General features: G+C 37.5%; 15 protein-coding genes and 1 long non-coding RNA gene across 31 annotated transcripts; 15 read left to right on the top strand and 1 right to left on the bottom strand.

Annotated features, from left to right (window-relative positions):
* Positions 1-2,486: 2,486 nt before the first annotated feature.
* On the top strand, positions 2,487-6,464 carry LOC311078000 (uncharacterized protein; the record flags this gene model as incomplete). Its single annotated transcript, XM_084106647.1, has 9 exons — positions 2,487-2,597; positions 2,674-2,775; positions 2,866-3,098; positions 3,185-3,363; positions 3,463-3,556; positions 5,163-5,225; positions 5,338-5,438; positions 5,758-5,890; positions 6,432-6,464. The coding sequence occupies exons 2-9, from the start codon at positions 2,730-2,732 to the stop codon at positions 6,462-6,464; spliced, it is 882 nt and encodes a 293-aa protein (XP_083962773.1). The 5' UTR covers positions 2,487-2,597; positions 2,674-2,729.
* A 353-nt stretch (positions 6,465-6,817) lies between these two features.
* LOC311075701 (uncharacterized protein) lies at positions 6,818-8,562 on the top strand. Of its 2 annotated transcripts, XR_014604565.1 has the most exons (5): positions 6,818-6,928; positions 7,268-7,431; positions 7,616-7,680; positions 7,845-7,941; positions 8,310-8,562. XR_014604565.1 is itself a non-coding variant. In XM_084103253.1 (4 exons), the coding sequence occupies exons 1-3, from the start codon at positions 7,186-7,188 to the stop codon at positions 7,912-7,914; spliced, it is 381 nt and encodes a 126-aa protein (XP_083959379.1). In that variant the 5' UTR covers positions 7,176-7,185; the 3' UTR covers positions 7,915-7,941; positions 8,310-8,562. The 2 variants fall into 2 exon arrangements, 1 of the variants encoding a protein (XP_083959379.1); XM_084103253.1 differs by lacking the exon at positions 6,818-6,928 and having other exon boundaries at positions 7,176-7,431.
* Positions 8,563-13,474: 4,912 nt separating this feature from the next.
* Positions 13,475-46,123, top strand: LOC311075482 (von Willebrand factor A domain-containing protein 7-like). The gene is made up of 17 exons (XM_084102929.1): positions 13,475-13,586; positions 14,003-14,188; positions 14,346-14,624; positions 15,140-15,233; positions 15,558-15,686; positions 16,679-16,865; positions 17,359-17,528; positions 29,800-29,912; positions 30,183-30,299; positions 30,402-30,575; positions 30,734-30,866; positions 31,468-31,617; positions 31,752-31,844; positions 31,934-32,202; positions 40,472-40,608; positions 40,725-40,884; positions 45,534-46,123. The coding sequence occupies exons 2-17, from the start codon at positions 14,003-14,005 to the stop codon at positions 45,909-45,911; spliced, it is 2,769 nt and encodes a 922-aa protein (XP_083959055.1). The 5' UTR covers positions 13,475-13,586; the 3' UTR covers positions 45,912-46,123.
* A 4,336-nt stretch (positions 46,124-50,459) lies between these two features.
* LOC311075488 (uncharacterized protein) lies at positions 50,460-61,027 on the bottom strand. The gene is made up of 4 exons (XM_084102943.1): positions 60,280-61,027; positions 59,798-59,949; positions 59,403-59,514; positions 50,460-54,482 (listed from the first exon to the last, which is right to left on the bottom strand). Exons 1-4 carry the CDS (start codon positions 60,551-60,553, stop codon positions 52,342-52,344), a joined length of 2,679 nt encoding a protein of 892 aa, XP_083959069.1. The 5' UTR covers positions 60,554-61,027; the 3' UTR covers positions 50,460-52,341.
* A 1,591-nt stretch (positions 61,028-62,618) lies between these two features.
* LOC311075560 (uncharacterized protein) lies at positions 62,619-67,340 on the top strand (the record flags this gene model as incomplete). Its single annotated transcript, XM_084103052.1, has 4 exons — positions 62,619-63,501; positions 64,458-64,585; positions 65,018-65,126; positions 66,268-67,340. The coding sequence occupies exons 1-4, from the start codon at positions 63,228-63,230 to the stop codon at positions 67,338-67,340; spliced, it is 1,584 nt and encodes a 527-aa protein (XP_083959178.1). The 5' UTR covers positions 62,619-63,227.
* A 1,911-nt stretch (positions 67,341-69,251) lies between these two features.
* LOC311075568 (uncharacterized protein) lies at positions 69,252-75,094 on the top strand. Of its 4 annotated transcripts, none has more exons than XR_014604520.1 (4): positions 69,252-69,542; positions 71,262-71,377; positions 72,216-73,584; positions 73,727-75,094. XR_014604520.1 is itself a non-coding variant. In XM_084103074.1 (3 exons), the coding sequence occupies exons 1-3, from the start codon at positions 69,254-69,256 to the stop codon at positions 73,323-73,325; spliced, it is 1,515 nt and encodes a 504-aa protein (XP_083959200.1). In that variant the 5' UTR covers positions 69,252-69,253; the 3' UTR covers positions 73,326-75,094. The 4 variants fall into 4 exon arrangements, 2 of the variants coding, with proteins under 2 accessions (XP_083959200.1, XP_083959199.1); XR_014604521.1 differs by having other exon boundaries at positions 69,252-69,557; XM_084103074.1 differs by having other exon boundaries at positions 72,216-75,094.
* A 1,684-nt stretch (positions 75,095-76,778) lies between these two features.
* On the top strand, positions 76,779-85,162 carry LOC311075534 (uncharacterized protein). 5 transcript variants are annotated; one of them, XR_014604514.1, is made up of 8 exons: positions 76,779-76,928; positions 77,326-77,669; positions 78,461-80,563; positions 80,934-81,011; positions 81,106-81,195; positions 81,300-81,404; positions 83,026-83,197; positions 83,276-85,011. XR_014604514.1 is itself a non-coding variant. In XM_084103029.1 (8 exons), the coding sequence occupies exons 2-8, from the start codon at positions 77,375-77,377 to the stop codon at positions 83,461-83,463; spliced, it is 1,497 nt and encodes a 498-aa protein (XP_083959155.1). In that variant the 5' UTR covers positions 76,783-76,928; positions 77,326-77,374; the 3' UTR covers positions 83,464-85,011. The 5 variants fall into 5 exon arrangements, 2 of the variants coding, with proteins under 2 accessions (XP_083959155.1, XP_083959156.1); XM_084103029.1 differs by having other exon boundaries at positions 76,783-76,928; positions 78,461-79,029; XR_014604513.1 differs by lacking the exons at positions 83,026-83,197; positions 83,276-85,011 and adding an exon at positions 85,052-85,162 and having other exon boundaries at positions 76,780-76,928.
* A 125-nt stretch (positions 85,163-85,287) lies between these two features.
* Positions 85,288-94,037, top strand: LOC311075524 (uncharacterized protein). Its single transcript, XM_084103018.1, has 7 exons — positions 85,288-85,747; positions 87,938-88,374; positions 88,684-88,786; positions 90,829-91,887; positions 92,017-92,084; positions 92,165-92,208; positions 93,258-94,037. The coding sequence occupies exons 2-7, from the start codon at positions 88,066-88,068 to the stop codon at positions 93,343-93,345; spliced, it is 1,671 nt and encodes a 556-aa protein (XP_083959144.1). The 5' UTR covers positions 85,288-85,747; positions 87,938-88,065; the 3' UTR covers positions 93,346-94,037.
* A 352-nt stretch (positions 94,038-94,389) lies between these two features.
* LOC311075718 lies at positions 94,390-96,731 on the top strand. 3 transcript variants are annotated; one of them, XR_014604566.1, is made up of 5 exons: positions 94,390-94,609; positions 94,783-94,943; positions 95,682-96,020; positions 96,111-96,152; positions 96,330-96,731. It is a non-coding gene; the product is annotated as an uncharacterized lncRNA (long non-coding RNA). The 3 variants fall into 3 exon arrangements; XR_014604567.1 differs by having other exon boundaries at positions 94,390-94,640; XR_014604568.1 differs by having other exon boundaries at positions 94,390-94,671.
* Positions 96,732-102,348: 5,617 nt separating this feature from the next.
* On the top strand, positions 102,349-105,863 carry LOC311075622 (uncharacterized protein). Its single transcript, XM_084103149.1, has 6 exons — positions 102,349-102,648; positions 103,131-103,218; positions 103,385-103,702; positions 103,832-104,152; positions 104,245-104,520; positions 104,607-105,863. Exons 2-6 carry the CDS (start codon positions 103,146-103,148, stop codon positions 104,909-104,911), a joined length of 1,293 nt encoding a protein of 430 aa, XP_083959275.1. The 5' UTR covers positions 102,349-102,648; positions 103,131-103,145; the 3' UTR covers positions 104,912-105,863.
* Positions 105,864-106,802: 939 nt separating this feature from the next.
* On the top strand, positions 106,803-115,659 carry LOC311077999 (uncharacterized protein; the record flags this gene model as incomplete). The annotated part of the gene is made up of 14 exons (XM_084106646.1): positions 106,803-106,850; positions 106,959-106,973; positions 107,050-107,178; positions 107,268-107,387; positions 107,474-107,542; positions 107,627-107,698; positions 113,083-113,151; positions 113,238-113,282; positions 114,094-114,153; positions 114,311-114,508; positions 114,634-114,795; positions 115,200-115,301; positions 115,426-115,484; positions 115,574-115,659. 13 exons carry the CDS (start codon positions 106,803-106,805, stop codon positions 115,456-115,458), a joined length of 1,122 nt encoding a protein of 373 aa, XP_083962772.1. The 3' UTR covers positions 115,459-115,484; positions 115,574-115,659.
* A 22,555-nt stretch (positions 115,660-138,214) lies between these two features.
* On the top strand, positions 138,215-140,824 carry ambn (ameloblastin; the record flags this gene model as incomplete). Its single annotated transcript, XM_084106645.1, has 6 exons — positions 138,215-138,463; positions 138,990-139,034; positions 139,555-139,695; positions 139,770-139,814; positions 139,898-139,936; positions 140,297-140,824. The coding sequence occupies 6 exons, from the start codon at positions 138,215-138,217 to the stop codon at positions 140,822-140,824; spliced, it is 1,047 nt and encodes a 348-aa protein (XP_083962771.1).
* A 1,389-nt stretch (positions 140,825-142,213) lies between these two features.
* LOC311075627 (uncharacterized protein) lies at positions 142,214-151,937 on the top strand (the record flags this gene model as incomplete). 2 transcript variants are annotated; one of them, XM_084103162.1, is made up of 10 exons in its annotated part: positions 142,214-142,267; positions 142,380-142,427; positions 142,635-142,682; positions 142,813-142,848; positions 142,934-143,002; positions 143,102-143,182; positions 150,419-150,457; positions 150,554-150,589; positions 151,121-151,180; positions 151,273-151,920. In XM_084103162.1, 10 exons carry the CDS (start codon positions 142,214-142,216, stop codon positions 151,663-151,665), a joined length of 864 nt encoding a protein of 287 aa, XP_083959288.1. In that variant the 3' UTR covers positions 151,666-151,920. The 2 variants fall into 2 exon arrangements, with proteins under 2 accessions (XP_083959288.1, XP_083959289.1); XM_084103163.1 differs by lacking the exons at positions 142,214-142,267; positions 142,380-142,427; positions 142,635-142,682; ... (1 more) ...; positions 142,934-143,002; positions 143,102-143,182 and adding exons at positions 149,742-149,790; positions 149,874-149,946; positions 150,042-150,065; positions 150,146-150,223; positions 150,301-150,333 and having other exon boundaries at positions 151,273-151,937.
* On the top strand, positions 144,344-147,709 carry scpp5 (secretory calcium-binding phosphoprotein 5). The gene is made up of 11 exons (XM_084103230.1): positions 144,344-144,431; positions 144,557-144,604; positions 144,914-144,988; positions 145,753-145,806; positions 146,021-146,089; positions 146,293-146,322; positions 146,575-146,613; positions 146,715-146,765; positions 146,898-146,981; positions 147,222-147,245; positions 147,382-147,709. Exons 1-10 carry the CDS (start codon positions 144,378-144,380, stop codon positions 147,237-147,239), a joined length of 522 nt encoding a protein of 173 aa, XP_083959356.1. The 5' UTR covers positions 144,344-144,377; the 3' UTR covers positions 147,240-147,245; positions 147,382-147,709.
* A 1,225-nt stretch (positions 151,938-153,162) lies between the features above and the next one.
* cnga1a (cyclic nucleotide gated channel subunit alpha 1a) lies at positions 153,163-156,479 on the top strand. 3 transcript variants are annotated; one of them, XM_084102955.1, is made up of 7 exons: positions 153,163-153,387; positions 153,510-153,686; positions 153,803-153,856; positions 153,940-154,101; positions 154,209-154,313; positions 154,579-154,685; positions 154,760-156,479. In XM_084102955.1, the coding sequence occupies exons 2-7, from the start codon at positions 153,535-153,537 to the stop codon at positions 156,301-156,303; spliced, it is 2,124 nt and encodes a 707-aa protein (XP_083959081.1). In that variant the 5' UTR covers positions 153,163-153,387; positions 153,510-153,534; the 3' UTR covers positions 156,304-156,479. The 3 variants fall into 3 exon arrangements, with proteins under 3 accessions (XP_083959081.1, XP_083959083.1, XP_083959082.1); XM_084102957.1 differs by having other exon boundaries at positions 153,188-153,387; positions 153,557-153,686; XM_084102956.1 differs by having other exon boundaries at positions 153,188-153,387; positions 153,523-153,686.
* A 20,476-nt stretch (positions 156,480-176,955) lies between these two features.
* Positions 176,956-224,398, top strand: tacr3a (tachykinin receptor 3a). 3 transcript variants are annotated; one of them, XR_014604527.1, is made up of 7 exons: positions 176,965-177,632; positions 189,871-190,059; positions 190,885-191,035; positions 210,685-210,881; positions 211,845-212,287; positions 212,376-212,530; positions 217,706-217,841. XR_014604527.1 is itself a non-coding variant. In XM_084103113.1 (5 exons), exons 1-5 carry the CDS (start codon positions 177,265-177,267, stop codon positions 217,992-217,994), a joined length of 1,194 nt encoding a protein of 397 aa, XP_083959239.1. In that variant the 5' UTR covers positions 176,956-177,264; the 3' UTR covers positions 217,995-224,398. The 3 variants fall into 3 exon arrangements, 1 of the variants encoding a protein (XP_083959239.1); XR_014604528.1 differs by having other exon boundaries at positions 211,845-212,530; XM_084103113.1 differs by lacking the exons at positions 211,845-212,287; positions 212,376-212,530 and having other exon boundaries at positions 176,956-177,632; positions 217,706-224,398.
* Positions 224,399-243,793: the final 19,395 nt, after the last annotated feature.

The following is a 243,793-nucleotide window of genomic DNA, read 5'->3' as shown; positions in this document are numbered from 1 at the left end:
ACTTAAATCATGACCTAAAAAGAAAAAGAAAGACGTTCCAATGATCAGATGGAAAAAAAGAGACAAAAGAGGTATTTTGGTATATTCAAAACGAGAAGCCAAACAAGGAAAAGGGGGTAAGTGATAATATCATGTTTATTTTCTCTTAATGTTCTTGTTTTCAAAAATCTTATAGAGGCTTATCACTTTTACACTGGTGTACAGGTAAATCCAAAGCTTCAGTGGTCCGTCCATTAACAAGCAACCAAACTTTGATTGATCCTGGTAAGCTGATTGTGTCCATTTTGTAGAGTTAAAAAAAAAAAAACATTCAAAAATAATGGAATGGTTTTACTGACACATTTTTGTAACTTATTCTAGTAATTACAAGTGCTGCTGAGTCTTGTATGAATGAGGATTCTTCAGATATAGGCATCAACAGGGCCGTCCATAAGGGGGGATAAAGGGGAACGTTTTCTGGGGCCCAGCCGCTGGGGGGGCCCATGCAGTCCAGCTATAATTATGTTCATCCTAAATATAAGCAAAAGTTACCATATTTTATTTTGAACCAAAATAGCACCATTAATTGTTGAAAGTGAGAAAAAAATGCATTTTATTTAATGTTGCTTGAGTAAAATGTAGCCTGTGTCATAATGAAACACCCCTTTCCTGAAAATGGTCTGAGCTATTTTTTGTTGTACTTAATATCGTGAGCGGGCGCGGGCGCTGTGAGCGCTGAGCGAGCAGCAAGTACGAGTAGTGAGTTGTCGTCGAAAAAGATGGATAAAGCAAAAAAGCTGGCGGGGGCTAAACATAGAAAAAGAAAGAGGGAAAAGGAGATGGCATGTCAATTGATGAGACAGCAGCTAAATAAGTGGATGAAAGGCAACAGGTAGGATTTAAAGTGTGACGTCCAGGCATGTAGATCCATCTGGCCATCGGGACTACCGGGAGATTCCCAGTGGGCCGACGTGCTTTTTGGGCCGATGCATCCCATACTTTTTTTCTTTTTTTGTCTTAACGGCCCATAAAACTGTACATTTGTTTTGTTTTGCTTAATCGGCGGCGCTGGGTTAGTGCCGGTGTAATGCATTGGTCAAAAAAAGTCAGCGTTAGTTTTTTTTTCTGAAACACCGGCCCATGAAACAAGTAGATCAGCGGCCCATTGGTTCTTTGGAACTATACGGTTATCCGGACCAGTGACGGGTAGGTTTAGCGGCGGGGTTTGGGGTAGGCCATCGTATGGTCCAGGTAACCGTATAGTACCGGCTCTTTTCTTGATGGTCACTGGGCTGGCCCAATCACATCTTTAATGTGAAGTATAGAAATATACTCTTTCAAGTATAGAAATTAGTACAAAACTAATTATGAAAGTTTCCTTTATTTTTCAGTGCATTTGTTTTACAATATATGGCTATTATATCATGGGATTAATATTATAACTATTATCATGTAGTAGTGTAATGTAGACAGACACTGTAACTAAAAGAGGTTTTAATTTTTAATTTGCACACTGAATATGGGTTGGAGTTTTTAATTTTGAACTCTCAAAGTGCACCAGATTGATGAATTTAACATTAAAAAGCACAACATTTTCTTACAGGGGGTGCCCCCCAACCCCCCTACCCCCCTAGAGGTACAGAGGTCCACTCACCACAGCTTTACCAAAAATCCTGTAAGAAACACTGGTATTGCTATGGCAATGCAGTTTATATATTTATTTATTTATTTATTTATTTGATTAATCACTGTGGAGTATAGTTCAATTGTATTAATAAATGACATTTTTTTACTTATTTCATCTATTAACTCTCACTCGTTCCTACTCACTCATTACATGGCACACTTATTTATTTATTTATTTATTTGTTGTTGTTTTTTTGTTTAGTTTTGTTTTGTCACTCAGTGACAGCAAAATTGTTGCTGCATACCCTTCTGACACTGGGTAGTTGCGCCCCTGAGTCTCTCTCAGTTAAATGTATATGTTAATGTAGGAGAGAGAGAGAGAGAGAGAGCACACGCATGATATGAGTAGCCTATAGCAGATTTGGGGAGGGCCCATTCACCGGACCTTTTCAGGGGCCCAGTCATTTCTGTGGGCGGGCCTGGGCATCAATGCACAGTCTGCTATTGGTAAGTTACAAAATACTTCTATCTTGTCAAGATTTTTTTTTTAATCAAATCTGTGTTTTGGTAAATTAAAATACAATTAGATTATGACCATTTGTTTTCTTATATATGACTTTTGGCTTTCAAGATATACAGTTACAGCAGCTCCATGATGCTCTTATCCATGATGCTGAGAAAAGTATGTCTGCATCTCACAACTGGACTGTAAGACAAATGGTGTCTGAAAACCATTGGATAGAAGCAAGACAAAAACTCTTGGATTGCTCGCTCGCCTCAGATAGGGTTTATTGCATATCTTGTGATCACTGCAGAGTGAAGGCAGCAGTGATAAGGTGCAAGGACTGTTTGCCAAAACCACATTACTGCGACAACTCACCAATACCTTCCTTTGCATAACAGAGATTATTTTTTAGAAAATTTCTTTAAACCTATCCCTCCATCAAGTGTTGTAAAGGACATCAATGGCCAACACACATTATGTGAGCAAGGTAAGAAAAACTTATTTATGAATACACAAGTCTAAAAGTCTAAGTCATATTTTAATTATGTTCTTTTTTTCTTTAGCATGTTTGTTACCCATCCAAGAACCTCAAAATATTTGTGATTGTGTGCCTCAAAACATGTCTGTAAGTGCTGGCCGATTAGTACATCTCATCAACATAAATGGTATGTATTCCTTAAAAATGAAGTATTTATTCAATCCAATTTTTTTATTGTTCAGGGTTGTCATTGTAACTTATTTGGATTGGATTGTAGGTCGCTATGACCTCTCTTTGCCTGTTTGGAGCTGCATTACATGCCACAAAACATGGACACCTGAGCTGCAGGACCTTATCCAAAGTGGTTACTGGCCAGGCTCTGTTGCATTTCAAACTATATATCAGGTTGACCTATTCACATCTTTTGAGCAGTTCAAAGTCACTGCACCAGGCCTCTCAAGACAAGCATTTGTGAACATGTTAGAGCATAGGTCACGAACATTTGGACGGGTACATTTTTTAAAAATTACATCTAATTTTGTTAATGAACTTTTCCTTACCCCCAATTAATTTTAGTTTTCTTTTTCCACTGCTAGATCGATACTATTTGTGGCAAAACATTCCAAAAAGCCTTTTTGGAATGGACATATTGTCGTCATGAGAAAGAGAAGCTCAGTGGAATAGATCATTTCTCGTGCCCTGCATGTGTCCCAGATGCAGTTGCAGTGTCTGCAGATGGAAACCGTAAACTATACCGGTTTAACAAAGCCAGAGAGTAATAGCATAACCAATATATCAAAGGAATATTTATATACATGTTTATGTTAGTGTATATTGGCTTATAATCCAATTTGTTCCACTGTAATTAATATAGAGTAGAGGAGCAGCCTTTCTACGATGGAGTTTTCATTGCCAAGGATGAAGATGTAGCAACATTTGTTGATTTAATTCAGCAAAAGACCAACCCAGTATGCTTCCATAATTTTATTAGTATTTTTGTTGTTTAACTGAAATATAAGTTTCTCTATGGCTCTGGCGCGATGGTTCTGCGGTGATATTTGTTTGGAACTATTTTTGCTGCTGAAACAGAACAAAAACAGTCATTGCGTCTAAAATGTAAGTGACTTAATTTTAACTATTTGTTTATTGACCTGTTATGAAATCAGTCTCGGTTTTAATCTTGATGGCATTCAGGAAAACAGTTACTTCTACAGCCTACACACTGCAATATAAACAACATCTCTGCATGCTCTCTTCACGTCATTCTTGTAAAATAATAATAATAAGTAAACAAACATCAAAATCACTTCGCTGAAAATGAAACGCCACTTACCAGCAGCCGCAGATTTTAAGATATCTTCTGGTAGTGCGCGTAGCCGCGCGAAATTAAAGAATGTGCAGCGTGAGGAATCGTTCCGGATGAGTTTGTCAGGTGAAAGGTCATCATGTGGATCATTCATTTACGGCTAAATTATTATTTATTAATTTTACTAATAGTTAGGTTGGGCAGGCATCCACAAAAGGGCCTTTAATTACAAAAAAAGGAGAGGAAATTTTGCCTTGACAAAAGGGCACTTTGGGCACCAAGGGGCAAAGGGGCAGGTGCTCGAGCACCCTATTTTTTTACAGTCTATGCGAGCACCCAACGCAATGTTTAGATATGTATATCATATACATTTATAACACAATACATATATTATACATATATTACATATGTTTTTAAATACATGTAAATACTTTTTATATTTATAAAATAATTACTATTTGTATAAATCAATATATATTCTGTGTCTGGTTCTTCTCTATTGTCAAAATAATAACACTAACAAAACATATATGATCAATAAGTTATGACAACATATGTTTTTACATTGCTTTAACTCATCAAAATAAGTTAAGCAATTTAAAAAATAAATTATAAGTTACAAGATTCAACTCATTGTTTTAAGTCAATTTCATGTCATTGTGTTGCAATGACTTAAACATTCAAGTTGATGGTACATAAAAAAAAAATATTTGGTCAAAAATACAGAAAAAAACCCAGTAATATTGTGAAATACTATTACAATTTAAAATAATGAAATATTTTAATATACTTTAAAATTCAATTTATTTCTGTGATGCAAAGCTGAATTTTCAGCATCATTACTCCAGTCTTCAGTGTCACATGATCCATAAGAAATTATTCTAATATGCAGTATATTAAAATACATCTTAAAATGTATAATCTTACACTTCAACAATAAAAAAATGTGTGTGTGTGTGTGTATATATATATATATATATATATATATATATATATATATATAGAGGTTAGGTTGTCTAGAGGAGAATAATTCCCTGTAAAGACTCACCTGTATAAATGTATATCTTGAGTGTTTATATCCAGATCTTGTTGTGGCAAATTCATAGTTCTTTTCGGTTCAGGTCTCAAAGAACTTTCTCAGAGTCGAGGTTCCAGGTCAGAAGAATTAACTTTATTGACAAGCAACAAAGTGAGAAGCCGGCTGGCCATCCGGACATCTAAGGTTACAATGGCCAGTGTTCATGTCTTATACTTTTTCTTATCGCTAGGTGCCCAATGGGCACCCTCAAATCTATCTCTTCCCCTCTGTCACACCTGGTGACCTTGGCACAGTTAGACATGTCTTCTCTATTGGTCAAATGGTGCTCTGTTTCATACAGTATTTTTGACACTTTGCATTGCTGATGCAAGCTGGTTATTTTCCATTCTCTCATCCTTTCTCAGACCCATTTTGTCATGCTTGTCATTTTCATTACATCATACTTAGACATGAATCAAGGAAATTCTCCAACAATCTCTGCCCAGAGGAGCAGCTTCACAAGCAGGTAAGTGTGTCTTGTGTTCTGCTGAGGATTTTACACATAGTTAGTGACTTTAAATCCTCTGGCATCAAGAGCAAATGTACTAAAAATAAGCAAAGGAAACCCATTGTCACGGATACATCAGCGTCAGCGCCAGCTTTCTACACTCCGCCCGCCCGATCTGCATCCCCGGAATACTAATCACCTGCACCTGTCTTCACCACCTGTCATCAATCTCCTGCCACTTCCCTCACTCCTTATATTCACCACCAGTTCCCTCAGTCCTTCGTCAGGTCTCGTTGAAACCTACTCAACATTCTGACCCTCTCATGCAAATACAAAGACTCAACTTACCTTCTTCAGCTACTTACCTGCCGTCAGCCTGTTCTCCGACTCCTCCGTCTGCATCTGCTATCCTGCTTCCGATCGTCAAACCTCATCCAGTCATCTACAACCTGAAACAGATAAGAGACTTTGTCAGATCCATCACATCCATAAACTCTGCAAGATTAATTCACTACTCCTCAAACTCACCTGCCGTGACTGTTCCTTGTGTGAATAAACATCCTTGCAACTTACCTGTTTGTTCTGTGCTGATTTGTGACACCCATGGCTTTTCTGTGTCTGTGTGTGCGTGCGTGCGTGTGTGTGTTGTTGTCTGCATGTTATACAACCCTCTGATCCGTATTTTACATTATAGCACTTATATAATTTGTTTTTGTATGATATTCACTTTTGTATGATTTGCATTTCACTCAACTTCATACACGCGTCTCAGCACAAGAAGTGTTGTGCAGTATTTGTTGAGTCTTTAATCTTTAGTTTTGAATAGTAATGCATGTTTTGAGTCTTTCTTCATTGACATTTGACTGAACTTCTCTGGAATCCTAGTTAGTATAGTTTTAACAAGAAAGATGGAATATTTTTATTCTTCTTCATGATTCACTGAAGATGATTGCGACACTCACTCCTGAATTTGTGCCATCTCTATTTCATCATCTGGACATATTCCCACAGAGCAAACCACAGATCCTTGGTACGGATGATTAAAAGACACATGACTGTTATCTGTTTGAGATGCTGCTATATTCCTTCAGGGTTTCAATAATACATGTTATAACATCTAGTTCAGGTTACTGTGTGAATTAAAAGATTTCTCACACCTACGACTCAGAGAAAACATTTTAGTAATGAGCATTTGATCCTTGCATATGTTGTGACAAGCAATTACAATGTGAGAGACAATATGATTTTTGACATTTGATTGAATGTTTTTATGACTTATTTTCAAATTGAATGATTTTCTTTATAAAAAATTTAGGCTTAAAAATATTTAGTTTTTATATTTTACACTCCCAGATGTATCACAAAAAATGGAGATGACAAAATGCACAATTACACGCATTGGTGGAGTCTAGTGACTCAGATGAGAATCCAGAACTCAGCAGTTCAATATGACACTTTGCTGATTCTTCAAACTAACCTGATTTTTCACATGAGCACATGTAACACATGTAAGTTTTTTTTTTTTTTTTTTTTTTTTATTACAAGCAAAAATAAAATAAAAATTGCTCCACTGGCAGATTTTTCTATTTATTTTGTGAAAATTTGCATGAAACAAGTGAAAATTGTCTAAATACAAGTTATTTTTTAGGTGTCTTATTTTAAGTGTATGAGATTTATTTTGAATAGAAAATAGACATTTGACTAGAACTATCATAAATATTCTTGTTAATATTTTGAGTTTTTGCAGTGCATTTTTATTGGGCAAATGAAAAAACTTGGATTTTGTGGTGTAGAGCGTACTCAATACATTATAAAAATAATAATCAATCGCTTCTTTTTTTGGCTAGAATTCCAGAAGAGAGTTCTTCAGCTCCTTGTCGAAATCAAGGATACAATTCACGTTGCCACCTCATCTGCTGGAACAAGTTATGAAGTGAAGCCGGCAAACACTGAAGAAGAGCTTGAAGCTTTAGAGAATCGCTTGGAGGACAAGAATGAGGGAGCAGAACTGGTAAGTTTTAAATAATTAATCTTGTAAAGTGCTGGCAAAGTTTCATTATGACAATTGGCTTGTTCACTTTGGTGACCACTACAAACTCCTCGTCCTCATCATGTGCCTGCTTTGTGGAGGTCTGGACTCTACTGACCACTTTTTCTGGTTATATTTTTAATTTCTTGTTTCTTGTTCTTTTCAGAGTAAACATCTGAAGACGTTGGGAGGCGTTGATGCTGCAGACCATGTGAAGAAGTCAATGGCTGCGTAAGTAACTTTGTTCCTTTTTTGCATTAGTTTACAGTGATGTTCCCTGTCATATACTGTCATGCACTCCCCCCACACACCCACTTACTCACTCTCTGCTACATTTTCATAATGAACTTGATTGCAATATAATATTCTAATATAAATCTGTTTTACCATGGCAGAACTATGACAAATAAAATGATGGCCATAATGAGCCTCAGAGGAAGAAGTGGGAAGGTTGCGGGTTCATGAAGACCCGTCTCTACAAGATAATCTGTGGTGAGTTTGCTTTAACATAGTAGTTTTGTAACAATGTTTTAAATAATTGAATATAGTAAGCAGAATAATAATTCATAAGAAATGAAGAAATCATTTTAGTTGGAGGACTCTACAGAGCATGCTCTAATATTATATATAATACTCCATTCTGGGCTCTAGACTAACTTCTCTACCAGCAGCACTGGTTACTATCAACTGCCTTTTGTTGCTTGCCCAAGCACATGATTATCAATGACCTTGCACATTGATAAATACTAATTTATATACTTGAAACATTGGCAATTCCACAGAAGTTGATATTTGCAAAATATTTTAATTTGAGAGGTTAACGTTTGCTAATAATGATCTGTTTTTTCCCCCCTCATCAGACGCTGTCTTGAGCTCATTTGATACAACTACAACAAAAGTAGACGAATACATGGCCAAATACTTGAAATATGCACCAGAGAGGATAGGTGGCGGTGGCAGAAAGAAGTAACAAGAAGGGAAGATTTAACCAGCCGTGTTCAATGTTGCCCAATGTTTGGGCCGTTTTTCTAAAGGTTAAAGTTCGACACGTGTAAAATGATGTTGTGTGAAATGTTGGCACACTTGCAGCCATGCAATAAAGCACGTTTCTTACGTCAGTGAAATGTCTTTATTAATCTTCTTCCTGGTCTTGCTTTGACCAATTGGCTTCTTCCTAGCTGACTGTGTGTCCGCAAACTTAGTGTTTATGTAGGCTATCCATTTCAAGGTGTTTGGTGTTATTGTTGAACAGATCAATACTTTAGTGAAAACAGTTTAACAAAATAAACTGTTGAAAAGCAGGACTTTATAGTGACGTTGAAATTTCAACGTTGATTGGATTTGCAAAATCTAAACCAAAATCAATATTGATTCAATGTTGGCGAAATCACCTATGTTGAGAAACGTGACGTTGGAATGACGTTGCTATTTCAACGTTGATTAGATTGACGTTGGAATGACGTTGCTATTTCAACGTTGATTAGATTGACGTTGGAATGACGTTGCTATTTCAACGTTGATTAGATTTGCAAAATCTAAACAAAATCCAACGGTTATCCAACACTGACACCTGACGTTGATTCAATGCTGACTCTACGTTAAAATGCCAGCTGGGACCTTACAAATATTGGATGTTACATTATAAAGCATTAAAAGCATGGCAAGTGTTGTGGTTAATTTACAACAAATATCACTTTAAAACTATCAATACTGAGGTAAAAGCATGGTCAGTTTTGTGATTACTGTCCTTTGCTACACCAATCACAGTAAAACTAAGGTTCCTGAGGTTTAAAGCGTGGTAAGTTTTGTGGTTACTGTCCTTTTACCACACCTATCACAGTAAAACTAGGGTTACTGTGGTAAAAGCATGGTAAGTGTTGTGGTTGCTGTGCATTTACAATAAGTAGCACATTAAAACTACCAATAGTGTGGTAAAAGCATGGTAAGTGTTGTTTTTACTGTGCTTCTACAAATACATCTTTGGAACTAATTGTACTATTTTAATCTGATATGAATATCTAGGCCTATAGCACGTCACGTGACAGGCAGTGTTTAATCACCCTATTTTGAATTAGAAAGCAATGAAACGCAAAGTCTCCGTGGAGATGGCAGATTAATATCGACAAACAGAAAAGACATATCACACATTATTAGGACAACGTATTTAGGTATTTACTACTTACCAACATCTGACACACGTGACCTGATGCCAAATATCGCGATGTGTTCGGAACGAGACTTCTTCAGCGCGATTTCCTACTGATAAAATATAATTAAAAAAAAAATCAATAAACAGCAAAGCAATCCAGCTTCCCTGGCAATAAGACCGAAATAATAACATTAAAAAAAATACATAAACCATGATAAGATAAGATCTCGTGAATGATTAAACAGCTTCTCTGCTGCAGCCGACAGGCAGAAAGAATCGTGCTGTGATCACGAAAGACGCTTCCCATTGAAAATACATTAGTTTAAAAAACGTGCGAATTGTACGAAAATAGCGAAATAAACGTATCCGTGGCACGAATCAATAGATTAAATTACGTGACCATATCACGAACTGACGTGAGACTGGGTTGTGACTTGCGTTGGAGTTATCCGTGGTCTCACCACAGACTCAATCCGTGCTCCTATCACAGACTTTAGATCTGACTATAGCCAAGCAAGCAATAGGTGTAAAACGCCATCAAACTGGATTTTATGATGACAGGACAAGACAAAATGCCAACTTAATTACATGCCATTGCAACACAGTCGACATAAAGCTTTTAAGTGTCTAAACAAGTGAGCAACATTACAACATCCAGTGAGTGAGGTCAGGTTGCCATCACGGGACTTCAGTTAGGCTAACTGAAACAAACTGAATTTTTATGATGGTAGGACAATGCAATAGCTACAATAACAGAGAGGTTAACGTCTTTATGGTATTTGGTGTTGGAAAATAAATAAATACTTAAAATGTTGTGTTTCCAAATGAGAAAGCACGTCCATTGAGTGAGATCAGGGGCACGTTCAAGTTCAAAACGGTGCGCAACGTTTTGCTACGGTTTCCGGGTTGAACGTCATGTTTCCTGGAAACGGCGTGCACCGGTGTGCAACGGGGTTTGAGATGCGTTTTCTCTTGTTTGGTGGGTGTGTCAGAACTGCAGTCCAATCAGCAGCAACATGTATATAAAGCACGCGGTATTAAAGTGAACTCGCACAATGGGTTCAAGGAAAATAATTTACAAATGTGTTCGATGCAGCTCGGTATACGCAACAACAGACATGTTTGTCGTAAGTTTTATTGTAAAAATATAGGATATCAACATAATGATGTAGTTGTTTATATTTTTAGCTTCATTGCAAGTGTATGACATTTGGTATAGAAATAAACAATGGTAATTAAGTGCTTTTCCTAAAAATGAGAAAGAAAATACAGGGTATTAAAACAGTATGAACTACAAAGTCAGTATGTGAGGCTAAATGTGTTTTAGTCTGAATTAGGTAAGATGTGTGCTTCCATTTCAGTTTCAGCAATCCCTTCACTCGATTGGGATGTTCTCTTTTGTTCTGGGCGGCAAGTGCAGTAACTGTAACATCGGGCATATTTTGTAGTATTAAACACATATTTATACCGACTTCATCAGGCTGTGAAAATTCTTCACAAAGAACACAAAGAATGGCCTTCTCAGCTGCCATAGTTGCAACTCTTGCGTCATCAGAACAGTGTGTTCAACGCATCACCGTTTCTGTTTAAAAAACGTTGTGCAACGTTTTGTCGGGGCTGAACGCAGCCCTGTTCTCTGTCATTGAAACGGATATCCGTGTGTGGACCACGGAAAATGAGTGTCATTGACTTGCGTTGGAGTTATCCGTGGTCTCACCACAGACTCACTCCGTGCTGCTATCACAGATTTTAGTTCTAACTATAGCCAAGCGAGCAATAGGTGTAAAACGCCATCAAACTGGATTTTATGATGACAGGACGAGACAAAATGTCAAGTTAATTACATGCCATTGCAACACAGTTGACCTAAAGCTTATAAGTCCCTAAACAAGCCAGAAACTTTACAACGTCCATGAGTGAGGTCAGGTTGTTGCGGTCCGTGGTGCCATCACGGGACTTTGGTTAGGCTAACTGAAATTTTATGATGACAGGACAATGCAATAGCTACAATAACAGACAGGTTAACGTCATTATGGCATTTGATGTTGGAAAAGAAACAAATACTTCAAATGTTGCGTTTCCAAATGAGAAAGCACGTCCGTTGAGTGAGTTCTGTATTCCGTCAATGAAACGGGTATCCGTGTGTGGACCACGGAAGGTCAGTGTCATTGACTTGCGTTGGAGTTATATCCGTGGCCGCATCACGGAATTTGGGGCGATTCCGTGATGGCTCCACGGATTTTGAGTTAAGGGCCCTTGGACATTTCACAGAATCCTGTGAGACCAGGTTGTGTCATAGGCGAGCAGCGTGCGCATTTAATGCACGAGACAAAGCCAACACATTATGTTGTCACTCCCCCCGATTTTCCTCCAAACTTGCTCAAAGTTAATTCTCCTGTTTTAATTTTTTTCTTTGCTTCTTCAAGATCCATGTCGCACTTAGAATAGCAACAGAATAGCCTACAGCACGCACAGCAGGTGTGATGCGTCACGCGTTACGCGTGTGCAATCCGCCTATATCTCCCATAGTGAAAGTCAGAGTGAAGTTAGAAAGAGAACAATGGGTTACTTAATCCTGGGTTCTTTTATTACAGAGTGAGTTGTTTCACCAACACTCCCCTCCTCGCATAGGAACGGGAAGTAATCTCTCTACAATGACGTCAAAGACAGACGTGGTGTCACAGGAGCTTCTGTAATTGGTCACGCCCAAAGCGATTCCCATAGTGGAACACCTTACTCTGTTATCAAAGAACCGGGATTACGTTAAGTAAACCATCGTTTTGTCCTGCATTAATGTTGAATGTTTGGTTAGTCTTTTATTCCTGTTCCTGTATTCTCCTGAGTGTCAGTTAATTAAAGAATATATATTTTTAATTCTCTATCGTAGTGTTTACTGACCAGCAAAACATGACAAACATATTTACTGACATTATAATTGAATAATGACTGACTTGTTGAAAACTGAAAGAAAAGGACCTGTGTGGATCAAAAACCATGTAATACATCTTTTGAAAGTGAAATGATTCAGGTTTTTTGACAACCTAATTGCTAAGTGAACACTGTAAATTGCACATTAAGATTTCATTTTTTTAAATTACTAAAAGTCAATATTCAGTTAAGGAACTTCAAGTATGAAGTGCATCCACAAAAGGATATTTATTAGTGTGAAAAGTTGCTATTATATTGACACCTAAAAAAATAATAACTGATGCCACTTTATAAATAAGCTAGTCATGATTAATTTGTTCCATACAATTATCTTCAATATTTTCCAAAAGTACAGTTTGTTTATGTGTAAAACCTTTTTTTAATGAGGGAAAATTTACCTTTAAATAAAAGTAAGTGAATAATACAAGAATAAATATTGATGAGATTATTAACTAGTTAGTCACAATAATTTATTACATAATAAATGCATAAGGGTCATTCATTGAAACTGTAATGCCATACGGTCAATAATTGTATTTACTGAAGAACTTCCTGAAGTTTCTGGGACCTCAATGTGCGAGAACAGGTGTGGTCCTATTGTGAAATGTGAATATTGTTTCCAAAGATGATGATAAACTCTTTACTGGTAAAATCATAAAGCAAATAAAAAATTAAGCAATGTAGAAGTTTTTATGTGAATGGTCAAAGGTGGTTTTATGGAGTGGAGCCTCACTCAACAGTATGCATCAGGTTAGTTTTATTACTGCTGTAGATGTTTACATTTTTGGGGGGATTTTATATCACATTTAATGAAGGCCATAGGTATGATTTATACTTTTTTGTATGTGTGTGATATGATACAATATTTTTTTAAAGGCAGCCATGCTTTAATTCCTCCATAATGGTTAATCATTTGCTGAGGTCTATTTGCATGACAACTTCTGTACACTGTGAGATAAGACATAATGTATATGTATGTCTTCAGAGCCTAACGAGGATCCATTATCAAGGGACAGACAGGAGGAACCGAGACAGATTGAAGGTACCTTGAATGTAGAAGGTAAGAAATAAGGTATATTATATACATTCTATTCTATTCTATTCTATTCTATTCTATTTTCTATTCTATTATTTATGATGGATACATTGCCTTAGCATAGGTAGTGTATCCATCAAAAATAATAGAATAATATATAATATAAATATATAATATGGGCCTATATATATAAACATTTAGTAATATTTTTAACTTAATTCTGCTCACTTCTCTCTTAAATAATTTAATTCCTTATTTTTCTTTCAATTTGTCTACTGGTTTAGTTATTTTTTTCCTCATGAATAAAAAAAAAAGTTTTTTTTTTCTTCTTTTTTTTTGAAAAGCTTTTTCTTCTTTTTTCTTCTTTTTTTAAAGCTTTTTTTTTTTTTTTTGCACAGCAAACATAACTAAATTGCTAAATTTTATTCTTCTTGACTCAGATGATCATGAAGTCATTAGTACCCATTGTGGCCCTGATCACACTAGTGTCCAGGGTGCAGGCTTTTGTGTCAGTCGGGGGTAGCGGAAACAACCATGTTACCATTACTGGTTCTGCTGTGATGGCAAAGATCCACGAGGTGTGTGAAGCAGTGGCTGAATCAGAAGGAAGAGAATTCAATCCAACGGTGAGTTTGTGTAGGGGCATAAAAAGCACTATAAACATACCATAGAAATTGTGAGATTCTTCTGAAGACAAACAATAGCTTTGTTTTGAGAAATGTTTGTCATCATTTTACTCAAAATGATGATACATTGAATTAAAATGATTCCACTTTAACACAGGGCTCATCACCTGAAGAGCTGCTGCGTGCGTGTCTGGGCACGGCCACAGGTGAGGTTTCGGGTGCCAAGTTCCGTACGGCACTGAATCAGATCTACATGCAGAATGGATTTGTGGACCGTGATTTCATGGCCAGTGCACCACACCACTTCAATAATGAGGCCTTCGCTGAGGGGCGCAACCTCATCATTCAGGGAACTGCAGCCATAAAAGCGAATGTCCGCACTGACAACCTTCAATCTGCCAGAGAAACACTAGGGCGAGTGTGTCACACACTGCAGGTGGGTGAGAGGGAGATACAGTCAGTGACTATGACAAGCATATTGCTACAAAATTGCTCAAGAACATGGTTTCACTCATTAACAATTTGTTAACACATTTACAGTTATTATATGAAATGCTTTTGTTTATGGTTGTCACATGTTTCTTTAAAAGAAATGTTCTCTAGCAAATAAAAAAACTTAAGCTTTCAATATTAATATTATGTTAAACATCCAGTTAATACATTTTGTCAACATATACTTATATTAAAAATACAGGAACGCACAAACATAAACAGTCTCATTTCATATAGAACCATAGACAAAATAAAGCATTAACTTTTCTTAATTACCAAGAAAATGGTTTCATTATTACAATTTATTATAAGAAATGTTTGGATGCTGGTTGTGACAATTTTCTCTAAAAGATGTGTTTTCAAGCTAAATTATATAAAAAGAATTAAGCTTAAATATAACGTAAGCTTTAATAGCATTAATATTATGTTATCCATTATTCTTAATTCTTTTTTTTTCAGGATTTTTACAGCCACAGTAACTGGGTTGAATTAGGAAACAAAAGTCCATATGCCAACCTCATCAGACCGGATCTCAACATCGAGAACATTGCAGGTAGATAAAGCCAGTGGGTGTGATTTATGAGAGAGACTCATATGTGGAAATTAAATGTGATTACACCATTCTTTCAGTGTTGACATGTCCAATGTTCATGTGTAATAGCTCCTAAAAATCAATTTTTTAAATTGAAAACTAGAGATAAGTGAACAGATGACCAGGTGCATAACTGATAATAACAGGTTACACCAGAGAGTACATTTCACATTGTATGAGATTAATCTGTTGACTGTTCCTAAACAGCACATAAGTAAATTAAGTGCATGTTTGTGATTTATGAGTGTTGTATACTGCTGTAGATATGTATTTGTTCATGTGCAGACGTTGCAATGCCAACATGCAGTGACTGTGCCAGTGGTACCTGTCCAAACCAGCTGCTGCCTGCTATTCTGAATGGGAAGTACCTCACTTCAGGATACATGGGCTTGTTCTCCTCTGACAAACCTCAAGGTGAGGAAACATACATAGGTTTACACGCATGGGCATATATACTGTAAAAATGTAAGGTGAAGTCAAAATGTATTAGTAACTACTTCCACTGCTTTTTAAATCTAACAGATTAACTTACAACAAATGTTGGTGTTTTATCAGCTTCTTAGAATGAGTGGTTTTAGGTTGTTATGTGTAAACAACTGAAAAATATTGCTGTGCAGGTAAACCTCACTCCCCTGATCTCAAGAGGTGCACTAGCAACTGATACTAGAGCCTTTAGCATCCTTGTTAGTGTGCCCGCCTTCAATGCCTTAGACGCCGGTTCAAGTCCCACTCGGAGCGCGGCAAGTAGGATTGGAGGGGTTATATTGGTGCCTTGACCCGGATGGGAGTGAGGTTTAGGGGGGTGAGTGTAACGGAGGCCAGATAGAGAGAGCTGTGCAGGTAAACCTCACTCCCCTGACCTCAAGAGGTACACTAGCAACGACACTAGAAACTGCTGTCTTTAATGTCCTTGTTAGTGTGCCCGCCTTCAATGCCTTAGACGCCGGTTCAAGTCCCACTCGGAATGGGGCGAGTAGGATTGGAGGGGTTATATTGGTGCCTTGACCTGGATGGGAGTGAGGTTTAGGGGGGTGAGTGTAACGGAGGCCAGATAGAGAGAGCTGTGCAGGTAAACCTCACTCCCCTGATCTCAAGAGGTACACTAGCAACGACACTAGAAACTGCTGTCTTTAATGTCCTTGTTAGTGTACCCGCCATCCATTCGAAGAGGAGCAAGACTGGAGGGGTTACATAAGCAGAGGCTGTATTAACCAAAACATTTCTAACTTTTACCAAATTTGAAAAAAAAACATCAACAGACAATTCAAAATGTCTTTGACAGATAAAAAATAAGATATCTGCGTTTCCCCACTTAAGAAACATTTTAAAAAAGGAGAGAAAAATACGTAAAAAAATATTCTTATGTCGCACAGTTTCATTGTTTGTCTTTTATGCTTGTGTGAAAGGTAAATGTAGCCATGGTGGGGAGACTGATCTCAGCAGTACCAAGAATCCTCGAGGTGGGATCAGTAAAGATGAACGCCTTTCCCATAATACTAATCTACACAATAATGCTGTGAACCTGGCATCTGAAGCCACCCTGGAGCTGCTGGAGGACATACGTGGAGCTGTAGGAAACAAGGACTACCTTCGGTATGGGAATAAATTCATTATATATCCTTAGACAAACTTTCTTAAACATTTAAGAGATATTATTACTTGCAAAGCTGTGAGCAAAATGTCATGTTCTCTTAACAACCTGTTTTCTACTCTATAATACTTTTACAATTACAAAGATGATTTCTGATGGATCATGTGACACTAAAGACTGGACTAATGGCTGCTGAAAAATCAGCATTGCCATTACAGCAATAAATTATATTTTAAAGTATATTCAAACAGATAACAGTAATTTAAAATGTTATAATATTTCAAAATAGTGCTGTATTTACTGTATTTTGATCAAATAAATGTAGCCTTGCTGAGCATATGGATAAGATCGACCCCAAACTTTTGAATGGTGGTGTATGTGGCATTTCTAATTTGTAAGTCTAAATAATGTATATCACTATAAATGTAATGAGAATGCATTAATGTTCACATTTAAAAATCCATTAACCAGAATAATAATTTTTTCCTCCATCAGACTGATGGGTATTGCACGATCTGCAATGCTGGTTTTTGTGATTGACACCACAGGCAGTATGGCGAACGACATTGCAGAAGCCAAGAGAGTTACCTTCAACATCATTGACAGTAAGAAAGGAACTCAAGATGAACCATCTGAATATATTCTGGTGCCGTTTAATGATCCAGGTGAGTGCAAAAAGGGTTTCCATTAAGCATTGGAATACATAGCACATAGAAATACTTGGTAAAAATAAACCTTTTTAATTACACTAAACTGTTTTATTGAAACTTTTCATTACTGAATGCAATTTATAGCTGCAGTCCGTAACTTTTTTTGTGTTCAAAATTGACTAAATTTATATAATAAGCGAGTACATCATGAATACATTTTCCAAAACGTGTTTTTGTCTTATTCTGAATCACTACTGAACACCTATAATAAGTGTTTATATTTGGACTATTTTAGACCGGTCGGCAGTGTTGGGCAGTAGCGTCGCTACAAGTAGTGACGTTACTAGCTTAACTACATTTCTCAATAGCGTGGTGGTAGCGTCGCTGTTTTTTGAATTAAATAGCTTTTCAGTAGCGAAGCTCTTTTGTTGATCAAGTAGTGCGGTAGCGTCCACACAAGCTGAAGCTACATTTTCTGAAGCACAAGCTCAACTCGGGCGCCGCATGATTAACATCGCGCAACATCAGCATCACACGTGCACACGGAACGCACATGCAGGAAATCTTGTGAATTACGGCCGTTTCTATGGCGCTCGCTTTGTGTCATTTCTTTCCTAACCAAGCTTAAAGACGTGTTAACGTGCGTGTGGAGAACGTCTACACGTCTGCACGTCTGCCCGTCTGCACGTCTGCCCGTCTTAACGTCTGCACGTCTGCCCGTCTGCACGTCTTAACGTCTGCCCGTCTGCACGTCTGAAGCAAAATGTGCCTTGGCTAATTTAAAAATAGCGCACGTACTTTTATGCAGCTACTTGTATGACGGATTAATAAATGACTAACTTACTAGCTGTATTTTTCTATGTACATTTCTGAAATGCATTTTCTGTAAAGCTGTTTTGAAACAATATTGTGAAAAGCGCTAGGCTACAGCTAAATTTGAATTGAATAGACTTGTCTTATTTGAGACACTGTTCGAACAGTGTGGGCTAGAAGACTTGATCATTTAGCTATTAAAGCTATTATTAAATTAGATGAAGTAATTTTCAGCAGAGAAAATCACATTAATAGCTATTTAACATAGGCCTAGCTTTTAACATCCTCGAAGAATATTAAGAAAATACTATTTAGGTTTGGATACATAAAAAAACGAATCTCAACAGTAAAAAGCTTTGAATGTAGGCCTATTTTGCAATATCAATTATGCACGAGCATGTGGGAATATGAAATAGGCTATAGGCTACAATAATAATAATAATAAAGCTCTATAGTAGAGTGGATGCATTACTTAATTATATTCTTAAATTCTATGTTATAAAAAAATCGTTCTATGAACTTCTAGCAAGCTCATTTAAACCGAGTTGTAAATGCCGAAATGAACGGAGGCTAAATAAATATTAAACTAGTAAATATCAAAATAAAATTGCCGGTAGATGGCGCCAAGGCCCTGTTCTATTGAGATTACTGGTTGATGTTCAACCTATTCTTTCAAAAATACAAATATATATTTTAACACCCACACAACTACTCCTTTTAGACAAATGTTCTGCTGTGGCGCTGTTTGGAACTGTATTTGTATTGACTTTTGTGTGAAATGCCAGTCATTAATATATTGTTTATTTACAGGCATTCTGGTTTTCTAAAAACTGCTCATTACAGAAACATTCAAACAAATATTTACAAATTTGTGTTTTACTTGGTATTTTTTTATATTCTTGGCATGTTGGCAATTCATTTTCATTATATATATATATATATATATATATATATATATATATATATATATATATATATATATTTCATTATATTTCTGTTACTCAGATGTGAAACATTATATGAATTTAAAGTGGCTGCGTTATAAATAGAAATATGGGTATAGCCTAATGTATGTGCTGTTGTTGGTTCCCATGACATGCTACATTTTAACATTTTAATGACAGTGTCTTGGCTATAAATTTTGCATTTCACTAATGAAGGGGAATGTAAAGCATTAAATCAACCAGGTCTCTGAAATAGCTCAGAGGTGCATGAAGCTTCATTTGACAAGCATATATAGACAGAGCACATCTCAGTGTCACACATTTAGATAATGGAAGAACAACACAGAAACAAACAGGGTCAACAGTCTGGAAGAAGAGGAGTAATGATGTGTGGTGGAAGAAGGGTACGGAGGCAAAACAGTGGAAGAGGTCAAGATTGTGGACATGTTTCTAATGAAATAAGGACACTATTGCAGACAATGTTATCAATCATGACCTTACAATGACTGAGGGTCAAAAGGTAAAGCCTAATGTTGAGAGAACAACAGTGTCTTCAATCATTCAAACGTTTGTACACAGAACAGGTGTGTAATCAGACATTATTTTCAGTACTGTAATACTGTAATACGTACTCCACTTGCATTTTACATACAGTAGGCTAATACAGTAAATATACTTTATAGAGAATGTAACACACAAACACACACACACATAGTGTGTGTGTGTACCAGAGTTTCCGCTAGAAAACAAGTGACCGGCAGAGGTTTCGTTTTCCGGACATTTTGATGATATGCTGGTCAACTTAATTAGTAAAGTTGAGGAAAACTGGAGGCAGGCTATGTAACTTAAAAAATTACATAATCAGGCCGAATGCAACATGTTTATTAGCCTAACTTTCAAATAGAAGAAAAAAAAAAAAAAAATTCTACTATGGTTCGTTTCTTCATTCGGATCTATTTGCGATCCATTCCATTCTAAACAAACAACGCAGTTGATATGCTTCGTCCTTGTTTCCAATAAATGCACGCATAATTATCAGCGAAACTTGATCAATGTTGCAGATATGTTTTGCTATGCATGCACAAACAAATGCCTTTCAACTTATGTGTGCAAAATTCAGAATAAAATGAATGTGCAGCAATTTGTACAAATAGAGAGTCTAGGTATACTATAAGTGTTGTAGCCATTAAGCTCATTTAGTTTAATATTTGTTAAAATATTTTAATGTTATTTTTTTATTTATGTTGATTATGAAAAGTGAACAGCACAAGTAAGATAGGATGCGCAATATCGAGAGACATGGAGCGGGTCAGACATGATTTTGACCACTTAATTAAGTTTTGTTTTGTAGAAAGACTTTTCTGAAGTGAATTTCGTTTTGTATAAATTGTATCTTAATTTTAATAATTTTTTTTATCAACCGATTGCCTGGAAATATAGCAGACGATATAGGCCTAATCATGCAGGCGCCCGCGCGGTCACTTGCATTGCTCGTGAACTGGAGCGCATCTCATCCTAATTTAACGAAACTCAGCATAGGCCTCACAGACATGAAATAAATCTTAAGAAAGCTTGAAATGTCTTTTTAACAATTTAAAACTAAAAGAAATATAGGCTACGCTCTGATTAATGTAATCCATGATGTGCATTTCTCTCTATAGGCGCGTTCACTATGGAGATGGATCGTCAACTTCATCTTTACAGCTGTTGTTGCTGTTAATAAACTAAAAATAATAGGCCTATAATTTTATTAAACAATAAATTAAATGAAATTGTAATTGTATTAAAAAAGTAACAAAAAAATCCTGTTTAATTTTTTTATATTTTTTTTATTTATTTTTTTACCTATGCTAATTACGCATTAAATTCAGGTTGGCTACTGAGTCGCTGTCCTCAGTGCCCAGAAAAGCGCTGAAACGGAGATGAAGGGGAAACCGTTCTTATTTATTTGTTGGCTTATTTTAACTGGCCCATCCAGTTTTCTGGAGGCCCACCTAATCAAAATCCTGGCGCCGCTAGTGCTTCAGCGGTCTGATATCAAGAAATAACAGACCGCATTCCACATTGGAGTTCAACCAAGCCATGTAATAATGTTTAATAACTTTAAAACGGTAGAGCCTGTTCCTTTATAACATAGCCAAAGGTCGGTGTATTTTTGCTTTATACATTTTAGGCTTATTCTCAAATTCAGATTGTGTTAGGGGGCGGGATTATTAGGCAATTTTAATCGGACAATTTGACCGGAGAGATTTAATTTTGTCGGACATTTCAACGGAATTACAACGGAAACCCTTGTGTACATATGTATGTCATTGTGATATAAAGAATATAAATATAAATCGTAGCTATATAGTTTAAATCTGAAAATACTGAACACAAAATACTGAGCATATTGTATAACATGTACTTCATTAACTGCAAAATTGTTAAGTGAATGCTTTTTACTGTAATTTTTATTTATGTAACAAACTTTATTTCCCAGGATTTAAAGATTTAGTGTAGCATTTATGATTATTGTGTGTGCTTAAGAGCAGAGTAAAGGTATGGGTATTTCATGTGCTAGACAGGAATAGGACCAGCATGCAGACAATACCATAGAATAAAGCAGTCATACTCTGACTATTTAAGTCTATTATTCTGTTATTAAAAAATGCTACAAATGACATTACAAACTCTTCGTTTTGACATAAAAATCCATTTAAAAAAAATCATTCAGTCATACATTTTACTTAATATTTATCTTGTGGAATAACTTCCAAAGATGCATGCAGAACCCATACAAATCTGTAAGACATTTAAAGCACTGAAAATATTTTACAAAAGCAAATGTATACTATAGCGAACATTGCTCCTTTCAGAAATTGTTAATGCATTGAGCCCTTAATGTACAGGAATAAATGACCCAAGACTTACTGAAACTTCTTACAAGTATATCAAGGAGTGGACATGGCAAATGAGCAGATAAGTGTCCCTCTGCTGCCACCTACTGACTTTAGTGGTCATTTACTGTCCTTTTTGTTTTAAGTGTTTGTTTTTCCTGCAGGTGAAAACAAGATGCATTAAGCCTTTTACTTTATTTATCAGGGCTGTCAATTGTTTTGCCTGAGTTGGGTGATATATTTGTATGCTCTTAACATAGTAGCAAAAAAATTTGCAGTATGACTAGGTTACATTTAATAGAGTGCTAGGCTTTATAAAAACTGTAGTGTAGCTCTATTAAATAGTATATTTATGTTAAACTATTTTAAATTGAATGATTAATGACCTGTTCAGAATAAGTATAGCAGTAACCAGCAATCAGAAGTATGATAATTAATTTTAGTTTAAAATCCAATACGTTTTAAAGTGGTTTCAGATGGTTAATTAATATCCTACTAAATGCAGCATCTATGAATGAACTTGAGGCATGCAGACTGGCTGCTGCAGGGCTTTAACAAATCTTAAACAAACAAATATATGACCCACTTTTTCTGAATTTTACTAGCCCATTTTATTTGTCTCTCATCGTATACATGACAATATACTTTTATCTATCATTGGGATACAAAATGCATACTTAACAGACATTCATCATTATATAAATAAATAAATCCAATGTAGCCCTAAGTAAACTGCCAAAATAAGATTATCTATAATGTCTATAACAGTAGCCTAAATGTAGCCTATGAGAAAATAAGGAAAATAAGGCGGGCAGACGTGCAGACGTTAAGACGTGCAGACGGGCAGACGTTCAGACGTGCAGACGGGCAGACGTTAAGACGGGCAGACGTGTAGACGTAATCCACACGTTAAATTCTAACGTGACGCCGCCGTCACGTCTGTAAAGATCAACAGCTACACGTTATTGACGTGTCTACGTGACGTGATATTTGCGTGTACGTCTCCATATAAAACAAATGGAGACGTACACGCACGTATACACGTGTGTTATCTGTCGTGCTTGTCAGTCTCGTCGCCGAACGGAACATTTCGAGCGCCATAGTTTCAGACCGCAACCGCGAGCAGCGCGAATTGTTTTCGGCGTGCATGTTCAAGTGCATTCACACACCGCGAGCAGAAGCAGCGCGTGAGCTGAGCAGTAGTGGAGCTGAGCAGTAGTGAAGCTGAGGGTTTCGGCGCCGAGTCTATTTTTCATTCACCATTGAGCTCACCCTCAATTAAAGTGAAAGCACACTTTTCATGGACAAAATAAATATGATTTCACACTAAAAGTACCTAAAATGCGCATAATTTGCATGTATAGTGTGTTTTAACAAGAACTAGAGTAGGCTATGTCAGAAATCAGAAAGATTCAAAAATATTTATAGAAAATGTACCCATTTAAACTACTTGTTATTAATCAGTTTGGGCAGGGGCGTAGCACCAAATGTTGGGCCCCGGTCACAGAACCAAGAGGTGGGCCCCTCACAACACCGCCGTCTATATCAATATATAGGCTATCAATATATCTTTGTGGGGCCCCCACTTCGCCAAGGGCCCCTGTTAATCTGTATCGGCGGGTCAAACTCAATGAAAAATCGGAATTGGCCTAGAAAATTGTAATCGGTGCATCTCTATAATCTTTCTGATTGGCTGGTATCAAACATGACCACATAATCTGATGTTCACCTAGATGTTTTATTTATTTATTTGTACATTTGCCGTAGTATTGACGATGGGTTCAATAACACATCCTGCAAAAGAGGGGCCTTGGCCAGAATCTAGTGGTAATTTTTTTGCCATGTTGGTACTGTTTGGAGCAGGTCTTAATTATTTTGCTACTGTGGTTTGAGCTGAGTTGAGTTATAAATTAACTTACAGTTAGTCCTGCAAATATGCCCAAGTCTAAATTGTGCATACTAAGGTTATTATAGTTTTTTTATTTTTTATTATAGTTATTCTATATTAGTTTTTATTTTAATATCATTTTCAAATTTCCTATAAATTTCAGTTTAGTTTTAGTTAGTTTCATTAATGGCTTTGGTAGTTTTAGTTTATTTTTTATTTTGTGAACACATTTCTATTTAGTTTTTATATATTTAGTTTCAGTTTCAGTTTTAGTAATTATAGTTTAGCAGAGTTAACAGAACATTTCCAGTTAAAGACATTTAATTTCAGCAAAGTTTAATGTTTGCAATTTACATTTAACTCTTGTGAAAACCTTTCAATAATAAAAATTAAATAATTGTTTGAGGATGAACAAAGAACCAAACAAATGCAACTAAAAAGTAAAAATTATATAATAATATTAAAAATGAAATCTTGTTAAATGTGCTGTATAAGAAAAAGATATGCGTATGATTATTATGATTATTCTTTAGGTTATTTCAATTATTAACCCTTTAAGGTACGCACCATGAAAAAAGCAAAGGAAAAATTATTTCTTTGCATTTTTTATTCAATTATGATAACAATAACAACAATCAATTTTTTTTTTTAAATTAGACCCTACAGTATTTTAGATACAGTCCTCTACCAAACGGTTGAGATGTCTGTTCATAATAAAATAACAAAATTCAGAACAAGTCATATTAAGTGCAATTTCTTGACCAATAAAAAATCTGATGGCTGCTATTGATGGCTCCAAACATATCAAGTGTGTGTGTGTGTGTGTGTGTGTGTGTGTGTGTGTGTGTGTGTTTGATTTGATTAGTACAGAGCCCCCCTAGTCCCACTTTGTCAAAAAAAGATAGTATCTTGAGGCCACGAGAAAAGATAGTATCTAAAGGCCACGAGTTACTATCTTGTGGCCACGAGTTACTATCTTGAGGCCACGAGATAGTATCCTGAGGCCACGAGATACTATCTTGAGGCCACGAGTTACTATCTTGAGGCCACGAGTTACTACCTTGAGGCCACGAGTTATTATCTTGAGGCCACGAGTTACTATCCTGAGGCCACGAGATAGTATCCTGAGGCCACGAGATAGTATCCTGAGGCCACGAGATACTATCTTGAGGCCACGAGATAGTATCCTGAGGCCACGAGTTAGTATCCTGAGGCCACGAGTTACTAACCTGAGGCCACGAGTTAGTATCCTGAGGCCACGAGTTACTATCTTGAGGCCACGAGATACTATCCTGAGGCCACGAGATACTATCCTGAGGCCACGAGATAGTATCCTGAGGCCACGAGATAGTATCCTGAGGCCACGAGATAGTATCCTGAGGCCACGAGATAGTATCCTGAGGCCACGAGTTACTATCTTGAGGCCACGAGTTACTATCTTGAGGCCACGAGATACTATCTTGAGGCCACGAGATACTATCTTGAGGCCACAAGTTACTATCTTGAGGCCACGAGATAGTATCTTGAGGCCACGAGATAGTATCCTGAGGCCACGAGATAGTATCCTGAGGCCACGAGATAGTATCCTGAGGCCACGAGTTAGTATCCTGAGGCCACGAGTTAGTATCCTGAGGCCACGAGTTAGTATCCTGAGGCCACGAGTTAGTATCCTGAGGCCACGAGTTACTAACCTGAGGCCACAAGTTAGTATCCTGAGGCCACGAGTTACTATCTTGAGGCCACGAGATACTATCCTGAGGCCACGAGATACTATCCTGAGGCCACGAGATACTATCCTGAGGCCACGAGATAGTATCCTGAGGCCACGAGTTACTATCTTGAGGCCACGAGTTACTATCTTGAGGCCACGAGATACTATCTTGAGGCCACGAGATACTATTTTGAGGCCACGAGATACTATCTTGAGGCCACGAGATACTATCTTGAGGCCACGAGATAGTATCCTGAGGCCACGAGATAGTATCCTGAGGCCACGAGATAGTATCCTGAGGCCACGAGTTAGTATCCTGAGGCCACGAGATACTATCCTGAGGCCACGAGATACTATCCTGAGGCTACTATCCTGAGGCTACCTCAAGAGGATACTATCTTGAGGCCACAAGATAGTTATAAGGTTTTTTTTGACAAAGTGGGACTAGGGGGGCTCCGTAATAAATGCCATTATTTTATATGAAAAAGTTAATAATTGTATTTTATTTAGAAAATATTTTAGTCTGTCTTGTATATATTTTTTATTAGATCAGATAACATTTTAAGCTGTTTTATGGTCATGTTACAATGTGCCCCTCACATGTTACAATGTACCCCACCTATGGGGCATGTTGTCACATTTCACCTCCATTCTTTCGGGGTATATCAAGAAAAAAAGTATATACTGTATTAATAAAACAAAACCACATAATTGTACTAGACATGTGGGAAATTAATGTGGGAAAAAATAAATACTCTGAACCATAAGTAGATTTACACAAACTGAGAAAGTCAAAAAGTGTTACTTTGTGCCCGCTCTCCCAGAAATGGTGAAAAAATTATATTGATCAAATATTTTTCATCAAATATGTAATTGAATAATATTAAATTAATCATTTTAACAACACTAACCCTTTTGTTCATTGTAAATAGCTCATTTTACCAACATTAGCTAATTTTACCAACATTAGCTAGCTTCTCTACCATAAAATGACAACTCAACCGTTTGGGAGAGCATGTTTTGAAAAAATTATTTGACCCTTATAAGACTTATTTTTGTTTAATTAAGTTACATAATTCTGTTTAACAACTCCTCTGAAACAATAATATGTCAACAAAATAGTTTTACCTTTAAAAGTCCCGCCGATATGCGTCATCAAAGGATGAGTAAATTTTCGCTGTGTCACGTGCTGTTTGAAGGAACACTGAAAAGGCATGCTGCTCACAGACACAGTGCCATCTAGTGGATTTTTTTTAGCATTGCACAACTACACCAAACGATAGAGATGGCTCATTCAGGTTGAGTTAAGCTTGATGCATTTTTCAATTAAATATAGTGACTTAAAGTGTGGTCTACCAAACGGTTGAGTAGTACCTTAAAGGTCAAAATTCGTTGGCTCGTCCCATCTTCTCCCGCTGGTCATGTGCATTTGTTTTCAAAGAACCCGGCGAACGCACGGAGCCATGTCCACTGAGGTATGTATAATACACAGAAGGCTAGCATATAAATGTTTAGATAGTATATGTGTGCAGTGCCGTAAAGCAGTTTGTTACATCGCGAGACCTGATATCACGCGATACTTCCTGATGCTGCGGCCCAAAGTTGCAAGGGTGGTTTTTCGTCTCACAGGCGCTCGAAGGGTGCGAGAAGACCACCATTCAACCCAAAAACAGTCATATAACCATTCCAATGACTCCAAAGCTGTTCGGTTAAGATAAAAAAGTTACTTAATTCACCTTTAAAGACATCGTTAATATAGTCCAAGTGACTACAGTGGCTCAATCTTAAGTTTATAAAGCGACGAGAATACTTTTTGTGCGCAAAAAAAAAAACGACTTTATTCCACTATTCATTTCCTTCTCTCTGGGCCTCGAGTTAGTTCACGTAGTGTTTTAGCGCAGCGCATCTGTGTTGCACGTCACACGCATCACACACATGACCAGCGTCGGCCAATAGTGAGCCTACGTGTGACGTGCAACACAGACGCGCTGCGCAGTTATACTACGTGAAAAAACTCGAGGCCCAGAGAGAAGGAAATGAAAAGTGGAATAAAGTCGTTATTTTTGTTGTTTTTTTTGCGCACAAAAAGTATTCTCATCGCTTTATAAACTTAAGATTGAGCCACTGTAGTCACTTGGACTATATTAACGATGTCTTTAATACATTTTTTGGGCCAGCAAGTTATAATGTCTTAGAAGCCTATGGAGGAGTGATCCAGCTCTCAGATTTAATCAAAAATATCTTAATTTGTGTTACGAAGATGAACGAAGGTCTTACGGGGTTGGAACAACATGAGGGTGAGTAATTACTGACAGAATTTTCATTTTTGGGTGAACTAACCCTTTAATGCCGTTTTTAAGAGGAGCAGCGCCACTTCTTCTCCTGTGTTCAAAACTCATTCACTTCTTGGAGGGAGCCCGGTCTACAGGGTGTCACGTGATTTTCGTGCATCTAACCTGGACATTGCCATTGCCAACATCAGACCGAAAATATGGCAAAATCGTTTACTATGGTGATAAGCATATGGTGATTTTTTGAAATACTCTAAATACACTCCCTCAAAATATTTTGTTACAAACTACATTTTATTTTTTCCACACCTGCAAAATACAAATGACAAAATACACTAAAGTAATTAAATACGTATTTAAAATACATTTAAATACTGCCCATGTCTGAGTAGCACAGTGGAAAAAAGTGATTTTCCGGTAGGCTTATTTAGGAGAGCTTATTAATTATGAAAACGATTATTTATTTTTGCGAATTATTATTTTGTTTCAGTTATTTTTTCAGTAACTGTTGTTAGTTTCGTTTAGTTTTAGTTTTTCATTAATGTTGAAATTTCTATTTTATTTCAGTTTACGAAAATGTTTTTTGACCAATAGTTTTAGTCTTAGTTTCAGTTTTCGTTTACGAAAATAACCTTGGTGCATACCCAGGCAAACATGTTGTGCATATGGATACGTACACATACAGATGAATACACGCACACTCTCGACACCTGGTTTTGTTATTATGTGGATCACGTTTTTTGTTTGTTTGTTTTTTTTGCCAAATTGGTTTGGAACAGTTGTTGAATAAACAACTGAACTGAACAATTATGCTTGCCTATCTGTTGAGCTTACAGTTTTATTGATCACTGAGATAGCATTGATTTGGAATGAAGTTGGTTCAATATAAAAATGTAATTTTAAAAAATAGCTTAGATGTAGTGAACTATTTTTGCCATGTTCCTGTAGCTTAGCTTGCTACATTTTTCAGGGTGGTAGCTTCAGTGTAGTGAAGCTTCATTTAATGTAGAGTAACTGCTAGCTTAGCTCACTACATTTTCCAAGTAGCTTGCCCAACACTGCCGGTCGGGGCCAAGTAGCCGAGTAGCCCACTACTTGCGTGACTCATCATAGACATAAACAGACATATGCAGTTCTGTTTATTAACCTCTAGTTAACCTCAAGTTACGGACTGCAGCTTTAAAATAGGTTTATTTTAATAGCATCATTTGTTCGTCATCTTCAGTTTTTCCCCAAAGAGTTTGTTGTTCTCAGTGAAGAAAACATGCAATTCTGCCTTAGAATTTGACCAAAATTAGGTACTTTGGTCAAACTTTAGATTAGGGTCCAATTCTCACTATTATCTATGCCATTTGCCTCAATAAACTCATAATTACTGCTTATTAATAGTTAGTAAGGTACTTGCTAAGTATAGGTATTGGGTAGGATTAAGCAGTGTAGAATATGTTCATGCAGAATAAGGCATTTAATATGTCCTTTATAAGTACTAATAAACAGCCAATATCCAAGTAAAATGTATGCTAATTAAGCAACTAGTTAAAAGTGAGAATTGGACCCTAAACTAAAGTGTAACCAGTACTTTTTGGAACAGCCTTCATTTTGATAATGTGCCTATATAGTGCCTTAAATTGTTGCCACTGTAGGTAGCTCACTATGAATTTGGAAAAGAGCAATGATGTACTTTTTTTTACTCGTATTATGGCAAAAGTGATCTATTTTTTTACAGATACTATTTGTATGAATTTTGTGTGTAATTGCAGATTTTGGACCACTAATAAGAACCACGGACCCAGATATAATTAAATCAGAGATCTCCAAGCTCACAGCTGATGGAGGAGGAGACACCCCAGAAATGTGCCTGTCAGGACTTCAGGTACTGTTTTGTGTGGCCTTTTAGCCAATCAGCTCAATCATCTGATTAGCAACCACAATAGTCTCTAGTTAGAACTAATATTAGAATATTAAATATTACAATGAATATTATAGATAATCTGTGAACCTTCATCCACAACTAAATTGTATGACTGTATTAAGATCCATTCTTAGTTTGGTCAAAACACTAGCAGGAACATTACAAGGAATCAGTTTTGATTGACCACTCTACCTGGTTCTTCTCCTTTCTAACCTTCTGTCTCTCCCACAGTTGGCTCTGACAGGTGCTCCCTCCTCCTCGCATGTATATGTGTTCACCGACGCTCCACCAAAGGATACATACCTGGAGAAAACCATCACAGCCCTCATCCGCAGCACCAAGTCTACGGTAATCTCTCTAACATTGATTTAGTTTCCATCTTTGCCATCAACATTTTCACCAGGCCTCCATTAGTTTCCCACCTTTCCATCTCTCCCCCTCTCTTTTCAGGTGTCGTTCTTCATGACAGCATCAAGTAGGAGGAGAAGGGCATTGAAGGCGTCGTCAGAGTTTCAGGTGTATTATGACGTGGCCTTGGCCTCTGGAGGTCAAGCCATTGCGGTCTCCAAATCCAGCATCTCTCAAGCCACTGATATCATTGTTGATACCTCCACTTCAGCCCTGGTATGATCAGCATTTTATAGCAATTTTGAACTGTATCCAAATATTTTGAATTGTAAACATCTCACAAACAAAACAGTTATAACAGCTTAGTGGTATAAATGAATAAAGCCAAAGTTTTTTCCTTGCAAATGTTTGCACACTCTTTCTTTTTCTGTCAGGTGACAATTCTTCAGCGCTCCAGGAATCCAGGACGTTTGGAGAGTTTCTCCTTCCTACTGGATGAGTCTGTGTCCAACACTACCATCTACATAACAGGAAATAGACTCACATTCAACCTACGCAGCCCAACAGGTAAATTCAGAGGCACTTTAAATTGCAAATTTAACAATTAACTAATTGACAATACATTTATTTTACAATTTGCAGGCCCCATTAGCTGTTAAATTAAGACAAGCTGTCAAACATTTTGAATTTCAGCTATCCCAACTAATTTAGATGATCTTCATTTCATCTTAGTCCAGGATAAGTCATAGTGTCATGCAAGTTTTACCAGGCTGCAAACAACTCTAAACATGAAATCTGTAACAGAAGATGAAATGAAAATCTGGTTTAGTCTCATGAAAGTGTGGTGGCAGCAACAGTACGTTGCACTGACTATATATAATCTCTCCTAATGTTAAGGACGGCAATAGCTAGTAAAATCTAGAAAACTCAAAACTGAAAACTAAATTAAAACTAACAATGTTAGAGTGAAATATTAGAAGTTATTGAAAAATAAAAAAAATAGAAATAACTAAATAAAAATGTAAAACTAGAAAAACTTGTGAATTGATTATATTAGATTGTGCTGTACTCATTTGATTGATTGTCGATTGTTATTATGCACAGCTTCAATATAAGATATAAAAGTAAGTTCCTCCACTATTATCTATTGTAATGCACTTGCTTCCAGGTGTCTCTCAATCTAACACTGTTTCCAACGGACCTCTGGGAACAATTCAGAGTGTAGGAAACCTGCAACGGATCCAATTAAATGAAACTGAGATGGGCCTGTGGCACATTGACATGACGACAACTCAGTCCTACACCATAAAAGTGATTGGTGAGCCATCATGTACACATTTAATAAACCAATGCAAAACAAAAGACTGACGTCTTTGCCAACCTGTCTTTAGGCCTTTGTAATGTAGACAGTAAAAAAAAATATTTAAAATGAAAAGAATCTGCATTCTTCAGGTCAGAGTGCGATTACATTCATCTATGATTTTGTGGAGGAATTCAAAGGACCTCATCCTGGATATGCTGTCATTGATGGGCGGCCGTCAGCAGGTTTGAACCACTGTTGTGTTCAACTATGAATCGATTCTTATAAAGTTACATGAATGGCAGTGTTAAAAGATTATATGCTCTTTGTTCAGGCTCACCGGCTAAGCTGCTACTAACACTGACTGGAGAGAAAGGTCCAGAGGTTCTAGAGGTGCATGAGGTCGCTCTCATGGAGGTGTCTGGGGTCAAAGTGTCTAATGGAATCATAGAGAAAATGGGTGGTGGAGATTTTCTAGTTACTGTGAAAGAAGTTCCAGAAGAAGAGTTTGTGGTATTTCTGAAAGGAAAAGACAAGACTGTCTCCAGCCTGTTCCAGAGGCAGACCACCACACAGATGTCTCAGTCCAAAGTCACTGTCAAGGTACAAACTGCATTCTTTTTTGGAACATGACACTTATTTTTGAAACTGTTATTTGATCTATTATGACATTCCCTCTGTTCCAAAACTTAGTGATCTTTACCAAAAGGTAGATACAGTATCTTCAGATATGCTGCCTCCTAAGATAACTCTTTTCATCTAGATTTGAAGGAATTATTGCATATATTCTTCACAGAGAATGGCATTACATTCCCAGAATGCATTGCACCAAGTTCAGTGAAAAAAATAAATCCAATAAACCCATGGTGGATGAGTGGAAAACGTCTCAGGTTACGACTGTAACCTATGTTCCCTGAGAACAGGGAACGAGACACTACGTCATATGACGCTTTGGGGAACGCCTCAGGTGTGACAGGTGTCTGAAATCAATATCAACTCACGGCAATCATGTTGAACGGCGACAGCCCGTGAATCATTAGCGTGAATGATTAACACGCGACCTGGATGTATATAAGGGCGCCTTGCAAACATGACAATATCCTTTCGTCTGAAGGGACTGTTTGGTAGGCAGGCCCCGATGCATGGCAGGGAGACGTAGTGTCTCGTTCCCTGTTCTCAGGGAACATAGGTTACAGTCGTAACCTGAGACGTTCCCTTTTGAAAGGGAACTCTACACTACATCATATGACGCTTTGGGGAACGATATACCCACGCCGCCATGCTAAGGGGAGTGCATGCCCAATGGCAGTGACAACTGTCAGAACCGGCAATTCAAATGAACACTAGAACCACTCACCCTCAGGTCACACTGGGCTGACAGTGACAGCACTCCCTACGGTCATAGCCCAAGCTATACGATACCACAGAAGACCTCCATAAACATAGTTTAGTGAAAGGTCTACCTGGGCCTGCTCAAGGGCCTAGGACCACAACTTCAACTTCTTAGAAGGGGTCCCTTCTAGGGAATGTGGCTAGGGAACCCGAGGGAACCCCAGCCAGTCAGGGGAACGTGCCACCTGAAATGCCACCAGGCAGGCCTGACCTGGTGTCACTACATAAGACACTACAGTCTGGCCACTTCCTGTCTGTCTGAAGACAGAGCCTCTGGACACTTGCCTTAGGTAAGGCATCCAACTCGAGGAACTGCGAAGCAGGCAGTGAACCACTCGGCCCGGATCTCAGAGACGGGATATCCTGGAGAGTATGACTCAGCATAGTGCTTTACAACCCATGCCAGCGAGGGGAGTTTCTCTACTCGATCCACGGATCTACCCAGTGTTTGTGTTTCAAAACACTGAGGAGGCCTGTGAGGGCCTAAGGACTGATCTAACTGGGAGGCCTCATGAGAGGCCTACGACCGACTGACCAGACTCAGGAGACCACATAATCATATTGACCCTCAGTGAGGGGAGCATAAGATCTACCTGGTAGGCAACCAGGCTGTAGCAGGATGAAGAGGTTCCAGGAGGGAACCCGTAGCAGAGAATAAAAACTTGAGTCGAGCCAGGGTGCAAGCTCACCTTCGGTAGCTGCCTGATAAGGACTGCTAAACTGATAGTAAGCGGCCACTAGCTTACAAAACCCAGCACCACTGTGAAACTACTCTCAGGGAGACCAGGAGAGGCCTACTACCTGACAACCATAGTATGTGGGAGCCCACCTTCAGGGAAGCCTGGTGAAGCCTACTACCTGATAACCACAATATTTGGGAGTTCACCTACAGAGAGGCCTAGAGAGGTCTACTACCAGATAACCACCTTAAGTGGAAACTCAAAGTAAGTTGGAACTCAAGTCCAGGGAGGCCTGGTGAGGCCTACTACCTGACAACCACAAAACGTGGGAGCTCACTTTCAGAGAGGCCTGGAGAGGCCTACTACCTGAAAAAACCATGCTAAGTGGAAACGCACAGTATGTGGGAGCTCACCTCCAGGGAGGCCTGGTGAGGCCTACTACCTGATAACCACAGTACATGGGAGTTCACTTACAGAGAGGCCTGGAGAGGCCTACTACCTGTTACCAGAAAACCACCTTAAGTGGAAACTCAAAGTATGTTGGAACTCAACTCCAGGGAGGCCTGGTGAGGTATACTACCTGACAACCATGACATGAGGGAGCTCACTTTCAGGGAGGCCTGGAGAGGCCTACTACTTGAAAACCATGCTAAGTGATAACACACAGTATGAGGGAGCTCACCTCCAGGGAGGCCTGGTGAGGCCTACTACCTGAAAACCACAATATGTGGAAGCACACCTTCAGGGAGGCCTGGTGAGGCCTACTAGCTGATAGTGAGCCAGACTGGCAGTCCAGTTGACTGTCTTTGGGGCTTTGCCTTCAGGGAGGCCTTATGAGGCCTACTACCTGATAGTTCAAAAAGCGGGAATTCAACTTCAGGGAGGCCTGTGGGGCCTGCCACCTAGTAACCACAGTATGTGTGAATTAACCCTCAGGGAGGCCTAGTGAAGCCTACTACCTGACCACCACAAAATGTGGGAGCCCACCTTCAGGGAGGCCTGAAGAGGAATACTACCTGAAAAACAGTCTAACAGCTGGATGCTAAGAGCCCTAAATCCAGGTGCTTACAGTCCCAGGGCGGCCTGCTAAGGCCCGCCAGACTGGGCTACATGGTGACTGCTGCTGGGGACTCGCCTAACAGGGAGGCCTGGTTGGCCTACTAGCTAATAGCGAGTCTATTCTGCTACTTTAACGAACACTGCTGGAACCATACTAATTAAAAAACTTTCCTATAGTTTTGTCCTAGTGTATGTTCTACAATGTTGGGACCCACCTTAGAGGAGGCCTGTTAAGGCCTACTACCCATCAGTGAGCCTACTGCCCGAACTACCAAGGCCAACCACCAAAGGTGAGCTAGCCTAAGAGCCCTATTGGGGGCTACCCGGTCAAGGAGGCCTGCTGGGGCCTACTACCTAACCATGCAGCCTTCGTGACAAAAAGCTGTTACTACAGCGCTTACAGCATCTTGGTACCTAATCACATTGCCAAAGGCAGTGTACTCAGCAAAAAGCAATATCCTTATAGCAGGGGAGTACAACATACGCCACTCTGCCTAGTGGAGGCCCCATTAAGGGTCTACCTACTATATGCATGGGCGTCAGCTCATGGCAATGCTCTGGCTTCAAGGGAGCGGAGTTCAAAAACCCGAAAGAAATGAGTTTGGAACTCCCCGCTCAACCGGAGCCATAGTGGTGTGAGGTAGATAGATACAGAGCCGAGAAAGGAGTACTCAAAACTACCCTGAGTTAACGGGGGAGTAACAACCATATGCCCCTGAAAATTTAGACAGGGAGCGGGTGTAACGAATGTGCAAGAATCATGATTCTGTTTTCCCTGCACACAAAAACTCCATAAACCTTGTCATTATAAATTTTGGGGATAGCTTTTAGCTTTTAACCTGGTAGATATAAGTCACTAACTGGAGCCGCCTGATCTATGACTAGACCACCCTCCTGGGGTGTTTACGACACTCACTGCATCTCAGAGACACTCCAGAACCTGAAACTAACATTCCTCTCTGCACCAAAGAGATAACGAAACTTTCTCCTGCTACGTGACATCCAGGGACGTGCGGTCAGGGTAGGCAGGGTAGGCAGTGCCTCACCAAAGGAAATGTTGACATTACATTTATTAATTCCAAGAACTTTATTAATTCACCACATTATGATTTATTTTATTCCAAATATTAATTTTTGTAACAAAAATTATCAGGAATACACATATAATATACAAATCTTCTTAATTTCATCTCCTCATGAGACATTCAAATGGGCGTGTCTAAACAGGACAAAGGAAAAATCTTCCCGCCCGAGATGCTCTAAGATGATTGGTTCACGCACGCGAAGGAGGCGTGAACCCAGCTTCTCCATAAGAGACTGACACCGAAGTTTCTCGGAGAGCACTTTTTTTCTGTGAGAGGTTTTCAAGGTCCATGGCTCCTTCGGGAGCTTTTCTCCATTTCTCTTTTCTTTTTCTTTAAGTCTTTTCTTTATTTTCGTCTTCGGACTCAGCGAAACAAATGTAGAAGCAACTTCAATTCAAAGAAAAAGACTCTTTTGAAATTCCCGCTACCGCGCTCACCGGAAGAGACGAGAGCGCAAGCCCTGCTTTCTTAAGGAAACACGCCTTGGCCAACAACTCCATTTATGGGAGGAGGCTGAAATCTAGGGGAGGAAGCCAAACACACATAGGAATGCGGCAGCTATGCTTAGCAGAACGCCTCCATCTATCCCTAGCATAGCCTAGGCCAGCTACAGAGGCGGCCCGGGTGAGGGCCAGCCTACAAGCATAGATCTACCTGAGGGCTCGGAGGGGCCACAGCCTAATTTGTTGGGGGCTGCAAAACCACTCAACCTACTGAAACTCGCTCTTTTACAGAGTTCAGGGGAGCGATATACTCAGGATACCAATGTCAACGAACCGATAGTTTGGACATAAGACCTATCTGAAGCACTAGAGTCAGACTATACTTAAAAGCAAAAAAAAAAACTTTTTTTTTTTAAAGAAAGACCAACTACTCTACCCCTGGGTGGCTAATAGCCCGAAAGGCTATTCACAGGAATGAGCTGTGGCACACCTCGCATAGTTCTCTGAAGATGTTATGACAAGAAGGCCATCACATACTCATAAAGGAAGCCAATTTTTTCTTTAGCTTCTTCCTAATCGTTCTAGCCACCTAACAGGGGGCGGCTTCAGGGCCCTGAAGTCCAAAACTTACTTTACCTTATTCCTCCTTGCAAGTACGACCCCCTAGGTCTATACAGGGAACGAGGTCTGTAGAGAAATAAATGTCAGTGTTAGTTGTACACACAGATATCCTTAAAAGACCAATCAGCTCACCTGCGGCATGCGGAGTGAAGACTTCACCAGAAGTTCGCAATAAACCTGGGGTCCACCACTTTTACATGCCTAAAAGAGGCGCTCACACTAACCAAGCCAAGGCGGGCCATCAGAACATAGTTCTCATCATGGGCCCAGCCCCAGGCCTGGTGTAGCAAAAACGCCTGGGGAGTCAGGAAGAGAGAGAGGGCTGGTAGAAAAGGCCCTCCAGGGAGATCAACCCTTACTTACGCTGTGCGTGTTTGCGCTGGATGACCTCCCTTAGATCCCTCTTCTTGCGGGAGGCTCGCCTTCTCTGTGTCCTACTCCTCCATGGAGGGGGCGCACGAGAGGCGACACTGGACCTCTGGTCCTGTCTACGGTCCTCGGGCCGAGAGGGACCAGGGCCTCCCGCCTGCCTGGGCTTGGACCCGGATCTCAGCGGTATACACGTTTTAAAAGCAGCTGAGCGCGCCTTCGCCTCCCTAAACTTTCCAACCACCGCCTCCACGGAGGTGCCAAAAAGTTTAGATGGCGAAACTGGTGAATCGAGGAGAAAGGATTTTTCTTTCGCCCTGATATCAGCCATGTTAAGCCACAGATGCCTCTCCGTGGCCACCATCGCCACCATCGATCAACCAATCGCGGCAGCAGTCTGTTTAGTGGCCCGGAGAGACAGATCTGTGGTTCGGCGCAGCTCAGCAACCGCCTCACGAGACAGCCCCGCCCCCTGGTCGAGATCCCGCAGCAGGTCGGCCTGGTATGCTTGCAGCACTGCCATGGTATGGAGAGCAGCGCCGGCCTGACCTGCTGCCGTGTATGCTCTGCCATTCAAACGAGCTGTTACTTTGAGCGGTTTGGATGGCAGGGTTGGAGCTTTTAGTGTCGACACCCGCCCAGACACGAGATAGTTCGCAAACGTCTCGTCAGTCGGCGGTATCGACACATACCCATGCTCCCCGATCCCCTCAACATCAGCAAAATTACCCCGCTGATGTCGGTGAATACGGACAGAGTATGGGTTCTTCCAAGCCCTCTCGATCTCAGTGTGGAGATCAGGAAGGAATGGAAGGCTCACCTGAGCTGGTGGCCTATGTTCAAGGAGAAATTGATCGTCAAGCCTGCCGCGAGCGATCTCTCCCCGAACGCGCAGCCATGGCAACTGAAGTTTGTCGGCGGCGCGCTGCCATGGCATCTGAAGATTGTCGGCGGCGCGCCCCATAACGTCCACCAGCTCAGCATACACGGGGCATGATGGCTGACGAGGCTCTGGATCTAATTCATCCTCATCAGCCATCTCTTGCCCGTCCTGAAGAGCACTCGCTGCAGTACCAGTAGGAGAATCGTCTCCGTCATCCACCTGCAGCTCGCTCTCGCCAGTCGATGACGCGTCTGAGAGGTTTACACACCTCTCAAGACTGTCAACGAGCTCCATCTGGGAGCCCCATGAAGCGAGTCGCCGCTCTGCCTCGGCACGAGCGGGACCCGAACCAGGAGGTCCAGATGCTGAGCTCGTTTTTTTGGGGTCGACAGATTATAAAAACTTATTTCTGGGTTTTTTAGCTTGTTTGCTGTACACCTTGTCACACATCAGCTTTTAGGCATTTTTCTGTCTTTTGTTATAAGTCATAAATGACAAGGAGGCAGCCTCTCGCAATGCAAAGTCAATGGAGACGTTTTCCCCCCCGGTGGGTGTGGTCTTCAGATTATGACGCGTTGCGCTCTGTCTCTATGGCAACGTCGCTGTCTACGTGCTTGCAACATTGTAACAACGTAGAATGGTAAGACGCGACAGGGCTGTAGAAACGTTGTTGCGCAACATTCAGCAACTGAGAGACGACGTTCTGACAAATTAATTTTTTTATGCTAGATATAGATATACCACATTTAGCATGTTATGTTTTGTGGTTCATTTTTAATTAGTCATATGTTAGATAATTATATATTTTTTAAATATTGTTTATCCTTATTATTATGTATGGGCCTAACAGTAAATTCATTATAATCAACACCTGCAAGTGTACACTTTGAAGAGTAAAAATGACATAGAAGGTTAGCTAATTCAACTTTATTAAAACTGCATATGGTAATCAAATTGCACTTCCAAAAGTCATACATTTGTGAAAAAAAACAAACAAACATATTATACAGGGAGTGGACTAACGTTAACTAGCATGAGCAGACATGAGAAAATCTAGCAAAGAAACGAATGAGACGACAAATCAAAGGAAAAAATAAACAGGTGTGCAAGCAGTTACAAACATTTTTATTTTTCTCTGTGCGTTTCCACCAAAAAAAAAAAAAAAAACTTTAATGTGCAACAAGTAGGCTACGTGCTTAAAGTCGCTGCCTGTTCAAGGAGTGCTGAAATCAATTACTCATCATTAAAGTCATTTTGGCTTCATACTTTTGGCATAAAGTTAAATATTTGTCATACCTATAGATGTTCAAATAAATGTCACATTAGACAAGGAAGTTGTAGGTTGTGTTTGAATAATTACGTATCTTATTTAGCTGAGGTAAATTAAACGCAATTCTGACGTGTCCTTGCTTGATGAAGAATGAGACGACACATGAGCCCAACGGTCAGTTGAAATTTAAAAGGCTAATTTTCGCGCTTCAGGGCAGTGAGTACATATGTCGTCCAGTGGTTGTCCAGACATCTTAAGCCTGGAACACACCAAGCCGACCATCGGGCATGTTTTTGTGCCTCGGCCGACTAAGTTTCATCTGTGTTCCGCACCGTCAGCTGAAATTGGTCCTCGTTGGTTTCCCTTTTTGAATGACGAATATAGACGAATATATCTGCAGAAATAGATAGTTGTCTCATTTACACGCAGGTACAGAACACACATTCTAGCTAACAGTCGGCTGTAGTTCTCTCTGTGTGTTCAAGTGATGCTTTTTACCCCGGCGCGAGGCGACAACACAGTCGGCTTTCATCAGCGCTAGTTCGTCGCCATCGGCTTGGTGTGTTCCAGGCTTTAGGCACAACCTTAAGCAATGGCCCTGAACAGTGGTTCAGTGTCAACACTGAGACAACGCTGTAACAACCTTCACCACACAACGTAGTTATAGCAACCTTTTTTCCATGTTGTTAAAACGTTGTTAGAAGGTTGGGTACGTTGTGCCAACGTTCTGTGTTTGCTGGGTATCACCTGCAGGTGTGCGATGGTGTTTGCTAATTACTCGGATATACATCACAATAGGGAAGAAAAGACTATTGCAACTTGTGTGTCATGCCAACTTTAAGAACTGTTTTGTTAGCCTAGCAACATGCTAACATAAAAAAATCTATTGAAATCTATTGTGATCGAGACTCTCGTGTGGAAATCGGTCCCTTATAAAGTTCCATAAAAGTTAGAATACTTCCTTTAGAAGGCAGTAGGCATCACTCTAGTTGTTTGAACAAATCTTTTTTAATAATAATGCTATTTACTGGAATTGAATATCTTCTTTTGTTTTACCTCTCCACCTATAGGCAATAGCGGACAGCTCCATGCTGCCAGGACAAGTATTTAAACTAAATTTTACTATTACAACCAATGGACCAAGCGGTACCTACACAATTCTTGCAAGGACTGACAAAACCATCCCTATCAACGTACATCCATCAACGTAATTTCTCCACTTACTTTTCAAATCACTCAGTGATGATTGACGAACAAGTTTTTATTGCTTTTCTTATCAAGAGCAAAACTCTGATCCACAGTTCTGTTTCTTTGTCATCGCAGGCTCAATCTGCAGAGTGGCGGCAGTGCTCAAGGGACAGTGTCTCTCACTCCTCCTGCTGATACGGTCTCAGGCACAGATGTTACGCTAACCATCGAGGCAGAGGGACCTGGAGGAAGTGATTCTAACTATGCTGTCGTTCGCCTTTCTGTTCTCTCCAAGGTAACCTCACATGGTTTCAGAAAGGCTATATTTATAATGTGAATTTGTTTTTCCCAACAAACCACAAGCTACACAAGTCATTACAGTCAAATTCTCTACTGATTTTGCAGTAGTGGCAACCCAACACTAAATAAAAAATATTTGTGTACAAAAGCAAACAAAAACGTTCTTAAGATCAAACAATTACATTTATTAGGCCCACAAAAAATTCTAAATGATTAACTTAACATAATGAATAGAAACAGGGAACATTTAGATCTCTAAATTTGTACATTTCAATGGCAGCCAATAATTCTCCACACAAAACAAATTGTGGTTAACCAATATTTAAAGCCACACCGTGTAACTTTTCAACCTTCATAATATATTTCCAAGACCCTTGTGATGGTACATCGACTTACAATAGGTTGAATGACACGTCTGCCATAGCCTGACGGGGTCTGTATCGCTTTTACTGGCACTATGTAACTTCGGGGTTCGGGTAGTAACCAGAGCACAAAAAGAACTACAAAATTCGACTGCTTTACGGCATACGTCACTTCCCCCACCACTTCCTCAAATTCGGACGTGAGCGTTTATATACTGTCTATGGACGTGAGATGCCAACCAGCGTTTGTTTTCCGCTTTCGTGCGTATGTTTTTGTCATGGGGGCTGTTGTGTTTAGACCTGACCACTTCATGCGTTTTCTCAGATCGGATAGCTATCCGATCGTGAAAAAACCAGGTGTAAATGCCCTCCGAAACGCATTCAAGACGCTCAAACCACTTCAGGAGGAGGTCTGAGACGCATTCCAGACGAAACTGAACAAGTGTAAATGCATCTGGGCCCGGTTTCCCAAAGGGTTCTTATCTCTAAGTAGTTCTTAACCTATTCCTTAACCTCTCTCTTAACCTTATGGGACGGTTCCCGAAACGTTCGTACGCTAAGTATATCTTTTGTAAGTCACACTTTCGTAAGGTTGGTCTGGACCATTCGTAGCTCTCTCTTAGCGTTGTTGCAGGTCTAAATGAATATAATTCTGAAGTTTTAATACACCCAGACAGTATTAAAATAGGCTAATTCAAGTGTTCTCATGCAAAGAATAAAATTGTCATTACACTGATTGTTGTTAGATTTTTAATTATATTATTATACAATATTATGAATTGAATTAAAATGCTCTTTTAAAGGCCAGTGAAAGCATAGGCTACTGTCAGTTAAGTCCTATTCGGACGCTAATATTGTTTCTCATGGGCTCGTCCGGTATTTTAAACATTTACAGGGGTAAGGCGGTGATTTTAGTGCCGTCCGAATCCATAATATCAGTGTTTTTCTCACCCAATCCGCGTAAAAATCCCTGGCCAATTTAGTACCTTCTGTTTTTTGACAAACAGGTCGTGTGGTAATTTAATTGCCGTCTGAATCCACATCTCCGAGTTTACAAGAGATTCAAAATTCACGGTTTAAATCCTTTTTGGTCACTGCCGAGCACCGTACGCAAGATGTAAACTTTTATTACTGAAATGCTGGAAAGTATTTACACAAGAACAATATTTCATCGCAGCTCCACCTCAGCGAACAAAAATGGGAATGAAAATGCGGCACGTAAATTTTTGAAAAGGTTATTGTGGCAGCAATAGGCTATATGTTACAATTTTAAAATATGTAGGCTAGGCTATTATAGGCTTTTATAGTTTGGATTATTTTTTATAATATCCAATAATCATAATAAATTGCAATTTCAACTATTTCTGAAGTGCTTATTTTATAAAGATCACCGCTTTTTCACATAAACAGCCCCTGCACGAGAGAATAATTGATTCTCGAGCCATCGATTTCAAACAATTCAGCACCATCGCCACGGACAGCGCCGGGTAACGTCGCACGTAAGAAGGTATATCTTAAGCAGCTTCCTAAGGTATAGTTTGGGGAACACACTTAGGAAAATAAACAAATTTGGTGAGATATATCTTTCGAGTCTTCTTAGCACGCTAAGAGTGAGCGTTATCGGGAAACCGGGCCCTGGTTGTTTAAACCACATATGTAAATTGTACTCCTCCCAAAAATGCTAAAAAATAAAAAAAAACGTGTGAGAGCGTGTTATAGGCTATATGTTATTGCCAGATATGACGACGCGCTGGAACACGCATCACCGCAGATGAGAATCAGGGCTGGGTTTCCCGAAACTTTCTTAACGCTACGTCGTTCTTAAGTTACACCTTAAGCTGTACCTTATCGTTAATACGTGTTTCCCGAAACGTTCTTAGTTAAGTATACCTTCTGTAAGTCATACTTTCGTAAGGTTGGTCTGGGCCACTCTTAGCTTTACCTTATCACTGTTGCAGGTCTATATGAATATAATTCTGAAGTTTTAATACACCCAGACAGTGTTCAGTTAGGCTAATTCAAGTGTTTTCGTGCAAAGAATAAAATTGTCATTACACTGATTGTTGTTAGAATTTTAATTATATTATTATATATAATACGATTTTTAAAATTTATTTTAATTAAAGAGCGCTTTTAAAGGCCAGTGAAAGCATAGGCTACTGTCAGTTAAGTCCTATTCGGATGCTAATATTGTTTCTCATGGGCTCGTCCGGTATTTTAAACATTTACAGGGGTAAGTCGGTGATTTTAGTGCCGTCCGAATCCATAATATCAGTGTTTTTTCTCACCCAACCCGCGTAAAAATCCCTGGCCAAATTAGTACCTACTGTTTTTTGACAAACAGGTTGTGTGGTAATTTAATTGCCGTCTGAATCCACATCTCCGAGTTTACAAGAAGAGATTCAAAATTCACTGTTTAAATCCATTTTGATCACTGCCGAGCACCGTACGTGACGTACACTTTTATTTACTGAAATGCTGGAAAGTATTTACAAGAACAATATTTAATCGCAGCTCCACCTCAGTGAACAAAAATGGGAAAGAGAAGAAAGCACATAAAAATTAAAATGGTTATTATGGCAGCAATATATGATAGCCTACAATTTTAAAATATGTAGGCAAGGCTATTATAGGCTATTATAGTTTGGATTATTTTTTATAATATCCCATGAGTCCTAATAAATGCAATTTAAACTATTTCTGAAGTGCTTATTTTATAAAGAACACCGCTTTCTCACATAAACAGCCCCTGCACGAGAGAATAATTGATTCTCGAGCCATCGATATCAACCAATTCAGCACCATCACCACGGACAGCACCCGGTAACGTCGCACGTAAGAAGGTATATCTTAAGCAGCTTCCTAAGGTATAGTTCGGGGAACACACCTAGAAATGGTATACCTTCAGTTAAGTTATACCTTAAGAGTCTTCGTAGCGCTAAGAGACAACGTTATCGGGAAACTCAGCCCAGATCATCAAGCCAACGTGCAAACTATCGCAAATCAAAGTGAAAGTAAGTCGCAGATGCTTAACACACAATCATCATCATCATTAAAAGTAAAGAAACAAAATGATCTTACCAGGGCTGTTGCTGCTGCTCTCTCTTATTGCGGTCTTTGATTTTGAAATTTTAGCTGATGATCAATAAAATGCAGCTCATATCTGTTGCTTTCGGTGACGTGCACTCCATTAAATCTGCATATAGCGCTAGAATTGAAGATCGGATTTAAATCCGTTTCGCAAAAACACATTTATGTGACCAGGTGTAAATGGAATAGTTTTGATAAATCAGATAGCTATCCGATCTGAGAAAACGCACGAAGTGGCCAGTAAATAAATCTCTTATTTGTAAACTTGTTTGCATTCTATGTTGTATGTTGTTGCGCTTGCTTGTAGTATATCATTTTTTTTACATGCTGTTCATTCATCCATTGCTGATAATTAGACCAGTCCAGTAATTTCCACATATGTCTAGCTAGCTTTCGATTATCAGAGCTGTTAACAGACAACAAACACTCGTTCTCTAAGGCCTACGTGTTTTTTGCGTTATGTTTTATTGCCTAGCTTGCCTCACAAACTAGTTTGCCAGCTGAACTCAGGTGTTGTGAGGTGTATTTATCACGTAGTCCTGAGGGATATCAGACGACGCTGTTGACGTTGATTCTTGCGATCATGAGAACAGTTTTCAATATCTCACATAAATATCAGGACACAAATAAGCCTAACGTAGAGGTTGTAAATAAACGAGCACAATTTGCAAACTAGATAAATTGCAATAATCATGTCTTCGGAGTCTGTGGACCTGTTCCATGCCCGGCGCAGGTACCGGTGTGGAGGGTGGAGGGGTATTTACGACAGTGCAAGTATTCCACAGCGACTCTAGGGGTCGCTGTTTGACAAAAACACAATTTCTCCACAGTGTCCCTTTAATATACCATACACCAACAAGTTTGCAATCAGTATGATTTTTTTTTTTTAAAGAAATTAATTATGTTATTTAGCAAGGAAGCGTTAAATTGATCAAAAGTGGAAAAAAATGTGTTATATTGTTACAAAAAGACTACTATTTCAATATAAACACTTCTTTGCTAAACTTTGCACCAAAGAATCCACAAAAATATTAAGCAGCACAACTGTTTTTAACATTGATAATAAGAAATGTGTCTTGAGCACCATATCAGCATATTAGAATGATTCCTGAAGGATCTATAATATTATTTATATGCCAAGTTATTCTTCAGTAAGCTGTTGTTTTAACTCATCCTTTACTGTTCCGCCCAGGTGACTGACTTGACACCTCCAAAATGTGAAATTGTCGATGTACAGGGTACTTGCAACACCTCCTCTTGCAGCTCATCAAACTGGGAACTGTCTGTCAACATCACAGACGGTAAAGGCACAGGCATCGAGAGCATTTCCATCCAGCAAGGCAGTGGAAATTTTACCCAGAAGGAAGTGGAAGACAGTGTGATGGGTCTATATGAGTCCTCCTGTTGTTCAACTTCCGTAACTTTGTCCGCAGTTGACAAGGTTGGGAATGTGGGCAGGTGCCGTTACACCATGAAGTCTAGCGCAGGCTCTCGCCTCATCAGCATGTCCCTCCCTCTGTGGGCATCTCTGCTTTTATACGTTTTTCTACGTGATGCATTCCCTCTGTAATGACATGGAGTCCATCAACCAAATACACAATCATCCTATCATTCTCTTTCTCATCCCATCCGTCTGTAAAAATATTTTTATAAAGCTTTCTCAGAGCTGTGAAATAATGTAAAGCAAAGCATTTCATCCCAATTAGGACTACTAATTGCAGAACCTACAAACATCAAACATAGATTAAAGTTTTATGTGACCTTATCTGACATGTCTAACTGTAAATAAGAAATGATGGAAGTCTTTATCTTATTATCATGGATTTAATTTTGACAGTTATGACTGTCATATTTCTTACTAGTTTAGTGAATTGTCTGTATGACTAAAATACAAATGGATGTTGCAAAAAAAAAGAAGAAAAAAAAAGAATATCACTTTTTTTTTCTGTCCAAATATAGGAAGAAATTGTGAACCATTATGTTACCAATATAAAGAATATCAATATAATTTTACAAATATATGCAATGACAAATAAACACACATTAAATAGTATTTTATGGCCCAGTTACCCTAATGTACAACTTTTCAAAATGTAACCTTTAGGACAATGACATTTATACTTTGTGAAGCATTATTGTTATGCACCATAAACATAAAGTCATTTGTTAAATAACTTGTCTTGTTTTGTGTTTGCATTGAATGATGTAGTACATTTTGCAACATGAACATGTAATCTAGAAGATTTCAAGCAGCTATTCCTATGTTAAAATGCATACCAGAGTTGTTTACTTAACTTTACATAAACCGGAACTCGCATGAGTTATATTATCGCATATTATCTTTTTTTTTAGCAAGCTACTTTGTTCAACATATGCTTGTATAATTGCCTAAAATGAAAAGATACTTATTTTAAAGTGATGCTGATTTTTCTAAAATAAATAAATAATTAATGCAATTAATGTCAGTTATTTGAACTTATTTCAATCTTGAGGTTTGTAAAAGGCGTTTTAGACAGTCTGTGTATCACATAACATTACACCGCCACCCAGTGGTTGAAATGATTTGCAACATTTTTCTTTCTTGTCTGCATAATACTACATTCATATGAATCAAATAGATCTGATACAATTTCAAGACAAACTGTGTTGCAAACAAACTTTGATAATTTTTATTAGATGTATCCATTTTTAGGACACAAATTTGTCTTGCAAACAGTAATATTTCATTTCATTTATTTGTTTATTTTACAGGGACAGTGCTCATTGATTAACAGTAAAATAACTGTAAATGAGACAGAGTTAGCTCAACAGGCAAATTTTCATCTAATTTTCATCCCTGGCCAGTTATTATAAAGGCAACCTAAAATCAGCATATAAAAAACATAAAATGACTTTTTACAGTCCACAAGTAATAACAACATAGAAAAGTAATAATAAAGCAGATACAACACACCACAATAAGTAACAAGCAATATCAGCACACAGTATAGGCTAAAACATAATGAGAAATTTCAGAGTCTGACACAAGACAATCTGCTAACAAGCAACAATTCTCAGTAGACAGTCAGTAGTCTAATGTGCACATATCTGATTATCAATTAGCCAGTTCTTAAGCTGACCAGTAGAAGAACGATAAGTGTCTGTTTCTCTTATCATCCTTGGCAATAGATTCCACTGTTTAGTTGCTGTTACAGTGAACGCTGACTGACTAAAGGCACTTTTTCGAGTGGGAATGATACAGTCCCCTCTTGTGATACCTCTGGTGACATGAGTGCCTGCTCTCTGCATAACAAATCTCTTCAGTGGAGGTGGGGCCGTACTATGCAATATCTTATAGACTAGACAAAGATTACTGTAAGTGATCAAGTTTTCCCAGCTCAGAAGTCTATGGGTATTTAAAATTTGACAAGTGTGAAAATTATTAGGTTTCTGAACTAAAACTTTAAGAGTATGTTTATAAAGACTTTCAAGTGACCTCATTGTAGACTTGTTAGCTTGTCATGGCATTCATATATATCATAGCAGTTTCAAAGGTGAAAGAATCCCTAACAAATCTAAAATTACTTAAATTAAATCTAACTCGTTTGCACATACGTTTAACATGAGTTCTAAAACAGAGATTCGAATCAATCCAAACACCCAGATACTTGTATTCAGTCACAACTTGCAAATTTTGACCTGATATCATTATGACAGGGTCTGGAACACATGGTCGCTTTGAAAAGAACATGCTAACCGTTTTACCAACATTTAACGTTAGACATGATCTGTCAAGCCATGTTGTGATATAATTCATTGCACTGGTTAGTTTTAAAGCAGCTTGCTGTTTTGTGCTGCTATGAACATAAATAACAGCATCATCAGCATATAATAGAATTTCTACATCGGGACAAACCAAAGGCAAATCATTAACATAAAGACTGAACAACAGTGGCCCAAGTATAGATCCTTGCGGAACACCAGTATTATTTGTATAAGAAGTGGATTTGTGATTTTGGACCTTTACATAATTTGTTCTTCCCTTTAGATATGAATCAATCCACTTAATGGTATCATTGGAAAAATTAAAAGAAGCTAACTTGTTAATAAGTCTTCTGCCCTCGGATGAGTGTGTGGCTACTCAGCCTATGCAGCGAGCTAAACAGTAAGAGAAGGTGGTTCCAGGAATAACAGGACACAGTTTTCTTCTTAGTGTCTTTACTGAAGAGTCTGACCCCAAGTGGGAAAATAAAGAAATGCACCAGCGAACTAATACAATACTATAGAACATAGAGGGACAGAATAATAAGTATTCCATGATTTACAGTGTCGAAGGCCTAAGGTCCAAGAAAATTGCTCCCACAATACCACCCGTATCCATCATGGATTTAATATTTTCCAAAAGGAAAAGGGTAGCAATCTCTGTTGAATGGTGAGCTCTAAAACCAAATTGCATAGGATGCAGGCTAAAGTCACTGTTGATCAAATAAAAAACTATTTTCTCCAAAACCCACTTCTCCATCACCTTAGATACAACAGGCAAAATACTGATAGGTCTATAGTTACTGATAATCTGGGGATCTCCTGCTTTAAAAATTGGTGACACAATAGCAGTTTTCCATGTATTTGGAAAAATCCCTTGAGATATTGAAAGGTTTATGATATTTGTAATAGATGGAGCTAAGCAGTCCTTTAACGACTTGAGCATTATAGAGTCCATTCTGTAACAGTCCTTAGCTTTGGTAGTCTTAAGTGTTTTAATTATCCTTAATACCTCCTGCTCGGAGAAGTTACTTAAACAGAATTGGGGTTTAAAAGTTTGGAGCTGACAGTCCACTAAAATATTATCCTTTGTTTCAGTGAAACTTTGAGTAATCTCACCTACAGAATCTACGAAGTATCTTTTAAAAGCTTCAGCAATTTCAAAGGGATCCTCAGATATTTTACCATGTAACTTTAACTGTAGTTGCTTTGATGATCCACTATTATTTACACCAATTAATTTACTTTTTACTCTTTTTCGTACCTTGGGATGTTTTTGTGAATTTTTGTGCTATACTCTGAATTGTGTTTATAAATCTCTCACTATCTTCCTCTACATTCCTCCCAACTATAATTTCATTCCAATTTGTTTTATTTATAGTCATTTGGAAATTCTCAAGTTCGCTTTTAGGAATTCTAGAATGCTGAGAATGATATTTATTTGTCCGAAATCTATTATTTGTAAGATTTCTTGAAAATAAAATTAGATTATGGTCAGTTAATCCAGTAATGAAGTTATATGTTTTCTCAACTCTGGCAATTTGCATCTGTGAGGATGCAGTTATTCTAGTAGGACCTTTAATTAGTTGTGTAAAATCCATATTATCTGTAATTCTTTTTAAAGAATTCCTGTTTCTCTTGTCGTCCCAATTTATGTTAAAATCACCTAAGAGTATACTTCTTGTTTTGAATTACATTCTTTGAGTAACCTTTTAAATTCATCATAGAAGGTATTGGTAGAAGAAGGTGGACGATAGAGTAAAAACATAACAAAAGACATTTGAGAAGAGAGACTAATAGTTAATCCAATATATTCCAGATTTACATTAGATAGTTGAATCTGGGTGCAGTGAATATTATTCTTCAGATAAACCATGACTCCACCACCTCTTCCCTTAACTCTATCTCGTCTAAATAAATTATATCCGGGTATATTCAAAGCTGCCGATGGTGAGTTCTTATTTACCCATGTTTCTGAAAGACAGAGAAAGTCTAGATTGGAGTCACATAATAAATGTTTAACTTGTTCAATTTTAGACATTACACTACGGATATTTAGATGCCCTCCTAATATTCCCCTGGGTTTCTTTTGGGGATCCCAGATGACTCTAGAATGATTTACTGTTTTAAAAAGTTTAAAACTGCGATGTTTTTTAAAAACAGGGTTTACAGGAGTAGGTCCATGAATGTCTTTATAGTTACTACCGGTATGTTTGTTTCCTTGATGGATTTGTTCTCCACGGCTGCAAGTTCTCCGTTTAGAGTTTAATGAACAGTCATTTCTTTCAATTTGTGTGTTAGAGTACTTACATTTTGCCGAATTCAACACTCTGATATGTGACCCTCATACAATTAAATAATTCAAATGAACTCCATGTTTCAGTTTGAGGTGTTTATTTTATTATATGTATATACATTTAATTATTATTTAACTCCCATTGCAAATCAGGTTTAAATTTACAGACTTTCAGCTGTTTGCAATGAACAAATCGAACAAAAGTTATTGAAATTGCTCAACACAACAAAAGTTTCAAGTGGTTTCCCCAAATTCAACTGAAAATGCAACTTTTGATTTCTGCAGTCTCAAAATTATTTAACCCCCTGAACAGAATCCCTCACATTAGCACACATCTGCAAAACAGGTGCTGTCTCAAGAACATCCAATGCAACTAATCAAGGGCATCATTAGTAGCACCAGATGTGCTTGAGCTAGAACACATGACATATCTGAACTGCTAGGTTTGTTGAGTCATGTTTGACTGCATGTTAGAAATATGGCTAAGTCAAAAGAATGGTCCAAAACGTTAATAGAAGATATCATCGCCCTTCACAAACAAAGAACAGGTTACAAAAATATAGCTAAGGCACAAAATGTTCCTAGAGACACCATTGAAAGCATAGTTTGCATATTCAAAGTTAAAGGAACAGTGGTTACACTACCTGGATGGGGCAGAAAAAGGAAGTTATCAACGGACAGATTTCTGACAAGGCAGGTTCAGAAAATCCCTTGAGTGACTGCAAAAGACCTGAAGCAAAACTTGGTGGCAACAGGCAGAGGTTTCAGCTTGCACAGTAAGGCGTGTACTAAACGCATGCGGTTTCCATGCCAGAACTCCAAGATGTACACCACTACTGACCCAAAAGCACAAGAAAAGTCGGCTCCAATTTGCTCAAAATCATAAATAAGCCACAGAAGTTTTGGGATTCTGTTCTGTGGAGCGGTGAAACTAAACTGGAACTTTTCGGCTCTATGGATCAGCGGTATGTCTGGAGGAAGAAGAATGAAGCTTGTGCTGAAAATAACACTCTGCCTATAGTTAAGCATGGTGGGGTTCAGTGATGCTCTGGGGCTGCTTTGCATCCTCTGTCACTGGAAACCTGCAGCATGTGGAAGGCAAGATGGATTCATTTTTGCATATCAGGAAAGCCTAGGAGAAAACGTCATGCCATCTGTGATGAAGCTGAGGCTTGGGTGTCATTGGACCTTCCAACAGAGCAATAATCCCAAGCATACCTCAAATTCAACCAAGGCTTGGTTGCAGAAGTAGTCCTGGAAGATTTTACAGTGGCCATGATCACAGTCACCTGACTTGAACCCCATAGAAAATCTCTGGTGGGATTTGAAGGCATTTGCAACACGTAAACCTGAGAATATTACTGATCTGGAGGCCATTAAGGAATGGGCTAAGATTCCATTTCATCAGAAACCCTGACAGAAGCTGGTGTCTGGTTATACATCTCGTTTGAAGCAGGTCATAACAGAAAAAGGGTGTTCTCCTAAGTACTAAAGATGCTTGCCATGAAGGGGTTGCATAATTTTGAGACTGCAGAAGTCATTAAAAGTTGCATTTTCAGTTGAATTTGGGGAAACCACTTGAAACATTTGTTGTGCTGGGCAAACAGCCCATTGCAAACAGCTCAAAGTCTGTAAATTTTGCCAATAAATCTGATTTGCAATAGGGGTTGAATAATTACAACTGTTACAACAGTTACAACTGGTAACAGCAGTTTCACATTGAGAAATTAATAGAAAAATAATCCCGGATGACTTCACATTTAAAAAAAAATTAACAATTAAAGCACTGTACAAAATGTATGCAGTAATGCAGTTAAAATATAAAAATATAACCTTTTATTTACTTTTCTCTTTTAAAAATAGCATATCCATAAATTAATTTGCAATCAGGCCTAATGCCATTATATTGTCTGTAACATAATATTTATCTACCGTATATCAACTGCTTTGTTAAACAATTACTTTATGTAACATGTTGTGTGTTGACATGTTTCTTGAGATGAGCTGACTGAGTGAAACGTTTCCCACATTCTTTGCACTCAAACGGCCTTTCCCCTGTATGGATGAGCTTGTGTCTTTTGAAGTTTCCTAGATCCACAAATCCTTTTTCACAGTGGGGGCAAATGTAACGTTTTTCTCCTCTATGCCCCTGCATATGCATATTCAGAGCAACCCTATGTTTAAACTTCTTCCCACACAGCGTGCATGAGAACGGCTTCTCTCCGGTGTGCATGCGCATATGGGTAGACCGGTCTGCCTTGGCCAAAAACCTCTTTCCACAAACTTTACAAGGAAAAGGCCTTTCTCCTGAGTGAATGAGCTGATGTTTGGTAAGGGTAAAGTGGTACACAAAACTCTTCCCACATTCTTCACACTGATACCGTTTCTCCTCTGCATGGACCTTCACATGCCGGTTAAGGCCTCGTGCACTAGGGAATGCCTTTCCACACTGGGAGCAGGTATAAGGTCTCTCTCCTGTATGAAGTCTCATGTGGTTCTCCAAGGCAGACGCATTGCTGAGGACCCTTCCACACTCGGGACACTCAGTATTTTTCTGCAATGTTTTATTCAAATGTTTCGATAAGACGTGACTTTCGCTATTGGAGCCAGCATGTGGTGTTTCACTAATCAAGTTGTTCTGCACCCGATCCACCCTCTTATCATTGACCATGACTCTGCCGTCCTCACCTTGTCTGGATTTAGAGAACATCTTTCTCTGTTTTCTCAGTCTAGACTGGAGTGTGGGAGTGTCTTCATCTTCCGAGAGGTCTTTATCATTTATATCTGTGGTTTCTGCACTGAAACATGGGGAAAGTGGTATGTCTCCTTCAAAGTTGTCAACTGGGGACACAGAGGACTCTGAAGACAGAACTGGCACTCTGCCTAAAACAACGCTAGAGGAAGCGACAGCTTGTTGCTCCTTAAGTGTCAGCAGAGGCGCAAGCTGCCCAGATGGTGGAAAATGGTGCATGAGTGCCTGCTCTGGGGCCTCTTGTGGGGTCATCACAATGGATGAGTGCAAATGCAAAGTTTCAAGAGATTTAAGCAAACCTGGTGTATTATCGGGTGGAGGAAACATCTGTTCTGAAGAACAGGAGAACTGATTGGATTGTGTTGGATATTGAGAATGTGTAACTGGAGGTTGAGGTGGGTTTAGGGAGACAGGTCCCTGAATTGCATTAACTGGAAGGAGGGGAGAAGTAAATGGAATGTGTGTTGGAAGGTAAGAAGTTGGTGTCGGTTGAGTCGGATTATGTGGGAGCACCAAAGGGAACTGGAATGATGGACTTGAAGTCGCAGAATGTTCTGGTATTACTTGTGGTGATGCAAAAACTTGCTTCTGAGGTGGAACAAGGCTGGTTGAGAGAATCCGATCCTGAACAGCTGAAGGTGTATTTGGTGAGACAGAAATATGGCCTGATGGCATGGCAGCATGTACTTGTGGAGGAACCTCCTGGTCTGGTGTTTTGATGGTTTGTGGTGGAAATGATTGTGATTGTATAAGCTGAGATTGGGTTGATGGCTCAGTGGCTTGGTTTAGCAAGGCAATGGTTGAAATACTTTTCTCTGTATTTGTAACCAATTCCTGAGGCCATTGTTTGGAGGAATGAGGCTCCATTGCAAAGACTTGGCTTGGAGTAACAGGGGAAAGAAAGGTGTTTTGAAGTGGATGACAGATATCTGACCCCACTTTCTGAGGGACTACTGTATGGTTAGATGTTTGAGGATTTGGGTTTGGTCGTCGGTGAACTGATGATGCTGTTGACTTGGCTTGAGGAACTGATGGAGCACCAGACAGCTCGATCATTGGCACAGGCAAGTTAACAGTAGGAGCAGGAGTCTGGGCTGAATTAGCAAGTACAGAAGTAGTGGATGTCTGTGCTGGTGCACTGACATTTTGTCTTTTGTTTTGGGAAGACAAGTCTTCATTGATTTCCGATGTTCTTTTAGATGTACCTTGGATGGATTGTATAGTCTGATTAGGTTTGTGACTACAGGAATCCACTCTGCGACTACAGGAGGAAGGAATCACTGATGGTGGAGACTTTTCTCTAATGTTGCTATGGTGCCTGGTTATTGTTTGAAATGATGGTGGGATCACAACTGTGAATACAAAGAGGTGAAGATGCAAGAAATTAACGTTAAGAAGAACAAAATGTATATACAAATTTGTGATGTGCATTTTGGCTATTTGGACTGCGTGAATTCTTGAATTCTCAGATACTTTAGCGAAATATTTGAATTGAGTGCTTGGGGTGGGATGGGGTAATTTCATTAATATTTTTAAATATTTAGTCTACATTGGTCTAGTCTCCAACTTTTTTTCAACTTAAAAACAAAAAATGAAATACCTAAAATACATATTTTGTCAATTTCAAAAATTATGTAAATGATTCATATTTTTGTTATTTAAGAAGATTTGGCTATGATATATATATATATATATATATATATATATATATATATATATTAGGGCTGTCAAAGTTAGCGTTAACGCAAAATCATATTAACGGCACTAATTTTTTTAACGCGCGATTAACGCAGCGCGTATTTTCTGTTTGACCTGTGGCCCAACCCCTAGTTGGAGAAATGGAGATACACAGTGTTGCCAACTTAGCAACATTGCAGACCCCTTTAGCGATTTTTTCCCTTCAACAAAGCGCCCAAACCTTATTTAGTTTCTGAGAATCTACCGGTAGGCCTACCCAGGGTCGGCGCCACGAGGGGGCCCCAGGGGGCCTGGCCCGGCCACCTAGGTTACTGTGCCCCCTCACCCTGTCGCCTGTCGGGTGGAAACCTTGTATGTCCAAATTTGGTCAATTTCATATTTTTTCACAAATCGATGCTATTGGTCAGTACCCACGTAAAATGTATCTAATACTTGAATTGAATTAAATGTTTTGGATACCAGCATTAAATTATTGTTTTTATTATTATTTTACTGACTCGAAGTTGGCACTGTGCATGTAAAATACCCTAAGTAGCAAGGTTTTTATTTATGGGAGAAAAAAGGTAGGTCTAACATTTGGTCTAATTTCTGCCTATTAGACAGCCTAACGTTAGTCAGCTCATCGTTTTTTGTTCTGCTTCACTTATAGTTCTTAAACCTTTAAAATGGAGTTTAGGAAGATGTATGTAACCACAGTCGTTAGCTTTGGTTAACTACTGAAGTCTTTTCTCTTGTCAAAAGGCTCAACGCGAACGCTGACTTTGTTTGCGTGCAGATTAATTTCCGCCTATTTTAGAAAGCCTAGTATTTTGGTATTGCATGCATCACTCATATCTCTTAAACGTTTAAATGGAGTTTAGGAAGATGTATGTAACCACAATCATTAGATTTGAATGGCTCTTAAGGCCTTATCTCTTGTCAAAAGGCTCAACGCGACCGCAGACTATGATGAACACTGCTGGCAGCAGCGACGTCTGTGTCCGTACCGTTCTTATCAACAATGACAGCGTAAATTAACCTCGTTATCTCCGATTAAACATGATTTTGGGGAAATGTTGTGTTAATGTTGGTACACAACAATATAGGACAGCAATATAAGTATATCAACTTTAACGATACAATGTTTAATAACTAAAAAAATATGCCGTTTTTTTAATTTCCTGAGAGATACAAGGATTCCGCCCGACAGCGACAATATATCTAGGCCTATTTAAAATAATAATAATAAAAAAAATGTATATATATATATATATATATATATATATATATATATATATATATATATATATATATATATATATATATATATATATTTGTAAATTAATTTAGTTTTACTAGAATAAAATCAGCTTTGCAAATTTGCATTTTCACTCGCGACAGGCGATTAAATAAATTACGTCACTAGCAGCTTGTATGTAATTGATTGAAATATGACTGTACGTCATGACGTTAAGTATTTTTTTTCAGTCAACTTCTACTCTTTATTCATATAATAATCTGTATTCGTCTAAAACACCTAACGTGCTTGATCATTCAAGCAATCATGGATTTATTGTTGTTGTTGTTTTAATTAAAAGTGGGTGTATTATTATTATTGAGGGTGGGAGAGGTATGCCCCCCCAGTGACACAACGAGGCCCCCTCGTTCCGTATGTCCTGGCGCCGACCCTGGGCCTACCGCTGGTACTGCTCTCCCAGCGCGCGCACCTCTCTCTCTCTCTCTCTCTCTCTCTCTCTCTCTCTCGCACGGAGGAGCAGCGCTTTAATTCAGTTAAACACAGGTATTATGTTGCTTCTCTAATTTTACAAGTATAGCCGAAATCAGAGCACAGATATTGTCTTTATCTTATGTGTATTTGATTTCACCAGACAACGGCTCGATTATCAGGATTTTTGTGCAGATTAACTTAACATCTTGGAAGGGAGAGCTGGTTATGTCTTAATGGGTCGCGTTTCAGTCACTATTTCAAATTCATTCCGTTGTTTGACAACAGAAACAGTAAAATATACCAATGAAAACTGAGAATTTTATTGAGAATTTAGCTTCATCAAAATGGGCACAGAGAGAGACAAACTAATGTAATAATAAATGCTAAATGTAGTACATTTAGCATTTTCAGAAGAGCTGCCCTGTCATGCAAAAATCTAAACATGTTTGTGTTAGTAAATTGCTCAGTGCAAAGAAAGAGAAGTAATGGGAACCTAGTATTTCTTTGTTCTTTCTACATGTGTCTAATAGACATGAACAAGTTCTTTGAAAAACATCTATGACCTTTGAAACATGTCTCGTCTTCATGCTCTATATTGACTAAGGATTCAATAATAAACATAAATTTGCATAAAGCATCTATATTTATCCATGCCCACGTTGATTAGAGTATTACAAACTTGAAAAGTATTAATTTAAGGTACATTTAGAACAAATAAAAAAAATGTGCGATTAATCGCGAGTTAACTCATGACAATCATGCGATTAATCGCGATTAAAAAAAATGTAATCGATTGACAGCCCTAAAATATATATATATATACACACACAACCCCAAATCAAGAATCTGTGATTTGTTAATTCTCTTTAACCTTTATTTAACTGACAAAAGTACAAAGAAAAGATTTTCAAAGGGACTTTGAATCTTTGGGACTGAGAACTCGATATCTGTTTTTCCCAAAAACAAGCTGAAGCATGGACTCATCTGACCACAGCACACATTTCCACTGTGTTTTAGACCATCTGAGATGAGCTTCGGCCAAGAGAACTCGGCAGCATCTCTGCTAAGAACTGATGTATAGCTTTCTCCTTGCGTAACAGAGATTCAAGTGGCATTCCTTGATGCAGACTGTTAAGTGACAATGGTTTTCCAAAGTACTCCCGAGCACATGTGGCTGTATTTAACACAGTAGCATGACGGTTTCTCATGCAGTGCCATCTGAGGGTTCAAAGGTCATGCACATTCAACAGAGGTTTACTGCCTTGCCCTACATGTACTGAGATTTCTCTGGATTCCCTGAATCTTTTCACAATATTATGTATGGTAGAAGGTGAAAGGCATAAATTCTTTGCAATCTTGCATGTAATTGACCCTTCGCTAAGCCACGCCCGAAAACCGCCATAGGCTAATCGTGGCTTAGCAACCGTAACTAGGCGCGGGAGGTCTGGCAAGCTTTCGAGCGAGGGAAACATGCCGAAGCGTTGTGCGTATGGATTGTGCAAATCTGATACCCGGTATCCTAAAAGTTTGGACGGGGTGGTGGATTTTGTTCCCTTCCCGAAACCTAAAACACAAAGGGAGAAATGCCGGGCGTCATCTTCATTTATATAGCGCTTTGTTTTAACAATGTAGATTGTTCCAAAGCAGCTTTACATTGATAATAGGAAATTAAAAGTAAAGTGTTTTGGCTTTATAGCAGCTCTAGAATAAAGTTATTGTCCAGCTCGTGGATCAAGCAGTGTGATTAAATGCAAGACGGAGGCTCACTGACATAACTTAACGTTACTTAAAAGTATATTTCAGCATTTTGTTAATCGACGGCCAAACTAGTAACGTTACCCCCAATCCAATCGCGACTCTCCCGGTGTTAGTTCTAGTAAAAGTAAAAGGTAACGTTAGTTAGTAAAAGGAGGGAACATCAGGGGGCTTGCCGGAGATCTCCAAGGAAAAGGTTGGTATGCAAACGTAATCAGTTCATAACAGTAGTCACTATGTGACCCACGACGTGTGAGCAGTAACTTTAGCCTGCCGCGCTACAAATATAAGCGGGAAAATGTTATCATTGCAAAGTGGTCAGGCTAATGTCTTGTGTTTATTCCACAATACATATGGATAAGCTGTTTGATTTATAAATATTAGAATATTTTCACATTTCACTTACCCTGCTGTGCATGCACAGCTGTTCCTCAATTTGTGTGTTTCCCATTTGAATGGTCAGCATATGAGGCGGCTGCTGCTTGCGCTGAGACCTAACGTTATAGACTTCAGCTTCAATTTTGATGAAATTATTCTCTAATCGTTTGCATATTATGTCGTGGATATAGCCCTCGAATGCATACTGCAGTCCCTTTTGTCTTGCTCTCTCATATTTTCACCTGTTCGCCAAAAATGACTAATTATCTCCTTAGGAATGTCTGAAACCAGTGCATACATACTGTAATAGACGTGCCAGGCGCAAAAGCTTGACAGGCGTAGCAACAGTAACTAAGGAGGGCGGGGCTTAGCGAAGGGTCAATTGAATTGTTTGACAATTCTCTCATGATATTTGGAACAAAGTGATTATATGTACAAAATATACTTAAGTTGGTCAATGAAAACTTTGAAAATCTTTTGTTTGTACTTTTGTCAGTTAAATAAAGGTTAACAAATCACAGATTCTTGATTTTATGTCCCAACTTTTCTGGTTTTGGGGTTGTATACACACATTTAAATGGAATGTTTCAAAAGTTCATTTTCATTCAAGTTTTAAAAAAGGGTATAATGATATGTATAATGTTTTTATTCTGTTCTATCAACTGCTGCTAAATGAGTAACATATGAGAATATTTTCTCATTGTTCGGTCAAATTTGTGAATGACTCTTATACCCCTTTCCACGGTGTCCTTATTCGGCTCTCTGCGCACCAGTATCGGCTCAGCACCTTCTTGCTTCAGTAGAAAGTATCCTGGTGCGTAGTTGTCACATTCAGTCTCACGAGGCTGACAACACAGAACATAAAATCATAATGCATAAAAGGGCCAGCATTAAAATATTATCCACTTTCTAAAGATCAAATATGAACATAAGATTTAGATATAAAAACTAAACTCTAAGTGACAAAGAATAAAGTCTCACCTCATATAACATTTTGATATTCAATCAAACTCTTACAGAGAGGAAATATGACGTCAGTCTGTGTGAACTTTATTTGATATGCAAAACAGAAAAGTGGGAGGAAGGAATGGAAAGAGAACCAGAACGAGTAAAGACCTCGTTTCTTACCTCTTGTTTGATGAGGAGCAATGCAAGCTGTCTGCTCCCATCCTCACTGGCACAAAGATCTGTGAGTTTATCACTCGTAATGTCTCCCACACTAAGATGTTTCCCTATAAACTGAAGAGGGCTGCATCCCCGGTCAACCAAAATGGGCTTTTCTGACAAATGAAAATGAATGAAAATGTTTTTTTGGAAAATGTAGTTAACCCTTTTGAAGAAAACCCTATAGAAAAGTGCACAAAACCCATAGTCAAACCATCTTAGTCTAGTTTCTTTCTTCTAGATTTTTTTTTTTTTAGCAGGACAGACATTACAAATGATTATATAAGATAATTCCATAGAGAGTTAAAAAAAAAGTTGAAATTCTGGCTTTTATGCAATGGTTATCATCTGATTACGTCTAATTGCCGTTAAAAGTCGTTATCATTTTCCAGGAAGTGTTTACTGAACGCCATAACGCCACACATCGTTACAAGAAAAAGACCTACCGCACTGCACGCCAATATCACGATGTTTAGGGACATTGGCACTCTTCTGACTCCCACATTCAGTTAATCTCTTTGTGTCTTGGCTGGATGAATCACCTGTCTTCGTTTTGACATTCTCTTGTCTCAGCTGCACCAATTCCGCTTTCAAGCGTTGCAAAGTACCCTCGTAAAGTTTTGTCGCTTCCCTGACAGCGGTCAGTAATATTGTTTCCATTATGTGTGTGAACTGGGTCTGAAACCCATCATAATCTTCAGGGCTCGCATCATCAGGCATGGCGATGATGGCGCGATTCGGTTTAGTTTAATTTTATGGAGCAGACGTTATATGGTCCCTTTGACAGACTCAACGAGGATGATTACACGTCCAGGGGAGGGCGGTATACTTCCGCACTGAATGTTAAAAACTTTTATTTATAGACTGCAGAAAAGGTTTGCGGTCCGCTTTTAAAACGACACTGTGACACATTATGAAGCACTGAACCCTGGATGTAGATTTCGTCAAAAGAAAGAGAAACAAAACTTGATAGCCTATGCATTTGTGAATCTTCTTCTTAAGTTATCAAATCTATTAATCAATAAATAAAAATGCATTACCTAGATTAAATATAAATAGGCATTGAAAGGTAATTCCTGTTACTATCCTATGCAAAGTCAACTACTTGATAAATGAAGTGTCACAAGTGAATTTTTGTCAGTTTAATGTTGTGCATCTTAATTTTTAGTATTATAATTAAGATTATGTCAATATAAGTAAATTTAAGACCATTGCCATAGAGTGGCAATCCATATTATCCATATAATTCAGGTGGAATTATAAAGTATCTGTATTTGATAAATGTATTTATGTTTTATACATTAATAAAAAAATATTATTTTAAGAACTATTCACTAAAATTATTTTTTTGGCGAACCCAAAATTGTTCCTCTATGGCAGGATGTCAGTCCCAAAGAGCCACTTACACTGGTTTTTGCTATAGTTCTTTGAAAATATTGAAATTTCTAATTTATTGACTAATACAAATGGGGTGGCCTAGTGATAGCATGGTAAAACATGGTAACATTCAAAACTTTAAAACTTTTGTGGATTTACTCAGTACTGAGAAGTGACTGATTAGATACAATATGGTTTTATTTAAAAAAGATTATGACTGTTTTATAAGATTACGTTCCACCGGGTCAAAGCTGACCCTGGAATACAAAAGGTGTATACAGTTTTTAATGCAAACTCACTTGTCCATGAGTCTTTATGGTCCAGTCATTTTAAGCCAAAATGGGCAACAGAAGCAAACTCAACTGATTTTGTATCCTCAATATGTCCTGAGTAAGGAAAAAAAAGCCCAGAAGAATCCCATTAGGGGAAAGTTTCGAAAAAGACCCAAATATAGCCTATTCATACGCCTATTCATTCTTTTTCTTACGTGAATAGGGTAAAAAGTTTAACCTTTAGATATCACCATGGAAATTGCTGAGTTGATTACTTACATCAAGACAAACAAAAAATGTATTACAAGAAATATGAAACAAGAAAAATGAATCTTGTTGACATATAACAGTAAAATACTTAATGTTAAGGCCTGAATGTAACCCATTTAGGCTACCCATGAACATGAATACATAGAGGCAGGAAGAAGTACTTTAGAAACCAGCCTTTATTAATTTTTAAGAGATTGGGTTTGGGGCTGGGTCCGTGGGACTGTTTCTGGGGGACGAGTCTGAGGGAAGAACAGGAGACAATAGTAAGGAGAATGCAGAAGACAAAAGGTAAGTAAAATAAAAAGTAAATCCCCAGAAACAGTCCCACGGACCCAGCCCCAAACCCCATCTCTGCAATAATAATTAATAAAGGCTGGTTTAAAGTACTTCTTCCTGCCTCTATGTATTAATGCTCATGGGTAGCCTAAATGAGTTACATTCAGACCTTAATATTAAGTATTTTACAGTTATGTGTTAACAAGATTCAGCAAGACATTTTCTCCTGGCTATACCCAATGTTTAGACCTGTTGTGGTATTTATGCAAATTAGCACATACATAATTAGATTATGCACTGTTTGTCCATGTTAACAAACAATTTCCAAAAACTTGTAATACAATTTTTGTTTGTCTTGATGTAAGTAATCAACTCAGTAATTTTCATGGTCATATCTAAAGGTTAAACTTTTTACCCTATTCACGTAAGAAAAAAAATGAATAGGCTATTTAGGTCTTTTTCGAAACTTTCCCCTAATGGGATTCTTCGGGGCTTTTTTTTCCTTACTCAGGGCATATTGAGGATACAAAATCAGTTGAGTTTGCTTCTGTTGCAATTTGTTCAACCTTTTTTCATAAAATGACTGGCCTAATAGACAAACGATGTAGTGAAGCAAATGGTGACTGGGACTGTCATTCTGACAAAACATCTACTTTTCCGTCGCACAGAAGAAATTCACAGAGGTTTGCAACAGCATGAAAATGAGTACATTATTTTGAGTAAAATTACACAGTAAACGACGAGTAAACTTTTTAAACTTTGAACTTTCTTAAATTTTCGGTTGTACTGTCACTTTAAAGCCTACTTCCGCCCGTATGTTTGCTTTAGGAAGTACTTCCGGTCAGTCGCAGTCCCACACTGTAGGACGAGAGAATGTTTCTAGCTGGACCAGCATTGATTCTCAGCGTATCGTTTATGTTACAATGTTTAATTGAGAGACGAATGGGAGTGCAATGAACGATAGTTAGCGTAAACAGTAACTTAGCTAGCACGAGAACAGTCATCGCTAGCATTTGGACTACACATTTGACAAAACTACAAGAAGGTTCAATAAAAACAGTGAAACGGTTTCACACCAACGATATTGAAAAGACTAATGAAAAGCTGGAGGATAAATTGTTGGTTTGTTTATAATCACCGGAAGTAGCTAGACTAGGTTTTTCCATAGGGTTTTTCCCATCCAAATACTCGTCGTCATTATGTCCGAAGCCATACACTCGTTTCAGTCACAGCTATCCGGGGTCATGGAGACCGTTTTCAAAGCTGCCATGTTTGAGATCACCCGGCTCGTGGAGGACAGTTTCGTGAAGGAAGTGTCCCGCAGTCGAGAGCAGGTGGAGAGTCTCAAGAAGAGGCTCCAGTGGAGCGAGTGCAGAAGGAAGAACCAGGAGATGCGCGTCCTGAGGTGTGCAGAGTGTGGTGACAAAGCTCGTGTGTGTAACAATGAAAGAGAAGAATTGTTACCACAATCAGGTTTGTTCACTCAATTCAACTCAAACGCCATGTTGTTACTATTTGTAATGTTCTATAAAAAGGAAATGTAATGATTTTATAATCTGTTGGAATATCATATACACATATAGTAATTAGAACAGAACAGGAATTTATTGTGAAGCGTTTATGAATCATGCATGATGACATACTGGACACTTAACCCAGGTTAAACATAAATCTGGGTGTGATAGTTAAGGTGGTGGTCAATGTGACCCTAATTGGATTCAGTACAATTGACCAAAAATCACATGATGGAAAAAAATTAGACATATTAAACATGACGAGGTTATTTTTAAATCTGAATTTAGCAACTTTTTTACAATCCAAAAGCTCAATATCATAAACAGCATTGTGACTATTTATTTAATCATTCCAAAAATGTTTTTCAACATTTTTAACAGAATAAGTAGAGCAGTAAAGCATGGTGCTAGCAACGCCAAGATCATGGGTTCGATTCCCATTGAACAGAACATCCATGAACTGACAAAAGTGTACACCTTCAATGCATAGGAAGTTTCTTAAATATACATGCATACATGTAAATACAGTTAGAGTGTAGATGAGAAACTGACATATCAAAATACATTAAAAAAATGTTTTTATTTCGGGTCTGTGCAGCTGCCTTTAATTGAAAACATCATAATAGTAATGTTTTATATGCACATTCCAAAACTCATCAGTGTTGACACTTTGCAGGCATGTTCCTTAGACTAAATGAATAACATCTTCAAGGAAAATTGGTTAACCATTGGTTTTCTCCAACTCAAAGATCCAAGTTGTCAAATTGACCTGCAGCATAATATAAAGGAATAGTTTAAAGACCATCATGTCATTCCAGACCATATGACATTTTTCTTCCGTCCCTTTAAAGACCATTAAAGGACTGTGTAATCAATGCCCTCACAGTTGCTTTCACCCTTGATGACCACATGTAGAAAATGAACGCAGTCTCAAACAGGAGAGAGTTCCAGTTGGGAACTGGGGAAGCTGTGAGTTGGAGACTGACACACATTTGGGAAAAGAGAGATTGGAAGATCAAACCAGACCCAGTAACACAACAGAGGTGAGTAGCCGATGGATAAACCGCTTTACTGATGACCTTTAACCTTGATGAGTTGCTCGTACAGCAGTGTTTTACAATGGCTGTGTCTGAGACCTGAAAATTCACTCTATTGTGTAAGTGCATGTTATTGATTTTATTGTGAACAATAAACCCGTGCATGTAACATTAAAAAAACAAAAACAACTTGTAATTGTTAATTACTAACTTGATCTTCCAGTGAAACGATAGACTTCTCTCTGGTGACGTATGCTGGACTTCTCCAATAATTTAGTCCCTTACAGTCGACTACAAGCTTTCATTCAGATCCATCCAATCATCAACTGATGACTGAATCGTTAATTTATTTCACTACGATGTACATCACAACATGGAAGAAAAGATCTCTCACAACTTTAACATTCTGTGCATGTTCTGTCTTTGTGTTCTCTGTAGTCTGCTGGTACAGAGGACAGGAAACTGGACGGCGTGTTGAAAGAGGAGGCCCTCTACGTCACTGCTGATAATGAGGAGCTTCAGGATGGCTGGACACTAAATACTGAAGGTGTGATTTAAAGAGATAAATTCTGTCATCTCTTATGTCGTCCCAAACCCATAAGACTTTCGTTCATCTTCGGAACACAAATGAAGATATTTTTAATCAAGTCTGAGAAATTTCTGTCCCTCCATTGAAAGTCTATTCACTCAAAACTCTTGACGGTTCATAAAGAGATCATAAAATAAATGCATATGAATCAAGCAGTTTAACCCGAGTCTTCTGAAGAAACATTATCGCTTAATATGACGAACAGATTTGGGAGCATGTCTATGTTCCCACAGCCCTATGTTCCCACAGCCTTATGTTCCCACAGCCCTAACCCTAACATACCTAAACCTACCCCTCACAGGAGGGAGACTTGTCTGGGATGTTATTGGGCTGTCCCTGTACCAGTACAAGCACTAAAACCTACCCTTCATAGGGGACATAGTTAAATGAGAGAACATAGGGCTGTGGGGAACATATGGTTGTGGGAACATAGGACTGTGGGAACATAGGGCCTAATTTTCAAAATTTTCAGTAAAAAAAAAAATCTTAGAAATGTGGGAACATAGGGCTGTGGGAACATAGGGCTGACCCCACAGATTTAATTCAGGCTTTTATTCACATATAAACTTTGATCAGCGAACATACATAGAGTACTCAAATTTGGGAAATGGAAGCTCAAGTATGTTTGCTTGACGGGTGAGAACCAATGAGGTTCATTCTCGTGTGGTACACCAACACATTTGAGCTTTCACAAGAACCAGTGAGGTTTGTTGTACGCTTGAGCTTCTGAGTACGCTTGTTGATCAATGTTTCTATGCTAAATTAAATCTGTTTGTCATATAAAGTGATCATGTTTCTTCAGAAGACTTGGATTAAACCGCTCGATTAATTTGGATTTATATTACGATCTCTTTATGAGCTGTTTTGGGTGAATAAACATTTAATGGAGGGACAGAAATCTCTCAGATTTCCTTAAAAATATCTTCATTTGTGTTACGAAGATGAACAAAAGTCTAATGGGTTTAGGAGCGACATGAGAGTGAGTAATTGATGACAGAATTAAAAATTTTGGGTGAATTATCCCTTTAAAAATCTGATTACTGCTTTAACCCTCTGAAATCAGACTGTGTTTGAATATTACAATATTTTGGTTTTCCAGGAGCTGAGAGGATGGATTTCTCAGCTCACAGTTACAGTGAGCAAGAGCTGCAACAGATTCAGGAAGACTGGAGCTCCGGACTTGAACAGACCGCTGACAGTGAGACTTACGCAAATATCGTAGACGTTCAGGGCTTGCCATACCGAACACATTACAATGCAGAAGAGCTAGCGAGCTACAGTGTACATGAACTGGACATGGGAAACCTGGACAGTCTTGGAGGAAAAACTCAAGACACATTAGGTCATGCAGTATCAGTTGCAGTTGAGACTGATCAAAAGGACCTGGTTGAGGAAGGTGGGAGACGTTACAGCTCTTCCATTAGCGGTAAAAGAGGAAACAGAGCATCTTTACCTGCACAAGTCAACCCCGAGACAGAAGACGTGGATAGAGACTGTATACTTATTAATGCAGATGGCCACATACAAGACACAAGCGCCCTCACGGAAGTTCACAGTGGGATTGCAGATGGGGCTGGACATAGAGGACACTCACTTTACACTGGGGACGCAGCTAGTGGTGCACTTTATAAGGGACATGCATTGAATCCCTCTCTGAAGTCTAATGTTGGACAAGCATTAGGTGACAGCAGGGCTTCTGTGAAAGGCTACCCAGTCTCCCATCGAGTCGTTTCAAGTGCCGGATATACTTGTAACCAGTGCGGTAAGAAGTTCACTCAGGCCTGCAACCTAAAAGTCCACCAGCGCGTCCACCAGCGGGACGGTCTCCATTTGTGCAGCCACTGTGGGAAAGGCTACTCATCCTTCAGTGACCTGCGTAGACACCGATGCAGCCAGAGCGGAGACAAACCCTACACCTGCACGCTTTGTGGGAACAAATTCAGCCGACTGTGGAATCTCAAGCTGCATCAACGCATTCACACGCAGGAGAAACCACACAAGTGCACTCTGTGCAGTAAGAGCTTTACCCGGGCCGACATCCTGAAAGTCCATCAACGTACCCACACAGGAGAAAGACCGTACTGCTGTGGTATCTGTGGACTGAGCTTCAAACGAATGGACCATCTCAGGTCACATCATCGCAAACATAGCGCTGACCCGAATAATCAGTGACGAAAATATTCACTTCACAACCTTACAGAGTTGGTTTGACTTTTAAATTGTTGGAGGGCCATAAATCCTGACCGGACTTGTTTCCCATAAAACATTACACTGTTACTGTAGAACCTCCCGTTGTAGTCATTATGTTTTCTGTATAATTTAATTTGGTTTTTGTAAAGGCGGGCGGACACTGTGAGATTTTGCACGTCATGTACGTCATTGCACACATGATGAGTCAGTTAACCTGATAAAAACAGATGGTACACGGCACAGCGAGCTGGCGGCAATCACATGAGCATTCGCGCAAAACATAGAGACTGGAGCTTTCAATGTTGCTGCTGTAGCTTCAACAAGAAAGAGAATAAAAAGAGAAGTGTGCAAATGATTTTGTGAAAAGCAGAGAAAACAACACAGCCATTCCTCTCAACAAAAACAACTAGAGAGTATTCGTGTGTGTCAGTGTATGCACACACTGAAGGGTTGCAGCCACTGGACTATAATAATATGATTAGATCTAGCCTGTCTGACGTGGTTGTGTCGGAACAAAAATTTAAATTTTTGATTAGACTATGCCTTTAAGTAACATTGTGGTTAATGTGGCCATCTTTGCATCTGATGTAAATATTGTATTTTCTATGCAGTGGTAAGACATTGTCACTTTCATGATCTTTAGAATCTTATTGTCTACAAAGCTGATTTTGAAAATGTAGGTGGAGTGATTTCAGTTTATTAAAGTTTATTTTAAACTTACCTTAATATAGTTTGAAATACACAATGTATGTCGCAGCTCTGTTTTTCAGCTCTCTGCTTCAGCATTACACCTTCACATATCATTTTAAACATTAATTTGGTTGTCAGTTGATTTAGCGATTTATTCCAAACACTTTATTATGAAACATATTCTTGGCTCTTCAGAACTCATGTAAGGAATAATTGACAACAGGCTATTGAATTATGGAATAAAATATAGATGAGTAATGCACATATGAGATGTTAATATTGCCACAATGTGAAGAGGAACTGTAATGACCTGGAACTACTTAATAGCTGTGCATTTACTAAAAAATAATTGCACACCTTGCTTAAAATGTCTATCAACCAATCAGAATCAAGCATTCAACGGTTGCGTAACGGTATAAAACATTAAAACAGTTGAATATTTCTTCATATATTGTAACTTCTTGTTATGATACTAAGGGTCTAACTAAAAAAATGTAAGAATATTAAAATAATAATACTGAAAAGGTTAAAAAGATGTTTAGCTGTGCCTGAATTGTTATATTTTACATAGTATATGTGCTATGAAACTGCACAATTTTAGTTCATGTGTATTTCGATATGGGCTATTTGCCAAGGCAACATTTTCATTAGTGTAACTTTATGTATTTTTTATTTATTTATTTTTAGTCCAATTTTAGCCCAACAAGGCCACCGTACAATATGTGACGTCACTAACAACAACATTATTGTCCGTTTTCTCAGACGCGCTTCCTCCTGACATGCTGAAAGAAGCTTTAGTCAAACATCTTGTAGTTCACACATTAACTAAATAAAATATGTAAAGTGTACTACAGTCAGCTGGACGTGACGCGACGCATTCCGCCTTGCGCCTAAAGGATATTTATTTCGGTTCGCGGTTCATAGATGTAATGAGCTCGATGCTAACAGTGCGAGGTTTTTATTTTAGGGATTTGTATGACGATTGACTGGCCGTGAAAGTGTGAAGTGCCAACATTTACTGTGAATTTTGAAACCGAGTTTCCCAAAATGCTGATGTGTGGACTTGATAAGAAATAAAACATTTGAGATGGAAATCAGCATGGGTGGTGGTCATTAATGTCATGATCACTGTTGTGTCTACATGCATTCAGCACTCAATTCTTCTCTATAAGAACGAGCTCGAGTAGCGTTAGATCAGATACAGGATGACGGGCACGCTGGTCATCTCCTTCCAGACTCGGCTGTCTGTGGTCATGGAAACTATCCTCAAGACCACCATGTACGAGATCACCAGGTTAGTGGAGGAGAGCTTCTTGGAGCAGATGGATCGAGGCAAACGAGAGGCGGAGGTGTTAAAACGGAGGCTGATAGTGTCGGAGGCCAAGCTGAGAGAACGGGAGAGGTTTAAGAGGGTGAGGTGTGTGGACTGTGGGCGGACAGCAGTGTCCAGGAGGAGGGTAACGTTACTACACAGAGGCCCCGAAACACAGAGCAGTGAGTTGAACAAAAGTAATTTCCTCATTATTTTCCACAAAAATGTCCAGACATATTTCAAGGGATTATGTTTCTTATTTTTTTATTTTATTTATATTTCCATATTTTTAATGCGTCTTGTGCCCCCCTGATTGAGAGCCAGTGATCAAGGGGTCTGTCATGGTTTTCCTGTCACATGATTTGATTACAAAATGGCTTCCTTGGTTATATCAAACCAAAATGCCAAATGGTTTAAAAATGACAAAAGCAATTTCCTTGTGATAATTTCCCACAAAAGTTTCCATATTTCAAAGTGTATATATATATATATATATATATATATATATATATATATATATATATATATATATACACACACACACTTTTCATGGTTTTCTTGTCACATGACAACAAAGTGATTTCCTGAGTGTTGTTATGCTACACTTTCATTTAGTGGACATGTTTTTCAAATATAAAAAGAAAATGACAAAACGGTAATAAAAGAGACTGTTTTTTGCCATGTATTTAACAGGAATTATGAATGAACAATACTTCTACAGCATTTATTAAACATTTGCTAACACATTATTCAAATCAAAAGTTGTATACATTTACATTAATGAATGCACTGTGAACTAACATGAGCAAACAATGAATGACTGCATTTTTATGATCTAACATTAACAAAGATTAATACATACTTTAATAAATGTATTGCTCATTGTTAGTTCATGTTAGTTAATACAATAACTAATATTAACAAATTAAACCTTATTGTGACGTGATAGCCTACCATTTCTTTCAAGAATTAAAGCTTTTGTTTTTAAATATTGAAATAAAATTTTATGTGAATTGTATTTTTAATATATTTTTGAATAATGTCACCATGAAATCAAAATTGACAATTGTTATTTTTTATGGAATATTTCAGTATTTATTATAAATGATTTATCCATGCACATAATAATATTTATTTTCATGTGCCCTCAAAATAACTTCCCCTTCCTCTTGCAACGACATCTTTTCTCTTCTCTGATGAAATGTTATTCCATTTCAAGAAGCCGTTTCACTCGGATATACGTCACAATAGGCAAGAAAAGACTGTTGCAACTTCAGCTTCATGCCGATTCTGATAGATCCGGACTAAAATATGAATGTCACGTCATTGACCCATGCACCACATTACATCACTATTGTTGGGAACTTTTATTCCTTCATCGAAGCAAAAACCAGGAGACTTGAGATGGATCTTATAAGCAGAAGAGATTTATTCTTCAGAGTCTGTAGTTCATCAGGTCTAAATCAGGGAACGTTACAATTTATATAGGGGCAGGAACCAAAACTTTGTGATGAGACAGGTTTAGGAACCTGTTCTAGACTGAGAGTGTTGCCACTCCTAATCCACTCAGCATATCTATTCAAATGCTGAGGCTTGAGTACAGGACTGGCAGAACTCTCTTGCTAAAACACAAGCTCCAAGAGCCATTAAGAGTTTTCAGGAGAAAACAGGAATTGCAACTTTGCTGAGCCAAATCATTCGTGTGATATCATCATCTTAACCTTAAAAGCTAATATTATTTACCGTGATGTTATGTACGGAAGCATATTTTGAAATAGATTCTTAAATTTGTTATTCCACACTATGAAATGTTTATGTTTAGTCAAAGTAATAAACTTGGTTTAAGTCCAAAGATGTATTGGAATCTGCTGACTAGATGCTCCTCTGTGTGTGTTTTTAAGGTTTGGAACATCCACTTGTTAAGCAGGAAAATGCTTCTGACAGTAGCTGGAGGTGCAGTCCCACGGGAAGCGCAAATCAGGAGAAGCCTTCAGCAACTCTGGAAACTAAACATAATGTGTGTATGACATTGTTTTAATGATAATATGTAGTGGCAGAGAAGACAAAAAGTATTTGGACAGTTTTTGGTTGCCAAAGGGCATCTGAGTGAACTTGAGGGGAACTGAGATTAGAATTAAGATTGGTTTATGTTTTTGAAAGAAGTTTCTTATGCTCACCAAGGCTGAATTTGTTTAATGAAAAATATGATTAATGAAAAATATGAAATATTAGTTTAAAATAACTGTTTTGTATTTTAATATATTTTAAATGAATTTTCAGCATTAGTACTCATACTTATAATGTTACAAAAGCTTTAAATGCTTTGATAAATTGAATAAATGTAAATAAATGGTGCTCACTGAACTTTTTATTCAACAAAGAATCCTCAAAAAAAGTATCATCATTTCCACAAATATGTTATGCAGCACAACTGTTTTTCAACGTTGATAATAATAATAAGAAGAAATGTTTATTAAAGACCAAATCTGCATGAATGATTTATAGGATCATGTGACACTGAAGAGTCAGCTTTTCCATCTCAGGAATAAATAAAATAGATTAAATAATTTATTAAAATATAAAAAAGATAATAAATAAATTTCACAATATTACTGTTTTTCATCATATAAATGCAGCCTTGCTGAGCATAATTCAATAAAATCATAATTATTCCAAACTTTTGACCACCAGTGTACGTCCTCTCAAAATGTAATGAACTCTGAGAAAGGCGTTTGTTTGCACATGCCATTTGGTTTTGTAATGCAATAAAATTAATAGATTTAAAGTGTCCAAAAACAGTTTTCTAAGATCGTTTTTTAACGGTTTCTAATTCATGCGCACTTTGTCCATGACAGGCTGCTCAAGTGGGTGAGAAAAACCCTGGAGGAGAAGTGAAAGAGGAAACAACAGAGGCTAGAGACACGCAAGCTTATCTAGTAATACACTCTCAAATACACAAACAAAAAGATCCTCAGAGCCGTGTGGAAGAGACCAATGGACTCCGCAATACAGATTCTGACCACAAACCAGGTGGACCGTCCTGCACTGAAAGACCCGGGGATGAGGATGAGGTCAGACACAGAACCCCCCCAAAATGGTTTGACTCTAAAACAGACCCCTCAGCGCGGTCATCTGTTTCACAGCCAGAGCCAGTCAGGACCTCAGTATCTTCAGAGTCTCCGGGTTTGAGACCCCAGGTAAGCAGCATAGACTCAGGGTCCGTTAAACAGGAAGTTGTAGTGATGCTTCCACCAGACTGGGAGGAAATGGAGAGAACCAGGCCTCAGATGGTTTCTGCTCACAGCGGTGCTAAGAAGACGCCGTTGGACCTTCAGCCTGGAGATCCTCTCACCGTTAGACCTCAAGTACAGGAGCGAGTCTCCTATCCCGCGCCTCCCGTCAAGGTTCAGAGCCTTGCGCCACAAACCATGCAGCATCTCAGATCACCCGTTAGGAAGAACACGAAAATTGTTTTACATCCCAACGCGGTTGTGTCAGATCACAGCGCCGGTGATGCAAACCGAGCGCAATCCATCTGCAAAGGCCTTCCTACTCCAAAACCCTCCCATGTCCGTCAGTATCCCGAAGGAGCCGCTACAGGGGAAAGAAGTTTCAGCACCGTACATCCAGGGAGAAGTCTTCCGCAAATGGTCAGTGTGAGGGTTCAGGGGGACACGCGGCACCATTCGGCAAGGACGACGCACAATTGCAACCAGTGTGGGAAAGGCTTCTCTCATCTGTGTCACCTCAGAGCTCACCAACAGATCCACACAGGAGAGAGGCAGTTCTGCTGTACCATCTGCGGACGGAGTTTCACCAAACTGAGTAACCTGAAAGCGCACCGCAGGGTTCACACTGGCGAGAGACCTTACATCTGCTCAGACTGTGGGAAAAGGTTTACCCAGAAATGCAACTTGAAGAGACATCAGAGAATTCACTCTGAACTCTCACACTCCAGTGTATGACGAGCCGTGGAGCTGTAATAGTGGTCGAATCTGTTATATTATATTAGTTGATGCTGTTTCGCTGACTGGCTTAAATTATTTTTAATATCATGCATCATACTGAAAGCTGCACTAAACCTAACCTTTCAAACATTGTTCTGAAAAATTCTTTTGCAGTGACGTGACTGGATCACTCAGGGGAAAATGCAGATTGTATCATATTATATAAAAAGCAGAGGACTTTTCCACTCCCTCTTGATGTTACAGGCTATTGAAGTAGGTGAGTTTGTCTCACCAATAAATGCCCAAATAAATAAATGATTCATTTCACCCTAAGATCAAAAGACAAACATTTATGCAATTATATTTTCCTTAAAGACCTGAAAAACCTTTAAGATTGTTATTCATTATTTTTATTTCAGTGTAAATTAAATGGAATATACTTGGAATGCTACACACGCACATTACAATTTCTATTCGGTATGTATATACACAACCGTTCAGAAGAATGGGTAAGAACGGGGTCTGTAAGATATATATTTTTAAAGAAATTAATACTTTTTTTCAGCATGGACTCTTTAAATTGACAGTAAAGACATTTATAATGTTACAAAAGATTTCGGTTTCATATGTTTCATTTCTGATTTATATTCAAAGAATATTAAGCTGCACAACTATGTTCAACATTGACAATAATAATAATGTTTCTTGAGCTGCAGATCAGCATATTAGAATAATTCTGAAGGGTCATGTGACACTGAAGACTGGAGTAATGATGCTGAAAATTCAGCTGTGTCATCACAGGAATAAATCACATTTGAATATATATATTAATAGAGCATAAGAGACTTAAAAAAACTCTTTAAATAATACCAATGCAAATCAGTCAATAAGTCAAGTAAAATGATCATTTTTAATTTTCTTTAAAATAGACTTCAGTTTCTATATGCAAAAAGCATGATTTTTATCCATTCTTTTTTCTTTTGATTTTGGGGTGAAATATGACCCGGACATTTCACGCTTTGGAAATTTTTTCTGTTTGTTTAATGCGTTTAATTCACATCAAATTGGAGCTTTACAAGCCTTGAATAAGATGAATGCAACACAACTGCTCAATGTTATTCTGTTAAATCAGATCCCTTTGATTTGTTTGTATATTCAGATGTGTAGCATTAGCTCTTTCAAATGGTGCATATACTGACTATTGCAACAGCGTTACTGTGTTTTTTTTTATGAGATAGCCAGTAAACTTTGCTGAACAAATTGATGTGCATATGCTGCTGCGGGCTAAAATGGTTACGTGTTCACATTTAGATGTCAATGCAGATGTTTTAGGTTCAAACCTATGCAGGGGTTTTCAGATGACTATTTTAAAATGTAGTGACGTGGTATGGCTCCAGTATTCTTTAGAGTGTATACAAAGAGTGACATTCACGCTACCATCACATCTTTTTTTAGTTGAATATCTTTTGCTGATTAAATGCCACACACTGTGTTGAGTTACACACTGATTAAACTCTTCCAGTAATGCATGCAAACAGACTATTGGTGATTCAGGTACACCACAGTAAGCCATGTACGTTACAGCTCAATGACTGTAATCCAAATTACTTTATTCTTCTTTTTTCTGTGAAAATGACAAATCTGAATAATGATGTTACATTTGAAATGGACCAAAAGTGCAGGAAGTTCATGTCTCTATTTTATTCATATCTATGTTGTTTTGTAATGTTTATGTCAACAAAATTAAATAGTTCTCCAGCTCTTTGGTAGAGTACTAACATACAGTATGTACATGTGTTTTGTGTTGTTCTCATTTCTTTTTCCATTTTTTTTTTTTAATTATAACTGACACATTTTGATGAAACAAAACTTTAGGCCTGTGTAGGGCAAAGATGTGGCACTTTTTACCGTTTCTAAAAAAAAATAAACAGAGGTAAAACTGATACACTACACTATCTAGATAATATCTAAACAATATCCTAACAACTATTTCTGTCAGCCATAGAAATATGACTTTTCAAAAAAACATTGGTCCAGTGAAACAACTTGTCCTACATCACAGTTAACCCTCTAGTGGTCTTCAGTCATTTTTGACTGAAAAATGTGTTTATTTTTATTTACTTCATCTGAATGGTACACAACCTGGTGACTTTTGTGGCGCTTAATTGCTATATGAACAACAAAAAGAAAAGAAAAATAATAGAGATAATTAGAAAAGTCTGAACAGTCTTTACAAAAATAGTCACACTTGTGATAAAAACAATAGGAACCACCATAGGAAATGAATGGGAAATACAAAAACAAAAATACAAAGCAATTTTTTATTGTGGTACAATCTACAAATTATCCATGACGAAATAGTCTTTGATCGTAATAGTGGTGTAACATTATATCGTGTCACAATATATCACAATACTAAAATGCATCAATATGTATTGTGTATAAGTCACCCAAAATGAATATTTCTGCGTGAGGAAAAATTCAAGTTTACAGAGTTTTAGTGTCAGTTCTACATTAAACTACTATACATAATGTTGAATATAATGTATAATAATGCAATGGGGGAATATTTGTGGGTCCTGATAATGCCAAATGTCTTTTGTTATCAGTAAAAAGTGGCCGACATTATTTTAAATGTATCTAGCCAGTGACAGATTGTTAAGCATGTTCATCTAAAATTATTCTGTATTTTCAACTTCAGAATCATCAATAATTTTATTCTGATGTCACCATTGTCCTGTGCATTGGGTTACCTGCACTAAGTCCAAGCTTATTCATTTCCACTCCCAATGTAAAACCAAATTTAGCATTTTAATCAACAGTACTTTTTTTGTTAACCTTTTACCATATGTCTTGGAGTATCGCAATAATATGGTATTGTGAGTTCAGGGTCGTGATATGTATTGAATCGTGACATGAGGGTATCGTTACACCCCTATTACGTAATAATGTCTGAAAATACAAATATTTATATAAGACAAGCATCTAGTGATTGGCATCTGTGATTTTTTCCAGCAGGTGGCATCAATCTGCCTTCTAAACTTTGGATTTTAAATACATTTGCTCCATTTCTATACTCTGTATTAATTGAAAACAATATGAAATATTTGTTCTAATATTTCTATAATTTTTTATATGGAAATGGTGCAAAATCTAGAGGTGAATAATGTCTAGTACTATGATACATATTACAAAGTACTAAAGAAAAAGTATTATTAAAAAATATATTTGGTTTCTCATCTCATCGCCCCTTTAAAACATGTCAGTGCCATTGTTTTGTCTCAAGATGCACTGCAGTAACGTGTTTTTCTAAGGCACGTTTATAAAAGCTAATGTCCTAATTGAACTAAGGCCTAATTCTGGCTTAATCCAAGACCTGTCTCAGTGAAACCGGGCCATAAAATTTTACACAAAAATAAATGTGGTTCCTTCATGTAACATAGGATGAGTGGCATCTTCCAGTCCACTGGATGGCAGTAACAGGAAACCTTCAACATTTTCTGCATCCGCTTAAGACGACTGTCAACTAAACGGTGATATTACTGCAGTAATAACGTATCTATTCACGTTATTTCGCGGTTTCCTCTGAGAAATCCGCCGTGCGAGGATCGTTTTTATAAGGTATTTACCTCCTGAATAGTGTGACTGTTATTATTTGCCTTTGTCCAGTTCATTTCTTTTACTTTTTACACAAAAGGCCCAAAGAGAGGGTGACTAGGGAGCTTATTTTCTATAGAAAACCAAGTGAATATAATCATATACAAATATACACTATTTTCTAATAACATAGTGTTGGTAGTGTGGCCTTAATAATGTGATTGTATGCTGTATCATGCACGTGGCTGCACAAACAACAATAACAAATTGCCCACCTGGTGACAGAAACGGGAGACGAAAATGTTTTGTTTTTGTTTTCGAACACGCAAACATGGCTTTTAGCTGGTCGTGATTGCAGTTATAACACATTTTTATGCCTTTTCAGGGTGATTAATTTTTATAAGTCTTTATGCCTTTTCAGGGTGATTATTTTCATCGCACCAAGGCGTCCTCAAGGCGACAGCAGGACGATGTCGGAAGCCCTTTTCCTCACATTCCAGTCTCAGCTCTCCGTTGTCATGGAGACCGTCCTCAAATCAGCCATGTTTGAGATAACCAGGCTGGTGGAAGACAGCTTCCTCGAGGAAGTGGGTCATCGTAAACAAGAGGTGGAAGTATTAAAACGAAGGCTGCAGTTGTCTGAGAGTAAACTGAGGGAGAGGGAGAGGGAATGGGAACGGGGGAGGAAGATACGGTGCTCTGACTGCGGCCGGACAGGAGATTCCAGCAGCAGAGATGAGAGCCAGCCGGTAGAGACAGTCCGGGGTGAGTTACAACTAGCGTTAGTGTCGTGATTGGTAACTAAAACTATTACAAATCCATCCATACATACATTTGCCATGCTGCTTATCCTCTGTATGGTCGTGGGAAGGCCGGAGCCCATCTCGGACGAAGGCAAACAATTAAAAACTGTTTTTATTAATTAAAATAAAATGAGTTTAAGTTGAAGTAATACAATTACTAATATAGCTCTACAATTAAAATAGCTAAAAATAGATGAAAGCAAAATACAAAAAAATAATAAAGCATAAGCACGTAACAAAATTACTAAAACATAATATAAAAAATCAAATATAAAAATGGAAAAAAAGCTAATTCAAAATATGAAAAAATACTACATTAGTTAGTAAAATAATTTAATTATTAAAATAATTTTGAAATATCATTGGTTACAACATATCTAAAACTGGACCAAGGTCCACACACACACACACACACACATATATATATATATGTGTGTGTGTGTGTGTGTTATATATGTATGTTATGTTATATTATATATGTGTGTAAACAATTTTATATTTGACATTATCACAGGATGTTTAAAAGAAGATTTTAGTCCTGAGTTACAAAATACTTTCTTTACCTGCAGAATGACAGTTGTGTCTAGTTGTGGCTAAATAACACAGTGTTCTTTAAATGATTGTTGTCCTCCATTAATTGATTTCATTGCATTGAACTTACTGTTAAGAACATCAGACGTCAATATACATTCTTCATATCATTAAATACTTTTTGTGCTCTTCCTTAATGTTGTATCTGTTCTTCTGGTGCAGGAGCAAACGCCCTTTGTTTAGGCCTAAGCCTGAGAGATCAGTCTACCAATCAGCCTACATTGACAGAAGAAATGTGGAGTACAAGACAACGCCTGGAGCCTAATAAACAAACAACAACAAACTCGCACTCTAAAGAGAAGAACGATGTATACAGGCATAGTGCAAAAGAGATCATCACACCTAACTCCAGTGCACCAATTCCTCAGGATTTTCTGCAGAGGCTTCTGGGAAATTCAGCAATCCAGAGCGAGCCCGCTTGTGTCTTCAAAGCCAAAGGGAACGATTTAGACCAATCCGAAAAGGACTTTACTCTTGATAAGGAAGTAGACTCAAACCACTCGAGAGTGATACAAAGCCCTTCGGCTCAGGATGCGCACGAGGATTTGCCATCGTCTTCACCAAACGATAGAGTAAAATCAGAGACAGAGCTGGATCTTCTACCTGTCAAGGAAGAGGAAGAGATGGTTCCAGTGTGGGATAGCGTCAACAGAGATGACGGTTGCCATGCAGAAATGTCTGATCCGAGTCAGGGAGAGCTCAGAGGATCTTGTGATCAGGAGGAGATACAGGTAGAAAGCTTTCCAGGTCTAAACTCTCTCGACATGCCAGACGCCACCTCATATTTCACACCTTATTCAGTGAACACATTGGCACATCAAGGTATTAGGGCACAATATAATCATTTATGCACGACAGAGCTGATGCTATCTAGCGTACCAGAGAGGTCAAATTCATTTGTCAAACCAGAAAATGAACAAAGTTATCCCGGTTCAGAAAGTTCTGTCCGCTATTCTCACAATGATGTTTGTCCAGGCGAGAAAAGTCATAGAAAAGTCATCAGTCACGCGCAATACCCAAAGTGTTTCTCCCAGGACAAACATGGGACGCCCGAACAGATCCATGAGGGAAGACCCCACCATTGCCTCCAATGTGGGAAAATGTTTGCGAGAGCATGCGACCTCAAGGCTCATGCGCAGATCCACAAGGGCAAGAAACCTCTGAGCTGTTCGCTGTGCGAGCAGACGTTTGCGTACAACTTCGAGCTCAAGGTTCACCAGCGAAACCACTCAGGAGAGCGACCTCACGTCTGTCCGCACTGCGGCAAGGCCTTTGCTCGGATGAGCAACTTCAGGCAGCATCAGAACATCCACACGCGGGAGAAACTCTTCAGCTGCACCCAGTGCGGGATGCGATTCAATCGAGCCACCAACCTGCGAGTTCATATCAGGCGGCACAGCCACGCTGGGAAGTCTTGCAATTGCCCTTATTGTGGAAAGAGCTATCTGAATCCCAGGCAAATGAAGACTCATTTATTGAAAGCCCATGGGAGAGGAGGGAAATAAATATAGCTAATTTGGTCTGCACTGTTAGAACTCAAGAAGACCTCAAAGGACCCGCTGTCCCATCATTGCCACCTTAAAGACAACTGAACAGGACCTGGACAAATTGTTATGCATGGAATCATTTTAAACTATACCTCTGCATTACAGAAAGACAAGGAAACCTGAGATCTAATACATGCATATAGAGATTGAAGTGACAGATTTACTCCCAAAGGAATTTTGCTGTTGTGCGATTAATGTGTAATAGCTGGTATAGAATATGTATTTGATGTTTTGATGTATTCCCTCCAACAACAGTAAAGATGCAGTATGATGCAGCATATCCTCTCTCCTGAGAATGTTTGTGGATCTTTTGAACTTAAGAATTTATCGTTTCACTAAAAAGATACCCCGGCCTTCACTTAAATTGTGTCGTGTCCCTGTCGTTTCAACTTTCATGGCATTTTGTTGGAAAAAGTAAATGAACCATCAGATGTAGCGACTGGTAACACCTCTGTCTCACCTCAGCAAGTCGGTTAGTCCAAAAATGCTCCATTTCCTTTACTTTAGTCTTCCATTCAGACTTCAAGTCTTCTTTTCAGTGTTTTCTATTTTGTATTTATTTGCTGTGGATTTGATGAACACTGATGTTGGACAATGCAAGACTTCCTCCTCCTTAGCCATTTCCACAAGAGTTCTGTGATCTCCTGCAGCATTGTGTCTTGATGCCTGCCTCTCCTGGAGTGATTGTAATCGGACAACCATTAACCCCGACATACAGGTCATTATCTGATGGACTTGTATACTTTTTCCCAACAAAATCAGTAAATTATTCTAGCAAGACTTGTTCAGAATATTTAATTTGATATTTGTCATTTGATACTTTTTATTGTTCCTTCTGACTTTGTAAACTAATGCAAGACTGCAGATATTTCAGACAGGCTTTCAGCACTCCATATGAAATATAACTTCAAATGAAATTTGTGTTGCAGACTTCACTTCATGTCTATTATGATAAACAAGCACACTACATACAGAACACAAACAGAATTACCTTTAATTAACTATATTTATGAACAGAATACTGTATAGAAATGCTTCTAAATGGATCCAAACTGTGCTTTGCTAATTTGTTGTTGTGTATGTTTTAGATTGGCCGTAGGTTTGCAGAACACCCTTCCACGGAACAAGGAAATTCACTCCCCGTAAACAGGCAAAGAACATTCAGCGTAAGAAATTATCCAGAATGAATTTGAAATAATTTTTAGGCTTTTGAATGCTCATCAATTGACCGAGTTTATTTGTTTCTTGTGTCTTCAACAGATTGTGGCCAGGGAGATCCTGACTCAGTTTCAGGTGTGGCAGAAGGCTTGCTATAGCAGGAACATTGATTGGGGTCCGATTACAACCAAGGTTCAGTTCTCTTCATTTGTTCGATTTCGATTCATGAAATGTATGCAGAAAAGGGCATGTTTTCAGAGAGTGATTTTACATCTTAGTTGTTTACACTTGAACAGATCATATCGGCACTGCCGCAGTTGTATGGGCGGGAGGCAGAGGTGATCGTAAGATGCACTAAGATGCTACACAACCGCAGGGATTACCTTCGAAGGAGAGCAAAGGTTAGACAGAGTTCATAGGTTTAAAAATGTAATCTCATCATTTCATAACCTTATTGCTTGTATGATGATGAATCAAACATATTAAGTCATCATGTATATGGCACATAATTGTGTGAATGAAGGCAATTTTCCATAGGGCTTCACAATTTGATCTGCTGTATGATAAACAAATAACATTATATTGCTTATCATGAATGAAAGCAAATTATTGTAACATTTGTCCAAAAAAAGCAAAAGACGTAAAATGCGAAATGTACATTATATGTTTAACATAACACATTTAGATTAGTAAAATTATTTAAAAGAAATGTATTTGCATAGGTGTTCTGAAAATCCTCTAGCACAGGATGATCTACCCAGACAATATTTTAAGTTGTTTATGCTCGTCTGCACTGACAGTGCAAAATGTAATTTAATCGATTGAATGGACAATATATATTGAAAAACAAAAACAAATTGTGCCACATCCTGCACAATTTTAAATGCGAAGGCTATAAAAAAAACGCTAATAATGAATTTGTATTGAATTTATTAAATATATTATGTTCACAAAAACATTTTATAATATAAAATTATTATAAGACAGAAAAGTTTCACAGGAGCAAGCACATTCACTCCTCTGATCTTGTTAACACTTTCACAAATGTCTTTTAAATCTAAGAGGCTTGTCGGACTGTCTGTTTTTGTTATGGTTTGTGTGATCCCGCCCACTGCCAGTTTACCCAATAGTATTTTGACACCTCGGGTTGCCAGTTGGCGCTTGGCGGACAACAAAGCAGCCATTGACGTAAGCAAACGAACTGGGTTCGCAGATTCTACATGAAATAAAAAGTATTGCCATCCATCTTAAAAGCTCTATAAGGCATATTTAAACGCATATACATTAGCTGATCAACAGCTCTTTGCCTTCCATTGTAAATTGCACTTGCTCCTTTTGCATGTCTTAATCTGGCAACCCGCGTGAGCGTTGAGCCTGAGGAGGAGGGTGCGCGGCAAATAACTCCAGTATTTTGAATTTGGACTGCAGTACCCATTTCAACCACTATCTGTCAATATTACATACTGCACCTTTAAATATTGTCAACATAATTATCACTGCCTGACTGTTAGAGAGGGTTTTCAGTCTCTGCAGACTGTAGCACAATGGCGTAGTTCATATAATCCACTACATAGTGAATTTGGTTGACATAGTCAAGGTTTTTAAGCAAATGCGCCATAGAGGATTTCGATGTTGCGCTGGATGTCTTTAATGTGCATCATTTGTCACTATACTCCATGACAAGGATGGACTCAACACCAAGAAGTGAGACCGTAAGTGAATTGAGCATAATTTATGTTGTCATTATATTGTCAATTTATTTTGATGACACTTGCATTTTACATTAGCCCTTTTGAAACGGAATCATTTTCCTAACATGACGCTGGGTTCTCGTGACCCTTATACTGCGCATGTAAGAATAATAATAATAATTCATTTTAATAGGTTGTCAAGGGCAACTTTATAGTGACAAAGTCAAGTGTCAAGCTCAAGCTGTAATCGTGATAATAACAAATTGTTAATATTCACAAAAACATGTTGAATGAAGTTAACCATTATTTAATTGTAAATATCCATTTCTAGATGCATATAACCATCCTTAAAAAAGGAGAAATGCCCTGCATCTCTAAGTGCACTCAGTGTTGTGACGAGTATCACTGCCCCTTTTGTGAGACCTGGGTCTACAAGCCAAGAGGGTTAGGGAGCGTTGTTAACCACGTCCAGAATCATCTGAAGTTGGCTGTCCAGCTTCATGGTGTGTATGGTGCTTCCACATCCATTCAAATGATTTTGTCAAGGCATATCAATTCACACTTGTTTGACTTTTTTTCAGATTTCACTATTATCAAGTGTAACTTAAAATGCAGGGAAATTTCACATTTTCATTGCTGCTACTGCTCTGCCACCATTCTGCGGAAAGCACAATTACAGATTCATCTCTCAAACTGCATCCAGAAGGTAACCGCTGAGGAGGAATTTGAAGAAAACGGCTCACTTGATGGAAGTCCTAAACATGAGTAGTTTTTTGTTACTATTGTATTCTCTTTTATTTCAGTTTTTTTCACTAGTTCTTAGATTGTTTCGCAAGTTATTGGTTCCCTGTTGGTTACAGGTTATTCGGAATTGTAGTATTTGATGGATGAAGCTCTATGGAAATAAACATTTCTTAAAAAAAGTATCTGCTTGTTCTTTCAGAACTGTGAAGTGCTGTGTACATCTATATTTACTACACTTATTTTTCATTTCACCACTAGTGAGACACAATAATGATTAAAAGCTTAGCTTTTGACATTGTTATATCCATGGATTTCTTCAATAACCTGATCCACAATTTTTCCCGTCCATATAAGTAATGCAATGTCTTGACGAGTCTTGTGGAGATAAAATTCTAAATATTGCATATTAAACATTTTATATAAACACCGAACACATGGAAGTTCTGACAAACTTTCAGTACTCAAAAACATCTGGTTGAATTTAAAAACAGCTTGACTTATAACATTACTTGACTGGTTGCTTATGTAACAGCTTTATAAACTGTTAAAAATACAAAATATTAAAATGTGTGCATAAAAGCGTTGCCAAAATCCATGATGTAGTGGGTTATATTTACAAGTAACTATACGTCATCATGCTACAGACTGCAGCAAGAAGAGTTTTTGAGTTCAATAGTCTGGGATCGGTAAGATTTGTATTTGTATTATTTTAAAGGAATTAAGGAATACTTTATTCAGCTTGGATGCATTAAATTGACCAGTAAAGACATTATCATTAAATATCTCTATATTGAATATGTGCTGGGGTTTTTTTTTTTTTTTTTTTGGCTTTCTATTCATCAAAGAATCTTGAAAAAAAAATTTCAACCTTGATAATAATAATCCTTCTTCAGCACCCACGAGGATATTAGAATGATTTCTGAATGATCATGTTTTCTGAATGATTTCTGAATGATCATGTGACACTGAAGATGTTCAAATTCAGCTTTGTCATCAAAAGGCATACATGACATTTTATGAAAATAGAAAAAAGCTATTTTGAATTTCACTAATATTTCACAGTATTACTGTTTTTACTGCAAAATGCAGCCTTGGTGAAAACATTAAAATTGCTTTCAAAAACACTTAAAAACTCTTACCAACCCCGAACTTTTGGACATTAGTGTACATTCAATAAAGACAGACAGTATTTTTGGTGCTAATAGCTGCATCAGCTCTTTTATTTCATTAGTCATTTAAATAGGCAAATGGTGCTATATGCAGGGCCATTGGGTCTTTTAACACCCACTGTGAAATGCGGCCTGACTTGCTGTTATTCTTGCATGTGTAAATGAAGCATACAACTGAAAATCTGCCAGAGTGAAACTACTTTTGTCTGTTGACCAAACAGACTCTTCACACATTACTGTAAAGCAGACAAAACAGAGCGATGCATTTTCTTTATAATCACAGCTGTTTGTGGTGTACACTAATTTTAGCCATTATTGCAAGCTTATTTATTCCCAAAACATTATTTACAATTCCCAGTTGCAAATGTTAAATTTGAAAATAAAATGATGTGAAACAGTATTTTAAGATGTTCTCTTTTTTTCTTTTTTTCTTTTTTGCTGCAGGAAACAGCTGTGGAAAGAAATCTTTTACCTTTGGGTCAGAGATATCTTGTACAACTTCAAAGAGGTGATGTTCAAAATGTACAATTTTGAATAAAATATAGTTATGTGTGACATTGTGCTCTGTTGTTTTTGTGTGCAGTTTGATATGTTTTCTTTAACAAAGGGATACAGTCATACAGATTTTGTAACATTCATGGAAACTCTTGTGTGTGGGAAAGGACTGCACATGACATGAGACAGGATTGGAGAGCAATGTTTGAGGAGAATTGTTTAAAAAAGTAGATGGGGTGAATCAAATTTGTATTTGGTCATGATCATTCCGTTCAGTCCCGAAGTTAACTGATAAACATGAAACATGAAACACTCAGTGAAACATGAAACGCTCGACTCAACAATATAATTGCATAGAAATGTTTTGTTTTGTTTTTTTAACACAAGTTTACCTATTTTCCTACGTACACAAATGGGTTGCTTTATTGATTAAATTTTTGTCTAAATTAACAAAAAAGGTTTGTTTCGACACATGCCAACAATAATAAAGGTAAAAATGAATAGTTTGTTCGGGATTTTGTGGAATCAGCTCCCATCGATGTTTGTTTCCCGTCGGCCCGTTATGCGGTTACGCTTCACATTCCACGCAGCGACAGTGGGAGTCAGAGCGTCTGTTTCGGGCAAAATCTGGGATTTTTATCGAAGGTAAGTTGCTCTCATATGGAGCATTGAGAATAAACATGTTTTACTTGTGGTTTTCGTTTCCAGAATGTGCATGATTATATGATTCCCGCTTCATACTATTGATGAGGTGAGGAGAACATGCAGCTTTTCTTGTAACGGTGAAAGTTATTAATGAAAAGAGCGTCACCACCACTTTATCTTTGTTAGCTTACAGAAAGCGTGAAATATTTGACCCGAACAAATCTTTTTCTTAGGTAACTTTTTGAGAAAAATCTTTATTTTTTTTGTCGTCATTAGCTTGCTTGCTTGCTTTAGCATAACTGTCCCTTTAAACGCGAGAAATGCCCCCGTCCACGTTTTCCCCCCCGACATTACAGGTCATTTCCAGCTGAAACCATCAAATCCATACATAGGCACTCTACAATAAAAAGTGAATCAAAAAAAGGTTTGCAACAGAATTACTGAGATATTTAACAAAACGTGCAACTTTACCTGCAATTAGTTTAAAAAAAAAGAATTGTTATTTGTAGATTTTCTTGTAGATTGTGTTAGTAACCCAACATTCTTCAAAATATCTTCTTTTGTGTTATGCAGAAAAAAGCAAGCCCTACAAGCTTGGAACGACATGAGGGTGAGTAAATGATGATTGAATTTTCTTTTTTCTTTTAAAAAGTATATATTTAATAAATCATATACAGTTTAAAATATTTACAGACAGATTTAGCGACAAAATAAAAGTTTTTGTATCGTGTTTAGATGCTTCTGTTTCTTTCATTTTCTCACATATTATTATTGCCAGATGAAAAAAAACCAAAAAAACATTAAAGGGTTAGTTCACCCAAAAATGAAAATTCTGTCAGTAATTACTCGCCCTCATGTTGTTCCAACCCCGTAAGACTTTCGTTCATCTTTGGAACATAAATTAAGATATTTTTGATGAAATCTGAGAGCTGGCTCACTCCTCCATAGGCTGCAAGGTAAATGATATCTGCCGGCCCAGAAAAGTTAGTAAAGACATTGTTAAAATAGTCCAAGTGACTACAGTGGCTCAACCTTAAGTTTATCAAGCAACGAGAATACTTTTTGTGCGCAAAAACAAACAAAAAATAACAACTTTATTCAACCATCTCTTCCATGTCATTCTCCTAAGTTGTTGACGTAGTCTAACAGCGCAGCGCTTCTGGGTTGTACGTCAGAACGTAGGCTCACTATTGGCCAGCATCACACACATGACCAGCGTCGGCCAATAGTGAGCCTACGTTCTGACGTACAACCCAGAAGCGCTGCGCTGTTAGACTACGACGTGAACTCACTCAGAGGCCCACACAGAAGAAAATGAATAGTTGAATAAAGTCGTGGTTTTTTTGCACACAAAAAGTATTCTCGTTGCTTGATAAACTTAAGGTTGAGCCACTGTAGTCACTTGGACAATTTACGATGTCTTTACTAACTTTTCTGGGCCGGCAGATATAAATTACCTTGCAGCCTATGGAGGAGTGAGCCAGCTCTCAGATTTCATCAAAAATATCTTAATTTGTGTTCCGAAGATGAACGAAAGTCTTACGGGGTTGGAACAACATGAGGGCGAGTAATTACTGACAGAATTTTCAATTTTGGGTGAACTAACCCTTTAATGTTTTTCTATCTGGCAATAATAATAATATATGTGAGAAACTGAAAGAAACAGAAGCATCTAAACATGATGCAAAAACTTTTATTTTGTCGCTAAATCTGTCTGTAAATATTTTAAACTATGTGATTTATTAAATATATACTTTTTAAAAGAAAAAAGAAAATTCAATCATCATTTACTCACCCTCATGTCGTTCCAAACTTGTAGGGCTTGCTTTTTTCTGCATAACACAAAAGAAGATATTTTGAAAAATGTTGGGTAACCAAAGAGTTTTGTGTGGACTGTCCCTTTAACATTAAGTTTACCTCAAAACACTACTTATAATAGAATATTTTGAATAATAGCTGGAATTTTTATGGTATGTTATGAAAGCTCTGTCTGAATTCATACACACTTTGACATACAAAATGGCATATTGTGCAAAAAATGGTTTGTTTGATGCTTCTAAGATTGTCACAATGAAGCCAGCCAGATAATATTAAATAACACTAAAATCAGCAGAGGTCACACAGGAACATTTAGTATCTGTTACTGGCATAAACAACTTCTATATCTGTATATATCTCCTCTGTTGAAAGGTAACCTGAACCTGGACAGCTGTTTCTCAACTGTACTGTGTATAGTTGCACAATAGAAGGGTTTTGGGAAGCTGGCAGTGAGTCTGCCCTCTCTGTGTAAGACATCCCCCACCTGCCAGCTACACGCAATGGAAGCGGAAGATCCCTTATCAGCCAAGTTCAGGACTCTGATTGAAGGACTCATGTTGACGACAACCTCAGAGATAGTCAAAATATTTAGCAAAGTGCTGCTGGAGACCAGGGTGGAGATCACCCGGAGCTGGAGGGAGATCGACTTGTTGAAGCAGCATTTGGAGGAATGTGAGCAGCAAAAGACAGAGGCCATCTTCAGGGCTCAGAGGGGTGACTTCAAACGAGAAGATGACGAGATGGAAGTGTCACGTGATAATTCTCTGCTTGGCGTACAGAGCTCAAACACACTCAGGCCAGGGGATGTGGTGAGTGGGCATGTGTTGTGCTGTCAATGTTTCCACTTGTTTGTAGTGCAGTATGAATCAGTCTATATTGATTCAAGCAGTGTTTCCAAAAAACAACACAGAAGGATTTTATTTCTTTGGCTAAAATCGGTCCAATTTTGGTTAAATCAATTGGTCATTATCACCAATTCTGACAACCTCACTGACATTTTATTTATTTAATGTTACATAATATTTATTTAATGTTTTTTTTTTTTTTTAGATTATTCTATTGAATCATTTATGCTCCTTTGATAATAAAAATGACATTTTTTTTTTTTTTTTTTACAGGGACCTGAAGAAAGAGCAGAAAATGTCTCCGTTGGGAAGAGAGGTGTCAGTCTGGGGAATGCTAAAGCCAGTGGACCAAAGACCGCACGGTCAATCAGACCAGGTACTCATTTTTAAGTTAATGAACTTGAACTTTTTGCAGCAGTAAACAAATTACAGAAAAATTCCTCTACAAAATACAAATGAATACTATATATAAAAGTGGAAATAAAGAACTGTACAGTGTTCATTAAATCAGTTAATTTTAACCTTAAAGTGTAAATTGCAGGTTAAATTTTTCACAAAGATAATGCAATGTGTTTATTAAACATAAAGATAAGAACCGCCCACCATTGTTTTTTATACCAAAATGCTAAATATAATATGAAAAGTTGGCACTTTTAACAGTGGTTTTAACCGCTCCCGCTCCCTTCCACTAGATGGGGCGTGACGTCATAAGAGGAACTCACTAGTAGAGTTACCGGCATAGTCATAGCTATAGATGCCTTACATAACTACAGAAAAGTTGGTTGTATGATTTATTTGATAAAAAAATTATGGATAAAATAACTCAATTGTAAACATACTCGTGTGTGCTGACTTCAAGGGGACCGTGATCCTGCCTGAAATGAGAATAAGCTATTCGCAAAACAAACGGGTTCAGGCACCGGGTTCAGGCACGTCAGATCAGCCGGTCGAGGTCGAGCTGTTCCACGTTCACCTCACGGCAGAACATACTCTCCACTGCTGATTCAATTGGGTGGCATAGCCCACACAAACACAGTGATGGACATCGATCTCTCTTTTTCTTTTCTGACAATAAACATCGGTAATTGAATCGTGAGAAATAGCGTGGATTGAGGAAGGGTATTACATGACGTTTGAGGCGTCGATGAGACTAGCGATTGGTGCCTGTGCAGTGTGTGCATCTCTACAGCTCTGATTTGGACTGACACCATGTAAGTAAATAATGTCTTCAGTCGTTGTCCCTCCTTGCTATTCTACATGACGGCAAGATTTTGAAAAGACTGGCTTGTTCCCTTATATTATCCGGGTTAAGTTTGCACCAGCCTAGACTAGCTCTAACGTAGCTAACGTTACTCACCAGGACACCTGGCCAACCCTCCACTCATTCTCCTCACACCAAGCATTAATAACTCTTTGAGTGCCATGGGTCCTGGCAATTTCCTCCCCTCTCTCACGTAGGGCTGTGGTCCATAAAGAATTTGATGGTTTCCCACATCCTCAGTCGTTCTCCAAATAGCCATAATACAGTAAGAATCTAGCAGAGTATGGGTTGCGAGTTCCTCTTGTGACGTCATTACCAGTTACTGAAAAAACACGCTACCTTCGAAGAAACCCCAATAAATGTTATTTTAATGCATTTTAAGACAGAAATAATTAAATATATACATATAGAGCACTTTAATTTACACATTAATTGGCTGTGGTGGTTAACCTGCAACTTACACTTTAAATATTATAGTAATGTAACAACTGACTCCCTGTATAGTTTACAGCATTGTTTTTTTTTTTTTTTTTCTTGAATCACTTTGCCATGTACTCTACTGTACCTGATATGAATCGATATAGAATGTAATCAAAATCGGGATAGGATTGCAAGCTATTGAATCGAAATCAAAATCGAATCGTGAAATTTGTGTCAATACCCAGCCCTAATTTTAAAGCATTTTTTCAATTTGGTTTTAATTATCATAATCTGGGGTATAAACCAGTGTTGGTATTGTTAACTAAAACCTAATAAAAATATAAAAAACATTTGTTAATTGAAATAAAATAAAATATAGATAATATATTTTAAAAAGAAATTTTGAAATGTTGCCTTGGCATTGGCTATTAATTGAAATGAAACAATTTTAAGTTGAAGCACTGAAAGTACTAAAACTGAAATAAAAATAAATGAAAGCTAAATAGAAATATATAAATATACAAAACTAATAAAAACAACAAAATCACGTAACAAACATTTAAATGAGAACTGAAAATGTAAAAAATATATACTTCAAAATATTAAATACTATAATTGTATATAAATAACACTAAATGAACACCATTATACAATGCATGTTTTGCATCTTGTTATTATAAATAATGTGCTCTCATTGAATTTTAGCAATCCTAATTTTTGCTTTTTGGTTGTTGTAGCTTCATCAGGCCATAAGGTTCAGAAAAGCTTTGCAACTGCTGAAAAGTGGCAAGAGACGAAATGCAAACAGCTTGTGGTAAAACCGAAAATAGTTTGTCCCACCAAGGTGTCACAAGTGCAGGGGCAGAAAGCATCATCAAGCAAGACGACATCACAGCCCACATCTGAAAAATTCAAAAAAAGAAAAATAATCAAAAAGCAGAATCACGCAAATGAAATTAGTGTTGCTCGTGGTCTTCGAGACCGACAGCACCTCAGCATGCAGAGACAATGTCTGTGTTGTTCATCGGATGAGTGCGATAACCCCTCCAGAGCCCAGCAGCAGGTACCTAGTGTGTATATCTGTCGTAAATGTGAGAGAAGATTTAAAACGGACCTCCTGTTCAAGAGTCACAAGTGCTCAATGCCTCAGAATTGCAACAGGTGTGGGCAGATGTTCACTACCCTTCAGGGGCTGACAGTACACAGTCAGGAAGTTCAACCTCAGTTCAGCTGCAGTCAGTGTGAGCAAATGTTTGCCACTCAGTGCGCTTGGACCGTGCACAAGAGGATCCACACCAACCTCATTGTTCCCAATGAAATGAAAGCTAAGAGGTTTGAGATCCGTCTCGAAAGAATCTCAGACTCCCAGCTGGAGGCTGCTTTGTCCTCAAATAGCTCTCCCTTGCCAAATAACTCTTCAAAACAGAATCTTTTGAGTGAACCGAATCCGGCTTCTGCATGCACAACACCTGGATCTCCATGCAAACGCGTTGCAGAATCCACAACGGTGAACGTACCTGAGACCAGCACGTCACAACTATCACCCCAAAGTGTAGCAGAAAACCCAGACTCAAGACCAGGAAACATGTCGGATTCAGGTGTTGGACAGTCAAGTGTCAGAAAAGTATATGCCGTCATGTCATCTGCCTCTTGCCAAATTCAGATTAGTGAAGATGCAAATGAATTGGAGTCAGCAACTGCACATGAAACTGAAAAAGTAACAGATGAAGGAAAAAATCCCAGTGCAAGTGATGAGTCCGGACTCTGTACTCCGCCGCGAAAGCGGAAAATGGCAGGTAATGTTACAAAAATAGAACATGCTGATTGAATGACATACAAAACTTGACTGGATTCACTGTGCTATTAGTATTCTCTTGCAGATTTATTTGTTAATTAAATTCTCATTGCTGATGTTTTTTCTGTAGATTGTTCTCATGACGCATACAATGGCGTGTTTCCTGTTGAAAATATTCTGAGATGGAGAAACAATAAGGTAGGAATAAAGTGATTTTATGCATCATCCCATGAGCCCTTAAATCATGCTTTAATCTGACATCCATTTAATGTTTAAAGGGAAGAAATGAAGTTCGGGTCAAGTGGATGCCTTGCACATTGTGGTAAGTCTTCTGATATCTGATATCACACCACCAAAGAGAACCACCAGTAGCTTTCAGCTTAACCTAGTTCTGTTCATAAAAGTGCAAGTCAGTGGTTTGTCACTGGAGTTGATAATCATAAATGGGTAACACGTCTTAACAATGAGGTTTCATTAGTGAACTTTAGTTAACTACATTAGTGAAAGTGACGTGATTTGTAGCCAAGTATGGTGCTCTGCATTTCCCCCATACAAGTACACAGTGAGTAGTGAATACACACCATGAACACACACCCGGAGCACTTGGCAGCCATTATTGTTGCGGCGCCGGGGAGCGATTGGGGGTTAGGTGCCTTGCTCAAGGGCATCTCAGTTTCAGGCTCATTATGCCACAACTGCCCCAAAGTTAACATAACATGGACATAACATTAGTTAACATGGACTAAGAATGAACAATAGGTAATGTTAACTTCAACATTTACTAATACATGATTAAAATCTAAAGTTTTATTTGTTAACATTAGTTAATGTACTGTGAACTAACATGAACAATGAACAACTGTATTTTTATTAACTTTAACGATGAATAAATACTGTAAGAAATGTGTTGGTCATTTGTTAATGTTAGTTAAAGCATTAAAGGGATAGTTCACCCAACAATGAAAATTACCCCATGATTTACTCATCGTCAAGCCATCCTAGGTGTATATGACTTTCTTATTTCAGACGAACACAATCGGAGATATATCATATAATGTCATGGCTCTTCCAAGCTTTATAATGGTAGTGAAAGGAGGATGAGATTTTTGAAGCCCCAAAAAAGTGCATGAATCCATCATAAAAGTAATCCATACGGCTCCGGGGGGGGTTAATAAGGCCTTAAAGACAAACTCATTTACTTTTCCATTATAATGACCCCTTTAATTTAGACACTTTGGTGTGGTGGCAGCTCCCAAAGCTAAACTCAGTTAATTATTTTTAAATAAATTTGGATTGCAGACAGGTTTAAACCTTTTTTTTTTTAATCCCTGAAATTTAATTTTCTATTTACATTTTATTTACTTTTCTTAGTGGGGCAAAGTTTCAGAACACGTGGGAACCAGCTGAAAGCTTTCCAGGATATTTGGATGACAAGAATGAAGAGCCAAAGAAAGACTAGAAGGATCAGAAATGATGTATATTGTTCAGTATGCTTTTATGAAGTTCTCTGTTTACACTAAGCATGTTTGCTTCACAATGCAGTTAATTTAATGAATGTTTTCTCTCCATGCCATGTTTTTCCTGCAATATATCATGGTTGTGACCAGTTCCACACAGTTACCCTAGATAGATGAGTAGTGAAGTTAAATAGGTAAAATTACATTTAATACATGGTCTTAAGTGCCTGAGATCAAAATCTTAGCTGTAGAGCTTGTCATTATTGTATAATAATTTAGTTTGACTTCAGACGTATTTGAGTGTTGAATGTGTATATTTACTTCTCTGCAATCCGTGGTTAAGATCGGTTCCTTTTGTTAGGTGTTGCTCAGTGTTTTAGATGTTTGTGGTGAGCCTTATATTGATGGATTCTTTTTATACCCAGCAGTCGGATTTTAAAATGCAATTAATTGACTAAAATAGTTGTGGATTTGTGTCTTTAACACTAAATATCAGTTTATTTGGCCTATCCAGTTAATGAGGAATGCCTCTACCTGCTTTGGACTTCTTGATATACTGAAGAATTATAATGTGGCCATTCGTTTGGTTTTTGCAACAGTTGTTGCAGGCTGGCAAAATAAAGTGGTAGATGTACTGAAACACACTAAATTGAATAAACCATTTTTAAACCTGCAAGACTCTGTAACTTCACCCATCCATGACATGCCACTATTTTCTGTCAGATGTATCTGTCTGTATGTTTCTGTGCTCTGGAAAAAAAATCTCATCATAGAAGACGAGATATGTTTATAGTAACAATAGTAAAAACTAACATGCATAAACTGGAAAAGCTGCAAAGCAGAATCAGCATTGTAAATAAGTGCGTGAACTGTCATGCTAACCACAATTAAATGCTACCTCTGAGTCTTCAAAAAGCAATGCTAAAATGTTGATCGATAATCTTTAGAATTTTTTCTATTTGTCTCGTACTGTATTTCAGAACAAATATGTAGGTAGGTTGTGGCTTTCACAGCTACGAAACTCTTAAATGTTTGTGTGAGTAAACCTATTTCCTTTGGCCAAACAACTTCCTGCTGTTCAAACAACTTTCGAGTGTTACAGTGCGTATGGATTCTGGTCTCAGAACAGGCGTTGGTGTCTGAATTGTCGGAAATAACCTTCAGTGAATAGGCAAAACTGATCCCATTACAGCAGCTAGTAGTGAACGTACTGAAAGCGGAAAGGAAAACAGAAATGATTTACAGAGAATTTCACCTGAATCGCAAGTAAAAGAGAATCTAACACTTGACTAAAGAAGTAAATGACTGCTTTTTGTTAAACTAAAGAAGTAAATGACTGCTTTCTGCTTAACAAAAATTCTTTATTCAATTGCCTTCTTTAAAAGCGAAAAATGTTTTAGTAGGAAATCACCAAGTATTTTCCTTTAACTGTATTTAAGAGACTATACCAATAACAACACTGATGGAAACATAAAAAAAACCCTTGCACTGGGAGTGGGCAGAGAACGGTTTTACTTCCTTTGACTGGAAATCTTCCAGGCTTTCAGAAATCAAGCAAACACTGGACTGACAACAATGGTGTTATCATGCTTAATAACAGGTAAGATTTAAAATTAAATATCTTATGTTTAATTTAAAAAAAAAACATTTAAAATAAACTTCATAAAATAAGTGCTATCATGCAATTTCAGTGTATCTGTTACAGGGAAAAAGGCTTGGTTACACAATTTTGTGTGCATTAAGCATATATTTTTAGTTAAACTTAGTCAATGTTTTTTAGTTAAAACAGCTCAGTTACACTTAGAAGATTCCAATATATCCAAGTCTGTGATTTTGAGTAAATGGAAAAGTCCTGTTAGTGCCTGACAATTTATGTTTTAGAAAGACTCTGTAATTAACAGTGCAAGGGAGTAACTTGTGCCTTCTACTCTGGCACAGGCAGTATATTTCTGATGAAGTGAAGCAATGTACAATATGGTCTTTATACATGCAGCCACAACCAAACCATAAGCTCTACTCTTCAACACTGTGGAAACCCCAAAAACGTCAACATAACAGAAACCATTTTAAATGTCAAACATTACTGAACATTAAACATTAAAAACACATAAAATAACACAATTTCAACATTTACTCTCTGAGAATGTTAAGAACTAACAATCCATCAATTAATTTCAGTTAATGCAAAAAAACAACAAAAAAACATGCATGTAGTCCCAACACAAATGGATTAAGTAATCATAAATTTTACTTTGAGTGGATTGAACACAATGCAATTAAGTTAGGACAAAATATATAGCAATTGTGTTGCTTCATGATTATCTTTTCTTTCTGCCAGTTCTCATAATTCTCCCCCTAAACCATTTGGAAGCAGTACAATTGAAAGAAGTTAACCTTGGAGACACAGTGGTGTTAAAGTGTAACATGTCTTTCTATGACATCCACTGGCTGAAGATAAGTGAGGGGCGGCCAATGGCTCTGATGGTCACAAGTCTAAAACATAATGGAGAACTGTCTGTCGTCTGGAACTATAATGAAAGTCGTTTTGAGGGTTTTATGGAGGAGCAAATGACTGGACTAAGAATTTCCCAAATCTCCACTAGCGACCTTTGCACATACCACTGTGCAACATTATATAAAAAACACTTGGAATTTGACAAAGGAGTGGAACTATACAGTAAGTGAGGGCATTGGATTTCTTGAGATATATGTGAGCATTATAATTATTAGTGTCTTTTCCTGCTCACCTTTTATATGTTGTTTTTAGCAAACCAACAAAGCAAAGAAAAACCCTTTGATCATGTAAAAGGTAAGAGTAAAAGTGCTGCTTTTCTATATATTTGGAAACACTCACTTGTAGTCCTTTTACTGATATATGTTTTTGAATTAAATATAGCATAAAATTGATTTTGTGAGCAAAATTCTTTCCCAACCCTCAAGATAAGCTCTTGTTTATTACTTATTCACTTTATTTCCTAAAAAACAGATTTGTCAGGAGGTCTTAATGGACTCTCTCTGCATTACCAAGTATTTGCAGCAGTGTTGTGTGTTGGCCTACTGGGAATGTTACTGGCGGTTTCTGTGGTGCATATGAAGACCAGAAAGAAAAACAAACAAAAACACAACATTGAAAAATAATTCCAAAGCCGTTTAACCCCTCCCCCATGTGGCACAGTTTTTTTTATTTTTTTTTATTTTTTATTATTTGTTTACTTGGTAAAGATCATTTCATGGGAAGTACAAATAAATTTACTCATTAGATTTTGTTTCTTTCAAAAATTCCATGTTGTAATCTTGTAGAATTATCTTTGTCTGCTTTCACTTGCGATCTTAATGTCCAGGGTGGCCTCAATTCTTAATAAATCAACAACAAAAAAAGGATGTAAGATATTTGGTCTTTATGTCTTCCTTATAACAGTATCATGCATGTGGTGTTTTAAGTAATTTAATTTAATTATAGCTTAGTCAATGTAAGGACCATGGCCCGGTTCCCCAATAACGCTCACTCTTAGCGCGCTAAGAAGACTCGAAAGATATATCTTATATTATTGTTAAATATTATATATTAAATATTAAATAAAACTTAAATATTGTTCTTGGAAATACTTTCCAGCATTTCAGTAATAAAAGTGTAGGTCTACATCTCGGTGCTCGGCAGTGATCAAAAAGGATTTAAACAGTGAATTTTGAATCTCTTCTTGTAAACTCAGAGATGTGGATTCAGACGGCAATTAAATTACCACACGACCTGGTTGTCAAAAAAACATTAGGTACTAATTTGGCCAGGGATTTTTACGCGGGTTGGGTGAGAAAAACACTGATATTATGGATTCGGACGGCACTAAAATCACCGACTTACCCCTGTAAATGTTTAAAATACCGGACGAGCCCATGATAAACAATATTAGCGTCCGAATAGGACTTAACTGACAGTAGCCTATGCTTTCACTGGCCTATAAAAGCGCTTTTTAATTAAATTAATAATATTGTATAATAATATAATTAAAAATCTAACAACAATCAGTGTAATGACAATTTTATTCTTTGCATGAAAACACTTGAATTAGCCTAATTGAATACTGCTGGGTGTATTAAAACTTCAGAATTATATTCGTATAGACCTGCAACAGTGATAAGGTAAAGCTAAGAGTGGCCCAGACCAACCTTACGAAAGTGTGACTTACAGAAGATATACTTAGCTTATGAACGTGTCGGGAATCGTGCCATAACGTTAAGAGAGAGGTTAAGGAATAGGTTAAGAACTACTTAGCGATAAGAACGTTTTGGGGAACCGGGCCCATATTCTTTTAGTTCAGTGCTTATCAACCTTTTTCTTTTTCAGCTGATACTAGGCTGTCAATTCATTCTTCACAAAAGTGGTTTATTCAGTGTAGGAAAGCCATAAACCCATAAAAAAGGCCTCAAGTGGCTTTGAGTTAAAGCGATGGTTCACCCAAAATTTTTAATTAGCCTATGATTTACTCACCTTCAAGCCAAGGTGTACATGACTTTCTTCTTTCAGATGAATACAATCAGAGTTAAAATCCTGGCTCTTCCAAGCTTTATAATGGCAGTGAATGGCTGTTTCTGTTTTTTGAAGTCCATAAAAGTGCATCTATCCATGATAAAAGTGCTCCAGACGGCTCTAGGGGTTAATAAAGGCCTTCTGAAGCGAAACGATGCGTTCGTGTAGGAAAAATAGTCATATTTATAACTTTATCAACTAAAATAACTTCCAACAAATGGCTGTACGCATCGATTTAAGGTGAAAAAGTAACCCTTGACCTTGACACAAAATGCATTGATGAACACGGAAGTGCAGAGGATAGAGCAAAACAAAACACCAGTCACGAATTTAGAAGTCTAAAACGAGAATTTTTAAAGAGAAATATCAGAGGAGCTTGAGTTTGTTTGAACCGTGAGAGGCGTCAAAGCTTGTACGCTACTCCTACATCCTACGTCATACATTGTTAAGTGTTACTCTTTTGGCGTAAGTCGACTTGCGTAGGCCGTCTGCCGGAAGCTATGTTTTGGTCGATAAAGTTTTCAATGTGGATATTTTTCTTAGACGAACCCATCGCTTTAATTCAGAAGGCCTTTATTAAAGGAGAACTCCGGTCAATTTTAACATTGAGCTCATTTTTTTGTAAATTTGGAGTGCTGTCAATACAGAGAACAACGACAAAAATCGGTGTAAAAAGGATAACTATAATATATGGCGGAAAAGCACTTCGACTCGGTGCAGTAAAAAGTTACGTTGGTTCTAATGACAGAAGTGAGAGGGAGAGGGGGAGAGGATTTTTCAGGAGTGATGATATTAGTCACACCGAGTCGAAGTGCTCCCGAGTCCCAAGTGCTATTCCGCCATATATTATAGTTATCCTTTTTACCCGCTTAGAAAAGTGCCACGTTTTATTTTGTGTCACCATACTTGGTCGTGTAACTACTCGTGTAACTGTATTTAAATAGGGAAAACGTGGAGGTGTTTGGTCGCTTCTAACTTCATCTCTGTTTGGTCCCTAATGAATGAACTGGGGTAAGCTAAGTGCTATCAAAGTGTCGCTGCGCACCAGAGCGATTGAGTGCACGCACTGAGACGAGAGAGGTATGTATCAACTCGTCTTAGTTAAGGGAATAACATAGTTTAATATGAAAAAATGGTGGAGTGTTCCTTTAACTTCAGCAAAGGGTGCTTCTCAATCGAAAGGCTGCATATCTCGACTACCTGCAATCATCCACAATCCTTTGCACACATTCATTTCACAAAAAAGCATTAGCAGAAAATGAATCGGCACTGAACTTGTCCAATTTCACTACATAATTCAAGATAAAAAGAGATTTTGTAGATAAAGGCATAATGTTTTTAGTTTTGTTGTAAATTAATAATAAACATAATGCTAAACTATACATAATTTAAACCACTGGGTGGCCACAGATGGCTGTCATTACTGCATTAATAGAAAGACAGTTAACAAAGATTTTTAATATAAAGTATTTTTTAAATCATAATATTAATAATATTTTAATTTCGCAACATCTGAGGCAGAATCTAACACAAGACTAACCTCAGTGTACACTGCAGAGTTAGTTTAAACACAAATAGCACTTGGGTGGGTTGAGGAAGTGATAAGGTTTTAATTTGCTCAGATTCAGTGGCATCACTCTCAAGCCTCCAAACTTTCCAATTATATCGAAGAGATAAAAAAAAAAGGTTATTTTATATAGTAAGGCGTATGGGAGTTTTAGTACAATTTCTGAGTACCGCACAAGGACATGAAAAAGCAGACAAAATGGTGTAGGAAGCACTTAAACTGGATAACAACTGAACAGTCAATTTAAGCAGGGTATAGAAGGAAAGTGTCAGATTCAAGAAGCATGTTGTAATAAATGGCAGAAATACTGGGGAACATGTCAGAAAGTCATACATTTCCATAAAAACAAAGTAACATAAAACGAAATAAAATATCAAATAGAAAGGAACATCTTCAAGATTAAGAATGGGTCACACTAAACTTAATGAAACATTTCATATAAAGGACATGGGTTTCCATTTCCTGACATATAACCTTCATAGACCTGTGTGTCTAATGTATGTCAGGAAATGGAAACTGTAGATGATTAAATACCAAACATGAACAGGAAATAATTAAAGGGGATGTCTAATGCTAAATACACTCCTTCAGGATTGTTTGCCCATAGACTGGTATGGCCCTGCATGACGTCATAAAGGACGGAAGTCCTTGTATGGGCACTTCTCCTGGTAGAGCGAGTGCACACATCATTTTAGATCAACATTTTAGAGCACGAAATCAACAATGTCACAAAAGAAATGTGTTTTTGGTTCTGAGAGAAAGATAACCTTGTTAAGCTTCCCAAATAACCAATGCGTTAGGGGAACAGTGGATGCAGTTATTTTTTTCCTGGGCAGCAACGGAGTTGTGCAAGTGTGTGTTTGTTTGTTTCCGGCATTTCGATGACAAATGTTTTATAAACACGGCTCAGTTCGACGCTGGATTCGCAGATCGTTTGAAACTGAAAGATGGAGCGGTTCAATGTCTGTGTTTTCTCTTGTTGGCAATTGGCGTGTAAGTCCATATAATGTAAACAACACGAACATATAGTGAACATAGACTGTAAAAAATAAGTTATCCAGGGATAATGTGATGATGTATTGCACGTAACTCTTTAGCTCCGCCCACGGCACGCCTTCAGGAGCTCGGCTGTTTTCGGAAAGAATCGGTAGGCCTACAGTGGATCTATCTTTTATAAATCTGATAACTAAAGACTCTTTGTAGATATATGAAGGATGCAATACTACTCTATATGTACTAAAGATTAACATGAGATTGGCAGTAACTGTGTGTGTTATGTGCCCTTTAACCCTTTCACGCATAGTGGTCACTACAGTGGACAGCTATTAAAAAAGCATTTTCTTGAATTTGCACGGGTTTTTATGGCAAAGTTGCACATCAGCCTCTTCATTGGACCCTGGTGCATCATCCTATAAATTGCAACCAAGTGGCAAGCCTTTGTGTTTCGATTTTTTCCCCCTCCAAACCAAGGTGGCCAAGGGTCAGTCAGACATGCCAAGTTGCTCCGGAATATCCACCCATTCCTTCTATCCTAGGAGACTCTTGTAGGTAAAAAAAATATTGCAGCATCAAGCAATATCTAATGAGTCATATCACAGTAAAATTTTCCAAGTTTTGATTTTAGATTGAGAGAAAACTCTGATTAATCACATGTCCACTGTAGTGGACGTCATGCATCAATTGCTATATTTCAGCTACAATTCATAATTATAATGTGAATATTGTTTTTGAAACTTAAAACTTAAAAACTTAATCTGCAGTGACTTTTTTTTACTGTAAATAAATGTATTTGTATTATTAGAATGTAATTTTCATTGACATCGAAAAAAGTCATGTGATTACATAATGTATTGTAATGCATTACTTTACTTGTTAGATCAAAAAGTAATCTGATTTCGTAATGCATGTTATTGTAATGCGTTTCTTTACTCATAACATCAAAAAGTAATCTGATTAGGTAATGCACATACTTGTAGTTAATTACTTGTTAGATCAAAAAGTAATCTGAATAGGTAATGCATGTTACTTGTAACACATTACTTTACTTGTAACATCAAAAAAGTACTCTGAATGCGTTATGCATGTTACTTGTAATGCGTTATCCCCAACACTGATCATTTCAGATGAGATTGAAAAAAACGTATCTCTAGGTTTTCTCAGAGGAGGGCTATGATAGAAATGTGCATGTCCATCTTGAACATAATCAGAATTATCAGCTAATCTAATCTTATCAGCTAAGCTAATAAGGGTAAATCTCCATACTGTGGTGCACTGGAGGGAGCATCTGAGTGGTTTCCACAGTTGTACCTTGACAGACTGTAGAAAATTCTGATGGAATCACGTCCTCATGTTCTGATATCAAAGATACGCGAAGTGCAACTTGTATGAAGTTTTATGAAGCCTTTGCAATATTTTGCATTTATATTTTTTGTGTATATTTTATAGTTTTCACATGATTTGATATAATTGTATTGATTAGTTTGTTAAATTCACATACTTTATCTGTTTGATTATTGTCTTATATTTAATATAGTATATCTTAAGTTTAAACCATAACCGCATGCTGTCCACTCAAGTGGACATCTGAAGATCTCTTTGAAAAATTTGTAAAAAAAATAAAATAAAAATCAATTCTTGTTTTTCATGCCCTAAGAGCAATAAAAACACATAGGAAAAAAAATCCTGACTGAGGTTATCATAATTCATGCATGAAAGGGTTAAACTTATAAGAAAATTAAATGCTTTAGGAGAGCAGAATTCACAGCACTATTTTAAATATAGGACCAGAAACTTGTAGAATAATATGGGCAATAATGAGGTTCCTGAAAAAAAAAAAAAAAACAGGACACAGAAAATCTTCCTGGTATTCAATCATACTCCAGCACAGCAGGTGGCAGCGCACCTTTTCAGTTCGTAGACTACCTTTTCAGAAGAAAAGTGTTTGTCATTGTTAACTATCAGTGTGAGTTACTTTTTTGATTAGTGGGTATTTGTTAAACAAAACGTTTTATTTAGAAAAAAGGTTAAGAAAGAAAGTAACTTAAAATCGCGACATTAAATATTCTGTGGTTTGTTTTAACGATTGTTTTCTTTCACTGTCATTATTTCACGCAATTAAATGCCCACTTCTGATCGATTAATAGGCCTGTGATTACTTTTTACATTCAGCGGAATAGTCTATAAAATTCGGAGCAAGATCTTGAAACCCGACAGGTGTGTAAAGTCTATATATGGAGGTGCTGTTGTTTGAACATTTTCAAGCTTGTATTTGTCATCTAAACATATTCTGCATAACCAGTTGTTTTAACCACTAATAGGCCTTTTGAATACTTATGTTTAACTGGTGATTTTAAAAATCAAAAAGCAATTAAAGTTAATTAAAGCAAAAAAAAAGTTAATCAAAGAATTACTAACTTTTATATTTACAATTTATATGATATTTTATGTTATAATTTATAACTATTTATTAATAACATATTTATGTATTAGTTATTAAGGTAGTTAAATTGTATTAATATTTGCTTTCAATCTTTCATCTCTCTTTTTTTAATATTCATAAAAACATAAGCATGATGTTGAAACTGTGTGTGATTGACTGGAAGTGCTACTCTCAGTCTATCACCCTTTTTGTGGTTAAATAAATTGTATTTGTCTTAATTAAGTCTTATTCTTGCTTTCCCTCGTAAATGCTCTAGTTTAAGAGTCAAACTATGATGCCATTTTGTCATGTACCAGCCAGGAACCCATCAGGGATCCACAGTTATTGTCTTCTATTACTCTTTGGTAAGATGCCGATTTCTATTCTTTTGTGAAATAATATATTGTGATTTCTCTTGTTGATAACGTCACTTTCCTACACATTATAGTGTTTTAGGTTTTTTATGTTCTTTTTTTTTATAATGAAACATGTCAATCTAACATGAATTTTTAATTCTGTCTTCCCTGCTAGCTAAAGCTGCCTGTCTGAGTGGAAAAGTCCCTGATGCGGTGAAAGTTAGGGATACTGCGATTATCCCTTGTAACGAGACATGTAATGGCAATCTCTTATGGGAATTACAAACTAAAAATGAAAAGCTGGATGTCTTGAAATGTGTGCAAAGGACTTGCACAGAAGGAGATAGCTTTAAGAACAGAGTAAGCATCTCTGAGAAGTTCAAGGCTGGAAACCTGTCTCTAAAACTGTATACTGTTCGGTACAACGATGAAGGCTGGTACAAGGTCTTGTGTGATTCAAAGTTTCTTTGTAGATTTCACTTGGAAGTTTTTGGTAAGTTCTGTTTTCATTAGTTAAGCATGATATAAGATAATTTATTTAACTGGAAAGTTTACCATCCTAGTTTGTTTGCCACTGTTCGATGTGATATCATGCTTTGTTTTGTGTCTTTTCATTGTTTAGTCCCCACTACTGTGAATGCCACAATCAGAAGCAACGTCACACTACCCTGCTACGCACGTACAGAGAAACGGATCGCTGACGATGATGTGAACGTCTTATGGAAAAAAGATGACCAAATTGTGTTACAAGTTCAAAAAGGAATTACAAGTCATGGTTCAAGTTTTACAGGCAGGGCATCAGTTTCACTACCTCATTATAAGGACGGAGATCTATCGCTCACCATATTCTGGGTCACCACGGCAGATAAGGGATTATATCGGTGCTATCACAATACAGAAGAGGAACATGGGCATCCTGGTGCTGTCACTCTTAATGTTATAGGTTGTTGAACTTTTTTTTTTTTTTTCAGTGTTTCTTTTTCTACAGAAAAAGAAATGCTTATTTTACTAAAATGTGCAATTTTTTTTCTTCAGCTCATCAAAAGTTCTGTGCAAAGAAGTTTGGCGACAATCTCACCCTTGACCTGTTCGGCTCAGACCCTGTGACGGTAACTTTCACTGGTTCAGCTGAGACTCGGGTTTGCAGTGTGAGGGGAAACAATGCTACGTGTTCACCTGAATACGCTAACAGAGTATCTGTCGTGAATTACTCCCTCGTGCTGGGCATGTTGACATCTTCTGATAGTGGGACGTTTACTGTGAAAGACAAAATGGGTGAAGTCATTAGTATCAACAATGTCACTGTGGAGGGTAAGTTTTATCGTAAAAAAAATAATAATCAGATTTTCAATGAAAAATTTGCTAAGCTTTTGTATTCTCTATTCTGTCGTCCACAGGTGTGACCCAGAGATATTACTACGTAGCTCTGTCTATACTGATTGCTTTTGTTCTCAGTGGCATTTGTCTGTTCTTTTGGTGTCATGGAAAGTCACAAGCAAATGCAAATGAGTCTACTGGGGATACAGAGCCACTCGGAGAGCCTGCATACATCGGATTGTCACAACAAGAAACTAGCCCAAATATTTCAGAGGAGTCTGACGTTTATGTACACACACCTGTGGAGGAGACCATGCCTATGATGGTGACCTCTGAGAAGCAGGACAACACTGAAGAGGAGGAATCTAGATTACCTCTGGAATAAGACTAGGAGAAACAATGTAGGATACTTTATGGAAAAAGTATAGTTCTTCTGCTATACTGTATGCTATGAGAAAGATGGCATTATTTTTTTAGGGTACTCTTGGGGTAATTGCATAACTGTGCCATTGAACAATATGTGAAACACAAAGAGAAAGGAATTATGTTGTTTTTTTTAAGCTCAGGAATGCCTAATTTAGGGAAAACATGAATTGCCTTCTTCAAGACATTTGCTGGACCACTGAAATGACGGATCTCATCTCAGGATACTGATGTGACTGATAAATTCTAGTGTACTTTTTTTTTTTCAAAATAACTGTTCTCTACACATTTCTTTGTGTAAAACTGTTTTAAAGGTAAATGTTACTGACATCTGAAGTCATTTGCGTTGAGCAAGATATGCTGGAACTGCACAACTATTCTTACCATAATGGTACCAACTTCCAGATGTCAGATCCCTCACTGCATTACTCTGCACTTTTTCTTGTTGCGCTTTGATACATTGCACTTTTTATAATATTCAAAAGCTTAAGTTTTTTTTATTTATTTAATAGGTAAGTTACTATAATAGTTTTAGTTGAAAAGTCTTTGTTATTAGTTAGCCTTTGTGTTCTGAATTCACATTAAATGACTGATCATGACAAAACAAATTCAAATGTCATGTTTACAGAAGATGAACATGTATTAAACTTTTTTTTAACAAAATGTCTTTACTGTTTTATTTATTTTACCAGACTTTCTGTAAATGTTGTCTACTGTGCATAGTGTTAATAATGATGTTTGTTTCTCTACAATTTGAGAAGATAAAATCATTGAACAATCTTGATATTTTTCAGTTATGATCTCTTGTGACTTAAGTCCTAACTCAAGTCCCAACAAACGTGCACAAGCTTAAAAATGTGTACTTGTTCATGTAGGATATAAAAATTCACAATAAAGGTATATGACCTGCCTATACTCATTTATGTTTTATTACTACCGTTTCCCACATTTTAAAATGATAGTAAAGTTATCAAAACTGAAATTAAACCCCAGTATAGGTGTTTTGTCATGATAAAAAAAAAATGGAAATCAAACTATTTTAGATTCTGCAAAATAATTAAAAAAATGAGATATGATCATGTCATAAATGATCTAATTCACTAATGTAATTAACCTATGGATTACAGCTACCTATGGATTTACAGCACTTATACATAAATAAGCGAAAATCCCAAGGTAAAACCAAGTTTTTTTCTTCCAGTATTTATAAATACTGTATGTAAGTAGACATTGTTTAAAACCATCAGGTCACAATTACAGGTTTTCAGTTAGGGCTGCTTTTGTGGTCTCATGATCTATAGGGCTGGCATTTGTTGACTACATGACAATGCGAATAATCTAAGACCTAAGACATTCAGACCAGGAGCAATGAGATTATAACACAAACGGTGTTTTCATATAGGTCAAGAGAAAGACCACATTTTTGTTTTCATCTGTCTGTGCAGGTTACAGTGAATGTGATGTCATGTGACGTATGCACTTATGTACATCTGTGTATGTTTAGTCACTAAAGAGAACCCAAAATCCTTAAAAACTCAAATGACCACAAATTCTTCCAGAATCCTGGTGGTGAACTTAAAAATATATGAATAACAAAACCATAACTAATGCTTCCCAATACCCCACTGATAAACACAGCTGGATTAGTGTTGAACTCTAATTGGTTGAACTAGACCATCCAGCTCAATAAAAGACTGGAGATCTTCTGTACTGTACATGACAGAGCAAATCACTACTGGAGTGACATACAGGTGGGTGCCAGCAACATGTTTGCTATTAAAAGATGATTTGAATATCAAATTCAGACTGTCATTTTAAAGTTTGCTGTTTGATGATATTTTTCAGATTGTAAGATGAAGAACTTTGCTGTCATCTTTATGGTACTGGCCATAATGGCTGATGTGAGTACATTGATTCACTCCAATCTATTTTATCATGTTATATTCTTTTGGTCATTCATGACTGATCAATACATGCTTTAATCACTCCGATACTTTCTTTTCTTTTAGATCACCTCAGCCAAGGTAAGATCATTCATATCATCAGGATTATTGTGTTAAGTTTGTTAATATTGACGCTTTAAGCTGCACTTATTTTTAGAAGCTGCGTCTGATCAACGGTCTGAATGGTGGTCTGGTTACTGGAGTTAACCCTCAACTGGTGGGTGGTCTGAATCCACCCGTGTTTTCTGGTGGTGCTGCTGTTATAGGACAGCCTCCGTTTACTCAAGTAGGAACTGATGATTTACCACTGAAGTGCGTTATATCCCACTGGGATAATGTTCTACGCAGGTGATTAAACTCTTTCGTGTCTGACAGTTTCTCCCTGGAGCCGCTCTTTCTCCATATGTGCTTCAGCAGCCACCTGTGGCCGCAGTTCCCTACGCTCCACCCAATATGGGACCTCAGTTGGCTTATCCTTTCGCTCCCTCTAACGGGGTATTCATTCATGTTCATTCACAACGTTTATGTGTAACAATATACATCTATTTCCAATCTAATCTGAACCATGTTCTGATAAACAGGGGCTGCCGTATTACATTGGTGGGCCCCAGAATCAACCAGGGTTATTCCCTCCTCAGCAGCAAGTTGCGGTAAACAAATCTTCTAGTTGCTAGTACTATGCTAATGCTAAAAATTCAAAGCATGGACTACAAATTATGTTTCTGGAACTTTAGGCTGGACAAGGCCCTATTGGAAACAATCAAGCTGCAGGCCTAATACCACCAGGTTCACTGACTAGATTTAAGGTAAGTTTTATCATGCAATTTCTCCGTCATAGCATCAACCCTCCGTCCATCATCAAGTATTTCCACAGATTTCAATCCTGAGAAGGAATTATTGTATTTTTTAAATTTATTTTTATTAATAAAACATACAGGAGAAAAAAAATCTTCTTTCTCAAAACCCTTGTTTTTCAGGCACTGGTGGTCAATTTTGTGATTTTAATTATTTCTCTTAGAGTTGTGGAAAGAAAACAACCAAAATGCATATTTAATTGTTTGTTTTATTACACTTTATCTGTTTGTATCTGCTGATTTCAATTACAGTACATATCTTTAAAGGCTGTTTTCTCAAAATGAGTTTTTTTTTTCTTTCTCATGCACGTTAAGCTAGAAATCTCCTCTTCAGGAGCACTTACACCAAACTTTACAGTTTTATTCCTATAATATATTCTGTAGGTATTTTATAGTTAATATGTAATTTATCTGATATATATTCAACATTTTAAATTAAATTTTAAATGATTTGTATTTGTTGACAGTAGTTTCTGATTTATGGAGTGATAAAAAGCGATATCCAAAATATACAAATCTTTATCTTTAATATTGCAAAATGAAACATGAATTTTGAATCTGGCTTTTTTCAATATTCAGATTTCTGTGCTGTGCATTTATGCAAATTAGTGCATATTTATTTAGACAATGGCTCATTTGCATATTTGAACAATATTTCAGAAAACTTGTAATACAAAACAATTGTCTTAATGTACTTGATGAAGCATGTTGATGGCCATTATTTAGATTTTTTCTCTTTTTTTCAAGTCAAATCATTTCTGTTCTTTAAGTACAACGTGTACCTGTAACTTAATTGTTTAGCAGTGTTTATGCAGCATTCAAAAGGCAGAATTCCTGTCATCCACCGTTCTGTTAAATTATTTTATATAATTTTTCTCAGCGCTCCTTCCTCAGAAGGACCACAAGACCACCTGTCTCAATCACCCAGGTATGTAGAAATATCTGAAATCTAATGGGTGGTACATTCTAATATAATTCTGACTTTGTCGTCTGCATACAGATCCCAGCTCAGGTCAGCCCAACTGTTTCTGGAAATTTGAGTGAAAGACGTGTTTGAATCGCTGAGGTGTGTTTTACATGCTTTGTTAGACATATATTTGAATGCACATTATTAATTACCTTTGCTGAGAATCTGTTTGTTTCTTTTCACAGATACTTTTCTACATTAAATGTCATTTTCTATTCACAATATTACATAATCATTGCTGATAAGTAAAATGTATTCCTTATGCACTTTCTAATTGTCTAACCCTTTGCTTTTTACTGACAAATTATCAGCATGTGTAATAAATGTTTATACCGAATACTAAATAAAAGTCACTAGTTTGTTGCAACTGTGAATATTTTCTCTTTCGATTTTACACTCTATTGTGTTATATTGCCATCTACTGTTTTCCTGAAGTCATTGTGAACATTTTTTAAAGGGAAAAAATAACATCATAAGGTTAATACTATCATAATGATTATGATCACCATCATCACTGTTTAAAAAAAAAAGAAAAAGATTAAATCCAATTGTCTTTGTTTTTGCATTCTCAGTCGCTAAATTGTCTCAGTCCCTCACAATGCAAACAGCTCTCCATTAAGGATGTGTATTCTTTTGTCAGTCTCTGACGAAACTCATTTCTGATGTGGGCACTGACTAGACTAAAGAAAACCATAACAACTATTATGGTTCAGACTAAAAGCATGCCGAAACTGTGGTTGTTTCAGAAAAGATTGTATTACCACAAAATAGCATCAGGACTGAAAAAGACGCAACTCTTCAAATGTTATACAGACATAATAAAGACAGTAAACTGCTTAGATTTGATAATACATTTTGGGGTCAGTAAGATTTTTTTTTTTTTTTTTGCGTTTTTATTTATGCAACAATCAACAACTTACAGTACACAATCACATATATATTCCACACAACTGATAACACTACACATGTACAAACAGAGAGATTAAAGATAAAAAAACATGAATCGTCGTAAACAATACACAAAGGGGTCAGTGAGATTTTGTTTTGAATGGTTATGCTTTGATTTGGCATGGATGCATGAAATTGATAAAAAAAAAAAAACATCCATGGTTTCCACAAATTAAGTGGCACAACTGTTTTCAGCATTAATAATAAGAACTTATGCAGTGTTGGTTGTAAATAAGCACACTGAGAAAATAAAAAGGTACAAAAGCTGTCACTGGGACGGTAACCTTTAAAAGGTACTAATATTTTGGTCTTTTGGTACAGATATGTACCTTTGAGGTACTTATATGCACACTTTAGGTACAGAGGTGTACCTTTGAAAGGGTACCGCACAGTGACAGCTTTTTGTACCTTTTTTTCTGAAAGTGTAACGCAAGTTACTTTGTTTTCCCATTTATTGACTGACAGCTCTCCTGTCCCCATGTTGGGAGAAATCGTGAGTAGGGTGCAGAGGCGTTGTGTCTGCTGGGTGAAGTGCCACATGTTCCTGGATCAACGTTTTTGTTGACCCTGGAGCAACTTTCCAATCAGCCAATCAGATTTGAGGGACAAGTTTACAGTTTATGTCAAGTTTAGACTTAGAACCAGGGTGAGGTGCTTCAACATCAGTGTTCTTCACCTATAATTTCCCTCTGATTTTAGGGAAAAGTTATGGGTAGGGTTAGGTTTAGGGATAGGGATAGGGTAAGGACAGAATTTTGGGACAGGAATGTTATTCCAGGATCAACAAAATATGTTGATCCAGGAACATGTCTTGGCAAAATCACGGTGACTGTGTGTAAACATGATGGTTATTGTAGTTTTAGAATAAGTGTGAACAGGTATTTACTCATCTTGCACAAAACAGATGCAGTATTCCTCAAAATGAATAAAAACAGTGAAATGCAAACTAAGAATATTACACAAACCTAATATATATTTCATCTCTCTTTATTAATCAATATCTTTGCTGCTGACCTTCGATGATCGAATTCAACAATACCAATAAGCAAAATGACTTTAGATAAACATCACATTTTGTGTTTTGTAAAAGAAAATAAAAAAAATTGTTTGTGTGAGCTGCGCCCTCTACTGTCCAGGCGTGAATTTGCATTTTCTTCATCCCCAAAGCTTTTTCATTTCACTGTTATAAAAAACAAACAAAAAGTAACGCAAAAGTAACGTGACGCATTACTTTCCATAAAAAGTTACTAAGTAACGCAATAAGTTATTTTTTAGTGAGTATATCTATTATATTGCAATACTGTAGCGCAATTTTAAAAGTAACTTTCCTCAACACTGAATTTATATATGTAAGTATGTATGTATGTATGTATTAATCCATTTCTGCATATTAGAATGATTTCTGAATGATCATGTGACACCGAAGACTAGAGTAATGGCCACTGACCATTCATCATTGCTATCACAAAAATGATTTACCTTCTAGAAAATAGTTATTTAGAATTGTAATATGAATGTTGCTGTTTTACTGTATTTGTTGATCAAATATACAGCCTTGGCGAGCATGAGACTTTCAAAAACATAATTGACCCCAAACTCTTAAACAATAGTGTACATTCACAGATGTCCTACCTCAGCTTTCTTATTTCATTACTCATTTAAATAGGCAAATGGTGCTTGATTGCAGAAAAATCTTACAGACAGTATGTGTAAAAAAGACTGTGAAATAGAGTCACATACTTAAAAATAGTGACTAGACATCTGGTGACTAAATTCTAAAATAGAATGTCTAAAATAGAGCCTACTAAATAAATAAATAAATAGTGTTTTGAGATATTTGTTGATTGTTTTATAATGCCATCTACTGGACACTTAAGGTTGCTGCGCATTTTAGAAAGGAGAAAGGTCACTACACACTCAAAAAATGAACTTTTGCCTCTTGTTAAATTTAATTAATTAAAATAAGCAAAAGTAACACAATTGTTTAATATTTTGTCACAACTTAATTTAATTGTGTTCAATCAACCTAATATATTTAAAACTGAAATTTACTTAATTAATTTGTGTGAAAACTACATGAATAATTTTTGTTGACAACTAACTGGGCAGTGGATCTGTAGTTCCCAGCATGCTTTGCAAGGGACTGCATTAGGAGGGTAAATTTAGGGATTAAAGTGTTATTTTACGTGTTTTTCTGTAAATGGAAAGATGTTGCTAGTTAATGATAGTGTTTAATATTCAGTAATGTTAGAAACTTAGAAGACTTTCTGTAATGTTTTTTAATTTTGTGGTTACCATTATGCAGAAGAGTGGCGACTGTGTTTAGTTTAGGGCTGTGGGCACTCAGTATACTATAAACATGTATTAAACCTCATTTGCAGACCTGCATAAGTAATATTCAATATTACTCTGTAAAAAGTGGTTATAATTAAACTGAACACTAGTAGCTCCTATCATTGAAAATAACTAGAGTCAAATTAGCTAAAATTATAATGTTGGCGATTTTGGGCAGAGCAAAAATTAAATGTAGTCAACCTGACAAAACTTTATCTAGCAGGAATGACTAAATTAATTTAAGTTCATACAACAAGATTACAACAAATCATTTCAAACAAATTAGATTTTGTTGGAAAAATGTAATTCATTTTCGTGGAAAAGTTTTCCTTAATTTAATTAAGTTCGTTCAACAGCTTATTTTTTTGAGTGCAGTTGTGTACATAAAAACTATTTCTTCTGTCTGGAATACTCAGCCCCTAAAACATGTAATTATGAAGTGGAGATGACCACACTAATTGCTATAATTATTGTTTTGAAGAGAATGATTCAATCTGTTCGTCTTGTTTTTTGTTTTTTTTTCTCAGTCAGACAATAATTTGTCTCCTTACCTCACAGAGCAAACAGCTCTTCATTCTGCCTGCTTATTAGTCTGTGAATCTGACAGCACTCAGTCCTGATCTCAGGCATCTGTACGATCTGTTAAGCATTAAACGTTTTTTAATGACTTACTATAACATCATAATGATAGATTTCTTATTTCATGAAAACACACTTACTGTACTAACAGACATATTTACACCCAGACAATAAATTGATGAAAACAATTAGCAGTTTGCGTTTGACCATATTAGTGCTTGACCATAATGATATATGCATATATGACGTGTTATGGACAAATTGAGAAACATGACACACTGCATGTGTCACAAATGCAGCAACCTGATATTATAAGAGGGCAAGAACCACTTTAAAAGCAAACGGGGAAAAGACGATACTAGTTTGCACTTCTGCTCTGCCATGAATGTACTTTTATTTTCTCTAATATTGTGTTTTTATTGACTGTATTATTAGAAATATGTGAAATATTATTTCCATCTCTGTTTCCGTCTGTATCTGTTCATTGTCGTTGACTTTTCATCCACAGCTTACCAAGATGAAGTTTCAGGCCATCTTTTCCATGGCTGGTCTTCTCAGCATTTGCACTTGTGCCCCTGTAAGTGTACATTTATAAATAATAAAATAAGCAAATTAATGTTTTCAGTTTGAACCTAAAGTAACAAAACGGTTTGTATTTCACAGATCTACCAGCCACAAATTGGAATAATCGCAAGTAACAGTAATGAGGTATGTATCTTATATATATTTTTTGTCATAAATTATATATTTAAACAGTTTACATATTAAATTACACTACCTTTAAAAAGTTAAGAATCTCTTCTGCTCACCAAGACTGCATTTATTTGATCAAAACACATTAAAAACAGTAAAATTGTAAAATATTGTTGCAATGTAAAATATCTGTTTTCTATTTTTAATATATTTTAAAATGTAATGTATTCCTGTGATGGCAAAGCTAAGTTTCGATCCTTCGGAAATCATTCTAATATGCTGATTTGGTGCTCAAAAACATTTATTTATTTATTATCAATGTTGAAAACAGTTATGGCTGCTTAATATTTTTTGGAAACTGTGATACATTTTTTCAGTATTCAACTTAAAAAAAACAGCACTTATTTGAAATAGAAATCTTTTGTAAAATCATAAAAGTCTTTACTGTCAACTTCATTTAATGAATACTTGCTGAATAAAAGACATTTCTGTAAAAAAACAAATAAAATAAAATAAAAAGCTGGCTGATCCCAAACTTTTGAACAAGAGTGTGTATATTTGTTGGTTACACTTTATTTTAAGGTGACACTGTTACAGTGTTGCACATATAAGTACTGCATAACATTATTTAACTAGGCTGCATATACTTACTATAAGGTTAAGGTTAGAGTAGGGTTTGATGTAGGGTTATTTGCTTGTAATTATGCATAATTAACTGTTATTATTACTATAGTAAGTATATGTAACGTGTAAGTAAGTCACCTAAAAATAAAGTTTTCTTTTTGTTTTCTGTTATGCACAATTGTTAATCATTGCTTCCTTGTAGGTTTTGCGTCTCAATGGACTCACTCTGGCAAGTTTGGGTTTGGGTCTGGGTCAAGCACAGGTAATTCAGCTTTCAGTCTAAGCAAAGTATTTTTAACTAGTAGATTTGTTTTTTGGGAAACACCTGTAAGTTTATTCTAAAATATGGTGCTCGTATTACAAGGAGCTCATTTGAATCTTAACAGAATCCTCTAGCTCTTCGCTTTCTTTCTCTTTAGGGTACTCCATTTTTCTCCCCCTACCTGATCCAGCAGCAGCCCCCACAGGTGCTGAACTTTAACCCTGGGTTGCAGGGACCCTTCTTTCCCCCTCAAATAAACCAGCTGAACCCAGTACAGATGCCTCCGTTGCAGCAGGAGCAGCCTATACCTGGCTTTGGCCCCAATAACGGCATACCAGCACAGAACCCTCCTCCGGTACTGACGGACTTCAGAGGAACATCACACACACTAACTTTTACTGAACATAGATGCTGATTTAACTTGTTGATTTAACTTATTATCACAGATTTTTTGGAGAGTAAGTCAAATTTTGTTTCTAGGGCTTTCCATTTTTCCTGACGAATCTATATCCTATGAGAAACACTCCTGTAAGGTTGATACCCAACCAGAGCGCTGGCCCAAATATTCAAGGCCAGGCTACGATGCAACCAGTGCAACCAATTCAACCAATGCAACCGATGCAACCAATTCAACCAATACAGGTATTGTAAAGACTTAACAATTTCTCCTCCTTGTTAACTGATCATTTAAACAGAAGCTTACACTTCATTTTAAGGTGTCATTGTTACAGTGTATTTATATATTTAAGTACTGAGTAATATTAAGCAACTACATGTACTTACTATAGGGTTAGGGTAGGATTAGGATTTGGTTGAGGGTTAGTTGCATGTAATTATGCATAATTTACTGTTATTACCTTGTTAAGTACATAACAAGGACACTGTAAAATAAAGGGTTATCAAACAGAAAAGAAGAATAAATAAAGAAAGTTAATAAAGAAAGTTAAAAGAAAAGTATATTTGCTCTACAAAGAAATCACAGAACATTACTCTATCATTACTCTAATGTAATCTCAAGGGCTTGTATTTTTATGATTTCTTCTCAGACAAATTTTCACATGTTTCAGAACAGGGTGAAGGCAGTAGACCCGAAGGTAACGTCTGCTCCTGATTACCGTGGTGATCGGCCCGGTCCTGGAACTGCAGAGGTAATGCAACAGTAAACTTCTTTGGTTTACATGTGCTGTTATTAGAAACATGGCTGGGCAGAATAATTGCTGTAGAATTTGTAGACACATTAGTTTGTTTATTAACCAATCCTGTCTCTGACAGGGGCATCCTGGCTTCCCACTGTTTGAGCCATAGGCTCAGAAGACTTCATTATTAAATAGGTATTAACAAGTTTTCTAAAAAGTATATTATAATTCGATATCATACCAATTAATTAATCAGAATGTTAATTTGTTGTTTGGTTTTCCAGATATCCCACCATGGAGATCCCTCACAGGAGACATTTTTGTTCAATTTGGAAATATCCATATGTTACCAAATAAATAAATGATCCTCAGTTTATTTTGTAATGATTTTTTCCCGTTCAAAATACTCTTTTGTACTCCTGTTAAAACTCGGTTCATACATGTATTAGCAATCAAGAATAAAATAAGTGATGCACATGTAGAGAGCGTTGATAACTGTTTAAGTTGATAACAACAACAGTCTTTGGTTACACTTGATTGTAAGGTGTCCTTGTTAGTGTAATTATAAAATTAACTACATGTACTGGGTTGTAGGGTTAGGATTAGGTTGTGGTTTAGGTTAGTTGCATGTAATTAAGCACAATTTATAGTAATTACTATGTAACGTGTAAAAAAAAAGCACTGTAAAATAAAGTGTTACCCATACTTTATTAAATCAGAAAAACTCAGGAGATCACAGGAGGAACCATTAATACAACCACGTTAAATAAAGACGACACCGGATAAAGGAACTATAGGGAAACACAGGGCTTAAATACATGAGGAGCGTAATCAATGCCAAACGGAACAGGTGAGGGAACTAATTAACGACCAGGGAAATTAACTAGGGAACACAGGCAGGCAGGGAAACCAAAACACCACGATAATAGAGGGAAACAGAACACACACACGTTACAGTGTTGATGCTACAAGTTTTAATGAACAGATTCTCATGATTAAAGAGGAAAATCCAGCAAACTAAGAGTGAACAACCACCAAGAGACATTAATGAGCAATAAAATAATAATAATAATAAAAATCTATACTATACATTTCAATTCTACGCTGTATTATATAATAGCTGGATGTCCACCTGTGGAAAAAGAAAAAGAAGTTATTTAAAGCCAAAATGATGTTTTTAATCAAATTAATTTTATTTTAGGTACAGCAATCTGTCCTACCAATGTGATTATTGTACATGATTCTTTCCTAGTTTGTCCCATGATCACTTTCAGACTCCGCCTGGAGAATCAGAGTCAAAAGCAATGTTGTATAAATGTTGTAAATGTATACTCAAAAAATTCAAAACCAGCCATCACTCTCAATTTGAGGACCAAAATACTGACCTTCATGAATGCAGGGAGCTGCAAAGACAAGCAGGACATTCAAAAAATCAAGAAAAAATATATTGATACGAGAAGGAGAATGCTATCAGCTGAAAAATTATTCTGGCAGGTATTTATAATGTAACTGATGTGATATTAGTAAATGTTCCTGATTACTTACAAGCTGTGTAATGCCATATTCAAATGAGATTCTTTGCTGTGGGGAACAAATTTGCAATAAACTGTTATATTTAAAACAACAACCACAACAACAACATTTAGTCCAAGATATGGAATGTGATTAATAGACTTATTGTTTGTGACTGACCGTTGCAGTTGGGTTGTAGATGAGCTTCACATAAGGCTGTTAGATAGAAAAAGTTTGATTTGGGAACTTATACATTTAAATGTACTTTTAATCCTTTTATATATGTTATATTTATTTGATATATTTTCATATTATAAAGTTTAATGAATGTTTATTATAGTGCTTATACCTGAGGGCCATAGAGGGAGAAACCCTGACCAAGCTAAAAGAACATAATGAAATTAATTATTAAACAACAAAGACATCACATGGAACTTATTTCACAATGATAATACAAAAAATTGTATAGGCTAAAAAAACAAAAACAAAAAAAAACTTTACCCCCAGTTCCTGAGGTCTATTCACTCCATCCTGTAATTTAGTCAGAAATGGTATGCATTATTTTAACATGAAACATATACTATAAGTTAAATCTAATCTTTATTACCTTTTTTGGTGTCTGCATCTGCCCTCTGCCCTGGAAAGAAGAATGTATTCAATGTGAATATCATTAATCTTAACTTATACTTTCTCATTACTTTCAGCCCTTTAAAATTATATCTCTCATTATCTGTTCAATACCTCAAATTCAACAAAGCATGAAATATTGTAATATGTTGTTAATGGAAAATGAATGGCAGTGTGTTATCTTTATATGTACAGTTCCAATCACTCACTTTTGGTAAGAGGAAGACATTCTCTCCCTGGAAACAAAAGCAAAAATGAATTCTGATTGTATCTATTTTATTGTGTTTTCATATCTTGACATACTTAACGTAAGGTTAATTGAAAATGTCAATTTCCCCAATTTTGTGGCATTACCTCCTTTAGATGGAAAGCACTAACATTCTGTTGAAGGGGAGAACATATTATTTATTTATTTATGCTTTTTGATATATTCAGAAAGTTATTTAGCTATAGCATTGCAACATTTTAAAGTACAAAACAGCAACACAAAGCGTTTCACTCACCTGCACAGTGACATTGTCAGCCTATATATGTTCATCCAAGGATAAAAAATGATTAAACTGTGATTAGAGACTTCAAATGCATTTTCATTACATGTCTGTGGGTAAATTATCATCTTCTTACCTTGAAGATTGGAATGAACTGCCTGTTGTCCTAGAACATTTATGAAAGTGAACTCATAAATCCATACACATTTGTAGCAACTCATATTGTAATAAAACATTCTCAAAACATAATACAATCTTGAGCTCATAATGTAATAATACATTTTCAATGCAATACTATTTTTTCACATAATGTAATAGGTTATTGTATGAGCAATGTATTACATTATACACACTGTGGCAACTTATAATGTAATCACAGTTAATACCAGCACATATTGTTAAACAGTGTTTACAATATAATAATTATCTTTCAATATAATAAATTTGAGCACAAAACATAATAATAGTTTATGTAAAATAAGAAGTTTATGTAAAATAAGATTATATTAAAGGAAAATTAGGCTTATTAGGCTACTGTGATGGATTTTTTTAATTAATCATAGCTAACATTTATTTTTCTTGCAGGAACAACATTCATATGCTTTTGAATCTTAAATGTGTCCAAACCCTTTGGTCGAAAGCTCATACTTTGAGTGTGTGAGTGTATAAATAACAAATAGGGGATTCTCTCAGAAATTTGTCTGAGATCCTCCGGCCGTGATTAAAGCATATTTGAAGGCAAAAAATTAAAAATTAAATAAAAAAAAGATTCCAATTTTTGAGATATAGTTATTTAAATTGTTATAAAAACTTGTTTAACACTTCAAAGAGCATTCAATGTACAGTTTCTCGTTGTATCAACACTTGGTGTAGAAGCGACTGCTTTATTATTTCCATCTGGTCACTCAAGTGAAGGTCTACCATTGCTAATTCTGGGCCACATTGCAGAAGGTCATGGGGACCACTATGTTAGTCTTCATGGGCCAGTATTCGTCGCATGTAATTCGTCACATTTCGTCGACATCGAACGCACATGGCACCCTTTAGCGTCAATATGACACGCACAGAGCTTTGTTCGGTTATGGGTAGGTTTAGGTCTAGTGTAGGGTTAGGGTTAGACCACTAGGAGGCGCCTTCTGGCCCATTTCTATCTGCGTCTCATATTGACGCTAAAGGGTGCCATGTGCGTTCGATGTCGACGAAATGTCAAAAGCGTCAATATATGACGCCCTAGGATGAGAACGGGCTGTCCTGACTCAAACATGGACCATGGCTTTCATCCTGGCCATATTCCTGATTCAGATATGGACCCTGGTTGTAATCTGACACTATAACAATTATCCTTGCCTCAATGCTAATCTTAGTCTTGACTCTCTGCCTGTTAGCCCATATTTGCCTCTGAACATACTTTCACTGATAATTAAGATTTGTCTGTCCATGGACATGTCTATGCTTCACACTTTTAAAAGAGTCTCTGCCATTTTCAGAGAGCTTATAGCCATTTTTTGCCAAGAATATATATCAAATAAGCTTTGGTAGATCTTTTGCAACTTGAGATGGATGAGAACTGTCACATTAGCATGATGAAGCTGTACAAAGGAGCTGGACGCACAAGTGGCCTTGCTCAAAAACTAAAGAAGCAGTTTGGTCAGCGTATTCGCTGGATGTGGGCATGGATCACATGAGACGTGTTCTTTGGATGGTTACCATAAAGGACATCTACTGGAAGAAATAAACATCACACTATTCAATGTTGCATTTCAACATTTAACATTCTTTTACTTTGAACATAAGGTTGGATTGTTATAGTGTTTGTCTGAAGATGCAGTTCTAAAAAACATTTTCTTGCTTTTCTTCAGGACTCCAAGAAACGTTTGTAGCCTATATTCTTAAACCATAGATGTGGCTGCTTTAACTGCAGTGTTATTTATTTAGTGATTTTATAAGCATTGTTTTTTAAAGTTTTGAACTGATTTTTTGTAAAGATTTTTTTCTTTTGCTATATTAATACTGTGAGTTATTTTTTACAACATTGGCTGTTATTACACTGTTTGTCATTTAACAGTATTCTCTTTTAACTATAAAGCCTAAGTGTCTTTGGCTTATGTATATATATATAAGAAGTAAATGTACCATGATAATAAACATATTAACATCAATAATAATAATAGCAATAATAATAATGATTGTATGAATATATAAATCTGGTGCATTTAGTATGTAGTTTAAGACTTAGATTTTAAAAATATACTGTAAGGGAAAACCAATGTTTTTATGTTTAAAAAGCCTATTACAATTATGACAATATTTTTGGAGTTTATAATGTAATAAATTTCTCATAATGTAATAATTGTTATTACATTATGAGCTCAAGATGTTATCACGTTTTGAGAAAATTATTACATTATGGACATTTTATTACAATAATAATGTAATACTTACAGTATTACATTATGTGCAGTTTCTACATTATGTGCAGTTATTACATTATGAGTTGCTACAACATTCATTAATAACTGAACGTAAAACTGTTTAATCCATGAATGAATTTGATGAGCCTACCATCATGTTGGGACTCAGGGGTCTTCCAATGAGTGGATTCATTTGATTCTCTCTACCTCCACCTACTGGAGCTTGAGTTGGCTGAAGGGTTTTTACAACATTAACAATTCATTTTTATATTTCAGCAAACTTGCTGTTTCATTCTAACTTTCAAAGTTCTATTATTCCACATTATTACAAATATTTAATTCAATCCCATTTGCCCCAGGATGAGGGCGAATATGGCAAATATTTAAACTCTGACATATTGTTTTCATATCTTAAAGACAGTTTTCTGCTAAATAAAATCATTATTTTTTATGGCAATAGGACTAAATCTGCAGCCTAATAACTTACTTTGTAAGATGGTCTACCAGCTCTTCCATTCCTCTGTGGTTTTCCGTTTGCTCCCCATCTATGCCATTGTCCGCTCCTCTGTGTTCCCTGGGTCAAACCTGGTCTAGTCAACTCAGACTCATAACCCTACAGCAGAAGATAAAAATAATGTTTATTGTACGCCATAATGACTGCAAAACATGCAAACAATATTGAAAATGTTGCCCACCCTGCCTCCTCCATTTTGACCAGGGAATGCTGGATCTTGTCCAAATGGAGATCCATTAGATGGATTTTGTGCCTGTTGCTCTGGTTCATTTGGATACAATGGGCCCACCAGATCTGGCTATAATATAGCATCAGTTGACATTTTGAAGTTAAACCTTAAATGATTATTAGAGTCATGCACAAATTTGAATCTAAATTACTACAAAAACTTACAAAAGCTGGACGTCCAAAATTCTGCTCCCATCTTGGTCTGACTGGAGTTCTGCCCACTGGCTGAGGCACTTTTCCTCCTCCATTTACTGGCCCTGGGAAACGTCTCTCTCCATTCACTGAGTTAACTTGATCCCAGCGGTCTCTCTCATTGGGCTGAAAACAATGCAATAACTACTAAACCATAATAATATATCCACCTCATTTTGCAACTCGGAATAAGCTATTTTCTGTAAGACTTATGTTTCATTAGCCGCTATAGGGAAATAACTACACTGTAAAAAATGATTTTATGTCAAAGTAAATAAAACAGGAAAAATCATGTATCTTTTGCTAAGAATAATTTTGTAAAAATGAAAACTTTAGTATATTAAGTAAATCCTAATTATATACTAATTTTTTACTTGTAAATATTAGACATCCAACAGACAAGTGAAATTGACTTCTGACTCTCTGGCATATTTACATGCATTAATTAAGTACTTGAAGCAAATTTAAAAAAATCAAGTAAAATTTAGTCCTTGAAGAAAGGAATCTGCGCATGCGCAGAAAGAAGAAAACACGCGATGATTGAGGGATTTCGAATCTCCACTCCAACGGCTCTCGACAGGTAAGCAACAGTAAAAAACTGCATTATATTACGGATTTATAATGATTTTTTGATTAATTCAACGATTGTCTTGTCATCACTTCATGCTATACATTTGCAAAGTTTAGTGTTCTTAAGTTTAGAGACGTGCTCCAGAAAAAAGTTAAGGGAGAGGCAGAGGCAGAAAGCACCCTGTTTATTTTCTTTATTTTACAAAAGCACAATGTTTTATTTCGATTGAAAGTGGAAAAAGTAGACATTTAACAGTTTATTTTTTCATATTTCTTAAGTCTGTAATCTTTATGACCAAAAATGACGGAGTATAAGTCTAATTTGCTGCTACGCGCGGGCGCTTTTGCCGACTCAAGAGGGTTAATGACGAGTTAACTTTGTAGACGTTAGCCATATTTTTTTCTCAGTTTTAAACTTTACGTTTTACACGATTTATCAGTAATTACGCCTAAAAACCATGAATATGTCACTTAAATCATGATCTTTTTGTTTAATATTTATTTTGTGTGCAATTTTCTTTATAGATGACAAATATTGGCCACGAATTAACAATAGGCCTAAGTGAGAAGGTTCTCGTTCCCTCATCGTGCACAATATAATTCATTTCCTCATTCATTTGCTAAATCGTGCATACTATCTATTAAATGGTCCCTGCTTTTACTAAATCGTAACCACGTTGTAAATGACAATAATTCGTACTCCCAAATTCCTAATTCGTAGCCTTGATATCTGCTGTGTGTCACATGTTAGCATTAATGTGTGTAAATTGACTATGAGAGTAAGGTCATGCAGGATGTTTTTAATGATTTGGTTTAAATGAAATGAATAATGTGAATGCAAATTAATTAACTTTTAATTTAAAAGTATTAGCTGTTTACTGATTATTGTTTTTTTCTCTCTCTCTTTTCTTAATTTCAGGATATTTCTCAAATGCATTCAGCCCTTTGTGCCTCCGTTGCTGTAAACCGGTTGAGAGGGACAAAGAGAGAGACCGAACACACTGAATTGTTATTATTGTCATTATAGGTTTCTGTATATGCTTATTTCTTAATAAATTACTCTTAACTGCACATTGTCACAGTATTATTTTGTCACATTATAAGAGTAACATTTAATTTAATTTAAAATAATTACCAGCACTGCATAAAACAAGTAAAATGTATTTAAAATATCAAGTGGTTTTACTTAATTATATTAATTATATCAGATTTGTAAGTAAAAATTACTCAATATAATTTAACAGGCCAAGTTATATGTACTTATTCACTTTGTGAATTTTACTCGGCTTAGTTAAGTAGATTTACTTAATTTCCATCAATGTGAAATTTACTTGAAAAAAATTTGTGCAAAAACTTGCCTTATAAAAATTGAGTAAATTCTACTTATTGTTTTTCTCAGTGTAGTATAGCTAACAAAGTAAACGGTAAAATCTTGCTACATTACTGAGGTGAAAAAAAGGATGCTTAAATGTGTACTGTACAAAATGATCAATTGTAAGACTGGCATCAAAAATAACTCCAAGGTTCCTCATTTTACTTTGAGTCTCCAAAACAGCGCCACCAACAGACAGAGTCAGTGAACCAGCCTTAAAAATTTGATGGCGGGAACCAATAAGCATATCTATTCAGGCAGAGGAAATTAATATTCATCCATGTTTTTAAAACACAGAAACGCAGTTAGAAAGAAAACAGGCATCAAGGTTTTTACCTTGAATATCCTCAGCATAGAAGTGATATTGGAGGCCAAGTGATTGCAACAGATGCCCAAGTGGTGTCAAATAATTATTGAAGAGTAAAGGGCTTAAAACTGAGCTCTGAGGACCACCAGTAAGTACAGAGCTAATCTCAGGCCTGTAATCACCCATATAAATGAACTGGGAACCGTCAATAAAATAGGATTTAAATCAGTTTAAAGCTGTCCCTGACACAGCAAAAACTCTTTCAAGGTGGGTTAGTAAAAGACTATGATCCACAGTGTTGAAAGCGGCTCTTAGATCAAGAAGGATGAGAATGGAAATTGCACCAGAAGCCATCAACAAGTCATACCTCAACCAAAGCAGTTTCAGTACTGTGAAATTTACGAAAACCTGACTGAAGGGGTTCAAAGAGGTTATTAATTGTAAGATGGTTACACAAATGAGAGGCAACAACGCGCTCAAGTATTTTTGCAAAAAATGGAAGATTTGAGATGGGACGAAATTTGTTAAAATCATCCAGGGAAGCCTTTTCTCTCTTTTTTTGGCATGCACAGGAGTTGCAGCAGCAATCTTTAATGCTGCTTGAACAGCCCCAGTCTGCAATGAGTCATTTATAATACTGAGGATAGCAGGGCACAAAACATCGAAGCAATATTTAAATAAGCTTATGAGAATAGGATCAAACAAGCAAGTGGTAGATTTCATGCTAGATACCTCCCTTTTGAGAGCCTCAGAATCAAGCTGTGAGAAATGAGTGAGAAAATTACCAGCTAACCCAGATGGTATATCAAGCAGCATAATGAGCTGTTTTGCAAGCTGTTAAAAATAACTACAATCCAGACACATTCAATTTACAAACGGCCACGCCCACTCTTACATTAAAAATAAGGTGAATACCCAAGATAAATGTCAATGAAAATAAAACACAGAATGTTGCTACTCACCTGAGCTGCCACCACAACACATGATAATACCACTAGAAACCACATTGCTTCTGTAAAATAATAAATATGTAAAATTTTCTGAATTAAAAGTAATTTGACTGACTCTAATAGTAACTGATCTCAATGTCTCACTAAAGAGGTTACCTTCTCAACGTTTGTCCCCGTTTCCAGCTCTGTCACATTGGTCTTGCTTCTCTCTTTTTAAAGACAAGTGGTTGAGCAATTGTCACTGTTGTTGTGGCTCATTTGTTTTGAGGACTTATCAATTGTTAGAGAAATTGTTAGTTTCAACAAAAAGAAAAAAAAATACTAATACAAAACTGATGTCATTTAAGGTGGTCAAAATATAACAGTAGGCCTTTTACAGTACAGGAAACATTTTATTTCATAACCATTACAAAATTCTGGCTTCAAAGAGGTGTAAGTATTGACTCTCTTACAAGTCTTTCTCTATTGCAATATCAGGAGTGTCATGTGTAGGAGGGATTTTACTGATTGCTAAACTAATTTGTTGCCTTAAGCCCACCTAATGTTTTAGGATTGACCCGTCTAGTGCATTTAGCAAGAGCAGCGAGGGTGAGGTGTTTGTTAGGAATCATCAAAACAGAGGGGTGTGTTCTATTACTGTATTTAAATCCTCAGGCATCAGAGCAACATATTATTCTTCCTAAAAATATTATTGCTGTTGCTTTGGAGCATTAGTCTTTGACAGAAACATGAAGACAGTAATCTTATTTGCATGCCTTCTTGGTCTGACCTTGGCTTTCCAGGTATGTTTCAAAAGCTATACTTTTGCAGTTATAGTTGCATGTGTAAATAATGATAATAATGATTATTATCACTGTGATTAGGCTGAAGATCACCAGCGTGTGGCTCGCTCATTATCCAGCTCGGATTCTGATGAGGTTTGTCAGAAAATGTAACTCAAATTTAATAAAGTTGAACAGCAACTATATATCAGCATGTTGTTTTATTTGCTCGTATGATTTTATCTGTCATTATTTATCTTATCAGATTGGAGCCTTTCTGCCTCAAATGACCTTTGACCAGTTTCTTCAACTGCTGATGGCCCTGTCCTCTAGAAATGTCCCAGCTCCAGCCCCAACCCCTGCCTCGACCCCGGTGGCAACCCTTGCACCTATCACAGCACGTTAAGACTCCTAAATTGTGACTCCTCCTTTGTTGTGAGCAGTTACAATTTTGAGTCTATATGTCTGTCTAAATAATGATTAGAAGAGCTCTTTATCCTATATTAGCCTATAGAAACAGCAAAGAAATAAAATAGTAGAAGGAGCAAATCAACCCTCTCTTTACACTCTCGAACATTAAAATATTTACAGTTACATGTGAGCTAAATGTCCATGTCTTCTGTATTTTTGTGTGTGCGTTGTTCTCAGTGCATTTCTGCAGTTTGTTACCATTAAAACTACTTTGCTTTTATATCTTTTACTGCCTGTGTGTGATTCAGTATTCTGGATGTTAATTCAAGTGTGTGTGTGAGAGTGTGTGTGTGTGTGTGTGTGTGTGTGTGTGTATGTACTGTATGTATGTATGTATGTATGTATGTATATGTAGTAAATACATACATATATGTAAATATATATACATATATATTTACACTATAAACAGAAATTCAAGGGTGTAAAAATAATTTCTTTCTCAAAACTGAATTTTGATTTCTAACTGATCAATTTATGTATAAGTGTTTTCACACATGATCATTGGGTGTAGGTCATCAGTAAATGAGTGTGGCATTTAAGCAGTGTTTCCCAAATGAAATAAAAGAGCTGTTAGTTTTCATTGATGAGTGTAATGTAGAGAACTGTGTTTAGAGTTTTGCAAAAAGTTTGTTTTTCAGTTTCAAACTGAGTAAAGCGTATAATGTGCTTGCAGTTTTGCAGAATTGGTCTGAAGATTAGGTACAGAATGGTTTCATTGAGTGGGCCTCAAGTTCCACTTTAATGTGTGAGCAATTTGAAAAAAAACTGTAAGACATTTTTAAAAACATAACTAGTACATTTCACAAATGTGAAAGGAAGAAAGAAGAAGGAATAGTAAAATGAATGTGTATTAGAATTTATTTTTAGCTTCAACACTAAAAGTGGTACTTGTGGCCAACTCAGTGAAAACATTCCTCTTCAGACCAAGTCTGCAAAACACATACCTCATTCGATCACTTCAATGTTCACTTCAACTCAATGTTTTTCACCCTTGTATTTTTGTTTATTTTGTAAAAAAATGACTGAATATGCAAAAAAGTCAAGTCATCTTTATTCTTTTTACAATACATCGTTTTTAGAAGAGTTGAATGAAGTATTTGCTTTGCAAGAGATGCGTGACGTTATGCATGTTGTGAACGTGATTTGTGGTTTTGTGTGTAGAGTTTAGAGATGTAACGTCAACGGGTGGATGAAGAAGACGAAGGTAGAGATACTAAATACTCAATATTTATTTTCATAGGCAAAAATCCAAACAAACACGAAACAGTGTGCGTGCACAAACAGAGTGCTAACTACACAAACAATAACCAGCAATGAAAAGGAGTGAGAGGGGAACTAAAATACACAGATAATGACAAAGACAACAGGTGACGGTGATGATGATGATGAGGGTGATGAGGAGCAGGTGCAGGTGATGATGACAGAAGATTCTGGGAAGTGTAGTGAAGACACAGACGATGAATAAAGCGGTGAATGTGACGAGAAATGGATCCATATAAATATTAATAACATTCATTCTAAATATATTCTTCCCATGTTTCACCTGATATGACTGCAAAAAGATCATGATATGTCAACTCCAGACCCCCATGTAGAAATATACCAATTCCAATTGACATATGGATAATTAGAATGTCACAGACATAATAAATGTAATAATTTATAATCCAGCCCTAAGGTGTGCCTTAATCTTTTGTTTTGTTTATGTGTTGCATAAACTCAGTTTAAGTATGTTTAAAATGAATATACCATAAGAGAAGAGACAACCATGTGAATCATTTCCCTATTTCACAACTGTTGAGAAAAGTCTAACTTGCTAAATACATTTTTTCAAACTTGTCACTATATGTTACTTCTGCTGATTGGCCAGTTGCATGTTGATAATGTATATATATATAGCATTTATCGCTGCTGTTTTGATGTCACACCTGAAACAGAGAAATCTCTCATACATCTGCCATAAAGGTAAGAAGCAATCTTTGAAACAACGGCATTTACATTTATATTTGGACATTTAGGAGACATTCTTATCCACTGCGATTTACACATCAAGAATATTTCTCTATTAGATCTGAGCAACTCTTCTTGAGAACCATGAAATCTTTCCTACTTGTTGCTTGTGTCTTTGGACTCTGCTGTGCCGTGCTAGTGAGTAACATTCTCTTGCTTTATTATAAACTCTATTTGCTGATGTGCATGTGATATTCTATTCCTTTTTTAACCACCACACTGTTTTGTGATATAATTTATAACACTGGAAATGTGATGAAGATGCAAAATGACAAATTCATTTCTTTTCAGGCAGAGGATGAAGATCATCGAGAGAAGCGCTCATCAAGCCATTCCTCAGAGGTCAGTTTGAGTTTAAAAACACTGTATAAGCATCCAAACACTGTTTGTCTTCATTTTGAAAATCTGTTGAACTCTTTTTCAATGTAAATCTTACTCTGTTCTTCTACTACAGAGACGACCTGGAGGCTTCTTTAACCCGTACCAGTTTCAGCGTCCTTATCCCTACCCATACTTTCCCCCTAACCTGCCTCTGCCTCAGCCTCAGCCTCAGCTTCCAAACAACAATGCCCTCCTCAGCCTCTTGCCATTCATCTTAGCACAGCTGGCATCTGCTCCTGCCCCTGCCCCTGCTCCTGCCCCAGCACCGGCCCCCGCACCGGCTCCAGCTCCAGCTCCTGCTCCTGGTGGGAGATAAGCAGCCAGTTAAATCAAACTAAGAAAAGTGTCTGATTGACTCTGAATGCACATTATAATGCCTGCCTCTTGCTCTTGCTATGTTAAAAATATTAATAATAAACTTTGCATCATTGAATATTTGTGTTTGTGTTATGCTTCCTATTTTTTGAAAAGGTAAATGTATATGAAGCATAAGTTACTAGTTAAAGCTGAGCATGTGACTGATTGACTCTGAATGCACATTATAATGCCTGCTTCTTGCTTTTGCTATGTTAAAAATATTAATAATAAACTTTGCATCATTGAATATTTGTGTTTGTGTTATGCTTCCTATATTTTGAAAAGGTAAATGTATATGAAGCATAAGTTACTAGTTAAAGCTGAGCATGTGACTGATTGACTCTGAATGCACATTATAATGCCTGCCTCTTGCTCTTGCTATGTTAAAAATATTAATAATAAACTTTGCATCATTGAATATTTGTGTTTGTGTTATGCTTCCTATTTTTTGAAAAGGTAAATGTATATGAAGCATACGTTACTAGTTAAAGCTGAGCATGTGACTGATTGACTCTGAATGCACATTATAATGCCTGCCTCTTGCTCTTGCTATGTTAAAAATATTAATAATAAACTTTGCATCATTGAATATTTGTGTTTGTGTTATGCTTCCTATTTTTTGAAAAGGTAAATGTATATGAAGCATACGTTACTAGTTAAAGCTGAGCATGTGACTGATTGACTCTGAATGCACATTATAATGCCTGCTTCTTGCTCTTGCTATGTAAAAATAAAATAAACTTTGCATCATTGAATCGTATATTTGGGTTTGTGTTTTTCTTCCTATTTAGTGTGTTTATGAGTCTAACCATATGACAGCAGCCAAAAGTATCACAAATATTTACAATTATTCAACAGTTAGTCCTCAAACTAATTATCTCAACCGAGTCATGCACAAAACGGATTTGTTCAAAAGCACTGAATCATTCAAGAACGAAACGGCGCAGTTGTTGTGTGTAACAATGGGTTTGCTGTTGCTTTGTTTGGAGATATATTTGGCAATTTTAAAATTGTTTAAATGTAAGTTATCAAATTCTTGTTTATATAACTGATGTATAAAAGCAATAGCATGCTGCCTGTCACTCCAGTAACAGAGATGACCCAAGCCATTGTTGCTTTTTCTAATGTGACGTTTTTGAAGTCATGCGTGAGATTAAAGCGGACAAGCAGGCCGTCTACAGGACCAGCCAGTTTCCAGCATATCTTTATGTACACAATAATAATCTTGTACATTGTAATTTTATTTGTAATATTTGGCATGTTTGTATGCTGCTGTGCCTCCCGTGTGTGTAATAAGCAGAGTGTATGCGGCTGTTGGACCCGCCTATAGACGCATATTACTAACGTGCTCTTTAAATAAAAAAATAATAATAATACTGCGCCATTGACTTTAGACCAGGTTTCAGTTGGTAAATGGTGCAATCTATTTCAGTTGCCTCAAAATAGCAACGCATGCACCAACAATGCGGCTGAACACACCTTGTTTTCAGACCAGCACGCCCATAGGCGCAAATGCATGCTATTTAAACAACGCAGCGCAGGACGTGAAAATGATAACTGCGTCGGGCTGAAACTAGCAAAAAACACTTGCTTTGCGCCTGGTGCGGCATTGTGCCTTCTGTATGATAGGGCCCTATAGAGTCTTGGACACATTTCCTTACTTATGTGGACTTAAAGTTGCTTAAAGTAACTTTACTGCTTAACTGCTTTAAAGACTTACTTAAAGTTGTACAAAAGCAGTGATGTGTCCTGTGTTTTGAAATTTGTTAAGTTAAAGCAATAGGTGGAACTTGACATCCAGCTCCCCCTCTCTGGACGTAATGGGTGGAGTTGAAGGTCCAGCAACACCCATAACCCTATCCCTAAATCTAAATTAGGTCAAGCTGGACTAGGTCAAAATTCCACCCAAGACGTCCAGAGAAGGGTAGCTGGATATCATTTGGCTCTACCGTGAGCACCACTTGGGACACTCTCAAGAATGCATTAGCACAGCTGTGCTTGGACCATGTCTGAGAAGTTATTAAGTGACAAAGCAGTGCAGTTATATCATTTAAAGGTTTGTACTTTTTTGTGATGGAAAAAGTACATACTTTTGCAGATGGGTATGCAAGTTTTGGGACATTGACAAGATTTGGTACATGCTAGGCTTACCGGTATATCACATCATAAAAATGCTTCTTGAAAACCACAGATCACATTTTCGTATATATATGTGCGGCCTGTCACCATAAACCAGCCTGTCAATCATCTCATGAACATCCTCCTCATATACAAACTCCACATGGCATTTAATGTGTGCTATTCTTCCAAACATATTGGAGATAATGATGTCTATCTGCCAGTTTTTCATGCGGAGAGTTAATAGTTAATGGCTGAACATGGCCTGTTTTGCTGTTGAGATGTTTGTATCTATAAAATAAAATTACAATGTTGTTGAAGGGTGAAATATAACATTAAATCTTTCTGATCAGGTTAGATTATTCAACCCTTTTCACTTTTGGTTGTTCATTACCATTAAATTAACATGACATGTAAGTAAAATATACAGTACATTCATGTTTGTAGTTCACAACATCACAAATACTCTTCAGCGCAAGGGACATAATAAACACTCATAAAGATAGGCTTGCATATGAAATTGCATACTTCCCCACTATGTTAGGTGAAAAACAGTATACAGTAGTATATGTTTGAGTTCACAGTATTTATAGTTGATAAGTACTTAGATGGCCTACTAGTTCTGGTTGGATTCTGAGGAGTACGTCCAATGGATACTTTACTATGGAGGTTTGTGAATGGCTGTGAAGTGACACTGACTCGGGTAGGTCACATGATAATGACAACATGACTAATGTGGTATATCCAGATTACATTCACACAAACATTCATACTATATAGAGCATCCTTTTTTTTTAACTGTAGCGAAGTATTTACTTATTCAAACGATGTACCTACTCAGAGAGTATTCGATTTTGATTGTAGCCAGTCACCTAAGAGGATCAGCGTTTTTAAATGAATCGGTTGAAAGAATGATTCAATAACTCAGTTACTCTATCTCCATTTGTGATTATGTAACCTAATTTTAAATATATTTGATAACAGTCATAAGGACACTTCTATATATATTATGTAAATTATGTCATCTTTTTTTTAAGATATCAAGAGCAAGGCATTATAATGTGCATTCAGAGTCAATCAGTCACATGCTCAGCTTTAACTAGTAACTTATGCTTCATATACATTTACCTTTTCAAAAAATAGGAAGCATAACACAAACACAAATATTCAATGATGCAAAGTTTATTATTAATATTTTTAACATAGCAAGAGCAAGAGGAAGGCATTATAATGTGCATTCAGAGTCAATCAGACACTTTTCTTAGTTTGATTTAACTGGTTGCTTATCTCCCACCAGGAGCAGGAGCTGGAGCTGGAGCCGGTGCGGGGGCCGGTGCCGGGGCAGGAGCAGGAGCAGGGGCCGGGGCAGGGGCAGATGCCAGCTGTGCTAAGATGAATGGCAAGAGGCTGAGGAGGGCATTGTTGTTTGGAAGCTGAGGCTGAGGCAGAGGCAGGTTAGGGGGAAAGTATGGGTAGGGATAAGGACGCTGAAACTGGTACGGGTTAAAGAAGCCTCCAGGTCGTCTCTGTAGTAGTATCAGTAGAGGAACAGAGTAAGATTTACATTGAAAAAGAGTCTACACACAACAGATTTTCAAAATGAAGAAAGACCAGCCTGATCTCATGGCAATTCGTACGAATTCTATGAGGTGGCTAATTCGTACGAATTCATATGACCTCACTCGTACGATTTTTGCTAAATCGCACATATTTTACGAATTTCCCAATTCGTATGAATTCATACGAATGACCTTCCCCTGACCCCGCCCCTAAACCTACCCATCACGTGGGTTTAGACAAATCGTACAAATTCGTACGAGTGAGGTCGTACGAATTCGTACGAATTAGCCACCTTTTTATCACTCGTACGAATTCGTACGAATTGGTCATGAGATAGCGTTGGAAAGACATATGTATATCAACATAATCAGAGGATTTTCTATGATTTCTATACATAAATGTTTTTGCATGGCTCAGGATCATTTTTGCACTCGAGAAAATATGGAATAAATATGAACAGTTAATTAAAATGATTTTATGCAAGAGTTTTTGATTTCAAACTGACCTCTGAGGAATGGCTTGATGAGCGCTTCTCTCGATGTTCTTCATCTTCTGCCTGAAAAGAAATGAATTTGTCATTTCCAGTGTTATAGAATAAGTAATAAAAAGGTTTGTGGGGGTTGAAACATAAATTGAATGCACATCAACACATATGCATTTGATCAACAAGAGAATGTTACTCACTAGCACGGCACAGCAGAGTCCAAAGACACAAGCAACAAGTAGGAAAGATTTCATGGTTCTCAAGAAGAGTTGCTCAGATCTAATAGAGAAATATTCTTGATGTGTAAATCGCAGTGGATAAGAATGTCTCCTAAATGTCCAAATATAAATGTAAATGCCGTTGTTTCAAAGATTGCTTCTTACCTTTGTGGCAGATGTATGAGAGACTTCTCTGTTTCAGGTGTGACATCAAAACAGCAGCGATAAATGCTATATATATATACATTATCAACATGCAACTGGCCAATCAGCAGAAGTAACATATAGTGACAAGTTTGAAAAAATGTATTTAGTATTTAGCAAGTATTTAGCAAGTTGGACTTTACTCAACAATTTGGAAATAGGGAAATGATTCACATAGTTGTCTCTTTTCTATGGTATATAATTGTAAACATACACTGAATGTATGCAACACAAACAAAAGATTAAGGCACACCTTAGGGCTGGATGTGATTCTTTATTGAATTATAAATGTCTTTACGACATCTGTCAAGGTTTTCATAAATCTGGAATTGAATGTGGAATTTGTAGTATTATAAACTTTTTCATCGAGTCCATCATCAAAAAGCTGATGAGTTCAGTTGAGGCATGAGGAAAACAAGTAATAAAAACTCAGTGAGTGTTTTAGCGCAATTTTCTGACGTCATGGGATCACAACACTAAGAGATAGTAAATCTTTTTCGGTGTTTTTTTTTTTTTTTTTTTTTTGTGCGTTATTAGACCTTCCTTAACATAATGCCGAAAACCCGAAGTCTCTAGGTGGTCTGGTTGAGGAGGAGATAGAAGTGCAAGATTGGTGCGCACAGACAGAACAGAAATCATGAGTTAACAATCGCAATTTTGTCCGTTGGAAAATTGCGCTAAAAAACTTCCAGTCTCCAAAGTAAGAAAAATAAGAACAGACACATTTATAAAAGTAATTAAAATGACAACATACTGATAGTTTGTGCTACATTTTACATGATATGATTTAAATTTTCAAAGCATTTTATAATTTATTAAACCAACTGCAATTCGTTGGACATATGTGAATCCAACAGTTCAACTTTGAATTGTAGCCATAGCTCTTTTAAAGCAAAAAACGATTTGCAATTAGTTATTTTGCTTTTATCCAAATTGATCTTTACATTTGACTAAAAACTGACATTTATTTATTTATTTATTTATTTATTCATTTATTTATTTATTTAGTTAGTAAACTTGGTTCAGTTTTTACAGTAAATGGCTGGGTTAGGCGGTGTATTGGGTGTATTGGAGCTGGGGCTCAACAACATATTATTACACTAAACCAACATTTCTTCAAATCTAAATCAAACTAAATCAATATTACATAGCTATATCATTGAGTTTTTTTTAATACTTAGTACCAATAAATAAATCTTAAATACTTGACTGTTTTGCAGTGACATATTTCCATATGCTAAAGGAAAATGTCTTAGGGACAGAGAGATTATGAGCAAATCCTCTGAAGTAATGTAAGTTTTAGATGTCACAATTACATACATTGACAGTAAGCTTTTGGGAATGTGTGGGATTTTAAGGATTGCGAAATGACTAAATATTGTAATATCCAGGTAATAGGTTTGTGTGCACAATGAGTTAAAAAATAGTAAATGCATGTGTGCTAAAACTCTGAGTGCATCAGCTGGACTGGGATAAATCTCAGTGTATTTGCAGTTCTTTCAGGACATCAAGAAGACTCAACGAATTGCAAGACAGTAAGTAGGCTACAATTGATACATTTAAATATACTTTACTCTCTCTCTCTCTAGTTTTTTTTTTTTTTTTAACTTTAATTGAGTTAATGTTATCTTCATCAACTTTATTGAAGTATAGGGAAAATTGGCGCAAGTTGTCACGCTTTTTACACCAGTAAATATTTGTACGGTTGGTTTATTTTTTTAAATCTGTACAAAATATTTTCTACATTAAACAACAATAAGCTATTAAACATTTTCAATGACAACAATGTCATCATGGGATCCACCAATTTTGGCAAAATTAAAACATTATAAAACTTTCTGAAAGAAAAAAAAGTACAAATAACTAGCAAGTGTTGTAATAAGTTGTGTGCATTTTTAACATTTAAAACACATTTGACAACTCTTATAATATGGCACGCGACAACTGGCCCCAACCTTGACATGAAATTGGAAAAATATTTGTTTTCATTATATAGTTTACTGTTGTGTGAACGTACTTCATGCTGGTGTGGTTTTAAAGGGTTGTTTAGACTACAGCTTTTAGGAAAATATGATGTTGGAATTTGGAGATTAAAATATTTTTTTTTAATTCTCTTAATTTATCATACGGCCACATATTATACCACCAGACTACCACATATTTATCAAAGTTTTTGTGAGAAAAAAAGATTTATTTTCAGACTGAACCTCCTCTCTTCTACTCATGAGTGACTCTATGTGGCTAACTATGGTACTTGTATGTGGAATTAGTTGCAGTCTTTACATTTAGTTTATTTATTTAGTATCTTTACATGTATTACATTTATCTGTCCTAGTTCAAATGCTTTCTCTATTTAATATCAGTTGTACTGAATTGCCATCATTATTGAGATAACTATGATTTCAGATTTGTTAGGAATTTCTTTTCTAAATAAGGTTAAAAAAAAAAACGTGCCATCCCAAAATGAAGAGTCTCATATTATTGGCTGTCCTGTGGCTCATTTCCTCTGGAGCTGTAAGTAAATTTTGTTTTTGAAGGATGTTTTTACTCTCTTTATATCACTTATTATTGTACTAGTATGATGTAACTGAGCAGCCCGGCTCATTTAAGCCTGTAGACCTGAATCAAACAACATTCAATGTATGAAATAACAATTATTATAATACCATGAACTCATGTCATATAAAAATTCCTCCCAGCTTTGCCAGCGTTATAAGCCTTGGAGCTCCTCTGGCAGTGATGAGGTAAACTCCCAATGCTCCCAGTTATAATAAATATGTAATTTTCTCCTGAAGCTGAACAAAATGCCTCATATGCACATGTTCTATTTGACTGTTTAAACTGTCTTTGCTCTAGAGGATCTATTGGCCCTATTTTCCTGGAGGTCATTATTATCAAGTGAGGCCGGTTCGACCCGGACCTCTGTTCCCACTGTGGCCATTTCAGTGGCCCCTGCTGCTGCCTCGTCCAGTCCCTTCCCCAGCCCCGGCCCCGGCCCCGGCTCCGGCACCCACACCCAGTCCCCCAGTCATCCCCACCACCATTCGTGGAGATGGTGGAAAGTAGAGAAGGGGTTGTTTTGTAAAGTACCCTTGACATTTCAGTAATGCTTTCAATAAAAAGAGTGAATCTGTTTAACATGTTATTTGGTTGTTTTTTAGAAATAATACAACTGTAAAATAAATCAATTTCCCTCATTTATTTAATTATACATTTAACGTTGGTTGGTAAACCCTGCTATTAGAGAAATTTGTGTTCTATGTGAAGTTATCATCAAAATGCTCGAGCTTAAGTAGAAAATCCTTTCCAACCCCCTCATAGCGGGGGGTAACCATGTACTTTAATATTAAATGGGCACACAATCTATACAGAATACACTTATGATATGGTCTTGTACGTCATATTTCGGATCTTTGTAGTCAATCAAATTTTAAATATCCAACAACTTGCTGCCCAAGCTCTGTGACCAAATGTTAATATTAAGCATATAGTCACTCAAAATAGTGAAGGGAAAATAATTTCTGAATGAACAGTCTGTCATTTTAGATTATAAATTGGTAGTGTTGTTTAATGTAAAGGTCAATGCATGCAACTCTGAGGCATTATGCACTACAGTATAGGTGTGGTGCAAGTGTCAACAGAGAAAGATGTGGATGTGTAATTTTGAGATTTTGAGATTGTTTTGGGTGGGACAGTATGACTCCTGAGTCACTACACACTTATTAAACACAGTCTACATTAAGAGGAAATGTCTTCAAATGCATCTTACCTGTGATACCATGACAAGTCTTGTTGTTTGCATATCCAGTCATGTTTAGGGAATTCCTGGTTTTACTGTTAAAACTGCTGTCTGTGTCTGCATTTCTATTTGGTCTGAACCCAACTTAATAATAACAGTTATCTCACCACAATGTGAAATTAGTATAGTTCTTACTGTGGGAATGACAGAATTATACTGTCATTACCTGAACCAAAGTGGCTTTTCAGAAGGTAGCTGTGGTTTCGTTTTAATCAACATTGTGAAGACGAAATCAGTGAGAAGCGACCTCAGATGAGACGAACTCTTCTGGTGTGGGGGAACACAACATCTTGATTTATTGAAATAAACCAGATTTATTCTGACACGCCATCCTGTTTCTACTCTAAAATGTGCTTGCTGTGAGAATAAATGTATGGCATTCACTTACAGACTACCACAAACACACCTAGATTTATGATCATATTTATCTTTTATTAGTAGACTTTTCTACTATAAAACTGAACCAATATATCAAATCACCCAAACTTGTCTGGATATGTCTAACATTTCAAATGGGTTGATTTGATGATTCATTTAGACACTACGTGTTCTCTAGATTGTACAATTAAATTATGGTCTGAGGTTCAATATTGTCTGAGGTCAGAGCCCATTTCCAGAGCTGATTGGTTGCTTGAGGAATGGACACTGTTTAAGTACACCCTTCTCCACTTTCATTCTTTCGTTGTGATCAAAGGATTTTAAAGTGAGTATTTGTTTTTGTTTTCTGTCATGCAATATTAGCAACTAATTTATCATTTTTCAAGCTGTATAGTGCACATGTATTTACTGTGTGTATCTTTAGGTATGACACAAATGAGGCTTATAGCGTTGCTCACATGTTTTCTAGCTGGAACATTTGGAGTTCCGGTGAGTCATTACAGTCATCTCTTTTCATCCAGATACCACTTGGGTTATTTTTTTTATGTTCCCCTTTAGACATTCTTTTCTCCATAAGTAAATTCTAACTCTCATTATAGGAGACTGTTGGGGGTAGGGTTAGGGTTAGTAGAATAAGTTGACATGTACTTGCTAAGTTACTTCTAGTCAGCAGATATTAAGCAGACAGTCTACTAATACTCTAATGAGAGTTATTTGACATGTACATGCAGTGTTATTTATAGTCAACAGAATGTCTAAAGGGGACCATCAAAATAAAGTGTTACCAAAACGTACCATGGTTGTTTTGTAGAAATCATACATCATAAGAATGCGAATTCACAAATGTCCTTTACTTCTCTGTGTGAATTCACTACTGCATTACTAATCTGAGGTGCAGTTAATGGTGAAATGGCATTGTTGAATGAAAATGCTTGTTTACTTGATTATGTTATACTTATGTTATTCAATTAACCTTTTCATAGATCTCCCCAAATGCTCCCCAAAAATTCCCAATGGGAGATATGCCAGCACAAGGAACCCCAGTGATACAGTCTCCACCGTCTGGGTCTGAGGGACTGGTACAAGCCCATCATGTGCCACAGCAGTTTCAGCCTAAATCTCTCAGAGTGCCCTCTGGTCCTCAGCAACAGCTGGCCGCTCTGACCAATCCATGGGCCTCTCCACCCAACCCCAATACAGGTCTCGGTCAACTTCCAGCACACATTCAATACGTTCCCTATCCTCATCCCCAGCAACCGCAGGTAAGAAATTTTTATAAATTCACTTGAATTATGAATTCACTAATTTCTTACCTTAATAAAACAGTCCAGGAATTACTTTTTGGTAACACGTTATTTCAATAGTCCACATTAGACATTCTACTGTAAGCAACTTTGCAACTGCATGCCAACTACCAGTCATTAGAGTATTAGTAGACTGTCTGCTTAATATCTGACAGCACTTTATTTTGATGCTCCCCAATAGACATTTTACTGACTGTTAGTAACTTTGCAAGTATATGTCTTATTCTACTAACCATAAATTTAACCCTAACCCTAACCTAACAGTCAACTAAAACTCTAATGATAGTTAGTTGACATGTAATTACTTGTAGTAAGCGGACTATCAAAATAAAGTGTAACCAACTTTTTAAACTAAATGATATAATTAATATTATTATTTTAAATAATAATATTAAAAAATATTAAAAAGGCAATTAGAATTTATTAAATTCTAAAAATACATTTATTAAAATACCTAATACATTTCTCTCCCTGTATTTTTCAGTTTTTCTACTATCCCATTCTTGGACCACAATCCAGGAACCCAACAGTAAGAGTGTTTCCATATAATATTAGAAATGTGTGTGGTTTTGTTTGTAGTCATCAAAAATACACCACAGGAAGAGCTAAGAGATGTCTGGGTTCAGCAGGTTTATTCTGATACGAGGTCCAAAGCCAAACTTAATTAATGATAGCTATGTAACCCTCAAGCAAGCCTTTGTGTTTATACACTTTGGTATATTATCAAAAATATTTCGCTGGAGGAAATCTTCCCGTCTCCACGTCTGAGGAGTTTTGATTTATTGTGGAAACCTGATGCACTTGATGTGTCCAAACAAAGAGGGTTGACATAATATATTGCCTCGTGTGTCAGTAAAATGTGTGCACACAAATAAAATTTGTGAGTACAGCATCCAACAATCCTAAGAGGAGTCACTGAGTTCATTCGCTCTTAATTGAATCTCATTCGTCCCAGAATCCACTTCTAACTATTGTCCTTTTGCTCACTTGTCAATCTCTTAAGTCAGAACTTTTACAATTAGCTCTCGAATGCTCCTTTCCATCATCAGTTCTCCTATGGAGTGCCTGTTTTCCAGCACGCAACGTCTCAACAATATCCTGCTAATGCAGTTACAGCTTCACAACCATTAATGGCACAAAACAAACAACACAAGCACCAAATGCATCCAAACCAGCCTCAGCAACAACAGGTATCAACGCAAACATTCTGGACTCAAGCAGATCTAGTGTTTTCAATATTCTTATATCATGTGTTTTTCCACAGGTTCAACAATTTCTTTACATGGTTCCACAGACTCAACAACGAATGGTGAATGAATTGTTATACAATTGAATATTTATTCTCTAAATATGTTATTGGGGGGTAATTCCTTATGTGAATGCTTTTTAAAGGCTGGACCATATGGTGGATTGAGCTCTGAGGAACTTCAGGTAAAAAAGTCTGAGACCATAAGTGAAGATGCTTCTTTATTTTACTTTATTTTATTATTTTTTTCTTAAATTTTTGGTATTAATTATATTATCATCATAAAAATTTTAGCAAGTATTTAGCCTGTTCCCATTTTTTTGAGATTCATATATGAATGTCACAAATTTGCTAATTCAATTGTGACCTAATAGTGCCAATTTTGATATTTTTCTTCTCTTAACTTCTATTCATATTTTCTAAATCCTACAAAATTAAGCTCAGAAGTGTAAAAAAGATCAGACACCACTGTATCTTTGAAAAGTTTTTTTTTTTATAAATAAATATTTCGCCTAAATCTCTGTCCAAATTTCTGTCACACACAGAACATGGGACGGCTGGGCCATGTTGACATGCACATGCCTGCGTTTAGGGGCAATGTGTTTCCTGTAGCTGGACCACAACCTGTTGTACCTGTTAACCCTTTAAGACCAGGCAATTCCTTCCACATCAACACCTACCCTGTCAGTGGAATGACCTTCTCGACCAATTCTGAGGTCCAGCCACCTAGCGCTGTAGCTGTACCACCCAGTAGGGACGCCATACCTGCTACTGGTGGATCCCATCCAAATAATGGAGCGCTGCCTAGTAGGATTGCTAGCAAGCAGGACCTTGAGCGAGTGCCGTGTGATCATGTCCAGTCTGCTGAAAACCCCTTAACTAACACTGGACATTTGTCTTCTGGTCAAGGGACTTTCGTTTCGGCTGCCTTGCCCACTGTCCAATCCGATCCCCAGTACAGTGATCCCAATCTAATTCCCACTATATTCCCAACACCAGAAGAAGCTCTTGTTCCAGCATCCCCACCACTGCTTTCCGATACTGTCAAGACCAACCCTGATTTGTACCCCTAAGAGAAATGTTTGCATATCTTTACTGCAAGATTTATTTTAATATGCATTTTGTATTATGCTTATGGTTTATATATGGGTTAAGGCAGCATAATGGAAGTTTTTAAAAAATATATTTTTCTTAGCAGTTCTAAAACTGTACTTTGTTTACTTATTACTATTTCTTTATCTTTTATTCTTCCCAGTATGAACTAAAGTTTTGACTTGGTTGTGGACGAAAAGATTTAAAAATCAAAACCATTTAAAATTATTTCTGACTTTTGTACTGTGAACTTTGTGTGTGGTCCTCAACATATATACTAGACATATGATTAAATACAAAGTTAATTACAGCCTGAGGCTCCTTCTGTGTTGCATACAGTTCATCTGTCATCAAGTGTCAGCTTTGTTAATAGAACTGGAAAAATGTGCACATTCCCAGAGAATCACAATATGAGTGAATAAAAATTTGTTTTAAACTATATAATTAAAGTGCAGAGCATTTCTGAAAGTTCTTAAAATGCCATCAAAAAAACAGAATCGCCTACTGGTAAGGGACAATAAATTATATATATATATATATATATATGTTTTACTTTTATACAGTACCTGGAAAAATGTTACATAATAAAAACATTAGTGGAATATTTTGTATCTTTTCAAATAATTTCATAGCCAGTTGTTTTTTAACCTTTACATGAAAGTCAACAGTCAAATTATTGACTTTCACTGCAGTTTCCCAATGTAATATGAAATGTAAATCCAGAATGAAACAATTTAATTGCAATAACCAATTAAATTCAACAGAAAATTATTTAAAATATTGCTTAGGTACAGTGTCTTATGGTCTATTTTGGTACTTATTATTTATAATATTATTTATAAATACTTTATTTCCTAGCAGTGTCCTCAGTCAGGCAGAAGGTTCCTACAGTTTGAACAAGTGTGAACAGTGCTGTCAGAGAGCTTTTATGATTTCATCTCAAGTGCCATAAATGTATTTTCTGATTGCGTTTGATTTATTTGTTCTATACTATATCATGCCAAATAATTACAATCTCAGCCAAAATTTTGCTTTGAGATAAGCAAAGATATATATTTGCTTTGAACGCACATTTTTGCCCTCTATAAAGGAACTTGGCTGGTCACCAAAGCCAATCAGATGCTGATGCTATGGGCCTTTTGTTTTCAAAGAGAATATAAGGAGTAGATCTAGAGAGCAGTATCACAAAATCCTCCTCCTCAATCCTGATCACAATCAAGAGTCTCAAACGAAGGTAAGGTACCATTAATTCAACAAACAATTTTGGGGCTGAAGGTTGATCTACTTTCCTGTTGCAGAAGGTTACGTAGAAGATTGCAAACAATGAAACTATATCTTTGCATGTCATATTTCAGACATCATCATTCAACATGAGATCCCTCATTTTGCTGGCATTTGTCATCGGTGTGGCCTACTGCGCTCCGGTACGTGATCGATTTTACTCTTATGTACAGTATTTATCCATGAGATGACAAGAGAATGTGGGATGCTAACATTGTGATACTAGCCTTAACTCTCCTGTTCTTTGACCCACAGCAACTGATGTATTATGAGCTAGAGTACAAACCTGTCATGGCTCCACAGGTTAGTTTGGTCCAAACATGAAATAGGGTGAATTCAGGTTGATTGGGACACTTTCCCCAGTCATTTCAATGGCAAAAGTGTCCCAATCAATCTGGATTCACCCCTATTTAAATAAAATGACTCAAGGAATATAGGAATAAACAGTGTCATATAGGATTATAGTACATTATGTATTGTATAAAAAGTGTGTATGATGATCTACTACAGGCTCTTCCTGCGGCCGCCGCTGCAGCTAGACCTTCTGAAATAGAGATTGTAAGTGTGGAAATTACGTATTATAGTAATATTTTAGATGTACATTTTCATATATAAATATAAAATGTTACATTAAAAATCAAATTATTATATTACATTAGATTATATTATATTTTCATTATTTTTTCAGCTTCTGGCAGCTCAACAGGCTGCAGCTGGAGGTTCTGTAAGTTGGGTTTCATTTCTTTTCGCAGAGTATTCATTATCTTCTGCTAGCTGAGCATGCGATCAGTTTTTCTTATTCTTCACAGGGTCAACCTATCCGTGGCTTCATTAAACATGAGATTCCCCAGCCCGCAGGCAAAGAAAGTATTGAAGTTGTACGTGTATCTGCATTTTTTTATTTCCCTACTGCTACATGAAATCCTCCATTTCTCGTCAACCATGTAGAAGTTCATTCATTTCCCTCTGTTTTCTAGCTGTACCCCTTCGGCTTTCCTCAACCTGCTGTCCCGGCTGTCCCTGCTGTCCCGGCTGTCCCAGTTGCTCCTGCTGCCCCAGTACAGACCAACCTAAAAAACTGTGATATATTTAATAATATTACATATATATGAGGCTGTATATAATTTGTTGTACTTTTTTAGGCTCCTGTTCCAAAGGATGATGATGATGATCATGATGACTAATGGTTAAGTAATAATTATAACCAATATATCAATCATAACGCTGTAATGCCACAAATTTAACCATTTTTGCAATGGAATATGCAACATTGTACACTGGTTAGTGACTGACATTTTAAATAGAGAAAAACTTCACATCAATAACATCATATTATTCTTATTTAATTATTATAATAGATTATAGAATAGAAACCTTTCTGTACAATGCAACACATTTATAAAACCTCTGTCTTTTCTTTTTCTCACAGATGAAAGAATATGCTGACCACCAATTCCTGAACGACAAAGAAGCTGCTCGTGTTTTGCAGAGTGACTGCATAAATGCTTTCCTGCTTTAGAAAAAATGATGACCCATCAAATGGTGCTTTTTCAGTGGCTTGATGCTTGAGAGTCATACAGTCATAAGCTTTTTTCTTCTTTTTTTTGCAAACATGTTTTTAAATCTTGATTTATAATAAAGCGTACAATCAATACTTTGTCTCCTCGTGTGTGTTATTATTAGCATTTATGTTGAAATTTTTTTTTTGATTGTTTATTCATACATAACAAGTCCTAGTTTGGCTGAAAATAAATACCATCCCAAGAAAGCTCTTCAGAACCTGACATTGTTGTTCAGACAGTTCTCTTGCTGCAATTAAACATCACTGAGTTTGTACACAAAAAACAAACTCAGTTCCTATTTTTGATATTTTGTAGCTTCAAAAATATAGGCTGGTGATATCAGCAGTTTCCTCAACTGTTATCATTATAATAATAGCTGACAGAAAGGCAGACAAAGTCTGACTACAGGTCATTTTCTCAATAACCATCTTTCTCCGTATGTGAGGTCATGATCAAGTCTAGCATGAGAGGGATTGGTTAAGAGCTAAGCCAGAGAGCAAATAAAAGCTAGAAAACTCATGTCCCAGAGCTATAACTCTACCTGCAACCAAGGTGAGAAAGCTGGTTGACCATTTCCGTACACTGTAAGTGCTTCTCTTTCTATGATATTGTTCAGAAATAGCACGCCCTCATTGGTGTTGTCTGTCTTAGGTCACATTTTTGCTTGAGTAAGGCTGGTGATTCCTTAAACATGTGGACATCTTTCCTGTGTCTTCTTCTGGCGGGTGCAGTATCCGCCGCACCAGTAAGTACATCAGACCTTTTTAAAGGAATGTCTTTGTGCTTATGAAGGCTTTTTTTATGTGTTTGGGTCGCCCAGATTCTGAAACTGATCCTTTTTTGTGCGTGTGTGTTTATGTCTCTCTCTAGCTTTCACCGTTTTTCAATTATCTCCCTCATTATGGCAGCCCGAGGCAGGTGGGGCTCACCACAACATGAACATTCTTGACTTTTCCGTATCCAAAAATGGCATAAAAGTCTTTGGAATCTCTTGCTTTAACCATAATCAACACATTGCACCCAGTTTTATGATGAAAATAGCTCTGTAATATTACAGTGTATGATGACATGCTACTCCATGACATGTGTTTTTATGATATATAGGTTTAACTGACTATCCTGAGGTTGCTGCAGAACATGTTTTGAACATACTAATTATAACGGAAGTAAACATGTTTTTTGGGGGGCATCCACTACAGTAAATCTGAAATCCTTTTATTTTCTTAGGGGAATAATGGTGGCTTTCAGGGAATGCCATCACAGCAACATCCTGGTCTGAACGCTCCAATCAGCATGGAAATCGTATGAGCTATCTTTTTTCTGTTTGTAAACACCTTAAAAATAACAATTCAAAGTTGAACCAAGAAACCATGTAAAAATTAACTTTTTGATTTATTTCTGCCTGATCAAAAAAATAGGTTAGGTTAGTGTACCTTTATTAGGTTAGTGTACCTGATCTAACGCTTAAAATGACTTTCATTAGGTTAGTGTAACCTAATGCACTGAAAAAAAAAAAAAAAAATAGTTTAGGATTTAATTTTAGATAATTTTCACTAAGAAAAATCTTTCACAAATACTTTGGAAATGGCAAATAACAGTGAAATAAACATGAAATTCTGAAGTCGAAAGACTGCAATAGTATTTTCTTGTAAGAAATAATCTTTGTTTTATTTACAACTTTACATTTAATTTAATTTAATTTAATTTCTAGAAAAAAAATCAAATGTCTATGTGGTCTAAACCTTAACAATTGCTTTTAAGTCATTTAAACTTAAATTACAGCAAACTGATTCAAGAAATTAGTTGAATCTTGTATAACTTATACATTTGAAAATTGCTTAACTTATCTTGATGAGTTGAAGCAATGTAAAAACACATGTTGTCATAACCTATTGATCAAATACTTTTTTACAGTGTTCAGTTCAGTTTTACAGTTTTATTCAGTCAAATTAAATACATTTTTTTTCTTCACATTTCTGTTTTAAGATAGTACCACATGAAGCACGTTTTAGATTACATGAAAAAAATATGTATAATAATAATAATAAAAAATTTTTTTTAAATAGATTTTCCCACCGAGCTTCCCTACTAATCCAGCAGGGGGCGCAGCGGGCAAATCGGTGAGTGTGTAAAGGTTTGCTATCTGCAAGGCTAGCTTGTTTCTCTAACATATCAGTTACACACAGCTTCTTTGTTAGGTGCCTTTTTGAGATGTAAACTCTCATCTCAATCAGTTGAATCAATATATAGCCTACCTCATGTGTGTATACCAAAAGAATAGAACATAATTACTACCATTCACGCTGTGGCATGGCTCTCTCTTTCTGCTTTCAGTCATTCCCTACACAAGCGTTCATCAAGTACTCTCTCCCCAAGGTTCCGGGCAGAAAAAGCGTGGAAATCGTGAGTGAACAGACCCGACGGCTGATTTCAGCACTTGCTCTGACTTTAATAGAAATGTTTACATAGCCTATATGCTGTAGAAAGTCAATCCGGCACAGTGTTGCTTTTGTATCTTCTTCTAATGCCTCAACATCATTGCTGGCACATCCCCTCTGATGCAATGAACTCAATGGTGATTTTGTTTTTCTTTCTCCTTATTGAAGTTTTACCCCTATGACTTCAGTCAGCGCCAGGTAGGATTTACTTTGAAACTAGTAAATTTCTCAAATAATTACAAAGAAGCGGCAAGTAACATATTGAATTAAATGTGAAATTTTGAAGTTGAAATGGATTATATCTGTTGTTTTCTCATCCCGTAAATATCTGAGCCTTACAAATCTTACTTATTTCTGGGAGTACTAGTTGTTTCCATCATTGAATCATTTTCCTGTTTATATTGTAAAAAGCGCTACATAAATAAAGGTAACTTGTTGTCTACATTTCAGGACCAACCAAATGTTCCCCTGATACCTCAATTTCCAAATGTAAATTCTTTAAATTGCTTAAACATTTTGACATTATTACCTACACCCATATATATTAAACCCATTTTACTTATTTTTTATATATGTTTGTCAATATATAGATCTTCCCCTTTGACTTCATGCCACAGGCAGTTCCTCAACAGCCACCCATGGTGAGAAAAAAAGGCTTTGAACCTCTTTGGTTTCATAATTAATCAATACAGTCATCACTTGCACTGTTATTGGAATTTGCTGAAACACTTGAATCTGGAAACACTGTGAGCTTTTATTGCATATCTACACAGAACCCACCATTCCAGGATGGTCCTCCACAAACCCAAGATCCTCAGCAGCAAACCCAGCCGGAGCAGCAGGCTCAGACAGGACAGGTCTGTGTGTGTGTGTGTGTGTGTGTGTGTGTTTAAATGCATATGTGTGAGAAGCAAAAATCACAACCCTCAGTAAAGCTCTGATTTGACAACATAATTACCCCTTCAGTGCTGCATTTAGCCAGTATGCTTTTAACCAAAATGGAAACTTGCTGATCTCGTATATGTCAGCAGCAGTTTTGCAGAAAACAGCAGATTGTGTGCACCACACTCTTGTTAATTATCTATACTTTCTTTCAGGTGTCTAACAAGCCATGAAGACTGGTGAGATACTGCTTATGTGTATCTGAATATGATTCATTCATCCTAATTTTGAATCGCAATAGTTTTAATAGTGTTTCAACATTGCTTGACATCACTCTTTCATTCTTAATTATCATTTCATTTCTTATCCCCGCAGACACATCTTTGAAGCTGAGTGAGAGAAAAACGTCAAACAATAAGAGTGTGGAACTCCCCCCCCCACAATGCTATTTAGAATTAGTAAATACTTTTTTCCTGGGATAATAATTTAAAACGAGCTGATTTTTTGAACATGAAGAAGATGATCTACATGTATAACAATTTTTTAAAGATCTGTAAATGCATGGAATGCAGATAGAAATGTGCTGTTTTGGTCTTATTCTGATGTGAGAAAATGATACCTTAAAGCAAATGTCAGTTCTGAATATTTTCTCATGTATACTTTTGTGAGTAGTGTTTCACTAATAAAGTTGATTAAAGAACAACTCATTTTTCAACATGCACTTATTATCTATCTTTGTGGTAGTTGTTACAAAATAACATATGAAATCTAATGCATACTAGTAATTAATTAAAATGATACAAAACATTTTTTTTTCAACATTGAAAAGGATTCTGAGGTTAAAGTGAAATATTTTGCACCTACACCTTGAACATTGTGCGGTATAATAAACATTATATTGCATGTTAAAAAATAGCTTGTTAAAACTTTAGGAGAGCAAAGAGTTTGTTAGGCCACGTTCAACCTCAGGGAAGCTTTAGGATGTGTGAATATCAAATTAGAGAATTATTTATAATGCTCATTCAAACAAAATTCAGAGAAATTCGAGAGTATGTTTTTCCAACATAGATTGTCTGGCCATAAGGATTTCTAATAGTCTCCTACATGCAGAAATGAACACATGAACTAGACCTGTGTGTTAGCAATTAATCAATCCATTCTTTTATATTTGCTCTGAGATATGTTGGCACATTGGGCATCAACATTTAATAAGATTTTGAGATTGAGTTTATCTGCTCATTATCATAACAGGGTTTAATTAGCTCTGCGATTCTAATTATATATAGGCCTATACATAATTATTATACAGTGTATTATACACTGCCCGATCAAAAAAAAAAAAAAAAAAGAAGAAGAAAAAAAGTCGCTGTTTGGATTTAAATAAGCAAATGCTTAAAGAGCAAATGACTGGATCATTATTGCAGTAATTATTATAGCATGTTTTATGTTTGGCAACAGTTCTTCTAACCCTAACTGATGGAGTGTGTAGATTTTTATTTCTTAACCATGTAGGAAAACACATCATGGCCATATTCCATGATGACAATGTCAAGATTCATCAGGCTCAAATTGTGAAAGAATGGTTGGAAGGGAGATTGAAGAATCGTTTTCACACATGAATTGGCACCTCTGAGTCCAGACCTTAAATTCTTTGAAAGTGTTTGGGTTGTGCTGGAGGAGACTTTCCATCAAGAGGTCCATCATTATTTGGTCAAGATCTAATATTGACAATGCAAGAGGCACGCACTCTGTAAAGTCTCCTCCAGCACAACCCAAAGACTTTTTTCAAATGTGAAGCAACAGCCAAATTGCTGCATATGATATTTGCTTATTCTCAACTCTGCAAGTATAAGTAACATCGAAGCCATATCTGTTTATCTAAATATGATATATATATATATATATATATATATATATATATATATATATATATATATATAAATAAAATTCTTTGAAGCATTTCAAGGGTTATATATATATAAATATTTGAACTGTAGGCTTTTGAACAACTAGAAAGATAGTCATCAGTTGACCCTAAGGAAACATCTATCTAGAATGACTGAAGGGGAGCCAAAGTATATGTCGTCTCTTGCCTGATTTGTTTGAGCCCAGCAAGTGGATATCTAAAAACCTTTTTATGTTCACATTCTTATCAGATGGAAGACATCCTGAATGGAAGACATTCCCTAAAGCATAAAGCATAGGCCTATCAACCCTTGAAATGCTTCAAACCTCAGTCTGAGCGAAAAAAAACGCAGGCGACAACATCTCTATAGAAGTTGTCAGTGTGGTCACAACAATAAGGGAGCCAAAAGATTTATACCCATATCTCCAAAATGAATCAGCAAGAAAAGATTGATAAAGTCTGTAATTAAGTTGTAAATATCTTTTGTAATTAGATCAATCAAGTTGGCATGCGCCCACAAGTCCCACTGTTATTGGAAAGGGGCCCCTTGAAAGTCATACTCATGCAAACTTCACCATCAAACACCACAGACAGACCCTCCTCTGTCTGGTAGACAATTTCAATTTTTGTCTGTCTTTTTGAAGAACTGTGCACCAAGCAGAATTTCACAGTGTATAATTATACATAATGGGTCATTAGCAGTTGTAATTCCAACCTTGCTTTAAGAATAAAGGCAAAAAATAGATCTCATTTTTGCTGAGAGGTGATTGGTCTGTTTCAGGAGCTGCTAAGTATATATAGCAGCCTTGTTCAGTACTTATTCATTCAACTTTAAACTTCAAGAAACCAAGCAGTCGTCCTTGTGATTTTCAAAAGAGGTAAGCTCGTACCATTTCTGAGGAGCTTTAACTCATGTTACCGGCAGTATTGAATATGTCTGTTTTTCTTTCTGCATCATAAGCTGTGAAATAATCATGATCATGAAAGCTGTGGCGTTGTTGATGTGTTTGCTGGGCTCCTCGCTAGCTGCACCTGTAAGTTCTTGTTTCCACATCTCAGTTCAAGGCAGCATAACAAAGTCAAAATTTCAAACATTTTTGACATCTTCATCTTGCTTTGCATATTTTAGGCCCCTGACAGCGGCAGCAATGAGGTAAGACTTTTGTGTGTGCTCACAATGGGTGTTAATGTACAGCCTATTGCATTATGCATACTGTGTTTTCTCTATTGCAGCAGGCAATTACTAGTCATGCTAACACAGCTCTGCAGTTGATGGAACTCTACAGAATATTAGGACAGATGCAGCAACAGGTCAGTTCAATGCTGATAATACTAAAGACATGGAGGCATTTCATAATATTAACATAACGTGATCAATGTATTTGCAGGGTTTTGGTGCCGTTCCTGGTGCTCAGCTGCCTGTATGTTAAGCATTTAACCACTTCATTTAAAGACTACTGTGTGAACCTGTTTTATGGATTTGATGGTATTTTCTGTTCCTCACAGGCAGCACCTGTGGCACCCGCAGCACCAGCGCCTGTTGATGTAAACCCCTTTCATTCTATCATATTGCATTTTATGTTTTTGAGAATAAACAATAGCCTTTTGAAAACATTTTTGACAATATTTCTCTTTTTACAGACCCAGCCTCAGGTTTCACCTCAAGCACCACAGCAGGTTAGCAATGTGCTATTGTTATTTTGTCAGTCAGTCATGGCATGTCATAAGACGATGTTGAGGATAAATGTAAAGAAAAATCATGTTAGATAAGTGACACATCAGCTGTGTATCAAGGCCTTGCTAGTGCACAGATTTACATTACTAATTTACATTAAAGGGAACTAGAACATGGAATGAGACACAGCTTCTGTTTATGATGTAAAGTAGCATTTAGCTTGGCTTTTTGCTACTAATCGTAGCGCAAAAACTACAAAGTGGCAATACACTTCTTTATTGGCATTGATGGTTCCATGAAGAACCTTCAACATCCATTTAACCTTTCCATTGCACTAAAGGTTCTTTAAATTATTAAGTTCTTCACATGAAAGGTTCTTTGGCGAACCCAAAATGGTTCTTCTATGGGATCGCCTCATGAAAAAACCTTTAGGAATTTTACTTTTTAAGAACTACAACGCGGTTCATTAAACAAGCCTGTGATTGAGAATATTTTATTTTGTGTTGACATTGATCTTTGAACATTTCTTTCAGGGCTTTTTTTTCAACCCCGCTCTTTTCGCACCCAGAGGAGATTCAGATGAGGAAGGAGCAGTAGGTTTCCTCTTATCAAAACTTTATCACACATTTCAAACATTAATAGGGTGTACTTTACGAGCTGTGTCCCACTTTTCTATCTACCCTAGCCAATGTATCGTGGGTTTTACCCTGCCCAGCCGGCTGCTCCACTGAACTCGGATGAGGCCGAAGGAGCGGAAGAAGCAGAGGCAGCGGAGGGTGCTGAGGCAGCCGAGGCCGGAGCCGAACCTGAACCTGCTGGAACCGCTTCAACTGTCGATGCCGCTGTCGCAAACGAGATCCTACCCGTTGATGTTGCTGTGGATGTTCCCGTCGAACCTGCTCCCGAAGTCATCGCTGCTGCTGCTGCTGCTGCTGCTGCTGTTGATCCGGCCCTCATCCCCGAGGCCCCGGCAGTTGCTGTGGAAATTGATCCCACTTTGGTGGGGCCTGATGTTGCTGCTGGTGCAGAGCAGGTGCTGGTGGCTGAGGCTCCTGATGCTGCCCAGCTAGTGCAGTGAGAGAGATGATCACAAGCCCCGCCCCCCAAGATTCTAACCAATCAGTCACATCGCTGACTTTAAGACCACATCTCTGTGGTCTGAACATTGCTGGAACAAAATGTGGCACATTCCTGTTGTGTGAAAATGTTTTCTGGCAGATTTATAATAACCTCATTGTAAGAATTGAGCCGACACTGCTGCAGACAGTGTTACTTGTTATATGTCTTCTCTTTCAGTTTCTTAAAATAAAATGTATTTTGTCTTACTGCAATTAAAAGCCTCTTTTATCAACTGAAATGTAACTATGTAATTAACCTGATATCTATACATCTATAACAGATGACTATATATATATATGTGTGTGTGTGTGTGTGTGTGTGTGTGTGTGTGTGTGTGTGTGTGTGTGTGTGTGTGTCCAAATGTCCCCAAAAGGATAGTAAAAACCTACATTGTGAGAACCGCTGGCTGGTCATCACAAGGGAAATTTATTTATAAACATAATAAATTGAGTTTTTTGGAAAATGTAAAAATGCATAAAGTGTTGTGTTATATGCATAAGGTTTAGGGGTAGGGTTAGTGTAGGGGGATATCTACAGTTTGTACAGTATTAAAACCATTATGTCTATGGAGGTACTCACAAGTATAGCAAAATAAACATATAAGTGTGTGTGTGTGTGTGTGTGTGTGTGTGTGTGTGTGTGTGTGTGTGTGTGTAACTATGTTATATGAACATCATTATATGAAGAGTTCAGATGTAAAAGCCTCTAAGTGCCATCTGAAATTTTCTTCTAGAATGATCATTTTTATCAAGCTTGTATAAGTTCAGTAATTTCACTTAAATGACAATTCATAGGTAATTTTCATTGCCATTTAGGCCTAAGTGAAATTACTGAACTTAAATATACAAGCTTGATCATTCTACAAGAAAATTTCAAATGGCACTTAGAGGCTTTTGCATCTGAACTCTTCATATATACAGTAGGTAAAATATAAGATGTCCAATTAAACAAAAACTACATATATCCAACAAAACAGGCCATCTATTTCTCTGTGAGTGACTGTGTGTGAAACTAAGACTGGGAGGTTTGTATTAATAGGATAAAGCAGATCTGTGGAAGACTGCTGACTAGGCAGATGTTGCTACATGAGGTAAATCTTTCACTCTACTCCACAGGCTCACAGTCTATAGCAAGCACATGTACACAAATGACACCAGTGTAATGTGTGTAGACTGCATACGTAAAATGAAATTACAGTTAGTCAAATAAACACCACAAACCAATGTGATCATTCACATATGCCTTACAAGGTGCACTCTGATGAATCAATTTAAACATGAACCTAAAAATTTGTTTTGAATATGGAACAATTAAATAAACGACAGGTTGGCAAAATTCTCAGTGTAAAATGATGGGTTTTACCCATACTTTCAGCTTTTGTTGGAGAGAGTATAAATTATGTACCGTTCAAAAAGACAGGGAGGAGGCTTTGTTTTTGTCACTCTAGTCTCTCATTAATCTCCAAATCCTTCTCAGGGTCATGCAAGTCTGAGATATCATTACAGAGCACAACAGAACAAATGAACCACACGCTAGTTCCTCCTTTGAAAAACACAAGCTGTAATTTTACTGTAGCATATCTTTAATTTCACCAGACAGAAGGTCTGTGATTCTGACAGGCTCTGTGATTCTTCTGATCAAGAGAGAATGGGACAGGATTTAGGTTAAAGCAAAACAGCCGGTGAGTTTGATATGACTTTGTGGCAATTTTCTTCCTCTTATAGTATCATTTTGTCCATGTTAGAAATTTTTCATGACTTTTAACAAATAGAAAGACATATAAATTGTAAATCACTGCTTCAGCCTATTGTTCTAGGGGGAAAGGATCATGACTATTGTACCTACATCAGGGGGGTTTGCAGTCCCTCCCCGAGTGTCTCCGATAATGGAGGTGGAATCAGAGGAGGACGATGAAGACACAATTCCAGCTCCAAGTGCAGGACGTTTCTTTAACATCAACAACAGCAACAACAATGAGGAGTAATCAAAGATCATTAGATCAATATAATATAATATAATATAATATAATATATAATTGTATATAATTTTATATGAATGTGTATTAGTGGTAATAGTGTACTTTGCTCTCCATATAGGGAAGCCAAGAAGAAAAAGAAAAAGGAGAAAAAAGAAAAGAAGGAGAAAAAAGAGTGGGTAGCACACTGGTCTTATATTTGACATTCTGGTTATAAATAACGTTTGTTACCGTATAAACCTTTCTGTTGTTCTGTAGCAAAAAAGAAAAGAAAGAGAAGAAAGAAAAAAAAGAGAAGAAAGAAAAGGAAGAAAAAGAAAAAGAAAATGAGAAAGAAAAGGAAAAGGAAAAGGAAAAAGAAAAGGCAAAAGAAAAAGAAAAGGAAAAGGAAAAGGAGAAAGAAAAGGAAAAAAAGGAGGGGTTGGTATCTGGATTTTTTATCAGTCATTTCTACTGTAATCTGTGATTTACAAAAGGTTAAAGTATCACCATTGATTATTGCTCATGTCAACTTCATTTTTTTCAAGGCCCAAGGAGGTGTTTGTGATTAACCCAGCGGGACTCCTGTATTATCAATGGCTGCTTATAATCACAGTTCCTGTCATGTACAACTGGACAGTTATAATTGCAAGGTAATAATTAGAAGTTCATGTTTTATTAAGACCAGGAGATGAGAGAAGAATACAAATTGAAGACGTTCCCTTTTTTAACCTCTGAAGTGTGCTTCCTTACATCTCCATTAGTCTCTTACACTCTACACTCTTATGCTCTAGATATGATGAAGGTCATCTATTCAGCATCAAAATCCAACTTAATACATAAAATTGGTGCATTTTGTAAGCTTGATAAATGGGTGTAATACTTTTGAGAGTATTTATATTGTGTCTCTTTGCATAGAGCCAGCTTTGAGGAGCTGCAGCATGAATATCTACTGATCTGGTTCCTCTTAGACTATAGCTCCGATTTGATTTATTTGGCTGACATGGCCTTCAGAGCACGAACAGGTGAATATAACATCATTAATTAGAATTAGATCTCAATTTGTGTCATGATTTCATGTCACCTTCTCTTTAACCAGGGTACCTGGAACAGGGCTTGCTTGTCAAAGATGAAAAGCTCCTTCTCCAGCGGTACACTGAAAGTTTCCAGTTCCGCATCGATGTCATCTCTATGCTACCCACGGACATCTTCTACTTCGTTTTAGGCTTGGACTACCCAGAGATCCGGATAAACAAGTTGCTCCGCCTGAACCGCATGTTTGAGTTCTTCACCATCTCAGAAACCATGACCAACTACCCCAACATCTTCCGAATCTGCACTTTGGTCATGTACATCATCATCATCATCCACTGGAATGCATGCCTCTACTTCTCCTTCTCCAAGTCCATCGGGTTCGGATCAGATGCATGGGTGTACCCAGCTCTCGACGAACCAGAGTTTGGAGAACTCATGCGAAAATATTCCTTCAGCCTGTACTGGTCTACGCTTACCCTCACCACTATCGGAGAGACGCCATCTCCGGCGCTAGACTCTGAATTTCTCTTCCACGTAGTTGACTTCCTGGTGGGCGTCTTGATCTTTGCCACCATTGTTGGTAACATTGCTACAATGATCTCAAATATGAACGCAGCCCAGGCTCAGTTCCAATCCAGGATCGACAACATTAAGCAGTACATGCATGCGCGGCATGTCAGCAAGGACCTCGAGGAGCGTGTCATCAAGTGGTTTGACTACCTGTGGACTAACAAGAAAGCACAAAATGAAAGAGAGGTGCTGAGGTACTTGCCAGACAAATTACGGGCAGAGTTAGGCATGAACGTGCATTTAGAGACCCTCATGAAGGTGCGGATCTTCGCCGACTGTGAGGCGGGGTTGCTGATCGAGTTGGTGTTGAAGCTTCGCCCCCTGGTTTTCAGTCCTGGTGACTACATCTGCCGCAAAGGCGATATCGGGCGGGAGATGTACATCATAAAAGAAGGCAAACTTGCCGTGGTGGCCGATGACGGCATCACTCAATTTGTCGTCCTTGGCGATGGAAGCTACTTTGGTGAAATCAGCATTCTAAACATCAAGGGCAGCAAGGCAGGGAACCGCAGAACAGCAAATATTAAAAGCATAGGGTACTCAGACCTCTTCTGCCTGTCCAAAGATGATCTGATGGAGGCTCTGACGGAATATCCCGAGGCTAAAGCATTGCTGGAAGAGAAAGGGAGACAGATTCTGATGAAGGACGGTTTAATTGAGACTGACCCTGCCAAACTAAAGCCAGATGAGAGGGACTTGGATGAGCGCGTAAACCGAATCTACAGCACACTGCAGATCATGCAGACCAAGGTAAACAAGCTGCTGGTGGAACAGGGGGAGACACAGAAGAACATCAAACGGCGAATTGCTCAGATAGAGCGCCTTGCTGGGGAAGAGGTGGAGGATGAAGATGAAGAGGAGGAGATGGAAAAGAAGGAAGAAACCCAGGAGGAAAAGAAAGAAGAAGAGCCAGAGAAAGAGAAGGTAGAAGAAGACAAGGAAAAGATGGAAGAAAAAGAGGAGGAAAAGATGGAAGAAAAAGAGGAGGAAAAGCTGGAAGAAGTGACCGAAGAGAAAAAGAAAGACGAGGAGCCATAGGATAAGAAGATAAGAACTTGTGAGAATAACTCTGGATGAACTTCACAGATGAAGATAACACTAAATATGTTCAAATTAAAAAACTAAATCTTGTTCTTATAGTAACACTAATTTGTTTAGCCAATTTGACTTTGTTCATTCTGTCTTGTGCAGCCAATAAATTCTTGTAAAGTCAACTACAGATTTCTTGTCCAGCAAATTGTCAATTAGCAATACCAGTTTTAATTTGTATTCCTTTCTAAAATATATTTGATTATTTATTTTTTTTTTTCATAAAGTAAACCTTTTCATAAGTACAACTCTAAAAAAACATCCTTGCAATAACTTCAAATAGATGCGCTCTGAACATCACCACACACTAATAAACATAACAGTGACAACAAAATAACAGCAGCTTAAATAAAACCTGCTAACAGAACTGCTAACAGAACACAACGTTATTTATTCATGTGTGTTAGGTCTTGTGAGTAGTAAGCACGACACCCTATATCTTCAAAGACCTCGTATTTATTCCGAACAGTAACTTCACATGTTTAACACTAAGACTACATGACACAACAATGTGGCAATGGATACTGGGAGCTCTCAAATCAGTAGCATTGCTCAATATTGTTTAATATTGTTTTTTTTTTTTAGACAACTGTTTAGGGTGTGCTATTATTGAGAATACTGTGAATTCCGTCCCTTTTTGGTTTTGGAAAATGGTTTCTTGATAATAAAAATATTAAAGATGCAAATTGTCGCACTATACTGACCAATCAGCATCCAAGACTGGAACAACCAATTTTAAAAGGTGTTATGGATCAAATAATATTTATGAAAACAGACATTTGAGGTCTTACCAAGTAGTCTGCTTGATGGGCACAAGGGTGCAGCAGAGGACCAAAGATTAATGACCCGTCCCTTACCTCTCAAAACCTGAAAATGACAGCATAAACACACATGAAGTTATGTCGTCTTTTATGGAGCCACTAAACCTAAAGATTGGTTTTTGTTGTTGTTGTTGAAACGTGTTTGAATGGGGTAAAAAAAAAATCGAAAGTTTTGCTTTGAACGTGACAATTATAATATTCACTAAAAATGTTCAAAAAGCAAGTATAAACTGTTTATAGAAGGTTTTGAGACACGTGAAGGGGGCGAAAATGTGCATGCGTCAGGTGTTTCGAAAAAGGAAAAGGAAAAAAGACTTCCGCAAAGGTAAGTTCAATGTGTTTTGAGAGGGAGGAATACTTGTGAGGAGCCTTTAAGTTCTCGTAAACTCCTTTATGAAAACAGTTGTTCATGATTAAGCTAGTGGTTTAACGGATCACAAAACTCACAGCTCGGATCATATTACGGTTTTTGAGTGATGGATCGGATTATTTTTCAAATCAGCAAGAAAAAAAAAAGAAAAAAACAATTGCACTAAATAAAGTAAGGTCTAAATACTATTCAGAAACAGAATGTAAAATAACACTATAGTGTTCACTGTATAAATTAAATTTAGATTAATCTTTGTGAAAGCTGTGTTTTGTTGTTTGATTAACATTGAGCAACAGGTATTTATTGTCTGCTGTCACTTTAAGACCTAATGCACAGATCCATGATGATACACTTACGATTTCTTTCTCAACTGTTTATGTTCACTTAAGACATAACCGACTGTGTTTACGAGAATATTTGCAGAGAGGGGTATTTTGACGTAATTTTGTTACAGAATGTGTCCATTCTGATTTTCAAGTTGATGTTAACGCACAACAATGACTGTAAAATATGCATTTTAGATGTTTAGAGTTATGATAGCCTTATAACATTGGCCTAGTTTTGTTATGCAGACCTGGCAACCCTGACGTGTTTATACTTTCTCCTAGCTCCTCTGAATGCATCCTTTCTCCTCGTTCGTCGGATCCACGTGGTGCATTTAAATGATGCATCCTTCATCATGGCATACCTCGATCGGTTTCCAGATCACAAGAAGAAACCATGAATAACCATTTGAGTGTTGATAAGCAGCCTGTGAAGTGCTTCATTATTCACTTTATGCTGAGATAGAAAAAAAGGTAACACATGCATTCAAAAATACATACATAATATTTAACCTTACTTGGATTCTCAAAACATCCCCAGGCAATTTTAGTACAATTCAAATCTGAATTTTTAGTTAAATGGCATGTACGCAGATAAGTGGTTTTAGGATACAAAGATTTGAAGAGGCAGACTTTTGACATTTGAAAAAAAAACAAAAAAAACAATTGCTCAGGCCTGTAATGGCTGTAGCTCTGCCTACACCATTTTTTCATGGAAGTTTGTACAGACCTGCTTTTAATCATGATGTTTTCCTTCTTTTGGCATCCTTCAATTTTCCTTTGGCTGCATTATTGATAATGCAAATTACAATTCTACAGGTATGCATCTGTCAGTTTTGTAAAATCTTAGGTCTTTTTTTCATTTTTTCACTTTTTTAACAGTGTTTCATTTCCAAGAAGCCTTTGATTCAGTCAGGAATGATTAGGGATCCTGTGGATAGGGGATACCTTCTTATATGTGGAGTGGTCACGGAGTGTGTGCCTCAATATTATCTGTTCTTTCATTTTGAACAGTCCCACCTGTTCTCTTCGCCGACAATTTCTGTCACATGTAGACACTTATTGTATTTTGCTCAGAGAGGTGATGAGAAAGGAAGTGAGCTGAAAAAAAAAAAGAAATGAAAGAACAGTGGAAGTATGTCTCCCATGGGAAAGCAAGATAAAAAAAGAAAGCTAAGCCTGTGATGTCAGCCATGAAAAGGGTCCTCAACCGTTTCGTCTCTTGAGCAGCTGGAGCTACGCGTTTAATTAATTAGAATTAGTCTGTCACTTTTAGAGGCAAATCAAAAAGGACCATATGACTTTCCTTCAAGGAGAAGTTACTTGCTGAATTAACTTGTTTACACAAGTGTTGGGAATATGAACGCATAGGTACAACTTTTTGTTATTTGAATGAAAGCTAGACTGGAACATGCATGAACGATTGAATGTGTGATTTATGGGAAGGAGAGAGAGAAAGAAAGCAAGCCAGTATCATTGAGACAGAGGAATCTGATGGATTGATTTGTACATTAAGTCACACTTAAACTATTGAGGGTCTGTTTACCTCACACCAAACATGAACCAGTGATCAGTCAAGCAATTTTATCATCCCATTTGGCGTGTAAATGCAGAGACACTCAGCCCACCACATCAGTGAGAGCACAGGTGGCTTTTTCTGAGAAGATAAATGGTGGCACAACAAGGGTCTATCAGTAGGGAACATTGCTTCTCGCTGAGTATTGTCATCAGACGCTCTGATCTGAGCAGTTAATGGAAGTCACTTAGGCAGCTCACACCAGGGTGGTTTGGAGTCTGGTGGCATAAAGATACACCACAGCATGTAGGAACCTGCATTTTGGTCTTACAAGCTGGTTCTTCCTTGTCCTTCCTGTCGTTGCTTAGAATGCTTAAGCACTTAACTGTCCCTTTCTATTAGTGTGTGTAACTGACCAGTTAGCCGGTGTGCTATTGTTTCTCCTAAACAATTTACTTCACGATAATAGCATTTGCAGTTGACCGGAGACGCTCTGGCAGGGAAGAAAGCTGACCTATTGGAAAAGTGACATCCTATGACAGTGGCACTCAGGGCCAGCCTGTGGGATCCTGGGGAACCGGGGGAGGTCATTAAAATGGACCCGCCGGTATAAAAATTGTTGTAACGTACAAATATGCATAGAACCACTGCAGTGTGATGAGTGAAATCACACTGTATATACTAAATGTATATATAAGACAGAGGTAATACTTATCGGTTCAAAAAACCGCCCACAGAACCTCTCACAATACAACTTTGACATCGTAGGATGTCCTGTTACTTTATCCTCTACAGTAAAAGACCTGGGTGTTATACTCGATTGTAACCTGTCTTTTGAAAATCATATTTCGTATGTTACAAAAACAGCCTTTTTCCACCTTAGAAACATTGCTAAGCTACGTAATATGCTATCAGTTTCTGATGCAGAAAAGTTAGTTCATGCATTCATGACCTCGAGACTAGATTACTGTAATGCTTTATTAGCCGGTTGTCCTGCATCCTCAATAAACAAGCTACAGTTAGTCCAAAATGCAGCCGCTAGAGTTCTTACTAGATCAAGAAAATATGATCATATAACACCGATTTTATCATCACTACATTGGTTACCTATAAAGTTCCGTATTAATTACAAGGTATTGCTACTGACTTATAAAGCCCTAAACGGCTTAGCTCCAGTCTATTTAACGGATCTTCTATCACCCTATAATCCATCGCGCTCTTTAAGATCAATAAATTCGAGGCTTTTGGTCATACCTAGGATATCCAGATCCACCAAAGGAGGGAGAGCATTTTCACATTTGGCTCCAAAACTCTGGAATAGCCTTCCTGATACTGTTCGTTGCTCGGACTCACTCTCCCAGTTTAAAACTAGATTAAAGACGCATCTTTTCAGCCAGGCATTCATATAATATTGTTAATCTCACAGTTTCAAACTACAATCCGGCCTCTAGTTCATAAATGCCAGAGGAGAACTGGCCCCCGACTGAGCCTGGGTTCTCCCAAGGTTTTTTTTTTTTCTCCATTAGGTCACCTGATGGAGTTTTAGGACACCATTAGGCCGCTTGATGGAGTTTTTTCGGTTCCTTGCCACTGTTGCCTTTGGCTTGCTCAGTTGGGGATATTTTGGGGATATTTAATTTTATTCTATCAATCAATAAATTCCACTAGAAACAAACTTTGTTGTATTATTTTATTTTAATACTGTGAAGCTGCTTTGATACAAACTGTATTGTGAAAAGCGCTATACAAATATACTTGATTTGATTTGATTTGATATAATTATGCACTGAAAACGTATGGACATATATTTATGGATCAATATTTACTTTACTTTTACATTTCACAAATAATTACAAAGAAACACATTGAATTAAATGTGACATTTTTAAGTAGACTAAAATTCAATTGACAACTAAATAGACGACTTCAATCATTTTTTTTTTTTTTTACAGTGTGTATGTAAATGTTTATTTATTTATTCAACTAATAGTAAAAAAAAAAAAAAAAACTCTAGTTTTTACTTGTAACTATAAACCAGATCCTTCCAGATAAGCTAGTTTGGTTTAATGACTAACTCATATTTTCCCTTGACTTCTTTGCATCTCGTCGAGATTGTCTGGGTTTGTTCCCCATACTGTTTTTAAAAAATCACCACAAAATGTATCCTTTGACAGGTACTGTTTCTGCAATGCAAAAGTGCTTTAAAAAGCACTTTAAATATTTAAAATGCTTTAAATAGCTACACGTAATATTTGTTTCTGTTGAGTGCGAGCACTTTTGAGCAAGGAAACTGATATTTTGCATGGTGATAGGGGGCTGTATAAATTATGCAGATTACTGTGTTACTATTTTTTTGTTTAACTGTTTGCAGCTTTTATCTTTATTGCTTTCATCTCCTGTGAGTTCGTATGCTAAATGTTGAGGTCCATGTGTGTTTAGATCCTGACTGAAGTGTTAAGTGATTGCCTGCTTCGCCTATAGGCTCTTGTACCACTTGAAAGTCAGCATTAATGCCCATTATACCTCCACTGTTTGTATATGGAGACTGCGGTCAGAATTATGGACAGAAATTTTCCTCCTCTTGATCCAAGTGATTACTTGTCAAATAGGCTCTTACCCTGTATCTGCATAGATACTGAAACTGGATATCTGAGACACTGAAGCCAGTGATTTAAATCACAACCCACAGACGACAAAATTGTCTTTTCAAATGCAATGTTGAGAGGGAAATGACCACTTACCATCAGGTTCAGACATGGAGATTTAAAGTCATTTTGTTCCATTGTTTTAAATGTTTGATTTCTTGCACATTTAAAAGTCTGATAATTGAAAACTGAAAAGCCTGATGCTTTCATGAGCCACCTAAGCTCTTTCACACTGATTTCTCTTAATAAACAACACGCTGTGCTGCGTGATCTCATCTTAATTTTCCTAATTGCTTGCAATTGTGAATCTCCCTCGATGCTCAAGCAAGTGCAGTTCCATAAGGATGATAAGAAAACCCATGATGTCATTTTAATTAGTCTTTTCAATGGCAGAGCAGCTCTGTTTGTCAGACTCCAGCATTGCTATTATCATGGTATGCTAAATTAAGCATCAGCCCCCTTACTTTCTTATCAGGACTCAGTGACATTTGCATCACTGTCATTTCTTGTGTCCCTTCCCAGAGTCGGTGACGTAACCACCATCGGTCAAAATGCCAAGGCCTTGCCAGACCAATGAGCATCTTTAAGTTTAATTCTGAACAGAAAGGGAAAATGAGGAACATTTGTCGTTGAAAAGAGTATGAGAGACATTTTTAGTATGCGATGCAAATTAACCATTGACCCCTTAGCCTACTGGGTTTCTGGACCTCTCAAGTCGTGTAGGTGATGTGGAACATTTAGTGATTGCTAATAGCGGAGAAGCTCAAGGTTTCTGAAATGAATAAACAGAAAAGTCACTCAATCATCTGCACTGAATCACAGAAATTAAATGACTTGATCCTGATTCTTCTCCTTTGGTGATTTCTACAAAAAAATGTGCGTGACTCCACAGAGGAAACTTCCCTTTAAAGCTTTGAGTGACAACCATGAAATCTTGGCGATGCCAATGTCACTTGAATTTAGTTGAGTGTTTCTGAGAAGACGTGTACGAAGTTCTGGCAATGTGTTCTGCTGAGGCCTTTGTGCCGTGGGGTCGTCATGGAAATGAAGGATGAGGAAGACTGTGAGAGAGAAGCACAGTTACAGTGCAGCACTTACAGTATGTGAAGCTCCTCAGGGCTGGTACTTTCTCTATGGCTGGGAACACATATCTTAGTCATCACTTTCTTTTGTAATTTATAAAACGGTTATGAATGCCTTTCATTAAGAATGGAATTCAAAAGCTTTTTTAAAAGCATAGAGATGGTCAAGACTTGGTTTATAACCAACTTTTATTTTTGCAGGCTATAATGTGCCAGCTGGTTTTAAATAAATTCTGATGCGCAGCATTTCTTATTATGCAAGACTTCACTGACAGCTTAAATAAGATAAACGCACTTCTCCTTAAATCTTGTGACCCAACCAAGAAACAGGATTTATGAAGACGTGAGCAGACCTTTTCTGTTTTTCCTCAAATTATTCTTTGGCTTGTTTTTATCAGTAAAGCTGGTTTAAACCACATGAACCTGTGTGATCTCGCTGCATAAATCATAGACAACAGCATGGAATCCGCTCAGACAGATTTGTTAGGGGGAAATGAAACAACCTGTTTTGAGTTGAGTCCATCTGTGTCCCCATATATACACGGATTTTGCTTCAGCTGTCTAATTTAGTCTTGGACAGAAAAATCGTCTGATTGCTGATGTGAATGTGTCATTTCTGCATCCTTAACCACTGTGAAAATGAAAAGATATATACGTTAGACACCATTCCGGGGTTCTCAAATGCCACTTACACCTTTATTTGGCCTGATGCATCCTGAACAGAAGCAACTGAAGCCTACTCACTAAATAAAACAAGGATATTAAACTCTGCCAGTTTATTATTTTGTGTTTTATCAACATTCATACAGTAAACATGCACAGTATATCGTTAATAATTGGTTATCATCAATTTTGGCATCAATATTTTGGCCAATATTTGATATTTAATTGTGCATTATTATTTTTTTCCTGCCTATTTTTACAATTAGATTACCGTTGCCTTTATTATCGGCCCAAAAAGCATGTGTCCTGTCCTGCCCCTGCTTTCATCTTATGTGCATCTTTAACAATGTTCATACTAGTGTGCATTATAATGTTGTGCTGCCTATATTCACTTTATCTTAGTTAATGTTTATTTATAATTTATTTAGTCAACCAGGTCAAGTAGTTGTAGCAAATTAGCTCAAAAGGGAATTATGAATAATTCATTAAACTTATATATTTAAATACAGTAAAATATTTGGATCAGTTAATATAATTAATTTTATTTAGCTGAATCAATATTACAATCAATTAATCGCAATATGGCTCTTCTATCACCTCTTAGAAAGGATATTTTCCGTGTCCACAGAAAAATAACTCTTTCTTAGCGTGTAGCTGCTGTGATCGTATTGTTAAAGGGACGTTGATTTACAAGCAGGGACCAGAATCAAACTCACATGAATGCGCACAAAAGTTTTATTTAACTAAGTTACAAACACAGCTAATCTAAGCAAACACATACACACAATCACGCATACATGGGCAAAATGGAAAGTGAAAGTGGATGAAACGGGAACAGAAAATGTATGTAATAGAGGCATTTAACCATCTGAACAGAACCATCAGTTTCTTAGTTTAAAACACCTTGTTAACTAGGGGTCTACAGCTTACACTAAACCTCAGTGTTTTAGTTAGATAATTGTGCGATACTTGCAATGCCCTCGCTATTTTGAACTAGCGTTCGGATATGCAGTCTCAGGAGAATGTCTTGATGGTTCAGTGGTCCGATGTTTTGAAGTTGCAATCGATTTCTTCTATGTTGAAGGAAGAAATTATGATGAACTTGCAATGTCAGCCTGTCATTGTCAAGGACGTTACAATAGTTGTAACTTGAGGCCCTGTTGGCGCGGCTGATCTGCAACCTGAAGCAAGCAGAAGAGAGAGAGGGGAACTGTGAAGTTTAACTTCTATAGAGGTCACACCTCCAAGGGGCCAGTGAGCCAATAGGAACTTAAACGGGGAGATGGTTTACGATCCTTTGTCTTCTAACATGGTATTTTGCATACAGTATGTAACAGGATTGAGTGTTGATGGAGAAACTATGAAAGATTCTTGTAATACTAATATGTTGCATAGGTATCAACATATAATATACACAATCATGTAGGTCATCAAAATACAAATTCGTAGATACCAAAAATGGTATAGGTGAGGTTACATTATCTAGTGGTTCTATCATAAAGCATGTATAAAATGGTATACAATACAAAGTACACTATACAAGACAGTAATTAATCATACATACAATGTCCTCGAGAAATGCATGTGCCTTCATAGAAGGTATATGATAAAATGGATATAATTCCTTTTTATGGGTTATATGCCTTTCCTGTGGGGATATGGAGTGAGAGTTACTCTCCCCGCATTCCTTTGATTCTTCCTGGGTGTTAGTTGCAGTTTGGGGATAGTTTACAGAACTCTAACACATATTTTGTTTTTTGGGAGAGGGTTTGCTGGATTATTCATTAAATACAATGAATAATTGTGTGTGTCTGATTGGAGATTTCTGCAAGAAACCCTTTGGAGAACTTCTAGGCACCCTTTATAAATGTCAGTTTATTTTTGTTTCAGGAACAAAATGGATCCTATAATTTCCTTTAAGAGCTCTAAAGAATATCAGCGGTTCAACAGTAACTCCATCATAAGGGCAAAGTCTTAAAGTGTCCCTATTATGCTATTTTAAAGTTTCCTAATGTTGTTTTGGAGTCTCCTACAACAGGTTTACATGCATCAAAGGCCAAAAAACTTTTCATTTTCTCATAATATATATTTGCACATCACCACATTTTTCAGTGATTCTCAAACGACTCGTCAGATGAATCAATCTCTCTAAATCCCTCCTTTCCGTGAGCTACTCTGCTCTGATTGGCCAGATGGCTTAGTCTGTTGTGATTGGTCTACCGCGTACAGCGCGCGTGTCGAAAACAAAAATGCCCATTGCCATAACAGCGTCAGCTCTGCTTGTCCTGAGGCTTCCTACACCGTAAACTAAACACAGTAACGAATTATGACGTTGATTTTACCATATCAATCCGAGCGCGAGTCCAATAATAAAACATTGGAAGAACTAGTTATTCAACCCGAATCTCCATTGCAAGGACGACTCGAGCAGGATGTTTCAGTGATACACTACTCAGTTTGAGGTCCATTATGAGATGTTGCAACTGTAATTCCTCACCATCAGCATTATAAAGTGCATGTCCATCAACAAACCGATTATTTTACTTATAGCGTTACTTATTTATTTACCGAGTATTTGTCTAATTTATTGCGGTGAACATGTGAAGACTTCAGATGCAAAAGCCTCTGTGCCATCTGAAATTTTCTTCCAGAATGATCATTTTTATCAAGCTTGTCATTAAAATGAAATTACTGAACCTAAATATACAAGCTTGATTAAAATGCTCATTTTAGAAGAAAATTTCAGATGCCACTTAGAGGCTTTTGCATCTGAAGTCTTCATGTGGAAACTGTATCAATAACAGTGCATGCATTAGTCGAGCTCTAGCGTGAATGACTGATGTAACATAAACGTTGGTAAAACAAATCTTGCTCTATGCTTAATCTTTCCTCAAAGTAGTGAGAACGACAGACAATCTGCATTAATAGGCACAGTTTTAGGTAATAGTGGCCCACAACTGATTAGCAGAAGTATTTCAGTAAGACAGTAATAACGTGAGTTAGCCAGTTAGCAGGAGACCTACACAATATAAAACTCAAAACTAAGTATTTTGAACACCATCTTTCAAGAGCAAGCGCTTTGCGAATCCTGCATTGAACTCCTGCATTGAAATTTGAGAAGCAGTCATCAGTAAAATAAAGGGAACACAGCAATAGTTTAGGATTATACTGCTGTGGTATTGTGGTAAAGATGAATTTTAACCACAGATTCTTCACATGCTCGTCCTTGGGCAGTGAAAAAAAATCGGGCTTTACTTTCACATTGTAGAGCTCAGCGACTTCTCGACATGATGCTATCCAGTATCCACAGGAATCAGCTGTTGGTTTGAGGAGGTTCAAGTTTTCCCTCTGGTCTCTGCGTGCGCAATACGCTAATGTTTCGTCTTGACGTCACAACAAAACGGCTTATGACTCGTTTGAAAAACGATTCATTTCATTGACTCAGAGTCGACTCTTACTTTTGAAAGACAGTAACTTTATATACGGTGCACTTTCAGATTTAAAACTTTGCAGGATGTTTTCATTCACTTAGAGCTATGTTACACACTACATGAAAGGTCATTTTCAAAAATCCATAATAGGGGCACTTTAAGGAATATATGCTTTCAGTCTGGCTATTAGAGTTGAGTGTGACCTAACTATTTTAACTCTCGTTTCTGATATTTATCATTTGTAAATTTTATAATTGTAACAAATACCATATCAAAATTCTAAATGCTAAAAGGTAAATTAAATATGTGATTATCCTAGCTGCAATAACAAAAACAAAAGAAAAAGAATGATGACTTGTCAATCTCTTTGTGGGAAGAGCAGGTGCATCATGCTGGGGTTTGACAGATTTGAATGGCACGGTGTAGCAGGTGTTTATTGGCATCAGCTCACTAGGTTCTAAGGAAAAACTAGGGTTATTAATTGATTCCAAACAATGCTTTACCAAATCATACATTTAAGCAGAATTTGTGTTTTTTTTGTTGTTGTTTTTTGTGGAGGGAAAGAAACATGAAAAATACTCTAATACTATAATACCCTCTTTGTCAGTCAAGCATGGTTGACAGGAGACCCAGTTCCAGCATCAAACCCAAGTGTCTGACCAGTCTACTTGTCATGAATCCAAGGCTGATATTGTAATGCTATTCCAACTCTGTCTTGAGGCTCACAAAACCTTGATTTGTTCACATGCTTCTCCACATGTTTTTTTTATTTATTTTTTAAATAAAATGTATTCAAGGTTATGACTTGAAACACCTTTGGATTAGTAGACCTATGTGACCCCTAGGGGGCCTTTTTAAATCAATCACAAGTGGATAACCAACAATCTAAATTTTAGATGTCTACAAGCAGGCTATCCCAATGAAGGGAAATGAAAGGAGAGAGAGGGACTGGAGTATTATAAAAATATAAACAGTTTATTTTATTTTTCTCAAATAGGACACACACATGAAAAACAGACCTTAGGCCTCTGGGCAACAAATTCATGAACGGGGACAACAAAGTGCAAAATCAAGGTGTTTGAATAAATAGCACTCAATAAAAATTCAGCAAAACTCAAACACAGAATAAATAGGGCACATCACAAATCACATGCACAAAAAAACAAAAAAAATACTTTACACTCAGCAAACTAGTGGACACACAATACAATTGTTACCCCCCCAGGATATTGCACCAACCCAATGGCCTAAGATACAAACATTAGATACACAAACATGAAACATACAACAACGCACACAAGGGAGAGACTGATGGACAACCCAGTGGGCCTCCCTCCCACACACACATACACACACACACTCTCACGCACAACTAGATACTAAAAACAAAGCACAGGAAAAACAGTGGCCAAGATGGCATGTGACGGTCCTCCTGTATGAATGCTGAATACAGACCGCAGCGTCGAGCCAAGAGCTTGTTTAGTTGTAATATTGTAGCAATCGCTTTATTTTTACTCGTACATTCCCAGGCCAAAATTCTCAGCACAACAAACAGCACTCAGCAAACTTTGTAGTGGTCACACTCTAAACCCATACATTTTCGTTGAAACGCGCAGACACAATTCATAGCCAGTGAGGGCTCGTAAAGACAGGAAGCTGGATGTAACCACGGCACTGAATAACCGCACAAAACACTGTTTAAGACTCCAAGGAACATATTGAACACCTCATTAGCAGAAGTCGAAGGGTCACTGTAGGGTTACATTGTAGATGAGTCGATAATGTCCAAAAGACGTGATTTGAAATGTTAAATGAACATGGGAAGTTTGTAAATATCTGTTTTACATTCTAAACTAATGGTGCCTCAGATTCCCTATCCTTGCTATTGATGCTTACTTCCAAGAAAAATTCACACATTGGCTTTTTCTTTTCTTTTTTTAAATGCAGACATTTACACCGTTTGTGATGCAAGCGGTCAGGATTGAAGTTGCTTAGAATCAATTCTTACAGTAATGCTCCTTCCCAGTCTAGCAATCACTTTTCAATAGATTTCCGAAAGCGCGCAGGTTTAGACAAACCTATTTTCTTAATAACAGAAAGAGTTTAGATGTGCAACAGTTACATTCACTTACCCCATTTTTAAGGAAACAAGAAATACAGATTTTTCTGGCTGAAAACTGCTGGCAGTTATTTTCCATTTTGGTTGGATTTACTGTTCGTTCAATTTTAGGCTGTGCATACTTTGTTTTCATTTAGATATTGATGTAGAGTACTCATCAGTTGTTTTCTCTCCATACCCTGGCAGAGGAAGCTCATGGGATTGTTTGTGATTGTGTTTATTGGTAATGTCTCTGAGTGACCTGAGGCTATGTCAGAGATGGTGGCAGGTGAAGCCCATGAGGCTAGCTGTTTATTTCCTACTGGCATTTACAAATGTGACATGTTGATGTGATAATTGAAAGGAGGCCAGACTTTTTGGAGGAAACCTTAGCGGTGACTCACCATAGCAGCTTGTTTTACCTATACATCTCTGCCGTCATTAGAAGAGTGAAGACATTATGTGCTGTTGAGGTCACTCTGCAGGCCATGACTGGCAACCTATAGCATCAATTTTTCAAGATTTGACTGACACGCTCATGCTGCAAATTCAACATTTGTGCTGTTACAAATTGAAACAATTGTGCGTCAAGCTAATGCAAAAAACAGATTTTATTGTTTTGCATGCAATTTATTCAAAAACAAACATATTGATGATGCTGTTTTTAATGAATTTAAAAAAGATTGCAAAAATGTAATTTGAAAAATAAATCATTTTAATATTTAAAAGAAATTAAAAGTAAAAACAGGGTGATACAACTGTCCTGATATCATAATGAAGAAAAAAGTCTCATTAAATAATGGAATTCTTGAAATCGATCTTTTATTATTATTTCTTAGAATTTAGTTTTCACATACAAATGGCTGTGTCATGCTCAGCAAGTCTATAAAAATATCAGATAAGTTGACGTTTATATGACAAGGCAAGGTTCAGATTGTAAAATGTCATGAGGTGGGACTACCAAAAACTTAATAATATTCCCTAAAACACACTTCTGCTAAAAGGTATAGAGCTGTTTTGTGACATAAGATCTAGGCACCTTGCCATTGATTTTCTAAAATTCATGTTGTCTGCAGCCATTTGTGACTCCAAGTCACTTTCTTTTCTGTTCCACCAGGCTCCTTGGGTGATTAAATAATTTACCTCATTGTGTGGGTTTGTCCAGGAAAGGAAATGTAATTGGATGTTTAATTATCATTCTAGAGGCAAAACTGATCCATTCCCCTGCCTTTTTTCTTTCCATGTGAGTGGAAGGATTTTCTCTGTACAATACGTTTCACATTGATTGATCACATTGATTGCTAATTTGCAGTTCAATTTGCATGTGAAGAACTTGACGATTCACTGTCCATCTTTTGATGGACAGTCTGCTATCAACACTTTCCATATGTTAGTGAATAATGAATATGGGGCTATCTATCTTTTTTTGTAAATTACTTTAATGTGGGTTCCTTTGTGTTTTGACAAACCCCAGGGCTTTATTATAGGTGAATGGCACAGAAATGCTTGCTTATTTATTGGATCATTCTCATCCTCTCATATGCACTGACACTGAAAGAATGACATTTGAGGAGTCATTTTTTAAGCTTCTGCTGGAATAGTCTGGTGGGCTATATCCTTATCTTTTATTAAGGCTCTGAGTAAACTCTGACCTTGCACTCCATGTACTGTATCTAACAGCACAGCTTGTTTCCAGTATCACCTCTAGTAGAATGAGATCTGATGAACCACAAAGCTCAACATTTGGCAGAATGTGATAAGCATGTTGCTCTGTCACTGGTGTTTATGCTGTGGAAAATCATCTGAGACATAACCGAGAAACTCTTACCAGGAATATTTGCTGAATTTTGTTGTTTTGTTGTCTAGATGAAAGATTTAGAACGCATGTATGAACAAACGGTCAATTTAATTTGTACTTCTCGTCATCTATCATGCTTTCTGAGCGAGTGGAGGAAAAAACGCTGGTATTTCAGCATGAATCACATGATAACTTTTGCTTTTTGATATCTCATGCACAGTATTTTTCAAACGGTGAATCCATATTCAAATTATAATTAGGAGAAACATTATTAGCATTGCAAAAAAAGGTTCCCTGGCCTAGATGTTTGAAAACACAGTAGTCATGCTGTTTAATGTCAGCCTTTGACATTTGATTCACAACATCTAAATCAATCTTTGGTTAAGGGACATTAAAACTATGCCATTTATATTGAAGCCAGATGGTTGGATTTACTACATTATTTACTCACCCTCATGTTTTTCCAAACCTGCATGCTTTTTTATTTATTTAATTTGATATCGGATGTTAAAGTGTTAGCACAGACTTAAACACAAACGTACAGACTACGTTTATGGCACTTTTATGTGTTCTTTATCCTTTTATATGTATATATTTGGATGTTTTAAGTTAATATTTGACAACTTTCTACACTATAAAAAAAAAAAAATTTAAATAATGTAATGTTTTACAAGAAAATACTATTTCAGTCTTTTTACTTCAAAAATTCACATTTAATCCAATGTTTTACTTATCGTTTCTTTGAAATTATTGGCTAAATTTACTAGAGCCCGACCGATATGGATTTTTGGGCGCCGATGCCGATACCGATAAAAAAAAGCCAGATACCGATATATCGGCCGATATTATTTATGTGTATATTATAATACAGTAGCAATATTATTTATGTGTATTATAGTACAGTAAGTTTGGACACACTTTCCAATTGGTGTGTACAAACTTTTGATGGGTACTGTATATAGAATACACAGTATAAACAGAATAAATATATAAACGGTTTGCAATGATCACTCAAATGTGGTGATCAAATACTTGTGTGACAAAGATATGTAATGGAGGCAGGGTGAATGATAGAATGAGAATTTGAGCTGTAACCAAACTAGTTTGCATTGCATTTTATATTATATTATATTCTAAATACTGTTGCATAATCTTCACTAACGACTTTGTCTTTTAATTTAGTCACTTTATTTAAAACATAACTTGTATCAATACATATATCAAAAGTGTCACTGACAAAACCTTATCTTCTATTTTTAATCTTAATTTCTCTAATATCTACCAGTGGAGGAAGAACTCAGATCTTTTTAGTAAAGTAAAATTAATAATATCATAATGAAAACGTTTAATTACATATGTACAGTAGTTTTATACTATTTTAAATAAGTAGTAAGCAAAATGTACTAAACGTGAAACTAGGCTATAGGGCTGGACCCGTTCGGTGGGTTGGTATTCGATTTGAAAATTTGACATTCCAATATTCCTTTTTTTTTTTTTTTTTAAATCTGGGATCCCCCGCGAAACGGTTCTCATTCGCGCTTGAATAAGGCCGGCGACACACTGACTGCGTGGCATGGCCATTTTTATTTCGGCTCCCATGTTAACAGGTTGGAGTTTGCACACTGCCTGCGTGAGACACGGGTCTCTCAGGCGCGGCTCGAGCCACGCGGAAAACGCATGCAAGCTAGAAATAGAACCGACGCGCAAGTGTTCCAGCAACGGGAGTGTTCTCTGGCTAGAGCGCAGAACAGCGGAGTTTGTATGGACGAAGTGCATGTCTGAGCTTGTGTTTTGGATTAAGCTGTGTTGCTTTGACATTTTGGAAAATAGAATAATAGAAACAAAATGTATTAGCCTTTTTACCCGTTATTATCAATCTAAATTAATCTCGTTTTTAATTTAACTTAATTTCGTTTTTCTTTATTTAAATTTCGTTTTTTCTTTATTTTAATTTCGTTTTTCTTTATTTAAATTTCGTTTAATTTCTTTATTTAAATTTCGTTTTTTCTTTATTTAAATTTCGTTTTTCTTTATTTAAATTTCGTTTAATTTCTTTATTTAAATTTCGTTTTTTCTTTATTTAAATTTCGTTTTTCTTTATTTAAATTTCGTTTTTCTTTATTTAAATTTCGTTTAATTTCTTTATTTAAATTTCGTTTTTCTTTATTTAAATTTCGTTTTTCTTTATTTAAATTACTGTGTCAGTAATTTTGTTAGTCAGAAAAATATTAGACTACCTTAAAAGTATTGCTTAATTTAACAGACCTGTGTGTGTGCGTTTTATATCACTGTCCTTATATCAGTGTCCGTTCTCGGACGCGTTCTCTGCCCGCTTGAGGTGCGCCGCTTCCCGCTCGCGCTGTTCTGTAGTTTACTAAAAGTGTATTAATTCTGAACGTGTCACAACTCGCGTGTCCATCTGGCTACTCTTAATGCAAAATGGCACTATATAAAGTGTTATAATTACATAAATTATTGGAATATTGCTTGATGTTGTAACGTAGCAGAATGAGCTTTAACACTGTGTCTACACCAGATGCGGCCGTTATTTTTTTTCCACTTTTGCCAGTTCTTTGTGACAGCTTTTAGGTGCTTTATTAGCAGCGCCAGCGCCATCCTTACATAAATCACTGCATCGCTGCATTTTTTTAAATATTAATTTATCGGCCATTATAAATGCCGATACCGATAGTTAGGAAAATGCCTTATATCGGCCGATAATATCGGCCCGCCGATATATCGGTCGGGCTCTAAAATTTACTAGCCAATTCTTAATGAAAATAGTAAATATTTCTTCTTAAATTGGCTATGGTTTAATTCTTCACTTTAACATCAGTGTCATTAATAGTCTAAAGTGTGTCAATTCATGCTGAAATTTTTTATTTGACAGTAAAACAGCATAATAAGCTACTTCACTGATTAAATGAATGCAGGTTATGGTTAGTGAGAATCTTATGGATAATGAATGTGTGTCTCCACCAAATTTGTTTCATTAGCCTGAACATCTGCTAAGCGAAGCCCCAAATCCCCTGCAGTTGCAGTAATGCTACTCAATAATGTGATATAATAATAATCCTGTAAAATTATGTCTACATTATAAAAAAAATCCAGTAACACTTTACGGTAAGGGTACATGAATTATCATGAATTCATGTATAAATTCATGCATGAAATATGCATTCATTCATGCATTAATATCTCATGAATCATCAGGAACTAACACGAGTTCAACGTTTTTCATTCATGACTTCATGGATGAACAACACCTTAATTAAAACATTAACTAAGATGAGTACATCATCATGAATTATGATTTATGTGTGCTGTGATTGGCCAATTTTGGGGTCTGTCCATTTACCTGCAGGCTATGAGAAGACATGAACATGCTTGGAAACTCAGATCATAATTCAGAAAAAAAGTTCTCACATTAATTGATATACTGTTCTAGCCTGTATGCATGCATTAGATAATGTGGATTTTTGTACATTCCTTTAATAATTTCGAAGAGTAGTCTTGCATGCATGAATTAATACTTTTTTATGCATGAATTCATGATGATTCATGTACCATAACCATAGCTTTATCCACAATGGGTGGTAAAGACCAATTTTTTGTGTGAACAAAGAAAACATCATGATCATGCGTAATAAATCATAATTCATGATGATGTACTCATCTTAGTTAACGTTTTAATTAAGGTGTTGTTCATCCATGAAGTCATGAATGAAAAACGTTGAACTCATGTTAGTTCCTGATGATTCATGAGATATTAATGCATGAATGAATGCATATTTCATGCATGAATTTATACATGAATTCATGATAATTCATGTACCCTTACCGTAAAGTGTTACCAAAAATCCTTTTGCTTTTAACTAGTTATTTGTATTTTAGGTTGTTTGAGATCTTAATAGCAGCTGAGACTTGTCATTTACATCCTGTTTGATCGTTTGCAGAGAGAACATGCATTGCATTTATTACACTCCTCAAATATTCACCGGCAGTTCCTCTGTATACAGACTTCATCGCCCCAGCCATGTTTTACATTTCTCCCAAGGTTACAATATTGCACATGAAACTGCATACTGAATTTCATTTAGCTCTGGGTTTAAGCTTTTTTTTTTTTTTTTTTTTCATGAAGATGGTGACTGACAGTTTAACCAATGAGTTAGTCTAAACTGTCCAGTTTGATAGAATATGTGCATAATATGATGGTACTTTTACTGAGAGAAGTATGAAAATGTATTGTATTATAAATACATATTTTATGGTATAGGCTATGTTATCATATGGTATTTTTACACCACATACAAGACATATACATTTCATTCTTTATTAATGAGACTTTTTTCTTCATTATGATATCAGGACAGTTGTATCACCCTGATATACTGTTTTTACTTTATGTTTCAGATTAATTTCTTTTAAATATTTCTTTTAAAGAGGGTGATATGTGTCAGATACGATGTGATTCGCTTTCTGCATAAAAACAAAACAAAAAAACTGACAGCCCAGACAATTCACACCCAATAATTTACTGCAGTTATTTACAACCTTTGAAAATATATTTTTTTAGTTTGACCTTCAAAGAGGCAAACCAACAAATCAATGAAAACGTTATAATCAATTCATTATATGCCTTATAAAAAACAGTCATCAATGTCCTGACAATATTAAATTTGGCTAATTTCCGCAGACAATAAAGTCTTTGTTGACTCATCTTACACAGTCTATAAATATTCTCTGCAAAATGTAATTTATTATCGATAATAGTGCCTACTTATACCTTTCAACCAATGTAATCGAATGATTATCGATAATCGTACATGGCACTACTGCCTGATTACGCTGCAGATCGATACACATATCCTTGGTTTTCTCAGCATTCAGATGTAGACCAGCCTCTCGACACCAATCTGTAAAAGACTCAACAATAGGCCGGTGTTCTGTGATTGTCTGTTACCATAGCACCATGAGGGACCAATGTGGCAATGTCATGATGTGGTTAATAAACATTGTGTGTGTGTGTGTGTGTGTGTTGGCATGGTTAGCTATTCTTTTGAGGACCAAATGTCTTCAAAGGATTGTAAAACTTGAGGTTCCCTATACTTTGTGAAGACTTTTTGCTGGTCCTCACAAGGAAAATTGATTAATAAACATAATAAAATGTGGGGTGTTTTTTGTACTGTATAAAAACCATTACATCTATGGAGGTCCTCAAAATATAGCCAAACAAACGTGTGTGTGTGTGTGTGTGTGTGTGTGTGATCAGATATGTAGGCCTACAATAACAATTGCAGAAAAAAAAAACATTACAATGTCTAGAAATCAATTTCAGTAGTCCATTGAGTTTAATTTATCGACATATTCATGTTTAACGTGATAGTTTCATCCGTACTATAATACAAATATATTATCCGTCCTGAGATTCTCTGAATGATGACATGTCCCAACCGCAAATTACGCCTAATTTATCTTTCATTTGTTTGAATTGCACCAAAACCAAAGTAAAATCACGGTCTATCTTTTTTGTTGAGTAACCACATGTTGAGATTTGTTTTTAAATAATGGCTTAATAATGCACATAAAATAAGGACCATGTATGACAAAGTATATGTAACTAAATTAATACCATAACAGCGCTTTTTTTTTTTGGCACAACAGCCTCTGCATATAGATGCTGGTGTTTTTTTTTTCTGAACTACTGGGCATTGACCTAGCTGTTTCGCAAATGTGTTTTACTTATTGATTAAATTCAGTATTCAGTCCAATTTGTCCTTGTCTGTACTTTAACTCTACGCCGTGAATCAATCGATCACTCTCTCTCCCAGTAGCACTACTTAGTCCACTTGTCACATTGTGCATGGCGCTGCATCTGACTACAGAGTGTGTTGCGCTCGTGGCTGCGTTCAACAGTCAGGAGACAACCACGCGCCTTTAAGAACTTAGAAGCGATTTACGTATCGATAGAAAAGACTAGAGAATTTGTCAGTCGGTCCATTTGGCATCGATTCCCACCAAATCGACCATTTCTAAGTGACATGTTGCCGTTTTCCGTTTGAGCAAAGGACTCTCTCGCGCGCATTTGGAACAGTGTGCATCGCGCGCGGTCTCCAGTCCACTTCAGGTATTGTATATCAGAAGATTTCTGCACATTTTCGCCATGGAACCTACACAAAACGGATCTAACCTAACGGGGAACTTTACAAACCAGTTCGTGCAGCCACCGTGGCGCATCGCGCTCTGGTCTGTGGCGTACAGCTCCATCCTAGCGATCGCGGTGTTCGGGAATCTGATCGTCATGTGGATCATTCTGGCTCACAAGCGGATGCGAACCGTAACCAATTACTTTCTGCTCAACCTGGCGTTTTCAGACGCATCGATGGCCGCCTTCAACACTTTGATTAATTTTGTTTATGCCGCGCACAATGATTGGTATTTTGGAGAAGCCTACTGCAAATTTCACAACTTTTTCCCCGTCACCTCCGTGTTTGCAAGCATTTACTCCATGAGCGCAATAGCAGTCGACAGGTAGAGTACATACAAACTTAACATTAAATCACTGTGAGAACTCAATAAATGTTGTTTTAATGCATGCTTTCATTAATACATCGCAATAGGTGTAACCTTTTTTTAATGCAACATTTCTTATCATAATGGTTTCACGTTTCATGTTTTTTTTCTACAAAAATAAATAAATAAATAATGACTCTAAAATGTAGTTTAACTATCAAGCAAAAAAATATTTTATTTAATTTTTTACAAATATAATGCATTTTGCCACATCAAAAATGTAAATTAGGAAATGATTGGATTGTTGGATCATTGCAGTGGTTTGCTATTGCTGTGACTGAAGTCATGTGAGTGACAGGTTGTCCCGCCCTCACGCCAGTAATCACGTCATCAGAGAAGTGAGGTTGCTGCAAGATAGAGGGGAAGCTTTGATTAAAGATTTGGAGGGCACATGAATTGTAAACATTTTTTTTATGTGTACAGAAAAATAATTTATAAAAAAAAAACCTGCAATATTCATACAAAAATAAGAATTGTCTATTTTGATTTCATGGTGACTTTGTCACACTGACAACACTTTTTCCATAATAAAACTAATTTGCCTTGCTGCTTTTAAAATGAATAAATAAAAGCCAAACATTTTTTTTCCCAAGTATTTTAGCCTTTTAATGACACATTTTTTTTCTTTTTTACAGTCTCTGGAAGAGTTTTATGCACTTTAAAACTGTCCTTTGATACTGCATGTATTTATATAGACTTGACAGATTCAGTTTAGATTGGTTTAAACAGTTATTTATGTGCCAATTCTCTTGACTGGGAAAAGTGCCTCAGGCAGTCCTTCTTACACAGAATGGTTGACTTGAAGTAAATGGCTGCACAATGATTGTGGATCGCTGAGCTCTTCTAACAGCACCTTCAGGGGGCGTCTTTGCAGGTGCAGATGCACATTCTTTATTTTCTTGGAAATCAAATCACACCGTGCAATTGAAACCACATTCATAAGCAATATTTTATGGCAAAATTCTTAGCCTGAGTTGAAAAGCTCAAAATTGAACTGATTCAGTTTTGATGATAAATCAGTGATATTGTCATGGCGAACAAACGACAGAAGCAATAGTGCAAGTAAACTCAGTTTATAGGTAAAGATGAAAGTGAAGATCCGGTGATGAGTGAGTAGCTGGTGACACAAGGACTGGATGGTCAGCGAGATGTCCGTGGTGAAGTGCTGAAGCCGTGAAACCCAGGTGAAGACGAAATCCGAAGAACGAGGAACAGGAACGGGAACATGAACAGGAACGTAGACAAACTGGGACCACACACGGGAGACATCAACCAACGATCTGACAATGAGAGAAAGGTGCGGTGAGGTTTTATAGGTGGTTGAATGAGCTGCAGCTGGGGTGTTGAATGAGATCAGCTGGATCGCTGATCATCCGGAATGAGTGCCACGCCCACTCACACACACACACACACACACAGAACAACAGTTACACGAGACAAGAAGGAAACAATGAATTTATGAACCGTGACAGTACCCCCCCCCCTAGGAACGCCTCCTGGCGTCCCTAGGCTCCCTTACCTGTCGATTGTAATCATCAATAAGGGAGTGATCCAGAATGTCTCTGGCAGGTACCCAACTTCTCGCCTCCGGACCGTAACCTTCCCAGTCCACCAAGTACTGGACTCCGCGTCCCCTCCGCCTCATGTCCAGAATACGATTTACCGAATAAGTTGGTTCCCCGTCTACGAGACGCGCCGGTGGGGGAACCGGGGCTGGCGGATTAATACGGGAATAAAACACGGGTTTGATTTTGGATACATGAAACACGGGGTGAATCCTCCTGTACACTGGAGGGAGGTTGAGGCGGACTGCCACCGGACTAATGATCTTGGTGACAGTGAACGGGCCGATAAATTTAGGAGCAAGTTTATTAGATACGGAGCGGAGCGGAATGTTCTTAGTAGAAAGCCACACTTTTTGACCAACGACGTATACGGGAGGCCTAGACCGGTGGCGATCGGCCTTGGCCTTGGTGCGCGCTCCCACCTGGAGTAGAGTCTCGCGGGCTCTAGTCCAGGTGCGACGACACCTCTGGACAAATGCGTAGGCAGAGGGAACCGCGACTTCGGACTCCAGACTAGGAAACATTGGTGGCTGGTAACCTACACTACACTCAAACGGAGATAGGCCCGTAGATGACACTGGTAACGTATTGTGTGCGTACTCCACCATAGACAATTGCTGACTCCACGAGGAAGGATTCTTGGAAACCAGACATCGCAACGTTCTCTCCAGATCTTGGTTGGCTCTCTCAGTTTGCCCATTGCTCTGGGGATGAAACCCTGAGGACAGACTTACAGTCGCCCCTAATAATCTACAAAACTCTCGCCAAAATTTGGACACAAATTGAGGTCCTCTGTCGGAAACCACGTCTGTCGGGAGGCCATGTAAGCGAAAGACGTGATTAACGACGGTCAACGCTGTCTCCTTGGCTGTGGGTAATTTGGGCAAGGGAATAAAATGGGCCGCCTTCGAGAACCGGTCCACCACGGTCAAAACTACCGTGTTACCCCGAGAGGGTGGGAGGGCGGTGATAAAATCTAGCGAAATATGGGACCAGGGTCTCGAAGGGACAGGCAGCGGTTGGAGTAACCCATCTGGGGAACGATTGGAAGTCTTACCAGTGGCGCAAACTGAGCAAGCCAAAACAAAACTGTGAACATCACGAGCCATGAGTGGCCACCAGAATCGTTGCTTGACCAAAAACTTGGTACGATTAACTCCTGGATGACAAGCCACATTGGAACAATGCCCCCACTGAATAACGTCGGACCGTAATCCCTCCGGTACAAATAAGCGGTTCGGTGGGCAACCGGCCGGGGGCGTTACCCCTTCTAAGGCTCTCTTGACCTTCGATTCGACCTCCCATACGAGTGTGGAGACAAATAGATTCTCGGGTAAAATGCACTCGGGAGTAGACGGGCGTTCGGAACGATCAAAAATTCGCGATAAAGAATCGGGTTTGATGTTCTTGGAACCCGGGCGGTACGAGAGTGTAAAATCAAAACGTCCGAAAAAAAGTGCCCACCGAGCCTGCCTGGAGTTCAATCTTTTGGCAGTCTTAATGTATTCCAAATTCTTATGGTCTGTCCAGACGATAAAAGGTACCCCCGACCCTTCTAACCAGTGACGCCATTCCTCCAATGCTAACTTGACCGCCAACAATTCTCTGTTACCAATGTCATAATTGCATTCGGCAGGAGACAAACGATGGGACAAAAACGCGCATGGGTGCATTCTATCGTCTGAGGGAGAACGCTGAGAGATCACTGCACCTACCCCCACCTCTGACGCATCAACCTCCACCACGAACTGACGTGATGGATCAGGGGTAATCAAGATGGGAGCTGAAACAAAGCGACTTTTGAGTTTGGCAAACGCAGCCTTAGCTGCGTCTGACCACCTGAACGTAGTTCTAGGGGAGGTCAAGGCAGTCAGAGGCGAGGCTAGTTGGCTGAAGTTGCGAATGAACCGCCGGTAGAAATTGGCGAACCCCAGAAACCGCTGTAGGGCCTTACGGGAATCTGGAGTTGGCCATTCCACCACAGCCTTAACCTTCTCCGGATCCATCCGAATTCCCTCAGCCGACACAATGTACCCTAGAAAAGAAACAGACTGTGCATGAAAATCGCATTTCTCCGCCTTGACAAAAAGCCCATTCTCTAACAACCTCTGAAGCACTCGTCGGACGTGCTGCACGTGTTCCTGGAGAGAAGACGAAAAAATCAATATGTCATCCAGGTAGACATATAGAAACTGGTCGACCATATCTCGCAGCACGTCATTGACGAGTGCTTGGAAGACTGCTGGGGAGTTGGACAGCCCGAAGGGCATGACCAAGTATTCAAAGTGCCCCCTGGGGGTGTTAAAAGCAGTCTTCCACTCATCCCCCTTCCTGATGCGGACCAAATGATAAGCATTACGTAAGTCCAATTTAGTGAAGACGGACGCTCCCTGCAACCTCTCAAAGGCTGAAGACATCAACGGCAAAGGATAGGTATTCTTTACCGTGATGCTGTTCAGCCCTCGGTAATCAATGCAAGGTCGCAGAGAACCGTCCTTCTTCCCCACAAAAAAGAACCCCGCCCCCGCTGGAGAAGAGGAAGGACGGATGAACCCTGTTGCTAGAGAATCAGAAATATATTTCTCCATGGCCCCCCTCTCTGGAACAGAAAGCGAATATAACTTGCCCTTAGGCGGAGATTTACCTGGCAGTAAGTCTATTGCACAGTCATAGAGACGGTGCGGAGGAAGAGAAGCAGCCCGAGACTTACTGAACACTTCCTTCAGGTCCAGGTACTCCGTGGGCACGTTAGATAAATCCCCTGTCTCCTCCTGAAACACAGAGACAGAAACAGACGGACAGGCAGAGACAAGACAAGACTCATGACACTTGGTACTCCATTCCAACACCGTGCGCTGCTGCCAGTCTATTTTGGGATTATGTTTGATGAGCCAGGGATGTCCTAAGACTATGGGTGCGAGAGGGGAGTCCAGTATGTAGAATGACAGGGTTTCCGTATGGTTGCCTGATGTGATGAGTGTGACGGGTCCGGTGGTGAGTGAAATGTTGGGTAGATCCTGGCCATTGAGTGCGCGGACTTCAATCCTGCGGGTGAGTGGTAAGAGGGGAACTTGAAATCTGTGTGCAAACGTGTAGTCCATAAAATTACCTTCTGCCCCTGAATCCACCAGTGCTTGCCCGTCGTGCTCGTGAGCTGACCATCTCAGTCTTACTGGGAGGAGCGTAGATGTTGATGAGGTCTTCTCGGCGGAGATCCCACCCGACAGTAGCCTCAGAATTACTGCCGGGCTTGCCCTTTTACCGGACATCCGAAGGCGAAGTGTCCTGCTGCTCCGCAGTAAAGGCAGAGTCCTTGGGATCTCCGCCTTTCCTTCTCCTCCCGAGTAAGCCGAGCCCGCCCAACCTGCATGGGCTCGTGATCGTAGACAGGGCTGACCGCATCCCCGCCGCTGGACCGTTGAATCTCGGCTCCTTCCGCCATTCGACCAGGCAACCTCCGTCGTTCCACACGGGATAAACGAGCGTCTACTCGAAGTGCCAGTTCTATAAGTCCATTGAGGGACGTGGGCAGGTCCAGGGCGTAGATCTCCTTCTGGATGCGGTCAGCCAGCCCATGCAGGAACATGTCCCACTGCGCCTCCTCGTTCCAATGACACTCTACCGCCAGGGTTCTGAACTCAATCGAATAATCAGAGACTGACCTCTCTCCTTGCTTGAGCTCTGCTAGGATGCGGGCCGCCTCTCTCCCGGTGCTGGCGCGGTCGAAGACCCTCCTCATCTCGGCGGAGAGTGTCTGGAACGAGGTGCAGCATGGATCTTGATTCTCCCACACCGCCGTTCCCCAGAGTGCTGCCTTCCCAGTCAAAAGCGTGAGAACGAAGGCCACCTTGGCCGATTCGCTGGAGAAGGTTCTTGGCTGCAGGGAGAAATGCATCGAACAGCGAGTCAAAAACGCTCTGCAAAAACTTGGCTCACCTGCATAGGCCTCAGGTACGGGAAGGCGCGGCTCTGACTGGGAAGCATTCTCCGGTGGTGTGGGGGGAACGGGCGGTGTGGGTGGCGCAGTGGGATTTCGCAGGGTCTGTAATTGCTGGGTGAGCTCGGACACTTGTGCCACCAGCGCTTGAACTGCCCGAGCTGTGTCGTTGAGATTCTTTTCCTGATGATCCATACGTTGTATACTTGTGCTGACAAAAGTCTCGAGAGATGATGGGTTACCTGCTGCTTCCATAGCATGGTCAGATCGTTCTGTCATGGCGAACAAACGACAGAAGCAATAGTGCAAGTAAACTCAGTTTATAGGTAAAGATGAAAGTGAAGATCCGGTGATGAGTGAGTAGCTGGTGACACAAGGACTGGATGGTCAGCGAGATGTCCGTGGTGAAGTGCTGAAGCCGTGAAACCCAGGTGAAGACGAAATCCTGTCTGCTTTGAGACTTCAGTGTAAATGCCCACTGCTGTGATTGGCTAACATCTTTGCATAGTGTTCCACATGAAACTCTCAAAATCTTTTACTATGATTTTACTATTACAGCTTTTTAACTAATCATGAAAAGTGTTGATTATAGCTGTGGCAAGCAGGTTGGCGTGATTGCTAATGAGCGTCACCTGCGTGCCGCACCGCCTCGAGTTTTTCACGGAGGAGCTTCAGAAGCATTAAAGGAGGAGTGACGACAGTGAAGGGTGAGAGAAGACCAGGCCTGGACTTTACATTTTTACATTACATTTGTTTTGTCTATGTGTGTGCAGCAGTAGTCCGTGAGAAACTCAAGACCAGTGCGGCAGCGCAGGTGGCGCTCATTAGCAAACACCCCACCGGCAATTAGCAATAGTCCTGCTTGCCACAATAGCATTATATTTAGATCTACTTCCGTCGCATGAAAGGTTGCAGCGATGAGCATTGTAGCTGATGACAGACATGTCTGTTGAGCGCATGAATGCAGTGATCTCATCATTGCAGCTCGATTTAAGCATTCGATTTCTCACAAATGCTTTCATCATAGCTAACAATGAAAACATGATGTAAATAAGAGATTCAGTGGATTATAATGGGAGTTTTTGCGAGAGTCCTGAACTCAGTCACTGATAATTTTGCACTGTTTGATTGACAGCTTCAGCGATTATAAAGGGAGTGTTCTTTGATCGCTCTCTGTATATAATTCAATTACAATTTAAATAGCTTATTTTCATGCTACTAAGAGAACAATGTGAAGTTGACAATTTAGATTTACAGACGCATAAACAGCAATAAATTATTTTGAGACAGAACTTCTGACTGTAAATTAATCATATCAGAAATCACTGATCACAGATCAGGCATTAGAACTAACACGGTTACTTACATGTTGTGGCATTAGTGTCAGGTACATATCTTACAGTAAAAGTCTGTCTGCAAAGCCTGTGTCAAAATTGCGACTGATTAACCAAAGAATCCACGGTGAAATGTACAGAATAAACAAATAATGCTCTACTGAGACATTCACATATTTGAAAATAAATAAACACTTTCCTAGCATTAGGATCCTTTGGAAGGTAATGTTATTTTTAGTCCATTGATGCTGCTTCTCTCTTCTCTCACTAATGCGCCAGTGGGCGGGGCCAAAGATGTCATGATGTAGAGTAGGCTTTAAGAGAGGCTGCTCACTGCAGAGCAAATGGGTAATTTGGGCTTAATGGGTGGAGCTAGAATATACAACCACACCCTAACCCTACCCACAACTCTATCCCTACACCCCATTAGACGCCCAGAGAGGTCGAGTTGGACGTCATTTGATTTGATCTGATTCTGCTGAGGTGTTTTTTTTTTTTGTCACACTATTACACACAAATCGTTTTCAGAGCTTTGTTACAATAAAAGCTGTTTTTGGACTAATAACGAAGTTTTGAGTTCTGAAACTTACAGGATGTTTTAATAGTACAATAACCTCTTACATGTCAAAAGTTCATGACCCCTTTAAAATGTAAGGTTTGGCAAGAATTTGTCACAATGAAGATGCATATTTTTTTGATCATTAAAATGGCCTTACTTACTTAGATGCATCTTTTTTTGATCATTAAAATGACCTTCTAAAGAAATGATTATTATTTGTAAAAAATGTAAAAAAAAAAAAATAATAATTATGTAGCCTAATAAAACTTTTATTTTACATGGAGTGGGTCGCCTCATTGGCTTTATTTTACTGTGCTCCATACAATTCATTTGGCCCAAACTTATTAGATAGTGAAAGGGATGCGCACCAATTCAACTGTAAATGAATTCTTCTCTCCATGAACAGAAACAACAGAGAGAGAGACAAATAGCTTGCATTTAGCACTACCAGAGAGATTGTGCTTCTATGGCGCTCATTGATCTTGAGCTGTCCTTGCCTCTAATCAGATGCAGTTATTTGAAATCGAGATTTTAAAAGAACAATCCAAACTAATGTGAATGAGTTCAACTGATAAGAGAACTGCAATTTAGAAGCCACAAGGTTCTGAATACTGAATATTTCAGAGAGTCTCAGTGCTGTCTGAGTTGAGTAATTTTGCCACAAGCAATGCTTTGGAACTTTTAAGAAGTTAAAAGTTTTTTTTTTTTTTTTTTTTTTCGAATCCGCCCAGGTCTTTAGGATGCATAATCTGCGCAAGTAAATGTGGAAATGTTTATTTATTTATTTTGAGAACATTGCTGCCTTCTCATCCCTTTACGTCATGCTGTGCCATCTAATCATTCTTTTCCTCTCAGCACCCTGCTGATATTTCCTTATTTTTCCTCTGATTAGACTAAAATCTCACTAACTAAATAATGTGAAAATAATGGGACTAATAAATGGGACTTTTGAACTTCATCAGTAACCTTTCAGATTTGGATGATTAGTTCAGCACAGTGAGCACATATCAGTGTACTGTATTTGGGTACTTACTTAGGTCAATTATTTTTGATGCCATCATCAGCTGTATGAATTCTGGAGTAAGTGAAAGACAAATGTCAGAGTTATGCAATGCTGTACAATGAGTGCAAGAGCTGTATATTTTACAGACATCACTCTAATGCCAAATATTATCCAATACTTTTTCTCTGAAACTCATGTCAGAAAGTGAGTTGTCACATTGCACTAGTGAAAATAATGGAAGCAGTGTAACTTTTGATTATGACTGATGCCTGAAGCTCATGGCTTGATGCTTGTGCTTCACTCAACTTGACCCCATGACTTCTAGTTAAATGTCAGGGTAATCAGATATAATGCTCATTAATATGAATGGAGATCACTCTAAAATCAACACAGCAAGCTATTATTCAGTCAACATACAGAACTGTTTTCTGTATGTATAAGTTCAAATATGCTTAAAAGATGAGGTGGCATTTGATGAGCTTAATCATTTTGCGTTACGATTCTGATATCATACTAATTTATTCTTGTTTTAGGATGTATCTGCAAAAATATACAAGGCTTTTATAAACAATTTTTTATCACTGTAAAAGCAGAGCTACAGTAAATTCAAGTAAAATGGTTCTATCGTCCTCAAATAGATCTTTCGTTTGATATTTTTAGATATTAGAAATAATTAGAAATATTACTAATTAAAATCCAAATCTAAAATACTATGAAAACAGTAGACCCTTTATTGAAACTAAAACTGCAAAAGCGACTTGATCCATACTTTATTTTTCAAGGTCCCTATTTCAAGTAAGTATGATAGTCTGTGCTACACATTTCAGTGTGGTTTATTTTCGGATCCTGTCACAATCTAATACAGCCTTATCAAAGGCATTTGATACTGAAGGATGAAAAATGGAATATGGTTATAAAAAGCTATATAATGACTGATTTTGACCCAAAAACCTTTACTAATATTCTTAAGTGAACCTCTGGGAACAAGAACAACAACAACAACAACAAAATGTGTGAAATAACCCCTTTATTATATGGAAAATGGTGTTGTTATTTTTAGCAACCAAAACATAGTTACTGCAAGAAGGGAATTATATTAGACAACGAAAAAAAAAAGTGTGCTTCACAGTTATTTCCTGTGCTCAAAATGTCACATAGTGCTCATGGCTGCAGGCTACATATTTCACAACCCACATTTGCTGTTACTGTTGTTTTTGCTGGTAGGCAGTCACTACTCTAATGTAAATAGCAATTGTGACGTCTGCAGGAATTTGCAGTGGGTCAGTGTGCTTGCAGTTGCATTTGGAGGAAAGTGTGAGATTTGTGCTGACACCACTTGCCCAGACAGTATTTTTTAGTACATAAATGTTTTATTTTACTGTCAGAGAGATGGCATTGCTGACAAAAAACCTCATTCTGGTGCATTTATTGGTTTATGAAACTTTAATGAAACTATTATGTGCAACATTTTTTGACGAATAGTGGAGGCCACTAGGTTCAATCTCAGTTCAAACATTTTGTTATCAATGGCATTACACTTGAATGTGATATTATTTAGCTGACTTATTTTACATTTAGCCGATGCTTTCCATGAATAGAGTACAAAAACTCTAATATATCTAAACTTGTGAACATGAAATCTAGTGTGTATGTATATAATTGTATGTGTGTGTGTGTGTGTGTGTGCAGTGCTGGGTAAAACTGATTACATGTAATCTGGATTATGTAATCAGATTCCAAATATTAAGTACTTGTAATGAGATTGTATTACATTTTAAATTACTTGTAATCAGACGACCTTTTTTTATTACATATTCACACAATGGCAGTAAATTGTTCATCATTTATTGATTCTCCCTAATTCTTCTAATTCATGTTTAAAAATCGTATACAGCTTATATATAGCTCATATATAGTCTTCTAGTTTTGTGAAATTGCACTCACATACAGTACCACCCACTACCTAACAGGTGGTTATAATTACATGGAAAATTGAGAGGCCTCAAAGCATTTGACCACTGGATTTACAGACATCATTTCACTTTTAAGGAGGTTTTTCTCAACATTTCTCAACGTTGCAACAATGTGATAAACGAGTCAGGTCAAAAGTAATCAAAAAGTAGTCCGATTATAGACTGTTACCTAAAATGTGTAATGTGTAATACCTTATTGACTACAATTTTTGTCATGTAATTTGGAATCAGTAACAGACTACAATTTGTACATAATCTACCAAATCTGTCTGTGTGTGTATATATATACATATACAAATTAAAGAAAAATAATAGGATTTGTGCCTTTAATGCTTTTCAAAAAATAATGGAGCGTCAAATTGCAAACAGCTTGTATGATTGTGGCAGCTTAACACATCACAGCATGACATAATTAGCTGTATTTAACTGCAATATATTAATTAATCTACATTTGTGAATGTTTTCTAGACACATGCTGGTATTAATATTCATTACTATTATAACTAAAACACAGACAGTGTACCATTCCGTCATCTTCCCTGTTGTTTATCCAAGATGCCCTCATGAGTGCTTTGACATTGATGCTCTCTATATCCCAAAAATAACCTCTCTGCCCAAGAGTTATTGGCTGTCTAACAAAGCCATTCACTGCTTACGATGAGGGAGTCATTAAAGTAAATGACCTATTATCACTCTTAAAGGAGTAGTTCACTTTAAAATTAAAATTAGCCCATGATTTACTCACCCTTAAGCCATCCTAGGTGTATATGACTCTCTTCTTTCAGACGAATACAATCTGAGTTATATTAATAAACACCCTGACGCTTCCGAGCTTTATAATGGCAGTGGATTGCAGCCATTGCAACCATCAGTATGAAGCTCAAAAAAGTGCATCCATTCATTATATAAAAACTCCACACAGCTCCGGGAGGTTAATAAAGGCTTTCTGAAGCAAAGCGATGCGTTTGTGTAAGAAAAATATTCATATTTACTGTTACAAAGTAAAATTCTAGCTTCCGGCCAAACGGCCATATGCAGTCTACTTGCGCCTAAAGTGCAACTTGCGCAACTAATGATGTCGGAAGTAGGGCTGGGACAATAAATTGATGCATTGTGAATCGAGAAATGGTTCTGGATCGATTCCAATTTTTTCCGAATGCATTGCGATTCTCTCTTGAATCGATTCTGAGCTTATTTTTTAACAGCAGATGGCACTGCATGCTTTGGAAACAGCCGTAATCTGCTGGCTTCCAGTTCCTTACACACACCACTTGAACCTTATATAAAATAATCATTCATAAAGTTCAAAAAGGTTGAAGCGAATTACAAGGGTGTTTGCAGTGGGCTGTTTAGCCGTGAGCCGTGTGGAGTTCTTATATAATGGATGGATGCACTTTTTTGAGCTTCAATCTGATGGTTGCAATCCACTGCCATTATAAATCTCGGAATCGTCAGGGTGTTTATTAATATAACTCCGATTCTATTCGTCTGAAAGAAGAAAGTCGTATACACCTAGGATGGCTTTAGGGTGAGTACATCATGGGCTAATTTTCATTTTAAAGTGAACTACTTTAAATGATTGTGAATATGGTAAGCACATAGGCTAGTCCCACATTATGGAGTTCAGAAGTAATCAATGGCATGTGATTAATCAGTGTTTCCAAATGGTTAAAAGAAGGCTTGGAGTGAGAGTTCAATTTTTTTTGTAACTTTTCTGTTATGGAATGTTGTATTCACCTGGCAGGTTGAATTTATTTATTAATGAAGCTGATTCAGACTATATGTGTGACACGAGACTGATCGGTCATCTGTTTGTGTTGTACAGGTACATGGCCATCATTCATCCCCTGAAACCACGACTCTCAGCCACAGCCACTAAGGTGATCATAGTGTGTATTTGGCTGCTGGCTGTGGTTTTGGCCTTTCCAGTGTGTTTCTTTTCAACCATCAAACAACTTCGCGTACGGACCATCTGCTACATTGCCTGGCCGAGACTTTCAGGGGACCCTTTCACGTGAGAGCTATTTAAATATGCATGCACATTTAAAATATATATTTATAATAGTAATAGTAGTAGTTGTCAGTAATAATAAAGTAGTTGTGGTTTCAATTTTCAATAAGGTTTCATTAGTTAGCATTATTTAACTACTTTAGTTAACATGACCTAAGAATAAAAATCATTCTACAGCATTTATTAATCTTAGGTAATGTTAATTTTCTTTTACTAACTTTATTTTATTAACTTACATTAACAAAGATTAATAAATAATGTAACAAATGTATTGCTTATTGTTAGTTCATGTTAGTTAATACATTAACTAATGTTAACTAATGAACCTTATTGTAAAGGGTTATCATAGTGGTCAATAATAATAAAAAAACATGATTAGTAGTAGTGTTATTATTAACAACACCAATAACAATATTAAATCTAATCATTATAAAATCATGTTTTCTATTAGGTTTGTACATAGCTGGTGTATGGAAACAGTGTCAACAGAAGTTCAACATTCACAAGTGTTTTAATTGCAGTCCAGAATTTGTATGAGGAATCTGTCAAGTTTGAGACTGCATTATTTCTTCAAGTTATTGCAGAACTGTGAGGTTAGATTCAAGACTGTCAAAATTGTAAAATATAAATTCAAAACTACACTGTTGGATTTGTGCCAATATTTAGCCTCTGTTAGCCTACAGTCAGACAAGCGACATTCATAAAACAAAAAGTATCACAAGTATGTAAGTGATGCTTGCTTAGTGAGCCCCTTGTTTGTCACAGAAAAGGAAATTAGCTATACATACCCCTCTCTCTCTCTCTCTCTCTCTCTCTCTCTCTCTACAGCTATCATATCATCTTGGCAATGCTGGTGTACGTTCTGCCCCTGGTGGTCATGGGCATTACCTACACTATTGTCGGGTTGACGCTTTGGGGAGGAGAGATTCCAGGTGTTTCATCAGACAACTATCAGAGCCAACTGCGAGCCAAAAGAAAGGTAAGTTCATGTTTTTGGGCAGAATTCTAGATTCTAGAGCAGAAGTACAAATGCAGAAAAGTGAAATAGAATGGAGAGATGTTATAAAGAGCGATCCTGCAATATCTGGTGATCGCCAAAGTTTGGCCAGTGAAATTCAAATACTAACTCCATGTTCCTAGATGTAGATTGATGGAATGGCTGGAACACACACAAACATCAGAGTAAACACACAACACACTCACATTTAATGGGTCATTACATGTGGGATCAATAAGATATTAGAGAATGAAGTTCTCCAAAGAAAATGGAAAGGGTTGGATAGTTCAGCAGATCATTTAGAGCACATGTAGGAGGTAGTCGATGAAAGAGAAGGATAGAAAAAAATATTCTGCTCTGTTTTTTTTGTGGTTTTTTTACACAAATACTGCTGGCCATGGTAAAAGAGAAATTGGCTTCATGTCTGTCAAGTGAATTAAATGTCAGCATTTGTTTCTGCTATGGACATTATAGTTGCAACTGGCAGCCCACAAATCTGGCCTGTGAATCCGGCCTGTACTGTATGTATTTCTTTCTTTGGCGGAATGCAAAAAAATAAATAAAAAAATAATAATGTAGGTAACCAAACCCTTTTGGTTACCATTGAGTTAAATTGCATGGAGAGAAATCATTTCTCAGAAATATCTTCTTTTATGTTCCTCAGAAGAAAAAGTCATACAGGTAGAAATAACTTATGTTCTTAGAAGTGACATAAAGAAAAACCCGAAGAAAACTGAAGCCTCATAGACGAATCAATGGACAGATATGTATGCTTTTCTACATTTAGCCAGTGTGCCTCATTTGTCTGTGGTGCTCATTAATCAAAAAGTGATAACATAACGTACACATTCTGCATTTGTTCATACAGCCCAAGTTACTTTCAGGACCAGGAAAGCTTTTATTAGATTTTTCTCACTGGAGAATAATTTTCATTATTTATTTAAAATGATTCATTTGTTTATCATGTTAACATTTTAGACTTCAAATGAAAGCTTGGGGGATTTGCACAGAAAAGCACTTAACAAATGACCATGGTTGATCTATAGCACTCTTTGACTTAGAAAATGTTAAACTGATCAAGAAAAAGTAATCAAAAGCTTATCGTTAGGGGAAAAAATGGTTTTGGACTAGAAAAAATATTATATTTAAACTCAAAAGCCTAGCTCTGTGTCCAATTTCCTGTTTTGTCACAGTGTGTACTGAAATCAGTGAAAAACAAATATATTGTTTCTGAAGTTTTACTTCTAGTTGGCTACAGGCTTCCCGTCGACTGATGTGGGAAGCAGCTCTGATCAGCTTCGGTTGGTAACTTAGCTGTCGTAATGACAATCAGAGAGATTTGCATGAGAATCAACAATCAGCTTTAGAGTGTGTGATCCATCTTGTCTCGGGGTTGTGATTCTTGTGTAAATATATTTCGATGTACTCTTCTATGTAACATGAACTAGAATCCTGTGGGAACCACTAAGTGTAGACAGTAAAAAAAAAAACTCATTAAAGCAATATGGTCCATTAAGTGAGAACGATGTGACTTATCCAGTTGATAAGCTATTTAAGATGCATTCAAATTAAATGAAAGTGTGCAAAATATTGCAGCTCATCATAGAACAAGCATTTGGACAGAATCTGGTCTCGCAACCCATTGTAAGGTCTTTGACGAGGATCACTCAGTCTTTGGAATACAGTCGTTCGCTGGTTCAATAGGCATTTTATATATTCTACATTGCAATCAATAGCATTCAGAGCTCAGTCTGCCTGTTATACGTTTCATTAATGGCTGCTGGGATTGTGCTGGCTTTTTTTTCGATCAACGCTCAATCTTGCTCGCTCCCTACGGCTGCCCCCTCATCATGTCTCTTCTCTCCATTAGTGGCTGGCATCCTGAATATGTGTATTTGGAGCCAGTTAGGTCTTGCGGGTTCCATATGTCCCCAATTTATATGATGTGTATAGGTGATTATGGGAACCCAGAAGCATGTACATCTTTTTCAGCCTTTAGAAGACCCTCAATTAAGCCTAGGGACATTTTTATTTTCATCGTCAGTTCAGATGAAACTCTTGGAGAAGCTGGTCGGTGACACACACTTATCTATTCGCGGTCTTTGTGTAGCCATTGACAAACCAGAAAAAAGCAACCCAATAGAGACTTTATATTTGTAAATATGAATGAATGATGCTCAAAATGGAGTGAAGATATGAAAAGAACATCTGCTTTATGTGGTATATTTTCAGTTTGAAGTAGTGTGACCCGTTCTTTGAAATCTAATTGTGGCAAGCCTTCCCGGTAATGTTTCCAATCATGCACTTAAGATAATATATCTCATATTGCTCACAATTAAGTAGAATTGATGTGTATAGCACACACACAGAGGTGGACGAAGTAACTCCAGTAAAACTATTAAATACTCCTTTTCAATTTTACTCGAGTAAAGTACAAAAGTAAATGTGCTTAAATATTAAAAGTAAAAAAAGTTACACTTTATTAGGTGTCCTTGTTACTGTGTAACTATACATTTAAGTACTGAGTAATATTAATTAATTACATGTACATACTGTTGGGTTAGGGTTAGGTCCGGTTTAGGGTTAGTTGCATGTAGTTATGTATAATGTATAGCTGTTACTTTAGTAACTACATGTGACGTGTAACAAGGACACTGAAAAATAAAGTGTTACCGTAAAAAGTACTGACCAATATTTAATAATTACATAATATGAATATATTTAATTGGTGGGGTTGCTGGGTCTGACATCATAAATTATGAATTGTCAAGTAGCCACCACGACCACGATGCGTGAGCCAGAACCCGAAAAGGAAGGGACAGTGCCGGTCATCTCCCCGGATCCGGTGCCCCAGAGCGTGTCTGACCAGGAGTGTGAGCCGCGCAACTGAGGGAGTACTGATGGATTTGGACACCAGTAGGACTCATTGTTACGAAACTTAAACTTTGTCATCACAACTTCAAACATTGTCATATTAGCTGAAAGCTTTAGGCAGCTGCACTTGACTTCGCTTGTAGGATTTAGGCTTCATGGTTCGAATGCCTCACTGAAGCAGTATGTCTGCCTTCAGGATTACACAGGCAGTGCCTACTTTGGATTTGAAGAATCTGTTAATAACACTAATCTAAGCCTGAGGAAAGTGATCCTGTGAGTTATGCTCTGATGATTATGGATTAGAAGCCTCGGTTGATTAGTTTACCTCCAGACTCTGATCATGTCACAATAGCTTCCCTCACTCTGTTCTCAAGGCACGCTTTTCTCTAGTTCTTTGGAAGATGTGTGTGTGTGTGTTTGTGTGTTTCAGGGATGGGTTATGATCTGAAAGTTAATGCATGTAGTTTTTAAAAAAATCCCTGATCCTTGGGAAAAAAATATAATGAAACATTCAGCTATTGATATGGTACCATCAGAAATGTATTTTAATAATATTAGAGCATAAAAAAATAAAAATAAAAAAAAACCTTAAACCTGGCAGGTTTTAGTTGTACAAAACCAGCAAATGTTTTCAACAATGTCTGGGTTGGAAAGGGTACTTGTCTAAAAAACAAATGACCAGATATCTTTCATGATCATGTCTTGTTTAGTTTCATTATCTTGTTCTGTTTAGTTTCATTGTCTCTGTCTTTGCCTGGGTTCTCATTTGTTGTCATACCATTGTTTGTACATTTTCCCTGTTCTGTTGATTACAATCCTCTGTGTATTTATCCCTTAGTTCCCTCAGTTTATTGTTTGGTGTCATCTATGTTTATGTGTAGTGTGTTTTGGTAATTCTTGGTGTTTATTAAAAAGATTCCATCATTTATTCTGCATCATGCATCATTCTGTGGATCTGAACTACACAGCCCTGCGACAACAGTAATGTTTGTTTTGAAACAAAGTCATGGAGGTTTCAATTTTTTAGCCCCACATTTCAGCTTAAAGACATACAGGTCCATGCATATTATAACATTACAGGCTAAATACACAAATATATATATATATATATATATATATATATATATATATATATATATATATATATATTTGTAAAAAAAAAAAAAAAAAAAAATAATATATATATATATATATATATAAACAATATATAACATATATATTAACGTGTGTGTGTGTATATATATATATATATATATATATATATATATATATATATATATATATATATATATATATATATATATATATATATATAATTGGCATGCACAGGAAGGTGTAAGAGAAAATTTAGCTACATAGAGTAAATTTTCTTATAAGCTCTGTAGGAAATTGGACATGGAAAAACATTTCAAGAGAGAGCAAGTGTGACGTACTGTATTTATTTGTGCTCATTTTTGATTATCATCTGACACTGTGAATCAAGTGAATTTGTAAAAGTGCGTGTGAAAGCATTCATTTGAAAACCTATTTAACATTTCATGAGCATGCTGCGGATAATTATAATCAAAATTTTAGAGCGCAAAGCATCAATCCAGCTCTGCTGGAAGACAATGACTGCTGCCGTAGTGTGTTAACTGCAATCACCAAACCACACTTGTGAAGTTTTGCTTATCTCATCCAAGGCAGAGAGCCAAGTGCCTGAGCCACAGTACTATTGTCACGGTGTGGTGTAGGTTGAAGAAGGCGAAGAGGCAAATGGCTCCAATACATAAATTTGACTAATTCACTCAGATAGGCACATACAGGCAGAAGGTTTACACACACCAAACATGACGTTACATAGACGAGAACGGACCAAGACTGACTGCACAGAAGGGAACTAAATACAAACACAGATGAACACTAATTAACAGAACACAGGTGATGCAGATGATTATGATAACGAACTGAACTAATGATGACAGTGAAGAAGACAAGTCCAATGAAAAGACAAACTAAACAGGACACAACAGTGACAACTATCACAGTCCATTTCCTTCCATATTAGCTTTGTTGCTCTTTCACTGGATATCGGCAAGTACAAAAGCCATTTTAACCATTTGCACATAAAGAGACCTAGCACATCTAAGATTAATCAGTAATTAAAATTGAAATTTGATTAATGAAATTTAAACATTTTAAACGTTTTCTTTCTTTCTTTCTTTCTTTCTTTCTTTCTTTCTTTCTTTCTTTCTTTCTTTCTTTCTTTACCTGATACTGAAGAATAACTGGTTGGAAAGGTTACCTTTAATAATACCTGCTTATTTATATATGGGGAGGTAAATCAAATCTCTTCTGCCTTTCAGCCTTTTTCCGGAAACTACTTATTGAATTTAATTTGATGTTGAATCATTTGAAAATCCAATCTGATTAGTCAATTTGCTAAGCCTTTATGCATTTGCTGTCAATAAAACTCAACTGGGCTATCACACATGGATTTTTTATTTTATTTTTACATCAGAGATATACACATTAGTAACTAAATTGATTAAAATAACGGTTTATCACTGTTGTTACATTAATTAAAATATGAGATATCAAGCCAGATGCACGATGTATTCTGTAGTCTGTACAATCAGCCCCTGACAGTCTATGCTCCATTTTCTCCTCAGGAGCTGTTTTCAGGAAGGCTTCATTTTCTTTAAATAAGTATTCAAAATGACTCCAGCTCTGTTTGCTGGAATGAATATATCAATGCACCATTATGGCCAGTATCACAGCCTTTCTGTCATCTGTCATCTCATTCTACCCGGATCTGTTTTGCAAGTCTATGTGTGAAGGTACTGAAAGTGTTTTTTGTTCTTTTTTTCTTGTTTCTAGATATGCGACTCCACCTAGATGCTTTTAGGTTGCAGCTAGTATTTATTTTATTTTGACTGGATTTAGTTTGTATACTCCAAGTGAACAGTAAGCCAACAAAGCCAAACGTTGGACAGAGTATTTGAACTGCTGGTGATAAGATGGTGTCAAGTAGGGATGGGACGGTATGAAAATTTAATATCACGATTAGTGTTGTCACGGTACCAAAATTTCAGTATTCGGTACCGATACCAGTGAAAATCCACGGTTCTCTGTACCAATTTCGGTACCAAAGTGCTAGAAATCGATAAATTCTTTGCTGATACTTCCTCGTCATCATGGAGAGCGCAGTTCGCACCGTTTCAAAAATCTCCGAATGCGAACGAACTTACACTGAATTTTAGTAGGCCTATTGTTTTTATATGAGGATCCTTTTTCAAATACATGGTCAATACTGATTTTCACTAACGACAAAACAACAAATTATCCGTGAATTTATATGAAACTAATCTTTACAAGCTTTCCATCTTACTCTCCTCATGTACAGTAACGTAACGTTGCATTCGGAGATCGACAAGTTTCTCCTTTCCACAAGCGCTTTCTCTCCCGTGGCGTCTGTCGTTGCTATGCAAACATGAACATAGGCGCTCCTGGAAAAACCATAGACAGTATATAAACGGGAAAAACGAGCGTGCCGCGTCGCTCCTAATATGAGAGATTTGGAATAACGAATCTGCAAAAAACGCGCCATGTGAACGGCCACTTATGGCAACGTGACATTAGCCTAATCCAAAATATTTCCATAAGTGTCTCTTTCCTCCTTTCTTATCAACAAGTGGATTTACAGCCACCACGTCAGCAGCACCGCCGGTCGCCATGTCTCAGCGATTTAATAAAGAGGACGAGCAACTGCACGCGCTCAGTGCATGCATGCGCATCAAGGAACCGGGTTTGAACGGGTCCTCGGTACCACCGGTACTTAAGAAAACTTGGTACCGTGACGTTTACATTTTTTTAGTACCGACTTGGTACCGAAGTACCGGGTCTTTTGACAACACTAATCACGATTATAGTGACCAAAATTATCGCGATTATCAATATTATCACGGTTTTGTTAAAACGAGATGAAAGTTTTTCAAAAAGTTGATGATCACACTGAAGACATTTCAACAAGTTTAATATTTGAAAATCAACAAACAACAAATAAAACAAGCAGCTCTATGCACTTTTTAAAGAAAGATTCTATTATGTGGTATTTCCTTCCTTATAATGACGGTCGTCAATAGCAACACATTATAACACCGCGCACATCCATTGTAACGGCCACCTAGTGTTAAGTAGTGTTCATGACATGAATGTTGATGTGCCTTTAAGATAACTTCTTCTATGGCGTACGTTATTGTATGCATGCTGTTTTTATGTGAGCGCGCACGCACAGTGAGAGTGAGATTGCTCGCGCAAAGAGGAAGATGACCGTTCTTTTGATCTACTGCTGACCGTTGTTTTATTATGTGTTTACTTCCACTTTGATTTGTAGCGTGTTTTAGAGTGTTTTATTTTCCCTTTTAACATTCGCTCTTCGACATGTATGTGAAGTGTGCGCTTAACTGAGAGAAAACATCTATAAAAGTCTCGTGGAACTAACAGTTGCACTGTCTTGTATCTGGGTAGTATTCAAACTCTCTGACAGACGTTACACCATGCATCACAATGGATCCACGCTCTCTCGTTTCATTCAAATACAACTTGCCGTCTTGCGTCTCCGTTTTTAATTGTATTGAAAATTAAATCAGAGTTGATTTATTGTTTACAGAGTTTGATAATATTGTTGTGATCATCTTGTCTGAACGATTGTTTTGTACGCTGTACATAATGGATTTAATAAACAGGTAAGATTTAAAACATTAATCTCAATTCAATGTACCCGTAATTATGTGCTAAAAAAAAATCGGTGTAATAAGTGTATAATGAATATAAATTATTATCCCTTAAATGCAGTGGAGGTTCTAGAGGGGGGCCAGGGGGGGGGGGCAGTGCCCCTGTGACAACAAGCTTGGACCCCCTTGTGGCCCCCCTAAAGCTAAATGTGGAGTGTGAAATAATTTTTACAAAACTATTTTTTGCTACCGTTGTTTTTCACATCCGTTATTAGACAGTGGCAACACGGAACACAAATGTAACCCTAGAGGGACTGCTTAAATCGGATCTGCAGGTTTTTTTCTATTCAGAAGTTGGTGGACGTTTTGCGCGAATATTATAGTTAAAGCAAAGAAGGAAATATAGAGGTGAGTAAAGTTGTTAATATGTTGTATTTGTATTAAATGCATTACAGAAGTGTAACGTTAGATCAGCTAATCTTAACCTGGCCGTTTGTTAGTTTGTGGCAGTTTGAAAAAGGATCAAAATGATCAACAAACTCATGGTGCTGAGTATTTTTACTTAAACAGGGATGCAAACAGCGCGCTTTTCTGCGCCTCTTTTTCACGTCAGAAGCGCCATTTGGGTGACTTGGGTCTGATTATAATTTCACAAAGTCATCTGAAGCCATTCCATAGCTTAATGTGAGGGACAGAAGTCTATTTACATCATTAAATTAAAGTTTATGGAAACTCGTTTTCCCTCATCTGTCAGTCATTCTCCATTCAGTATTCAAACAGCGCGCGCGCCTCGTCCGGTTACAGCAGGATGCACGGTAAAACTCTCCAATATGATTCACATTATAATGCTTGATCTGTAGATAAAAGGCTGTGGATTTGCATAAAATGACTTTATTTTGTGTATTTGTATTTTATGTTTGTTGCTGTTTTAAAACGACTCGCTACCGTGTGTCTGTTCACACCACAAGGACTAATCGGCATCAAACGCACAATAACTGGAATTTAAAACTTCACTATGTGAAGAAACAAATTATCAATAAACTGTTGAACAGATATAGGCTACACTAGGATTTGTGCGCTCGACATTTCTTCGCTTTGTGCCGTGAACTTATAAATGCGCATTTGTGCAGCGCAGCGCTGCACACTGAGACTCCACGTTGCTTTGAGCACATCATGCTGCACCCGCGATGCGCATACGCGCTTTGTGCGCTCTGTTTTGAAGCGTTTCATATTATCATGGTTTTTCCTATATTTTTTATACCTAGCCTGCACAATACATTTAAAATAAGCATAATTTAATTGTATATTATATTTTATGCACTAAAGCTGGTGAAAACCTATCTCAGGTCCACAATGTCAGATGACAGATTAAGCAATTTAGGCGTTCTAAGTATTGAGTCAAGGAGGGCAAAGGCCTTAAATCTAGATGAATTTGCTGAATTTTTTTGCAAAAAAACACAAAAATCGTAGAATACAGTTAATGTGACTGATTCTGAATATGTAATGCAAATCTAAAAAATATAATGGAAATGCAAATACATTGCTGAATGATTGTAAACATGGTATTTTGCCTGTTAATGCCTACAGTGCAGTGCAGAAAATGATATGACAACAATAAGGTCTAAATGTAACTGGGCCCTCTAACAGTACAACTGGCCCCAGCTTGGCCCCCCCAGTTGAAATGGTCTAGAACCGCCACTGCTTAAATGTCACATAGTCTTGTTTGAACTTGTTCGTTCGTCTTTGGCTCAGACCACTTGCTGCGAACTTTTCTTTGCCGATCGCTTCACGTTTATTTCAAGTGATTGATATAAAATAGTTAAACTTAAATTAACATTTTATGCCCAATTATTTCCCAGACGTAGTTTTGGTATTGAGGTCAAAGTTAACTTGCCTTGCGTTCGCTATACAACAGTGGGTAATGGTCACACAAGACGACTCGGCTACTTTCTTGTGCATATTAGAGCTGACAGGGTGACCATCCTCGATTAAGTTTCCCTCAGGACTTTTGTTAAAGCCAAAATATGACCACACCTCAGAATTGGTTCTCTTAAAAGGCAGAAAAATCTCCCGAGCACGGTCACTGCCTTCCGCAATTCCTTCTCGAAAAAAAAAACAAAAAAACAACAACATTGCGCGCTGCGCCTGCGTCAGACTGTTGCTGGCTGAACAGGATCTAAAATCGCGATAATCAAACACGGTTTTAATGATAATTAAATTTTAAACGATATTACTAACCGTCAGAGCATTTTATCGTGGTTTATAGTGAGACCGGTAATCGTCCCATCCCTATCTCTATATAGATAATTAACCACAACGAATTATGATCAATTATAAATATAAAGCTATATAAAGCTTGTAGCTTAAGCTTGTAGGCTTAAGATCACACATTTAAGAATCTTTGTTCACTGAGCAGCAGACAGAGACAATCAAGCGTATAATGGGTTTTTAATAAATGAAACTATAAAACATACAACTACATTTAACAAAGAATATAGCCTATATATAAACAGAATAACGAAAGTAAACAAAGAAAGAAAGAGCAGATCGAATGTCAAAATACCACAAACAGTTAACCTGAGAGAGCCAGCAAAGAATCAAATCACCTCAAAGCAGGGGCAGACAACCCTAAACGCATTTAAATCTCGATAGAAATAATACTTGCATGGAACTTTGTTGCTGAGCAAGAATGCGTGTGTGTGAGTGTACGTCCTTGGTGTGTCCATTAGTTTGAAGCATTCTTTCGGTTCTCCGGAGCGCGTGTCGTTCGCGGGAAGTTCAAATGGTTTACTTGTAAGCAAAGTTGCCAGAAACTCAGGCTGATTCCATTTCACTCGTAGGTAGAAGAAGACAAGGCGAGAAGCCAGAGATACGACTAATACAAAAAGCTAAGAAAACACAACACAAAACGAACTTAGAGAGGACAAACTTGAAGAAAAACGAAAAGCTTGAAGAGAGAACTTGAAGAGAGCTTGAAGAGGGCGTCATTATCCTTTAAGGGAAACGCCCACACCTGACTGGGTGAACCTACCAATAGAATTCAGAAACTTTGAGCGGGAGAGTGTTTCTTTGTCTCCTCTTGACAGCCTAATTTGCATGGTTTATGGCGGTGTTAGAATTCGTCATTTCTTACTCCAAAAGATGGTAAACATAGTATAATACATTTTATGGTAACCTACTATATATATTTAGCTTAGGCAAAAGAGGTTTAATTCGGTACCAAGATCGATATGTCCAGAAGATACAAACGTAGAGATACATTCTTATTCTTTAAAATAAGCACTTATGGCGCTTTTCCACTACAGTACCAGGGGGGCATGGATTTCTATTATTTTGAAGGTACCCCCGGGCGCCGCCATTGGCTAGCGGACCCCCACCTGCTGTTAGCATCCCATTGACTCCCATTCATTTTGGCGTCACTTTGACAGCGAATAACTTCACATCTGAGGCGTTTAAAGACTCCATTTGTCCATTATTTATTTCTAAAGAAACACGAAAATGTATAAAAGGCTCCATTACCTTGTATCTTACGATATGGCCCCGTAGAAGCATTTTTTGTAAAAATAGGCTAACGATTGCGTCATAGCCACGCGACTCTCTGACGCACAGTAGGAAATTACCGTATGGACAGGAGGAGAAGCTCGCGGGCAATCGGGAGGACGTGGAGGCAAAATGACAAAGTAATTAATCAGAACACCTACTAAAAGTTTATCCTGCTCCTAGCTCATGGACAGCTCCTACTCACACTCTCCGTCTCTGGAAGTCTCGGAAGGGAATGATTCAGATTGATCTTGGCACAGCTACTAGAAGACAGACGGTTTGCTCACGTCACATCTACGTCGTCAAGCTCAGTTTGAGTCTGCGCAGAACGCTCGACCCCCAGGAAGTAAGAGTTTCTAATTGGCTTCACTTTGTCTCCGTTGAATCCAATGGGGTCGCTGTGTCCATTTCTTTTACTGTCTATGGACAGTACCAGCTCGCCTCGGCTCGACTCGACTCGGCTCTGTTTGGTTTTCCACTGTGTAAAAGTTGTACCTGTACCTGCTTCCAGGTACTTTTTTTCGTACCACCTCCGGCAAGGTTCTAAGCGGGCTGAGGCGATACTAAAATGTGACGTGAAAACACGACAGATTGCTGATTGGTCAGAGAGAATCGTCACTATTCACTGCGTCATCATTGCACGCGCCAGACGGAGTATCCTGAATAAAAAAATAGCAAAAACAAAAATAAAAACATCCAAAAACAGCATACACTCGATTTCCTCCATTGTCCTGTGTGTGTGGGTAGCGGGTGTGTCTCGCGCGTCTCGCGTAAAAGATTAAGTCACGGCAGTTTCCTGCGGCGTCGCTATGACGACCAGGTACTATTGTGGAGGTACTATCTGCAATGGAAAACGGAGCGAAAAGCGAGCCGAGCCGAGGCGAGTCGAGTCGAGTTGAGCTGGTACTGGTAATGGAAAAGCGCCATTAGAGTTCAACTACCACAACTAGAAAGTCATAAGTTGGGCTAATATGAGGGGGGAAACATACATGCATACAGGAATATATCATATAGCCTACATTTTGGAATTACTTATATTCTGAGTTAGATGCAAATAATGTTTGTGTATGTGTATTGGGCATCTCGGAGAGGGCTCTTCCTGCCACCTGGACTTCTTGCTTGCAGAGAAAGGGGAGTTTGGAGGTGTTTCTGTTAAATTTCCACTAGGGCCACAAACGTGTCAAAGGGAGCAATTCGATTCAGACTCATATTTGGCGCTAAGCTGTGATTTACATGCAATGAGTCAATAGGTTAAAAGCTTTTTGAATCTTAGAATGAGCAAGTCATCGTGATTTGATCCATACGCTACACTTTCATTCTTTTTCACAGAAATTATGATTGGCGATTAAAACTTATTTTTACATGGTTCCTTGCACAATACTACATATGACCTCAAACGCTTTTACCAAGCATCACATAAGCAGCTCCATTTGTATGGCTTTTCTGATGTTTTAAAATTTCTCAGTAACCATGGTTCGAATTACGTGGGAGCCAGTGGGAGCTGAGCTCCCATAGAGAGAGGATGAGCTCCCATGAAATCAGTAAAATCATACACCTGTGGGGGTCTCTAAAAATCATCAGCACCATTATTTTAAATTAAAAATAAAGCACTTTTTCCTTCAGACTACTGTAGCATGACTTAAAAGATAGGACAATATGCCAAACACATGGATCTCGCGGGATCTCGGATCGTCATCACACTACGGTACATCCTTATGCTTAAATCAAGTGATAAAAGTGCCGCTGCGATCATTGGCGCGGATACTGTGTTTGTTTGTGGCTCGCGCACAGTCTTCACTCGGGCGCGCTTCAATCCGTTGTGGAGACTCTCTATTCGTTCCAGTAAAATTACAAAACAAAATGCACACAAACGTGTCTCTGCCTGATATAGAACCACTTATAAACATAATCGGATTTGATGGAAAAAAAACAAAACTTTTATAAGTGCGGATTCGAACCAAGAAACTCTGACGCGTTTGACAAATGTTCTACCACTGGACCACTTAAGTACACGGTCGAATCTGTCGGATCTATCTCTTTACTCACGTGAAAAACGACAAATTTAATTGTTTTACCAACGCTTTTTTATTAAATTTGTATTATATTTACAAATTTTTATATTTTTATATTACATTATAAGCTACCGCGCCTGCTCTTAGGCTACTTTTTTTTCTTCTTTTTTTAAAGAGACCCCCACAAAGATGAAATCATAATTCGAACCCTGTCAGTAACAATACAATACATACCATTTAAGTAGTGTATAAAAACACCAATAAGAATCAAAGGGTCAAGTTAACCCAAAACCAGACTATTTAATACAGGATTGGGGGTAAAGTCGATTAGCGGCAGCTGTTAATTGACCCACCAGCTAACTGAGTTTGAAAATACATGTAGTCCTTCTAGAGTTATATATGAATTATTCAAAAACCTTTGTGGGGTAGCACAATCTGGAGAGACAGATCTGGATCAGCGTATCGTGATGGATGAGCAACCAAGGTTTTTGCTCTCTGTCAGCATGAGGAAGTAGAAATGCAAATTACTAGGCAAGACTTTGTTTAGAAGGTCAAACCGGATGCAATGCCACAGGGTTACCGCCTCTTTCTGTCCTTAACCATATTATTTTCAAATATCTTTCACTGCATTTTACTTAGTTATTTCATGATTTTGTTCAAATAAAAATATAAAATTATTCTTTAAAAAATAACTATATAAATAATAATAATTTCATTATTGTATTAACCATTTCAGTCATATATGTCTCTTATGTGGGCTTGCTATACACAAGAGACTGATCATACATTTTTTTGGCAGTGATTTTTCCGGGGTAGGTTGCCAGGTCTTTCCCCAACCCTCCCCATGTGTCAGGACTCACACACACACATTTAGCCTCTCCAATTCACCTATACTGCATGTTTTTGCAATCCGGAGCACCTGGAGGAAACTCACGCAGACACAGAGAGAACATGCAAACTCCACACAGAAAGGCCTCATCCTGGTTAAGCCAGGACTCGAACCGAGACCTCCTTGCTGTGAGGAGAAAGTGGTGCCTGCTGAATCACTGTGCTGCCCTAAATAATAATAATTAGTTACAATTAATTATAAATTATGACTTAATTCTGTAAATATTCTCTTAAAACAAACCTTAATATCCTACACAATTTTTAGGTGACTTAATCTGGTTTTAGGGATTGTTAAATATCTAGTTCAGTCATGAAACTATATATGGCACAGGCTGATAGGTGCTTTACATGCAATCAGCAAGCTAGTCCTGATGCTCTGCAACCCTCCACCTCCCCCAGCTCCACCTGCCTAGATCTACTACAGGATTTAAACATGTCTATTCATGCAGCAGCAGCAACATATCTTATGTGCTCACAGCAGTGTGTCTGTGTATCTGTTAGCAGTAGCACTTCTTTACTTGCGCTACAGCAGAAGTATGCATAGCGGATCTATAGGGCCAGATTTACGAACAGAAACGAAAAAAATACTGTCAGGATTTACTAAAGACGTGCAGTGAAAAAAATAGCGCTGAAAATACGTGGACAGGTTTTTTTTTTTTTTGGCTTACCTTATTGTATGCATTTGTAGAAGTTTCCCTTTCAGATGCAAAACCGTAACACTTTAGTTTAGGATCCAATTCTCCCTATTAACTAGTTGCTTAGTAGCATGCATATTACTTGGATATTGACTGTTTATTAGTACTTATAAAGCACATATTAATGTCTTATTCTGCAGGACCATATTCAACATTGCTAATCCTACCCAATTCCTAAACGTAACAACTACCTTACTAACAATTATAGTCATAATTTGGTCGTGTTGGTAATTTAATAAGGTTTACGCTAGTCAATTTACTGGTATTTGCGCCATTATTCAACACCCAAAAAAGCATGTCTTTACCCATTTTGGCCTGTGTTGTTAGTAGATCACCTGCAGTCTAGTAGACTGTTTGTGACCCTACGCTAATTTGCATTGCTCTTGGTAGATTGCGTTGATCATTATGGAAATGATCCATCTACGACTGTGTTCTTTAATTTACGCATCAACAGTAGATCACGCACAGAACTTTCACAGTTCCATTTGCGTTTTTATGGAATGCACTCTCTAATTTGCCCTGTTTAGTAAATCTGGCTCTTAGTCTGCCAAGACCAATAACATATTAAAACTATACTGATAGTTTTCATGATTTAAATATTTTTAATAAATACGAAAGAGTAAGCCACACACTATATTCCACATCAGTGGTCAACATGAAAATTAAAACCAATAATAATCATCATTACTTGCTGAGTAACTGAGCTGACAAATTTGACAAGAGTTTATTTACCTCACACTGTCAGTAAGGCAAAACTCACTCTTCAGCAGACACACTCACTCTCATCCTAATCAATATTGACTCAGCAAACGGTTGCTTGACAGAGGAAACGTGGTATTTTCAAATAGAACCATGTGAACTGAAACCACGTCACCATTTACAATGTCATTATCAGTAACATCACTTCTTCCAATATATAGAATCAGGGTTTAAAAAGAGATATATCCATTATGTATTGATCAAATTTAAATCACTGCTGTCAAAATATATCAATGCCCATGACATCAAGTTATGTGTCAAAAAATTAGATAAACGTATCTAGCTCAGACAAAGTGCATTATAAACAACTGATTTAACTTCATAAATTAGCACCATAGCACCACAGATCGTGTTGCTCTGCAACTCTTATTTAAAGGAATAATTAAGCCAACAATAAAAATAGTCATCATTTAATCACACTTCTGTCCTTTCAACCTTGCATTGACTGAGTGAACTTTTGTTTTGCATACAAGGAATTTACATTGCCATTGCGACATTGATTTACATTGCCATGCTCCAAAAGGACAAAAAAAAAAAAATGATGGTGCATTTCAGTCATTTTTGGAGCTTGAGATACAAATATACAGGCTATGTATCCCCTTTTTGGGCAATTTAAAATGTGTAGGTAATAATGGCTCATAACCAGTATGATTAATTATTAATTATATATTCCCCTCATTTGAGCTGATTCGCTACAAAGTCTAGAAAAAAAGATGTTTTATTGCCTCTAGTGTTCAGTTCAACTGGAAACTGCATTGACTTGTGTATAACAATGATTTTTTCTAAAATGTATGTAGACGTTTTTCCAATGAGTTGTACTTGGGGGTAGTTTCAGATTCGGGGTGTTTTTCTGTGTGTGTGTGTGTGTGTGTGTGTTTGTTGAAGTGGCCTGCCACTTGAAAAGTTGTAGAACCTCTAGTCAGATACTAGTCAATGATTGTGACGCCATTCTATTGAATAGTGAAGAAAACCTGACCTGATGAATTTAAAAATGTTCACCCGTTGTTTTAGGCACTGAAATTTCTTCTTTTTCTTTTCTTGTACTTGGTTCGAGCATTACTTCTTCGTTGTCTCTCTGGACTTGTCTCTCTTATGATCTATATCAGTGTATTGATCAGCACTTTACGTTAGCCCATTGACTTCTCCATTCCACAACCTCAAACAGATCTCCAATCTCTGTTTGCCACAGTTGTGTAGTCTCTATTCAAGCGCCAATCACCAAAAGGACTTCTATTTCAATGAGAGTGCCCTTTTCTTTTCTCAATCTTTGTATCAAAGAGACAGGGCAGATAAGAGAAAACAAAAGAGAGATTCTATTGTGGTGCCAAACGCAGTGCACTTCCAGCTCTCAGTTTGCAGAAGCTTTCGTCTGGAGACATATTGGGAGAGAAACATTGGCTTGAAGGTGAGCGTGAATGGCAATCATATAAGCTTTCCTTTTACCCCAGGACATCTTCTCACATCCACCTCCTGCTGAACCGTTGAACCGGCAATATATCTCTCTGTCTTTGAAATGTGGTGTAGGGAAGATTCTTAATGCATCTTTAGGAAAAACAAAGGCAGGCATTTAGGGATGGAATACTGATGAAATGCCCATAGAAAAAATCACAATATGAGTTCTTTGAAGAATCTGAATTCCAAAATTATATATTTTATGTGTCATCCACGTAGTGTCTGTGAAACACACCATGTGTAGTCTTCTGTTCTTTCCTTTGATGATTTGTTTCACAGTTAATCATTTATGGTATCATATTTTCTATGCTCATTAGGGGTGTCTGATATATTGCATATTTGCAAATTAGGGCTGTCAAAAGATTAATCGCGATTAATCGCATCCAAAATAAAAGTTTGTGTTTACATAATATATGTGTGTGTACTGTGTATAATTATTTTGTATATATAAATACACACACATGCATGTATATATTTAAGAAATATTTGCATACATATACTGTATATATTTATATATAATTTATATTATTTATAAATACAATTTTTTAGATATAAATTACACATTTTTCTTAAATATATACAAGCATTGTGTGTGTATTGATATATACAAAATAATTATACACAGTACACACACATATATTATGTAAACACAAACTTTTATTTTGGATGCGATTAATCGCGATTAATCTTTTGACAGCCCTACTGCAAATACATCTTGATATTCATATACTTACTGTGAAAATCTTTTAAAATCAAAGTTTTTTTTTTAAAATATATATATAAAAAAATCAAGATATGTTTTTAAATACTGAGGTTTTAATATTTTAATTTAAAAAGAACTGTTGACTCATTCCCAGAAATAGGTTTTTAACTATTCTAACATAGTAACTGAATCAAGAGCTGCTATTAAAACATATCTGAATGCATTCCTACTCATGATTTGCAAGATAATGACAGCCTTCTTTGAAAGTGCATTAAAAAACTTATGTTATATTGCCAGCAACAACAACATGAAGATATTGTGTATTTTCGATATGTCATCCAGCCCTACTCATATTTAAACATGATTCCTCACATTGTGGAGTTTATATCAAGCCAGAAGGGTTAATTTGTACATAAGAAATAGCCCAATGCTGTGTGCACATTTAAACAACTTTAACTTACAGATGCTGAAAACACAGTTCAGCAGGGTGTAAATCTGTGTGCTTATCCTGTTTCTGTTGCAGCGTGATAATTGAATTTCAGACCAAACTAAATATTGAGAATTACTCCATTACTATAGTTCAAAGTTTTTTGCTTTAAAAAAAGTTATTTGTGAACCTGCAGAAATTACATAAAACTTTCAACAATCTAACCTAATGATTGGTCAAGCTGAAATTAAAATATTCATTACTTTGTGACAGCATCACAAAATAAACCGTGTGAACGTACACTGAGACTTCTTGTGGTGTCTCTTGAGGCTAAGTGTGCATGCTAGAAGAGCGATGGACATGTTGACTAGTAGTTGATTATTTTCTTTCTTCCAGCTTTTTTGCACTTGGGAGGAAGCTTTGACTTTTGACATTCTAGTGTGTTTTCATTGTACAATAATCTTATCTTAAAAGATCAAGAAAGAAACCTGGTTCCTCAAGATATGACACTCTTAATATATAAAAGGCAAAATGTTGTAATGACTATATTCACATATTAATTTGTTGATCTCTGGGTGAGATCTTCAGATTGAAGAGTATCTAACAAAGCTCCATTCGCTGTCTCTGTGGGACAGCATGAACAATGTAATTATATTCATTAGTGGAGTGAAGCGGGAGGCTCCTCCAATCAGACTTTGTGATGTGGCTACAGAAACAATTCACCTCGTGAAGGATGGGAAATGGATTTGTTATGGCAGAAGTCCCTGCAGGGACAGAAGAACACTTGCTTGAAGTGAGAGTGGATATTTTGAGGACCGAACAAAACTGACAGGATGGAGAACTGCACAGATCTACACACAACACAGTTTGACAATTGACACAAGGACAGTACAGTAAAAGCAGCAGAGAACTGAATTCATGTTTTCATGAATTTTGGCAATTACAACTTAGTCGACATACAATTTTCAGGAGCACGTACGCCATGTTTGCTGAACGCAGAGGAAGTCAGAGAAGACCTCATGTGGTGTGTCCTTGTTCTGTTGGAAATGTGTTGCCTGGGGTTTTCTTTCTTGCTGCAGATGCATTGTTTGCCCAAAGTGTCAAAGCTTGTTGGTTGCATGACCAAGATTTTGGTGTCCTGACACTGTTTTGTGCTTATGGGTGTGCTGTTTGCTGTGGGATTTGAATGACAAGCAGTGTCTTAATGAATTAGCATAATGAATAAAAACACAACCGTATAACTGTTTGTGATATGATTGCTACTCCACTGTTCTCTTTGTTTATGTATGCGTGAAATAAGGTCAGTCACAATGCCGCAATGGCTAGAAGCTGCTCTATTTTGTACTCTCCGCCTTGATGAACCTTTATCAACATTTACCATTTGTGTGTGTATATATATATCTTTTAGCACAAATAAATATATATCTTTACTATAACTTATGCAAGCCACATCACCGATACACTATATGCCGACTCTTTTCTCCGATATACTCCGATATAATAAATTCCAGTTATGATACAATATTATGTAATATTTTACTTTTTGCCTTCATTTTCTGTTTCCAGGTGGTGAAAATGATGATCATCGTAGTGGTGACCTTTGCCATCTGCTGGCTGCCATACCATGTATATTTCCTGGCTGCGGGATGGAACAAGGAACTGCTTAGATCAAAGTTCATTCAGCAGATCTATCTGTCAGTCATGTGGCTTGCCATGAGCCCCACAATGTACAATCCCATTATTTACTGCTGCCTGAACAGCAGGTAAGACTCGAGTGCCACAACAACAAAAGATTTATGACACAAATGTATTTTTGTCATAGCAGCATGAGTGTTGTTCCCACTTATAGTTGCGTGAATAAGCCTTATCATGCAGTAATGGACACCCATGAGATGTTGCTTTTTTGTGAATAAATAGTACTCCTAAATCAATGATTGAAATGAAAGTGTCATTAATAATCAGTCCAAGTGAAGGACATGGACATGAAACAGGCTTCACTGAATTTCCTTTTTTAACAAAAACTCTGAAAACTCTAAGGTCCAAATCTTGACCCAAGATTGGTTCCACGTGGTACATGAATAATCTGTTAATAGAATTAATTAACATAGGCTAGTATTTCTCCACACTGAACTTATTTCTCATTATTTTTCAAGGATATAAAATGAATAGGTGTATTTATACAGACATTTTAAAATGATAGTGTTCCAAAAATGACAATTCTGTCATTATTTCCACTTCTTCAGGTTAATTCAAACATATATGCTGAAATTTAAAGTCATATTTTGGAATGACATGTGGATGAGTAAATGATAAAAGAATTTTCATTTTTGGGTGCACTATTTTAACGCAGCGTAAATGAATTTAAGCATCAATATTTGTTCTTCCTGTGGATAGATGACAGAAAATAAGATATGCACTGAATGTCATGACAACGACACAGAGATCATTGGAAACAACTTTAGAGACACCTTTTTTTTCCAAGGTTTTAATTAAAGGAATGTTCCAGGTTCAATACAAGTTAGTCTATATTGACATCACCCTTGATAGTGTCAGGATTCCATCACCATCTCCTTCCACTCATTCCCTCACTCCGCCCACTCAGTCATTCACACGCTCATTGTCACCTGATTACTAATCACCGTCACCTGGACCTCATCATCAGTTCACCCATATATACCTGCTACAAACATTCAGTCACTGTCTGATCTTGTCTACACATGACACAGACTCTCTGCTATACTTTCCTGTATACCTACCTTCGATCCCGATCTTCTCAGCCAGTCATCATTCCGTCTTCTAAGGAACTCCATCATCATCTGCAAGAGAGAGAGAGACTTGGTTACACTTCAGTTAAGCTATCATCTGAAATTCAACTTACTGTTTACTCACCTGTTTCGCTGTACCGATCCATTCTGCAAATTAAAGCATTTAACTTACCATTCTGTCTGCTTCGTCTATGTCAAACCTGACAGAAGATCAGACCACCATGCAGAATCCTTCGGAATCCACAGCGAATTCACCTGTCAATCCGATCGCCATTCATCAACACACCTCTTCAGCTTCACTTCCTCAAGCGCCTGTTGCTTCGTTCACTGCCTCAGCGTGTCCCATGGCCCGACCAGCGACATTCTCCAGTGAGGCGGAGGACTGCAGTGGGTTTCTACTTCAGGTATCTTTGTATTTCTCCATGCAAGAACATCAATTCATTAACGATTCAGCTCGTGTTGCTTTCATCATTTCACTTCTGTCTGGGCAAGCACTTCAGTGGGCACAGTCTCTGTGGAATTCGGATTCGGAAGTCGTCAAATCCTTCTCCGGTTTCATACAACACTTCAAAGAAGTTTTCGGTCAAACAGCTGCCGATCTATCAGTACATGATCAACTCTACAATCTTCGTCAAGGCCAATCTTCCGTGAGTACTTTCTCCTTACGATTCCGCACTTTAGCGGCATCCAGTGGTTGGAATGAGGCAGCATTGATCACAGCTTTTCGTCATGGTTTGAACCCTAACATTCGTCAGTTGATGGTGGTTTACGACGACAGTCTGGGAATTTAATTAAAAAATCCATTCGAGTTTCGCAAAGACTATCAGCCTGTGATTCTCCGACTCCCACTGTATGTCCTCCGCCCACGGTTCCATCAGTCACTCCTCCAGCACCAGAGCCTATGGATCTCGGCTCCGCCCATCTTCCAGCTTCAGAGCGTCAACGACGAATTCTTCATAAACTCTGTCTCTATTGTGCATCTGATAATCATCTTCTCAGCTCTTGCCCTGTTCGACCTCCATGCCCAGCAGTAAGCACAATTCAAGTCTCACCTAAAATTGAAGCTTTAAATCGCACCACAGTGCATGTATTAACTTCTCGTATTTGTGTCTCAGCGCAAGCCCTTGACTGTGGTTCGGCGGGGAATTTCATCTCCACACAGCTTCTCCAAAAATTGAACATCCGCAAACATTGCAATTCTCAAGACCTCCATATACAAACCATCCAGGGAAAACCGCTGGGTCGAGGTTGAATTCGTCACTGTTCACCTACTCTGACGCTGCGCGTTGGTTGTCTTCATTCAGAGGAGATTTCTTTTATGGTGCTGGAGGAGTCCACCGCTGAGCTCATCCTGGGACGCCCCTGGTTAGTTCAACATCAGCCGACGCTCCACTGGAAATCTGGTGAAGTATTGCGTTGGGGTGAGTCCTGCCATTTGTCCTGTCTATCATCCATCAAGAAAATCCCTTCATCATCGACGCCTCAGAAGAGGTCCAAAGTTCCTCTTTGCTCCACCTCGGTTGAGAGCCCTGAAGTAGAGCATCGAGTAGAGATTCCAGTGGAGTACCAGGCGTACCAGGAGGTGTTCAGCAAGAAACTGGCTACTAAACTACCACCTCATCGGCCATGGGACTGCGCAATCGACTTGCTACCTGGAGCCACTCTACCTAAAGGTCGTATCTATCCACTGTCCATCCCGGAGCAGAAGGCCATGGAGGAGTATGTGGAGGAGGCTTTACAACAACAGTTCATCCGCACATCGACCTCCCCTGCCGCTTCAAGTTTCTTCTTTGTGGGTAAGAAGGACGGAGGCTTGAGGCCCTGCATCGATTATCGTCATCTCAACTCTCAAACTGTCAAATACAGTTATCCCCTTCCTCTGGTCCCAGCTGCCTTGGAGCAGGTGCGTGGGGCTTGCATATTTTCGAAACTAGACCTTCGGAGTGCATACAACTTGATCCGTATACGGCATGGAGATGAGTGGAAGACAGCGTTCGTCACCCTATCTGGCCATTATGAATATCAGGTTATGCCCTTCGGGCTGTCCAACGCTCCAGCGGTCTTCCAAGGGTACATGAACGAAGTGTTCCGTGAGTACCTCAACCGCTTTGTGATTGTCTACATTGACGATATCCTCATCTATTCATCTTCAATTGCTGAACACCATCGTCATGTCATTCAAGTACTAGAGAAACTGAGAGAACACAAGCTTTACTTGAAATTGGAGAAGTGTGAGTTCCATATCACCTCTGTTCAGTTCCTGGGTTACATCATAGATCAGCATGGTATCCAGATGGACCAGAGGAAGGTGGAAACAATCCAAGACTGGCCATTACCCACATCTGTCAAAGAACTTCAAAGATTCCTCGGTTTTGCAAACTTCTACGGAAGATTCATCAAGAACTACAGTCTCATCAGTGCTCCTCTCACATCTTCATTAAAGAATCGACCCAAGTCTCTGTCCTTGAATCCCACAGCTATCCAAGCCTTCCATCGCAAAGAAGTCTTCACGACAGCACCAATCCTCATCCATCCCAATCCTGAACTTTCATCGTTGAGGTCGATGCATCTTCCACTGGGGTTGGAGCGGTGCTGTCACAGCGGCAGGGTGAGCCTCCCAGACTCCATCCATGTGCCTTCTTTTCCAAAAAGCTGTCCCCGGTGGAGCAAAACTATGACATCGGCAATCTGGATCTGCTAGCCATAAAACTGGCTTTAGAAGAATGGAGACATTGGTTGGAGGGAGCAAATCACCAGTTCGAAGTAATTACAGATCATCGCAACTTGGAATATATTCGTGAGGCAAGAAGATTGAATCCTCGCCAGGCCCGCTGGGCACACTTCTTCACTCGATTCAACTTCATTGTTACTTACCGTCCAGGAAGTAAGAATTGCAAGGCAGACGCTCTTTCCAGACTCCATCATTCATCTTCAGAGGACCTCAGTACTGAAACCATCCTCCCTCCAGCCTTCATCCTCAGTCCCATTCTCTGGGACATCGAGCAGCAAATCTCTCAGGAAAATTCTCGCCATTCTGCTCCGCCGGGAGGTCCAGAAGGGCGTACTTTCGTACCTCAACATCTTCGTACTCCCCTTCTGGACTCTGCTCACACGGTTCCGGGCTCTGGACATCCAGGTAGCAAGCGTACCCTCTCGCTCCTCAGTCAGCGGTACTGGTGGCCGTCCATCTCCGAAGATATCTCCAGGTTCGTCCGTGGCTGCTCAGTCTGTGCCATCACCAACACTCCCAGGAAACTACCTGAGGGTAAACTTGTGCCACTACCTATACCCAGACGCCCTTGGTCACACATCGGAGTGGACTTCATGACTGATCTTCCTAGATCCGGTGGATTTACCTGTGTGCTCGTAGTTGTGGATAGATTTTCCAAAGGCTGCAAGCTGATACCTTTACCTGGTTTACCCACGGCTTTAGAAACAGCTGAAGCATTGTTTCATGTATTCAGAAATTTCGGCATTCCAGAAGACATCGTTTCGGACAGGGGACCCCAATTCATCTCCCGGGTGTGGCACGCTGCCTTCAGGATTCCATCACCATCTCCTTCCACTCATTCCCTCACTCCGCCCACTCAGTCATTCACACGCTCATTGTCACCTGATTACTAATCACCGTCACCTGGACCTCATCATCAGTTCACCCATATATACCTGCTACAAACATTCAGTCACTGTCTGATCTTGTCTACACATGACACAGACTCTCTGCTATACTTTCCTGTATACCTACCTTCGATCCCGATCTTCTCAGCCAGTCATCATTCCTTCTTCTAAGGAACTCCTTCATCATCTGCAAGAGAAAGAGAGAGAGACTTGGTTACACTTCAGTTAAGCTATCATCTGAAATTCAACTTACTGTTTACTCACCTGTTTCGCTGTACCGATCCATTCTGCAAATTAAAGCATTTAACTTACCATTCTGTCTGCTTCGTCTATGTCAAACCTGACAGATAGGTTATCGATCACCACAGAAGAACATTTAGACTCATCCTTTAGTTTTCAAAAACTAGCAAAAGTCATCTTTACAGCAATGCACTAACAATGGAAGACACTCAGGCCAATGCATCTATTAAAATTAGCACGGTTAAAAAAGTAAAGCAACAAAACATTATACATAAGATATGTTTACATACATTTTTTCAACTCATATCATGACCATTTAAACCCAACCAGAAAACCCAGAAACCAGAAAACGACTAAGAAAAAATCACTCTCAGGTATTACATTGGTAACAAATTATATATGCCTAGAATTATTTGTGATGCGTAATTTGAAATGAATATTTAAGAATTATTTAAGATGAAAGACATTATGTTTGCCCGCTTGAACGTGTACTGTGAAACGCACATCATTCCTTTCATTTCATGGCCATACAAAATCATTGTCATGAAATGTCTTTCTCGGATTTATTTAAAAGCTTACTGTACCATACTGTGAGAGCATGTCTGTACATTTAAGCTCCCCATAAAATATAGCTAATGACCTTTATACAGCTCTGCAGCCTTTTTTTTTTTTTTTTTTGAGCAGTCTACCAGTTGTAGCCTGGCAACCGTTGCTATCCACCATTAACTTGATCAGGCTGGGACAGCCATAGCATTGACTTTATGTAAATGCACCACAGATGAAAAACATGGCTAAAATGCAAGACTGGATGAGAAATAATCCACATCTAATTTCTTCAGGTCCCATTTGGCTTAGTACCGGAGCATAACAATTTGCAACCGTACGCTATTCAATAAGTGGAAAAATAGACATGGCAGGATCATTATCAATCAATGAGCTGAATATTGCGGGGGAAATAACTGCTGTTTAATGTACCTGACAGTATTTGATTATTAAAAATACATGGCTAAGCTTGTTATGCTGGCAGTAGCCTCTGACACCTAACCTGTGATATTGGTTTTCTCTTTATCCTGTGCAGTCACTCGAGCTTAACAAATTGATTGCTTTTAATGGCTTTTGGTCATTTGCAAAGGTATTCAAAGCCTGTTTCCACCTCAAAATAAAAAAATAAAAAAGTAATTGTGAGATAATGGGCCCTATCATACACCCGGCGCAATGCAGCACCAGGCACGCAAGTGTTTGCTAGTTTCAGCCTGACGCAGTTATCATTTCCACGTCCTGCGCCACGTTGTTTAAATAGCAAATGCATTTGCACCCATTTGTTTCACCCATGGGCGTGCTGGTCTGAAAACAAGGTGTGTTCAGGCGCATTGTTGGCGCGTTGCTATTTTGAGGCAACTGAAATAGACTGCGCCATTGACCAACTTAAACCTGCTGATCTAAAGTAAATAGCGCAGTATTTTTTTTGTTATTTAAAGAGCGCATTAGTAATGTGCTCCTATAGGCGGGTCCAAAACGTGCGTACACTCTGCTTATTACACAACAGAGACACGCAGCAGCACACAAACTAGCCAAATAATAAAAATAAAAGGATTACAATGTAAAACACACAAATTACTCATTAAGAGAATAGGGACAACCCTTTTAGACCATGCAACGGGCATGACAACCATTTTTTTCTTGTCGTTAAACTAGCAAAAGTGGGTTTGGATACGCCTTAAGTGCTCCTGTGCTGTGCGCTTTAGACTATGCGCTTAAATTGTTAAAATAGGGCCCAAAGTTTAACATAAGAAATAAAGTCACACTGTGAGATAAAAATTTGTAGTTGCAACACAAGAAACTTAAGTTGGAATTGCAAGTGAGGGATAAAATCCTGCATAAATGTGCAATTAATATAGCCTTTTTGCCCATAGATTTGTTCAGTTTTTAATTCATGTTTTGTTTTTATTCTCATCTTGGCTCAGGTTTCGGGCCGGCTTTAAACAGGTTTTCCGCTGGTGCCCGTTTGTGAGGGTTTCTGACTACGACGAGCTTGAGCTGCGGGCCATGCGGCATAAAGTAGCGCGCCAGAGCAGCATGTATACGCTCTCACGAATGGAGACCACCGTTGTCACTGTGTGTGACCCCTCGGAGCCAACCGCCCACCCAGGCCGGAGGAGCCTTCTCAACCACCAGCACAACGGCTGCTCCAACCCGGCCAAGAACAAAGAAATAACGTATATGCAAAGCGACCCGAAGGAGGAATTCTGTTGAGGTGGACTTTTGATGTAAGATTCACACTGAAGTATCAAGCACAGCCGTTTTAACGAATCTTATTGCAAGGGACGATGAGAAGTCATATCTTTAATTAAATATGCTAATGTGTAACACACACACAACAGCATCCTCATATAGTAATTTTTCAAGAACTGTGTTTCATGGAACATGCCTGGTGTGCTTTGCCTTGAAAACTTGAGAGTCGCCCCCAGCACTCATCATCACAAAGACCAATATTGTCCAACATCTGAGGAGCACTTTGTCCATAACAGAAATTGTAGATAGAGGTTCCCCTTTGATGCCAATCAGGTACTGTTTTCTTTCATCATGTGGTTAGCAAGGTTAGCATGCTACATGAATGCCAAAGGTCCGATTTGATTTCTCCCTGAGGCTGAACACTCATTTCTTGTTAAAATATCTCATGTCTGAAATGGTTTATCCTCAGCAGTGTGAGTAGGCACGTTTCCAGCACAATGGCAACTTGGCTGAATTGTGAAGTAAAATTCTCTCTCATTTAATCTAAAACATTGGTTACACTTTATTTTAAGGTGACGTAGTTACATTGTACTTACTCAACTAGTACTGAATAATATTAATTAACTACATGTACTTACTATAGAGTTAGGGTTTGGTTTAGGGTTAGTTGCTTGTAATCATGCATAATTAACTGTTATTACTATAGTGAGTACATGTAATGTGTACTCACCTGTTACCAAAATCATTCATTTAACTGATAACCTGAGATGGTAAAACCAATTGTGCATCAATTGAAGATAGAGGCTGTTATTGGAATAGCATGCTACTTTTATTACTACTGCAGTTTGTATGCATATTTTCAGTTTGCATTGAATACCTGGATGAACTGCTCAGAGTGCACTGTGTGGGATACTCTATCCCAAAATGCAATGCGCATGACTTTTCATGACCTTTCATTTCAGAGAACCAGTGGTTTTCTTTGTTGTTACATTGCTTCATTGGTCTACTGATCAAATTTTTATGTTTCTTTGATAACTGGAAGCTACTTGCTGAATTAAACATGCACAGAGCAATGTAGCACGCTGCTCTTTGAAATGTGTGCACAACATGTACTGTTGCACATCCTATTTTTAAAATATATATGCAGCATACAGTGCTGCAATAGATTTGGTCAACCAATGCTATATTTATTTGATCAAAAATACACTCAGGCAGAGCAAGCGATTGCCTAGGGCCTCGGGCTTTGAGGAGGGGCCTCCATAACATCCCCTATATATATAGTCCTCCATAACATCCCCTATATATATAGTCCACCAGTCAAGGCGGGCAGAAATACTAGCCTCATTGTTCATTGGATATTGTTGAATTGTCACTCATCTGCAGTTAAACCAATGAATGTTTCCGTTTCAAAGCCGGTGCTGGCTTCTGAAAGTTTGTGTAACGAACGCATCCATCAGGTGCTGCGAAGCAAAAGCCTAAACAGGCACGCAAAGAAGCACAGCTCATAATGCAGGTGTGTGAGTTGTCGTCATCTATTTTGGAGTGATTGCAATGTATTCTAAATAAAACGACGCTTTGAATAGGGCTTGGGTGCCGCGTTGCATTCTGGGACGTGGCGGCCATGTTGATGGCCTCGTGAATGTAAACATACAGCAAGTCGAACGAGGATTAGAAGCAGAGTTGGGTGAAAGAAAATAAAGAAAAAAGATGTTAAAATCCCGAAAAGGATGTGGAATTTACCGGGATACGTTAAATAGGGAAGCCTTTGAATTTAATGATATTCAGAACAGAACAAGAATACAAAATTAACTACTGTATAAACAAGCCAAAACTAAATAATGTAAAGCGAAAGTGAAAGTAAGCGGCGTTGGCTTCACGTAGGCTAACTCTCTCATTAGAATCAAAATGTTTCAACATTCGCGATGTATTTGGATGCTAAACTATTCTTTATCATAGGCTTTGTACTTCACTCATGTTCCACTATCGACGTAGAAAAATCATCCTCTTCACACGCGCTAAAATGTGCTTGGAAACATCACAGTGGAGCGGTGCTTACGCTGAATAATACGAATTGTCCTACTGACTATTTAAACAGAGCAGTGTAATTTTTATATATTAGGTTGACTATTTTATTATTATATTTTATTATGGATATAATGAACAGGCTGCGATGTCAAGATTGCAATGCTGGAATAACGTTATGTTGTGTGTGTGTGTGTGTGTGTGTGTGTGGGAGGCGCGGGCGCGATCGAACAGTAGAGACACCATCTTTAACTTACAAGAATGAAAATGCAGGAAACACACTCTCATCGACATCGGGATACTGTGGAAGGTTATGTTTGGTCGTCTTACAGCCACGAATTGCGATCCAAGCGAGCCGACGACTCTTTGTTATCTCGGATACTTGGTCTCCGTGGTTGCGCCTCCAAGCAGGAAAGCGGAGGAAAGTTAATCAATTTTCGATCTTTTTCCCATGGCGATTATGTGTTGCGCTGTTACACCCCACAATACAGCAACGGGTTACCATGGTTGAAATAGTAACGCCAAATTAATCAAATTAAGACACACGACTGAGAGGGAGTATGTCTATAAACAGTGCGCAGTAGTCCGAGTAACAGTAAAGGAGGCAATCAACATGGCGGCCACGCCAAGTAATGACGTCACGACGCCCAAGCCCTATTTGCGCGTACAATGAATAACATCGCGTCGGGAGCTGACTAGTAAAAAAGCTACAAAAGTAAAAGACAAGACGTTTGTATTCAAAGTTAAAAAGCCAACACACTACAACATTTTTAAATGTTTCAAATAAAGGATCTTATATCTATGGGTCTATCTTCTAAATTCTGCTGCTGATTAGATTATACCCTGACATCATAGCCTACTTACGCCAATAATATCAGTTTAGAATTTTTTTTTCTGCTCAGTAGCGATCGTGTCTTTCTATTCCACTTGAATTGTGTATAGCATATTTAAGGTAACAATGCAATACATAATATCATATTACTGATATTAATAATATGACAATATCTGCAGTCAATATTGATTAAATGGGAGGGAAAAATCCTGCCCATACCGCAGCTATGAAAAAAATGATAAAAACACTTATGTTCATCTACTGAAGTGGTATTCTGGAACTGTGAATAAATTGAATAAAACAGCAAAATAACAACAACAACAATAACATCTTAATTTAACAAAAAAGAGATTACCTTAGATAAAGTTTGATTAATATGTACATTCAGTACCGTAAAAAGTCTGGACCCATTACTATTTTTAATGTTTTTGAAAGAAGTTTCTTATTATGCTCTACAAGCCTGCATTTATTTGATCAAAAATACAGAAAAAAACTTTATCTGGAAAAATATGTTTGTGTCTGGCCATTTCTAAAGCAAAATATGACCGACCAAATATAATTGAGCAACTGTAAAAAGACATTGTATTCAGTTTTCCACACTTCACTGAGCAGCACAGACATGTGCAATAATAAAAAATAAGAATAATAAGAAATGTTTCTTGAGAACTAAATAAGCACATTTAAATGGTTTCTTAAAAATCTATGTAACACAAAACTGGAGTAATGGCCTTGCATGTATCAAGTAAAATTTCAAATTATTTAAAAAAGATGTAATAATTTTAATTCAAAATAAATTATTATTATTGTTGTCAATTGTAATGTTGTTGCACCTCATTATAGTCTTGTAAAATAAATAAGTAAATAAATCCATAAAAACAAGGTTAAAGATGGAGGAAATGGAGGAAAGCATTTTCATACCTGGGTGGAAATGCCAGAGTCTTTCCTTGCCTGACCTCGGAGTGATGTAAGTGCCCCATTTAAATGGTTGTCTTAATTTGTCCTTAGGTTGTTTTTCATGATATGCTCCTAGTCTGCACTCTTGCTTTGTCTTTTTATTTTATGCTGTGTTACAGGAATCTAGGACTCATATGTTAAAATGAAAATTGTCACCATTTACTCACCCTTGTGTCACTCCAAATCTGAATTACTTTCTTATGCGCAACACAGTTACCATTGACTTGCATGGACATAAAAGAGACATTTCTCAAAATATCTTCTTTTATGTTCCAGAGAAAAAAAGAAAGTTTTTAACAACATGGGGTGGATAAATAGGGGCAGAAATGTCCTTGGGTGTTCTCTCTTTATTATTATAGATTTTCATAGATCATACTCCCAGTGGAAGGTTCTCCAGCAGAGGATATATTTTCCTCAATGAAGGGAATTTTCCTCAATTTCTTTCATTTTACCCATTTAGAAGCAATTGCTCAGTAATCCACCACTAATAAACACAAGACAAGATCTATAGCTGGTCTAGCCTCAGGCATTGATCGGTCAAGCCCGAGGAGTGCTGGTCACAAACTTGAACTCTTTAGTTGTTCCTTGGAAAACATGTCTGGAGGCCTTGGTATGCTCACCCTCACTGCACCAAGAATTGCAAGTTTAATGGATTTTTTTCCAGGTGAGGAAAGCCAGCTGTGGCCCTTCAGATAAACATGACCTCTTCTCACTCTCTCACTCACTTCTCACATCTCTCACACTGTATTTTTTTTAATAGTTGTGTTTTTAAATGTTTGTGTTCTTGTGCATTTTTGTGACACTTTGTGTCATTGTCATGGTAAATTTATGTATGTTAGATTAATGTGCGTATGGCCATAAGTATAATATAAACTAATAAAATTAAAAAGTATGTGATTTTTTTTTTTAAAGCAGCAAATCATATTTGCATTATTTCTGTAGGATCATGTGACACTGAAGACTGGAGTAATGATGCTGAAAATTCAGCTTTGCCAACACAGGAATAAATTACATTTTAAAAATATAATACATTTTTAAAAACGTTAAACGGTAATCATATTTTACAATGCTACTGTTTTTACTCAATTTTTACTCAAATAAATGCAGCCTAAGTGAACCCCAAACTTTTAGTGTGCATTTCACTGTATTTATAAACTTTGAAGAATCATCTTTTTAAAAAGTAATCAAGGTTTTATACCTTTATGCACATGGACTCAATAACTTATGTACATAATATAGGTTAACGAATCTCACATAGACAAAGAGACAATATCAAAGAACATCAACTTTGTCTTTTGATGTTCTTTGAACAAAGCATGTCTGGCATTTTGTGGCCTGGTTTCTTGTCTCGTATCAGCTCTTTCAAACACTTGCATATGTCCTTTAAGTGACTTTCCTTGACAGTTTTGAATCTTTTTTTTTTCTTGCCTTTGTTTCAGTGTTCATTTTGTCGATGTTTAGTATATTGCATATCAGTCACCTCTCATTTGTGAATAGCCGCATCGCTGTTTTAGACAAGCCTTTAACCGATGTTCTTGTAACTAGGACAATTCACCTGCCTAGTGAATGTGCTGAGACCATTTGAAAGTATTAACCATGAATGTAAAACATCATGGACATATTTTGATAGTGTCGTACATTCCTAGTATCTCGAAACAATAACAACAAATGACTGATCACGCCATTATCAACTCCCAGCATTCTGAGTGAACCATGGAGAATGTGTAAAACGTGTCAAAGCATGTCCTTATTGCCTTATTGACTCTATCAGTGTGATTCTAAAATTCATAAGTGTTTTGTATGTTAGAAAATGCTCCAAATGTCCTTAATGGAATGCATTCAGCAACAACTGTATGTCATAGCATTTGGCATGTCTTTTGGTGATTCCATAGTATATAGACACATACTTTTTCTTTTTTTTTTCACAAATATGCCTAATTGTGCTGTACATTAATGATCTGTTTGAGGTCTGACAAGACATCGCGGCTTTACGTGAGCCGTTAATAATTTAACACAAGGATATTTTGCTCTACTACGTGTAGTGTAAATGTAACACTGTGTACTTGTGGAAAATATTTGTGCAGGTTCTTACATGTATTAACTAAAACGGTATTATATTATAACTAGATTTTACATTTAAATAAAAAAAAAAAAATGATTGTATAATTATCATTCAAAAAATGATATGCTCATATATTAGTATGCTTTATTGATAGCTTCTAACAAATTAGCATTTTAACTGAATGTTTCAGCTACTGCTTTCTTGTATAAACATGCATCCATTGCCATTTTCCTAGATTAAATGACTATACTGTTTACAAGCATTCATATTTTTAGGGGAGGATAAAAAAAAAACTGGGACAAAGCTGTCTATTATGTTGGACATACACAATAGCTTTTTTAATGTTGTCTGATATTGCACATGATAGTTATTAGTGTAATGTTTACTGTGATTCTTAACTTTTTTTATGTTTGTTTGTTTAATGTGTTTGGTTGAAAAACTCTGTACTGCCAGTTATATTTTTTTGTTAGATTTGTTTACTCTAGTACAAGTATTGTAATTGCCAAACTGTGATTCAAAGAAATAAATGTGTTCAAATGCTTTTAAAATGACAAATGTGACTTTCCAGGCCTCATCAATTGACATCCATGTCGAAAAGCTATTTTGAAAGGAAATAATTGCCTCTGCTGTTACTCAAGTTGAAATAGGGTCGGCTGAGCAATATAAACTGAAATCCTCTCTGGATTCAATATGTTTGTGATTCGTCATAGCTGAGGAGGTGTCGTTTCTGAACCACTGATTTACACTCATCTTGAGGAGTACTTTTAAGAATAGTTCAGCGTCAGTCATGTGTGCACTGGATTTTTACTAAATCCGGTGCAACTCAAATGAGACTAATCCCTAACCCCCTCTGATAACACTTGTAGTGTATATCTTTTACCACTCGGAGATACTCTATTTGCCATGGAATGTTCCCACACTAAAATTATGTGAGTTTACCACTGCTCACCAAACAGTGAGCTTCTAGCCAAGATTTAACACAGTGAACTGTTACGAACCGCAAGAATAATGTGTATTGGTTAATCTGTGACGATCAATTTCAGAGGCCCTGGAAATGGTCAGGGTAATATTGAGGGGATAAACCTTATCACAACATTTCCATCTCTATATGAGGGCATAATCTACTGCAATGGTAAAAAAAGAGAAGAGCTAGCCAAGATAAAATGGAAATGTTCTGTGCAGCACAGCATAGTTCAAAACCCTCTAAAATAAAAATCTAAAAAAAATCTAAAAATCCCTCACTTGATCCCTGACCATTTTATATCATATTTTTATTCACAGATAAAAGCACAAGCAGTGTTGCCTAAGTTTCTGGGAACCAGGAACTAATGATCCATTACAGGTGACTGAATTTCACTTACAAATTACACACAAAAAGAAAATGCTGTGAAAAATGTTTAGTCAGGCAACCTAAAATGTGCTTCATGTGGTAAAAACAAAACTTTCTTTTTACTTTTTTTTCTAAACTGGTTTACGTCAAAAAAGATTACAATGCCTTAATTTTTTATTACAAAAAAGCAATTTTAAGAAATAGTTCAGGTAGAAATAGATTCTTAGTCGAAAGCATGCTTCAGTCCTCCATTTGATTTCTGTAAAATCAGGTGATTGCAAGGTTTTGAAAAAATACATTTGTTTTCATAATGATGTCCAATTTAAAATACGGTAGCCTGTATTATAAATGTGCTCATTATATATAGAATTTTTTTAAATCTAGAAATGAAAATGGCCATAAAAACTATACTTCTACACTATATAGAATTAGGTCACTTCCTTCACACTTTATCACGAGAAACAATGCATGACGCACACACGAGAAAACCCCCAACTGTGAATTACTGTAAAGCCTTAAATCTGTATTTGATTAATTGATTTACTACAATGCAACATGTATAATATTTTTTCTGTTAATATTCTTATGTTTGTCTCGGTGTTGGTTTGCTGTGACGGCTGGTATGCGTCATAATTGCCTTTTAATTATACAAAAATAAAGATTAAACATAAAAATTAAACACTTTACTCACGCACACAACTCAAAAGTTTGCTGCTACGCTACCATCATGCGCACATTACACATCGTAAAGATTAAGCGTAGCGTTAGTTCTGGCAGGTCACGTTAGTCAAGCTCGCATCAGCTGACACTCATCTGATCCACATTTACCTATAGGAATACGACGCCTATCACTGTATTCATATATAAGCTCCTTCAGTATTATCAGCAGCTATCGCATTTCTCATGAGCTAATTACCCTCCTCCATCCCCAGCTCCTCCTCTCGCCCAGTCAGGATTTGGCATTCTGATTCCCCTTGAATCAGAATAAATTCTTGAATTATGTTGTACTTTAAAAATCTTGAATTAATGATATCTGCAATGTTGGTTCTGTTCTGTTAACCTAAGGGGGTTTATTGCTGCTCTCCCTGCTCTTATCCATGCTAGGCTGCATGGATGCACAGGGAGTTCTTGCCCAGAGCAGAACCATACCGCCAATCCTAACTGTATGCTAATTGTAAATCGTATTCGACGATAGTGGTCCTGACAGAACTGTTTTTATGTGCGACTGTGAACACGTCGTTTTAACACGTCGAATTAAAAGAAAATGCAGTACACCCAGAAATACATCCTCACCATTTACTCATCTTTTACTCTCATGCCATCCAAGATGTATACGACTTTCCTTCTTCAGATTAACACAAATTAAGGTTTTTAGAAAAATAAAAAATACATCTCTGGGAATACATATAATGGAAGCTCATGTGTTCCTAAAAGTTGGAGCATCAAACAGCACATACTGCATTAACTGTAGTAATCCATACGACCCCAATGGATGGATCAGTGTCTTCTGAAGTGAAACGATAAGTGTTTGTAAGAAAAATTACAATATTTTAAACTTGTAGACTATCGCTTCAGACCAACTGTAATGAGTTGTTTTTCAAACAAAAGTTTCCGAATCAGTGATATTAGATTGTGTATGTATTTGTATTGTACTTACCCTGTAACTACATGGAACAAGAGTATATTTCCCAGTAGTTAAAAAAAAATGCAATAGTTTTAACTTTACTTGCCTTGAAACATGTAAGCCCAAATTTAAAAATCTGCACTTTTGCTATAATAAAAAAAAAAAAAAAAAAAAAACTGTATAAATGCATAGATATGTACCCTGTACGCTTAGCTCCGTAATGCCACTTTATCACCCTAGCTGGACTCTGAAACTGTATGTTGACTTGGCCCTGCAACTGAGTGGCTCAACTTTTTCTGTGGGTTTCACGTCTGCCGAGCCTGAGCTTCACGTCATGCCCACTCTAGTGTTGGCAACTCCTGTGCTCACCAGCGCAGTCACACCAGAGCCTCATCCCGCCATGGCCTCTGCAGAGCCTGAGTCTCTTCACGTCAGCCCTGCAGAGCCTGAGTCTCTCCACGTCAGCCCTGCCGAGCCTGAGCTTCACGTCATTCCTGTCGAGCCAGAGACTGTTCACGTCACGTCTGCCGATCCAGAGACTGTTCACGTCATTTCTGCCGATCCAGAGACTGTTCATGTCACATCTGCCGATCCACAGACTGTTCACGTCACGCCCGCCGAGCCAGTGTCTCCGGACGAGATGGCCGCCGCCGAGCCAGTGTCTCAGGACAAGTTGGTCTCCGCCGAACCAGTGTCACAGGACAAGATTGTCTCCGCCGAGCCAGTGTCTCCGGACAAGATGGCTGCCGCTGAGCCAGTGTCTCCGGACGAGATGGCCGCTGCCACGTCGCCTGAGCCCTCAGCAGAGATGGCCGCCGACACACCTGAACCTGAGTCCTCAGCAGAGATGGCCGCCGGCACGCCTGAACCTGAGTCCTCAGCAGAGATAGCCGCTGCCATGGTGTCTGTTCCTGTTCCTGAGCCGGTGTCTGTTCCTGTTCCTGAGCCGGTGTCTGTTCCTGAGCCGGCGTCTGTTCCTGTTCCTGAGCCGGCGTCTGTTCCTGTGCCATGGTCGCCTGCAGGGTCGTCTCCTCCCTGGCTGCCTGAAGGGTCGTCTCCTTCCTGGTCGCTTGCACTGCCTGCTCCGCCCTGGTCGGCTGCACTGCCTGATCCGCCCTGGTCGCCTGCACAGCCTGATCTGCCATGGTCGCCTGCACAGCCTGATCCGCCCTGGCCTCCCGTCTTGCCGCAGTCTCCAGGTCGTCTTCCGCTCCACGGGCCTGGCCCTCCGCCTCTGCTCCACCTCCCTCCTGGAAAATTTCAGAGCGTCTGGAAGCCGCTCCTTTGAGGGGGGGCTATGTAACGGTCACCAGCTGGAGTGCCCATGAGAGCCACCAGAGGGCACTCCACACCAGACTATCTTGTTCACTCACAGACTACATTTCCCATAACTCACTGCCCAGACTCATCATCACTGATTGTATTCACCTGTATCACATTCACCTTATTATCTTGTTTAGTTCACCCAATATAAGCCTGGTTCACCCCATCATTCACTGCGAAGTTTTGTATATTGTTGCACCATGGTGGTTGTTCTGTTCCTGAGTCTTAGTCCTGAGTTTGTGCATGTGAAGTTTTGAGTTTATTTAATAAAAGACTACTGCATGTGGATCCTGCTTCCTCCTCTGCTTCAACCAAGACGTAACAATTGCGAGAAAAAAAGTCTGAATTGCTAGTTTATTTCACGCGATTGCAAGTTTATATCCCGCAATTCTGACTGTATTTCTCGCAATTGCGAGTTTATATCTCACAATTCTGACTTTATTTCTCACAATTGCGACTTTATATCATAAACTCTAAAGGATATAAACTCTAAAGGGCCACTACAAATTAAAGGTTTGTCTTAATAAAGTGCAAGCTGGTTGATCTCAAACTTCACTTCACAAGGGCCACACAAGAACTCAATCAATTTGTCCTTAGGTCAGAACTGATTTACTGCTTGCAGTATTATACTTTATAATCATGGCCCAAAACTGCACACCTCGTGCGATAACACTGTGGATGTGTCAGTTTTTTCCCTGGACAGCAGCCACAAAGAAACAACAAACAGAGATAATGCATCTGCACAGCTTGAGGGCTGTTACTAATCAATGGAAGAATGTACAAAAGAAACACCACTGTGTTTGTGTGAGATGAGCAAAAAACTCCCATAAGGCATTTCTCCCTTTATTGGAAGTGACTCAACTGGGACACCTGATTATCTTTGACTCTTTGCCCTACTTACCTGACAAAGACCTTGGATTTCATCGTATTTCTCCTTTTTTTATTCCCTCAGACCTTTTTTTGCATGATAATTAATATATAATTAAAACTCAAAAATATGTAATTAATATAATAAAATTCAAAAAGTGGGTTAAAGACTATATTAATTGTCAGTTTTTTTGTAATCATTTTCATTAAAAAAAAGGCATTGCACAAAGTTTATTAGAAAAGCAAACAGGATCTGATGAGTCATTAGATACTCTATTTCCAACATCCCCATGCATGTTGTTAATGTTTAAAGAAAGCCACAGGATCCCAACACAATCTGTCTGTCGCCTGCTGTTAAACATGGCAGGGGACATGTAATGATATGGTGCTCTTGATCTCATGGGAGGCATTTGATATGATGATTTTTTATTATTATTATTATTATTGCATATTTTGTTCAAGTAATATGATATTGCTTTACACTTACAGTACCAGGCACACAAGTGTCCCCTTTTGGGATGATAACATATCATAAATTCCAGTGGGATGGGTTGTCATACACCTTAATGTTAACATTTAAATTGGTGTTTAAACTATGTGGTGTTTTTCAAGGCTGTTATTAACTGCATCCCTTTTGTCCCATCATAAGCACTTGTTTGGTCACTGTCCGTGGTCCTGATGTCATAATCATCTGTTCAATGGAGCCACAATAAATGGCCCTTGAGAAGAGATTGCTCGTTGACTGTTTTGTACGTTAGATTGCTTGTGTCCAGACATCCCAAAGAAGACACTGCTGAATTGGACCATTTGCTCTTTCATTTTCCATCAGAAAGATACGATCTCTGGAGCTTTTCCTCACAGCCCCCTATGGAGAATTCAGGGACCGAGACAGTTTTTCATCATGCTAATATGGTAGTCGCCTTCATAGGGCTTGATTTGCCTCCCACTCTCTCATAGTCCAACAAATCACACACAAAAAAATGCTTCTGGCATAAACTCTGGGTGGGCCAGTGGTGTAACATAGACATTTTGGTTCTTCACATTTCTGTAATGTTAAACTATGCACCAAGGGGGGTGGGCTGGTGTTCGCAAAAATCTTTGAAAATGTCATGGAGACCTAATTTCTGGCTTTAGGAAAGGGGTTCAAATGATGTGAAGTCAGTGAATGCCCAGAAGGGACACTTGGAAATTGGGTCCCAGTCACCTCGATGCTCATCTACCACCTGCTCCTGCATTCACGTCAGGGTGAGTATCACATATAGTTGTATGTACTCTGTAACCAAATGTTCCATTGTGCAAAGTTGCAACTCAAAGCATTGACACAATACAGATGCACGGTTTGCTGTAGTTTGAAGGCCTCTGCCACCAATACACCTGTTCTTTTGCACCTGTTGTCCTGAAGGTGGAAAAACATGAGTGATGGTGAGCATGTTACCCAAGCCTAATCTTAAATAATAAAATCTATTTTTTAAATTCATGTGAACAATTCATCCATCTAAATGTTTCATTGTTTTATTTTCTACGACCTCGTAATGATTAATCAAAATGCCATAACTCAATCTTTAGGTGAAAATGACTACTCATTTAGTCCTCTTAAACCCCACTCCCATCAACTGGAAGCTTGCATTCATTTTTAAGTGCAACACCCACATCTCACAATCCAATCAACCATTTATGGATAGAACCAAATTCCTGCGTTACATTTTACTTACTAACATGCTACTTTCTTTTTTTGATAATTTGTTTCCTCTGTTGTAAATTACAATACAGAAGAATTTGTCCCTACTTCCGTTCTATTTGTAAGTTGTCACACTCCTCCTCACACTTACACATTGCATTAATTTAAAGGTGCTGTATGTATTTTTTTTTCTGTACTTAAGCATGCAAACACCATAATATGCTTGCAGATATTTAGAATTGAAAAATAAAAAAGTTAATATTACTCATAAATAAAAACAGTTAATATTACTCATAAATATTGTTTTTTAAAGGGGCTATGTGTAGGTTTTTACTTAAAAAAATCTTTAAGATAGAGTTTTCATTTGTACATGTATGAGCCAACCATGATGTAATAAAAAGAATGACACCTTGACTGTCCACCACGGTTGCCTCTATCAGCCTGTAGGCTCAATTGTGTGTGGAGGAGTCGAATTCACAAAATGTGACGTCATGCGCGTTCTCGTCTACTTGGGCTTACATCCGTATGGCACGGCAGCCATTATTAGTAAGCAGCGGCAATCGGTAGTGTTTTCAAATGGTGTTTTCTTACCTCAAACATTATGCTGGTGAATCTCGATGAGCCGTCAGTGGTTGCTGCGGCAACCCTGTTTGATGTGGTCGTGCTCGTACGAGCGTGTGCACACCGAGAACGAGCATGAGACTGGCTGCAGTTCCTCTAACGGCCACTGGTGTCAATAACTGTTAGAAATTTCAGAACCTACGCAATGCTCCTTTAAACGTTTAAATGTTAAATTATTTCTACTCAGAAATAACAACTCTCTCCAAAATTTTGAATTTGGACTGCAGTACCCATTTAAACCGCTAGCTGTTAATATTACATTCTGCACCTTTTAAGCATTTAAAAATCCATATTTATAGCATGCAGCCTATATATACAGTAATAGTATATTGAAGTTTCTAACTAAAATTATTGTCACTCTACTCTAGCTTATTATCTATCTAAGAAAATGTACTTCTATAATTTTAATATAAAATTAATAATAAGATTTGTATGTTTCTAAAGGTAAAGGTGAATACTTTTACATTTTAGTTTCTGTCAATTTTTCCATTGGGCATTTCAAATAGGTCTATATCCAAAAGTACAAAATTACTTACGAACCCCTTTGAATACTTATAAATACCCTAATATGGCAGGCTGATATATAGTTCAGTGGCTGTTGAAATCATCTGTAAGTAATGCTTTTTTCATAATTCATATTCACTGGCAATTCAGTCTTTGTATAATTGCCTTCTAAATAAAGTTTTTGAGTTATTGTGGCATAACAAATTTGCAAAGGTCCTTTGTAGCCAATTTGGGGAACAAAATGTAAAAACAAAATGAAACCTCCTAACTAGTCTCCACTTTAGCATCCCAGTGTGCTCATTATCATTATCCATCTGCCACTTGATTGGGTTTCCTTCCAGGAAATGGGTCAAGAAAATAGACTGTTCAACAAAAGAGAATCATTTTTATGATTGTCTCAAGTAACTGGTATTATAACTATTCTTCCCTCATCGGCATAAAAACAAACACATGGACCATTCATAATATGTTTACAATGATGCTAATCAGATCAATGGTCTTCTAAATTATACAATCATGTCAATGAGCCATGCAGGGATTCTGATTACTGGATCTATTTGAATAAATGACTATCCTTTTTTCTTTCTGTCTTAAATGCGGAGGCCAGTTTAACAATGCAGATTACTGTAGTGGAAAAGATACAACAGGCTTTTGTATGTGCATTAATTCATGTTTTTTTTCTTTTTTTTTTTCTAATCAAGCTCTTTTCTAAATTTGCTGTATGTTGATTGGGTGAATGTGTGGAATGCATTATATAGGCTATATAAGGGATAATCCACGGCTAGCTGTTCATTAAACTATTTTAATGCACGACGTGGAGGCAAAGAACCAGAGTGAAAGATTCTGTGCTCATGGATGTTTCTGTGTGTGCACAGCGTTATCTCAGAGTGATTTCTGCGTGTGTGTGCTTTAATGAAAACAGGGCATTAATATAGAACTATGTCTTGGAACTACCGGTGCATTGAACGGTTGTATTGCACACCTTTGGAAGGTGACCTTGCAGCCAATCAGAATCGAGTATTCAGACAGACCATATGAGCATTGATTATACCAGTTTTTGTTTTTTTAAATGAGGGGGATGATACTGACAAATATGAATGTCAATATGTTTCCAGTGTCTTTGTCCATATAGAGTAAGTCAATTGGTGACAAAACAGTATTTAACTGATTTTCAAATAAATTAAATACAGATAAATAAATAAATTTAACACATGCAACGAAATGAGGATTAGCAAATGATGAAAGAATTATCATTTTTGGCTGAACTATCCTTTTAAAATAGCCACTTGCCTTTTTTATACTCTTATGTTTGTTTTCTAATGTGAGCCATTCCATCAATTCCTGATGGATAAAATTAGGTCCCGTAACAATTAATGTTGAATTTAAGAGACAAGACGCCTGTTTTGATTTGTGTAAAATCCAAAAGTTTCATCTCAGATCTGCTCATACTAAAAAGAAAAACATCTTTTTAAACCTTTTTTCAGAAAAATGCCTTTGGGGAACCCTCCTGAAATCGTCTCGCACCATGACATGTTTCGAGTTAAAGAGTTGTCTTTTAGCTGCAGCAGAAGAATTTGCCCTGCTTCTATCGCATACTGACTCTGGCTAACCTGGCATGCAGAGCCTCAACGGGATCTTACTGTGAGCAGTCCTCCAGAAAAAAAAAAAAAAATGAATTAAAGTGGAGTGACAGACTGAAATTACACAATGAGTGACTGCTGGCAAAAAATGAAAGAAAAAAAAGATGAGAGCAGGCTGTTTACTTGGAGTGTTCAACACTGCTCGTGGAATGAAATAGGTGAAATTCAATTCAAGAATTTCACACATGAGGCTCTATAGATACCAATAGATGATACTAATAGATACCATCTGTAATCACAGTTTCCCTAATTATTCTATAAGATTCTTCTGTCAAGCCTTGTTTATTTTGCAAATAAAAAAATACTTCAACAACATTTCAACAATTTGCTTAAATTTTATTTACATAACCAAGCACAATAATGACACTTTTACTGATGCTTTTTGTAGTTTAATAAGTTAGATTTTTTTTTTATTATGTTATTTGTACACAGCACAAAAACAATAACACAAAACTTAAAAATATGCATTTTAGATAGCAATTAATTGAAGTGCATGCTATTTTTTTTAACTCTGTCATTAAAAAGGCTTGAAAAACTAATATAAAAAGCTACATATTAGACATATTACATTAATTAAACTAGAAATCAATTTATTAATGAGTACAGCATTTACAGGATGATAAAAGTGAGTAGTTTTAATCATCTTTCATTCTAAGTACAACACATCGGAACACTGTAAATTAAGATAATTATGGAATGCTTGGTTTAAGAGGCTTTGACGATTTCACTAGATGAAATGAGCATGATGGTGCCTCTTAGTTCACTGGTCTTTATAAATCGGGTGTATGTCATGATGAAGGGCCTTGATATCTCTGAACAGACTCCTCAGGGCACATGCTCAAATCTAACCTATTCTATTTGAGTTTGCTAAGTTGAGCAAGAAATCAAATCTTGATATGATACATGGGAGAATAGGAGTTAGAGATATGAGGAACATTTTGTATTTGCCTTCCACATATTTACTTTCAGAGTTTACAAGTCTGCAGACAGGATTTGCACGTATTTGCTTCAGATGCTTGATTGTTCAAAACATGGAATGGGAAAATTCATGTTTACTTATTTTCCTTCTGGTCACTGGAGAAAGAATCAAAGTCCATGTAATGAAAATCTCTTTTAAGCATGGATGGTTTTCCCATAGGGCAAGGAGCTCAAACTTCCGGATTCATCTCGTCACAGCTTCTGCTCAGTACGGCACTGAATCTTCCAGTGAAATTTCTGATAAATCAATTCTTACCTCAATTATTTGTGAGATTTTCAGGGTATAGGTTTCAGTTTCTTCCACGTGTATGTGCGTGAGCTGTTGGTTTGGCAGCTTGCTGTGTTGTGGCAATGATTGAAGTACAAATTTTTCAGATCCATGGCTGCCTGACTTTTCATGAAAAACAAGTAACTCAAAATCCAAAAGCAACACTAACAACAACACCAATTTCCTCTCAAAGGTAATTCCAAGGTTATAAAAACATATAAAGACAAGGCATTCGACATTTTAAGGAAAAATGTAAAAAGCTAATTCCAAGGTTTTAATAAATAAAATGACAAACCCCATAGGCACTATAATAAAAAATACCATTGGGCTTATTATTGCATTTGTAGATCATTTGAAAATGAGAAGGACTACAGCATATGGGTAAACGTATGAAAAATATATATGCAATAACATTTCTGAACTTCTTAAATTCTTTCAAATTGAATTGTATATTCATGCATGCTGTGTTGTAGCTTTCTCTCATAAAGACCTTTTCAATAATCCACATTTGGTTATCTTGAGCAGACTTGCAGAAATCTTTTTGTGAGCAGTGACTCATGGGGAGGTGTTTTTTTTTCAGTATAGCATTAGAGTAGCCTACATGCCTGTTTTTCTTTTTATGTAAATTGCAAGGCTTTTTAACAAAGAAGTAGCTTAACTGAATGTTTGAATATGGCATTGATATTCAAAGTGTTAAGGTTTATATATATAAGATATATATACGGTTGTTGTTAATAATAGCTATTTTTATTTTGTAGAGGTGACTGATTTTTTTTACAACAAATATAGAAATAGAAATAAAATATAAAAAATGTGAATTAACATACAATATATGAATTTTATTATATGTATATCTAAAAAATTAATTCTTATCTGTGTACTAAAATACTCTGCAGACATATCTAAAACATATAGGCTATACACAGAGCTATACTTATACAGATACTACTGTTTCGGGTTCTGACGTCAATCCAACGTTGGGTTCTGATGTCATTCTGACGTCGGGCTCAGACGGCAAACTGATGTCGGGTTCTGACGTCAATCCGACTTTCATTTCCAACAAAAGTCCAACGTCTGTCCAATGTCGGATGTTGACGTCAATCCGTCCATTGATGTCAAAATGTCTGTCCAACGTTGAATGGAACGGCTTCTTGAGCAAAAAAAAAAAAAGAAAAAAAAGAAAAAAAAAAGACTTGATTTTGTCCATCAGGAATCGATTGAATTGGATCTCATGTGAGTTGTGGCCCTGTCTTCATGCCAGTAAACACAGAGGTCTGATGTAGCTGCAAGAGGGAGGGGAAGTTATTTTGATTAAAGATAAAGGGGGGAACAAAAATTTGGAAAAAAATAATGTGCACACAAATAAATCACTTATAATAAATACTGCAACATTCAAATTTGTTCAATGAATCAGTTGTACCGGTTCATAAAAGCAGTCTGGGGTGCTTTTCCTGTACAATGACGTAACTCACTGTTTAACCATGCGATGCATTGTTGAAGAAATCAACTAGCTAGTCACGACTGTTTCCCGAAACCATATTGTCGCAAATTGGTCGTTCAACAACGTTGGTTAATGATGTCACGCAGGTGGTGGAATAACAACAACTTTTAATTAATCTGTTTGAGATCAAATTAATGCTTAAGATGTTTTGCTATAAATTACAAACATGGCATCTGTGTGTAATAATTTGGTTGTGGTAAGACAGCATTCAGCAGAGAGAGTGAAAATCCAAACGCAGTTTATTAACAAATATAATCCAAGGTCATAGTCCATACCAGGCAGAGGGTCAAGCACATGTAATCAGTCCGAACATAAATACAATCCACAGAGGCAGACGGGAACAAGAAATCTCATACAGAGAGCATGAACCGAACCAAACAAACAAGACTTCACACTGAATGAAGGCAAAAGGCATTTAAATAGACAAGGTGATGATCAAATGAAACAAGACACAGCTGAAACAGATAAACTATTAATGAGCAGAGGGTTCTGGGAAATGAAGTCCAGGAATAACAGAGTCCATGGAAACAGTGAGAAACTAGGGTGCCATCTGTTGGTACATGGCAGTTGACAGAAGTAACACTGTGGAAGTTATATTGCTTTATTTCCAGATTCAATCATAGGCTCTACTAAAAGATGTAAATGACATTTGTATGTATTCTAAATAAAAGATATCGATTGTACTGAATGTCAGCTTGCTTATTATGACCGCCGCTAGCGTAGCTAGCGAAAGCGGTCATATAGGGATTGTCAAAGTTTTTTTTTTTTTTTTTTTCGTCACCTTACTGAATTTTTCGTCAACGATACCAGGGACACCGAAACACCGGGGAACATGAAATTTGGTGGGCATGTAGCCCCACTAGACTTGTACGGAAAAATTTCGTTTGGTCCCCGGGGGCCACTCCCCCCCCCCGCGCTGGGCCCCCCCAAACCCAAAAAAATGCAGTTTTTCCTAAATAACTACCTGAACCGTGGCACCGAGGATGAAGAATTTTTTATGGTATGTTGGTCTACTAGACTTTTACGGAAAAATGTCGTTTGGTCCCCGGGGGCCACTTCCCCCCCCACGCTGGGGCCCCCGTGAATTTTTCGTCAACGATACCAGGGACACCGAAACACCGGGGAACATGAAATTTGGTGGGCATGTAGCCCCACTAGACTTGTACGGAAAAATTTCGTTTGGTCCCCGGGGGCCACTCCCCCCCCGCGCTGGGCCCCCCCAAACCCCAAAAAATGCAGTTTTTCCTAAATAACTACCTGAACCGTGGCACCGAGGATGAAGAAATTTTTATGGTATGTTGGTCTTAAGGGCCCACATCAACCTAGCCCATAATCGATTGTCAAAGTTTTTTTTTTTTTTTTCCCGTCATCTACTGAATTTTTTCGTCAACGATACCAGGGACACCGAAACACCGGGGAACATGAAATTTGGTGGGCATGTAGCCCCACTAGACTTTTACGGAAAAATTTCGTTTGGTCCCAGGGGGCCACTCCCCCCCCGCGCTGGGCCCCCCCAAACCCAAAAAATGCAGTTTTTCCTAAATAACTACCTGAACCGTAGCACCGAGGATGAAGAACTTTTTATGGTATGTTGCTCTTAAGGGCCCACATCAACCTAGCCCATAATCACTCATTTGTGATTTGCGCCCCTCCCATAAAAAATGAAAATGCAATATTATTCTACTTTAATCGCCCCTATCTTCAGTTGAGATGTTCAGAACTGCACCATATTTCATGTGTATGATTAACTTGACATCCTCTGGGGGTATGCTAAGTTTCGTAGAATTTCATCCATGGGGGGGTATAAAATAAATTCATTTATGTGCACATTTAGTGACTGTACACTCATCGGCCTGTAGATGGTGGTGTTGAGCGAAGGGTTGCTGGTTTAGGATGATACTGTCACACACACACATGCAGGAATACAAACAAACGCAAGCATGCACACACACTGACATCCACACGCACAGACACACACCCATACACACACATACAAATCCACATGCACAGACACACACACACAAACACACACGCGCACACACATGTACGCACGCACACATACACGCACAGACACACACACACACAGACACACACATACACAAACACACACACATACACACAGACATGCACATACTACTACTTTTTTTAGGTATATACATAAACACGCAATACAGCCAAATTGCTCCACGTCATTTATTTTTGTGGAAAGCCAGTGCAGGCCTGAGCGGCGGTCATATTTTGTACCGCCCTGCGGTACATCTAGTTTGGCTCAAGATAAGGATTTATTGAGTCCACATGTCATGCAAACAATAAACTATACTTCAAACCACAGCTCGAGAGCTGTCGTTCCAACCACACAACTTTGCGATGCTGTTTGCGAATGTTTGTTAGAACTATGTTTTCGGGAAACACAGACTCGTTGAACTACGCTGTTAACGACAGAACTTGCGACCATAGTTGGCTGACGATGCTTTTGGGAAACGCACCCCTGAGCGATTCATTCAGTAATCGGACTGAATCGTTCCGGGCGGTTCTTGAATCAGTAGGTGTGTTTGACTTGAAGCCGCGCTGCGCAGACCGAATGATTGATATGACATCTGAATGCTTTCGAATAGCTCTCCCGGTACGCTGATGTCATACACCGATCAGTCTGAGCAGCGCAGCTTCAAGTCGAACACACCTAATAACTTGCCGACTTATAGAACTGTCAGGGTTACGTCATGTTTGATCTGTGTTTGAGTTTTACTATGAGTTTTACTATGAGTTGGTTTTTGCTCTGTTTTCTTTTTCCTTTGTTCCTTTTTCCTTTGTCCCTTTTCCCCTCTTCTAGTTAGTTTCAGTAGTTACTCATGGCTTGATTAGTGTTTGCACCCGTGGATGATTATGTGATTTTGGTCTGTGTATTTAAGCCCCATGTTTCTTTCATTTCATTATCAGCCCTCGTCGTGATTATACCGGTTGTTTTGTTCCTGTTTTTTTTTTTTTTTTTTTTTTTTTTGAGTGTTGTTTTGAGTTCATTTTGAATACTATTGCTGCTGAGAATAGATCCACTCTCTCCTCATTATTGAGCAAACGGCCATGACAAGAACAAAGAACTGAAACTTAAGTATGCCAGTATGTGGAGACAAGTGTCTTCAATTGTGTGATTTAATCATGTGAATCGCACGCCATTTTTAACAGAGGAACAGTGTTCAAAAAGTAGTGGACAAAACCATGGCAAAAATGTAGTCTCTCTAAATATGTTCTATAGTGGAACTGCACAACACAAAAGGACACTCATTTCTAAGTGGACACCGGCTTTTTTTTTTGAAAGTCCATTAAATGCTAGAGAGAACGGCACCCACAACGTTGATATTCTTCACCACTGCATTCAGTTTTATCTGCTTTAGAAACTAAAAAGGGAATGATTACAAGTTATTTGAGTTATGAGCCGTGACCGTCACTCCCCTGTAATAATGCTTTTGGAATGACTGAGATGGAAGTGGTCTTGATCCTCATATATCTTGAAAAACATCTGTTATTGTCCATTAATGTTCTGACCTGCCAGGCGGATCTCTGAAACCGTTCTGTTTCTCGCTCTGGTTCCTCTGCTAAAATACCAGCTGTGAATCGAACGCCTGCAACACCCTTTTAAGACACCATTATAGACACATACAGCAGTGCATACTGTGCTGTAAATTACCTAATGCTGAATGTGGGATATATTGGTTCAATAGCAATAATTTCATCTGAGAAGGGGAATGTTTTTCTTTGTAAACATTTACATATTTAGATATATGTCTCTGGAAATACTAGGCCTATGTATCAAATGATCAGCATTAGAATGCATATTAGCATAAATATTTGGTCAATTCATATTCTAAAATTCTGGAAGGAAAAAATAAATATACTAGGCTATTATATGCAGAGTGAAGATTTATTAGTTTATAATAAGAATCTCTATTTCGAAATTGCATTAAGCTGAAGAGAGATTTTTCAATCAAAATTGCTGGATTGAAAATTTTTATGAGTCGGGAAAAGTGAAACGATTTTAAATCCCCTTCCAGATTTAGCTGGTCATCAACTGCAATAATATCACAATTTTGGATTTCAGGGATGGTTGTAATAACGGAGTCAAATTTTCTCAGTGTTTGTACATCACATTATTTGTAGAGAACAGTTAAGGCAATTTCCAATGCTTAATGGATGAGCTTTATGCCTAATATGAAGACAAAAGTATGATATGCTGTAGAAACAAACTGTACTAAATGTCCAAATCAAAGCATAAACAACTGAGCAGGAAAAAACATAAACACAGGGTATGCTGCTAAATTCTAAGCCATGCTTCTTTCTTTTCTTTTTTATCTTAGGCTCATTCTTCATCTTTTTGATCAGATTTGCTATCTCTCTCCACTATATAAATCAGGTAGTGTTGTTTTCAGTTACACCATGTGACTAGATTAGTTTGGATTGGCGAATGCATACTAGATGCAGGCTTTGTGTGAGGGCAAGATTATCAGTGAATTATTACTTACATTTCAAAACAAAAAAGGTATGAATGGCTTCAGAAAACATGGAATACAAGTTAAATGGACCACTTTTGGGTTACTCTTTATTTTAAGGTGACAGTTACATAGTACTTACTCAAATATGTACTGAGTAATATTAATTAACTACATGTTTACTATAGAGTTATGGTTAGGGTTAGGGTTTTGTTTAGGGTTAGTTACTTGTAATTATGCATACAGTAATTTACTGTTATTACTCTAGTAAATACATGTAGTAACGTGTAACTACGTCATCTTAAAATAAAGTGTTGCCCACTTTTGTGGTGTTACAATGGTGAAACCCAGAGATGAGGAAGATAAGGATCTGGATCTGGATTTATTAATAAGGATCTAAAAGGATCTGTATTTAATCAAACAATAGAAAACCAGGAAACACAGGAGAACTAAGGACAACAACTGACAAACATCACAGAAAACACTGGGGCATAGAAAGGCAAATTAAGGGTACGTTTACACAACAACAATGTTCCAGTTTTTCCTTTGTGTTTTTCTTATACAGACGACACAAAGCTATCTCACGACCAATTCGTACGAATTTGTATGAGTGTAACGATGAGGCAAGGACTACTTTAATAAAACAAACAGGTAATCCAGGGCAAACAACGAAACACGGAACTCAGGACAGGAACATGGAATAGGAAACAGTTACAAGCTACAACGACCGACAAACAACAACTGAAGCACAGAGGTTTAAATACACAGGCAAACAAGCTAAACAAGATAACAAGGGGGCGTGGTTAATCAGAAACACCTGGGGAGACTAATAAACAAGAAAAACTACAAAGGACTACAAAACATGGCACAGGACAGGAAATAACAAAAGTCCACACAAGACAAGGGGAACACAAGATAGGAATCATGACAATGAGTGATTAAAAGGTGGCTAATTCGTCCGATTTGTCTAAACCCACGTGATGGGTAGGTTTAGGGGCGGGGTCAGGGGTATGAATTCATACGAAATTGGCAACTCGTAAAATAAGTATATACGATTTAGCAAAAATCGTACGAATTCATACGAGTGAGGCCAAAACGCATACAAATGTTCACGTTTTTTGTTGAAAACTTTGTTGTGTAAACCGCCCCTAACAAGACACAGCAACAGCATACGGGTTTGGAACAAAATGAGGGTGAGGAAATGAGACAGTTTTTGCATTTTGTAGTGAACTATCAGTTTACATCCGTTTTTCCGTGCAGTTATTTTTGCATGAATTGTTTGCATTATTAAATTAAGTCTAAAAGAGATTAATTGCTTTCAGGAGTGTCTCACAAGCATCCTCTCTTTATCTTTGAATTATTTTACCTGCAATCTAAAAGCACCTCTTATTGAGGAGGTAATATCCAAATAGTTTTTCTGCAGGGAAAGATCTGAATAATGGAGGGAATTCTCTCCGGCTGTGATAAACTCTCTAGCCTTCTGCATTGGTTTATGATCTGAATGCTGAATTTAAATGAAACTGCATGTGTAATGAAGCTGCTTTAATTGGTAGAGGCTAGAGCAATCCATTCATTTAGTATTTGTCACTTGAAGCCTGTTGAAACGGGATAGGGCATCCTTGTATGCAATGCCATTGTGGTCATGTCAGTCATTATTAAATTTAAGATGGCTTTAGGAAGAATCTAGTTTAGAGATGTTAGGAGCCTGTGAACATTCAAATAACTGCAATCTGAGATAGATTGTGTTTCACACTGTTCTGCAATTAGTTGAAGGAAATCTATATTACAGCGCAGCAACATTATGAAAATTATGCTCATACGCTTACAGTCATTTGTTCAAAACCTGAAAGATGTAGAATTGGCTTGTGTTTGTTTAATGTAAACACAGAGGCGATTTAATACAAGATTGTCTTGTATTTAATATCAGAATAATTGTGGATTGCTAAAACTTGCAATAATGGAAGTATTTCTTGAAAATTCATTTAGGGTGCCGCATAGCAAGTTCATTTGCGCAAAGCATCCCAATAATGACTGAGCTCGGGGGGCACCTTCTCTTCTGAAATTTAAATGACATGGCTCACTTTTCATTTTATCCCATAATATTGGATTTCATTTCAAAAAATTGTCTAACCATGTAAAATAAGCTATGTTGGCAATGTGTGACAAATTGTTCAATAATACGTGCAATAATAATTCATGCTGCAGTACATTTGTGCAATAACAATAATGTTGTTTACTCAATTTTCAATATTCTGAGCAACTTTGAACATTTTGTATGATGGTTCTGTTTCCATAGCTTTTATATTGCATTTATTTATTGCATTGCTAATTATACATATTTATTAAACTATTTTATCTTGTATTCATTTAACTATTGTATTTTAGTATGTATTGTTAACTACTTGCACTAGACATTTTTCTCCTGACTTCATTTTAAATGCCCCTTTGGGGTTGTCACAAGAGTAACTTCATCGTGCTACACAATGACAATAAAGTGCTTGAATTTGAACTTGAATTATCAGTAAAAACGCCTTCCTTGTAAATGTTATCTGTAATAGCAGGAGATGCTGGAAGAGAGCAGCAAAATGAGGTAAAGCCACATTCAGCTGTGCTGGTTCTCTTGCAGCAAAGGATGGCATTGGAGGAATCTACGGTGGAGCTTAGTTTATCACAGTTGATGCTGGACACTGAATTATTGCTGTGGAGAATGATGGAACTGTGTTCACAAATACGGGCCATTCAGTTTATTTAGACCTGTTCAGTACCTCTCTCAATTTGGATTAATGGAAATCACCTCAGCTGCAGTTTGACGCTGAGAAGGGCATTGCTAGGGATGGTGATTCTATAACTGTTATTATTGACTAAAAATGTCTTACAGATTGAATGCATTACAGTTCGGTTTATCAACTTGAACCATGCCTTGATGTTTATTACATTCATTATGTTAAAACAGGCAGATTTTTTTGAGTAATAAAGAAATTAAACAGAATTTTGGCATACTATTTATGCTTTAATTTCTATCTATCATTTTGTTTTTATTTTGTTTGTTTTTTTAATTCTCATCATGTCATTTATCATGCAACTAGTTAAAAACATTAACAGTGCAATGCATAGTGGATCTAAAGGTCTGCATTG

This window comes from Abramis brama (genome assembly GCF_963993115.1).
Source record: "Abramis brama genome assembly, chromosome: 2".
In the NCBI taxonomy this organism is placed as follows: domain Eukaryota; kingdom Metazoa; phylum Chordata; class Actinopteri; order Cypriniformes; family Leuciscidae; genus Abramis; species Abramis brama.
This window is presented reverse-complemented; position numbering and strand designations above follow the sequence as displayed.

Coding starts and splice junctions, on each gene's coding strand:
- LOC311075701 (XM_084103253.1), top strand. CDS start 7,186: ATGAAAAAACTTGGATTTTGTGGTGTAGAGCGTACTCAATACATTATA. Junction 7,432..7,615: donor AGAATGAGGGAGCAGAACTG/GTAAGTTTTAAA, acceptor TGTTCTTTTCAG/AGTAAACATCTGAAGACGTT. Junction 7,681..7,844: donor GTGAAGAAGTCAATGGCTGC/GTAAGTAACTTT, acceptor TTACCATGGCAG/AACTATGACAAATAAAATGA.
- LOC311075482 (XM_084102929.1), top strand. CDS start 14,003: ATGATCATGAAGTCATTAGTACCCATTGTGGCCCTGATCACACTAGTG. Junction 14,189..14,345: donor GAAGAGAATTCAATCCAACG/GTGAGTTTGTGT, acceptor ACTTTAACACAG/GGCTCATCACCTGAAGAGCT. Junction 31,618..31,751: donor CTACACCATAAAAGTGATTG/GTGAGCCATCAT, acceptor TGCATTCTTCAG/GTCAGAGTGCGATTACATTC.
- LOC311075488 (XM_084102943.1), bottom strand. CDS start 60,553: ATGCCTGATGATGCGAGCCCTGAAGATTATGATGGGTTTCAGACCCAG. Junction 59,950..60,279: donor TGATATTGGCGTGCAGTGCG/GTAGGTCTTTTT, acceptor TTCATTTGTCAG/AAAAGCCCATTTTGGTTGAC. Junction 54,483..59,402: donor TAAGGACACCGTGGAAAGGG/GTATAAGAGTCA, acceptor TTGTATTCACAG/TTGTGATCCCACCATCATTT.
- LOC311075568 (XM_084103073.1), top strand. CDS start 69,254: ATGACGGGCACGCTGGTCATCTCCTTCCAGACTCGGCTGTCTGTGGTC. Junction 69,558..71,261: donor GAGCAGTGAGTTGAACAAAA/GTAATTTCCTCA, acceptor TGTGTTTTTAAG/GTTTGGAACATCCACTTGTT. Junction 71,378..72,215: donor CTCTGGAAACTAAACATAAT/GTGTGTATGACA, acceptor TGTCCATGACAG/GCTGCTCAAGTGGGTGAGAA.
- LOC311075534 (XM_084103029.1), top strand. CDS start 77,375: ATGTCGGAAGCCCTTTTCCTCACATTCCAGTCTCAGCTCTCCGTTGTC. Junction 77,670..78,460: donor GCCGGTAGAGACAGTCCGGG/GTGAGTTACAAC, acceptor CTTCTGGTGCAG/GAGCAAACGCCCTTTGTTTA. Junction 81,012..81,105: donor ACAGGCAAAGAACATTCAGC/GTAAGAAATTAT, acceptor TGTCTTCAACAG/ATTGTGGCCAGGGAGATCCT.
- LOC311075524 (XM_084103018.1), top strand. CDS start 88,066: ATGGAAGCGGAAGATCCCTTATCAGCCAAGTTCAGGACTCTGATTGAA. Junction 88,375..88,683: donor CACTCAGGCCAGGGGATGTG/GTGAGTGGGCAT, acceptor TTTTTTTTACAG/GGACCTGAAGAAAGAGCAGA. Junction 91,888..92,016: donor GCGAAAGCGGAAAATGGCAG/GTAATGTTACAA, acceptor TTTTTTCTGTAG/ATTGTTCTCATGACGCATAC.
- LOC311075622 (XM_084103149.1), top strand. CDS start 103,146: ATGATGCCATTTTGTCATGTACCAGCCAGGAACCCATCAGGGATCCAC. Junction 103,219..103,384: donor TTGTCTTCTATTACTCTTTG/GTAAGATGCCGA, acceptor CTTCCCTGCTAG/CTAAAGCTGCCTGTCTGAGT. Junction 103,703..103,831: donor ATTTCACTTGGAAGTTTTTG/GTAAGTTCTGTT, acceptor TTCATTGTTTAG/TCCCCACTACTGTGAATGCC.
- scpp5 (XM_084103230.1), top strand. CDS start 144,378: ATGTGGACATCTTTCCTGTGTCTTCTTCTGGCGGGTGCAGTATCCGCC. Junction 145,807..146,020: donor GGGGCGCAGCGGGCAAATCG/GTGAGTGTGTAA, acceptor TTCTGCTTTCAG/TCATTCCCTACACAAGCGTT. Junction 146,766..146,897: donor TTCCTCAACAGCCACCCATG/GTGAGAAAAAAA, acceptor ATATCTACACAG/AACCCACCATTCCAGGATGG.
- cnga1a (XM_084102955.1), top strand. CDS start 153,535: ATGACTATTGTACCTACATCAGGGGGGTTTGCAGTCCCTCCCCGAGTG. Junction 153,857..153,939: donor GAAAAGAAGGAGAAAAAAGA/GTGGGTAGCACA, acceptor GTTGTTCTGTAG/CAAAAAAGAAAAGAAAGAGA. Junction 154,314..154,578: donor TGGACAGTTATAATTGCAAG/GTAATAATTAGA, acceptor CTCTTTGCATAG/AGCCAGCTTTGAGGAGCTGC.
- tacr3a (XM_084103113.1), top strand. CDS start 177,265: ATGGAACCTACACAAAACGGATCTAACCTAACGGGGAACTTTACAAAC. Junction 190,060..190,884: donor CTTTCAGGGGACCCTTTCAC/GTGAGAGCTATT, acceptor CTCTCTCTACAG/CTATCATATCATCTTGGCAA. Junction 191,036..210,684: donor AACTGCGAGCCAAAAGAAAG/GTAAGTTCATGT, acceptor TTCTGTTTCCAG/GTGGTGAAAATGATGATCAT.